The sequence below is a fragment of the Apteryx rowi genome, unplaced genomic scaffold (assembly GCF_003343035.1).
Source record: "Apteryx rowi isolate R43461 unplaced genomic scaffold, aptRow1 scaffold_10, whole genome shotgun sequence".
In the NCBI taxonomy this organism is placed as follows: domain Eukaryota; kingdom Metazoa; phylum Chordata; class Aves; order Apterygiformes; family Apterygidae; genus Apteryx; species Apteryx rowi.
In genome coordinates, this window is record NW_020447197.1 from 4,082,544 (window position 1) to 4,310,270 (window position 227,727).

The window sequence follows — 227,727 nt, forward strand, 5'->3', positions numbered from 1 at the left end:
CACACACACACACGGGCACGCACACGCCGCCGTGCTGGGGACGCGGGCTGTGCCGACCGGGCGCGGAGCCGTTCCTTCCCTCTCCATCCCTCTCCATTAGCGCTGCCTCCCCCTCACCTTCCCCCTCTAAAACAAAGCTTTCCCCTCGCTCTACCCTTGAAACGTCGGGCTTCCAAACGTGTCAGCCTCCGCGTGGGCTGTGGCTGTCCCCCCCCGCACTGCCCTTGTTACGGTAACTTTTTTTATCGTATGTTTTCCCCCCCTTTTTCCCCCCTCTTTTCTCTTCATCCTTTTCCTCTTGAGAACAGGTAGTTGGTATCGAGTATGGGGAGTCGTTTAGGGAAGTGGCGTTTCGTGTGGAGGTTGCAGCAAGACTGCTTATCTCAACCTGCTGGCATAGATAAATAAATAAAATTAAGCAGAATCCACTGAAGACTTACATAAGTGTATTTTTAGAAATATTATTTGCTTCAGTGCAAAAAAAAAAAAAAAAAAGATGTCTATCTTTATTCGCTTGCCCTACTTTCTTCCTGGTGAGTTTCTGGTTGATTAATAGTGTAAATGATTGCTCAGCAATTCCAGGTGTAGACAGGATTGGAGCAGGGGGACCATCCAGCTTAAAAACAGACCTGGAGCTCTCGTTTCCCCTCGTAGGTGGAAGGTGTCTTGGGAGAGAGGATACTGAAGTCAGTGGAGTTAATCCGGGAAAGCAGTATTGTTCGTGAGGGAAAGGGAGCCCTCTGCTTCTCCCTGCCCCTGAAAATCAGACTTTTTTTTTTTCTTAATTTTATTTGAACTAGGGGACCAGTTCTTTTTAAAACTCTATCCGTACATGCTTAGTTTTTGTGTGTTTGTGGCTTTTTAATAGCAATGAGTGCAAGATACAGTTTGGGTTTTGTTTTCATTTTGAAAGGAAATATATATTCCCTTTCCGTTCCTCCCCCCTCCCTGAAACCACTGAGAGCATGCAGTCTCTGAGCAGAGACGTCTTGCTGCTCCAGGACAGCTCGAGGTGTGCGGCTGGCACCCGACAGTGTGGTGGGACGCTAAGGATGGTCCTTCTGCCCTGTCCCCTTGCCTCCACGGTAGTAGTAGGTGTGACTTTCCAGAGAGACTGCTTCAGAGGAAATAGGTTTTTCAAGTCCCATTATAAGATGAGAATTGGGAGAAGTGGATGATGTTTTTTATTGCCCGCCACCAAGGTGTTTGGAGGAGGATATGGGAGCTCACCAGAGTGGTGGAAGATGCCACAGCTCTTCTTGTCATGAAGCAGCTCGTGCCGTGTTGGCCAAGAGCTCAAGATCTGCTCAACTGGTTGAGGACGCTGTTGTGTGGATTTCACCCCCAGGCTGCTCCCCAGTGCTGGCAAGCCGAGACGAGCTGCTCATGCTGACATGGAGTAGCCACGCGAGGCTACGGGGCCACAGCAAGGCAGCGGCTGTTCACAGCGTGGGGCGCAGAGCTCTTGCGGTTTGGGGTGTCCCACCTTGCCTTCTGCTGCAGGCCAACGCTGGTCGTGCACAGGGCTCAAGGGAGCCCTGTGCTGTGTAACCTAAAGGTGAGAGACCTGTTATGACACTTTGCCTTTAAATTACAAGAGATGTGTTGGTTTATAAGTGAGGCAAGAATAGGGCCTTAATTTGCCAAGGAATAGATCTTCTTCTAAACTAAGCTCGTTTAGCACTTAGAATAATTGTTAAAGGTCATAAATTCAGCAGATAGGGTAAGAAGCATGAATCATTCCACAGGGTCTGAATCAGAAATCAATAGTAAATTTGCAGCCTGAGCACAAAAACATGGCAGTGAGGAGTAATTCCACAAGCCTTGCAAAATTCCATTTATTAGAAAATAAGAGAAGTGTCACATTGCTGCGGCTTTGTAGATGAGTCTGGATGGAGGAGACATTGTTCTTCTGGCTGCACGTTTGAAAGGGTGAGGGATGGCTATATGTAATGTTGTAAGCAGGTAGTGACTCAAAATCTGGCTGAAGGGATGATTTGTTCTTAATACCAAGGAAAGGAAGTGCTTAGGCCACTTATCTCCAAGTCTGAGTCACCGAAATGTTCCAGGAGGCTGGCTTTGATGAAAAACAAGCAAATGCATATAAATAAGGTGGACCTTTGACTATGGGTTTGTCCCGTCTTGCGTTTTGGCTGCCTCTTTACCAAGTAAGGAAGGTGTATTTCCAGGGCTGCAGCACAACCTGCTGCCTTGCAGAGCAGGATTCATAGAATTGGACTGAAAGGTAACATAAAAGCTAGCACTGTTTTTTTGTTTGTTTGTTTGGGGAGTTTTTTGTTTTTGTTTTTTTTTGGCCACACTAGAGTTTGTCTTGGCCGGAGATCCGTGCCCCGCCACAGCAGTGCATCTGCTTTGCACCCTTGCTTCTCAGCCAGGAACAAAGCACTGAATTCTGATTAAAATGCATGGCCTGGTGCACCTAGTAAGCACACTTAGGACTCACACCTGCCTCCTTTGCTACATATTTCCATCGGTCATTTTATACCATGCTTATTGCCATGGTATCCAGGTGTCCCCATGTTACTGGAGAGAGCTGGGTGTCTGAGGAAGGGCAGGATGAACCCTTAACCATCAGAATAATCCTTAAAATAGAGATCTTCCGGTGGTGGTGGTAATGAGTATTGCTAATGTTGCAGAAAACTGTAATTTAAAATGATAAGGCCATTGAACAGGTAGTGCTGCATATTATACTGACAAGGGGATAAGATAAACTGCATTATAATGTTCTTTCATATGGGTTGGGAGATATTCTTGCTAGTCCACTCAGCATGTTTAATAGCCGAATGACCTGGTGGTGCTATTAGCAGAATAATGCTCAACACTGGGATTCGCACAGGCTGTTGACGGTCATGTTTGAGAAGCAGGTTTTACAATAAAATGAGAATGTGCGTAATTAGCAATGCAGTGGGCCGTGCTCTCTGGTGGTAAACACACAACTGATCACAATAGGAGAGTGACCAGAAAGGTGAGGCTATTTTTTGGTCTTTCCCTTTATTTTATTTTTTTTTTGTCCCAGTGAATGCAAGATCCTGTCATCCTTTGCTGAAACCAGCGGCCTTGATCCCTCTAATATATTCAGGTCAATAGCTTTTCCCCTGCCACGTCTATTTGCAGAGATGGGCCTTGGGCTGATGTATAGGCAATGGCAGAGGTTTTTCTGCGGTAGCCACCACAGCTTGGTGAGTTTGGGGCGCTTTGCCTGCAGTTGGCTCCAGCGTGTGCAAGATGTGCCGGAGCGGCCCTGTTTTTTTGGGGCCTCCGGGAAGGGGAGCATGGGTGCCTGGCATGTTCTGCTGCCTGGGATTTAGGGAATAAAAGGAATTTAGGTGATAACAGGGCTCTGGGAGGAAGACCTTTGTTGGTGAGCTGATAAGCTCCCGAGGTGGGACAGGCTTGGAGCAAGCAACCCCCCCCCGCTCACGGCTGTTCTTGTCTGCTTGGGAACGGGCTCACTGAGGGCCCCAGCTTTGATAGGGGGACTTGAAGGGCTCATCTGGGTTATGCAGCTTGGCTAGGGGCTTTTTACAAGCTTGGGAATTTAAAAGGAGCCTTTTTGGAGAAGGAGTAATTGTTTTCTTCATGTCCCTTATGTACCTGGATGTTGCTTTGTTTTGAACTCATTAACAAGACCCAAGCCTTCATTATTTACTTTCACAAAGTGCTGACCATGCACTCTCTGGAAATTGGATCCTAAAATCATTAGTTGTTTTGGAAACGCCTGGCCCTTGATGCTCAGCCTCTGAAAGAAGACAGCACAGAATTTAGGAGCCAGTGGGTATTAGCTGTTGCTGGGAAGAATTGGATGAAACCCAAAAATGTCACTACAGTTCCTTTAGCTCTACTTTGTATGGAAGAGAAGTTTCAGTGGCCATTTGTTTGCATTAGTTGATCTTTGTCAATGAAGATAAAAGCTCTAATATTAGACCAAAAAATGCTAATATTGTCCTGTTTCCAGAACTTCATCAGTTTATGAAGTATATAAGAATCATTAAAGATTTAAGAGAAATTCTGATGGGGCATAAACACTACAAAACAGCACTCAGAAGCATTAGAGCATTGTAGCTCAACAGAATTTGGGTGACTTTTGCAAAGGTCACCTTCATAGACAGAGGAACAAATTTGATTAGAGATGACTTTTGGAGACCTAGAAAAAGCCATGAAGAGCATGACACACAACTGTCTCCCGTCTGATCATTTTACATGTTTTATCTTTTTCATTTTGGGGAACTGTGCAGCCCAAGTGTTGCTCTTGTGCACTTTTCCATGTCTCCTTTGTGCCTCACAGCTACGAGTGCTGTCTGCATACGTAGCAGATGCCCTCCGGAGCCCTGTGGCATTGGCACTTGAGTTTGTCACTCTTCCTGATCTTTGGTGATCTTTCACAGTAAGCTAGGTATGGTGTTTTTAAAGGCATGGAGAGTCTCACCGTTCTTGCTAGTGCCATGTATCTGTTCATATGCACTGAACTCTGTGCTGGTCGGTTATCAAAAATAATAATACCCAACACCCACAGAGCAGAAGTCAGTGGAGTGCTTAAGCCTGAATTTATAGCAAAGCATGTGCTTGAGCAGGTTAAAGTATGAGTACAAGCATTTTGTTGAATTGAGGTTGGAGGCAGTAATGATGAAGGTATTTGGCTGGTGCACATATTTAAAATAAATAAATTTCTAATCTGTGCAAAAACAAATAGTTAGAGGAGACTTCTATCATTGCTATTGGAAAGTAACTTTTACCTGCCAAACTCTAGCAGATGTAGTGGTAAAATTTGTATGAGATGGGGGGAAACTGTTCCCATTCAAACTGTGTGTAAATTTACTGAAATTAATCACACTTTTGAGGAAGAGGTGTCCTTGGATGTTGTTATTCATGAGGTGCCCGGTCACACAGAAGGTACTGTCACGTCTTGAACTCACAGATTCGGAGATGCTCTTGGAAACCCTTGCCTGACTCTCTCTAATGCACCCATGGTCTTTTTGCAAGAGTAATTATATATATCAGCACGAGGTCTCTGCCTCAGACCGCCAGACCAAGGACACAGTATTGATCCCTGTCTGATTTCATCATGCCTAAAATATAGTTGGGGAGAATCCTGCTGGATTTTCCATACTTCTCCCAGTAAAAAAGCTAATAACAGGCAAAAAGGGCGTGTGGTGTGGAGGAAGAACAGCAGATGCAGTGCACGGAAGATCTGCCTCTGCTGGGGCGATCTGGTTCTCGCACAGTGATAGGTCCATCTCTGTTTCTGTTGTATTCGTGGTGGGTTTGGTAAAAGCTGCTGTGGGTTTGGTTTCTGGTCATCCGCTGCAGATGGGAAAAGGAGTGCTGAGTTGTGAAGAGCAGCCCATGGCAGAGCCGCATGGGGAATCAGCACTGCTTCATCTCCGGGGGCTTTCCCCCGTGGCAGTGTCAGCCGGGTCTGCTTGGTGGCCCCCCTTCTCCTGGGAGAAGTGCAGAGCCTCCATCGCACTAGGGCTGCATTTCCTAATGCTCGGGCATCTCCTTCCTTACCTTTCATGCAGCYGTTAAAAGCAGTCCATCGGCTGCACGTTGAAAACCACTAGCCTTAGGCTGCTGATAGCACTGTTAAATGAGGGGTTGTATTTACCATTTATAAAGCCAGTAGCTTTGATTTCCCCCCTTCCGCCCCATCCCTGTCCCCTTCTCCCGTCCCCTTTTGTCACTTTGAACTGTGGCTGCACATTGAAACCGACTGGCTGTCTGCTCTCTCCTCAGGAAGACAATTTGTATAAATGAGGTTTGACATTCTGCATGTAAATCACTTACGATTGCTAAGGGAGGACTGGCTAAAGAACACAATCCTGGGAAAACAGGAACTCCCCCTCTGTCCCTTGCTCCCCCTCCACGGTGATTTCGTGACAAATCCTGCAAGGGGCTGAGTGGCCCCTTCCCCGCCGAGGGATGAGGATGCCCAGCATGCAGGGCTGAGCCCTGGGGCCTGCCTTGTTTTTGTTTCCTGTCTGCAATGACTTGTTACTGAACGGAGAGGCAAACGAAGTTGGAAAACATTGATAAGAAGTTTAGTCATAACCCAGTTATATCTTTCTGCAGGCCTGATTCTATTTTGTAGTGGTAAGGGCTTGGAGAACACAGAAAACCTTTCTCCCCTTTGATCTAGAACATTGCTTTTTGACGTTAATTCTCTGAGTTGCTTGCCAGAAGTTCAAGGTTTTGTATTGGTAGTAAATTATAGATGATTGTAATCAGGCAGTCAGTACTGGAGTATCCAGACGTATCTTGCGTAGTTGAGAACCTACATTTCCTTCTTCCGTAATAGGTGAGCAAACACAGTATTTACTGCCCGGTGCTCAGCTGACGAATTTCCGTGAATCTAGCAGAAGGTATGTGCTTCGATAGCCAAGTCTCCTTGCTTAGGAAAAGTTTATCAGTGTACTCACTGATATTTATGGATTATCAATTAATGGATTCTGGCAAACATACCCTCTTTCCCATACCTGCGATTGGGGTGGTTTGCATGGTCCCATCTTTCCTGTGTATCTGCTTGGACTGAAAGCTGCCATGGCTTCTGGCAAGTGCAGAACTTGCTTAGTTTGTGCAACAGCCTGTGAACAACGAGTTACTTCTTCTGAGTAAATCCTTAACGATCTGAGTATAATGTCCTCTTGTCTTAAACGCTGTCGCTGCAGCAAGGGTGGGTGGGTGTGTTTCTGTGCGTGTGAGTGCACGTGTGGTTTTCAGCTTCAGTGTGCATGAAACCTTTTGTTACAGTTTTTGCTTGTTTCCTCTAGCAATGCTGTTTCAGTCGAAAAAAGAAATAAATTGTTTAGCTCTTTAGTGACACTTTTTAGAAGCCAAGGATATTGCATAGGATGTATACTGCTTTATAAACTAGCAAAGAATCAAAGAATTAATTTAGGTGGCTAGACACTTTCTTTCTTCTCCCCGGTTTAAAAATTCTATTTGCTCCTAATTTTGAAACTCAGCAGGAAAAAGCCTACTGCCAGCTGAGTCATGTGTTTAGTGCATGACAGAAGTGACTGGGACCATGCTCTTAATCTGCTGGATGGAGACTTTAGGATGCACTGGAGGCGGCAGAGCCTTTGCTAAGGAAGAGATCGCACAGCTTGAATCTTAATAAAATGTGTCTAATAACTGCTGTAGCATGCTACAGAAATACAAGAGATCAAAGCTTCAGAGGCATTTATTTTCATAATTTGTGGGTCACATCCTTGCAGGACTAATTTGGTGCTGTTTGATGTCCAGGCAACAATAGAAATCTCCCTGTAAATCAGAATATATTGCCTTTTCCTTTCTCTTTCATACACAAGCATAAAAGCTTATTATGATTTTAAGATAAACTGGCAAAAGAGAAGGTGCTGATCTCTTCCCTACCTCAGTGTCGTGTTTCTTAGATGTATTGCAGTCTGGGCCGTATAGCTGACATGGTGACCAAAATGACTGCGGTTATCTGGTAGCTGCTGATCCTTCTGCGGTAGGTGCTGCATGAGCACTAATCCTGCTGGTTATTGCCTACCGTACTTCTGCTCACGATACAATGAACAGAGATGAAACCAGACCATCAACTTTGATGCTCTATTTCATAACATCTCTGCAGTTGTGGGTCTCCAGCTCGCCTCGAAATCAAAGGCCCATGTGACATCTCAGCTTTGCAGGTGGTCACCCACAAAGCAAGTCAGATATGCTGTGTACTTTGTGAGTGCACTTACATATTTACGTATGTGGATATATTAAAAAAACAGCTTACTAAGTGAGGATCTAACTCTTCTCTCTGAGTGGAGGTAGGACAGTGCAGTGTGCTAGTGTGCTTATGGACAGCACAGCCTATGTGCCTGTATGTGGGAAGACCTTCTTCAAAACACAGGGCAAAATTTTCTGACCTACTCACTTAAAATAAGGTACCTAGATAAAAGTCCTGACTCCCCAGATTCAAATGTCCACACATTGATATTGATACCRATGACAGAAGTTTAGTATCTTTGAAATGCAGTCCCTTTAAGGTGTATGATATTGCTGAAGCTTGCAAAAGCTGACCTAAAATGATGGCTCAGGGTATGGAGCGGAGTTCTGTGAGCTAAAAGCAGCCAAATTAGGGGTGAAGAAGGTGCGTAGGAGAAAGGGGAGGGATTTTTTGAAGGAGGAGGAAGGAGGAGAAAAGAAATGTTACTGAAAAGTCAGTCTCTACTAGAGTCAGTGAAATAAATTAGCCATTTAGTTTTCTTCTGTAGAGACTAGGTGGTGTTCAAGGCTAGCATAAATGCCTGCACAAAGAGCTTGGGTATGGATGAGGTGAAGGAGTTTTCCCATGTTGTCTACCATGGCAATCGAAAAAGCAGAGAAGGGAGGGACACTTTTCCCCCATGTGGGCTGGGGATGTCACTCATCCTAAGAAGAGGTCGCTCTTCCCATTGCTCTGGCCATCACTGAATAAGCCATAGACCTGTATTCAAATGCAAAACCTGGCTGCAAAGGAAGGGGCCGTGCACATGTGTGTGTTTTGTGTTTTATCCTCCCACTAAATATTCCCGGTCGGTGTTCGTGTGGGGGGTCCTTTTCCATGTCTGCAGATGCTGCCCTTTTGGGGGGAAAGGAATATGGGCGTGCAAGGAAAACCATGTTCTTGGAATAAAACCAGAGGCCAAGACAACAAAATTAAGAGCTTCAAATGCATTTTCTGGATATGCAGACCAGCTGTCTTTGCTGCAATAAATCTTTAGCTTTTACATATTGATTAGCTTCGGTAAATACTGTGATGACTCTGCTCTTCCTATTGCTATTCTGTAGGGATCAGTGTATTAGTATGTTTGAAGAGGCTGTAATAGCTAAATGGGATTCCAGTAGTGAGAGAGGTTTACAAATGGTCTCCAAAGCGAATCTCAGCCACTGTGACTATTCCTGCTCCCTGTTTGAACATCTGACTGCTATAAATACAAACACAGAGTGCTCTGCTGGTGACCAGGCTGGTAATGGGCATGTTTTCTAATGGACAAAACTGTGTTTCCCAAGCAGGGAAGCAAACAGTGCTCTTCCCTGGCAGGGATGCTCTGCCAGCCTCTCCAGATTTGCTGTCTGGGGAGCTGCGACGGGTAAATTGTATGTGTGGGAAAGGGCTGGAGTACGGCAACGGAGAGGAGGGGCTGGAGTTTCCTTTAAGGTGAAGGATAGATTCAAAATCCAGCAAAACTCTGAAAGGTAAAACTTTCTCCCTACTCGACTCCCTGAGGCTTGCAGGGCCAGAGGAGCACCAGAGCTGGTGCCTGCAGGGCTGTCTGAGGGCACGGGGCTGGCGCTCGCCACGCTGAGCTGCTTCGGCTGTCCAAGACCTGCAGCATCAGGAGCTGAGATCCCTGATGCTGACAAGGAGAGCGGGAGATGTCTCCAGAGGAYGTCTGGGGGGCTCTGAATTTAGTGTTGGAAATACTCCCTGCTTGAGTTCCAAAAAGYTGCTTAATAAATAGTCCCATGGAAACATGCTTAGATAGCTGTTGTCTTGAAATGACTCCTTTCCTGCCTATCCTGATCGCAGTTTATAATATTGTTCCTGTAATAGCCCAGCGTGGTTCGAAGTGACGCTGTTGGTTGGGCTTGGCCCCTGCTCTCGGAGGCAGTGATGTGTTGTGGCAGCCGAAAGGCGGTTGCATTCGAGCGCTGGCCCCCTGTGGCCCACCCTGTGCGTGGATTTGTGCCGCAGCACAGGGACTGYGCAACGGCGTGTTTCTTTTTCAATTTCTTTGTTTTGGACTCTTGGAAGGCTGTCACGATAAAGCATGAAAAGAGCAACAAAGTGGAAGGAATAACTAATCTCTATGACACCTTGTGGAGCGGTGTGTGATGGGAGGGGGAACGGAGAGCTGCTTGGTTCAGGCGTTAGATGCCGTAGCAGAAAATGCATCCAGGTGACTTCCCATTTGTGTGCCCAGGTTTTGTTGCGAAGCTGTGACTRTGCTGCAGTGGAAGAGCTATTCCAGAAGTAGCTTAGGCCACAAGGTGAAAAACAGGCTGCTTGGGAGACACTGGGTGGAAACATATCACAGAGCAGATGTAAAATTAGCATGACAATATACCTTTAATTCAACTTGAAGGAAATAATTGAAGACTAGTTGTCGCTTATAATGGTGACCTCTGCCAGGATGACTCATACTGCGATATGAGTCACTTGTTAAGGATGGCCTGTTAAGGAGAAAGTGCCAAATCCCTGTAACTTCTTTGTGTGTGTGATATAAAAGCCAGGATGAAGAAGAAGATTCAGAATATTGTTGCCTAAAAGTAGGTGATACTTAGAGCTCTGAAGGCACCTTTACTTGGCTTGTGGGAACTCGAGCATGAAAAGGCAAAGGCCCTGAGAAGAAACACTTCCCCTTCGTTGGCCTCTGTTGAAAAGAGCTGCCCAACACAATTTCTACCTTCCCGCTTTAGAGCTTATGTTCTGCGGCCAGGTCCTCACTTGCAGTGAGGGCTTTGCCAGGGGCAATCTCCTCATAAACTCGTCACCTGTGACGTCTGCCACACGGTTACAGCTTGGTCATAAGCAACCGGTAGTGCTCCTGTAATGACTGACTGCGTACTCACCTGTTAATCATTTATTAGTTGTCTTAAGTGACTCCTTATATGAATTAGTTTTTTTCTTCAATGAATGAAGCTTTAGAACACACAGAGGGAAGCAGGAGCCTGGCACTAAGGAGTCTGTGACCCTAGGCTTAGAGCCAGCCAAGAAGTAATAGGTGTATTAGCTCCTGGGCGCAGCCCTGAGAGTCTGTGCCTCAGGCCACGCTTCTGTGTCGTCTTCGTCTTGCCCCCTGCGCTATGTGGAAGAGAGGGTGAATGGGGACACCTAGTTCCTGAGAAGGGGTTTCACCTGCTTCACAGTGTCTCTTGCCCTCTGCACCTTCCGTGTTCACAGTCCAGACCTGGCTACTGGAGGAGTTCCTGCTGCCTTATGCAGCGCCGGTAGGGTCCTAAGGCAGATAGGGAGGTAATGACTAAGGGCTGTGAAGGAAGGTTGAGGCCTTCAGAAGACTAGAAGGGATGGACATGAAGGAGGAAGGCTTTATACCCAGACRTTGCTGTCAAGGCAAGCTGAGTGTTTGAGAAGCAGACCAAAGGACATTGAATGCATAAGTGATCATGGTGCAGAAAATTAATGTGTAATACTTCGGCAGCAAGTCTCTCTGGTAAAGGGAGGAATGGCTCTTCCTGAAAAGACCTTGCAGTGCAGTGGGACCCAAATCTCCCTATAGACCTTTATGTCTAATTCCCTTGATAATTGGCATCCTCTTCTTTAGCACCATTAATATAGTGATCCTGCTGCTGTGGCAGTTGTGGGAAGCTGTCATCATTCCTCTCTTACCATTCTTGTCCACATCAATGCCAGAGATGACCCACACTAAGGAGACCTTTTACTCTTTGATAGAGCAAACCTCTGGTAGTTGCAAGCTTTCAGTTGTTGTTGAGCATCAGCAGTTGGATCCTGGCTGTCGGATCCTCCCCAGGGGTAAACTCCAGACTGGACCCGCTGGTGTCCCTGGGAGAGGACCAGGCCTCTAGTTCCTTTGCCATGAGTGAAGTTGCAGTGGCTGCGTTGTGGTAAAGCACTACAGACTGAAGGATAGCTGGGCAAATCCAAGGCTGGCTGCCTCTCCATCACCATCTTTCAAGTGTTCAGGCCTGGGAAGGCCCAACAGTCTGTCCTATATGTGTAGACCTACACTTCTGAGATATTTCAGCTCAGTCTGAGAAGTGAGGAAATAAAAGCATTACACTTTTTGAATAGATGAAGGTTTTGCTATAAAGTTTGGTCAGCTCCTGAGTGAGGTTGATCATGGGCAGGTTATTGCTGACACTGTTGAACTTGCATTTACTTAACTAACTGCTGCCAGGAAGCCATGGCTTGTGAACTAAAAATAGGTCTGTCATCTGTATAGCCCAATATGTAAAACAAACAAGTACCCCCAAAGTACCCCCCCCCCAAAAAAAAAAAGCTAAGCAGTGTCATTAAAAAGGGAGATCTGGCACAAGTTCAAAGCTGGAGTCACTTTCCCAAGAGCCTTTCACAAGAAGTCATCGCTTTACTTTTGTTCTTTCATGTGATCTCTTCCATACTGTTGGTTTGAAGCAAGTGCATGCTCAAGCAATAGCCAACAGAGGAAATGTCCTCGAGAGAAGATGCAAGAGTCCTACTCATTATCAGAACTGAGTAAAACTGCTCTAAGCTAATCTGCCTGCCTAAAAATAGTAGTAGTAGTAGGGGGAAGGACTGTCTTCTGCTGTTCATTTGCCCTTGGTTTGCATGACATTTGCTGCTCTATATTATGTGTTTTTTAGGTGAGACTGTATGTCCTGGTCACGTGGGAGCAGGTGCTCCTGTCAAAAACCATGGGGGAGGAAGGCCTGGTGCAGGGTTTAGTAGTTTACTCTCAAAGTACAGATTTATTTCCTTATTTTCCTGCTGCTCTCAATTTCACAGCATCTGCCTTGGGTATTGAGATGTGAACTTGAAGCCTCCTCGGGGGCAGGTCTGAAGAAATGGCCTGAAGGGAAGCAAGCTGCAGAGGGGGATCCCTGGTGCTGTGGGGTGGTGGCTAGCGGGGGGTCCCTCGCCTGTGCACCGTACCAGGGAGAGATCATTCCTCAACTGAAGGCWACAGCATATACTTTGAAGTAAAAAAAGAAATTGCTCATGAGACTTAATTATTGTGTTATTGTTACTGAGCATTAAAACCCAAGTTTTATAACTGCCTTGTGATATCGGCATTTATATTCTTTTTTTTCAGTATTATGCAAGCAGCTCACCTTGTGATCATGAAACACTGAAATGTGCTTTCTAGCATTCACCCTCTATTTCTCAATGACTCCATAAAACCTCTTCTGCTTTCCATTAATTATGGAACAATAGGACATTTTTCCTTTCTCTTTTAAATAAGAGCTGAGCTCTTTATTTATTTATTATTATTATTTTTTTGCAAGTTATTGGGCCAGATGCTCCTCTGAGACCTTGCTGTTCTGTACTGGCTGGCTCAGTATGGACATTCCTGCTGTCCTTCACTGCACTGCCTTTTGCCTCGCAGGGGGTGGAGGGAAGCAGGAGGTTTGTGGATCCACTTAGGAGCAAAAGCATTACCGTACTGGAACTGGATGCTGTCCCAGCTATCACAGCGGCTGTTGCTGCCACTAGTGCAGTTGAAGTGATCTCCCTGCAAGGTTAGCTGAGCCAACTGGGAAAGGTGGGAGCAGGTCAGGATAGGGTAACTGACTCACTGGCCGATGCTACTTCTCCACCTTTTTTTATACTTCAGTTTACATACGCATACTGCGAGATGCATAACTCTGTGCAGATAATAATGAGTTATAAATAAGATCCCCTGTGAGGAAAGGAATGTTAGGGTAGTCGTATAGCAGGGGAAAATCAAGGTGAGGAAGGGTCAAGCATCTTGTTTAGATTCACTTAGAGATGATGCAGCCCTAGCAGAGCTGGGAGTAGAAGTCGTACCCTCTGGCCTCTCATCCTGTGTCATAGTCATTAAACTGTGCTCTCATAAGATTAGATAAGGTGTGGTTTTGGTGTTTGCATGATTTGATGAACAAATTCCTTTGAATAAATGCTTTTCTTGTATACTCGCCAGTTCAAAGAGCAAGGTTTGGGGCATTTGGGAGGGGAAATAACTTGCAGGTGTGAATTTTCAAGGAAGTCTGATGGCAAAATAATAACCAGCAGTAAGAGTTCTTGGAGGGATCAGCAGGCATGAATTTATGACATAGACCAATGCGCAAAAGCAGGTAGCTGCCRATGATGCAAAGAAACACAGGACCCATGTTGGAAGAGATGTGGATCCAGGGTTATTTTTAGAGCATTTACAGCCAACCAGATTGTGCAATTTTTGCAGCTTACTTTTCCAGCTCAGTAAAAATCCTGTGACTGGTGAAGCCTCCTCCAAGTTGGAGCTCTGGCTTAGTTGAGCTTGCCTCTGGAAGTGTGTGCTGTTTATCTAACCCACAACTCTTCTACCACATGTTGAGGTTCAGCATAGTGTTTAGGAGGTTTTCTGCAGAACAGGTCAAGCCTGTTTGAGAAATTACTTGTTTGTCCTCTCCTATGTAGTTCCCAGACACAGGCTGTTTGGGTGCTGTGTGCTGGTGAGGTTTCCCATCTGGAAGGGAGAGGACACCCTGTGCTCGCTGTGTGACCGAAGCTTGCATTACCCACCACCAGCTATGAGTCATGAGCTGCGCTCTCGGTTGTGTAAATTAGCRCAACTTCCCAGTTGTTGGTAGCAGATAGATGTCCCTCCTTCCAGGAAGAGCCGATTTGAAATCGTGCCTCGTTTCATACTCTGTTCTGTCAATGGGAAAGTTTAATCTATGGAAATTTTGGTACTTCTGTAAAGAAATCTCATGGCGAGATTCTCAGCTGCAGTCATTTGAGGCCAGATTTTCGTCTTAATGGTTCTTAATCCCAGGGCACCCATCCCGAGGGATCAACGTACAGCCTGGTTACTCACCGCGAATGCTGTGGAGCAGAGATCAGAGATCAGAGTCATATTCTGTATCTCTTCCTGTTTTAGAATAAGCGATACAAGAAACCCGAGATATGATCATTTCTGCAGGCAACCTGCCACGAGTTTTAGTACTATTTAATAATTTGGAACTTTGACAAAAGCAAGGTGCAATGTTGGAGTTTGTTGGGGCCCTGGCATATACGCTAAAGGAAATAGGGTTCTGCTGAATAATGCGGTCCTTGGGGGATCCAGGTGCAGAACAACAACCTAATCTTCTCATGTATCGTAATAGCATTTTACTCGGTGTTATACAGACCCAGAACAAAAAGTCAGTTCTAGCTTTAAAGTACTTGCAGACTGTGGAAACACTGAAAGCTAAAACAATTTCTCAGCATAGTGAAATATTCTTTCCCAACACGTCAGGTCTTTAGAGGGGCAAAAGATTACGAGGGAGTCTTGATCTCGTAATTTGTCTTCCTACTTCTAGCCTAAGGCTACAAGGTGGCCTGGCGTTCAGCTGAACGTGTTCTGGGGTTGGCTGCCCGTGAAAACCATTGCAGCTGCACCCACCTCTGATGTGGAGGGAGAGCCCAGAGAGACACTGGCAGAGCCAGCCGGGCTCATTGTATCGGGTGAAATGACACCGTCTGGCAGGTGCTGTAGACAGCTCTGCTAGGATTTGGGGTGGCCCTGCAGAGCACTGGGGCACGGCTGTGTTGAATTCCTCCTCCGGTAGTCCTCCTCTGCCCCGTCTCCTCGGGACTTTGTGCAGAGAGTACATGATCTCGGACTTGGGGAGGGCGGTGGACACGGATGGATTGACTTGCTGAGGATAAAACATGAAGAAAGAAGCTGTCTGCAAGTGACACAAGCAGTGTCTTTGGCACTAATGTACAGAAAATTTGTTGTACTATTTATTTTACTTTCCAAGACAGAGTGTGTARCTTCTGAAACTCTTACGTGGATTTGATTTCTGGTTATGAGCACTCTTATCTGGTTCTGTAACCATTAGTTCTTTGTCTCACCCATGTGGRAAGCTGTAAGTCACTTCATCCGATAAGACTTTTCTTATTACCTCTGACGTTTACTGTGTATAATTCAAATTATTTTAGAACCATAAAAGAAGGGATGGAGCCTGGGAATTACAATCGAGAAGCTGTTCCTTCTGTGCCTTTTCTCTATACAGACTAGCTAGATTTAAATGGAAAGTATGAATCTCCATTCATCAAGCAAGGGCTGAATCCTTTAGATTTGTCTGGGGCTGGGGGGGTATGATCCTGTAGCATGTGTTGAAAGAAGCACTTTTTTGAGATTTCTTTTCTTTCCCTTTCCTTCCTTCCTCCCTTGCTTTGCGCAACATCATCAAAACGCTCCTTTTGGCCTTTTAAACTCATCAACTCACTTGTGAAATATTCAAAAATGCTCTGGCTGAGTTGGCATCACTGTCAGCAGGTTGCATCTTTTCAGAGCAACTTTGATCTTGCTTACTCTGGTGCTGAGTAATTTACACTCCTCTCACATGAGCCTAAGCTTCAATGGATACGCTGCCCTCAGAGTCCGGCCCTTATGAACTCTCTCAGTTTCCTAATAGTAAGTATTTTAACGATATTAAGGCTGCTTGTCTGAGTCTTGTGCTTTTTAAAGTCATTAACACCTCTGCAAAGAAAGTGTAAAACTCTAGTAAATCAGGTGGAGGCACTTTGCAACGATTTGAATGATTACTCAAAGTGCTAGGAAGGGAGGACTGGGCCTCCTGGTGAGGTTGGCGATACTTGGGGAAGGCATTTGTGGTGGCTGAAACGTCCGGAGGGCTGGGAGCAGGCACTGCCGCATGGCATCTGTACAACCCTCCCGAGGCTACGTCCCGCTCGGGCCGGGAGCGTGTTCACCTCCATGGCGCAGCAGCGGCCAGGGCTCTCGAGTGACTTGGAGAGAGCACGCAGGAGAGAAGCCGGGGTTCACCAGACACAAGCAGGTCGCAATCCTGCTCTCCATGCCAAAGCGCATCTTGATTTGTCTGCTTGCAGCCTGCTCCATTCCCCTCACTCTGGTGCTTCTTGTCGGAGAGTGCTGGGGCAGGAGCGGCCCTGGAGCGTGGGATGGTCCTTCCCTGAGCTGAAAGGAGAGTTCTGTGGCTGCTGTAAATCCCTGTGCCCGTGGGATCTTGCTTTCAGCATTAGCTTTTAAATTTGTTTCTGCATATTGAGGTCAAGCACCTTGTGTTTTTTGTTGTTTTTTCCCCTGCTCGTGATTCCACAGGAGTCAAAAATCTATATCTTGCCATGTTTGTTAAATCTAGACTGGCAGTTTAATAGCATAGTTTAATTGACATTAGCAAATGTGTGTGTATATATATATATTTAAAGAATCTGTACTATTTTATTACCCTCATGAGGAGACATTGATGTTCAGGGATGATCCTGCCATGAAGCAGTCCAAAAAATTGAAGCTGGCTTTGAGTCTCCACCTTGCATAATGTCCTGTGCAGCAATAGTGCTCCAGTGGTTTTAATCTTCATGCTTTCTTCAAAGCCGTTGCTGGTCCCACTCTCACTCTTGTCTCTTGGTTTGTTGAGCCATTTGAGCTCTGGACTGAATAATAGGAATTTATTGTGACTAAAATTATGCTGGTATGAAAAGTAATAGAGGTGAATAATAGAACAAGATACATGGAAATCAACATTTTTCTCCTCGGAGGCTGTAAATGTAATCCACTTAATATTCTGTGGAACACAAGATTAATTTTTTCTGGAATAATGTATGTGAGGCCTTTTCTTTTTAGCTCATTGGCAGAGGCATTTGCTTGGTTGCTAAAGCTGAGGGCAGGGAATCAGGAGCAGGAAAGGATGCTGCCCCAACTTTCAGAGGATTCAGAAACAGCTCAATCTGGCTGGAGGAGATTAAACTTCTCTGTCTCTGGCAATGCTTTCACTGCAAAAATGTGGTTGGGACTGGGGGTTTTGCACGGGGACGGCTCTTGTGAGGTGCCCTTGAAGGGGACTGTCTGCCCTCCGCTTGTCCTTGCTGGGATGGGTTTCCCCCTGCAAACCCRCAGGTCTTGCAGCAATAGCTGCCGGGTGTTCGCCGTCCCGCAGCAAAGCACCGTTTGGGGAGCGAGGCAGCGCCCTGCCGAGGTCTTGGCTCTGGTGCACCTTACACGTGCATCGTTCATCGTGCTTCACGTTGCAGTGCTTTGGGGTTCGCCGTTCTCCGAGTGCAGAGCTGGTGTCCGCGCCGCTCGGAAACTGGCTCCAGCCCTGCTCCTGTTGCTTGTCCTCCTTTACAGTGCACCTTTGCCATGGTTTAAATTCACAGAATTGTTAGGCTTTGTAAAGGTTCCTTTAAAATAATAATAATAATTAAAAAAAAGCCCTTGTTCTTTCTTTCACAGGATGGAAAGAATGCAGTGACTTGCCAAGCCTAAAGAGGAATAGATACAGCAGAAATAAATAAATCAAGCCCATTTATTTTAAGTTGATTAATCTGATACGTTCATAGTTTTCTAAAATAAAATCTAGCCCTGGAGGGTTTAGCAAATCAAATAACAATAACTGCAATTAATTTAGAAGCAGTTACAAATGTTTCCCATCCCCTTTTCACCTCCCTACACCCACATGATTAATCTCACTGCTTATGACTGTGGGCCAAATACTTCTTGGGGATGCACGGATGCCTTTTTGGGTTGGAGAAGGTGGACCTGCAGAGCTGCCGGCGCGCCACGGCGGTAGGGACGGGCTGCAGGTGGGGGTCTGCTAATAAAACTGCAGCACTAGCACCGAGGGTTTTGCTAAGCAGAGGCCAGCTAATGTTGCGGCTCGTTCCGGGCAGTGCTGCTAGCAGAGCGCTCCGAGGGCAGAGGAAGTGTCGTGGTGCCGTCATTTGATGGGAAGCCAAACTGATCCCATAAAGCAGCAGGTGGCGGTTGGATTTACGGATTGTCAGTGACTTGCAAAGGCAAACCAGTGCATCTTCCTGTGATGCACAGGTGAGAATGGTCCCTTGGTTTGGGCTTGGAGGGTTGCTGTCGTAATACAACAACGAGCTCAAACGAGCTAAATTAAATGACTGCCTCCCCCAGAGTTCAGTAATTTGGAGTATTGGGATTTAAGATAAAACACAGCTCTGTGAATTTGCAAGGGTGTTTCACAGCATTAGCCACCAAGAAATACAGAAGCTTTGCTATGGGAAATGCTTTACCACCTGGCAAAAAAATTACTGCAAATCGTTTCAGCAAGTGTGGATCGTCTCAGGCTTCCAGTCAGCTTTTTCAGTGTGCATCAGGCAGGATCTTGCTTTTCGCTGTAGGACTGTGTTTTCCCCCCAGTTTAAGTGAGGTTCTGTCAAGATTGAACCTTCCCTGGATTATTCAAGGCAGCTTGTRAAATGTAGGAAAAAGGTGAAAAGCCTTCCCTGCACCTTGTTAACTCTTGAGAGAGAAAGACACACAAATTAACATATCTTTGATCGATATATATATATATATATTTTTTTTAAACTTTGCTCCTTAGTCAAGACACTTCTATGAAAAAAAAGTTCATCATGCATATTTTTTGAAGCTTCTTATAGTTGTGTTTTTTTACAGTCTATTGGCTGCATCTTACAGAGGGCTGCAACTAGTGCCATGCTAAATAATTCAATGGGATTTGCTCTCCGTGTTGTCCTTTTTTGGAGCTACTGCTACTGAAGAGTTATCTGATCTTCTGGTAACCAGCCGTTACAGGGCCAAGTGTGAAGGGCTGATGAAAAGTGACAGACAGGCTGCGGTAAACTCTTTGAAAGGCACTAAGAGTAAGACATCAGATAACTCCGTCGCTAGATGATCTGTGAAAATCGGCCTAGTGTGACAAACTCATCTGAATCCGGTAGCGATGTGATGTTTATTCAGACATGTATATAGGAATTCTGCCTTGTTTTCAGCAAAATATTAAAAAGTAATGGCAAACATTTTAAACTGGGATGTAAAGATTTCTGATGGGAAAGGCTCTTTATTGATTTATATGTTTTTAAAGGGCACCTCAAAGATGCTGTCTGAACCATTTACTAGCATACAAAAAAAAGGGGGGGGTCTAGGAAGACAAACTATGGGTCAAATTTAGAAAAGKTTTCTGAAGCTGGAAAAGGGAAAGGTGCTTGTGTCTTGGACTAATAATTAAGGGCTCTTTTCTGCCTTTTTATTGCATACTGTTGGGGAATCTGATTTATAATTAGATTTGTGCTTACACCTTGCCCGGAGTGGCTGGAAGTGTAACAAAGGGTTTTGTTTTTTGGGGTTTTTTTTTGCCATTGTTTTTGTTGCCCAAGGAACAAGCTGTAGTTGGAATTGAGACTCTGTTACTGCTCCCTCCGTGGCTTCGATGTTCAGCACCGCGTATCAGCATTGCGTTGTGTTGTGAAGTGCTGCTTTTGCTCCTCCCRGCCTCTGCCCCTTTTGCAGGATTGCGGACAAGCACCACGGCCTGTGTGGGGCTGTGAAGGAAGAAGAGCTCTCCAGCCACGGTGTCCTTCTGAAGACCGACGCATAACTTGAGGCGCCTGAGTCCGCATTAGGACTCCACAGTAAGCAACTCTGCTTACTGCTCCCATTAAGTTCAAAAGGCATTAAGGATACCCAGCAGCTCTGTAAGACTGAGCACTCCCAAACGTGGTATCTTTGGCCATAACGGTCATCATCTGCGTCTTTGTTCTCAAGTGGGTGAACGGCTGATGTTCACAGCCTGGCCCAGCCATCTGCTCAGCCGTCCCTTAGTTTTAAAGCTCTCTGAGGCTCCTTGGTGCACATGCCTGCATGTCCAGAGTGTGTGTCACTTATTGCGTGGATGCCTGCTATTCAAACCTGTGTTCTCTAGGTTGTTGGTGCCACAACGGCACAACCACTTCATCCCTGTCTGCTTTTCCCTAGTCTGCTCAGCCCACATCTAGCCCAGGTAGTTCCTCTGCCATGGGGTGCGCATTGTAAGGCATTCCTCCAGCCAGAGCTCACATTATGGGGAAGGAGCAAGGAAAGTGCTTGGGAAAATCCCAGGCAGCAAACCTCAGCAGTCTTCTGCGAAAGGCTGCAGAGGCTGAGGTGTCCGGTCGGCAGTGACTTGGGAAGGTGCAGACTTGCTTCTGAGCTGTCACTGCTACAGACATCTACAGGCAAAGCCACAAACATGTCCTGGTGTTTGAGACTTTGGGAATTTTTGCCTGCATGTGAGAGAGGGCTCTCTGCTTTTGGTGCTGAGCTTGGCAGCAACCTTTCTTTTCAAGTGTGCCTCTAGGAGTGGTATGTTAAGAGGCTATAGTTCATGAAACAGCTGTTCTGGTAAGTAATTAATCCAACTCCTCTGAGAAACCATGAACCTTTGACAGCATTTACCAGTAGATCRCAATTTCAGCTTGATGCAAACATTTGCTGGCTGAGATGAAACTCTTTATTTCTCAGAGGGATGAGATCTAAACATTTAGGAATAATATCTTATTGGTCTGAAACTGCAGATAAGTGACTTTCAGTGAGGAGAGTGTCCAGCTGCTGCACTCTAATTGATGTCTGCATCCTAAGAAGTGTGATACAATACTAGTAGTGACTTCAGATCTTCTGGGATCTATAGATATGATTTATAATTGGCTCTGTAGCGTTTTAGAGACATTGAGCTTATCCAAGCCTTTTATATATTGTCCTGTTGAAGTTGTGTGCTTAAATTAGGCGTATATACAGTGGCTAACTGTACGGGGGCTGCATTCATTTAATGCTGTGTTGAAAACCTTGGGGTTCACTTAGCACTACTTCTTTCACTGGTGCTTCTGCACTGATTGACTTCTGACTCTTGTGGATGAAAAGTCTTCTGCAAACTGGAAGAAGGGCTCATCGTGTGACTGCAAACAATTCATGGAAGCCTTCCTGGACACCTAAGGGATGTGCTGGAGAGCTATTAAAATCAGAACTGTCTGAGTCAAACTTCAAATGAAGAATAAGTAGAAACATGTTGTCTTGAGGGGTGTTGAATCTCAGCATTGTGTTACCATGGTAAGATGCATGTAGGCCAGATCTTGATCTTCATTAGTCTCAAGTCAAAATCCATTGTCTCTATAGGTCAAGCTAGAGTTACACTTGCTTAAATGAGATCATGATTGGATAGAGTCACCTCATTGCTAGTGATGTTTGGGTCAGGCTTTTGAAGGAATGAAGAGGAGGCTTGGGCCCTTCTTGTTGTGGTTAGTGTAGGTGTGTATCTTGTGGATGTTTTTTTTTCTTAGAGTAGGCTGCTCCAGCATACCCTCCTGGGGTATGCTGGTTAGTTTTATATATGTCACCGTTGTCATTATCCCTGACTGGTATCACTTGTCCATCTGGGTCTGAGCGATGCATTATCTCCAGTGGTACAAATGCACCGTCTTGGTTTGGTAACTCTTTGTTTYCAGGTCTATATATTTTGCTGTATTGGTTTAGAGCTCCCACATCTCATATTTATGGAGGGTGTGTAGAATGGCTTCTTCTTTTATTTACATAGCAGGAAGCAGAATCTGGGTCAGAAAGTTCTGATTTATGTGTGCAAGTGCTGTCCTATAAGCAGGAGTTCTGGAATAGGTCCATATATTATAGCCAGCTAAAACTTGTCTTCAGTAAGACCAAGTGGGACTGGACGGAGGGGTATGTGGGTGTGTGTGGTGGGGAATTTTTCCTCTTCTTCCTTCCCCCTTCAGTAGAGTTGTTGGTTATACCTTTGATTGCTGGTAGCTACAAAACCRCAAGATTCTTGTCTTAAATTGAATGGGTAATAGTTGAAGGAATAATGCAGCTTTACTTACTGAAAAATTCAACGTGTGAATTAGTTCTTATTTAATTCTGCTGTTGTCAATTATTGGCAGGTCTTGACATTTTGGAGAGGAAGGAGATTCACGTGTTGTGGCCAGAACTTCTCTCCATCAAGAAGCTAGAGAAARCTGTCAGAGAGGCCTGGTAGAGCCTGTTGATGTGTGATTTAGGAACAGGACATGGGCAGAGCACAAGACTGACTCTCAGTAAGGGTGGAGAAATGACTCTTTGAGATGCTGAAAAGGAATAGTTGAAATAGATTTGTAAACAGGCTTCTCTCAGCTGTCAAGTGGAGAAATTTTTCTCCTCTTGATAACTTAGCCTTGACAACAATTTTCTTATGCAGAAAGTGTAGAAGTGTTGTTTCTTAACTAACATCTTTGTTTGAGATCTGGAGCTGGGTGTTGGGGGGTGAGGGAGGATGAGCTACTTCTTCAAAATGAAAATAAACCCCTTAGTGAGTTCCTCATTACTCTTCCAAATAGAGCAGCTTGTATTGCTTGAGTAGGCAGGAGGTGCAGTGGTGGATGGCATTGATGATAACTTGTCTTGTGAGTCTCTGGATGGGTGGGCGAAGGAGGGGAAAAGTACGAAAGCTAGAAGGAAAAAACATGAGAGTAAGCAATCCCTGTGAAGGCTGAATAGCACCCAGTAGTCCAGTGTGGWTCTGCTTCATTATGCAGTTTACAAGCAAAGCAAAATACCTAAAACCACCTGTGCAGCCTCGTGAAGTTTTTTGCATTGCTTGTGTTAAGGGGCAGAGCTAGGAGTATGTCTGGGTGGTGGGGAAGCAATGTTTGATGCTTGAAATCATAACATCCACAACTTCTTTTTCCCAGTAACTCAATATTTTTTTGCTTTGTCCCCTTCCTGCTTTGCTTGCTGTTGTCTGCAGCTATATTAGTGAACCTCTCCTGACTTGTGCAATCCATCTTCATATTACTCACAGGTTCATTAACCAGAACTATCCTGGGGAGTGAGGCAACTGGTTTATTACTAAAAAGTGACAGTGTCTTTAAGTACTCTTTAAAATCCATTTCTGCCCTGAACTACATGCCATTTTGGGCATCCTCCCCAAGATCTTCTGGACCATGTTCTGTCAAATTGTACAAGTGCTTCAATCCTACTGTAAAAGTCAGTGTAAAAGTAAGGCAAAATGAGTGGGTTAATGTGTTTTCAGAGGGAACAGCAGTTGACTTGTTAGAGCTTGAGATCAGCCGGGTCCTGATGCTTGGGAGATGTGAGTGGCTGCATACAAAGCTTCTGATTTTGCTAAAATGAAGTACACCTTCAGGGGACATGGCTCAGGTTGGACATTTGGCCTTGGAAAACAAAATGTGGGGAAGTATTTAATATGTGAATTGAAGCCTCGGTCCCTTGTTTCTTATRCTTATTCCTCATGGCGATGTTTTGCATAATCAAAAATATATTACTCTGACAATTTTACATATTGAATTGTACTGCTAAAGGCTGCTTCTGTCTCTCRTGCATTCTTCATAAAGTCCTTTCTCACACTCTAACAAGCTGCTTCTGGTTAGAGTTTAATGGGGTAAGAAGATTTGACTTTCCTCAGGCAGTTGTGTACATCTACTACATCTTAACAAAACCTCTTATGTTGAAAGTGCTGTTAGCTGTAGTCATGCCAAGCTCTAACACGTAGTGGAGATTATGGCTCTCCTGTGCACACAGCTGTCTGCATACTGTGACATTGCCRTTAATTTACAAGAGCCAACTGCTAGGCCAGAATAACCCTTTGGTGCTTCCCAGGGCCAAAATCTCTCCTCGTGACTCCAGGGACTTGTCTGAGCAGAGCCACCTGCTCCTAGGTAGAGCCAACTGGATCTGATATTGAGGTTTGTAAACCTGCTCTGGTTCTTGAAAATGCCTGATGAGTTCAATGAGATCTCCTRTTGAGACTGTTTTATTATGGAACTGTAAGGTAGAGGCTCATAAAATCATGGTGTTTGGAAATGTTAGTTGCACAGGCTTTGTTTTTAGTGGAGGTTTAAAAAAATGATCTTAGTGCCATGCAGTTGCTTCAGCCAGCTAATGCTGAGGGATGCTAGGCTGTTGCTGACCCATAACTGAGTGCTTACTTCACAGGCAGTGCATTACTCTAGGGTTATAACCTTAGCTTAATGACTGGTTACCTCCATGGTTTTTGGGCTGGGAGTTGTCATTAGCAGCTCAGAATTGGGGGAATAAGTGCACAAGGATTATAGAAGCTCTGATCTCCCTTTTCCATGCATTCATAGCAATAGTGGTGCTATTGGTGTGTGCCTCAGCTCCCCCAAAGCATCTCTCCACTGTCTCCTCATACGACCCTTTCTGTTAAATACCTTTTGCGTGTGCTGGAAGGGGGAAAAATTAGGCTCCTTCAAGGAACACAAGCAAGTGGGTATACAGCCTTTTTGTAAATGCTRCTGTCCTTCCACTCAAGTTTGTGGACATCTGCCTGGGAAATTATGAGAGTAGCTAACTAGTAATCTGTTAACCCAGGAGTCACCATAGCCAGYGCTGATAAACCCCTGCAGCCTTCAGCCCCCAGCTGGCTTAGCCCAAGGTACAGTCATTACTTTGTAAACAGTTTCCTCGAGTTAAGTGTTGGTTCTTTTGTGTCTTGGACACGTTGAAGTGTTGCAGTGTAGGCATAGGCGTCTTTCTGCTGTCGTTCTGCTCGGGTCTGTTATACAGAGYGGAGCCATTTTAACTAGGAAAGCATTCCTGCTGTGAGCCCAACTGCTGCTTTCATGCCGATAAGTCCTTCAAAAAGGATGTGTGTTTTGTTGCTGAAGTTTGGATACATTCTGCTTTATCATCTGTATACAGAAGTCCCTTTTTCTGATAATGCAGTTTTAAATACACTGTTTATCTAAATACAGTGGACTTTTTTTCCATGGTATTGCTGGAAAAGATTATACTCTTGCCTTGCTTTGTGTCTCGAGCTGTTTTTAGCCACTGAGGCTTCACTACCACTGATCTGAGTGGGAGCTGGATCAGGAGTGTAAGAATTTACGTTGAGCTGAACTCCAGTCYGTCCTGGCTGCAATTACAGAAACATGGTTAGGTCCTGATGTGGGAGAGCTTGGGTGTCCGTAAGCTGGGGCAGGGAGAACAGAGCTTGGAGGACCACCGGGGCTGCTCAGCCTCTGCCATGGATGCCACTATATAAAATATTTCCTTTCACATAAGCAACTGAAAGATTTTCTTGTTGGATTTCTTTCATTGCTTTATGAAGAGCCTGTGGCCCAAGTTTGCGCTTGCCTCTTCTGGCGCGAATCCAGAGTAACTCGTCCCCTTCAATGAGGCCTTGTACGCAGTGGTGTGCGAGCGGTCACGCTGAAGCCAATGGYATCCTCGTATGGAGAAAGCTGCTCCTGTAGCCCTGTGCAGCTGGGCTCTTATGTGACTTGGGGTCATTCTTCTGCTAAAACCTACACCAGTGTCAGAAAGCTTGCTTGTTTTAAAATAAAAATAAGCTCTTTTTTCCCCCCCCTACAGCAGGCAGGATAGGGAAGACAAAGAGCAGGGTGAGAACCATCGGCATGTGCACGCTGCAGGCCTAAAACTGAAACAGCTGGTAGTGATGTGCAAACACCAGCCTGTGCCCCACAGCTCCGCCAGGCGTGGGGAGAAGGCTGTGACTTCACTTGTGCTGCYGGCCCACTCCTCTGGAGCACTTCCACGCTGGAGCATCACGAGCTGCCCCATGGGTGGTGCCGTGGTCCATGCAAACGGAGCCGGAGGTTTGAGAAGGGGCCAGGGAATAGCGGCTTGAGCATGGTCCTGCTCTGAGCTTGCCCAGCCACTGCAAAGYGTGACCCACCAGTGAGGGTGCTGGAGTACCATCCGGGTAAATTCCCACCTCTTCAGCCCCAAAGCTTTGGAAGCTTTAGAAATACTCTCGGAGCAGAGAGRTAACGCCACAGCACAGCAGTGGTGTGTGTCTTGTGCTGTGGGCTTTAAAATGCGCCGCTCAGGGTGCTGGGACAGGTGGGAATGGTCCCCCAGTCTGGGTGCGTGGGGATGCACGTGGACTTGCAGCGATGCCACCCTGATCCGCGTCTTGGCCGTGGCAGTGGCCCGTGGGGTGACCTTGCCCGAGCAGGTTTTGCCTCTGCCTTTCTGCCTTTCTTTCTTGTCCTTTGTCTGTTCAGACAGTCGAGCTCTTTGGGAGGGGAGAAAGGAAGATACTGTCTCTTACTATATATTCGTACAATGGCTCTCAGTGGAGCCCTGGTGGTACTACAGTAATACTAATCATTTTCTGTGTGAAGCTGATGTAGAGCTGAAAATTATTTTGTGTGTTTGTCTTAAAAATGCTCATTCTTCTTGATTTAAGAAGTCCCCCAGTTTCCCTAAACTAACAAGACAAACCACTTTTTTTCCCCCTTTTATTTGTGGGCTCGTTAGTTAGTTCTGATGTTTGCAGTTTAAAAAAAAAATAGTCGTCTTTGTGCAGACGATCTGGGCTATGTGTAAACAGGAGCTCGCAGTACCGGGAGAGTTGCAGCCTGAATAACAGCGTTTCCTGGTAGCTGGCGCAGCAGCGGGGCAGAACGAAGGAGCAGTCGCACGGAGTTGGGGCTTCTGGGCTGCTGATTGTGCAGCTGCGGCTCTGAAGCCCCGTCGGCAGAGAGGGGCATGGGGGAAAGGGTATGAGCAAGAAGTGGGTAAATGCACGTGTGCCGGCAGTTGTCTGCGATGAGCTCGGAGGCACCCCCGGCCCAGCGTAACGAAGCCCGCCGTTGCAAGCAGCAGAGCGCGAGTGCCCTTATCTGCAGCGCAGGCTATATTTGGTCTGAGATTGCTCCCTGCTTGCCTTGGATTGGTCTCCAGGCAGGGCTCTGTTCTGTGGATTTCTTTTTCCTGGCTCGCTTAAAAGCCCCCATTCAAAATGCCTCCTCCTTTTCATTCCTTCACATCCCTTACAGGGCTCCCGAGCTGCCGTCGTTGTTCTCCGCTATGTCCCTGAAGCGTCTTTACCCCGTCAGCTGAGGCTTTGCAGGGGTGCAGTGCGCAGGGTGGCCCTAGGAGAGGAGGGCAACTGGTCCCCCTGGTACCAGACACAGCCCCAAAAGCCTTTAAGATGCAAAAGCTCATCTCCACCTATGAGCCAATTTAGGGAGTCCGGTGGAAAGAAATATTCCCTTCCCCAATCCTGTATATATTTTCTTGAATTCTGCTAGCAAAATGCTACTCTTGCGGACAAATAGTGGCTGTTTTCTTTCAGCAAGGACCCTGAAGAAGCTTTGTTGCCGTGCCCACCTGCTGCATGGGGAGAAAAGCAAGGCCAAGGAGGGRCGCAGCATCGCTTGGAAAAGAGATCTGTCCTTTTTTCCCTCTGGCGGCTGTGAATAACTGGCATTCCAGTCATGTTGCTATGGTTGTGCTGAAATCGTAACAGTTTGTGCCAGCAGTCAAGGCAGAAATGTCACTCAGCGACTTGTTGCAAGCTGCCCGGTTACCTTGACAATGCTGCTGGAAGAGTGCAGGGAAGAACTGGGAAGGGGGGGAAACATATAGCAAAGGAATTGGTCAGCGGGTAAGGGCTGGAGCTATGGGTGTGGATGGCCAGAGCTGCATGGAGGTGGGCCCGGAGCTGAGGTTCGGGCTTCCTCCACCCCACCTGGCTGCAGGTCTTGTGGCCACCAGCCATCCCAAAGGTGCGTGTTGGGCTCCCTGGAACCGGATTGATTTGAGCACGTTTACTTTAACCTGAATTTTAAGGTGTGAACCAAAGTAAGAAGGAGCTTGCATAAAACACTGATGGAGTTGCACCGTGTTGAACATCTGGGCATGTCAGGTGAATGAAATGTGACCTGAGGAAGGTGAGAGGGGGTATTCTTTGGTTTGAGGAATCATGGGAAGAGGTCTGAAAATATATTACTGAGAGCATTTGGCCATTTCAGATTTAAAAAAAAGAATTGTTTTCTTGGGCGTGTTTCTCCAAACCTTGTGATCATCTGCCCTAGGCACAACTTTCTTCTTCCTTAATCTCCTAGTGAATATTCAAAAATAGATATACTCGTAGCACTTGAAAAGCCTCTTCCAGAATTGTTTCAACACTGAGGAGAATAACCCTTAGAAAAAAAACGCAAAAAATAAACAGCAGCTGCCATCATGTTTTTTTTCTTTCAGTCTTTCTCGCTCGATTTGTAAAAACCTGGTGTACCACCGGTTCCCTTTCCCCTTTCGTTTGAGTGAAGAGCTCAGCCCTGGGTGGTGAACAGCAGCTTTGGGCTCCAGCTGGGTCACTTCCAGTTTGTTTTCAACGTCCTGCTTGTACCACAGCATTGCTCGGCTTCTGATTTAGTTTTCTCCTTTCTGCTCTGGGATGGGTCTGCACACGCAGCAGTCAGGACCGGAGATGTCCCTAGCGTTTGTGTAAGTCTGGTGCTGATACAGTAAAGCCATGGGCTAGTCACACTTGGGCTGGATGCTGCGTGTTAGAAACCTGTTCTGCCACAGCTTCGCTGTTGGTGCTCGAGTGTCCGGATTAAGTTAGTTGGGGTATATTTGCATCGATGCAGACTTGTCTTTTAATGGTCTACAAGCCTTCTTCCAACACCGTGCTTCCCTRCTGTTTGCTGCAGCTGGTATCACTGGAGGTTAAATTAAGGTTCCCAGCCTTGGACCTCCCTGCTGTGCAGGGCAGTGGTGTGGCTGGGGTATGTCTCCGTCGCCAGGAGCTCATGCCTCGCATACTGCTGTTTGGGACGAGTGTGGGAAAGTCGGCGGTTCAGGAATGCCTCCCATGCTGGGGGTTTCCTGCGGRATGCAATGGTATGTGCGAGCCCCTGGAATCGGAAGAATTCCAGCCTTGCTAATCGGGAATTTGCTATTATGGCAAAGAAATGGGCGACGGCAGGCCATGACACTCTAGATATACTGAGCAGTCAAAGGGATTGCTCCAACGCTGAAGTGGAAGTATGCTGAGAGATGCGGAGGCAAAGTGGGATAGCGTGGCCAAGCCCCAGCGGCTACGTGGTAGCACACAGTCTGGACTGGGTAGAAAGACGCTCAGTCCTGTCAGGCTTGGCTTAATTTACCTGTGGCTTTATTAAACCTCACTTTTCAGCTGCTCACAAAGACCCAGTGTTTGAATGTGACTTTCAGACCCAGAAGTCGTTTTTGAGCTGATCCAGGTGTTGCGATGAATGAAACCTCTATTTCCATAGTCTGTCATAGCGGTGGGTTCGCTCTTCCGTCTCCCAAGAAGTGCTTTTGGTGGTTGATCTTTATTTTCCTTTTGTGGACTGGTTAATCTACCCATCTGTATCGTCCCAGATCTCATGTGGCAATTCTTTGCTCACTAGGGCATCAAGTCATTTGACAGCTGAAGTGATTCAAAATCCACCCAAGAGTCTGAGTGGTACCAAGGTTTCCAGGTGTAGCCCCAGTCACAGGCTCCTCCTGCCTCCTCTGCAAACGCAGAGCCCGTCGCACCACGCGAGAGCGAATGCAGAAGCAGAGCCCACCCTGGGCTTGCGAGACTCCTCGCAAAGGAGCACTACCATATGGTCTCCTCTCTGTTTCCCCAGGCTCCTGTGCTCACTAGCATATGTACATCACGTCTCTTGCAAGTCCCACTCAAGCAGTGGCAGCCACCCACTTGTCTGAGGCTTGGTGGCCTTTGGTGACCCATCTATTCTGTGGAGCCAGGAGAGGAGCCAAACAGGGGGAGGAGATGGTTAAGGACTCGCTTGCCACCCCAGAGCGTGGGGGCCATGGTCCCCTGTGGCACCAGCGGGTGGGCTGGTTGGCTGCAGGGCTAGTGCAGAGCCCGCAGGCGCCAGGACACGTCCGTGTTCGGGGCCCGTTGCAGCCCGATCTGGAGCAGCCCTGTGTTCGCCGGCTTGAGGGGGATTGCGCTAACGGAGATTGAAGTGACGAGTGTGGGAAAAGGAGGAGGAGCGGGAAATTAAAAATAAAGCTTCTGGAAGGGAAAAACCCAGCGAGATGAGAAAATAGCAGCGCGGGTTTATTCTTTTCCCACCATCCCTCATACCTCTTAGCTTATATCATCTTCTAACTATGCCAGTGAGTTCATTTCTGTTTGTGTGTATGTGTACGCTTGTGTGTGACTGCCAGTCTGTTATCCATATACACTGTTTTTTAAACAGGGAAGAGGGGAAGAAGAGAAATGTGGGGCTGGGTTCCTCAGTTTGCTTTGAAGTCAGCTTCCAAATAATTGTACTCTCATGTAGCATTGCTCTAGATCAGATTATCTTAATGCCAAACCAGAGTATTGATGGCCAAGACGCACCAAACCAAAAGTGAYATTTAGGCCAAGTGGCTTTAATGGCACTGACCTCGGGAATAGACCAGGGAAGCTGTTTTGGGTCCAAAGTGACACCCTGCTGGCTAGACTGGTCTTAAACTTTCTTGTGAATCAACTTTGGACTAAGTTTGAATAGCATATATTTGCTATTTTATTTAGAACACACTGAATATTCAAGTTTCAAGGCAGATAACAGTAAAATATATCRGTGCTTAGTTGCAAATACCAGCCTGATATCTCAAAGGCCCAAATGTTACAGGTGTCCCCGCACTGGGCAGGGTGCTGCTGTTGGGAGCCCTCCTGCTGCCCCCCGACTGCACATCGCGCTGCGTAGGAGTTCTTCGCAGAGCTGGCGATTCACAGTGCAGGGTAGATTAACAATTCTACTTAATGATATTGTAATGCTACTAATCCGAGGGCTGTCTGAAAAGCTTAAAATGTTCAAAACATTTGTCAGTAAAACATTGATCTCTCTTTATAGAATATTTAAGTGTTGCTTATTAATTTTTTTTCTTCCTTTTCTCCTAGGATCCTGCAGGAATCTTTGAACTGGTGGAGCTTGTTGGCAATGGTACATATGGGCAGGTTTATAAGGTAAGGGCTCTGTGTGTGTCTGAAGCAATCCTAGTTCCTTAGGCCATATGTTAAATATGGAGCATCCCAGTGTATCAGCTAGGTTAGGTTCAACCAGTTTCAGGCCTGACAAGAAACCTTGCTGAACTTCTGCTTTTTGGTCTTGTGTTCAAGTACTGTGTAGCACACAGAGCTCTTACAAATAAGCAATTCATATCAGTTCTGAAACTGTCACTAAAAAATGAATAACTTTTTTTTTTTTTTCTCCCCCCAATTGCTTTTTATTGATTATGTGATGAGGAGGGAGTGAAGAGTCTGTAGTTTAATAGATGAATCTTGATCTTTTCTGAAGAGCTGAGTTTACAGCTGCAATAGCTTACAAAATGAGTTTGTTACAGTCTGGTGCTCTGCTCTTACCATGAGGCTAGCATGCGGCCTGGGTGCCTCACTTTCTACTCARCAGAAACCCACTGCAGGAGGAAAACACAAAACTCAATAGGTTTGCTTTAACACTTCTATTAACATCTGGAAGCAACTTTCCAAATGGGAATACTGTGGAGAATGGAATTTTAAGCCCATAAACTTCTCTGAAAATGTTTAAAATGCCCACACTTTGCTAAGTTACATCTCCTGTCCCAAACACCTTAAGTGTGAGAGATTTCCAGAATTTGATTTCTTGGTGGGTTTTTGTGGATTTTGGGGGGGAAAGGAGGGTGTTGAGGAGGAACTGAATCATTTCAAAGCTTGGATTTATCTGCACTTGGTATATGATGCAAAGATGAGAGTTTAGAAGGTCACTGTGATGTTTCTTGGCACAGATGCACATAGAATTTGGCTACTGTTTTGGGTCTTCTGGGCAACAGTAGCTCCTCTGGGCCATGTTCTCCCAAGGCTTCTGTATGTGTGAACCCTAGTTCTGTATATGTGCACCTGGATTCACGTGTGCACACACAGGGAGCTCATATTTACATGTCATGCCTCTATTCTCTTTTGACTATACAGAATATATTCACGTGCTCATCATCACTCTGAAAGCATAACTCTTGCCTGTCATGCGCTAAAAGACAGTAGGCTGCTCCTAATGAGGAGAAGAAGGGAAGTGTGCTTAAAAAGCTACCTGTCAGGAAATATTTGTTCTGAATTCTGCTTTCCCCATCCTCCCACTGCTGTAGGCTAATCCCATCAATATGATGATAGAAGAATTTAAGTGAACAGAGGATGAACTGAAACTTCTGGAGTTTAAAATGTATGAATTTTTGAACTGGAATAAGTTTAAGAAAAACAAAAACAAACCCCCCAAACCCTTCTTATCAAGGTTGTTATATTCTAGGGAGCCTTCCCCTCTGCTGTTTTTTTGAAGGCAGTTGTTTTTCTCCGAGAGGATGATAGAACAATGGAAATAGCAGCACTTTCTCAATCGCTGTGGCCAGCCACATGAGCTTGCTTCTAACCTGTTTTTCTTTTCAGCTGCTAAAATAATGGTAGAGGGTGACCTAATTTTAACTTGTGCATATTTCTAACAATCAGTGGAAACTATGTGACTGTAACGGCCTTTTGAAAGCGTAATGTTTTTGTGGAAAGCAGAAAAGGGAAATAAACTATCTAATGCTTGCGCTGTTCTTTGCACAACTCTACTAATCATGTTTCCTGTTGCAGTATTTGATTCTTTCCGTGTGTCTATGTATTGTTGAAGGGGGGCTGGGGAAGAAACATCTAGAAGCACTGAAGTGTAGATTTTCCAGGAGGTAATATATTCTGAACACTTTGGTGTTCCCTTTTCTCATTCTGTACAAAAACAATCCTCCTCTTAACTGTTTTTAACTTACTGGAGTAATCAGATTGTCCTCCAAATGATTCACATGATACCAGTGCCAGACAGGATGGTGACTGGGAGGGGGAAAAGCTGCTGTCCAAACCAAATTAGTAAGTATTGAGTTATGAATTCATGCTAAGACTGGATTCACTTAAATTGAAGCCTTGGGATAGAACAAGTGGGTATAAACCAAAGGTAACTTTACAGTGTCCCACCCTAAAAGCTGGTGCGGAAATAAGATCTTGTGGTTCTTTTCCACCAGATATCACCACTGTATTTATCTCTTGCAGCAAAACAGATAGATCAATTTTCAAGACACTTAGACCCTTTGGCTCCTTTCTAAAAAAAAATATTTCAGAAGTCATTGTTACCTAGGAGGTAGTATCTACTGTATTTAGGTTATTGTCCCACAACCATTTTAAACCAATCTAAATCACATCTGGGATATTCCCACCCCTCTGTGCCGGTGCTATCTGAGGTGTACGCATTGCTATCCTCTTTCAAGTTTCTGCTTGTTTTCTCTCTAGTTATATTCTAGTTGTGAAAAATAAAATTTATTGTGGTGCCCAGTCTGTGTCTTGCTTCTTAGGCTGGGCTTTCACATTTAAGCCTTGCGCACCCCTATGCTGCCTGTATTCTATGTGCTAGGAGCGACTGCCATCACACAGGAAGGGGTCCACAAGCTTAGAGCTCCTAGGGAATTTGTGTCTGTGTAGTTACTTGAAAGTCTATTCCATACTGAGCAGGGGCAGCAGAAGGGATGATGGCCTGAAGAGCCTGTGCAGACACCTGGGAATGTTTGAGTAAGATGTGCAGAATAACTGAGAAGATGTGCAGAATAACTGAGACCATATGTCCTAAGAGGTGGAATAAAGAAATGAGACCTGTTCCTGCTGCCCTTGCTTTGAATCTGTGGTGGAAGTCACCCCCCTTTCTACTGCTGATCCTACTCTCTCGAACAAGAAGACTAGCTCTGCCTTTGGCCCTATGGAAGGTGCCACAGGTGGGAAAAGGCAAAATTGAGATATTTATTCCAGGCAGGGTAGAGGATCTTACGTTTGTTTGCTGCAGATCTGCAGAAGCAGAACGATAGCCCTGCTATTCTTGGAGAAAACTTGACTTTAACAGCAAAAGCTCTAACATTGCCACAGTTATATTTGCAAGGACACTTTTAATCTCTGACACAGTAACCAGTCTGGCTGCCAGGACCTAGAAAGAACTGGGTCTGAGTGGCAAGGGCCTGCAAGGTTTATAGTGCAACATGAAAACCTTCCATTTGCATTGATAAAAAATGCATGGTTATATTGTTCTGATGACTGAATGATATAACAACCTTGACAGGATGAGGATTCTGAGAAATGTTTCTTAGTACAGCAATAATAAGAGCAATCAGAGCAGTGGCATAAGAAAGTGCTGTAAGAGAAACTTGCTTTTTTTCCCCTCCGCCACATTTCATCATTCTTTGTTTCCCAGTGTGTGGGGGTTGATTGTGATTTTGGGGGAAGGTAATGAAAACCATAGCAAAGTGCTTTTCGTATCAGCATTTTTTCCATCTACCTAGTCCAAAACTGCCACACACAAAAGAGAATTTCAGAACTGTTAGTACGTTCACGTTTTAGTTCAATGTAGGTCCAATATGACATCCCTGTGAAGCACCTTTTTTTCCTCTATATTATGTGAGGCAGGCAAATACAACAGACTGTTAATTGCTGAAGACTTTTAGACATTGCCTCTAGAAGATCCTGTATGGTGATTCCGTGCAGTACTTATCAATGGATGGTCTCAGTAATCGCATCCTATGGACAACTTACGGGTAAATGTCTGTAAAATTGTTTTGAGTCCCAGGAGTCAAAAAGGTATTTAATGTACCTAGAATGGAGATGCAAGGTTCAAGCAGGTGGTTGCACAACTCTAGTGTGGGAGCTCTCCACACTCGGTTCTGTTCTCTAACAGAACCAAGTTCATACCCAGACTTTCTGGGCCATGGGCCATTATTTCTCAAAATATGCTGAATTCAAACTTTTCGGGTAGAAGCACTACCAAGCATTGTGTCCCATGACCAACTCTAGACTGTTTATGATTGCTGGTAGGTCATGGAGCGATCTCAGAAACCATGGTGTTAGAGAGGTTGGGTAGCCCCTGCCGCAGCGCATGCGTTCTCCTGACTAGTAGGAGAAAAGATGAGGTGGCCACGTCTGGTGCATGTGAACAGCTTCCAAGGGGAGTGCACAGCCTCTGCTGAAGTTGCGGCTGCTACACCTTGTCTGCTCTCACTGCACGTGCTAGGGTAAAGCTAGCTGCCTGGGTTGCTTTGATCCTACTTTCTGGGTCTTGATTTGAAGATACCGTTAAGGAGGTGTACGATGCTTGTGTAGATCAAAGCYTCTTTCTCTGAGGCTTGTGCCCCTGAGGGAAAGGTACCTTGTTTGGATTTATCTCTCTGTTTTCAAGTAAAGGCCTTTCTTTGCTAAAGGACTGCAGGTTAAAGAATTGTCTTGGTGGTTCTCTGGAGTATCTGCAGGAGACTGAATCTCAGTCTTGCTTTGGCTCTACATCAGCGACAGCTGAATGCTAGAAAAAGCCTTATCAGTAACCCRTTCCTGTATCTCTCCCCTTCCCACAACTGGAGTCTTTGGCCTCAAGTAATTGCAGAGAGAATGAGTGTTCCTTGTTCACTGCCTAACAATCTCCTGTGAATAGCTTGATTTTTATTTTGATGAGAGACCACACTGGTGATGGTTTATCTCTCTAATTGAATTGGAAGTGTTTCTTTATTTTCAAATAATCCTGCATCTAATGGAACAGATTGTGAACTAATTTTGACAAAAGACTTGGGCACTTGCTAGCTGCAGTTTAACACTGTTGCAGTGTGGGATTTTTGTGACTTTTGGATTTTATTTTTTTTCCTCTAGGTGTTCAAAGAAATGGCTAACAGGAATACAATGAATTGGTCTTAGGGAGTTGAGCCATTGCCTTACTGTTTTTCAGTGGGTATTTGATGAATGAAAGCAAAACTGTCAACACAAAAATCACTAAACCACCTTTAGAGCATTATCTAAAGTGGGTGGAAATACTTCTTGTATACTGCGTAATACTGTTATTACTGTTTATCTCTACTTTGCATTCGAGAGCAAGCAAAAGGCCCTTAAAATACTAGTAGTCATAGTACTTATGATTGCATGGATAAATCACATCATCAAGGCTAGAACTTCTGGTGTGCAAAACACCCCAATAAATATGCAAGTTGAAACTAAAACAATCTGAGATTACTCAGAAATACCTTTCCAGCAGATTGTTCCAAGACTTGGGGAAAACATTCAGTGGGCTAGTTATTGTGTGTTAAATAATTTGAACACTGGGGGATTGCTTTAGTTTTTACTGGCAGTTTTATTTGGGTGACTATCTGGGAGTTCCTTGCTGCTGCATGGTGGGAGTGTGCTCCTGAAGAGGGGAGTAGCAGTTGCTCAGGTCTGTTCTTGGCTCTGGCCATACAAACTCTTGCACACGCACGACTTTGCTGGTGTATGCAGCCTCGCAAAGCTGGATTTGGATGCAGTCTTCTCAATAGTGAAATTAATGTGCTAAAGGCTTTGCAGTATTTAACTTGCACTGTTGTTTGAAGCACACCCTGTACTGAAGAAGGAGGGCATGGTTCACAAGCAGTTACCTAATGCTACTTTAGACTTTTATGTGCTTCACTTTAATCAGAAATTCAGGGGTGTAGTAGCAACTAGGGTTGCTACTAGATGCAAGACTTGAGTAAGATCTTTTCTCCGGCCTTCTCACTTCTTCCTCGCTCCACCAGCACTGGGGTCAATCCCTAAGGCAGGAGGCATCTGCTGCCCTCACAGCGCTCCTTGTGAAGGGCTCCGCACTTTTAATGTTGGGAAGGAGACAGCCGCACAGGAGCAAGAGAAAACAGATGAACTATTATGTTATTGGCAATGYTAAGCTTGAGACATAACCCTACAGGAAAACACAAAAAAATCAGTAAATAGGTCTAGTGGTAACTGTAACTCTCTCGCCTTATGTACGGTTGTACAGCATTGAATAGGGAAATAAATGATGTTAAGATTACATAGTCACGTGCTTCTCCTCAACCGTACCAGGAGGACAATGTTCATTATTGCCAAATGCTCCTGGCTTTACTTGGTGTACTGGAGACGTGGCTCTCCGTTTACAGCTGTAGCAAGGCTTTATTTTACTGGGTACGCGATGCAGTACTGTGGGCTAACTCCATAACTGCACAATAACTATTGATTGTTTAATTAGCTGGTAAATGCCGTATAATCGCTAAGCCATTACACAGTATTATTCTGCGCTCGCGTTCAAAGCATGCAGGATCTGCGAGGCACCCAGCTGCTGCCCCGGGAGCCAGCTCCTTGGTGGCTGTGGGGTGGGAGAAGGGATGGAGGATTGCTTGGATCGGGGGTTTCTTTGCCCCATCCCCAAGCTGGTCCCGTTGCCGAAGGGTTGGGAGCTGCTCCTGCAGGATTGCCAGCACCGGGGAGCGCTGGGCTGCCTTTGCCCAGYGCAGACGCCTCCTGGGGACACCCCGAAGCCCACCCTTGCCTTTTACTGGCGTTTTGCTGGGGAAAGGGGGACGCTACGAGGGGGTGAGGGGCTCCCCCGCTCCCTTGGCCTTTCTGTTCCTCTAGCATAACGGGGTCCGGGACGTAGAGCAGACAGCGTTTGACTCCCCGTGGCAGCCTCTGGGAAGGCATAAAACCGGTATCCCGAATCCTGCGGTGCCGCGGCGGCAGCTCGCTAATGGTTTCTGCGCTCGCTGCGGACAGCCTTGCAAACCGGGGGCTACGGGCAGGGCTGGCTAAACCCAGGGAGCGTTTGTCGGGAGGAAAAGCGTTTCAGAAGTTTTTATGATTACAAGCCCAGCGTATATTTAAAGCTCAGCTTCCGTTCTGGAGTTTGCTTTTAGGCCCAAGTTAGGCAGCCATTTGCAGGGGACRACACAATATCCTTGCGCTTGCTGTCTGTATCACAGTGTTATGTATGTCTGGGGTWCTATATGGGGGGAAAATGGCGGAAAAAATGCATCCCAAGTCAGTTCTTACCCTGTTTTTACCTAACTGGCATTTGTCTGAAGCCAGGACTGATTAATCTGGAGGCAAACCCCCATGTTTGGCCCAGTAGATCAGTTTGATGAAAAGCATGTGTGTATGAGAAAGTAAATAAAGTATTTGAAGTTCAGAATTGCCTGTTCCTAGCTTCCAGTGGAGCCTTCTCAAGAAATTTTGGTGCATGGGTCAAACCACGGAGATTGTCATGGGAGCAGGCCTCTTCCCGGTAGTACTGTCCCTGAATTTGGAGATGCCAACCGAGCCGGGATGACGGATGTGCTGCTCTTTCAGATGCTGTGGTTCATGTGCCGTTTTGCATGTCCATACCCTGAAAGCCCTGCTGCCTCTGGCTATTCCTCAGGGTGCTGCTGTGAGTCTCACCCCTGAGGGCTGTAGAGTAACAGGTGAATATGCCAAAGAATGACTTTTTAAGGACTTTTTTTTTTCTTTTATATTTTTGGGGGGAAGGAAGAGAGAAAATAACTGATGAGCAGGGTTGTGCAGTGCTTATCCTGCCACTGGTCTGGCCCAGGGGAAAGCCAGGCTGCTGTTGTGTCCTCACGTGTTGGGCCACTGCACAGCCACGGAGAGAGCAGAGACACTGCAGATTCCTGGGTCACTATTAGTAGACCCTGGGAGAGTTTGAATAATTAGTGCGAGTCAAGGATGGCATTAATTGTTTCCAGTAATTGGTTGTTTTATTATCTCCCTTTCTGAAAGACTGATGGCCAGTAGTTTGGTAATTAATCACTGTTGCTTTTAGCCGTGTGGAAAAAGTTACCATGCTGCACAAAATTATTATTTCCTGGGGGGATTGTTACTGTAAAGAATTAATCTTAGTTTATACACACAGCTTTTATAGCTGAAGACTAACTGCCGTGAGTTGCTTGAGAGACCAGGCTGAATGCATGAAAACCACACGCGGTTCCTGCGAACTGGGCTAATGTTATTGGCTGCCTCTTGTCTAAATAACCATCCTGTGGTGGAGACTGCTGCAATGTAGTCCTGAGCGAGCCTAGAGCATGTAGCGTGAGGTTTGATGTGCCGTTGTAGTCATTCTTCAGGGCCCCGCCGCCTTAAATCTGAACAGCTCCAACCCTGGAAGGCCAACTGCTGCCTCTTAGGGTGCATTTAAAGCATTTCATTTGTAAACAACACGAAGATGAAAAAAGGGAACTGTGTCATTGTAAATTTTGGGTGTTGCTTGAGCCCGTTATATTCTTGGAGTGTTGTATCCTCAGCTTTGGGTCAGCTCTTTCAGTCTCCAACCTCTTCTACGGAGTTTGCTTTTGCCGCTTGTCACGGCGGGCTGTGAACGTAACTGCGTGTGCATGCGTGCGTGTGTCCATCCATCGTCACGGGCTGATGGTCAGTACAGACTACGGAAGACGTGGTGGGGTTGTCCTAGGTAGCCTCCCATTCGGATTGCTTTGTATTACCCAGAAAGCAGCATGGTTAAAGCGACGCGAATACAGCGTTCCCCGTCCAGTGTTGTTGAAGAGCGGTGCTGCTCTTGCCGTAGCCCTTCAGTATCGACGCGGTTTTGGCAGTGGCTGCGACCCTGCACATCCACATCGGGTAGCCCAGGCTCCCGTAGTCGGATCTGTGCAGGTGGGCACCCATACCATTCGTGGTAGTACCTTCAAGGCTGCGTAAGGACCGTGAGGGTTTGACTGGATTTATAAGACTTACCAGCTGCTTTATAATCCTGTATTAGAAGAAGAGTATTAAATATTAAGCCATCGCTTCCTCTCTGATGGCTCCCTGTGTTATGGGAAAGGCGGTGCCCGTCGTGGTGGCGCGGTGTGAGCCTGCGTGCCGGCGGCGGTGCCCACCGCCACGGGTGCCTCCTCTTACATGGGCAGGGGCTCCCAGGGGTGGTTTTGTGAATTTTTATCTGTTCTTATTGGGTCGCAAGGGAGGGCTGGGCTACCCTACTACTATATGATAATGCACGCTAGCGTTATCAGAATGAAAACGGGTGACCTCAATTTATCAGCTTCCCTGTAATTTTAAAATATCCTAAGAGGAGGTCCTTCCCTTGCTGATTCAAATGGTGTGTCTCTAAAATGTGGACTTGTTTTTGCCATACAGGCAGTGAAGTCTGAACTGGAAAATGCTTAAAATGATGTTTCATTAAAAAAAATTTTTTTAAAGCAAAAAAAAAAGCAAAAAAGAAAAGAAAAGCTTTGTTACCAGAGCAACTGGTACATCTTGTGCTGCTTCGTTTCTCTGAAACACACAGAGAACCCTCAACCCTCCCTCCCCCCGAGGAACCAGCCCACACACACCTACGCACCAATATGTCACATTAACTTCTCTGCTTCCTGAATAATATAAGGAAAGGTGCTTTTTACATTTCAACCCTATAGAACACAGATTATAAATTGTGATTTAAAATGTTCCTGAATTAATTTGTCTCTCTCTCCCCTTGCCCCCTCCAGAGTTTGTAATGGGTAAGGGCAGGGTGAGGGTCATGAGCAGAATGATGCATCTGTGAAAGGACACTTGTCCGCTGTCCCTCGTGTTGCTTTGTGCTCTGCCTTTGCAAATGCTGTGCAATTTAGCAAGACAAAAATACCTGCAATGGCATGGGGAAAAAAAGCTGCCTTTGAAGGTGCTGAACAAAGCCGAGAGCACGCGGCAGAGCACAGAGGACGCGGAAAAGGTGATTTCCTGGTAGTGACTCTTGCAGTGCTGTTTGTGTGGGCGCCGTGCATGGTTGAGGGAGGTGGAGGAGTTTGGAGAAGAGCCCTCTCCCCAGCAGGTTGGGATTAAAGGATGTTTCATGCAAGCAACCGCTCTGCAGATGTCTTGAACATCCACCATTTCTAGTTCGTTCTCCATCTATCCCGTAGGGCGGACTGGACTAGAAACGCCAGTCTGTCTCCTCTCTCTCAGCTCTTCTCATGGACTTTGAAAGTGGACCAAAACATTGATGAGCTATAAAGCCCCTGTATCCATAGATTATGTGATCGTGGGCCAATGTTGCTGGATGTRTGATCTGTTTTATGCTAAAGGAGCCACAGCAGAATAGTCTGGGATGACTAAATAGTGAAAACTCAAAAAAAAAAAAAAATTTCTGCATAAAGGCCTCCAAACCTCCCAGGAAAATTTTTTTCTGAAGACAAACTATGCTATGTGAATTGTCAGGATGACCTGTGCCATCTGAGAAGAACGGAAAACAAAATATACAAAATTTTTTATATGGTAGCCTTATAACCTGCTGCAGACTGAGCTACGGCGTGGCTCCCTTCTCCTCTGTGTTTCCTGAAAGCTGGTGTACTTCCTTTCAGTCCCTCCATGCAGCAGGTTTCGCGTTGTGAACACGTGCATGCTCTGTCCACGCAGCGATGCAGCGTGGTGGTAGTCTGAAACTTGAGTCGATCGTTTGCTGATCCTCCATGCAAAGAAATGGAAGAGACCAAAGTCCCTTGGGATAATCCGAGTGCTTGCTTGTGTGGCCCCGTTTGACATTGCTCAGAGTCACTATGCTTTGGTCAGGCTCGTTGTGCCTGTTCACGGCGACGTACCTGTGCATACGACCTCCAACTGTGTTCCTGAACCTGGGAGGCAGGGCATGAGTGGAGCCGTCTAGAAAATGGCCAGCTTTTCAAAATTGGGGTTATTCCATGGGAAAGCATCGCTCTCCGTTGCAGGAAGTGTAACTTTTTGTCCTGTTGAAGCTTTCATGGCTGTAGTCACCTTTATACCTTATAGTAGTATGATTGTGGCCAGTGGGTGAGGTTTGGTTCCTCTAAGGGTCTAGTGAATTATAATGAATCTCCTGTTAGAGTAATTTGATTTAATGGCAGCCCTGGCCTGCAGGAAAGCAGATGAGGAGGACGCATCCAGCTCTAAGTAGACACTGGTGCCTGTTGAGTTTTTGTTGACTTGCTTATAATATTTAATGAGTGTGAAGTTAATCTAGTGAACTGGAGCCTGATCTAGTGTACAGGAAACCTGGGCTCGGGTCCCTGCTGCTATAAACTTCTTTTGGTAAATCACTTGTCTTCCCTCTCCTTACCCTCCTCCCAATAAAATCAGAATAAGAGCAGTGTAGGGGGTGATCTGTGGGTAAAAACTGGGAGATGTTTCATGGCAAAAGTGTTGGAAAACCACGAATGTAAAGAGCTAGTGTGTTAGGTGTGGTGGTACCAACATTTTGAAGACTAATGCTTAAGGCATAAGGCTGGTTTCCGCAGGAGCCACATATAGCAGTGAAGGAGTTAACTGAGCAGCCAGACCACAGAACCATATTTGGTCACTGCCCAGTGAGATACACAGTGCCTTAGTCTCCCATTAATAGGTCAGCCTAACAAAACTGCTCTAAACATTTTAAAAATGCATTGCAAAGTAGATTTTGGTCCTGGGAGGTGTTGTGTTCCTCCAGGCTCCAAAATTGCCACTCTCAGCTAAGAAGCCAGGCTCAGAAGAGGACTTTCAGAAAGTTTAGGGGAGGGAAGGAGGGGGAGCACTATCCTGTGAACGTTGGTTCAGGCTGCGTATTCGAGGCTTTCATGCTTGCTGGAGTGTTTGTCTTCAGAGACGTTTCTTGCTTGTCATTTTTTATATCTTTTCAAATTTTGATGCAATTTGACTTGCTGCTGAGGTCTGACTCTGCAGCACTGAAGGAAAGAGATGCCTAAGGGGAGCCAGTTGGATCTCTGCATCTTCTCCTAGTTACGCTTTGAAAGCTTGCTGCAGCGATAAGTGTGTCTCTCTTGAAATCTGCAGTTTATTCTTAGGTTTACCTGAGAAGCCCTTTATACTAATTACCTAAAGATGGAAAGTGCCAAGCAAACATAGCCTGCTTCCAAATGTTGTGGGTTTTTTCCTCCCCTTGCTTAAGAATGGCAGATTGGCATAATTTTTTTTTGTTGTTTAGGTTCTTTTTAAATTCTCCTATTTGAATGTGCTAGTGGAAGTGTGTGGCTGGCAGCCTGGGAGACTGCCTCCATCCCTGCATCTCCAGTGCAGGCACCGCAGCGGCGCGCGGCCCCACCGCGCCGCTCCTCGTCCCGGGTCCCGCTCAGCTTTGGGCTCCCCTGCTTCGGTAGCCGAGAAGGAGGTCAATTAGGGCTTCCAACTGCACGGCCCATTATGTGGAGTTTCTCACAAAGACGAGAGAGGTAAAAAAAGAAAAAGCAATTAGCAGGAGAGCGATGCGGGGGAACCAGAGCCTTCGTTAGCAAGAGCTGCTGCAATCCGGCCAAGTGAGCGCCGCTGGGTAACAGGAATGGGGCCAGCAAGACCTCGGGCACGGCCGCCCTCTGCTCACAGCCCGGCGAGGACACGGCACAGGACACTGCACACGCGGAGAGACCGCCAGCGGAAAGGTTGGTGTGTCTGGGACAGCCCTGGGCAGCGCAAACCCCTTGACACCTGCTGGTCCTGGGAATGCAGCCAGCTTTGTGGCCTGCCCCTGCCAGCAGTCCCCTGCCCGTGCTAGGTTGAAGCAGCAACCTGTGTGTTCATGTCCCAGGAATTATTTGTATTTTTCTCTCCACTTTTTTTTTTTTTTTTTTTTTGGAAAGACTTTTTGATTCCCACAGCTTTTCACTGGAGCAAGGCAGAGGTTTGTCCTTTCCTTCATTGGTGAAGGTTATATCGTGTGACCTAACCAAGCGTCAAGTTTAGACGAGGTGCATTTTTCAAAAAGGGTGGGATTACAAGATACACCTAACTTTTCAAATACAGAAGACAGTCTTCTCATCTCCTCTGTCACTGGGTCACCTTACAAAAATGGGTAAAACACTGGAGTGACTGCTGCCAGAGAATGAGCATTCATCCATATCCCTTTTTGTGCATTGCCTTGGTGTCCTCAGCAAGGCACAGGGGACTTGACGTGTAAGGTGCTTCCAGTAGACTCGGCTGTGGCCCACAGGTCTGTAGGAGCCAGGTGCTGGGTTAGGGCTGGTGAACTTTTCCGTGATGTGAATTTCTGGTGGAAAGTATGGTGTTTTGAGTCAAGGTCTATAGGAAGCTCTTGGGCCGTTTTGCTCACATCAGTGGCATGGTTATGAGGTTTCACTGAAGCCCTCAGCTGTGCATTACAGGCCACCAGGCACTGTCCCTCGTGTCCCACTGCACCCCATAGCAAACCTCAAGCCTGTACTAGAAGATGAGAAGCCTCAAAAACTCCTTTGTGTCATAGGATGCAAGCAAGCAGGCAGGGTGTTTGAAAGGTGAAAGTGCCAGGGTTGAATTAGATCCTGAGACAAAAAGCCCTGAAGTCCTGCCTTTTCCCTGCCCTGGATGAACCTCGACTCCTGATTTAGCTGGTGAGAAGGAGCACCCTGGAGCAGGAGGGTTGCTCCTCTGCCCCTGGATAGGTAGTGTGACCTCTCAGTACCCTTCCTTCCCTTGGGAGTTTCTACTGTTTTATTGGAGCACTTGCAACCTGTGGCAGTGAGTCTTCAAAATAAATAGCCCTCTACAGATTATTCTTTTAATCCACTTCAGAACTGCATTTGGCAATGAACTGTGTTTGCAATGACCTGGGTCTGCAGGGGCAAAGAGGGGCTGGAGAAGTAAATCAGGGCATCGTGTTGAAAAATGGGGATGGGGTGGGAAGAGAGTTGCACACAGGCCAGAGAATTGGATTTTAGATTTCCATAGTTAATTTTATAAAGCTGCCTGCCAACTCAATCTGGAAGCTGTGCTGGCTTTGTTAGCTCTCCGTGGGCATTAAAGATCAAGAGGTAGAAGCACCTTATCTGGGCAAGACCCATTTGTCCTCCATGCTGCTTGCACTGGAGGGTGGTGCTTCTCCTGTGCTGCAGGGAACGGCCAACGCAGCGTGCTCTGGTTCGATGGCGTTAGAGTGGATGTTGCCTTAACTTGATTTAATCTTATTTTTTGCATTTAGCACTGGGTGGGGATTTTTTTTTAATAAGTCTAGCTATTGAATTCCAAATAAACAAATAGTGTTAGCTTGTTACAGTTTTTCTGCTCGCTTGAGAAATGCTTATTAACAGGGTCATTATGAAGAAATGTATTTTATGTTTGGCTGCATAGTACCTAGATGAGATGAGATGGGGCTTATACAGTAGAACAGCCGGTGGGTGTAGATCCTGGTGGGTGCTGGGTCATGTGTGCCACAAGAAAGCTGGTCTTTCTTTTCTTTTAATTCAATGCGATGGATCTGTCCAGGACTAGATTTGCAGGGGTGAGCGGTACCGAACTTGTATCTCAGTCATGAATTAAGCTGGTTTACTTCACACTGAGGAGTAGGAAAAAAAAGCAGGTCATTGGAATAGGAAGTTCATGATAACAGTCCCATTTTTGATGAATCATTCAGATCTCTGTCCATGTTTTCCTAGACCTCTGTGTCCACAGAGTGGTTTTAGACCTGTCAAATTCAATCCTATGAGGTATAATCCTAATATTTTACCCCTTTTGGATGACAAAAAAATCCTGTGGAGCGCATTGAGGAGTTAAGCCTTTATTTGTGGCCTGACCTTACAAAGTGCTGAGCGGCCGGTAACTTCAGCAGGAGTCAGCAGTACGTGGTACCAGCCCGAGCCCGGCAGCGGCTGTCCCTGGACTCTGGCGGTGGCATGGGCTCCGCTTTCCTCTTCGCTCTGTCGCAACAGATATGTCAGGAGAGGGACGTTACAGAGGCCTTAGTTTGGGAGGGCCAGCCAGCTGACTTCTCTGCTTCCCGTTGGGGGAGCAAAATCCCCACCGCGTTGCTGGTGTGACACTGAGGGGACTCGTGAGGGGATGGGATGCGCCRCCCGTAAGGCGCTGCTAGACCTGTTGGCCTTGGTGCTCTTCTGAAGTAGATAATGGCTAAAAATAAAAAAAAAAAAAAGGGAGGGCATCTGTGGTGTGTGCCTGTTTGGTGTTTTTTTTGTTTTTGGTTTTGTTTTGCGCTCTTGTTTTCTGGTTTACTGTGTTCTTGGTCAAGGCAGCGCCCAGCAGAGCAGCAGCAAGTGCAGAGAGAGACCATCATACCTCCTACCTGGGGCGACCAGCATCAGCCCCACCTTGGCAGTGGTGAGAAGGAAGACAGTACGGGAGTTGTTTAAATCCTTCCAGCTGATGCTTTTTTTCCTGCTTTGCATTCCCTTTTACTCGAAAAGAAGGGATATTTCTGCCCTGGCACATCTTTTAGTTGATAAGTCTTTATGCTAATACTTTCTTTGGTGTTGTAATTTGTCCCTGAGCAAAACCATTGGCTGGGAGTGTGATGCCTCATTAAGTATCTAACTTGAGCATCCAGAACTTTATAGCCAGGTCCTCCCCTGCAAAAAAAACATGGCAGCTGAAACTTCCCAAGGGTTTTAAACATGTAATGAGTTTATTCTCTGCTTGTTTGCCTTCTGGAGCTGGACCATGTTAGGTAAAAACTGGACCATGTAGCTAACAGCTAAAACGTAGGTAAAAACCTCTTAGTTTGAAGCTCTTGTGGACAACAAGAAAGGCTAGAAAAACATTTTTATTTTTTATTGAAAGTAGAAATTCACATGTAAGCAGAGAACACTTTTTCCCAGTGCTTACAAAAAATCGCAGATATAACAGGACTTGCTGTTAGTCTCCGTTTCGTTAGAGCAATTATTATTATAGCCAAAGTGGGCAGTACTGCTGGTGCTTAGTATAAATGCTTTCATGTGAAATTCCTGTGCTTTGGGGACCTTCTGTTTTGCACTTCAATTCAGCAGGTCCAGGATCAAGGCCAAAATCTTTCTCCTATACATAATTAATAGAAGGACAGCTGATTCAGCTGAATTTCTGTAAATAGCCTGCTCAAAACGAATTGAGAGTTGCGTATCTGAATGCAGATAGGGCTAATTCAAGGGGCAGTTTGCAGCAGAAATTTTAGATCTCATGCTAGAGTAACAGGCTTTAGAAAGACCACACAAAATTGCCCTTCTGGACTTTGCAAAAATCACTTTCACCGTAATCATGAACCAGCCAAAACTGCATGAAACTGAAGTCTTGACCCACAGTGCTGAAGGGCAGCATGCAGTGGGTGAATCCTACCAGTCACACCAAAAATGAGTACTTCGCTTTGTGTCTACATAAAATCCCGTAGAAGCCAAGGAGCAAACCAGTCCCTCACGAGTCAGCATAAAGAGTTCCAGTGCTTTTTTAATTGACAAAAACCAGCATGTGTTCAGATAGAAAAGCTATTGCAATTCAGGTAAGTTTACAAACGCTCTGATTTTAGGAGTCTGTACAGTGGGGAAGTGGCACGGCTTCAGTAGCAACAACCTCGTCTGTAGGGTTAAACAGCAACAGGAAGGTTTGGATTCAGGATCTGTTACTGTCTCTTCTTTAAAAGTCAGCATTAACAGGGCACGTTGTCTCTTTACACGTGAGCTGCTGTAACTCTGTGGACTTCAAATGGATCTCCATGCATACCACTATACTCTCACACCAGACTCTGCAGGATGTGGTAGTTTCAGATTGTGGTTTTTTATTTGAAGAAGGTGATTAGTGGTACAGGGAGCAGCTTTCACTCGTTGCGTGTGTTTCTCATCATTCAGGCCATCTTTGACCCAGCCAGCTTGGGCTCTGTGCATCACTTGCATTTAACGTTGCTCTGGCGCGTGTACAGCGTGTTCGTTTGCCCAGGTTAGTGTGCCCTGCCTGCAGTGCGTCACTGAGCCAGAGCTGCAGATCCATGCTGCAGCCTTTCTCGGTTAGGGCCAACTTGTGGGGTTTTTTTTGCATCTGACTGTATTAGCTGAAACTTGGCACAGCCAAGAAAAATCTGTGCCTCTCCCATGCTGCTCAGCAGTAGATACTGCACTTGCGCGCACAGTGGTGCCATCCATCAGTGAGATCATGTAGCAAATGGAGAAGATCAGCTGAAGCGCTTGTAGTAAGACCACATTATCAGGCTGGTCCATCTGACAAAGACAAGCCTTCTTTCTCCAAAGCTGCTGCCTTTCCTCTAGAAAGAGCCCTGAACATGCAATACAGAGCCTCGAGTTATGTCCAGAAAGGACCATGTCACAAGTTGGCGTTAAGTATAGGGGCTTCATGGTGCAGAAGAGGCTAACGCYGGTGCAGCGTGCAAGCCGGTGCCTCTCCATGAGCCCAGCTCCCAGGAGATGGAGACACCGGAARCTGTAGGGCGGCCGGGGACACCCAGGTGGTGCGGGCAGGCCTGCAGCACCAGGAGCGGGATTCGGCTCCCCATTACATCTACATTAGTGCACGTGCTAGCTCCGCTAATTACTGCCTTCAGCCGGAGGGATTTCCTATACTAGGGAAGGATCGCTATCCCGCTTGGATTTTGTGAGCAGGTAGTTGAGGCTGCATGCAAGACAGGGAAAAATCGAATGTGGGCAGTAGCCTCTGAAAGCTCAAGTGTATATTTTGAGTGTTGTTTTTTATTTCCTTATTGGTGACCATTCGCCACCTGCTTTGGAAAGCACTTGAGAAGAAATAAGCTAATTATATCATTTAATGAAAGACCTGAGAATACCAATTTAAGAGCRAACACTAGCAGTGTGGAGAAGCTGGGTCTAAAGAATGTGATTTGTGTTGCATGGGAGATATTAATCACGTCAACTCCCAGGAGATAAGTCTGCTAGAGAGGTGGTTATGTTGGCTGCACTGTTCGTATCATTAAAATTAGGCTGTGTACAAGAGCTAATAAAAGCAAAATAAAAGATTTCTAGCAAAAGGAATCTATAACTTGAAAGCATTTTAATTCAAAATTAGAAAAATGAGAACAGTTATGGCCAGGGAGAGTGTATTAATAAAGGAAAATAAGTATTTGTTACTGCTGGTGTGGAATGAGATAATTTAAGAGAAATGCTCTAAGTGCCTTTTGTCACAGATAATGCCTTTTGTTAGATTTCCAAGCAAAATTGAGCTTGCGACTTTCAATTTCAGAGTTCTCAGATGATCARAATACCGTGGGGCAGTCTGATCATATAATACTTTACTGGAATGAGGGCATCAATAACTTTTGCCTGGGTGTGATTTACACAGTTGTCAGTGTCTGAATTGCCATAATATGTCTCTGCCTGGGGAAAATGCGGCATTTGGAGGAAAAAAAACCCCAAAGCAGCAGCTCTCTGGGTAGCTGGTTCACTGCTAATAAAGGATACAGGAAAGTGATTACTTATGATGCATTCAAATAGAAATGCTCAGCGTCTAAAACTAGAGGCATGGAAGCTATTACAAGGTCAAGCAGTGTCCTTTAAGGAGAAATAGGTGGCTAATACTGTYGCTGGCAGATAACGCATCTGTAACTTCATGGAAAATACGTCTGAAATTAAGATTAAAGGTGCTTTGCACTCATACAGAGAAGGGAGGAAAAAGAGAAGATGGAGGCAAAATTCAGAGAAAAAGAGGATTAGCTTTCAGTGGGTGACAGACTAACTCTTGCAAGGGAGAGATTTAAGGAGAGACTGAAGTGCTCGGAAACCTGGGGAATTATTAGAGATTCTGCAGCTGCTTCCAACTGATGATCTTAAACAGCTCTAAACTGTTTGTTTTTGAACCTCTCTCACCCATGTGTATGTACACAGACATATGCACATAGATTGCAGCCTCTTCTGCAGCCCCATATTATAGGGAAGGAACTGAAAAACAAAGGCCCTGGCCATCCCACCCCTAGTCGGCTCTAATTTAGGATGCCCCAGTTTAAATTGAGGCAAAAAGGGACCTGACCTTCAGCTAGGCTGATACACCTCTTTCTTTTGCTGGCATACCCTGGAGGTCAGGGTGCTGAGAGCTTCTGAAAATGAAGTCCTCATGTCTTGGCAGATATTTTTAAGTATCTGCTTCACTAACTGGGGCCAGAGAGCTTTGCTGAAGATCCTGCAGTGAACTCTTGACTGATGGGTTTGAGCCAAGATTACATTTCTTAACATGATGAAGAGGGAGATGTTTTGGGTTTTGTCAGTCCCATTATGCTGGAGAAATCCAGTTTGTGAAAATACATTTTGGCTACAGCTTCTCTGAGTAGAAGGACTCTACCCTTTATAACCATGGCCGTGGCTTCAGATGTTGGAAACTTGGATTCATATTCCCAATTTAAAGTAATCCTGAGAGAAAATATCACCCCTGAAACAGAGCAGAGAAGGCCCACATGCCCACCAGACCCCTTGGACTCACACTCAGACTCGGCATTTCTCCTCCACCTTGGGGGAAAAACATCACAACCAAACAAAAGCTTAGGGTTTTCCATTAAAAATGGATCCCTCGATGCAAATCTCATTTTCTTGCAAAAACATCCAAAAAGTTTGGGGGCGGGGGGAGGGGTTTGCAGTGGAAGAAAAGTATGTTTGCAAATCTCAGGCGTCTCAGGGAAATGGTGGTGTCACTCTGGGGTCAGCAGTATCCAGACCTGCGTGTGTGCTTTCTTCCTCTGCAGAAGGAAGTGTATGGATAGTTGATTCATCAGGTCCTTAAATACTCAGCCAGTTGGGAGACGTCACTGGTGTCTGGTACATAGCTGACCTTTCATTTTGCTAGCAGAAAATGAATATTAACCTTGAGATCGGCAGACCACAGTTAAGATTGCGCACCCTAGCTATTGGATAAAAATAGACACAGAAACTGGAAAGGGGGAATATTGTATCTGTTGAAGATCACCTATGTGCTATTAATTTGCCAACTGCTAGGCCTGATCATGAGCTTGGGGAAACTTTACTTGCATAAGAAAATTGTACAGGGACTGTAATGACTTCCCAGGTATGTGTCCTTYTCATACATGCATGAACCTTTCCTTCTTCATTCTCTCTTCTGCCCAAACTAATCTTATCAAAATAGAGCAGTGGTTGTTTTTAATCTAAAGCAAGCATCAGAAAAACAGACTACTATGGTGCTGAATGATCTGGGGCAAGTTTCTTTCTGGATTTCTTGGCACTTAGTTATTAATGAGACATTTGTTCTGTTTGCCTGAAAACCTCCCAGCAACTATCACATGTGCACTACGCAATTTATTTGAGGTCTAGTTAAATACTGTTTTTTCCAGAAAGGGAAATAACTGAAATTAGTAGGAAAAAAAAAAAGTAACATTAACCCTCTGTAGGTTGTTTCCTCATTATTTTAGTTATTTAACTCTTGCGATGGAACTGAGTGCTTTGCTGGTATAACCAGACTGGGGGAGTTCCACAGGGATTTGGGACCGCTGGTTGAATAATCACGTACCCCTGAGTGCTTACTTTGGGTGGCAGTGGTCCAGAAAACTGCCAGCATCCTAATTAACACACTTTTTCAATGGACAATATTAATATTCATACTTTTACACTGTAAAATGAGTAATTTGAATAGACAGAATGTCTTGCACTCTCTTGATCTCTTGTGGATTAACCTACAAAAGGCCATTGGCACTCTTTCTTTCAGGCCTTAATGGGTACAAAGACTTCTAAAAAATTGTATGAAGCCGAGTTACCTTAAAAAAAAAAAAGTGTAGCAAATATAATGCATTTGATAGGGCTATTAATATTTTGTTAGAGCTGCTACTGGTATGTGAAGAAAAATGTTTGTAATATATGAGCACCTCCAAATGATGGAGGATCAAGGCAGCTCTCTGGGGTGACTGGTCCCATAACATCCATCTAAATGATGTCAACCAAGCAACATAATGCACAGGTTCCTCAGCTGAGCCTGGGCTTAGAGGAAAATAGTACTGAGAAAGCAAATATATATTTGACTGGAAAACAAAAGACTTGAAAGGCCAGTCATGTTTTATTGATGCCAGCCATTAGGGGCTACCACGAGATATACTACTGATTTTAGCAAAAGAAATGGAAGTGGAGAAAACGCTATGAAAGAAAACAGATTCATCAGGAGGAGAAAGCAGAGGCGCTAGTGAAGTGGAAAGCAATGTATTTAACAAGTGGGTGATGGGGCGAGGATTGCAGGATATGTTCAGGTAAGCGTCCGCTAATTTACTAAGGTATCGAGATACTCCATTCACTTGAGATTTGGGCCCTGTATGCTCACAAACCATCCTATAACAGACACCTCCTGCCTCTCCCAGGACTTGACTGACCATGAGTCCTTGAGGAAGGAGAAACTGGTTTCAGGGTCAATATTGATGAGACACTGCAACTGGGAAATGAAGACTCAGCACAGCATCAGTTGAGTGTTGGATATTGAGTGGGCATGGTCTTCTCCATGGCAGGCTGGAAGGAGTGAGCTTTCCAGTTGCTCCCATCCTCTGAAGAACCTCTGCTGGTACAAATTGGGAGTAATGGAAAGGAAACAGGCCCTTTCAATAGCTGCAGATATGACTATGGTTCCTGGAAGATTTGGGAGCCTGCAGAGACTTTGGTCTGTCTTCAGCTGTGGAGGAGAGGGTGGAAAAGCCTGCTTGAATGCTGAATAGGGGAGTGATAACAAATTGTAATTTGATTCAAAAATGCCCAGCCTGGGCTCAGCATAGGAATGAGATCGCATTTAACGTTTAACAGAATCGTAGGGATACTTTGAAGAAGTGATAAAAGGGAGCTGAGTGAGATGGCAGGTCTGGACATAAATTACCCGGACTCAGAGTGATTTCTGATAGTGCCGCACACAATCTGTGAATTCACTGGGCCTGGTATTGGCTGTGGTCTCTTACAGAGGCTAAAAAAMCCTTAGATCTCAAAAAGCGGAAGGCATCTGTGAATAACAGCATTTTAGTTAAGAGGAAGGTGACTATGTAGTGCTACAAGGTTCACTTTTGAAAATTGATTTTGTTCGCGTTGTATTATGAGTAGCCTGGAAAAAGGTGTGTAAAGCAAGGTGATGACATGCTGCGATGATAGAAACCAGAGCGGTGGAGAAGGGTGCTGAGGTGAGGGGGGGACAGCTGGGGAAGGGGAAGACGATACCATTCAGGGCAACGTAATCACGGGAGCAGACACCAATTCGGCATTTAGCAAGTCAATGTAGGTTTTTAATGCAGAAAGGAAAGAAGAAACGTGGGGATGCAATTTCTCGTTGCTTTGCCTAGTGCGCCGTGTGAGATGTTATTCGGTGTGTGAATTGAGAGTCTGCTATCTGCATTCCCCGAGACTCGGTAGCACAATACACCCTATATGCCTTTGTATGCCCCGTGCTTTGAATCCTGCATGAAAGCTTAACCATGGAAACAGTGGCTGCTAGTCAGAGCAGCAACCCTTTTCCAGCAAAAGCCTGGCCCGAGTCTGCTCTGGTGATACCATCTTTTTCTTTGTGTCCTGTATAAGTTGGAATGGGACAAACTTTTTTTTGTAGGTCATTATCACAGGCTCCTCCGCGAGCAGTTGGAAGGGGGAGACGAGACTGAATTACCCTGTTGGCTTTAGGTGCTGCCTTTCCGCTGGGAGTAAGAACTAAAGTATTTGCAGGCATCTGCCTAGGTGGAGTCCAGCATAAGCTTCCAGAGAAGGGTGGCATCTGCTCTTTTCACATAAGCTGCTTTTCTGATTCTCCTAACTTCTTTCTGTAGCATGTTTATAATGAATGCTTACCATTTTGTTCCATCTGTGAGCTCGTTTCATAAGCTGGGACAAGGTGGATCCGGACATGGATACCACATATATGTATATACTTGCCCTTTCCAACACCGGAGCATGTTTGTGCATCCGACCGCAGCACCCACGGCTGCGGCTGTCCGGCCACGCTGAACTTGCCTCTTCCCCTGTCTCCTTTCCCGCTCTGCCTTCCCTTTTGGCCCGGGTGTCTCCTCCCTGCAGCGCAGATGTTGCAGATTTGAGCGTAGACGGTGCCCATGTCCCTCGGTGCCTTCGCGCAGATGTTGCCCTACATGCCTCTATAGGCAGCGGAGAGCTGTGCGATCTAGGAATAATAATTCAGCCTCTGAAGAGAGATGCTTAATGTTAGATGGCATGAATACTCCTCCTACTGTTTTTATGCACATGATAAGCTAAGCTGAGCTCCCTCACTGCTTATTCCATCTGCCTGCATCTTTGCTGCCAGAGTTCATAGAAACACTGAAATCTGGTTTTCTTCCAACAATTATTGTAGCTGTGCTCCTTCTTTTTGAGAAGTGTTTTCAGTTTGATTGATTATTTTTTGTAACTTTTGGAAAAAATTCCAAGGAAGACCTTCAAATAGAGAAGTCATGTAGGTTTAAATATTTTTGAGAAAGGCTAAGAAAATATTCTGCAGCCTGTTCCACAACCTTTTTGTATTTCCTGTGAGGCTGACCAGAAACTTTTATTTGTGTAATCCCCCAACTGCATTCAGAATATGAAAAATACAAATCTGTGTAACTGCATATGGCATTTCGTGGTGACAGCAGTAAGTTAAGTCTTAAATGTAAAGAATTTTGGCAATTGAGGGCTGATGCCAGAAGGGGAATTTGTGCGCATGAGAACACCAAAGCACAAGGTACGGTTCTTTTTTTTTTCTTTTTTTTCATCTCCCTTATGAGCAGGTGGCGTTAGCCAGGCAGAAATGCCGCAGGCCAGGCCTAACGGTCAGTCTCAGAGCTCTGTCTAAAAACTTGCGTGCCATTTTGTCAGCTGAGCTTTACAGGGTTAATTGCTTCAGTCGATGGGCTCAAGCTCTAAAGCTGGTCCGAAAGTTTCCATGGAAATTATTTTTTCCCCTTTTTGCAGGAAGGACGTTTTCTGCAGGAAACTTGACTTTGGCGGTGGGGGAGGGCGTCCACTCCAACCAACAGTATTGAAATGATGGTTTCCTGGTAGAAAGGGCTTAAACCAACTTTTTTTTTCTTTTTCCTCTCCCCAAACGTGTATACAGTTGCAATACCTGTGCTGAAAACGCGCAGTGTTTTTGGCCTTCGGTTCCCATCGCAGGGCTTTGTTTTGTTCGTTCCGAACGTGATCTCTCTCCTTAGCGGGAGCTGCTTCGTTTTCAGGCCAGCTCTTATCACTAGGCATGAAGACAGTTAATGAGAGGTCTCGCAAGGCTCCCCTTTCTCCGCTGACTGCCTCTTGCCGCCGGGGCGCCGCGGTCCGAGGTTAAGCGTTTGCGCTCCCGGAGAGACGAGCGAGAGCCCTTTGCGGGAGCAGCTAATTGGCAGCGGTTGCAGAGGTGACTGCGCCCTTCATCTTCCAGCCAGAGCGAAGCTCTCAGCCAGTGCCTTGAGAGCCCAGAAATGAACTGTTTATTTTCTAATTACTATAATTTTGGCAGGTTCTTCTCCCTTTCTGAAGGGTCTGTAAGCAATCGCTGCCGCGGTGACTTTGGTGCAGCAAGGAGCACGGCGTTCGGCCTCTGCTGCAGAGTCGCCAAGGAGCTGGTTTAATGCGAGAGTTGGATTTTTAAGCAGGTCTCAGTTTGGGCTTTTTTTTGCTTTTTCTCTTTTCTTGAAAGCCGTGCCTGGGGAGTCGGTGTCCAGAAAGYGCCGCCGTGCCTGGGAGCAGCGTGCCGCTCTGAATTGCTGCGTGTAAACAGCAGCACCGGCTCCAGCCACGGGCTGTAGTAGCAGCTCCTCCTCCGGCTGCAAGATATTCACAGATGGGAGTGCCGAGCTGTCCCAGTACCGTGTGCGCAGCCTGTTTTAAAATACCTTTTCTTGCTAATTTTGCACAATGCCGGCAGAGCTACTTGGAGGCTGTGGCTGAGCTGCCAGTGGAATTTGAAGCAAAGGCATCTTTTCCCTTTCCTACTTCATTTTTCCCATTCGTCCTTCCTCCACCTCTGTGGCATGGGTGTCAGGGAGGGCTGGGGATCATGACTTTAGGGTTGGCCCAGGAAAAATGTGGAAACGCATATATTTATCTTGAGCTGAATGAAATACCTGCTTGCAAAGCAAGCAACGCAGCTGCTATTTGTTAACACGAGTTCCCCGCAGCTTTACAAATTTTGGGCTGCGTAGAGGTGAGGGCCCCAGTTTGCCAAGGTCTTGACGTTGCAGCGGTAAGGAAAAGAAGTCGCCTCTGTCACGTGCTTTGGGGTTATTTAACAGCTCCTAGCTGAACCTTACGCGCATTAATTCCTAATACACCTGATCCAGCTGAAGGCAACTGTGGTCCCGTTTATTTGACTGGAAGGTAGATCTGGCCCTCAGGTAGTTGGGGACAAAACTCAATAGTCTTCTCCAATGAGCTTGTGCTCTTTGGTATATAAGGTATATAAGCCTGGGAAAAGTGTGTCCCAGTGGGCTGCAGAGAAGCGTGTATCCGCCTGTTTTGGGGGCACTCGCTCCCGCAGCCTTTCTGCGCGGCCGTGAGTCCCCCGCGGTCGGTGGGGACCTGTGCGTGGGCTCCAGGCGAGGGCTCCCGCAGAGGCTTCAGCAGGGAAGATCCTGCAGATGCATCTGTTGCTGGGCAGGGAAAAGAGGGTGCTAGGAAGAAAATGGAAAATTACTCTCCGCAGTGTTTTATGTAAGATTCAGTCGCAGTTACTGCTCCAGGACTGGTTGAGTGTGATGAAGAACTAAAAGCCAGCGGATTATTTCAGATTCCTTTTTTCTCTGCAGAGGGGAAAAAAAGAAAAAGTCATTTTTAAGCTGTCAGGGCTGTATAAATTATTGAAGTACGAGAGGGCGGCAGAAGTTCTTGCACCTTGCCGAGCAGGAAATTCCCTCGGGTTCATTTCCGCAAGCGTGGAGCGGCGGGCTCGGCTGGCGGGCTACCCCGCGGCGGGTGCCMCGTTGGGTCCTGCCCACGCCTGCAGCGGCTGCACCGCCGGGGATTGCGTCCCGGCGTAGCAGAGTAAATGGGTGCTGATCTTGTTTTTCCCTTGATACGCCCAGCTGCAGTTTGTGGTGGCTCGGTACCAGCTGAGTCACCGCTGCAGCAGGCAGAGGGGCCCGATGAGTCGCCGGGAGCGGGAGCAGCCACGGTGGCCCGAGCCAGCGCCTTCGTGCCCATCGTGCTGAGCTTCAAGGTGGCACCTAGCCAGCGCTGGAAGGTAGCGGAGGCCGTATCACCTAAAGCAGTTAAGATTTCCTTCTTTCAGATTTTCCTTCAGTTCTGAAGCAGCGTTTGCATTCGTATCCATTCGTCCCCCAGTTGCTGCGAGATTTGTGCCGAGGGGACCTTTCTGGAGAACGTCTATAACAGAAATGTGTTTTCTTATCCCTTGAAGCCGAAAGCCATAAAGAACAGAGTGACTTTAATGAACAGACCTTGCAGAATCACCACCTTGAAGCTCTAGCTGCTCATGTGAATCAAAACCGGCTGAAAGTAGGTCATATAGTAAAAATGAATTAGGCTCGCTTCACATTTTATTGACTCTACCAGTTTTTCATTCATAGCTGCTTATGGTTAGGAATGTGTGTTGTCTTTTTAATGGTAGGCCTAGGTAAATGGGGAAAATACTGGTCTTTATTCCCTTCCTTTTAATTTGCATGCTTGAGGTGGTCAAATATATGATAGATGCACTTTCTGTTTTTCCTCTTTGTTTATTCTTCTGTTCTTCTGCATTAAAGAGCTACTTAAGCAATGATCAAATACCCATGGCATATTGAGAAGCAGGAATTTAGTCTGGTGTGAAAAATTTGTGCAACACCTAAATTCTTCTTAAAACTCCCATGAAGGATTGATGTCGTGGTGACTCTCAGCAAGAAGGTGGGTTACGCTGTGTCTCTGCATTAGTACCTTAGTGAATCGGGGAAACCTAGCTGGATCGAGAATTTTTGGATTCTGGGGGTCTCCAACTCTATTTATCCTATTGTAACATCGAAGAGATGGTGGGAGCATGACCATGTGTGTGTATGATGGTTGGAGTCAGTGCGAGGCGGTGCAGGTTTTGTACCCCTTTGCATCAGGAGGATTGCAGCGATATGAAATCATGGCACTAAATTTATGTTGTCGTTTCTAATGGCAGCCGTTCACCAGCCCGCGAAGGTGCTAGGAGCCCCCGGCCTGCCGTACTGAGGCAGGCTGGAGAGGAAATGCTCACCCACCTAGAGGGTGCTGGATTTTCAAAAGGAAGGTTTCTTGTCCCCCTCACTTATACAATTCACTTAAATTACCCAGGAACAAGCACAAGTAAAAATCATTGTAGATATCGGTTTTATAGAGCTGCTGGCTTGAACCCTTCTGCATGCAAAGGCGGAAAAGGGCCTCAGCTCTGTGGCCACATTTCTGGAATTTGTGTCACCAATTGGCTGTTGCAATCCTGTGAGTTAGACTGAAGACTTTTGGCCGTATTTGAGTTGCTTTTATTATGCTATCACTAATGTAGCCCCTSCTTGTTTATTTTGGCAGGTTGGGACTACAGCAGCAGCATGTTCCTTCCTAGAAATTTGGGGGTGGGGGGGAAGTTGGTGGCTTTGGAGACTGAGTAGCCAAGTATCTGGGAATCTTAGGAGCAATACTACGTGAATTTTACTAAACTGGTGAGGAGTTAGTTATGTGGGAATTTTAATACTGACCTGGCTGGCTTTTGCACTGGATGCTTTCACCACCCAAGACAGTACTGTTGGTATGGGGAATCTGGCTGGCAATGGTCTTGGTATGGAAAGTTTGTGCTCGGTAGTTCTGAGATAACCTTGGTGCTGTGGTTTCATCTCCCCTCCCCTTGGTAAGTGCAAGAAAATACAACCTTTTTCCCCTTAAAGCTTCAGTTTGGAAGACTTAGCAGCGGTGAGCAAACGCTGTGGACTTGCGAAATGCAGGGGGGCAGTCGGGGGCGATGTGGGAACAGAGCTGGGGATGGCGGTTCGCGTGCGCCCGAAGTTGCTTGCCTTGTTGCAGCTGGTCCTTCCAACTTGATAGTCGCAGTGAGGGGGGAGCTCAGCCCTTGTCCTTCAAAGCCACGTAATCTGAAGAAGAATCTTTGATTTGTCGTATTGCATGGTTATAACAGAGCACGCCTGACTTGCGGCTGAGCAGCTGAGGCCAGTGAGCAACAGTGGTGGGATAACCGGTCACAAGTGTGACTGCGATCCCCCAAAATGAGTCAGTGGGGCAGAGACCTCGTTCAGATGAATTCAGACAGGCTTCCTACAAACCCTGCTAGCAGGATACGTGTGCTTTTGTTTCGCTTGGTCTGCCGCAGGAGTGCCGCCGCTTCGGTGGTGGGCAAGGGCGAATTCCCAGCACTCTTTAGCAGTCTGCCCAACAACGTCGTGTCGGATGAAATCAAAGAACTTATTTATAGTTAGAAATTAAAGAAAAACCAAACCAAACGTCTTCTGTGAGAATAATCTTACTATACAGCTATACACAGGCACACACACACACTCTTAAGTGTACTAAAATATCATAGCTACAACAACCCCCAAAAGAGCACCCACATTTCTGAAGTGAAAACCAGTGTGAACAAGGAGGTTTGTTTGAAGGCAAACAAGTCCTGGCTAAGTAGGGAAATTTCTATCTCTGATGTTTCTAAATGATCTAGCACCAACCCCTGTTTTTTTTAAATCTAAAGAAAGTTTGAACTGCATTCCTGTAGCAATGCACAGAGAGGGAAGGGATGTGAGTCAGGCTCTGAAAGGCAGCGGGGTATAAAAAAGAGGATTTTCAGCAGCCAAGCACCACAGCCAAGAGTGTCGAGCGTCATTAGCTTATTGCAATTCAGATTTGTCCAATATTTGTACTCAGAATAACRGGTCAGGTTCCTGCGTGAACACCGCAGACGGTCTGGTCCCCTGCATTTATCACGATGGGTGTGAACGCTTGCAAAACAGCGCAGAAAGTCTTTTAAAACTCTTCAGCTAAAGATATTTAAATCAGACTGTATCTTAAGGACGGTCTGAGAGGGGGAGTGAAAAATGCAACACGATAAACAATTCATCGGGAGAAATCGCCAGCATTCAAGATGACGTGCAGTAAATCTTGGACAATATCAGAGCCATATCTTTGCTTTTGGGTTGGTTTTTTTTTTTGCCATCATTTGAACAGCAAGGGCTGATGGGGGACGCAGGGGCAGGGAGGACAACGACTCCACGCTTGATAGCCATCGCCAGCAGAGCTCAGTGCTGATTATGCTGATCGTTTTTATCCCTTTTTTATAAAGTCAGAATTCATTTCCATATTTTAAGGATGGCGATGGAGGGCTTTAATGAACGTGGTGGGTGTTGCCRCCCTGGGATCCTGCCGTGAGGAAGAGATGAGCTAGGCCTCAGCCTCCAGCGCTAGCACTGTGACAGGGTGCCTCGTGGGTTTTTAAACTGAGAATTAAATGCACTAATTAGGATTCACGAGTGTAAACAAGGGGGTGCAGCTCCGTAAGTTCRTTTGACCATTCAGTTATAGCTCGCAGCGACGTCTTTCGACGTTATTTATTGCACGCAGGGAGGATGTTTTGCTGGTGGTAAAGAAATAAAAGGAAACTGTACACCAAATGCTAACCTGATGTAAACGAGGGCAATTACCATGACTAGAGCTTGTCTGTCATCCTGCGGCTGGAGATCTCGGTGCTTCGAACATGAAGATTCRAGAGCTGACGTAGGTGCTCGTCCCCGCGGGCCGGGCAGCGGGAAAGGCTGAGCGCAGACCCGAAGGGCTCCAGGGGCATCCAGCCCCTCCGCTCTCCTCYGCAAGCACGGCTTTTTGGCAGCGAGGCTCCCTTTTTGTAAGATATGTTTTATCAGGGAGCCGCAGCGGCGGCAGAGCCCGAGGCGGCGTTGGGCTGCCAGGCATGAGCCTTGCCGGAGGGCTTCAGGGCCGGCCCGGCCGATACGCTCATCTCGCCGGGTGCAGGCGACAGGCTCCACCCGTTAATTTCTGCCACGTGAGCATAACTGCAGGTCGAGCACGTTGTTCAGAACGAACATTTAGTTTTGGTGTCGAGCCTTGGAGCAGCGAGGCTGCGCTGCACTGCTGTCAGTTCCTGCTGATGATTAATTGCTCTCGCTTAAGAACTGTGCACTTCATTTCCCATTRGAGTTTGTCCGCCTTCGGTTTCTAGTCGTTGGATCCTGCAGGTTTTGTCTGCCGTGTCGTGCTTCTCGCTGGTATCCTATCTTCTCCTCCTGAGGTTTTTAGGAGTATTAAACAATCCAGTCTTAGCTTTAGCCGGGACTTGGGAAGAGGACTGAAAGAAGGAAGAAAAGCTGCAGCGGTGGGATCCCATGACTTAGTGTGAATGTGTGTTCTACTTCATTTAAATAGGTTATCTAAGAGAAATACCTAATAACACATGGCACTGAGGTTTTATCATGTGTTTAGGGTTTCTGTCTTGGCTAATGGCAAAACTGTGAATGAGGGTAGCCTCTCTAATGATCGATGTGTTTTTTTTCCTTGCCTTTCTATTCCTTCTGCCTACAGTAAATGGTGCATGCTTTGAAGGGAAAAAAGGCCCCTGCTGATAAATTAGGATTTGTTTTGCAACCTTCTCTTTGCAGTTATAGATAACTGCTTTGATCTCAGCTGAATACCTCTATCCAGTGACAGAATATGAGTCTTCTCTACCTATGGTTTCATAATTTAAAGAAATATAGCCAGAAACTGATTGGGCTGGAAGTGAGAATCCTCCCTGGGGATCTAGAGAGGAAGAGACCCCACTGCTGCCCTGGTACCCGGGTGCCGGGGAGGCACTGCCGAGAGTACCAGCAGTCTCTGTTCTTTTAATCAGTGGTGGAGAATTCACGCATTACCTAAAATCGCAGCTATGCTTGAAAAAGTTGGACTATTTGATCTTGTATAATACAGTGTGACATACAAATGAAGGACTGTATGCCGCTATCCTACTCAAGGAAAAGACCTTCATAACTTATTGTGTGAATAATAAATCTTTCATTTTCTCTTAAGAAAGAGTGATTATAGAATCTTCAGCTGTGACGGGTATCTAATGCTGACAATAAATGTCTATCCTTCAGCACACCATCAACAACTTGGTGATGGATGCTGGACTATCCCGTAGAGATGATATAAAATACTGTCAGTAGTACATACTAGAAGTCCTTATTTAAGCCTTGYGAGTACAGCTTGGAATGGTGCTCTGTGTATCCAGGAACACATCTTGTTTGTCACACTTTCTTTTTTTAACTGTTCCAAGATATCTTTGCTGTCTGGCTGTTGGTTACTAGCAGTGAGCTCCAAGGAGATAAGCTTCACTCTTCAGGAGGTATGAAGCTGCCTCAGCACTCGCAACAGAGAGAGATGACCTCTTTCTTTGCTTTGCCAGCAAAATCTAAGCAGAAAACCGAGTGGATCAATTGGAGCCATAATCCAGCTTTGCAGTGTGGAAGTGGGTCACGAGAAAGCGAAGGCGGTCGGGATGGGACGTTTCACAGCCGGTATGTCAGCTACACCCGGCCCGCCTGTTGTTTCAGTTCCCAGGCATGGAGCAAACTCAAGGTCATGGCCAACTGCTTTTCACTTTCAACTCTAACGTACGCCAACTGTCCTAAAATGCGGACTCTTACATGTAAGAGATAAGGAGATCCAAAAAAGATTTGTCTTAAATTTATGTCTTCATTAGGGCTAAAGCGAAAGTCACTGGAAGGCAAATAGGCAATCTTTCTGGCATAATACCTGTGGCTGGAGGGTTGAACGCTACTTGTCTGAGCCATCCCTAGGGGCTGATGGCTGTGGCTTATGCTGGCATACGTTCAGTCGCTGGTTACGGGAGATCTTGACTCCAGATATTGTGGACCTAACAGGATGACTGAGTGGACTCAGAGGCAGCCAAGTGGCAGGGGAGACGAAGCCAGTGTAATTGCCTCTCAGCAGAGAGCTGAACTTCTGCACGCGTTGTAGAAGGCTTTCTATTACTGTCTGCTTGTGATTTTTAATGCATAATGTTTTATGTTTTTTTTTATTGCTCTTATTCATGCAGCCAGTGTTTAGACTGCAAGTTTTACTGAGCATGCAAAAAGACTTTCACTCTTTTGAGAGACAGCAGTTCTCCCACGACACTGCTTGACATTTCCAAATTGTCTTTGGGGTTCGTTCCTGATAGAGACCATTGTGATAAGATGGACTTGAGCAGAAACAGAGAAAAATAATTGTGACAAGGTCCAGATCAAAAGAAAATGTTGCCTAAACCTTGCAAAGTACAGATTTGACAAATGCGCTCTTCAGCGCTGGTTTGTTGACCATCAGGCTTCTTGGAACCAGCCTGGTTCCAAGAAAATCCACATATCAGAAGGATTCTTTGATTATAAAACTGTATTTTCTTTCTTTTTTTTTTTTCCCTTTGGTGGGGGTAGAGGGAAGAATATTTCTGGACTCAAAATGTTTTTAATCTTTATAATGTATATACCTTTGAGATGAAGATAGAATTGGGAAGATTTATAGAGAACTTCATCTTTCAAATAAAACACTACTGAAAATGTTCTTCCTAGGAAGAGCTATGCAGAAGTGAGTCCCTCTTGGATACTCAGATGAGGTAGCCTGCAAAACAGACCTCTGCAGTAGGGCTGGTTTGGCTAGAAGGCTTAAGGCTAATTTCAGTGATTAACTGTCTGATTTGGGCCCTATGCCTGGCTTTAGCACTGAGAAGGATGGTAAAGGGTAAAGAGATGGAGCTAGATGAATCCTGACTCTGTTTCTCCTTTCCAAACCAGTATGTGAAAAAATATTTCTTGAAAAGAAATAGAAGTTCGTTTTGGTTGCTGCGGATCTGAATTTACGGAAGACTTTGAGTTTTTTTTTCTGGCTTAAGTTTTTGTAATCCCGAGTGGGTTTGTTAGTAGCAGTGGAGCAGCTTGGCCAGCTCCCTCCAAAGGTAGCCATAGGTGAAAGTTCATTTTTGCAGAAGGCTCAGGTTGATCTAATTTTTATCTGACTTTTATTGCCATCTTATTAATTGCAGAACTTCTTTGAATCATGTAGAAGTCAAACTGAAGCAGGATCAGGACATAAGGCTGTGTTGCATGCTTTGGCTGTCACGTTGTAGCACAGGCTTTTTCCATGCAGGGTTCACATGCTTGAGACTTGAAACCTTCTTGACAGACGTTTCAGAGATATGTTTGTATCCATCAGTGTTACTGGGAGGCTTTGGCAGAAACTTATCTGTGGTCCTGCAACTTTTAAAAAGATTGCAATCAGGCAGACAAATGTTGTGCTTTGACCCAAGGCTTTTCCCTTTTTTTTTTTTTTTTTTTTTTTGGTGTCTCTCTTACAGGCTTTTCTTAAATCGTTGTACAGTGAGTGTACAAGAAACACAATATTGGTCTGAAGCAAAGAACAACACAGGCAAATATCCAGCTTCTGTCATAAATAGCTATTTTTCTTGCTTCCTGTCCCCCTACTAATATATAGTTTCTGTCTCTCTCTCTCTTTTTTTTTTWAAAAAAAAGAAAACCTTCCCCTAAATGAAATTGCCCTAGTTACAGATATCACAGTTTCTAGCTTCGTGGTGGTCTGATTTGGCAGCCCAATTCCCTGTTAAAACTTACAATCAAATTATGGCTTGTTTTGCTTGCAGTATCCTGTCGTTGCTCTGTGACTGTTATAGGAAGATTAGACTAATTCACACCAGAGTAGAAAATCCAACTTTCTTCTGAGAGGAAAACCATCTGGAGTAAGGATATGTAGCAAGTTTTGCTTAGATGGAGTCTGTGGCCCAGCAGTGCAGAAGCTGGGCTTTGAGGTCRCTGTACTGTACTAAACCTGTCACACGCACATAACACAAAATGGGTCCATTCAGTATAAACTAACTTGGTTAATTCACGCCAAAGATCTCGATGGGCTGACTTTTTACCAGCGGGCTTTTTGCTGCTTTTGGTATCATGTGGTAGTGGTGGTCCAACTCTGATGAGGTACCACCTGCCTTCCAAAGAGTGGTATGGAGCATGAAGCCAGAGCTGTTCTGGTTGCATGCATATATTTAAGCCGTGTCAAATTTGTACTGCATCCTCTGGTATTAGTGAGGGTTTCTTCATAAAGTTCTGTGCCCCGTTTCTGCTCATTTTTGGAGCTAGAGTCAATTAGGCACCATTTCATTATTCCTAGTTTAAATCCCCGGCTGAGCCACATTGTTCCTTACAAATGAGCAGAAGTAACTTGCTGAGATGACTTCCTAAATAATTTACTTTTGGAGGAGCATTCTTTGTATGCTCCATGAAGCATTGATAAGGAAGGAAGGACGAAGCTTCTGCACAGCAGCACATTGTAAAACATCTCCACTGCTTTTAAAGCGAGAAAAGTATGTTTTGCAAGACATTTTCTTTTTCTGCTATGTCATGTCCAGTGACTGATCTGATCCATTCCATGTTATCCGTTATTTTTCTTCCTGGCTGGAGGAAAAACTGGCCTTGTTTTTGTGGCTGGTGACAGATGAGCTCCTGACATTTCCTGAGGTGATTCATTTCATGCCGTGTTGATGTGTTTAGGTCAGCTTTGGGCTCTGTGGTGGTTCGGTAGTGAACTGGGCATCTTCCTGAAAGGGCTTTCAATGGTGAGTCTTTGAGACTTTTTTGCTGTTTTAAGTCATTGAGCTGCAGTGTTGGGAAACCTTTGTTTGTGGAAAATAGAACTTATGGGTTTTCTTACTGCGTGGATTAGTCAGATAATGCCCACTGGGCTGTAGCTTGCAAAGGGGAGGATGTATGTGGTTAAAGCACAGGACTAAGATCCAAGAGCTGAATTTTTTTGCAGTGCCACATGTTTTCAGTATGATCTGGACTCCTAGCCTTCCTGTGCCTCCCTTGGCTCATCTCTAACATCAGCCTAGTGGGGATATTGCTCACTTTATTACATTTCTTGTGTAGTTGATGCCAAAACCACTGCTTCTAGTCTGTCCCCTTTTCTCCCTAGGGAGCTGCTGACTTTCCAGCTCTTTGAAGTTTTGGATGAACCCATGGTGCAGCGCGCAGGGGTCCTGGTGGGGTAGCGCTGAGCCCTGCGCTCTCCTGGCAGACTCGAGTYCTCCACGGCAGGACGGCCCCATGGGCATCGGCTCCTGCTGCTGTGCACCAGTGCAGAGAAATAGGCCCGCAGCTCAGGAGGAGCTTTAAAACCTTCACGTGGCGTCGACAGCTCTGAACCCTGGCTCTGGGTCTGAATTTCAGTAGCATTCAGGGAAGTTCAGGTCTCCTGGGGAGAGGACAGAAAGAGCCTGTCATAGACCCATTTCTGCCAGCGTAAGTGAAAAGGTCTGTCCTAGCAAGCGAGTGTGCTTGTTCCTGGAAGGGAACAAGGGTTTTCTCTTGCTCCATTGAATTTATGGCAAATTTCCCATAATGGGAGCAGGAGCAGGTTTTAAACTCCGGAAAGCGTGGCAGTTTGTTGTTCTGAGAATGTTCTTCCTTCCGAGAGCAACCTTTGCTCTTCTGTGAGCAATCCCTTAACGGAAAGGAAAGGTCTCTGTGATAAAACACCGTCATCTAGGTACCGTTGTTACACTAATTGCAATATGTAATACTCTATTAGACACCACATTACTCAGTCGTAGAGCGTCCCCTCAGGGAGAGCGAAAGAGAGAATGGGTAGATCATGCTCTTACTGTCGTMAGCTACTGTGCATTTAGCTGGAGGTGATCCGTGAAGCACCCCTCAGAAATACCAGTGTGGATAAAAGTCCTTCATGTTGCTTTTAAGTGAAGTGGTGCCAGCTAACACCAGCTGAAGGGGTCAGAGCTCTCAGTGCACTCAAACCAGAACGTGGTATTTCGTAGCGGGGACGCCCAGACCCCTTTCATGTGCAGGAACCATTAGCCTAATCCTGCTCAGTGCTTTGCTTTCCAGATATGACGTACTGCTCAACACTTTTCAACTTCTAATTAACCAATAGATCTTAACTAATCTTCACAAGTCCCCCTCCCCTTAGGAGGTAGTTAAGTATTATTATCCCCACTTGCGGATGGGGAATTTGAGGTAATGAGGTTAACGGACTGCCTAAAGCCACCGAACGGAGCTAATTCAGAGCGGGGATTAGGACTGGCAAGTTTCTAGCGTGGTGGCATGCATGTGTCGCTAGCCCAGATCCTGCTCTCCGTTCGTACCTGTCTGCACCACGGGCTTCTTACTGCAGGAAAAATGCAGTCCTTTTTCAGAATAACTCTGAAAGATGCAATTTTTCTCATTGAATACCTAGGATGCAACAGTGATTTTTTACAGAATTACCTTTGTATATGTGGTTGGATGTGAATCTTGGCTACGCTGCTACAAAAATGCTGTAATTTTTTGCAGCATTCAGTCTGGCCCGCAGGGGTCTTTGGTATGCCCCATGGTTGCTGGCAAAGCTGATAGAAAAGCTCCTACTGCAGCAGCTGCGACTGGTGCCCAATACCCAACCTGTCCTACATGTCCTGTTATCCCCCGTCCTGTTCACAGAGGAGTCGTGTCTGACTTACTCTCCGCTTTTTCCCCCTTGCTCTCACTGCACAGGGTCTGTGCCTCGCTTGATTTCTTAGCTTCATCCCTCACTTATTCGCTATTCTGGGTCCACTGTAATTCTAGATTTCATTAAAATATTTAATGGCAGAATCCTGTTTAATGCATGAAAACCCACACTGAAGATCAAAACTCATCCTACAGAACTGCTCTTCAAATTATACCCGTGTGGTTTTCAAAACATGCTGCTTGACCCTTTTAATTCAAAACTAAACTCTTATTAGGCAACTGCTTTTTATCCTCCGCCCCTTTTCGTTCTTTGGCTGTTTGCTTAAAACGCATTCCTTCAATTTGGATAAATTATTCAATTCTGCTGCTGCTCCTTTCTTTCCCCAAAGTCCAGGAGCGTGTTGCTTTCTGGAGAGTGCATTCCTTATGGTATGGATTTGCCATTAAAGAAGCAGGACTTCTGTTCCCTTTTGCCCCAGTGAGCAGCAAAATGAAACAGGTACTGTCTAATAACTCTGACACGTGAGTGCTGGTGGATTCAGCTATGGCAAGGTAAGATTTTACTCCTGCCGGCTGCTTGGCCTTCACTTTGCTGGGCATTGCTCCCTCATGCCTGCTCGTGAGGCCGTGGGACAGGGTGCAAGCCCATGCCTCAGCCACTGCTGCCTACGCGCCAGTGCGTATGTGCAAAACAGTGAAACAGTTTGGCTGTTGTATGTCCTTTTCTCCTGCTTTTGCTACCAAACTGATTGCTTTGGGGGCAGGAAGAACTGATAGCTAAACTTGCTGAATCTTGCCCTAATGGGAAGCCATAAACCCCCCCACCTCAGCGAAGAATTTTGCCCAAAGTCATAGTGTACCCGTCATGCCAAAAACATCCTCCTCTTTGATAAGCATCAGTCTTTTTCTTTTTCTTTGCTTTCCCCATCTCTAGCAGTAGTGTGACTGGGAGCGCTGCCAGGCCTGCGTGTGCGGGTGCTTCGGTCTCACCCGCAGAGCCAGGCTGCAGCTGGGGTCACTGCTGTCGGCGTTTGGAAAGCAGTCGAAGGATGGACGGGGCCGGTCAGCTGAGCTCAGCCTAGCCTAAGGACTCTTTGTGCCGCCTCAATAAACAGCCTTTTACCCAGTCAGCCTTGCTTTTGCTTCCCATTTGAGAACAGCTGGGGATAGTATTTCTGAGAACATAAAGGTAGCGCTCTGGTGTAAAAAGATGCAGGAGTGGCTCCTCTGATGGGAGACTAAGTACTACAGGAGCACCCAGTGGACCCTGTTTGTTTACTGGTGTCGATACCTGGTCTGTACCTCAGGGTGCCAGCAACAAGGCCCTATCTGTATTGTCTGTGGTTTTCTTGTCCCTGTTAATACCTTTGATACCTGTTTTCTTCTTAATACTTTGGGAATTAATGACATCGATCCCAGGATCTAGATTCAAACAAGAATCTTCTGAAAGACTGTTGAGCCCATTTTCTCTTACCAACACTGTACTTATACACTAGCTGCTGCAGAAATCAGGGAGCAAATTACTGTAATGTAATATTGTATTTCCTCACACTGTTATAGAAGAATCTCTGATTATGTTCAGTTGTGTATTCGCAAGAAAAAGATGGGCAGAAGGGACCATAAGCGTGATAGGTGCTCTTACATCACACTAGGGGAGAGAACAGTCTCCTGCTTGCTCTTCGTGGTTGCAGAGAAGCCAGAACATATCTATATTACACCAGCAAATTGAAAAGTCATCAGTAGAAGATTAGGTTTACCAGCCTGGAGAATACCTCCTGGAATTCAGGTATAATCATGCCTATAATAGAGTGTTAAAATCTGATAGCTCTTGGTCTTATTAAAAGTCTGAATTTACAGCTAATTGTCAGCGAATGCTGGTGAACTAGCGAATGTAGTGGAAACGCATGGAGGAGGGTCAGTTGGGGTGAGTGGTAAAGCTTGCACGAGCATCCAGGCCACTTTGCGTTTTAGCATTTTGTGTATGGCTTTCATTGATAAGTGCTGTGCCTGACGGCCAAGAAGCTGCTAAAGGGTGCGCACAGACCTGGTCTTGCAGACGGTGCTGGTGTGGCTTGAGGAGTTCCTGCCTTTCAACTGGAGGTCTCCTGTCCCTCTGTGAGGAGCAGGAATTTCTTAAACTGGCTGCTGATGGTGAAAACCCAACCACTTTTTGTATCTTGCCTTGTAGTTCATGCAAAAATTCAACATATCCTAATTTTAGTGTTTTCGAATGAGTTATCCCTTTGCTTTGGGGAGGGAGCAGTCGCAAGCCTGCACTGGTGACAGTCCTGGGGGAGGAAGGGGGCAGTGGGAGAAGGAAGGATGAGGGGGCAGCATGGTGAGGCTGTGAAAGCGCTGGAAATTGGAGGTCTGCACTGTTGGGTGTAGATACACTGGTGATTTTGTGCATTGGAAAGTTGCTGCTTGTTGCCAACTTGCCTTGTGACTCCCCTTGGGGTCTGGTGGGAGGGAGCGTACACCACGTGCACTGCCGGTGCGGTGGCCCTGGACTCATTGGGGATTGTGCGGTCACAACCCCGGCCTTTGCAGCGCTGCGCTCCATAACGCGTGCACATGCGTTCCCATGTGTGTTGCACGCGTTGTGCGCCGTGCCAAGGGCTTGCCGCTTCTCCTGCAGCTGAACTGAGTGCTGCAGCCCTGTTTCCTCTCAAATCGCACTGCCCACGCAGGAAGGAAGCTTCAACAGGCAAGTTTCCTCCATCCTACAACTGCCCAGAGCCTTTTAGTGCTGGAAAACCTCTCCGCTTTGCTTGGCATCCTCGCCACTCCCAGAAGCACACAGCGCTTGTGTGTTAGTGCTGTTATTCACACGGACAATCTTTGACCCGGAGATGCTGTGAGATGTCTTCTGGGACACCACATTCAAATATGAGGGCCAGCATTGCAACTGAGGCCACCCTTGCTCCTAACAGATGGGACTTCACAAGCCCCTGGGTATTCTGGGAAGCACAGTCATGTTGGTGCTCACTGCTTGTCTTCTGTCGACCAATTCAAAATGAAGAGCCGCATGCGTTGCTTTAACCAAGTCTCTTTGCTGATACTTATAATGATATAACGGCCTCTTAGTGTTGTTATAGCACTTAGGAGCCCTTGGAGCCTCGTTGTAGATCAGTATCTTGTTGCATTTGGCTTTTTGCAAACCCCATTCAAATAGCATTGCCATTCCAAGAGACTTAAAATAGAGGGGAAAAAAAAAAATCCCTAATGAACCCTTCAGGAAGCACTGCATGGAGGGTTTTTCTTGGCTCTTATACCAGTAGACCTTAATTCTAACTAGCTGGAGTCCAGCTAGAGTCCTCCTCTCACTCTCAGGGCTCTGTTCCCTCACCCAGGCAGTCCTGACCTAAGTTGGCCCTGCTTTGCATGGGGGTTGGACCAGATGACCTCCAGAGGTCCCTTCCAACCTATATCATTATATGAGGAGGGGAAAAAAAGGACACTGTGGTTTCCTCTGTGAAGTCAGCAGATATGAGTAACTCCAGCTGAGGAGAGAAAGTTTTGTTTTAACTCTGCTGCTTTGTGACCATCTTCACATCTAAAGCCTTGACTGTACAAGCTAAAATCCACATTGTCGAGGTGGTTTACCGGATAACATCCCCGTCTCGCCAGCTGATTCACGCCAGCCCACCTGGGGAGCGGGTGAATCAGATGGCGAGGTTACCACTGAAATTCCGAACCGGCGGTCCTGCCAAGTGTGATGCCTACTGCGCGCGCGACCCCTTTAGCCTCTGGTTCTGTGGACAGTGGCCAGCCACGTTTGGGAGCTGTCGGTTGTTATTTTTTACATGTTACCATGATTTATTTATAAACTCAAAAATAACAGTCACTTGCACTTTGGCAACCAGAAGAATCCTGAAACTGCGGAAGATGGTTATTTGCTCTAGCTAGCAGTAAACTTGTAGATTTTTGACTTCCCTTCCCAATAACCAGGGGAAAGAGCCTCGAGGAGAGAGATGGGACCTGAGCTCGGCCGCCCTCGCACCGGTGCGGTCCCGGCTCGGTGCGGCGCGGTGCTCGGCCGTCCCGCTGCAGAGGCGACAGGGAGATCTCGGTGTCACGCGGCGCGCCGGTGACCTTTCATTGACAGCCCTGGCTGGCCGCCAGCTCCGATCCAGCCCGTTCGCATCRCGGCAGCCTGGGATTTTTCCCAGCGCTGAGACTGTTGAATTAACTGCTGTCACACAGCCCTGGTAGAGCTGCCCCGGCTGGCGGCAGGCCAGGCTGCTGGCTTTAGCCCTGCCGCACCGGGCCCCTGCGCTTTTAAGCTTTCCCCGGCCTCAGTAGATGTCGGGTTGTCTCCTCACGGGGGGTCTGTGGTGCCCACGGGACCTCGAGCCTTTCCGGGAGCRCCGGCCTGGAGGTCTCCGGGTTTATCCCCAACCTGCGGCCGTGGGCCTGGAGGCCCGGGTGGCCGCATGGTCTGAGATACCTGGGAAACCTCCCCGTGCACGCTCCTCTTGGCCACCTTCGCCACCTTCAAATATTACTTGTGGTTAAATTAAGAAGCCCCACAAATGCCCTCTCTAGGTAGGGCTCTTCTTCCAGACCATGCGGTATCTCTTTCCTATGCAACCCTTGTTTTGTTTGATAGCTAACAAGACCCCTCTACAGCTGCGTGCCGGTTCCTCTGTGCCGAGCAGGCTTCCCCTGCCTCTGCGAATCTCTTCCTCATGACCTCCACGTCTCACCACCCTATGTGTTTCAAAGGCTCTGCTTTAATTCCGGATCTCTTTGTTCTTTAGTCTGGGGATTTTGCGGTTTCCAAACCGCAGGCTCCTGTGGAGAAGCTGGAGAAGGCTGGCTCCGTTTGGACTTTGGCCGTCCCGTTGTCCTGAGGGTCCTCTGGCCGAATGGAGAACATCCATCACCTCTGCTCCGGGAGATAGGAACGCAGCAGCGAGCTGCCTGTGTGCGCTGAATTCATAAGCCGAACATAGATCATCTCAGCCACTCGTTTCGGAGGGTTTATTATTTTTAGACAAAGCAGAATATGGGAATGTGCTGAGCCTGCTCCAAAGACCTGCCAAAAAAAGAACATCTTTCAGGACTTATTTTAATTTCCAGCCCCATCTCAACACAATAGTAATCTACCTGGAATTGATAAGTGATACTACATAGGGTCAATAAGACCTTTGTAACACATCCATAAGGTATAAAAATATTTCATGAGTATTACAGAAACTTTGTCAGTGCAAAAAGTCAGACCTAAAAAATAAAGCAGGCATTTTACACCCAGAAAAATGCAAAAATCTAAGGCACTTTTTATTATTTTGGGACAAATTGTGCCAGCTGCATTTGCATTGGGGTTATTAGTGCTTAGTGCATTGCTGGAAAGCACACAAATCTCTAGACGAGAAGAGCAATATAACAAGCCTGAATGCTGGTGCGAGATCCTGCCCAGTGCTAATAAAGGCACAGCTGCCTCGCTCTCCTGTTGCTGCATTTTTTGTGCGTGCTTCAGTTGGTTTCATTAGTTAAACCTACCTGAGTCCATTTCATTTTCCATCTCTAGTGGAGCAGCAGAGCGGTGTTTAAACGTGGAAAGGACGTCTTCAGAAGCCCCAGCCTCTCTTTCCTTGCGTTTGGGCAGGATGAAGGACTCCGAACTGCACTTCGCAGTCGYGCGGTGCTTCGGCCCCGCGGTGCGTGCGTTCTTCTTGCCTATGTGCTGGACTCCAAGCGGAGGGTGAACGTTTGCATGTCTGCGCCTCTGCCGCGGCCCAGCCGCAGGTCTGAGTGGCAGCTGCAGAAGAGCTGGTTTGACGTGGAGAATGCGAGGCTTTCCCGCTGGCCACGGCCAAGCCTGACAGGTACTTTAAAACATGCTCACTTTATACTTGGCCCTTGCAGCCAGAAGATAAACTCATGGCTTAGAGGCGCACACCAGAAGCACACCCTTGAGTTACCTTGTGTCRCGTTACTGCGGTGATGAAGCGCCTTGCAAGGACTTTCTCGCATCATGTTGTGCCAGTGTGAGGGCAGCAACAGAGCGCTGTGTAGAGATGCAGCATTTTTTGTGTACCGTGAGCTTAATGAGAGGTAATCTGTTCTTTCCCAGACTGGTAAGTTGCATTAAAAGTATTGAAGAACTGTAAAATCAGGAGTAAATTGGAAAAAATAATTGTTTGGAATATAGGTAGCTTTACTGTCTAATTTTTTTGTTTGTGAACTTATGTCATTATGCCCAAAGTATTTAGAAGTAGCGCTTCTTGTAGTGGTGATGATCGGAGGATAGAAGAGAAATGAGTTTTGCAGAGAGAGATAACGTCTTTTTTTGGAACAGCCAATAGAGCTGGAAAAGGCGACTGAACTTCAGGGCATGCTATCCTTTCCTCACGCTTGAAAAAGATGATGCAAGCGGTTTAAGCGCACTACTGACTGCATTAGGCAGGGTCTAAACTGGTGTGCAAAGGCAGTGATTTCATTACGAAAGGGGAGGCTAATTTTGTGCCGGAAAAATCCGGCAGCCCTTCACCAGCGCGCGACGTAGGGYAGGCCCGCACGTATTGGCCGGCTGGGGTTTCCTTCAGTGCAAAGCACGCCGGCGTGTGGACAGGCTTCGTTATTTATATGTATATGCTGGTTTTCGGCCCTGGGTCCGGGCGCCAGGCCCCCCACAGCCCCAAAGCTCCCGGGGACATTTCACCAGGTCCTGGGAGACACTGCGACTGGGACTCGGAGCACGGGCTCGACCTGCCTTGCAAGACCCTTGTCTCCCTTTTCTGCAGCTTCCCCAGTCTCTGTGTGGGAATGAGGGTATTTATCTACCTTAATAAAGAGATCGGAGATCCCCAGATCGATGGCTAATGCCAAAACCACTGAGATCAGCTGGAAGGTGTTGCTGGTTCCTTGGGTTTTTGGAAGGAGCCCAGGCAAGGTTATTTATGTTCCCACATGGCCAAGCTCCATGCTGCTCCCGCAGAAGACAACTTGCAGGTGTCCCTGGAAGGGAGAGAACTGGCTCAGTAAGCTCAACTTTATCCTTGGCTATCAGTGTTTTGCTTCTATGAGTGAACGTTTTCTGCCAGAAAAATGTTCCCAGCTATATATTTTTTTTTCCACTGGCTTTATGGAAACACTGTGCCTTTCTTCTCGTAGTGGCCCAGATGGTGTCTGCCCTTGTCATGCATACAAAATTCTCACTTAGCCAACGATAGGCTGGTCAAAACTCTTGTTTTATATTTGGGGGGGACGGGGGACGGGGACACTTGTATGCAAATGTAGTTTATTTTGCATAGAAAGACTTTGGTTTGGTTTCCTTTTAGTTTTTGGGAGGGAGGGTCGGCAGGGTGAGGGAGTGAGAAGGTGTGCATCCGAAACCCAGCAGTACTTAAGTGCTGCTGTAGTGCAAGGGATCCCTCGCGCCCGTGTCCGCCTCGGCGCCGACGCAGCCGAGTCGGGAGCCCGGCAGGGAGGAGCGGCGTCCGACGCACAGCTCCCGTGCAGCCCTGTGCCAGGGTGCCAAATGTAAACGTTTCAGGGTTTTTTTTCCAGTGAAATGTTTTGGGATTTTAATTTTTGGAAATGTATCTGTAAGAAAATGATCCCCCCACACACACTTTTTTTCCTACTTGATGCAAGCTTGAAATTTGAGCATGAGAGGGATGAGATGCTTTTTAGTTGGGTTTCCTAAGGAAACGGAGCTGCTGCAACTTCCRTGTCTGTCTGCGAGATCCCCTCGGCACTTCCCACCCTCGGGGCTAGCGCCAGCCACACTGGGCAGAGGAGCAGAGCTCTCTAAGGTGGGAAATGCCGAGAAATTTCATGAAAGCAGGTAATCGGGATAACAGCCACACGTGCTAAACTCAACTATATTATTGAACATGAAGGAATTTCTGTTAATGAGTCAGAGAGATAGGTTTCATAAATTGTGGTACTTGTTTCTCTTTGCCTTTTTAATAAACAAAATCAGCCTTTTACAGATGTCTTAAGGACCCTGCTTGCACCGCTTGTTTAATGGTTTGTAGTGAGCCCTGATGGGAAAGTGACCTAGTTCAAGTCCCCGGAGGCTACTGCAATAAAAATGACTCTGAGTAAAAATATTTTATCACCATATGGCAGTTTCAGGCATTGCAGACATACATGGTTTGTGACTGTTTTGGCCGGAAATGGGGAGCTTTCTATTAAATAAATATATATGACAAATACAAAAGAGGAGGTGTTTCAGTTATTAGTATTCTTCCCCAGGAGCTGGCTGTAAAATACTACCGGAAAGGAGGTAAGAGCTCTTCCACCGCGCTGTGTTTTGTTCTGCAGCCTGCCCTGGATAATGTACTTTGGGGAGTTGAAATCCTCCAATGTAATAGAATCAGTTTTGCAGGTGCAGAACACTTACTTTTTCCTTATAAGCCCAAGCAGAGATTTAATTGCTGCTCTTCAGAAGTGCAAAACAAGAGAATGTAATAATTAGAGCTGTCATGGTGTCCTTTCTTTTACACTGATGCTGACATTAGCTGGTTTAAAGCCTATTTTTAACCTCTGCAACGTTGAGGACGCTTACTGTGTATTTTCATTCTGGGTTTATTTGTTTCAAACTTGGTAAATTTTAAATAACCTCAACTGGAAGTGTGGGGGAAGGGAGAAGGGAGAATAACTGGATCAAAATAGGAAGGAAGGGAGAAAAATGAACCCAATGCAGTGGAATATATATCTGTAAATTATTCCCACTTCGCTTTGGCTGTTTCATTTTTATGGGCCTGCAAAATTCCCTGTAATGGGTAGTAAAAAAAAAAAAAAAAAAACCAACAGTGTAAAGCACCGAGCGGCTGGTAAGATAGATGCTGTGTTTAACGTACCTTCAGACAGTGCCCCAGATACTGCAGACAGCGAGAGCACCCCTTGGCTGCTTGTGCAGTTGTGGCATTACCGAATTTCCCCCCGGCCCCGCTGGAGGGTGTTGTGATGAGTCGGCATGTGTGATGGGACTGATGGACACGACGTGGTACCTGCGGTGCTGATTCAGCACTTCAGTKTGTGTGTGTGTGTGTGCGCGCGCGCACAGTTRTAGGTGTGMTATGGACATACATATGTATGATGTGCATGCTAAATACTGCCTTGGTGCGCAGCTGTGCCTTTGCTGGGGTCCTGGTGAATAGCTGGGTTTTACGGAGGATGGGGAGAAGGCCGAGCTGCCGCAGGCGCGCCGTGGAGGGGCAGAAGCGTGACCCCGCGGTGCGGCGTGGCGCGGCGCCGCGTGCGTTGCGATCCCGGGGGCTGCGGGGCTGGCAGCTCGCCCTGGTGCCGCCCGGCTGCTCTGTGGTCCTGCCGGCATCAGCAAAGACACGAAACGCAGTGGTAACTCAAGGGACACGCAGCTAAAACGGGATGGAGCCCGACGCTCAGCAGAGCCCCACGTGGTGCTGAGCGTCTTGCTGTGATTTCGGCCCCCAGGGCGCCCCCCGTTCCAGGAAGCAAGGGGCAGTCACCGAGTGCCCCTTGGCCATCAGGAGGGCTCCCCTCCCCTCCGCTCTGCCGCGCCGTGGGGAGATGCAAAGCCAAACCGCAAACAGAAACCATTATTTTAAATCTACTAGTGACATGCAGCTCTCAAGTGCATCGCAAAGGCCAGGCTGGCAGAACTAAGCCTCTTTCGAACCTCTGGTTGGACACTCGGTCACCAGTCGTCTGGGAAATCGCGACTCAGGCAGTAATGCGGTGCAGGCAAGGACAGCTGGAGCTATGGACCGTGATGTGGACTCATGCCCCATGGATTGGATCTTGCCCATAGATGGACACCATCATACATGTAATTCTGTAAGTGTAATTTGTCATCCAGCCTGTGAGTGAGCTGCTGTATTAAAATATGGTTTCCTGATGCCAGGAAGCTGGTTGAGCTTGGTCTGCATGACTAAGGATGGTTATTCCTTAGTCAGAGCAAAGTCCTTCTAGAAGAAAGAGAGTAACCTTGCTGGGCAGTGAAGAGCTGCTCCTTACACTGGAAGAATAACCTTGAATGGTGACCTGAAGCTGGGAATTTTTGGGACTTCAGAAAGATCACAGTCCTTTGGGACTATTTAAGTATTTCCTTTGAACAAAATCTGGGAAGGAATAGTAGAAATGACATTTCATGGTCTAGATGTTCGCAGTCTCTTACGAAATTAATACCAGAATAGGATTCTCAGACACCACATGTCTTCTCAAATATACTTTTTTTCTCCATCTGGCCTTTTTTTCTTTCTTTCTTTCTTTCTTTCTTTCTTTCTTTTTTTTTTAACTCTGCTATTATTTAAAATGTGAGTTTGGGCATAGAACACTCTGCTGGTTCCTTGGTACAGTAGCAAAGTTATTTCATATGTGTCATTAAACCCTCATCTTCCTTTCAGAGCCCTCCATGCCTCTGATTACCTGTTTTCTCTGTTCACATAATGTGGCTGTAGTTGAGGAAATCATTTTCAACTTTCATCATTTTCTCGTTCATTTGCTGCCTTAAATTGAGAAAGAAGGGAATATATTCCCCAGAAGTCCCATCCGCGCSTGTGGCACTGTCATGATAACCTGTAGGTGTTTACAGCAGTGCCTAGGGGCTGCAGCGAGAGATTGGGACGTGATGGCCAGTGAAAACCTCTTCTTTGGCCTGTTAGACATTAATGTGGACCCTGTCACGTGCACAAATCGTGTGGATATTGCTGGAGGAACTCCACATTTGCTTCTCTTCAAAGGTTGTGGTTCAGGTTTTCTGCAGAGCAAAGAAACACCGTGTATTCCTAGTCTGCAGTGTGGCCGGTGGGAGTCTGCACGATGGTGCACAGCATGTTAGCCTGTCCTGTTAGGGCCCATTTTTAGTGGAGTACGCAGAATGTAGTGTTCTCGGCGGATTTATTTTATTTTATTTATTTATTTTTTAAAGTTTCTTGGCACAGACATTTGATTTTTTGCTTGCCGTGCCAGTTCCTCGCTGATGGATTAGAGTGTTGTCATACTACTGTTTCTGTCCCTTTTCTTATGCAAGATATTGACATTGAAAATATGGATTTCTAATCCTAAAATTGCAACCTGCCCTTTCATAACACTCAATCACTTAGTTAATCTCTAAATAGTTCCCAGCTCCCTGTTAGTCACTTCGTGCTATTACACTCTCAGCAAAACCTTTATCCAGGCGTTAAAGCATGGATGTTAAATATGCCTGCTGTTTTGCTAAACTGCATCTGAATCTGAAAATTCAAAACAAAGAGGGAGCAGCATTTTTATGAGGTAGCTGCTCTTGTCTTGTTCCTCACCTTTAACATCTAACGGCGTGGTTTTGGATTGGCGGTGACATTTATAGGCTAATGGGAGCACTTGTACGCTTGGGAAGGTAACGGGGAAATGGGCGAAGCGGCAGGCGTTTGAAATTCAGACGCGGTGGTTCACGCTGGCTCCCGTGCTGCCCGCGACGCAACTTCATACGCTGGTAATTCTTGTGCAGGATAGACCTACATACGAATATAGATCAAATGGTCAAATGGAGACACTTGCTAACTGTGCCCAAAGCATATTCGTGTGGTTGACCCACCACCTGCAGCGTTTATTCTTATTCCCTTCTATTACTTAAGGGAAACACCGGAATTACTACAAATAATGTCAGTTAATGGATTTGCAGATGTTTTATCATCAAAGGCAACAGGCAAGCGCTCAAGTGGCGGTCCGTGCCCCTGCCGGGCCGGGTGTGCACAGAGCAGAGGTGGTGGGGGGAGCCGCCGGTTGGGGAAGTCCAGGAGGTGCCACCAGCACGTCCTTGGTGTTAACCAGGGTCTAGCAAGGAGGAAACTGAAAATAYCAGAGCTCTGTTATTCTAGGGAAACAGTGGAACTTCCTACTCGTAAAATAAACCCCAAGGAGAAAGCAAATAAAAGCAATTATTTCAATTATAACAGTCCTGGTTGTTACTTGACACAGTAGTGGGGGAAATGCAAGCAGGCGGCAAAGCGTTGTCCAGTGTCCCTGTCGCCTTGCCAGAGCAATTTTGGTTTGGAGTTTCCTGAGCTTTAACAGCTTAAACTTGCCACAGTAATGCTGCACTAATGTCGGGGGTTTTAAATGTGATTTTTTTCCCCCTCGTCCTGATACCTTGGTATATTTTAAAGGGGGAAGGGGACTCTGGAAGGAATGGGTGCCGTTAAGCGAGATGTGCGCCATGGTCTGGACGCTGCAGCACGCGGCTGTGCCGGCAGGGATGGGTCCGGCGACACTGCCCGCCAATGCAGGAAATACCCCAAGCCCAAGCCCATCTGCCACCTTGTTCCCCACAGCAGGGGAAGGGGCTTCTGCTTTCCCCTGGGCTGGTTCCTTTCTAGAGGTGTTTGCACCCCGGCAGGCTCGGAGCTGCCTCACTGCGTCGGTGGCTTTGACCTCTCCTTGGTGGGATCAAAGCCTGTTGGTGTGAGAGGTGTTGGAGCCAGCTGCCCCTATTATGTACCATGATCACCTGTGCTTTTGCGAGAGTGAAGTTAAGCAAGGGCATAAGAGATTGCAGGATTCAGGTCCCTGGTCGTGTCTTGAGCTGCCCCACAAAGTGCACTCTTCTACACTCAGTGATCCTGACTTTCCTTGTATATGGGGGAAAATGAGACACTGGGGTCACTGAGAAGCAGTGGTGTAAATCGGCTTTGAGGTCAGAAATGGCCTCAAAGAGTTCTTCTCCCCTTGAGGTTGGCCAAAGTGTAATTCATGGTTTTTAACCTCAGTTAAATCAGACAGAACCAGGCTCCCTCCCCATAGGAAGCCAAGTTACCTGTCCATCACGAGAACCATGTTCCTAGCAACGTTTTGAGTTTCGACTGTGTTTGCTGCAACATTTTCTGAAAGAGCACACTAGGATTGTGCTATTAAGATTTATTTGTTTTCTCTCTCAGTATTGAGGAATGAAATGGGCAGTTCTGCAAGCACCAGAACTAATAAACCTGGTTTCCTTTGTATTTATGTCTCTTGGTTGATTGAGTACTTCCCTAATTAAATTAAGATTCTATTATGTCTGCTTATACCTATAGTCTCTCCTTCCGATGACTTTTCTGGCAACATAGAGGCTGCTATAATTGATTGAAGAAAGTGGGCAACGGGATTAAAAGCTGTTGCAGCTAAACTTGTGAATGACTGAGTCCTAGTTCATTCTCTATGCAGCTGCCTATTTTTATGAAGTTAATAGAACATAATTATCTTTGATGTCTTTGAAGTTAGCTAATAGAGTTAAAAGTTACAAGTGCATATGCATGCATGCACACACATGGGTTGAATCTTCATGTCTGCTTGTTCCAGAAGAAACTGGGATAAAATGGTGCAGAGGATGTTGTCTTTCAGACAAAAGCAGAGCGTTGAAGATTTTAGCTCGAGTGATTTGCTTCAGAAGACAAAGAACATCTAAAATCAGCATGTTAAAGTGTGGTTTGGCAAATGTAAAAATGGTACAGTGCTTTTGTGCACTTGTACTTTAATAGTACCATATATAAGGGTAATCAGCTTACAAGTTAATGGCTCTCTTTTTTGCTTAATCACCAGCTTCATAAATGTGTTTTGTACCCTGAAAACCAAGCTGTGCTCTTTTTTTTTTTTTTTTTTGCCTTGTGCCACACTAGCAATAAATCTTTGTGTTTGTCTCAGTGGACCTGGGACCAAAAGCTCATTCCAGCTAACTGGAATTTCCCTTATGTATGGATACTTGGGAGGAGGCTAGACCTGGGTGTCTATATGCCAAGGTAAATCTGACTGATTGTAGGGGAGGCTGGAGGTGGGGGAGCCCATCTGAAAACAAAGACACTTTTATGGGAGTGCCAACACTTAGATTTAGGCTGGAATGTGTCAGCTTTGGTTAACCACCCCGCCAGTGAGCCGAGGGATGTTCAGCGCCAAGCCGGGGCGTTCAGACCCAGTCATCGCCCTGAGCCATCACAGAAGAAAATGGTGTTTCTCACAGAAGCTATAAATCCAAATAATGGAGGTGGAGCAGAGAGACTGACTTGAGATGACATTTTTGCACCTTTTGTCTTAGAGGTGACCTAGAGCTGTCATTATGACTGTTTCAGAACGTGCTATAATGAAGTAGATAAGCATAAATAGTGGGTAATAGCCCTCTGAAAGGTGCTTTCACCATAACTCCTGCTGACCTCATTCCAGCCTGAGAAGCAATGACACACTCCAGTGAGCTAGAGACCCTTGAAAGCTGAGCGTGGTGGGTCTTTCCAAATTGGATCATGCGCAGTCTTGATGTGCGTTTAGGGAGCCTTTAACCCGAGGAGCATTGACCTGCCCACCTGCGATGTGTTGTCAGGGCCTGCTGAGGTCCTTCAGGCTCGGAGTCCTTTTGCTGGTTCTGCATCTTAAATATCCATTTGGGTTTTCTTTTTAAGTAATGAGAATGATAAAAGAACAATAATTGTAATGCCACTGGAAATAAGTTTTACAGTTCCCTCTCCTTTAAAAGATGACAGTCCCCAGGGTGGACTGATGGCACTGTCATTTTTTCCACCCAGAACAATGAATTTATTTTCTGCGCTTTACAAGAGCTTTCAGTAAAGTGTATCAAAAGACTTTGGGGGGGGGGGCTCTATAATCTAGGAGGGTTGAGGAAAAAGAAATAATAAGTTGAAGGATGGGATGAGATCCTCAGTAGGTTACAAAAATCCTGAACCCTGAAATGGTTGTAATTCTTGCTGCAAATCGCTCTTCAGTCTGAAACACTGCGGACCAGGCTTGGTGGTTTAGAGAATATAACAGTCTAGCTTAGGAGACTGCAAAATGCTCAGTAACCCTTTTTTAAGAAACAGGGTGGAGAAAGAACTTTAGGATTGGAGAAAAAAGGGGTTACCTAAAAATATGAAGCTTTACATTTGCATAATGGGGGGGGTGGAATTGCTTAATACTAGTATGACAACAAGGCCAGGTCCTGCAAAAGTAATAGCATAATTAGAAAATGTTTTCAGTCCACCTTTTTGCCCTTTATTAAAAGTACATATATTCTTCTCAAGGACAGGGTAATTTTGCAGTCTTGGCATTGTTGTTTGTTCGTTTGCCATTAACTAAATTGGACTGTTGCTTTTCTGAATTATTCCTTTTTTTTTTCCTGCATGTTTTTAGATGTTTGAAAACAATTAGATCCAAACCGCTGGCATTTTTCAGGTGATGCCTGTGCCTCCCTGAAGAAAGTGGGGCAGGCGGGAGGCTGGCTGGCCGCCTCGCACCGGCTGGGCAGGGAGCTGGGGGCCCGGCTGGGAACAGCCACAGAAGAGGAAATGGGGCAAAGTCGAATGCAAGAAGGGGAGGAAAATGGCAAGAATGAAAATAAATAGGAGAGAGGAAACTAAAAGCAGAAAGGAGACGGAGCAGGAAGGCAACCAGGAATGAGAGAGGAAGTGGGGGGCTAGCAGAGCTTCGAAAGCTGAAGAAAAGCAGCCAACAGTGAAACACCGCAGGAAGCTTGAACTTGTATTTTTAGGGACTTTTAGTTTTATACTTTACTATAACTAATGGGTTTGGGGGAGGAGGGTGAGAAATGACTGTTCTTCCTCCTTCTTCTCTGGTAGTCGTTGTTTCGTGTCTGTTCTTCTTCCTCAAAGCTCCCTCCGTGTGGAGCGAGAGACTCGGAGAACCCTTGGCCCCTCCGTCCTGGCAGCGGTCCCCGTGGCGGCTGAATGCTCAGAGGTAGCGCGTGAACGCCAGGAGCCACCTTGCCCTTCTTAGGCCCCAGCTCTTGGAAAACTAGTTTGTTCACCATGATTTGTTTAGTAATAATTTACAAAATCAGCAGCCTGTTGACCCCAGATCAGGTTTACTTAATGCCAGAATATTTTCCTTTCCGTTTGCAAGTAAATGTTTGTACTTCAGGAGGCTCTTATCTCTCAGCTCAGAACAGAAGAGCCACTGCTGGTTAATTTAATTTGCATAAAATGGCTCAGAAAAAGACTGTACTTTCATTATTTGAAAGGACAGCTGCATTTTCGACCTCTTTGCTCAGCTTTCTAAAGGAGAAATGATTTCAGATTTCCTCGCAGCGATTTCAAGCTGTCCAGGCGTTTCAGGGGAGACAAGAACCTTCGTTTCCATTGTCATATCTGGGCCACATTTGCATGAAATCACATTATGCTTTTCTGATGGTTTTGTTAAGGCAGGTTTTAAGACTTTGCTTAAGAGTGCTGTTAAAAGACTCCTCCCCATTCCTCCAGCAGGATTGAAGCACAGGACTGTAAGGAGGAATTGCACTTATCCTCAACGTAAGCCTTTTCAGGTGGGATAGGACCGTCATTTCTGAGCAGCTAAGACTTAGCCACATTAAGAGACCACTACAGATGGCATGTCCTGTATGTGTGTAAGGAGCTTTTCCCACTCTTTAAATGCTGCTGGAATCCTTTTTCTTACCAACTATCCACAAGCACAAACCCCACTTCCCCTATCAACCCTTCCCTGCAAGAGAGAGCCTGGCTTGGCTGTCATTCAAGTTAATTTAGCAGCAGTGACCGATCTCTTCAGGCAGCTCTGCTTTTACCCTGAGGCAGTTTATCCCTTCCGTATTGCCATTCATCTTCAGGATGGGTTTTATTTGCTGAGTCTGGTCGGTTTACATGACTGCTTTGAGATCCAGGGGAAATGAGGAAAGGCTGTGCAGCAGAGACTGTGGAGGGTGCATGTAGGGTGAACCGGAACCAGATTTTTGAAATCTTTGGCTCTTCTTGCTCTGAAAGTTGCTGGGAACAGCAGTCTGCCGGGAATACTTCAGCACATCTCTTTTAGGAATTTGGAAATCTGGAGGAGGGAAACAAAATGTGAAAAGCTTAAAAAAAAAGAAAGGGCAAAAAAAAAAAGTGAGAGAGCAAGACTTTCAGTACCTATCCTTAATTCCTTAATCCAGTTCACAGATGTGTGCTTGAGAAGTTTTGACAAGGGCTCATACTTTTGTCTGAAATTACTCATGCTCCTCCTTTGTTTCCAGTGATGGAGGCTCACAGCTCGTGGGCAGCGTGGATTCGTTGCTGCTGCTGCTGTCACCTACTTTGCACTCGCTCGTGCTGCTGATGCTGCCAGTGACTTCACTTCTTGGTCACATCGCTGCTGTGAGCGTCAGCCACAGTTACTCACTTGTCATTAAATAGCCAGGGTGGATCTGTAATGGTGTTTGGTGCTCTCTGAATTGAGCTTAGTTGGAGGCCACCTCTAGAGAAGGTGGAGTTACCTCTGGGGCCATATGTCCACCTGGCTGAAAGGCTGAAAGTCATTGGCAGGAGCAGGGCGCTGGAAGGAAGATCTTGCATTAGGGGGAAATGTCTTGCACGTGCTTTTGTCTGACGACAGGCTGTCTCGACGCACTTTCACATTTCACTTGCAAGAATTAACTTCAACTTTTGAATCTCCAAATAGCTGGGAAGCAGGGGAGGAAGAAGTTTAAAGGTCTGACAGATGGGTCCCAAGCCTGTGGTGTTAGTCTAATCCATACTGACCTCAGAGTCTGAGAAAAACATGTGAAGACCCAGTATTCAGTAGGATTTCTGATACAGAGTCATTGGAAGTTTCCCATTTGCTGTTACCCCGATCTCCATCAAGAAGCATTTGATTGGAAAGTGTTTCTCCTGGTTTCTTGTCTCTCTGGGGATGATGGGCTTCAGACAAGTTGGGTGTAGGGAGGGAAGAAAAATGATCTGTCCTGTTTGTTTGTTTTTTTTGTTTGTGGAAGTCCACCACCTAATCTTTTATTTTTGTATGATTGATTGAATGGGGGATTAACTTCAGAGGTACCCTGTTCTTCTCTGCTGTGCCCGAAACACCATGATTCTCTTGCACAGCACGATATTAAAATGATGCTCATGTCTGACTTTGTTCATGCGCAGCTCTGCAGTAGCTGTAACATGACAGAAATCTGTCTCTTCCCATTTACCCGTGCTGTGCTTTGCATGTTAAAAATGCATATTCCTATTGATTATGAACTCATCCTTGAGATACAAAATAAGTGTCTTTTTGAGGAGCTGTTTTGTTTAAAGGTGTCTACATGCTATTTTACAACGTGAGGAAATGAACATTTCAGCTTTTATGAGGGCCAAGGTTATACAAGCGTACCCTAGAGAATGGGAGAAAAATGACATATTGGAGAGACACGTCCAGAGGCTTAAGTTTGCAACTTCCTGCTGCCATTGCTGGAGATGTCTTCTGCTTCTCACAGGATTGCTCCTGTCTGAGTAAATGCAGCCCTGGCATTTCGTTAGTCTTGTGGACTCTCCCTTTGACCACCCAAGAGTCCCTGTCTGAGGTTAACGTCTCWTATAAATTGAGCACAGTGAATAGTACCAGAATGCCCTCGCTCCCCCTTCTTCCGCTGAACTCGTCACCCATATCATAATTACGGAAACAAAAGAAGAAAGGCCAGATATGTCTTGCAGATCCCTCAGGGAAATGTGATACCTATGGAAATATTAAAAATAAATAAATCCCAGGGTAATATTACTGTGGCTGATGCGTCCTGCTGAGATGCAGTTGTAAGTGGGCTAAAAAATAGTAGGCAGTCTGATGAGTCAGTTTTTTTGTTCTCAAGGCAGAGGGTCAGATTACATTTATGATCATGTTTATACAGCAAAACATGTCTGTTGAGGGGCTTTATCTTATTTTTGTAGGCATTTTAATGCTGCTTTTAAAGACGAAAAGCACAGTTCAGGTTCCGGTTATTTTAAAGGGCCTACCAGCTGGTACTGCTGACACAGTACTTTAATGGCTGCAAATCAGAGAGGGTGCATGRAAAATAATCTGTTATCTTTTGATAGGTAATATACAGTATATAGCAGTAAAAATATCTTTGTATACAAGTGCTGGATTCTTGCTGTCAGCGGAAAGGTCAGAGGAATTACAGTGCGATGACATGCTCTTTCCATTGCCGCGGCGCGCAGGCGGGACCGCTCGGCCGGGCAGCGCGGTGAGGCAGCTCGCCTGCGTGCGTGCTCCCTCTGCTTGCTCCTTTCCATGGACCGCGTAAGACACTTAAACATACAATTTTTGTGCCTGAAGTGAGACGCTATGACTTACCTCTTAGCGTCTCTGACTTCTGCTGGAATAGATCAATAGTAAATGAATGCCATGATTACAAGTCAGGTTGTAAAGCGTAAGATGAGCTGGCTCCAAGGAGAGGAGCTTGCCTTGATCTCTACACTGGAATATTCCCTTTGATCTGGTAGGCAAGAGCCTGTAATCTTTTGAGCCCTATCTACATCTCTGTTTGGGCTTGTCATCATGCTACGTGTAGGGGGAGCATGGGGTGTGCGTTGGAGCCCTCTGATCTTCATCCCTATTAGAGTAAGTGTCAACTCCAAACCTCCTCTGCTCACATGAGGAAGGTGATGTAGAGGGTACGGCAGTTCAGGAGGGCAAATAAGGCTTGATGCAAGAAAGATGGTGTTTGAACTATTGTAAAGAACAGATAAATTGGAAAGAAGACCCAGATCCTCAGCCATGGTCTGTCCCTCTCAAAGGGGATTCAGCCCTCCTTCCTTGCTCTTGGAATAACTTTTGCTCATAGTAAGATGTATCCTGCAAAAAGGGGGTGAGGGCGAGAGGTTGAGAACGGGTTGAGGAATGAAACTCAGCCATGGATTTGGAACCAAACTTCCTCTAGATTCAGGAGCGTTAGAGAGTAGAGGCTTGATTCACCAGCTTCGTTATTTTAACAGCCCCAAGAAATTGCCAGTTGTGTAGTAGGAAGGGGTTTACCGCAGTTGCCAGGCTTGCCATGAAGACCTGCAAGCTCAACCAGTGCTGGGCTTTCATGGCTCGTCAGAGCTTGAGCTGCTCTGCTGCGGCCGGGGATGGGAGCAGGGTTGACATTGGGAAAGGACCCCAAAAGGACAGCTGAGAGCCAGCATCGCCTTTGTGGCAGGAGCTCAGGGGCAGGTTGTTAGCAGCTCTGCATCTGAAACTTGGAGAAAATGTGGTCCTTTCGGGGTCCGTGCACCTGATGGGTCCTGCGTGCAGACAGAAGACTTGGTCCAGGCTGACCCGCCCGGCTTACTGCCACCAGAAGGGCTGGTGCCACTCCACATTTTCTAGTTTCTGGCAAACTGAGTCAGCTCAGAGAGCTGTGGGGGCAGCGAGGTCTCAGATGGGCTCAGCTGACTCCTCCACTGGTCCCCTGCTCTCGCCCCAGAGCAGTTTCTGGAGGCGTCATCAAAGTGTGAGTCAGTGGCACAGCTTCTGCGCAGCCTCCACGGGCTGTGTATCRCAGTCCTCTGGGATAATTAGTGTGGCCTGCAAATAGGTTTAGAAAGTCAAAAAAAAACCCAAAAAACCCACAAATCTTCTCTCCCCCAGATTACACCTCCCCTCCCTGATCCCCTTTCCTTCTGCCTTCAGCTCTGCTTTTCTAATCCCTTTTGCAGGCAGAGGCACTTGTTAGGTGGTTTCTTCTGAGGTGCTGAAGATCAGCCGGTCCTTGTGACTGAACAGGAGGGAGCCAAGTGGCTTGAATTCACCTCGGCGTTGGCAGCCTTTGCTGGGATCGCTGGCTCTTTGCAGTAAGGGTTTTAATCTGATCCTTGCCAGGTCCTGTGTGAAAATCCTTTCACCCTGCAACAAGGCTTCTCTGATAAAACGATTAGCAAAAACATAGTTTCTCTGTTTGCGGAGCCACCTGCTGTAACGTTAGCGAGGGGTCCTTTCCTTTGCACTTTGTGGGCTGTTTGTTTCCCTTCTGATGCTCCACAGAAGTTAGGTTATGCCACGGTATCCTGCCACATGTCCTAGAAAATCACGGAAATGTTGCAAATACCATCCGTTTCCTCCTGACGTGTCCCTCTTATAAACGAAGGGTTTAAAATGGCCAAAGAAGATTGGACTGCTCTTGAAGTTTAATCAGGTCAGGCTGTTTGGAGTAGGCCTGGAATTATAGAAATAAAAATATGATCTTAAAGCAGTTTGGCAAACCATAAAAAAAAAATCTGTTGAGGCCGTGTTGCTTGCAGAGGCTCCCTGAGCTGCGATAGCAGACCGGCTGGACGGGACGCTGGCTGTTAGCRGCTCTCGGCTATCCCGTGTCACCCCGCCGCGTTTGCCCGGAGGCAGCGCTGTCCTCCCCGCAACTGGGGCCACGGYGAGCGCCTGCTGCCGTCCCTCTCCAGGCCCTATCTCAGAAGACAGGTGAAATCCAAAAAGCATGGTGAAGTTTGGTGACTACCTTTGCAGAAGGGCAAACACCTCAACGGCCTCGTTTTGCAGCCCCAGAAATCCTGGGGGGAGTCCAGGATCCTGCCTGCACGGGAGCCCCTCCAGAGGCTGGGCAGGGGGTGACACCGGGTTTGGTGTTAGAGGGAGAACCTCCTGGAGTCCRTCCTTCATGGTGTGCAAGGACGATGCAATAAGGGCAAAGTGCCTCCTCTGCGCCGGTGGTTGCCCGCGTCCCTGGGCCTTGCTTCACGGGGAGGGGAGCTGCTGGAGGTCCCCACGTGCGGCAGGGCATCCCGCACCCTGCGATTTGTGCTCAAGCTTGAAGGCCTTTCCTGCCGTTAGATCCCTGGCCCAGACAGCTGCGGGTTTCCTGAGGATACCTGTGGTGTTTGCTATCGCCGGCCTGAATGRGTTTGATGAAGAAAATTATGTATTTATCGTGGGTGGGGGGAGGAATGGAAACCAACAAACTTGACAAGACCAGCTCTTTGTTTGAGCAAAAATAACTTCATTTTCTCTTTTGCCCTTAATATTTATGCAAATGTTCCTGTAATCTTTGATAAGTGTTGGCAGTTTACCATGTGAAGTTAGTAAACAGTGCTCTATTGGCATATTTTTTTCTGAGGCCAGGTCTGAAGCCTGCAGAAGCATGAGTCATCTCATAGAGAAGATCAGTTTTTAATTACAATTTTCACTGCACTTTTTAAGCAGTCTTGTGGAAATTCTGTGTAGGAGCATTTGAATTACAAATGTAAAGAAATTGTGCTCATTTTTTGTGAAGCTGTTGGGAAAACTAGAGGCCTGTGCTATAGAACAAATTCAAGRATTTATACAGTGCTATTGTTTGAAACCGTGCAAATCTGGGCCTTAATGCAGAATATTGCTGCATGAGGAATAACTCATGTTGTTCTCAAAACATGCTTCCATGCCATCTTCTATGCAAGATTTAGAAAGCTTTTTTGCAATATAACGTTAAGCATTACATCATCTTTATGAGATAGTTGTGGTATTATTTTATCCATTTTATAGGTGGACAAAGTTTAGCCAAAAAATGGAAGTCGCTCGCTCAAGGTCAGATCAAGTTGACGGTGATCCAGGAATAGCACCCAGCTGTTCAGCGCAGTTCGCCAGGCTAATTGCTAGCCTGCACTTCCCGGGAAATGGTCCCGCTTGGAGGATCGCAGGGTGCCCTTTCCCTAGTTCATTAGAATTTAAGACTCTATAATGTGTTTAAAAGATCTACATTAATTTAATCAAGGCTCTAATATAAAGGGAATTTATACATCCTATTAAGTGTATCATAACTTACTTCCAGCTGTGGCCGTTCCAAAGAGCAGCCAAATTGGTGTTGGTTTGTTTCTGGAAAAATGCAGGGAGGTCTTTACCCATTCCTTTGCATTGACTGACTTTTACATATCAGTTTTTGCCTGCTCGCTTACAGATGCCCTCGACCCTGAATACCAAGCAGCAAAACACACTGCGGTTTTGTCCTGCAGCCAGTTCTCACTGCTCGGAAAGATCTTGAATTTTTAATGTGAATCTGCCTGTAACATATTGGCAGCTTTTAGTGCTTAGCAAGCATCGATTCTGCTGGAAAAGGGTTAAAAGCCTGCTGTGAGTCATGGGTGGTGGCACGTTGCCCTGGGTGCTGTACGGGGGACGGGACCCCGGGGAGGCGAGTGGGTGGGCTGAGCTGCCCTTAGGTGGGAGCAGGAAGCAGCCAGTCCGGAGGGAAGCTTGTAAAGTGTTGCCTTATTATTTTCGTTGTCTTAGCACAGCTGAAATTGCAGGATAGTGGTTTGGCTCTGTGCAGCGTGTGGACTTTGCAGGGCGGGAAGCTCGGAAGGGCTTGGTGCGTGGTCGGTAGCGGAGAAATGGTCACCCCTTCCTTTTTCAGTTCCTGCAGAAGGGTGCCAGGGCGAGCTCGTAGACCCACTTCTGTCTTCCTCTCTTTCTGCCCCACCGCATGCACACTCCTTCCCTGTCGAACGCTGTAACAGAGAAGCAAGACGACTGCAAGCGAGAAGTGCAGCAACAAAATATTGCAATCATAAAATCCTTGTTTCTTTTTTTTTAATTGGTTCTTTCCTGATATGTCTGCAGCATGGCATAATCTGTATGAGGTCTGGATTAGCTGTGGATGAGGTTTCACACGAATCCTTTCAGATTTCCACTAAGATCTTTATCCAATCAAATAAAAGGCTGTCACCCCCTGCCCATGTGTGTTCTCCCGGTAAATCTGGGCAGCAGCCTCGGAGCTGCCTACGTTCCGGCAGGCATCCTGCTTGCACACAGCTTCTCGGGCTGATTTGAGAGCTTTTGTTTCTTTTGTTTCGTTTTGCAAATAATGGAAARTAGAGCTCGTAGCCTTCATACCGTTCTTATAAACTGTGCAATATCGACTGTGCCTCTATATATTTCATTTCTTTGTAAATAGGATCCTTAATGGCTGGATAGAAGGAAAGGATTGAGAGGACTTTGATAGCCAAATCTGAGCAGTGGCTGCTGTGAAGAAGTGCCTTAATTACCAAATGGTGAAGTACTGTGCTGGTGCCGGGCTGGTCCCTCCCGGCCTTGAGCGCTGAAGGTAGCGAGGCACACGTGCCTTTTGGGCTTACTCCCACTCGTTCCTGAGCCATAATGTTCCCGTGCAATCCTCACTACGGGTTTAACTTTCCTGAATTAATCCCAAGTCCTCCCACTCTTTTCCCTGCTTTCAAATCGTTCTATAAACCCCTCCTCAGCTGTGGGCTCCTCATCTCTTGTAGGGCTCCKTGGAGATCGAGGTGCAGGGCCGGGGGTGTCAGGTCTTTTCCTGCTGATCCCCTGGAAGCCCCCAGGCTCCCCTGGGAGCAGGGCTGCTCCCTCCTAGCACGAGGGGCTTCTCCATCACCACAGGACGTCAYAGTTGACCCTGAAACCAGGCCTGAAGTAGGCTCTGGTAGGCCGATGCCTCTTCTCACAGCACCGTGCCCAAGCCTGACTTTCAGGGAAGGATGTTATTTGCTGTTTTGCAGGGTTAGTTTTGCTGATTCTCTCAGAGAAATCAGGATCACTGTACATGGGCTGTCCTGGGAACAGAGTCTGCGGTGAAGTACAGCAAGAGCAGAATGCTGTTGTCATCAAATGCGGCGAGGTCCGTTCTACAGGTCTGTCTGGGAAAGCAGGAAAAGGCAGGGATCTGTCCGTATGAATTCACAGTATAAAAGCTTTGCCTAGCCAGTGTAAGGGTAGGAAATTCCTGCTTGAGAGGGGAGGCTCGGAAAGTGAGAAGCTATAAAAGCAGTGCAATTTAATCTGCTAATCAGCTCCGTTGATCCTAACCTGCACAGATTGTTTTAGAAGGTAAGCTACAACTGTTTGGCAGCAGAGTCAGCATGCAAAATCCCATCTTTATCCCAGACAAAGCAGCGAATGCATCTATGGCATACATAAAAGGAATGTAAGGATAAAGGGTCTGAATGTCATATTTTGGGCTTCCTTTTCCAATAAGCTGTTTTAAAACTTTGCTACCCAATACCAGACTTTCTTAAAGCAGAAGACAGCATAAAAGCTTTGTTCCTGTTGATGTCGCCCTATGCACCATATTAGTATTGATATCACATACTACTGCTCTAGGCATGGCTGGGTCTTTTAAATCAGTAGAACATAGGCAGCACAAAATGTTTATTGACTACTGACAGTAAGAGACTTGGAGTAGGATAGGATGGACAGTAAGTTGTGAAGGCTGCTCAGGGCAGAAAAATACCCTGGAGGCAGCTGCGGATAAAAGAGAATCTGATGCCCATCTGCCTTCAAATATGTGAGGTTTTAAATTGATATTTGAGCTGACATAGATAGAAATGTGCAACACAAGGTCTGTGGCATCTGGGGTTATAGACTCCATCTCCTTGGACTTTGGGTAGAGCCTCAGCCCTTGATAGCGTTAGATCTGGGGTTATTTGTGTCATTCTTATTTTCCTAACACCAAGATCTAAGTCACCCTGAGAGATACACATTATAGCTTCTGGCAGTTGTGACATTTTATCCTAAGCCCTGTGAAACATAAGTACATTTACTAGCTTGCTCCTGTTATTTCTACCCCTGAACACTAGCAATGGGCACTTAGAGAGCGGCACTTGCAATCTTCCTTATGATGAATGAATGTGGGAAACCTGAATTTACACACTGGCTTAGAAGCCAGTCAGCTTTGCCACATGGCTGAGGATCAAGATAGATCTTACCTGATCCAAGCGTTAGTGGTGCTGGAGAGACGTAAGGAGAGAGGCAGTAGAAACCTGGTAGGATGGCTTCCTTAGAGCTTTGTTCCAGGTACTGGACAAATGTCCTGGCTCCTGTTGCGTGGCTTCAGCTGTTGCCAGCAAGGGGACTGAACCTCAAAAATTCAGTCCAAATTTCTCCTTGATTTGAGGCTTTAGGTTTATTGCACAGAAAGAGCTCAGTGGATGCTATGTTTGGGCTCCTTTCTGTAAGCTAAGAGAAAGGTTCAGATGAGACGTGGGGCAGCTGATGGGGACAGAGGTAAGAGCAGTGGCCTCCAGATGCTGAAGTCGCCGAGAACTGCCTGACTCCAAATAGCATGCAAGCCCCCAGTTAGCTGCCTTACTGCTGTCTGCTGAAACACGATGTTACCACATCTGCAGAGATCCAAGCAGGGACCCCAGGAATTCATCCTGGATAAGCCAGCCAGCAAAACAGCTTCAGGTCCAGAGTCAGCTTTGGTGAGGTGCCTAGGCACTGCCCACGCCGTTGTTGGGGGAGGCTTTGCAGCAGCAGGTGAAACTCCAGGTCTCGGTGAGAAGATGCTGCTGCGGTGGGAGGTCCGAAGCTCTCCTGTCACAGGATGCAGCCACCTGCGGTGCTGGCCTGCAGGGCTGTCATGTAGCAGGGAGTCTGGTCTCAGAGGAGATGTGCAGAGAGGGACAGAGCACCACGCTCGTGTCTCCAGGTGACCTGCCCCTTTCTCTTTGCCCAGTGGAAGAAYGGCAGGACCGTGGGACAGTGTGGTGGACGCACAGGCAGCCACACTGTGCAGTTGTGAAGGGAGATAAAAAATACTGCCCTGCAGTTATAGGGAGAAACTGAGGRATGGGAAATACTGGGGCTCTAAAAGCAAGCTGGGCTGCGCAGTCAGCTTGAGTAAGTCACGTTGCCTTGGACATGGCCTTTCTGTGTCTTTGACAATCTAGGCATTAAATCCAATGGAAGCACTTCATGGAAAAACATCCTCTGCTGTAGAGATAAATTTCCTGGATTAAATGGTCAGAGGTAATCACTGGGAGTAGATCTGGACTTTCCTTCATACTCGCTTTTCCTTGCATAGGGACAAAAATATGCATCAWTCGTGTTGTGCGATGGGTTACTTGTGCCGTGACTGTTGCTCTCGCCACATTGCCTGCGGGTAATGAAGAAAATCAGTCACTTCTGGTGCTCGGAGACTCTGGTCAAATTATTCTGTGCTTGGGGCACAGGGTGTAAGGCTTTTTTCTGTGCAGTTTTTCCTGTAATGACAGCTGCTGTGGGACATGCATGTTTTCCCCATAAAGTCAAGAGGCAGGAGCCTCTGACCTGAAGCAGYGGGCAGACAGGTTGCTCTCCATGATGCACATGGGGCCTGGGGCCTAAATACAGTTGTCACTGCCTGCAATATCATTAACTCTTTCAAAGAATCTTAATTATGGATCTCAATCAGTTTTATATACCTGTCGGAGGGGCGGGAGGYGCAGCTGAAAGACATGGGTTCCCAAGAGGTGGCTCTCGGAGGTTCTCCTCCAGTGTTGTTGTTGGTTGAAAAACCACCTTGCACTTTACATGCCACCTCCAAACTTGGATCTTGCTACTATGAAACTAGAACTGAAGCCAAGCAGATGGCACTGAAGAGGTGTTTCAAGAAAGCGCATTTCTATCAGCATGTGTAGTGTTTTCTCCACAAGGGCCGTTTTTTCCCTAAGCTAGAGTTTGCRGTATGGTCACCAATTTTGGGCCTGGACTAAAGAACAGGTAAAACGCCATGTGTCCAAATCCAGCCTTGTTTAATGGGTGGCAAGAATAAATGGCGTACCAAATGCCTGAGGAGACTAATGGGTACCTACCATTTGTCAGGTGCTCTGGGCTAAAGTGCCAGCAGCGGAGGATGCAGTGCATGTTTGCAAGTATTAAGCCCTGTCTGCCCCACAGCAGGGAGCATGTTAGGAGTGATCAGTTTGGACTGCTTCTTCTGCAACTACAGAAAAAAACAGCAGCAACACTGCTGAAGCACTTTTTGTGATAGAGACCTTACCCGTGGCCCTGAGCCCCAGCGAAGCTTTGGGCACAGCACTGCAGGAGGCTAGATCTGTTTCCGAAGCAGATAAACATGCTTCTTCCTTTTTAATCTAGATGTTTCAATTATGAAAAACCTACAAGATGAGACTTGCATTATGATTTTAAATAAATTGTGATGGTTTAATTTTTTTTATTTATGTGTGTGTGTATGTTTACGTGAGGATTTAAAGAGCTTTTAATCTTAATACCCTGGACACTTCTCTGCTGCTGAGTACTGTGGAAATAACTCCTGCTGGTTACGCTCAGCATGTTGGCAAGCAGGTGAGAATAGTGTAGCCTGGGTTCCCATTACCCAAGGTAGCGAGCAGCTCTGGTAGTTACAGGGAAGGGTTTAGAAAGCTCCCTGGTGCATGAGGATATCAGTTTCTGTGTTCTGCATGGAGCCAACTGAGCTTGAGATGGGAACTGGTACCCTAAAGCTGGCAGGGTGGTCCTGGCAGTTTGGATTTTGAAAATCAGGTTGTGGCACTGGTAAGGCCAGTTTGCTCTGCTAGCATACAGAAAGCCTGGCCATCAGGCAGAGGGGTTTCCTCCAGCTGAGGGAGTGGGATCTGGCACAAGGRCAGACAGAAGTTGAGCTCCTGCCTGTTCTTTGCAGATATTAAAGCTCCCAACTCACTTTGGAGGAAACGTAGGTAGCACTTACCCAGTGCACTTGGTGGTACTCCCTGACGACTGAAAAGTTTAGATAAAATAGTCTCATTCTGGCCACTTTGTTTTGTGGTGGGCCCCCATTCCGCATCAAGCAGAGACAGAGAAGGCCTTGAGGGACGTCAGCAGTTGGGACAGCCTAGCACTTTGTCATCTCCAGCACAACCTCCTCCAGGCCTACGGTGTGACCCCGCTGCTCTTGGGAGCGAAGTCGCTCCGTTCGGGAGGCCTGGTGATCCCCGCGCTCCCACCAGTGCCCAGAGCACCGTGGGAAGTGCTGTTCCCTCCCCAGTTCAATGCTTCCCAGGACTCCTGCTGGAAGGAGCAATCTGGTGCTGTTATCAGAAATATGGCCTTTGTAAAAGGGTGCCTTGTGGGGCTCTTAAATGGAGATTTAATTTTAGTTATGAATACTGCAATGTTGAATAGGCAGTGATATGAAACAGAAGCACAGTGGGGGTGTTAAAGGGTGGTAATAACATGGCTGTCATGAACTAATGTTATTGGGAACAGACCGTACTGCCTTCTTTTAGCTGCAAAAATGTGCACTTCCAGCGCTGGGAGAGAAGCACGGGAGATGGGAGCTGGAGGCGAAAGGAAGGACGGGCTGTGCGGCAGGAGCGTCGCTGGGGCAGCGCGGTGAAGGAGCGCGCCGAGTGACGTGGCTTTGCCCTTGGTGCTAGCACAGCTCCTGCGAAGCACAAGGGAGCAAAGCTCAGAGGGCCTGGGAAACGGCAAGGGGTCCGGCACTGGCTGTGTAGAGCCGGCTACGTCCCTTTGTCCTTCGTGCCCATGGATGCGCCTCTGAGTCGCTGGAAAACCTCCCGTTGCCTTCAGTGTGGGACCACCTCTGGGGCTATTTTAATAAGGTGCAGGGGCTTTTCTGCCCTTTTTTATACATTGCTCTTTGTCAGGAACATCTTTGCTTCTTCCTTTGGCAAGATTGCCTCAGTTTTCCACAGACTGCTTCTTAAAGCTGATTTCCAAATACTTGTTTTCTGTTGTTGGTCTTCTCTATTACTCTCTGCTGCATGCTGTTATACTCAGGCCCCTCATCTTCCAGCTTAGACCTGCTCTTCCAGAGGCTTTGACCTCCTTTAGGAGAGTGATGTTGGTTCCTATGTGCTCTGAATGTACTTTCCTTTTAACAGAAAGAGCATATGTTCATGTTTGAAAATGCTACCATATAGGGCTCACTTTAACTGCTAGGACCACCACAAATAACTAATTTTAGGTGTTGGGGCCTTCACATGGTTAGCATGCTAGAGGCAGTCCACTTCGTGTTCATCTTGGAGGAGTTCATATGCCTGTCCCTCTCACTGTGGTATCTCCCAAGAGTAAAAGCAACAGCATTAAAAGCCTCCCAACCTCTCAGTTCTTTCTGAGCCACGGAAAGGCTGCTGTTTCCAATCTTCTCCTTTGCTTGAACTAAAAGAAAGAAAGGGGACAACATAAATGCAAGCATTGAAATAAGGGATACGTTTCATTATTGTCCTGTTCACCTATGTGCTATAAATAGTGTTATTTGTGGAGCTGAATAATATGCTAATTTAACAATTTAGTTCGCTAATCTAATAATCCTGCCTTCTTTACTGAATGTCAGAAGTTGTACAGCTGCAGTAATGGAATTCTAGCCCTCCCAATTGTATGGCTCCCRTCATATTTTGAATTGATAAGGAGGATTAGAAATACTTCAATGCAAAGGTCAGCCTTGTTCGGTCAACAAGAAGCATTAGTTTGGCCTCATGCAATTAGAGACATCTATGCTGGGAGAGGATTTATGCCTTTCCAAGGCATAAGTTGTTCAATCCAGACTAAAGTAGTAATAAAAACACCCAGCTGAGGGAAATAAGAAAAATCCGCTCTATTTGTTCTTTTTCCCTTTGAGTTTTTTTAAAGGTTTTCCAGGATTTGAGTTCTTAAACGGTTGAAGAAGATGACAAATGTAAGGAGGATCAGATATAAGTGAAATGTCTGCTTGTCCTGCTCTGTGACAATCTTGCGGTCTCCTAAAGCACCCCAAGGGAAAGGCATCAGGTCGGCTGGAGGGAAAGAGCTTTGCTCAAGTGAGCAGCAAGCTAATTCCAGGAGAGGTCAGGAGGATGGAGAAGGAATGTTGGAAACATCATTTTGCCAGCAAATAAGATGCAGAGCAGTTCCATTTTATCTTTTTCATACATTTTCAATTTCTGGTTTCAAAGAGTTACGGGAATGTTGTGTCTATAGGAGGATGCCAGCTGCAGAGAGCGTGTCGCAGCCTGAGGGGAGCAGATTATAGGTAGCCCCGTAAGCAGCCCTCTCCCCACGGCTTGGGGAGCAGATCCTCGTACCTGTGCGACTGCTCTCCCCTTGCCAAAACCGCGCTGTGGCCTCAGGCAAGTCCAGGTCTGCTGCACGGACCCGCTTGGCTCCCACAGCCCGCTTGTGTTTCTGCACACACACCGAGCCTGGATTGTTCCTGAGAATTCGTTATTTTTGTTCTGCAGCTCTGATTCAGATAGGTCCTTCAAGTAGGTGGGGTTTCCCCCTGAGTTCAAAGGAATTGCACAGAGTTCGTCATGTCCTTAACTTCCATGTGGCAAAAGGGTTGCTCTGAAGCTCTAAAAGTAGTTTTGAAATCCTGAGACATGACAGAGAGGTGGAAATGTTTGAAGTTCATTGTGATTACCTGTATCATGGTCGTACTCTTTCTCTCAAAAAGGGCGGCAGAAGCTCMCACCGGAAATGGCAGAGATTTTATTGCGGTGTTTGGCTGAAAGGCAATAACCACGGAGCTGCACGTCCTGGCAATAGGTGCAGGACCTGGTCCCAGATCTGCAGGGGTCTTGCAGGTCGGGATACTCTCCGGAGAGTCTCGTACCAGGCAGGCATGGGAGGTGTCTGGGAACRCGCTCCTCCTGAGCCCCCTGCGCCTGCGAGAAGGAGAGGATCCCGGGATCGCCTAGTGACTTGGCCACCCTTAATGCGGGGCTGCGGGAAGCTACCGAACGGAGCATTAACCTCACCCAGTTCCCCTGTGCATTGCCACGTGGCTCGGGTCTTTAGATGCCACTAAATAGCTAGGATGTGAAACAGTGCTGTCCTTTTCTTCCGCACCAGAGGTGCTTTTTGGAAAGGCCTKTGTATAACTTCTGCATGCTCAGGACTCTCCTTCCATACGGACCAGGCCTCAGAGCTGAGCGCATTTGCTTGAAATCCCCCTGCGAGCCACTGGGGTTAAGTGCAAGCTAGAACAATATGGTTTGGCCTGTGATTACTCATTTAATTGAACAGATAATTTACTCCTTTTAAAATAAACATTTTACATATTTCCCATCCTGTTTTATGACTCACTTTTTCTTATGCTGACCTGATATTTAGAGTATCTGATGTTTTAATTACTTGCTCAAACACATGGATTTATTTCAGATAAGTTTTAAGAGACTTGTAAACCAAGTGCAAAGCTAGAGTACAGCATTTATAAAAACAGCTTCTTTTGCAGATTGCTGAATTTTCATACTCAGAAAAGCCTGTTTTTCCATAGATAAGTATTTTAGCCCCTTTAAAGTAGTTTGAGGATTTTTCTTCTGGCACCCTCAAGATCCTTTTCAGTGGGAAACTGAGAAGTATATAAATATGCCCATACTTTGTAAAAGCCAGATCACATTGGGTGCTATAAAACGGTCTAATTTAATGCAGGATGACAGCTAGCACTTTGTAATTTTATTGTGAGGCACACTCCAGTGTTTGTCAATGTTGGTGTATTTTAGTGGTGGTGGTGCTCAAGTGAATCTGCTGAATATAGACACAGAGTGCTACAAAACATAAATAATGATTCTTTCAGATATCATCTAGTCAGTTCGGAGCCTGCTCTCAAAATCGTCCCCTTTATACCTCGCTTTTCCTCGATACGCGTTCGCTGCAAAAGCAATGCCTCTGATGCTGCCTTTGACCTCGCGTGGCACCGCGAGCGTGCTCAGCCTTCCCACCAGTCTCCAGACGTCCAGGTCCATCGTGGCATGGCCACGGCAGGGCCACAGTGCTCCCTGGCCCCGCGCAGCCTGCTCCCTGCGTGCCCGGGTGCTGGGGCATCCTCCGGCACTGGCTCGGCCGTCGGAGAGGTACCCTGCGAGGTCTGCGAGGTCCTCCCTGGCTTCTCGCAATTGCGATGCAACTGGAGCAGAACAGAGGCCGTAACGAGAATGGCATGTACGGCCTGCRTCAGCTACCTAAAAGCATCCAAAGCTGCTGAAATTGAGGTTAAGTTTCAATCCCAATAGCAGCATGTGTGTGTGTGTGCAGTGATTGTCAGCTAGAGGCCTGAGCAGTAGCGGCATGTCTTAAAATTACGTTATGAGCCTCCTAGTCCCTTCCAGGATTCTCGCTGTGATAAATGTGCTTCCTTTGATAGCACTTCTCCCAGAAAAATTTGCATGCAATTTTTAGTGCCTTAGTGCTAAAGTGCCTTAGTGCTAAAAATTCTTGGACCAAGTCCCTGAATTGCCTTGAACTACAGGAAAACTAGGAATTGGTTGAACTGGGACCAGAGAGCCACGTGAAGTCCTAGTTCATTGTGGAGGAGCTCCAATTGCAGAAGGTTTTGAACACGGAGCTGGAGCACTGGAGAGATGAGATTCCACTCCTGTAATCTCAATGAACATCTTTAATTTATAATCTGCAGAAATACGGTTTAACAAAGAATTTGTAATAGGTGGTAAATGATATGTGAATGTACAAAAATTAACGGATGACTTCTCACCTGGTAAAAATTGTGAAGTCCTATGCTATTTTTGTTGTAGAAAGAATATGCAGTTTTGGGACTTAATGGTGTCAAGGATGTATTTTTTAACAGAGCAATTTAGAGACAGAAATTGGCCAGTAAAAATGGCAGTTGTTGGATTGCAAGGATCAGCTTGTTATTTTAACTTCAGTGAAAATGTAATGGAAGAAAATTAGTTGGAGGCTTCTGTCTTGCCAGAGTGAAAAGTTCTGGACTTTTATAAGACATCTTTTCTTAAGTTATTTGTCTCAGTTTACTGAGGTTTTCTGTAGAAAACAAAGTTTTTTTCAGACTCCTCTTTATCAGCTATGTGGGATGACTTTGTGTTCTGTTCTCAGCAAGACTGTCAGGGTCAACATTTCTGAAGTGATTGTAAGAGCACCCTAATCCCACTTATTTTAATATATACTCATTACATGGCTGGCACTGTAAAATGGCAGCTGGATCTGAAGTGCTTTGCTTCAGAGCGTGAGACCCGTAACCCAGCTGCTCCGGGAAACGCTGCTCTAGGGATTACGTGTGTGTGGTGGGCTTTCGGGGTCGAGTGCTCTGTCAGGGAGGCTTAAGCCATATGAGAGATGACTTCTGGAGTAGCCATGCTCTGCCTGGCGCTGGTGGGTGGCCAAATAAAATAGGAACTTTGCCTTCATCAAGCGAATGACAGTTCTGTCTGTCCGTCTCCCACTGATTTCAGCAGGCTGTGGATGAGATATTTTGTTGTACATATAGGAACAGACAGTAGAAGAAATTAGGTAAATATGGTAGGAAAAGTTTCTGGGTGTTCAGGCCTTGTAGTAATTTGTTGTGGAGAGGTGTAATTTGTGCTTGTGCAAGCAAAAAAACAAAACAACAAAAAAGCAATTGTCTGCGTTCTGTCTTCGAGGATATGGGCTTGGTTTTTGGGCCAGGATGTGCAGTTATTGTGTGTTAGTGAGATGTTTAGGCCAGGATTACATTCCCGGCTGTAGCTGACCTGCCGAGTCAGCCTTGGCAAGCAGCAGACTCCGTCGCACCTCGTTGCAGGATAACTCGAAAGGCTCCTTTCTGCAACGCGTTTGGGATCGTGGCATTGCGCGAGGGTGTCCGAGGAGTTCCTTTGGCATCTGTCCACAGACAAAACTCTTCCCAAACACTTTACAAATGAAAAGCACCGGGTCTGTCGTGGCAAGGTAAATGCTGTTCCTCCTTCGTGTTGGGAGCGAGATGTGCCCTGGTGTGGCCGTGCCTCGCTGGGTTGCTCTTGAGCTCCTGGAAGTGGTCCTTGGTGTCTGATCTGCTTGCAGTGCAAGAGAAGGACACCCTCACGTGTACCTCTAGCACCCCCCATCAGAGAGACCGCCCGTCAGTGAACACGTCTGTTTAATAAATATAATGCCCAAATGCCTTGTCTGGAAATGCTTGAATGCATCAATTGCTGTTGAAAGGCGTTTGCCACTGTTCCCGTAACGTGCCGGTCTGTTGTGTTTTATGGAGTGTGGGGACCACAGCCTTTCAAGAAAAGCTCCCGGTGCCTGCTTCAGGCCCAGAAATTGGGCTTAATATTTGATGTTACCAAGTTAGTGATAGTTGATATAACATTTTGAAAGTAATTAGAAACATAAATTTATGCTCAGATGAATGTTTAATTAAAAACTGTGACAGCTTTGAAGTTCACACTTGAATAATCTTGAGGCTGAAATGTGGGTTTATACCCAAACGAACCTTGACAGCAAATCCAGAGAGGAGAAAAATGTTTTAGTACTTCTTATTTCCTCCTGTTTGTTTTGCATCATCGTAGCCATCATGGTGTCTGTGACACAGCGCTGGATTTACGAAGATGAAAGTAAATCCAGCTGTTGGGCCAGGACTTAACATAGCTGGGCGTCCAACCCGCTTGGGGAGAGGAGCGGGAAGGTGTGGGAAGGGGGTTGTGTGTTGGAAGCCTTGGGAGCCTCTGCTAAAAAGCGGCTGCTTCAAGATAGGCCAGAGCAGCGGTGGCGGGGCCATGCATGGCAAGGACGCGTGTCCTGCGCACGTCAGCCTGGGCTCCCTGGCCCCGCTGCCCCTCCGTCGCCTCCCAAACTCTTGTTTTCCTCCAGAAGTAGAGGAAACGGCAGCCTCAGTTTTGTGTCTCACTGCCAAACTTGCGTCTTCAGCAGCAGACAAGTGTGTCCTGAGCCCTGACTGCGTCGCTGCCTGGGTGAGCAAACCCCTCCGACGCACCGTCCCGCTCCCTGCAGCAGCGAGGTGTCCGAGCAGGTTTACTGGGGGGCTGGGGTGCCTCACGCTGATCCAGCCCTGGAGAGCAGGTTATACAATGTCCCAGTTGGGGAAGGGGGGAAATAAATCGACCTCTTTGAAATAACAGTATCTGCACTAATACTCCGCTCTGTTTTCTTTCCCTTACCTTTACAAGCCAAAACACTGCACGGGTGGACCATATTTAAAGCTCTGCCAGATCGTATTAAAGTCTTAGGGCAAAATTCTTCGTAGCTTCGCCCAGCGATACTCTGCTTTTGCCTGCTGCTCCCTTGGTGGCTGTAGGTCAGGTGGGAGGCAGCATGGGCAGGGGGGGCAGGAGAGGAGCACCGCCACGGAGGTCTGCGAGGAGCGTTGCGCCCTGCTTCTCACTCACAGGTGTCTCCAGGAAAGCTAGATCCATGGCAGCTTTTGTTTTGTGTTGTTTTTAAAAAGCGTGTTTGTGACAGATCTGACATTCTTCTGTACTTCACGGACCTTATGACAAGCTATCACAGAAATTCACTGGTATGCAGAATTTAAAAAGCTGCTACCAAGTCCAAGCTGCTGCCGAGGAGGAGGGTCGTCTGGAAGTGCTGAAGTGAAAAGGTTACAATAAATATGTTCTAGGAGATAATACCATGGAAAAATCCAGAACAATACAAAGAGACAAAGAAGACGTTAGAACAAAATGTTATGATTTGCTAAAGAAAGCAATGAATTGTTATGAATTGCAGAAAGATGACAGAAATCTGCTAGCATAGATTATTAACCGAGCAGGAGGCTGGAAGGGTGATGAAATAAAAAAGGCTGCAGTAATTATCTTGTGCTTGTCATAAGATCTTCCTTCACTTTCACTTTCTCCTGTCCTCAAAAATGTCATAGCTATTGTGGTCTGAATACTCAGAAGTGACTAGTGACTTTTGATGCCTCCACTGGTGACGATCGTGATTACACTAGTGCTTTTACTGTGGGGTGAGTGTGCTTCCCGAAAGATCCTGATTTTCCTAAAGTCTTTGCCCCTGCGTAGCCGGACCCTGTCATCTCCCGGGTGAGCTCCCAAGCATGGAGGTTCCAGAATGGAGGGAATTTTGAAAATTTAGAGCATTTCTAGTTAACTTTTATGAAGGCGAAGTCAAAACATGTTAACTTTGGTCTCTGCTGTAGGCTTCAGAGTGGGTGCAGCGTCTGGCTGACAGCACGCGGTGTGGACTGCTCTTGCTGGGAAGTGCAAAGGCTGGAGAAAGAGGCCTGTGTAGGACAAAGTGGGGTTTCAAGCCGACCCGAGGCATCTGTGGTCCTACCTGTTTTGAACCACATCCTTGCTGAGCCTCTTGGGGGAGCAGAGCCAGCCGTGGCACGGGAGGGTGCACGAGGAGCTAGGCACGCTCTTTGGGTGCCTGTTTTCTAGAGGCCTCCCCTCTAGCAGTGTTTGAAATGAAAATGCAAATAATTTTAGATGAGAGGCTACAGAGGTACAAGTATATTATAAAAGTTACAGTATGTGTTGCTAAACATCAAGCATAATTAATATTAAGAAAGTTCTAGCTTGGCTGGAGCTGAGCCGAGAGCAGAAAGCAGGCACTCGCCTGGTATGAGCAGGGTCCAGCATCGCACCCGGTGTCCTCACCCTCGCCAGGAGTGATCCTCCTGCACCACTGGACTTGGATCCAGCTCCTCTGTGCCCAAAATCTCGCATGAACACTGCTACCTTCTGCCCTCCCCTTTGACCTTGTCAGTGGCACATCTCCTCGTGGCCTCCCACCACCTGCACGAGTAGAAAACCCCTTCTCTTGAGCCCCAGACCTGCTTTGCTGTGGCTTGACGGCGTTTTTCTCAGCTTTCTCAAAGGTGAGCTTTGTAAGGGCCTTGGTTTTCTCAGCAGCGCTCTGTGCCGTCCTTCCACAGTGGATGGCTTGTGCATGCTTTTCTTGGTCAGTGATGCTACCCCAGTCCAGAGTTCATATTTGGATGATTTATCACTTGCCACACGTTAATTACAATTTTCAGTTTGCCTCAACTTTGAGAGAAACGTCACGTGCGGCTGAAAGAGCAGCTGCACTCAGCTACGTGATCCGGCCCCGCTGCGCCGTCACCGCGAGCACTGACACTGCAGGATGAGGGATGGTTGAGGTCATGCTTCGAGCTGCTGGGCAGATGCACTTACTTCTGTACATCCCGTGCACCGGATGTGGTTGGTGACTAATGCTGTAGGAAGTGCTCGTTGTCATGTAGTGTGTAAAGTTTTTGTGCTGACTCTATTCCCAAGTTGTATCTACCACTTTCAGTTTTCATCATCTCGCTCAAACTTGTCTGTGCTTTTGGCATCTGTATTATAAAAGCAAGAATATCTACATTAAGATGAAACTCAACTGTTTTCTAAACACGTGCTATATTTGATAGCTTCACTGAGAGTATTAATGGTGAGCATTAGATATCTCCAATAAAAAAGGGAAAGTTTATTTATAATTAAGGGACATAGTGATCAGGCCATTAAGAGAGCAGCAGCTGAAGGTAGAAATGGAGCCGAGGTTTCAGCCGTGCAGTCTGGTCTTGTCCCTGCTGTGTCATTTCAGAGTTAACAGTAGCATTTACAGCTGGAAGGAGAAATGCATGGTTTCACTGGCTCCCTAAAGTGGGGTGAAAATCTGCAGGATGTGGCTAAATAGCCCATCACTGCAAACAAAAGATATGAAAAGCAGGTCTGTGTTACAAGTTCCCAGTCTAAATACTTACCAGTTCCACCTCGCCTGATTTTTGCATGACTAAGTGTCCCTCATGGTTTGCATTAACGTAAGTTTCAACGCGTTTTATTTTGTTTTGGTAAGCGTTTACACAATATTAAGTTCTTACCTTCATCTGTAAATATTTACAAGGTTTATGGGATAGTGGTAAAGGAACAGGGCTGGGAGTCAGGGCATCCCGAGTCTATTCTTAGCTCTTCCGTTGACTTGCTGCGTGACCTTGCATGTTCGAACCTCACAACTTCACAGCTTCAGCATTTACCAATCTGTGAAACGAGAGCGATGACGCCTTCTCCTCCTGCAGGACTGCTTGCAAAGCTGAGTTGGTTAATGTATAGAAGAGCTGGGGAGAGATCCCTGGGTGAAACGCGGTGTGGGTGCGCGGGGTGCGGGGGTTTCTGCCGTGGGAGCTGCTATCTCGTGCCGGCAGTTGTGCTCCGAGCAGAAGGGGCGGCGGGGAGGAGAACACGGGCCCAAAACACTCGCTTGCACTGCAGAATTGGGTTCCTGTGATACCAGCCTCAGCTGGCGCCTGAACAAGACCTGGTCTAGCCTTGTTTTTTTTTTTTTCCACGACTTCTAAGCTGGTCTAGCTCCTAAGTTATCTTTGGACAGTGTTTGCTGGATGGACTCCCATATTCTCCAAACCAACCCAGCCCAACCATGCACCATAACTCTAGTTGCATTTTTTTCTATGTATCTCAAATATTTCTGTTTTCCTCTTCTTTTTCTTGACTAATACTAGAAATAGGCAGCAGAATGCTACTGCAGTAAGGGTGGGACATTGAGTCTCTTGAGGCTTAGCTCGCCTTCGTGTGCGTCCTGACACGGCCCTTTGGATGTGGTGTCTCCCCTGTGCAGCTTTGCCGTGGCTGTAAGGGTCACAACGCCGCTCTCTGCAGCCGCCGCGCTGGCAGTGCTGCTCAGTGCCTGCCCCGTCAAAGGGAAGAGGCTCACCGTCATTTCAGAGCTGTCAGTCCTCTCTCCAAACCCGCCCAACTGTCTCTCGTTTCTTTGTAGTGGAGTTCAGACCTTCTTGGTGACCATCTCCACGTGTGTGGACATGCAAGAGTGTCCGTGCTGGGCGCACTAGAGGAAAGCCGCGGAGGCCAGCTTTGCTGAAAGGCTGTTTGCAACTGCAATTTCCACCTTAATTTTTGCTTTGAATGAAACACCTCAGTGCAATATTGTTTCAAACCTGCACTTACCTTCCAAATTGCTATTCTCTGCAGAACAAGTACCAAACCGAGGTTCCTTCGGTTTTTCACGGACAGAGGTCTTAGCAAGTGCCAACATACTGTGGAGTTGGTGTTCGTAAAAATTTTCACATCTGGACTGTATATTCAAATGAAGAAAGAGGCTTAAAGCAGAGCCGCAGAGGTCATTCGTGCTCTTTTCAATTGCTTGGGTCAATGTCTAATCCAGACCCTCTCGTTCTGCAAAACTTGAAGCTTGAAAGCTCCTGGGTGGAGCGATTTTTGAGGCTGCTCGGCTGCTGCCCAGGGTGGCCATAGCTGGAGAAGCCACCCCGGAAAGCCCAGGAGAGGCACTGRAGGGGAAACTCGCACATGCCTCAGCCCGGGCAAGTCCCCTTAGTTGGCTTGACTTGAGTTGAACCAAATCAGCAAGTAACTTTTATTTGCTTACGTAAATTCAGATCCTTTTTAATGTTTAAACTCACAGTGTAAGATCACTTAAATGCTGTCCCACCTTTAATTTGGGGTTCACCTTCAGTTTCAGGCCCATAGCTATGGCCTCGCTACTGCCCCGCAGAGGAAAGGTGGTGTTCTGCGTGTCGTGTAAATGCTGAGGGTACATTTGGCGTCGTGGCCGTTTCGACCCCGGAAACCTAGGGCTCTGCTGAGAGGTTTGGTACCGGCTGTGCCGCGGCTGGTGGACGCATCCCCTCTCCAGCCCCCGTGTTCCTGCGCCCGCGTCCCTCCGTCCAATGCACCCGCACAAGGGCCTGCGGCCGTGCGCTGAGCRCGGGCAGGGAGCTTCCCTCTGGAAGGAGAAAATCCAGAGAAAAACGCGCGTGTGAAACCATGGCCCTAGTATTTCAAACTGCTTTGTGATTTTCAAAGCAACAGGTCCTGCTGGCAGGAGACTGCTTCTTTTCACTGCAGCCTAGTTTACACAAGCAGAAGAGCATAAGCAGGCTAAGTGGGAACAAAAAGTAATGTCGGCAATTGTAATAAAACCTTCTCGTGCGAAGACACGAGGTGGCCATGATTTTAAAATCTAAAACAAGGGAACCCTTAAACTAACAAATCCTTATATGGATTTTTTTCCTTTATTTTGCTCAAATAGAAGCCATTAGAACTCTGCAGCACAGAAGACGATAAACATTTGAATCCAACTCTGAATTTCAGAGCCGTGGGCCTTAACATTGATTTATAAATTGCTGCATAGGGATAATTTATGATCACACAATGTACTTAAAGAGGTGCTGGGACCATTTCTAGGAGCTACATCATGGTAATGCTAATATCCCTTTTTTCTTGCTACTTAGATCCCCTTAAAAAGTAGCACATAAAATTAACGGGCCGTTACACAGGAACTATTCCCTTTAAACCGTGGTGCTTTGTGTTTTATACCATCAGTAGTATCTCTTTCAAGCTACAGACGATAGAAACGCGAGGCAGCAAAGTGAGGTGTTGATATCCAGAATGAAGCTGAGTAGCAAATATGTTGCTCAAAATGCCGTGGATTTCTTCCCCCTCTGCTTGCTCCTTGCCACCCTCCTTTTAACCTCATGCAGGCTCTATTTTTTTTTTTAATGTACTTTTTGAAACAAAGCTCCTTTTCCGTTGTTAGAACATGTGGCTGCTCGGGACTTATAAACGGTGTTATTAAATGAGTGAGGAGCCCTGGCGGTGACTTGGCTTCCTGTTGAAGTAATCCGTTTGGAGAGGATGAACGCCGCGTGGCGCTCCCAACCGGCTCTGCCGCCTGCGCTGGGTTTGCGCCGTTCCGACCGGGAGCCCTCCTGCCGCTGCTTTTGTGCCTGTAGAGCCTAAGGGCTGGGGGAGCAGTGCCGGCGTCTGGCAACACTGGGCTCCTGCTAGAGGCGAGATACCGTGGAGGATCTTCTCTGATCTGCAGGAGGGGCCAGAAAACTTCACCGTTGAGCGCATCTCCTACACAAGCACCTTGCAAGCAGCAAATTTGGTCACCATAACACTGCGAGTTAGGAAGAGCTCCAGTCTAATACCGAGGGAACTTAGATCATTAATTTTAAATCCACATACTAACATTCCTTCCCCACGTTCCCTCTGCCTCCCTCCTTTTCCCCCAAATCCCATTAGCACAGAGGATTTGGCTTCGTTTTTGCTGGGAGTGCTTCGCCTGGCTCCTCGATGCCCACTTGCCCATTTGCTCCAGTTTCTCCTTGCGTATGCACCCAAGCTCGGGCCGGGCCGGGCCRTTCCCTGGGGATTCTGGGCCTGTCTCCCATGACCTGGTTTTGCTCGTGCAATTTGCAGAACCTGCTGCTGCACAAAGGCCGGGCGCTTGCCCCATGATGGTCTTCTGCAGGGGCAAAGCGGTCCTGCTGCATGTGCCCCGTACGGATGTGATGGCTGATGGGGACGTTGCTCCTAAAGTCAAATCCGAGCTGTAATCACATTTCCCCCAGTGTCATGCCTCTTTCCCGGAGGGATCTTGGAGAGAGAGAGCAAACAAGCTCCTGGGGGAGCTGAGATGCTTGGTTGAGAGCTGGGGGATGTACATCTCTGCCTCTGAACCTTGCTTGGAGCCCAATTGTGGAGGGCCGGCTCTGGAGACGGGCAGCGTAGTCAGGGGAGCCTCGCACAGGATTGCAATTTGGGGAACGTGTGTTCTTTCCCTAGCTCCGCTGCTCTCTGACTCTGTGCCGTGCCACCTCRGCCTCTGCTCCTCATCCTGTCCTTCACCCGCTAATTACGAACGCTGCAGGGCAGGAGCTGCCGTTCACTGTCCTCTGTCTCGTGGCTCATGCGATGGGGCCTTGGGATGCTCCTACAGTAAGAACTGACTGGGAAAATAAGGACACTTCCCTTTGCCTCCTGGCGTTCCTGCCTTAATCTGTATCTACAGATTTTCTTGGAGAAGCAGCATCTTTTCTTCTAATTTCTCCTGGTTTCTAAGCTGAGCGTGTGCCCTCAAACCGAGGGGGCAGGGAGGGGAGAACTGTTTGAAATGAGCAATTTTGATATAATGTTGTGTGATTCATTTACTGGGAGAAGAAAGGCTGGAAGTCAGCACAGAGCAAAATGCAAAAGCGCTTTATTAAGGTGCAGAAATAGCTTGTGCTGTAGAGCGTAATGAGAAAGTGAGTGGTTTGCATATGACCCGGCCATGCAGCGCCTGCGCCTCGCAGGCCGTAAAGCTCAACAAAATGAGCCCTTTCATATTCTCCTCTCTAAACTTCAGCTTTTCTGTTTCACTGCCAGTAGGGATTGTTTCTGAACTGTAATGACGTTATTTGCCAATACGTTCTGACCATAAAAGCTCTTAATTGTGGCTTGCTTGATAGCAGTTCTGTTGTTTTTAAGAGACCATCAACAGTTCAGGCTCTTTTGTAGTTTTCCCCATCACGTCCAGTCATTTTTCTATTAGCATTAATGCAGTTGAGCGCTACCCAACAGGCAGCTTCTTGCAGCGCTTTGCTAATTTTTCAGTTGCTGAAAAATAAAGAGCCAGTGTGCGTCCACGTCGCCGTGCGCTGCAGCACAAGGGAGCTTCTGTTGCTGGGCTGCCTTTCCGAGCATCCCGCGTAAATGAACACTTGCCGTTTGTGCCAGCGCTCAGTGAGGGTATCATTTAAATAGCAGAAAAGCAAATCTGATTTTAAAGACTTCTGTAGCCTGCTAACCTAAGCTTTGGCAAAAAATCCTCAATGAGCGCAGTGTGTGTTGGTGCCTTCCTTGAGCGGCGTTTGCGAGGATGCACATACCTGGCGTCGCTCGGGATCTCTGCCCGGGGTCTCRGAGCTCTATTAGTCACCCAGGCACAAAGTTAATTTTTGCTGGTGGCTAAAAGAAGATTCGATGGGATTTTTCTAGGCCTTGTTGTCGTTGTGGACGTTTTCAGGGGGYTTCTTTTAGGCTTGTGCTGTCTGTGCGCCTGCCCCCCGGCCCTCGTGCCGCTGCCTCTGCGGCTGCTGTAGTGTGTCCCCAAGAGCCGCGAGCGCCGGGCTGCAGCCGCGGTTCAAGAGACGAAGGGAATGAAGTTACTGCATCGCAGTATATGTACTTCGGTGAGCATATTTCCATAATCACGGATCCACCCGACCGTTCACAGCCAAGTCATGGTCCTTGCTCAGGAGCGGCCTGGAGCTGTTGTTTGACAGGCAGCGCGGCTGAGCATTAAAGGACGTTTCCAGCACTTGTTTGCCAGGAAAACGTGGCAAGCGTCGAAGGCCCTTCCCTAATTGCTTGCAGTGGCAGGAGGAAGGGAAGGGAATTGGTTGCCCATCRTGGCTGCTGTGAAGATGCTTGTGAAAAAAACAAAAAAAGTCTGAGTGCTGCCAAAGCAAGGAGATTGTTTAAGGATATTGTTCACTGTGAGTGAAACATTGCCGGATAAACAAAATGAATGAACCTCTCTGTTCTTCTTTTGCAGGGTCGTCATGTTAAAACAGGACAGCTTGCTGCTATTAAGGTTATGGACGTCACCGGGGTAATGTATCCTCCTCCTCCTTCTCCTTCTGTGTTTTTAAGTTACTAGATGAGAGGAGAAAGATGACTGCGTGCAAAAAGACGTGAGGGTTTGTGAAAGGCTTATATTCCTGGGAAGCAAATACTCTTTCAGTTAATTTGAAATGTGCCATTAAGAGTTAGTGTTTTTAATAAATGTTTGAGTGAAAAATAAATCTGGAAGAATTCTGAGATTAAGTAATTTTACGCTGAAACAATGAAGCATCCAGTTCCAGCAGCATGGCTGTTTTGAACAGATTAATAAATTCTAAAGAAAAGTGTAGCAACCCAATCATGCGTTCATAAAACATTTCAGTTTCTTCAGATCTGTGTTTTCCCCTGAAAAGCTGCTGTTCACCAGAACTGTATGCAGGTATGGTTAAAATAACCTCACTATATAAGTTAAATTACTCCTGTACGTCCTGTCAGTACAAAGGAGGAAACACACTGCCGTAGTCTCACAGACATGGCTCTTTTGAAACTTGCATCAGACTAAGAAACCAAAGAATTTACAAGTTATTAAATGAATAAAGGGATTTAAGGGAAATAATGGTTTCACCATTTCCCAGCAGCTGCAGAAGAAAAAATGGGTAGAATTGCTATGACCCCTAGAAACCTAAACAGATGCATATGGAAAGATCACATGAAAATGCTTTTTCCTTGAATAAGAGCTTTTAAATCCAATATTATGTTTCCCAAAGTTCCTGCCTGCATAAACAATGCCAGGTTTTAAAGCAAGACTTTCTTTTTTCTTTTTCTTTTTTTTAATAAAATAACACATTTCAAACGTTGGAACTTAATCCCAATCTACCCACCTTATTTTTGAATTAATGTTTTTATTTAGTTTTCAGTAGTTCAGCATGTGCAGAATTGCCTAGGTCTGAAAGCAATCACTTGGCCTCATGAGTATGTTTTGAAATACCATAGATGTTCTGTCTATCTACAGGACAACTATCCAGGTTCTTTTTTGTATTAATAGGGGAAATGATGTGTGGAAATTACCAAGCAAATGTGAGCAAGATTTGTTTCTGTTTTCTTACAACATCAGCAAATGCCATTCATCTAGTTTTCATAAGCAGCTGGCTAGAAAATGGGCAGACCTGCTGAACGTAACTCCATGGCATAAATGGTGGTGAGGATCCCATGAAGTAAAGTCTGAGGTTAGAACGAACTTAAGATGAGAAATCAGAATATTACTTTGAGACCAAAGAAGGGCTAAATTTGAGTTAAGATTTAGTTCAGTGGTTTTAAAATGTTGTCACTTCCAAGTGAAGATGTTGGAGAAAAGTAGCCCAGATCTGATCCTGCCCAATAGTTGATATCTGCAGCCATGTCTTTAAGTAGGTGTCTCTGATCTAAACCACTACCTTCCAAAATAGGATTTCAAATATAAATCCTCCTTAACAACTCTGCCGTAGCTATGATACAGGTGAAATGTATTTAATTAAGAAGAGCAGTAATGCTGCTTCTTGCTTCTCTCTGTTTGGCTGATATGAACGTTCAGGTTATTAAATCAAATATTTGGCAGGGGATTTACTGTTTGGATATTTAATTATTTTCCTCTCGAGCTGCTTTTAGCCATATTAAAACACACTGGTTAATTTTCTTTTAATATGTAGTGTGCAAGTTTTAAAGTCAATCCTCTAAAAGACAAGACCTTAACTGAACTTCTGCTCTGTTCTGCTTCTTCGTACCCCATTGAATACTCCCATATGGTTTCTTCCCACCCTCAGGCGACCCCAATATTGTGTGAGTGGAGATACAGCTAAGTGACAGGCGATAGCAGTATCAGCGGAAGTGCAGAGATAAGACCTCCGAGGCCTACRAACGGAAGCCAACACCCCATAGTTGCTGATAGAAAGCTGAAGTGCTCAGAGAGCTGGCCCAAACTTGAGCAGGACTGGCAATGATTAAAGTAAAAATGGGGCAGACTCACAGCGTGGTTAGAGTACTGACTGTGTTTYGTAGTCATTGTTTCAAAAGTCAGGTCTAGAGCCAAACCTAGAGCCATGTTCTAGAACCACCACTAGAATCATCCCAGAAATCGCTTCTTGGGCTGCCTCTAGAGCCAACCCCAGAGCTGCTCTGAGGCCGACCTCAGAATCACAGGATGGTTGGGTTGGAAGGACCTCTGGAAATCATCTAGTCCAGCCCCCCTGCTCAAGCAGGTTCACCTACAGCATGTTGCCCAGGAARCTATCCAGATGACTTTTGAATATCTCCAAGGATGGAGATTTCRCAACCTCTCTGGGCAACCTGTGCCAGTGCTCAGTCACCCTCACAGTAAAGAAGTTTTTCCTTATGTTCAGATGGAACTTCCTGTGTTTCAGTTTGTGCCCGTTGCCTCTCCTCCCATCACTGGTCACCACTGAGAAGAGTCTGGCCCAATCCTCTTTACACCCTCCCTTCAGATATCTGTACAGAGCGATAAGATCCCCCCTCAGTCATCTCTTCTCCAGAGGGATCCAGAGGTCCAGTTTTTGAGGCATACCCTCATGATCTGTCCATGCCTTAGTAACACGTGAACATGTAGACCGTGCTTGCATCCGCCCTGTGAAACATTCACCTGGATCTGTTGGTGGTTGACCATGGGGTCGGGTTTCTTTGTGAACTAGATGGGCCTGCTCCAGTTGCGACAATCCCCCTTCATCTCTCTGGGGTCCTGATAAACTAAGTGTTGTATTCCCTGGTCCTCCAGGCGCATGAAGCCAAGCAAAGTTGTGCTGACCATTAGAAGGAACAAAGTGAAAAAGGTCTTTCAGGATTGTCCACAGGTTTTCCTTAAAAGTTTTAGGCCCATTCCTCACCCACTTTGGTGTTTATGCCTTCCATATTCTTACTGAAGATAACACTGGAGCTTGATCTAGCTACTTCTTCTATTTGTTCCTCCAGTCCTCATCTTCAGTGCTCTTCCCTGAATTCTCTCTTAAAGACYATGATCATTAAATCACTTTCCATAGGAGTTTGGAAAGAAATCAGTGTTTCTCTCCATGTGTTGTGTGACATCTGGTCAGGAAATACTYGTCTTTAAAGGGCTGCGTAATGCAGTTTAGCTGATCACCAGGGTGTCTTGTCATTGCTGGTTTGTAAAATGGAATTCAGGATCAAGCAGGTGAGGGAAGTAAGGGTAATAGAGAGGGAAAGAGTAATAGTCCTTCTGGTCCCTTTACAATAAAGCTAATCAACATCAAGGTGCTAACTGCTGTTGCCGGCACCACGGTCCATGCAATTCCAGTGGGCTGGAATTCTGTCAGCTTAAAATAAAATCAGGGCATGTTTGATCACATTGAAAGCAAAGCGGCAGTACTTCAAAACAGTCGTCAATGCAGTTCTCCTGCCTAAGCTGCTTCAGCTATTGTGGCTTTGCAAACCAAACAGAGAGGGGCTGTGAAAGTGCTAAAGCCCACAGGAACCAATGATCTTGCATCAGGACTGAATTAGCCTAGAAGAGAATATTCTGAATTGGCAGGCTGGGCAGCGGCTGCCTACTCTCTGCATGACGCTGTCACCAATTATACACATTGCCAAAAGCTGCTCACTTCAGTGTTCCCCCAGACGTGCTTTTGCACCAGAGCAAAGTCCACGTTAGCCTCGTCTGTGAGCTTTCCACCTAGCGAGCCTGGGAACGAAAAACTGTGCAGTGACTGCTGTCAGCCAGGGCCTTGTGCTTGCTCCCTGCCTTACCAAGGTGGGAAGGAGCAGTGCGTCACACTGCTGGAGAGGGARCTGGGCTGCGGAAGGCTGATGCAGGGTGTTCTAGTAGACCATCCTGTTGGGCCACCAATGGGTCTAGAAGGACGTGCAGCACAGCTGAGGCGTTACTGGAGCAATGAAAGTATGGTTAAGGTTCGGAACAATATGGTACAAATAGGAATTATAAGGGGATTAGTTTAAAAAGGTGGAGGAATGGCTGAGTTGCTCAAAACATGTGGTCTGTCTGTGGATCTCCTGTTTGGTGATAGATGCCAAAGTCTTTCATATTGGTGCCTCCCTGGATCTAGAACAGGGCTCCACACAAGGGCTTATTTCCTGGCCAAACCCGGTTTCGCTGCCTGTCCTGCGAATCGGTGCCTTTGGCCACCCCCTTCCAGACAGGTATTTATCCTATGCAGGTGTGTGGCTGCTCAGGAGCTTCTTTGGGCTCTTCGCTCCCCTCCGTGCCCAGTGGCTCTAACAGTGAGCTGGGATGGCTGGTTATGCACCAGTGTGCAATGGCTGCATGTTCTCACGTAAACCTTCTCCTTGCATTTGGGATCCTGTGTTGGAAGAGGTGCCATGATCTGAATCATTTGGAAGCGAACTGGTTTCTGAACTGCCTGACGATCTTTCCAGTTCAGGGCTCAGAAACACGATAGGGGATGTGGCAAAGCATGTGTTTTCTCTGGTCCTGCTATTCTTCGCTTTTTGCACAAGGGCATATTTTTAACCCGTTCCTCTCCAGTCCGAACCTCAAGCTCCACAGTCTCCGGTGTGAATTGCACACTGTAAAAAGTGGCTGTAAATAAATGGCCCAAGGAAAATTAGTGTGTGGAAGTTAACTAATGTGATGAAGAGAAGGCTGTGTGTGAAGTGTGGTCTCTTTGTGTCACTGATGTTGGTTTTCTTTGCTTTTCCCCTCATCCTAGGATGAAGAGGAGGAGATCAAACAAGAAATCAACATGCTGAAGAAATATTCTCATCACCGAAATATTGCTACATATTATGGTGCTTTTATTAAAAAGAACCCACCGGGAATGGATGATCAGCTCTGGGTAAATTACTTTCTTTTCTTTAAAATCACTGGGTTTTGACATAAACAGTTTCTCTGTGTTGTGCTCYTACCACCACCTGTATTACAAAAAGCCTTATTTTGTATGTGTCTTTTTTGGCTTAGTAGCTTTGAAAAGGCTGTTCCTGCACTGAAAAATGCTTCTCCATTTATCCATAAAAGGTTTGCAGACTGATTATAGAAAACAGTTTTGTTCTGGATGATCATTAACAGCATCTCTGTTATAATAGTCATTTGAAAATTGTTCTATCCTATGAAAATAAACAAATGCGTCAAAAACAGTTGGAAGAAAAAGGGAGCTTTGATAAGAACATAGATGCTTAAAGGCTGGTTGGGGGTGATTCTGGGCACTCATGTTTCCTGCCAACTTTTAGCGTTAATTATTGTTTCATGGGGACAATGCAGAAAAATGAAGAGGAGGGGGCTGGAGAAAGGGAGGCAGGAGGGGCTGGAGCTGTTCAGCCATTTCGGAGAGGATCACCCGGTCCTGATGAAGGGGTGAAAGCTGCTTTGCCTGCCGGTAAATCCCTGCCTGCCTCATCCTGCTGTTTCCCTTGTCCGTAGAGGACAGTGGCTTCTCAGTTATTTATTCAGCATTCCCAGACCTCGGAGGGCAGGGTTTAAATCTGCCTCTGTTCCTTGGGAGAGCCAGAGCACGAGCGTAGGCGAGCCCCCTGCCTCTGGCGGCCGGGCTGGTGAGGCCCTGAGCAGGCACTGCAGCTCGGGGCTCCAGGCACTGCCTTGCTTCTTATCATAAGGGATATGAAAAATTAATTAAAGTTGCTGTGCTATATTCTGAGGTCAGCTGTGCTGATGGATATCTATGGAGCAACAGCCTGCAGCTCATGTGAGCATCTGACCAGTGATTTGAGATACTGCTTTTATTGTGTCAGTGTTGAAGGGCAGGCTCAGGCAGCTTACGTTTAGGCTATAAATAATGCAAAGTTATCTTAAACGTAACCACCTGGCTGAGGTCTTGTAGTCTGAATAGTGTTTATTCCTTTACAGGCCTGTAAATTGAGTCAGTTCTGAATTATCCAAGCATGGGTTCTCTGGCTTGCCCATTTAGTGCATCGCAGATGCGTGGGTACCTGCCTGGGTCTGCAGGGATCGAAAGTGGATCCTGCTGGGCTCGGTCAGCCCGGCAGAGTGGGACAAACACRGCTCCGCGGGCCGGCAGCACTGTGYRTGCGTCAGCGCCRCRTGAGCCGGAGCCAACGAGCCCTCGGTGCAGCCGCTCGCTGGGTCTCCGGGCCGGGCAGGGCTGGCGGGGACGTAGCACCGCACTGCCACCCGCGCCGCCCCATCCCGTTTTACTGGTATTATTTAGGATTTGCATTGTGCAGGATGCCCTGMCTCCCGTACTGCAGGCAGTGGAGGTTTAGTATACTAAATACATTCGGGCAGAAGAAGATGGTGCCAGCCTTTTCTCAGGTGTGCTCCATGCTATATTCATTTTTCTTAAGTCCTGGGAAGGCAGCTGTTTCATCCTCTCTGTGCCACAACCTTGCCCTAACCTCCAAGTATACGTATATATAAAAATATATAAAAAACCCCCAAAGAGCTGTGAATTAGTGTCAGCTTCCGAAAAAAAAATTTCATCCTTTTTAACAACAGTTCTCTGACCTGTACTGCTATATCTCCACAGAGAGTCTGCAGAATGTTCTTTTCTTTAGTTTTCATATCATCCAGGCTGTATTTTAGCAGCTCCAAAAGGTTTCCAGTGAAATTGCTTCGGTGGTTTGCCACTACGTCAACATGCCAGGACATTAGTGGCCTGTGGGAACTGGAGAGGATTGCAGGGGACATTCCTCCACGTCACCTGTGGCAGAAACGGAGCCGATGGGGCTCTGCTTGTGTTGTTTTGATATCAAAGATTTTCTATTGCACAGAATTACTGGGAAGACTTGGGGACTTGGATTCCCCAGGCTTCTGTTATTTGGGTTTTTTTGTCTGGTGGGAACTTTTTAAAAAAATGTGTCCTTTGCAGCAGGCCTGGAATTCAGCGAGGAGAAAGCTGTCAAGCTGAGAAATGCCTTTTCATCCCGTGAAATTCCACTTGGCTTTGGCTGTTTTATAATCTGTTTAAAAAAAAAAAAACATTTCCCCTTGTGCTGCTGGAGTGGCTGGAGGAAAAAAAAAAAGTCAAAGCCCGCTGACAGCGTGCCAAGCCCATGACTTCCCACAGAAGCACTCGGAGGAGCTGGGCTCAGCCCGGAGCGCGCCGCGGGGCCGGGACCTGTCCAGAGCAGCTGCAGCGGCCGGGCTCACGGGGCGAATATGGCAGATGATAACCTTGAAATAAAACGATTTGGCCATCCAGAGCAGTCCAAACTTCCAAACAGAAAAGCTCAGTAGAGAACTCTCCCTGAGTTAGGAGAGCCTTAAAGTCGGATCTTCTTCATCGTGTGCTGTATCGCTTCAGGCGGCTGAAGGCAGAGGCCGAACGTGCGATTTCGCTCCGAGGGCCGCCCGGCTGTGCGAAGGGAACAAGTCTTATGTTCCCGGCTGCCCTGCTCGTCCGCGGGCTCCCTGTGACCGCCTACAAGAGGGGCACGCTAGATAATCTGAATTTCCTTTCAGGCCAACTAACTCTCATCTCAGTTTTGGGGCCTTTCTTGTGGGCAAATGAAGAAAGCTGTTGCAAAAGCTGCTTTCCTTCCATTTGGTAGTGCTGGTGCAGGAGATATTTAAAAGTCTCTGTCCRGTGCCGGGGCTGGTTGCGGTACCCAAAGGAAACCTCCGTGGCAGCGGGGAGGAGGTGTGCTGGGGTCAGCATGTTATATAGCTGTTTTTCCAGGATCTGATTGAATTAGAGCTTGTGCGAACTCTATCAGTCCTGCCGCGCAGATAAAGGCCTGTTTATTTTTCATCAGCCCTTTGCTGAAATAAAACGRTTTCTGATAATGCCCAAGTAATTCTTTTTATTGACATTCAGAAGGCTGATACGGAAATAAAAAACAGAGAGCTCTTTCAATGGAGATTAAGATCGCTCGGGAACACGGCAGCCTTCTGACATGAAGTATTGTCGCGGCTTCTGCCGCGTGCCGTAGTGATGAACAGGTCTGTCGGTGTTGCTGCTCTCCATTCAGCGGCAGCCACTGGCCGTGAAAGACGAGCTTATTAAAYGAGTGAATTTCCCCGAATTTAGAGAGCCGCGCAGAGCATATTTTAGAAGACATATCACAGCAAATGGAGATGCGTATCGCAAATCCGGTGCATTAATAAGAAGGAAGTAGAAGTCAGAGGGACAACCTTTATGGAAGGCAGCAGACCTGAAGTAGCCTTACTTCTCTCGGGGCTGAAGTGTCGCTTTCCGAGGGCGGTGACGGTGGCCCGTTCTGGCTGGTCTGGGTCTGGGCTTGTCCTGGTGCTGGGCAGTGGGGACTTGGGGCCGCCGCCGAACCGGAATACGTGACGTCCAGTGAAAGGCAAATCTCCGGTGCTCCCGAGCCGGGCTGAGCTGCCTTCCCTGAGCAGCGCGGACATGCGGTGTGCGCCGTGGGGCTTTGGAGGARACGTGGCCGGCCCCAAACTAGACAGGGAGGCGCTGCCGGCAGAGCGCCCCGCGGAAGGGGCAGAGCCAGGATGCGCTGGACAAGTGGTCTGGGGTGGCAAGGACCCAGCTTATCTGCTAACTGTTATTTCTTTGAGTTCAGTTCATTAAATTCTTCCTGGTATCGGTTCCCAGGCTTAATTTCAGGCTCTGTATGACCCATCCTCTCCTCTTTTGCCCTGCCTTCCTCGGTGTGCGCGAGCAGCTCATTTGCAGGACGCAGCCAGGTGATTACCTGGAGGTATTGGGGCAGAAGGGGCTCCRGAGGGAGGACTGGGCAGATGAAGGGGCTCGGAGGGGAGGGGAACAGGGGCTCAGTGACAGGCAAAATCAAAGTGCAGAGGTGGCCTCGCCGTGGCCCAGCAGGAGCTATGGGGCACGGGTGTGATTTTGTGTCAGGGTGGAATTACACAGGGGTTGGGGGGGGGTTGTTTTGAGGTTTTTGTTGCTTTTTGGAGGCTGGGGTGGAGTGGGACATTCATACCAAAGCTTGAACACGATGGGGAAGGCAATGCGATCCCAAAGGATCCTTTCCTGATCTTCTTCCAGGCCTGATTGCGGGACTGTTACTGGAAGCTGCAGGGTCTCCTCTTCGTTTCCGTGTGTTAACATACCGTGCACATCCTCAGGGTGATATGGGTGCCACTTTGCTGGATGTTTGTCATCTGTCCTTGCCGCCTGTAGTGTGTTGAAGTAATTAACCAAAAAGATCTGCCATGCATATACAATAGTGTTGGATTTTGCTGCTGCGTGTAGGATGGGATTTGCACAGCATTCGGCCGAAGCCGCGGGCTGGTGACAGCCGAGGGCAGAGCGCGGCAGYGGCGCCGGTCCCCAGGGGCGAGAGGTACTTGCCTTCCAGGCTGGAGAGGGATCGCTTCCATGGCAACCCCAACAAAGACTTGGGAGGTGGATGTATAATGAAGGGGGAGAAATGACTAACAGGCAGGCTTCAAAATACCTGCGCTCGGCARGTGTCCCCAGGGTCCCCGAGGGCTGCCCACCACGGACGCAGCCGGGACGGTGCCGGCGGTGGGTCAGCCTCCCGGCACATCCTCTGCAGGCAGAGGAGCTGGGGGCCGTTGCTTAGGAGGAACAAATTCAGGTGATTTGGGGAAGGATGCTAAATCAACTCCAGCTGCAGCCAGGGTTGGGCAGAGGGATAATCTGGGTCCAAAGTGCGGGACCTGAGAGGAAAGGGGAAGGTCTCAGGGGGTACYGTTCAAAGCGGTGGTAGGAACACTCGTTTTCAGATTTTGAACCACAGATACCTGTTTTAATCACTGCGGTGGTGGTAGAAACCTGCGGCAAGTCTTGCGGTGCTGGAGTCACACCAGGTTTTGGAGAGCAAAAACGGGGCCAGCAAGGCTCCGAAAGTGGCTGTTAAAATGGGACAAGTGTGTGTGCAAAGCCATTGAATCCATTGGGCTTGCACCTCAGCAGCTCGGAGCAGGATTGATCTTAATCTGTTTATAGGAACTGGAGAATATTTTTGGATTGTTGATGATACCTTGCGTCACAGGAATTAAATCATTAAACATTTGACAGGCGACGGTTTTCGGTTGAGCTGTAATTCTCATTAGTTCCTTCAAGATCCCCAGTCCATCGACGTGACCCGAGACGTGGCGGGGAAGGCGACTGTAAGGGAAGGCTTGATGAGAGTCCATCACAAGCAGGCTGGAGGAGAACAGGGCTTCTCCTTTGGACTCGGACCGAGAGGGTAGGGCTTTTAGAAGAAAGGCTTTCTGCTGCTTTGTGGCTATGTAAGCCAAAGCTATTTAATTTTCGTTCCTGTTCAAAGCTATTTCAGTGGGAGCCCTGTATATATTGCAAACGCCGGGCGCTCAGTCTCATTTCTGTCCTGTTCCTAAGCCCAAAGCTCTCTGCCTGCTCAGGACTCGGGCTGGAGCTACCTTCAGGCTCCCTAAGCACTACGAATTGCTTGCCTGGGCTCGAGCTATAAGGAGGTGCCAGCAGAATGCAGCCAGGCAGATTATTTATTTATGAAAATCTGCAAGAGCTGTTTGTATGGCAYGCCACTGCCTTCAAGGAAAGGAGACCAGAGCCGCGGCAGCCTCTGTTTTTGTGCCGGGCTGCAGCTGGAGAGGGGTGTTGCAGCGGCGGTGGTGCCTGYGCCGGGCAGGCTGCAGAACCGGAGCGCTGCAAGTAGCACCGCTTCATCTGCAGCCTGCTTCAGCTGTAGCATTTGCACAGGCAATTAAAACCCGTGCTTATCTTCTCAGTTCAGCGTGCGTAACAGGGATGTTTATTTCTACAGAATATTTTAATCAGTGCTTGATACAAAATCTGTCGTTCTCTCAGTTTCTGAACCAGGCACTGACTTTTCAGCTGAACCACCACGTGATGGTTTCTGCATTTTTAATGCTCCGTCACTGCCTCCAGGTGTAGTTTCAGTACGAGGAGCCATGATGAGTGAGAGAAGGAGGAAGAGAGCCAGGCTGTGGGGGGAGGTGGGAAGCTTTATGCCCTGGGTTTAAGAAACCGAACTGCATTTCTTACGGCCTTTGCAAGTAGTGTGTGCAGGTGTCTGTCCATCCCCCTTTGCCAGGTGCCACCGCTCTCCAGCTGGCCGCTTTTGCTGTGGTGTGGTGGGGTGGCACGTTTCTGCATAGACAGGGTCGATCCTGCCTGTTTTCGCGGTTGGTCCTGGCTGGTTTTGCATTAGTCCAGCTGCTTTCGTCACTGGGTCACCTGTTGCTGCTGGAGCTGTTGCACCCATACCTGTGACTTCTCAGGGCGCAGCAGCCATCCCTCCAAGCTGGCTGTTCTCTTTGTGTTTGAGGGTGACGTGTCTGGACATGGGCCAGGCCACCGCAGGGCGGTCAAGGTGGGAGCCCCTGCGAGGGGGCTGAAGGAGAAAGGGCTGGGATGTGGCAGGGAGGACAAATTTCCCGTAGCATTTAGCCTGGGGGAGTTTGGGGATCGTTTTCAGTGACTTACAAAAGAGAAATTGGATAAGTTGTTCTTGGGGTGGGGAACAGGAAGACAGAAGGATTTGGCTTGCAGGGTAAAGAGTTTGGGTGAACCTGGGGAGCCCCTCTGGAGCGCACGAGGTGGATCGCYGTTACCAGGAGGGTGTTTTTTGCACTGGAAATGCATGTCTTCGAGGTAATGTACAGTGGGAATGGGATCACAGGTCTGTGTGGCCATTCCCAAACTGAGGAAGGTCATGGCTGAGTTGAAAGCGGTGAAGGCTCCTTAAACAAAGGATTCCTGAGAAGGCAGGGCAGAGACTCACTTCTTGGGAAGAGCCGCTTCTTGGGAATTTGCCTTGCTCATGAAGTTTGTGTCACTCTGATATGAAGAGCTGAGTAAATGAACTGTATTTAAAAATACTTCCTCAATAAATGGCCTTGCAAATTAACTTTCAGGAGATGAGCTTACCTTTATCCCATCTTGACGATAATTTTAATTATGGTTAATAAAAATTCAATCTGCATTTCAAGTTTATTGTCTTACCCCATCATAGCATCATCCTTTAATAAGATTGGTGATAATACAAGCGTTTGCTGGACAAAGCAGTCTCCTAGAGATGTAGGACTGATAGGAAAGTATAACTGAGTCATTTGAAACCTTTCCTAAATGTAYTAAGCTCTGTCCTAAAATCGGTTGAAACTTCTGCTCCTTTTTTTTCTACTGGAAGGCTGTTCTGAAACCTCCGTTGGTTTCCAAATGAAATATATCCATAGGATATTTATACCCTTTGATATTGTGCCAATATCTACTTTGTTGCTTAAGTACTTCTTCTCCCTCTCTGRTGCTTGCTTGTCCATGCTATTTATAGTATGCAGTCATATCCCATCGTCATCCGTCCTTTGGCCAGTTGAACAAGCCTGCAAGTCCTCTGAGAAGACCAATTATCTTTTCCCTTGATCATCCTACTGGTCCTTTTCTGTCCTTGCTCCAGTGTCTCTCCTGGATTCAGCTGCCCAGCATAACGCATAGTATCTTAGGTGAGGTCTGACCTCGTTTAATGGTGTGCATCCTTACTGATCTTCAGTATTTTCTCTCTTTGGAGACTGCACTGTATAAATCATAGTGGGGGCTCCTGCAATGTCCTGCCCACTGGGTCAAAGGAAGCTCTAGAGCCATCGGGGGGTGACGGGCCTGGTAGGTGCCGCAGCACGTGCTGCCAGCTTTGCTCCTCGGTGCCGGGGCGGAGGAGCTGGGAGGAGAGCGGAGCGGCTGCTCGAGCAGCAGAGCCCTCCGCGCCGGCCCGCGGGGCTGCAGCCGAGTCTGGTTTCAACAGAAGGGGCAGGGCCAGTGCACACAGCAGCCAGCATGTGGGGAGGAAAAATCATGCCATCGCTTCGTTATTGATCACCCTTCATTTCCCTACGTGTAAAAGAAAGAGAATGCCATTGAGATGCAAGTGCTGTGGTACGTAGGTCTGCAAAGTGTTTGCCGACGGGGCAGACCTGAGAACGTGATAGGCCGATACAATGAACCCAGCTGTAGGCCTTCCAGCAGCCCATCAAAAACACCCCTGTTACACCACCCAAAGCACTGACGTGGTATAAGCGCATTCTGTCACTTCAGATTTGTCCAAAAGAGAGGGAAAAAAAAAAAGGCGATGGGTTAACTTTGTGCCAGCAGGCCCTTTGCTGCATCTGTCCTCTGCAGCTAGCATTAATGGCAGTGCCTCGCGTCTGGCTGATGCCGTGGAAGTGTGCTGGAGTGGCCGTAGCTGATCCAGATCCCGCTTGTGCTGCTGCCTGGCCGGGATGTAGAGAGCTGCGGTATTTAATGATCACAGAACCACAGAACCACAGTCAGAGGTCAAAAGAAAGTTTCTGGCAGCCAGCTCTGTGCTCAGCACAACCTGTACAGCCAACATCACTGAAAAATATCTCATTAAAAAAGCTACATTTGCAGTAGTTTGTGAATTTCAAAAAGAAACTCTGGCAATTGCAAGTTTTGCTGGAGAAAAAATTGTGTGTTTTATTCCTTTCAGTTAGGAGTAGTTGCTTGGTTCCTTTTCACTTCCATATAAAACTCCTGGAAATGGTATTTTTTCAAGTCAGGTGTCTTTTAACCTTCCATTATGGACTGGGATTTGCTGGGAACCTCGTTATCTTTCTGTTGCTCTTCCTCTTAGATAATTCATGGCAAAGTGTATTGGAAATGCCTTAACRTTAGCAACATGTGCACACTGCTAAGCCCCCCTGGACTCTGCCCAACTGGACCTTGAAGCTGCTGGTACTGCCAAAGATCTGCTGGTGCCGGATATTTTCCTATAGATGTTAAGGGATAGTGCAGCTCTTAAAAAACCAAGCTGGAAACACTCTCCCTGGGATTCTTTCTCTTTTTCCCTCTATCCCCTTTTTTTTTCAGTCTCCAGGAGATTTCACAATTACAGATTTCAGATACATCAGCAGGTGGCTGCATTATTCACTTCCCGGTGCAAAATTAACCTTTCGTCTGTGATAATCAGGAACAGCGTCTAGGGCTGAGAGAATTGCCAGCACCGTGAAGCTAATCTGGCAAAGTAATGGTGCTCTGGGTACTTCTAATGATGTTTGCTCCATCTTCTTCAAGCGTCGTGATGGTAATATGTGGTATAATCTGCCCTTCCTCTTCCATCGCTCTTTAACTCGTAGGAGCACAGACAGGTACCGTGTGTGCGTGCGCCTGTCTGACTGCTGCGGGAGAGGACAGACATACGGCAGTTCTTAACCAAATTCTTGCCTTCTTTCCCAGCCACAAAGCTCTGCCTCCTTCGTAGCCTAGCGAGAGCCTGTGGAAGCATTTCCGTGGGTCGGGGACTGAGTAGGATTGCAGGGAGTGTCTTTTGGGTTGGAAAGCATTTGTGGGGTAGTTCTGCTCTCCAAGGGTTTCCTTACAGTGCTTACTGTGGTGGGATCCCAAATATTTATTTCACCAGAAACACATGTACAGATACTGATATCCCCCATGTGCCAATCAGCCGAAGGGAAGAAGGACAGGGAAAGCTACTCTGAAACCAATTGCTCCATTATTCCCTATTTGGGGAGTAATTAGTAACCCACTATTTTCTGCTTATGCCCAATCCCATTGCCAGTCTCACATGCTAGGATGGAAAAGCTGCAGATGGTGCCGCAGCGTTCATTCCCTTTGCACGGAGCCGACTTTGGCCAATCACACATTTATTTCTTGGAGCCAGGTTCGTGACGTAGCAGGGACGTGCAAAGAATTTTTCAGCTGTCACTTTAGGAAGATTAGAGAAACTGAATATCAGAACTAAAGATAGGGTCATGGTCAAAATGCTTTTTCAGCCAGCTAAGATATATTCTGCTCAAGTATTTTATTTAAACTAAAGGCTTCTAGCAGTATTCAGTCTACATTTTATGATTGTTTAAATACAATGGTCTTTTTAATCACTGTTTGAGCAATTTGATTGGGCCTAACCTTTTTTGCTCTCCTTCTCTTCCTTGTCCTCTTGGCCCTTGCTTTTAATAAAGTGATGTCATTTGCGAGGAAAAGTACTGTGGAAGCTTCATATGATRAGAAACTTTAAAATTGTACATTTAAGAATTTGGCAAGGTGAGACTTGTAATGAAAAGGAATGTCTCTTATCAGACAAACTGGTCTGTTTGGAAAATGCAGGTTCACTTTTGGGAGAAAAGCATTTCTCTGGRTCTTCGAGCAGGTCTGTTGTACATGCTGGATGTGTGCTCTATCTTGAGCCCACTGATGTTTCCCTGGACGCGCTGGGAATTGGTGATGTTCCTGGGAGGCAGACTTGTATCCTATGCTATTTTTGTATGTTTTATATCACAGTTGCTCAGTGGCARTATTCAGTTTGAGTTTGGGTTAGATCCTTGTATTTTTATATTTGTTATTATGAAACTTTGTAAGCGGTACAAACAGTGGTGCCCAGTCTAATTTGGAGCAACCCAAGCARTAGGACTCCAGCTGTCTCCTCGAGAGGTTGCAGCTACACAACAAGCTTCGCCTCAAGACATGTTTCTGGTCTGAAAAAGCAGTCAAAGACAAAAATCTCCTGGTAGAARAAGTTGAAAAATCAAGCTAGTTTTTAAGGTTGTAGGCAGAAGCTTCCTCACGTCTGTAACTTTGCCTTCACATTTGCAGGGTTGAAGAATTTCTGTGCAAGAAAGAGTTTCGCTTGCATTGATATTGATACTAAAGATCGATAATAGATAAGTATAATGTAGAGTACATAACAGTAGGAGCTGAGATTTCTGATTTCCTCCTCTGCTTTTCAGTACTAAACTGATTCCTGTTTCTTGTTCCGGTTCRTCTGGAGAGCAGCAGGCCTTTCAAGCCTTCCAACATCTTACTGATTTATTTTTTTAACAAAAATTACATGGATTAAAAGTTGATAGATTCAAAATGATGTAACGATCGCTTTGTGTAGCAGTGTCGCAGTGCCATAGCGACACTGCCAGCTCCAGGGTCCTACCCTARGTTATGGCAGCCCCGAGGATGCTTTCAGTTTAATTGCAGTAATGGCACTTTTGTTTCCTTTGCCAGCTGGTGATGGAGTTTTGTGGCGCTGGCTCCGTCACCGACCTGATCAAGAACACGAAAGGGAACACTTTGAAGGAGGAGTGGATCGCCTACATCTGCAGAGAGATTTTACGGGTATGCGGCCAGAGCGAGCTAAATGTCCTGCATCGTCTGACTCTTGGACTCGATGCTCAGAGAACACGTAAAGCCTCTGAGATGGCTCTTGYGGCTTTATGGCTGCTGCACTGCCATAGTCTAGAGCTGCTTCGGTGCCTGTGGGCATGAATGATTCATGTGCGTGTATGATGCATAATAAATAAGCACCATTTAATGCCCTTTAGCTCCGTTAGTTCCCTGACTTTTAACCCCCTTTTTCCTTCAACAAAAATATAATYCCCTTTAATATTAATAGGGCAAGGATTTATGCACATTAGAATTAAGTTTTCAATTAGCAGAAAGGTGAGAGCTAATAAAGTCTGTGGAAAGAATCTTCATGATGAAAACATCCCCCATGTTTTCTCAAATCCACATGTCTCTGGCTTTAATGAGGATGCTGCAGCTTTTATACCCACAAGATACAGCTTTGACTGGAATGGCTTAAAATGGGCCGGGCCAGTTTCACATACTGGCACCTGCAGCAAAGGTTTGCTCGCGTTTTGTGCAAATGAGGTCAGATTATGCGATCCTAATGGTTCCCCTGACATTAAAATCTATCACTCCACGAACATCAGTTGTATGGACGTTTCAGTGTCAGGAAACCACACTTGCACAGGCTCTTTTTAAACATATGAACTCTCCAAGCCTCTCTCTTAAAATAGTCCTTGTCGGGGAGTCAGAAGGCGACCGCGGAGCTGTGTCCAGGGCCGCCGTCCCCTGCGGCCGCCCCTCGGGGCAGTTGTTTGGCGGCTGGCGGACCGACGACCCACGGAGGCAAAAGCCTCTGTACTGTTTCAGAAGTTGGGGCACCTCTTGTAATTCTGAAACAGTATACTTGACCCTGCGCTGCTGCAGGATTTGCTGAAATTCAGTGAAATTTTTGCTTTGCCTTCAGTGCCCAAAGGATCAAAGAGCCTCTAACCGGGTATAATGTTGGTAAAARTTGAGTGCAGCAGGGCTCCAGTACATAGCTTATTTCATGGTGGTGTCCCAAGGTAACAAGCATAATGTGATTAATAACTATCAGCAGTGATACCGAAAATGATTTTCTTCCTAAAATGTGAATGTTTAATATGAAATGTAAACCTAATGCAAAATTAGTTTTTAAAGTAATCTATATTTTAAGTAATCTATGTTTTACTACGCTGGCAATATAGGTTGATGTTACTTTGAAACTGAAATAATAAATGAATGAAATAAAAACGTAGGTTGCAAAAAGAAATTAATGAGCTAATAAAAAAGCGCAACAGAAAAGCTAGTTTACCTTTAGCCTCCAAGACAAGATTTTAATTTGAGCGATATCTCTATTAGGGATATGTGCAAGTTATAGTATTTGTATTTGCATGGTAGCTTTTTTATTGCAAGCTTGTTAATGTATTGGAGTCCCATTTATTGGACCAATATGAAAAGAGAATTGGTTTTTCAGTTTCTGGATGATGGAAACACAGAAAGGAGACAAAAACATTCTATTATTTCTGCCGCACAAATGGCTCCCTAAAGGCAAAAATGCACATGGAGAAAGAAAATGTCTAGAGGTGCTGAGGAATTTGAGTTAATATGGGTTCCTGCCGAAACTGAAAGGTTGGTCTTAATCCCTATAGAATTGACAGTTCTTTTCTCTCGGTGTAGAGAGCACCCACTGCTGCACACATAGCCAGTAAGTGGGTGTTTCACTTGCCAGGTATGTCCTCCCAGCGTGTAACATAGGACAGTATTTTGAACACATGATAAACAAAAGTGTTCTCAAGTGCTTAACTCCGACTGTGAATCTTTCATTTCTGGAGCATAATTGGTTGAAGAGGAATGTCAGAAAATAACATGCTTTGAACTTGTATTCCTCTAACCTTTCTCTGAATTCTCTAGGGTTTGAGTCATCTACACCAGCACAAAGTAATTCATCGAGACATCAAGGGACAGAATGTATTGCTGACGGAAAATGCAGAAGTTAAACTAGGTAAGAGTGGGTTAGAGCTCTTGGAAATAGCAAGTAGGCTGGCTGGAGAGAAGAAACAAAATTGGTAGAGGCTGTGTAAATGACTTGGCGAATGGGGATGGATACAAAGAGCTACTGTGCGTTTTTCTTTGTGCCAGCCTCAATAATACGACCTTGGGTTTTGACCAAGTGTCATGCAATAAACAGTCAGTGATTGATGATCAGGTTCTGCAGGCAAAGATGTACTTGCAGCAGTGCTTTGGACAGATAGTTTGGGTAGCTCTGCTCTCAGATATGGGTTGCATAGTCATGACCATTTTTTCATGCCTCAGGTTGAAAATTTGAATCTGTGCACCCCCAAATAATAACAAAGCCTGTTTCCCCACGGCTTCATAGTGGTGTCCTGAAGGATCATAATTCCTTCAGTTTAGTCTGATACAATCCAGATTTGTTTTCCAAGCYAACCTGTAGGAGGGAACTTCATTTGCAAGAACTGCTCTGGATTTCATATGCAGTGCTAATCACTCTTTGTAAGACCAGTCATCTACATGAAGATCGGATGGAAGACAGTAGATGAGCACAGATGATGTGCTGACATCCTCAATTGTCCAGCACCTATGTTATTAAAGCTGTCTTCATGCATTTTAATTTATGCCRGTGATGAAAGATCCCTTTCACTGGTAAAGTGAGGTGGAAGCCTTGTTTTACCATGTCTCTCTCTCTCTTTACAGCAGAATAAAAAGCCAGCTTAACAGATGGCACCACCAGCTCGTTTCGCTTTGTGCTGGTGAAGATTCCCCTCCAAGGGGAAATTCTCCAGGGCAAATCTCCAACCATTATGTTGTGCAAAGTGAACTTAGTGGACCATGGAGTATTTTCTCATTGATTTGATTTCATCAGTTTTTGCTTCATTTTGCAGCTCTGTGCTTGACATTTTTCTATGGGCCTTTGTCYTTAGCCCTTAGTTCCTTAAGTCTTTTGCATTTATGCCATTTCCCACAAGAATTTAGGTAGAAAAATGAGGCTTCTATAAATATTTGGCAGGCTTTAATTCAAATGAGAAAACATAGAACAAAGGTTGCTGCTTATTCATGTTTCTAACCCTGTTTCTCATTAGTATGAGGAGCTGTGATTTCTTCTCATTGCCTCCTGGCAAAGAGGAAAAGGCACAAGGTTTCTTACAAAACCTAGAAATCGGATGATCAGATTCATCCTTGATTGACCTCTGTTGGTCTCAGCAGAGATCAAAAAAGAATGTCTGGCTCGGAGTTTCTCTCTCGGCTATGCAGAGAAGTTGGTCTGAATGAACTTAATATCATTTTAATGTTTTACGTTCAGCAGAAAACTTTTGCTCAGGTTTGTCTCTGACCTTGCGATGTCCTGTTGTTTTTCTGATCCATAGTGGATTTTGGCGTCAGTGCCCAGCTGGACAGAACAGTAGGCAGAAGAAATACCTTCATTGGGACTCCTTACTGGATGGCCCCTGAGGTCATTGCTTGCGATGAAAATCCTGATGCCACTTACGACTTTAAGGTATGGACAAGCATATTCCTRCTCGTTTATACATCAGTACAGATGTGATCTTTGCAAAGTCTAAAACACTCACTAACATGGTAGTCAAAGAATTGAGGCAGCCAAGAGACTCAGAAAAGGTTTTCTCTWTGTGCTGATTAACTTATCTGTGCTTGAAATTAGAGTTGCGATCATAAACGTATGAAGAGGGTGCTTGGTATGATCTCGTGTTTTATGTCCCAATAACATAAACGTGAGCAGTGAGCGCTCAGGAATTTAGTATATGCTTGCAGCTTTGCAAAATATGTCAAGAAGCAGTGTGTTCTTCTCTTGCTTTCTGGCAGTTAGATTTTGAGATGTGAATTCAGGTCCATCGTGAATCTTTGTTGTGCTCGTCACGTTTCAAAAGTTACTGTGAAGGAGTCTTTCTCTGTGCTGAGAAAGGTGTCAGACTGAGGCTTCCTACCTGCTATCCTGCTTTTGAGTGATYGATGTTTAAATACTACAGTCAAACATGCTATATTTGCTGTATTTGTTCTGGAGAAAAGTCAGGTCAGGTTTAGAAAGGGCAAAATCACATCTTTTGGCCTGCAGGCTGGTATTCACACAGAGATCTGAAGGTCGCCACACAGTCAGACTTTTGGGGGTCTGACCTACTTTTCACACATCTCTGTTGCCTTTTTAAAGTTTATTTTTGGATCAATGGCAGCACAACGTTGCTACTGATTCATAATGTGGCACTGAGGCCTGTGCCACATACAGGTCACTAGCAGGGTCATATTTCCCACCTGCCTGTTCAAGCTACAGTGAGTTCTGACATTTAAAGCAAGGCCAGCTTAATGTATTTTATCTCTGATTCTGCCTTACTGCTAGTTTCTGGACACACATCTGTAGAAGTGTCCCTTGGCTGTGGTGCCTTGCTGTTTGAAGTGTCTAGAACTTGAATTTCTAGCTCCRAACTCCCTAAGGTCCATTCAGCATTTCCAGAGCCCAGAGCAAGAGGCTAAAGCATAGGTTTTTCAGGGAGAAGTTGAGACATACGGAAAGCTTTTTGTGCCTCTATTTATGCACGTGCTGAGAGGTCGCTTTACAAAGTAATGTTTAAAAAGGATTTTTGGACCCTTTGGTGTGAGGCCAGGTAGCTGATTTTTAACAGTAGGACATTACAAGATAATACTGCAACAACACACCATTGTGGTATGATTTGGGGTGTAATTACAAGTCTCTCAAAGCATTTTTTAAGAGATGAAGGATTTTAAAACAACTAAAAGATGTTTTACTATTTCAGTTATTTAAGTGTATCAGTCAGCTTTTGAACTGATCATTTTCCCGAGAGCAGCTATGCACTGTGAGTTCATCCTCGAGGTTACAGAAATTGTTAATGATAAGGACATGCAGAAATAGTTTAATCTGCAATTATTCAATTCCCTTTGATTGACCAATTACAACAGGCATTTCCTTAACTCTGCTGGTTACTCTGTTTTATAGCAGGGCTAAAGCCCACACTAGCTGCTCTCGTCATGTCTCTGCTGACAGCCCTCTCACTCTGGCTGTGCAATGCTCTAATTAATCGCAGCGCTCCTTTATTTTGCGCACTGTTGTTAGGCTACCGTTTATTAGACACATCGGAGCAGATTTAACAACTCGGTGGGCTCCTTAACCTGATAGCTGGTCTTGCATTGCATTGTGTGTACAAGTGATACATGTGCAACACGAGCTGAGGAGCTCGGTGAGGGGTAGCAGCTCCACGGGGCAGATTTCACCGGCTGCAGCTCACGGTGCGGAGCCAGGTTCGCCTCGGCCGGGACTCCCCCTCCGCAGAGCCGCCGTGCAGCCAGCCTTGTAGGCAGCAATATTCGGAGACCCGGCTCCCACGCCACGGGAGCTGCCAAGAACRGAGGCTGCGGCGAGGCTGAGCCGTGCTGGCACCTTCTCCCGCTGCCCTCGCGGACCCATCCCGACTGCGGTGCTTCTCAGCTGCTCAGCATCCCCTCATCTGCGCTCTGGCTTGGAAAGTCAGCTGAATTTGTAAAGGTTGTAAAAATAAGTAGTTCAATTGTGTGTGTGATTGTTTCGCCCTGAAATGTTTTCTGGCTTGTTGGTACTAGATAGATCCCGTGTTAGTTTTCATGATCCAGAAACACTCTGGATAGGTTTCTTGCCCTTAAGGCAGTCGGCCATGGGAAGGAGAACCTGAAATCTTCCCCTTCAGAGAGGACGCGCATGTCATTTTTTCTTCCTTTARAAAAAAATAAGGCTTATATCTTCATAGGCAACTTTTTACCCTCAGAAATCCCTGAGGTTTCTCTCTTTGCAGAATAAGTAGGGCACTTAATATGCAGTTGACTGATGAACACATGCTGGGATCAGAATCCCTCTGTTGTCCCCAAGGACCAGCATTCATTGCGGGCTGGACACTTTGGTCTCTGAAGTTGGCACTGACAGTCTTCCCTTGACGGCGGATAAGAAACCAGCCTGATTGCTGCAGACACACTTAGCGCAGGGTTGTGGAGCTCGTGGTGACGTGGGAGCCACTGGACATAGCCCGTACCCAGGGTCGCACCCCTGCACCTGACGCTCTTGCTTTGAAGTGGGGAAAAAATGCAAATGACAGTTTTGTTAAAAGGATGCAAATCAGATTCTCTCAAGGTTTAGCCAACTGGCTTAAAATAATGAATACAATAGATGAGAATTGTAGGGTAAAAAAAAGAAATCCTCGCAGGCTTRATCTACTAGACAAAAAGCCTCTGATCTCACTGTTTTCTTAGCCAGAAAGAGATGCCTGTGTAATCTATGGAAGGATGCAATAAATACCTCCTCACAAAAATAAACCACTTTTAAAAAGAACAAATAGAAACCCCACATTGTTGAGGTCATTTGTTGGTTTTTCCCCCAGACATTCCTCCGCTTTTCTTTAGAGATATCTTGTCAATAAGCTTAGAATCAAAAGAAAAAAAAGAGCTTGCTTCCCTTACCAAGTCAGGACAATTCAAGTGTATTAGCACAGCTTCTTTTTGCTGGGTGGACTGAAAAGCTTTTCTGACTCCAAAAGAAATTTGAATTCCAGATCGGTATAAAATGTGTGCTTCCTGCTGAGTTGTCTGCTTTCTCTAGGAGACCTGTGGAGGTGATAATCCTTTCTATATTGCTCTGGTTTAAGATCACTTGGCATCTTGCATATAATACTAGGCACCTTAATATGGAAAGACATACTAGGAATTTGGAAGGAGTTCAGTGGCAACCAAAAGAGAAGGGGTCATGCACACTGAATCATGTGGAAAGACTGAGATAATTAAGTAGGCAGCATAAATCCCAGTTGAACAGAAACAAAAGTTGGATATAACTGTCTTGTAAAAAGGCTGTAAATAAGATTTGAGAGAGAATTTTTAGGAAGGTATAAAGAGGTGTAACAAGGTCTACTTAGGACAGTGTTCTTCAGCAGGCTAAAGCGAGGGGAGTGTGTTGAAACTGAAAATCAAATTGTCTTTCTTGGAGGCTGTATGTGAGAAGGGGCCTCTGGAGGTAGCTCCTTCTGGGTTTGGTGCCTCTCACTAGCTCCAAACCTCCACCCCACTGCTCTGTGCTGCAGGAGGTGACAGAAGACCTAGTGCCTTCTCTGAGACTGCTGCCCTGCAAAAAGCCAAGCAGAGAGAGAAACAACATTTCTTGGAGAGAGGAACAGCATTTCTTTGGTTTACTCATTCAGTGGTAGGTTTAGAGGCTTGAAGCAGTTTGGAAGGGGCAACTCTTGAAATGGAGAGAAGAAACCTGAAGAGGGACTTTGCGAACATGGCAGAAAGCAGGCCAAAAGGGAGAACAAAATGTGGAAACTGGAGATACCACGAGGAAGAGTGGAAGGCAGAATGGGTCTCTTCCAGTCTGAGATGTACCTGTTTACAATGTTTTCTAATTTTTCAGTGTGCAGGTAACCAGAATTTAGCCAGTCTTTCTTTAAGAGACCTCTTCGAAGTGCTCCCACACAACTTCCAGCAAATTGTAGTAGCTACATAGCGTCCAGCTTGTTCTGGTCCCCTGTGTGACTACAGCTTCTGCTCTTGCCYGTTACTGTTCTCCCATCATGGACAGGTTTTGTTCTGATGTTGCTGAGTAAGTCCTCTTATTCACCTTTAGCATCAGACTGACCAGGACTTCAGTCTAAAGGCTTTTGCACTGAGCTCCCAGAGAAGTCTGACGTTGTGGCCTTGCTGGAAAGAGCCAAGCAGAAGTGGTCAGTCAGATTTGTTGTGTTTCAGGGGAAGGTTTGTGATGCTTACAGTGGCTGCTGCGACAAGTGGTTTTCCAGTGATGAAGGGAGGAAGTTGTCCAAACTGACTCCAGAGAAGCTGATGGATGGACAAGGCCTGGGGGTAAAGCTCTCTCCGAGAGACTCTTGCCTGGAGTGCAGTCTTGTCCTCGCAGTCTGCAGCAGGGCAGAGCACGCGGGAGGAAGAAAGCTCTTTGCCTGTGTGCTAGCTGACTGCAGGGTGCCAGCTGGCAGCGCCCCAGCCTGARATGGGTCGGAGACTGCACTTCAGAAGAAGGCACCAAAATTAGTCTGGGTTCTGTTCTCAATGCATTGGGTACTGAGTTATGAATCATTAGGCAGCCCTATACATGGTGTCCAGAATAATGAATTAGCCACCTTCTGCCAAAAAACAAGATGCAGCAATGCCATTAAGGAAGGTTCTCGTTTTCTCTCTGCCAGGCACATACTGTCTCTTCCTCCTCTTCTGTCTGTAAGAACTGAACCATCCTCTGAGATTCATTAATGGATCTAGAGGTTTAACCATAGCACATCTGTGATTTCTGTATGGCCTCGCGAGCAGGCACTGGGAGTAGAACCCGCCAGTGCTTTCTGGCAGATAGCTGGGGATATAAATGTTCCTATTTGCAAGTGAGAAAATAGGAGGAAAAGTGATGTAGCTATGAAATCAAAAGACTTTTCCAAAGTATGCTTTCTTGGTGCTTTGATCATTCAGGAGACTCAAATAACCTCTGCTGAGAACCATGTGGGCTGAGGAAGGCTTGGGAACAGAGTAAATGAAAGTGTGCCTGTTTCTCCTCCCACTGGAGAAACACTGCTTTTCTAGCTTCCATTTAATGAGCAGTGCATAATTCAAGAGAGTCCTGAGGTGTCTCAAGATACTTCATATTTTTAATCTATTCCAGGCAACCTGTTTTCTGTGAAAACTGTATCAAATCCATTTTTATATCTTCCAGTTTTAAGCAGGGAGCTTGCAGCTATCAGTTCACCATCCAAATTGGTACTGTGGGCTATATTCACCCTCAGGAGCCAGGACATAGATACTTGGATCCTGTGGGGGAGAATTAAAGTCARGACATTGTACTTGTTCTCATAGCTGAACAATCTGGTCAAAGATATGAAACTCTGAGTTTGAATCTTGTTTCTGACAAAAAGCCCATGAAGGTAGTTTTGGTTTCTGTACAACAGGCTGCGTTTCAGCTCAACGTCTTGAGAAGAGAGAGGAAGTCATGGTCAGTAAGAACAAAATTTCATCTCACCTATATACATTTCCGAGACAAGGAGTCACCATGGCATTTTGCCAGCTGCAGTCYGGGCAAAAGACCAAGGAGCAAGTGGGCACATCCAGATGAACAAGCAAGGTGCTCTGAGAAGGCCCTTTTGCTTTGGAGGGACCRTTTCTCTCCTCATGAAGTCCTCTACAATCTCACCTCTTGTGTGCCACGTGACTTTTGTTGCCCACCATCGCTGCCCCATGGCCTCATATGCTGCCTTAGCCCTCAGAGCGGCTGTTTTGTGAGGATGTAACGGTGCAACAACTAGTTCTGTTGACAGAACAGCCCACGTCAGACATCCCTGCAGACATTTCTCTTTGATACATACCCCASGTTTTAGGACTGCTGCTGTGCTTTCCTGTAGACTCATTGCCTTCAGACTCATGCTGCCTCCCYACCCCTTATCCTTGTGCAGTTCAACACATGAAGCCTCTCCGGTTGGATCAGGAAAAATGGAGAAATTTTGTTCCTGAAGGAAGAAGGTGCATGTCTTCCTTCCCTGGGCATCCTTCAGGAAAGAGGAGGGAGGGTGGTGAGGCAGAACCTCTTGTGGCCAAGGATCAGAAGGCACAAAATACGTGACCAGCCTACTTCACTGAAGGTTGTGATTATTTTTGACCTGTTATATCATTAATGATGTTACACAGGAGACCAGGATAAAGATTTTGTGCCAAACTAGAATAAAAGACACTGAGCCAAGTACTCCTACACTGCTTCATAGAAAAGTTTTGCCACTAGTTCKCTATTGTCATTAGTAAAAACAGCAGCACTCTAGTACACACAGCCCAGGAACTTKAGTCATTTTGGGGCTGGTACCAGACTTCATACAGGCCTCGTCTCCCCTCCTCCCTCTTTCCTGTTTTCCCCATCCATGGAGCAGGATGGGAGGTTGTTGCTAGCTCATGCGGGAGTTAAGGATTTGCTCATAAATGCCCATGACTCATTTAGATACAACAGCCATCAATCAATAAGGGCACGCTGTGACCTTCAGGATGTCAGCCYGTAGGCAGCGTCCCCACCAGGGCTAATGACAGCATTGCCTAGGCGAGGTGGCTGCAGAGCTTGGCTGTCTATCACAAGAGCAACAGATCCACCAAAAATGTTTTGAAATAAACCTCTGAATAAAAAGTGGGGTTGGGAAGGCAGGAGAGAGGGCCAAGGGGAAGGACAGGTATGGGAGAGACGTTTCTCAGTGCGAGAAGAATCATTTCCATGGGGGAATTGCTCTGTGCCAGCCAGAGAGGAATGTGCTCGGATATTCGTGTGAGCCCATCAAGGCCTGTTGACTTCTGTTTTGCTACACGGGTGGAGCCGAGCGTCCACGCGTTGGCCTGCCCAGCCGTGCTCTGGTGCTGCTGCATGTCAGTGCTCCAGGAGGCCCTGGTGTAGCCCGGAGAGGCTGCAGAAATCGTCCAGGTGGAGGTGGTGGTGGCTGCATCACTCTTGCACTCGAAGGGTTTATTCATTTGATGTTGAGAGAGTATCTTAATGGATTACAGGATTTTGGCTTCATATTTCTCTGGTGGCAATGTTTTTTTCAGACTCAAAAAAAAAAAAAAAAAAGAAGATGACAACCCAGCTCAGAAGAGGGGGGAAAGCCTCCTCTAAAGTCCTAACAAATGGGAAGACCATAAAAGAAGAGCTYCTAAGCTGTGAGCATGGGAACTGGCAGAGACAACAGAGAGCAGGCTCACAGGACTGACCCCCCTGTGCTGGGGAGAGCCATGCTTTCCCTCCTCGCGCAGGCGACCCGCTGTCGTGACGAGGTGCTGCTGCTCATGTGCTTCCCTCTGCTTTGTTTTACAGAGTGACTTGTGGTCTTTGGGGATAACGGCTATAGAGATGGCAGAAGGCGCTCCCCGTAAGTACATGTATTGCTCTGTTTTAATTAACATTTGAATTGTAATTTGCTGGGATTTGCTCAGCATCAGCCGGCACTCGGTTCTGTACAAGAAACATCATACAAAGGGTTCCCAGACCCCTCCGGTCTGAGGGAAGTGGAGGGGCGTCAGACAAGTGGCATGGAAAAGCTGAGTCAGCACGGCCCAGGGAATAGGAGCTGGACGGTGAGTGAAGGCACCCAAACCACTGTTTGACTTCTGGCAAGTCAGTTAAGTGCTCTGTGACTCAGTTCCCTCAAATAAAATTGAGATAAGATATGGGTGAAAGAATGGAAGCCGTTAAAACACTGCTCCTAAGCAGTAGCATTTCAGTGACCTCCCAGGTGACACAAGTATCAGCACGCTGGATGTAGCTGGCACATCTACATAGTTCATACTGCCGTATTTTTTGAAGAGTATGCTGGGACCTTTCTTGTGTAGCAGTAAATATAAGTAAATAAAGCTGAGCCTAGTGGCACGTGGTATAGCTGTAACATGCTTCAGGTCAGTTCCCATCAGCACCYGGTGGTATGCTGGACATGCACAGCAGTAGGGGCACCAGCTTCCAAGCTGACCCCTGCAGCTGATCCAGAACGGTGCTGGGGGCAGACATGCTGTTTTGGTGGGAGAAATGAGCTCTCAGCTATGCTCCGGGCCACCTCCAGCCTATGCCAACTGGTTGAAAGCATCTGTAGGGTAATGTCCATAAAAATCCTCCTGTCCTGTGGGTTTTTCAACTTCAGAGAAAACTTGGGTCCTCCCCTGTTGTTCCTGTAGCCTGCCTTTAGGAAGCACGTGGGGTCTGGTACACTTTCTGCTGTGTTTAATGCCTCTTATTGCAACTTTCAGCTCTCTGCGACATGCATCCCATGAGAGCCCTGTTCCTCATCCCCCGCAACCCAGCCCCAAGATTGAAATCAAAGAAGTGGTGAGTCTCTTTCTCAGTCTTCAACTGCTGTAAAACATTTCTGAAGCAACTTGTTTTTGTAGCCCGAATGCGCTGGGAGTTTTTTTGTTTACATTTTTACAGCTTCAGGGGCCCATGAAAGTGTCCAGCATACGGTGAGTGCAGGTTTGGGCCTTGATCTCCTATAGAGAGTCATTTTGATGTGCACAAGTCACACACTGTGGGATGACCAGACTGCTAGGTAGGCAGCGAGAGAAATACTCTCTGACATTGCCATTTCGCAGWGCAGAGTTGGCTTTTCCAGGGCGGTTCATGCAGCCTGAAACCACATGACACTTTGCTTGGCTCCCATTTCTTTCCAGTGAGGTTCCGTTTTCGAGTGGAAACATGTATGCATGCCAAAAAAGGATAGTTTATCTTGAAGGCCCAGGAATGCAGAGATTTGTACTTAGTTTGGGCTTTATTTTAAAATTTTGAAGGAAAAAATACATCACTGTTTTGAAAAAAAAAAAAAGCAGGGTATGCCAATAAAAACCCTTAGGAAAAAATATTTCTAAAACCCAGCAGATGTTGTTTTGTTACTGTATGTTCTGTACTGATGGAGCAGGAGTCCTTAAAAACACTCGTCTTTGGTTGGTGCTGTTTGCCTGCCCCAGGTTCAGCAGTGATTTTGTCAGGAAAGATCTGCCAGATGTTAGAGAGACAATACTGCTACTTAGTCCCAAATAGGCTGAGTTCATGGAGGTAGAAAGTACTGCCTTACTGCATGAAATTACATTTATTATCTTTATGAAGACACAAAAAAGGGAGCAGAGTAATCGGTAGGGATTGGAAATGCTTGGTGCCAAAGCTGCAGGTATTTAGTTGCTGGGAGAAGAGAGGAGTGAGGGGCTTGGAGGCGTTTGCATCTGCTGCCTGGTGTTGGGGTTTTAGGGCCAGCCCCCTTGAAACTCTCCCAGGCTTTGACAACAGATATCTTAATTTTGTTGCCCTGATCATCAGCTGGTTTGGTACAAAACCAATATGAGATGACTCTTTCCCTACTAGCTCTCCCAGAGAGAATTAAAGATGTTCTCTAAATAGTGTCCTTGCACAGCCTTTTTTAGGATACCATTAGTCAGATAGCTCAGAAAATAGTTTGGACACTTGTTTTCTGCCAGATCACCAGTTTCCTACTTCATTATGCTCTGTTACAGCACAAAATGGATTGTAAGATGATGGAGTTTATTTTTCATACAACTGTGTTGTTTATTCAGCAAAGATTTTCTCAGCCTCCAGAGGGGAGGGCAGCTGAAAAAAGCAGCTTTAGTTTTGAACAAAGACATTTTCCCCATCTCTTAAAGGTGAAAACATAACTGGGGTGAAAGTTGTAATTTATTCCCTGCTCTAATAAGTGCCTTAGATATTGTCATCTGTTCTGCACAGCCACAGTATCGCTTGACCCTCATACGGCAGGTGGCTGTACCAGATTTGCATGTCTTAAGCTTTGCTTTTCTAGTGAGAAGAATGTGATGGTGGTACAGCAGCCCCAAGCAGACCTGAGGCATTTGCTGTTTGAATTTGCACTAGGCCTTGCTTATCTCCCCTTTTTCCAGTGGCCTGCACCCTGACCCCAACTCCACATCGCAACTGTCCAGAATTCGGGGCGTTTGAAATCTGCGTCTCAATCCCGGTTCCACCGAACTTGAACAAATTACTACTTTTATGAAATCGCCGTGCTGGTTTGCTGACATTTTCTCTTCTTCGCATTGCTGACCCTGCTCATATCTTTCCTTGCAAAGGGGGATTGGGTGGCTTATGGGACTTGTAATCGGCTGCAGAGCCTTTCATTGCTGGGCCGTCTGTTCAGGTTCAGCCAGGGTCCATAGCGGCCCAAATCCTCTTGGTTATAAACTGTGGCAGTGATATCTGTCCAGGCCGGGTGGTTCTGTGCATCTGTCTTGGCACTGCCCCAGGGATGAGGTTTGAGCAGAGGGGACGGGGCGCCGTGCCCAGGACGTGCTCTGCATCTGCGTGGGGGAAAGATGCAAGGTGCAAGTGAGGTGCAGGGTGACGCACAGAGGGGACAGTGCTCCTGCATTTACCGAACCCCCTGTCTTTAATGGTGGGCAGGCTGCAGTGGAAGCTAAAGCATTGCGCCTGGGGAATGGGCTTCAGTAGCATAAATTGTTGGCTCTGGAAGGATGCCAGAGCAGGAGGATTACTGCAGAATGGAGAGGGGGATTGCTTCTGAAGTCCTAGTTTAATGAAACTCCAGCTTCAAACTTCTCCCTGGTCTGCAAGTGTGGCGCTCACCTTGCCTCTGCCGTATCTGCTCTGTGAATAAACAGAGATCTGGTCTCCCACAGAGCTGTGAAAAGTGTTCCCAAGGCAGTACAAAGCTGTATCAGTCTTGCAGGCTTTCGTTATAATGTGAATCTGCAAAGGATCCAGCAGGATTGTGCTTCCAGACAAAGCTTCAAGTCAATATGAGTTCACAGATTTCCTTAAGAACAAGTTTGCCCACCACTGCTTTCAGTATTTTCAGTGAGACACCAAACAAACTTGCTGTCTTTGACTCATTTCTCAGTTTGGGCCAGCCGGAACGGGGCTCGGAGCTCTGCACGCCCAAGCCACGGAGACTTGAGACATTTGTCCAGACTCTCACAGCAGCTCTCTAGCAGTCAGTGTGCTGTTTTTCGTGAGCGCAAATCACAAGAGAAAAGCAAAATGTAAAAGATTCAATGTATGCAGCCTTGCAGGTCAGCTCCTCCTTTCTGCATTCTCTTTTCTTCCAGTGGGTCTCAGTCTATTCTTGCTTCTGTGTGCAGCAACACATAAAAGTGCATAAAAGTGGGAAGATCATCTTTTTCCTTACATGAAAGAAATAGCTAACTCACTCCAACACCTTTGAAGTTAAGTCAGTGAAACCCACTGATGAGCAGCAGTGGGCATGGGACCTGTCCCAAATAGAAAATCCCAGAGAGAAAAATACTTTTGTTGCTTGCTGAAGCCTTGAGCTTGCTTTTAAAATAGTGCTGTGTTCCTGTGAAATTAAAGATTCTTTGCTATTATTTACTCTTCCAATTAAAATCAGCCGGCAACGAAGCTTGTTTTTCATCTTCCTGCAGTTCGTAAGTAAAATGTAAAAGGCTGAACTTTAGTGATGTTGTTCCCATAAACATTTCATAACCCTGCCTTATAAGAAATGACAGAACCTCTTTGTTAATGAAGTGGCGTTTGCACTGTGATAGCACTTTTCATCCAAGCAACTGAGAAGGCTTTTCAAACATTTATTTAAGCTTTACAAACCCCAGGAGCTGGAGGAGTGCTGGTGTATGTGTTTATGTAGATGGGCTGGCCTGCAAGAGGAGAAGGTTGAGAGACTTGCATAAAGGTGTTGCCATGAACCAGAGCCAAGGAGAAACCTGGTGTCTTGTCGGTACTGCCCCATTTGTGGGCTTACCTGTGCCACTGGACGGTTTTGCCGCTTTTGGGGAGTGCCTGACTGTGCTTGCCCTCGTGCAGGGTAGCGTGACGTGGCTCCAGCCTCTGTCACAGAGGTTTCACCTAGCAGGTTTTGCATGGCAGGTGGGTAAGGACATGCACACTGCCACTTGCTTGGGGGGGATAACTTTCAAACTATGTTAACTCGACTGTATTTGCTGGTGCACTGGACTGCGCACCCAGAACTGCAGTCCCTCCAGTTCAAATCAGCAGAGGGGAGTCATGTTTTAGAAGTGGATTTTTGTGGAGTGTCACATGGATTGGCCCTTCAGGAATACACTGAGACATTGGGGTTTTTTTGAGGCAAGGTGGAGAAGGAAGATTTGCTCATTAATAAAGCTGGAGGGAGGATTTAATTGGATCCAGCGGTGTGTTTTATTTTTGCATCTCAATTTGTATGGATTAGCACTTAAAAGATAAATCACTTTTAGTCTGACAGCTTAAAAGTAAAATCCCTGAAAGCTTATTGTTTTACTCCTCAGTGCAATTCTGTACTATCTGTTGGCTTCTGACATTAATTTACACTCATTTTCCTATTTGCTAAAGTAACATACAGTATAGTGGCCTGTCAGCATCTTTCTTTCTTGCAAATCCCTATTCTCTTGGGTTTATAATGTGGTGAAATTAGTTCCAGGAAAACTTTTGATATGCAAAACTTGAAGTTAAGAGAAATTTGTTTTTTAAAGATTTGGATGAAATTGTTTTTGCAGAGATTTATTTTAACTGTTTGCAAAAAGGCCCACTGATGAGGACGGGGGGGCTCTGCCATCCACAGCTGAGTTTCCACTTCTGCCCCAGAAGTGCTGACAGATTGCAGTTGTTGGGTCCATGAACAGTGGAGGCTGTGGCACCTAGCGGGTCCCCCGTGCTGTCCAAGCACCCCGAGAGCAAGGAAGGGGGTGCAGACAGTATGCAACACCCAGGGGTTTGGTGAGCCCTTAACTTTAACAAGCCGTGTAATATTGAGTGTTTGAATCAAAAAAGAAAAAACTGGCTTGTCCCACATATCTTCAGAAAGTTGTATCTCTTGAAACAGCCACTAGGATCACAAAATATGGAAAACAATCCATTAGGAGACTGCCTTTGTATCTGTATGTGTTGTACCTCTTGTTGCTATGTGCATTTTCACATGTCAAAGGGAAGGAAAGAGGAACATCATTGCTTTGCATTTTCTTGGTTGCCATTGATGACGTTTGGCTTTGGTGGATTCCCCAGTGGTATTTATGACTCCCAACTTTCTCCAAGCTCAGCAGAACTGTGTTTGTCACTAATGGCACCTGCAAAGCTAAGACAAGAAGAGGCGTAGATAGGAACATGCATGGGAAGGCTAGGAGAGGGTAAAGTTAGATATGGGTCATGTATAGCGATGCAGCTTTGAGACCATGCTAATCATCAACAGAGAAGTTGCATGAATCCTCTTGGAAAGCTGCATCTGAGAAAGAATTGCATAGCAGTCAAGAGTTCCTTTTAAATACCCACAATTTTGTACTTTCTAATAGGGAAATTGATACAATTACCTGTTTTTTCTGTATGTTCCTTTTCTGTCTGGGCTAGGTCTAAAAAGTTTCAGTCCTTCATTGAGAGCTGCCTAGTGAAGAACCACAGCCAGAGACCGACGACAGAGCAGCTGATGAAGCATCCCTTCATCCGGGACCAGCCTAATGAAAGGCAGGTTCGCATCCAGCTCAAGGACCACATCGACAGGACTAAGAAGAAGCGAGGCGAGAAAGGTTAGTGGAGAAGCAGCATTATGGGCAGTCTCTTACATTTGTAATGTGCTTAGAGACCCCTAACATAGACCAAGATATAGCTGTGCTGGGCGAAGCGTAGAAGAAAGAAGGCAAAGAGTCTCAAGTAGACTGCAACACTGCAGCATATTTTCTTTGTGTTTTTTTTGCCTGAGCTATAGCTTGAGTTTTGCCTTTGCCTGATTTCTGTCCCGTACAACAGTTCGTAGCTCAGATGAAGCAGGGTTTCAGACTGATTCACTATCACCCATCAAAGGGAGACAGCTGAAGTTCAGTGACTTGGGGACTTTGGGGTAATGAGGCCATGGGGATGCAGCAACTCTGCAGGGTTGGCTGGGAGTGTATTTTCAGGACTGGGTTCATCAACTGTTATGGCTAAATGTGTTCTCAAACTGGTTTAGTTAAATAGGCGTGGTCCTTTTGTTTGAACATTCTTGTTTTGGTGTAAGGTCAAGTTATTTTGTTTAAATTGATTCCTCTCAGCCTTAACCAAAGTTGAAACAGAAATAAATATCCATAACAAAGCAATTGTTGTTTGAACAAAGGCTAGAGGTGATTATCATTAAAGCTAATCAGTGTTTTAAAATCTTTTTTCCAGTGAAAAGGGGATCTTCTTTTTTCAAATCGTTATTTCTACATGGCTCATTTAAGCTTTGATTCATTAAAATGGATGTATAAGATGTACATGTGCGTATATATGTATAAGCATACAGAAGGGGGAACATGCTAAGCTGAAGTTTTCCCGGATCACGTATTTTATGCCAAATCTTTTATCTACGTGACGTTAGGTTGCACCAGCAATGTGCTGTGAGTTGTGCAAATGAACGTCTCGATAAGACCCTTGCCCCAAAGCAATGCCATTGACTAGGAATAACCTATTAAACTGAGTGTTTTCAGTGACCTCTCCAGTCCTTATCAAAGTCCTCTAAAAGGAAGATCAGATAGCTAAAGAAACTTGTTAAAGTATTCTGTTGCTTGTGAACCAAATTTTAATTTGAAAGCTCATTTGTAGATTCCAACAAATTAATATATTGCTATTTCTCTCCTTATTCATAGCAGTATTAATTTTTCACGTGTACCTTGTGGTTCTTTGTAACAGGTTTCAGTACAATCAAAACAATAATACTGAATCTTAGTGAAGTATTAAATGTGTTTAGTCTGGCGAATGAAGGTTTTACCCTAGAGATGGAGAGTAATTGGATAAATGCAAGCCTTTCTTTTTCTATCATTCCCTTCATCCTATAAAGATTATATCCCAATAGAAATCACAGTATGTAGCACAATGTAGTAATTGAGCTTTTATGTAGATATTTTCATTTCTGGGAAAATATCATATGGATTTGTGTAGGAATGGTGGAAGAGCATATGTTCAGGAGCGGAGAAGTTCATGCCTTCAGAACAACAGTTAAATCCCGCCATCCAAAGCCAGTGGCTTCAAAAGCTCGTTGTGTGCTTTGCCTGTAAGAACATCTCTGCAGAGGGGGCCACTCATTGTGTTTGGTGCATTGGTATGATTTTTTTATTTAACAGAGGATATTGGCGCCTTCCATCTCTCCGCCAAGCCCCTCTGGGTCTGGAAGCCGTCCCCCACTGTGCCAGCACTGGCAGGCGGCGCTCCAGCTGGGACCACGGTCCTCCGCAAGCCCGCCGAGCGAGCAGCGAGCTGGCACCCCAGGGAGACTGCCGAGCACGTCCCCGGCTTTGTAGCCTCCTGTAAAATCAGCAAATGGAGAAACAAAAGCTTGAAAACAACACTGACTGTTCTTTATAATGCAGGGGAAAAAAAAAGGTTTACTGACTGTTCTTTATAATGCGGGGGAAAAAAGGTTGTCAGTTCTCCCTTCAGAGCTCTCGCGTTTTCAGCCATCAGGAAAACCAATGAGTCCAGTAAAGGGCACTGATAAGCAATTATGTTCCTAGATGAGACAGAGTATGAGTACAGTGGAAGTGAAGAGGAGGAGGAGGAAAATGACTCTGGAGAGCCCAGGTAAAAATCAACATTTCATTTCTGCCCTTATATCTCTTTAACTCTGTATAAAATTGGCTTGGATTATAGGCTTATATGAACTAGAAATGAAAAAAGAACAATTTGATCCTCAAGCTCGCCCCAGGAAAGAATGAAATATCTCCCCTCCATTAGATGATGAGTGTTATTAAGTTGATGATACAGATCACCTTGGCCAAAAGATTGGGAAGAAGCGATACCCCGTTTTCTGTGGGATTTGCAATGCAGCCCGTTAATGTCCCAGGAACACAATGGTTCCCCATGTTATACCATGTTATATATACCATGTTCACTGGTGGGCAGCTCTGCTTTGTGGTTTTGAAGGTGCAGTGACCTCTCAGGTGATATTTTAAGATAAGAGCAGCATGGCTTGGCCAGCGATGCAGGATAACTGTGGGACGCAGATTTACTGGGGGACGAGAGGACCGAAGCCCTCTCCCACCAGCACCAGCCTTTCCCGTTGTGCCACCCCAGGTGGGCTTCAGGCCTGCCCCATTTAAGCCAACCCTGTATCCAGTCTGATTTGCCATAGCTGAATTTTCTTTTTCTTATGATGGTACACTGACTGCCCCATAAGTTGCCTGCTTGAATATGTTGGCCTTAACTGAGCAGAGCCAGGCCATCGTGGTCACGGTGGTGAGGAATTGCTCTCTCTTATTATTACTTGCTTGTTGCCCAGCTTGTCAAGAAGCTGATAAACATTTGCAGCTACTTATGTGGATCTAGCCTCTAAAAAGGCTCTTGTAGCTTTTTTTTTTTTTTTTTTGTAGACTGTATGCAAAATGAACTGCTTGTGCAGATCAGCTTGCAGGATATAAAACTGCTTGTTCAGAGCAAAGCAATTGGCTTTCATGTGCAAAAACTTTGATTCACGTGCAGATGTGTGTGCTCACATGAACTTTGCTGTGAGGAGCTGCACATGTGAGTACTTAGATGTGGGAAAAATGCAAGCTGAAACTCAAGAAGATTCTTGAAAATGTGATTCTTTATTTCCAAGTGTAGCTCCATATCTACATGTTACTTTTCATCATGAAACCTTTCCAATTGCTGCTGCAAGCATAATAGGGTTTGAACTTTCTTTGATGACATTTTTAAGAGTCATTGTAATTAGTATCAGGTTATTCCATTATTTCACTGAGATAATGTAGTATTTTAATAGCTGGCAATGATTCACGCTAAATGTGCTTTCTGAACAGCTAAATATAGTGTGTGCCACTGCAACATAAGAGACTTTGCTTAGAAACTTACTGTGAAGGAAACCTTTAGCGAAGAAATGCCTGGTGAGGCTGTGAAGAGCAGGAGCGTTCTCTGCGTTCTCGGCTCACAAGCCAAGCCTTATGTCCAAGCAGGATTAACAGCAAAGGATTTGGGAATATCTTTGGGATTTCTCTTTTAAAAAAGAGGAAAGGGGGAAGAGGTGATGTGCAATTCACGTTGCACCTGGCAGTGGTTGTTCTGTCCTGCCCAGACACTTGGGCCTCCCTCCTTGCCTCCATCCACTACTGCCCAAGCACGTTCTGTTACTCAAATGTGGTTATGGGGAAGGGCACAGCCAGCAGGGAGAAGGGACAAAACAGAAAAACACGCAGAATTTCTCCTAAAGAGAGGCTTAAAGATGTATGTGGGAACTTCTCTGATGCTTCTCTCCCATGAAGCTCCATTCTGAACCTGCCCGGAGAGTCGACGCTGCGACGGGATTTCCTGAGGCTGCAGCTGGCGAACAAGGAGCGCTCGGAGGCCCTGCGACGGCAGCAGCTGGAGCAGCAGCAGCGTGAGAACGAGGAGCACAAGCGGCAGTTGCTGGCGGAGCGGCAGAAGCGGATCGAGGAGCAGAAGGAGCAGAGGCGAAGGCTGGAGGAGGTAACGGCCAGAGTCAAGCAATGGGCTGCTGGAGGTTGTTCATGGGCCGAATAGGGGGTTTTCTGGTAGCAGTTCCCAAGGGACTGTTCTCAGCCGGCTTTGAAAAGATGATGTCCTAACCTCTCTGGGAGGAAGGCTGGTAAACCAGAATGCTGTGTTACACTGAACAAAAAACTCTATTGATCCGTTACGTATACCAACCTCCAGCCACTCTCCTCACTGTAATATATGTGTTGCCAGCTCTTCTGAAGGTGGTAGGGTTTGCTCACTATAAATGAACCCTTTAAATACCAAACTTTAAAGGGTGACTGGAACTACTGAGCAGACTTAGTCCAGTATTGATGTGGTAGTTGTATTCAGTCTGCTTTGTACTAAAATCCAGGTGAGCAAAACCCTTAGCAGGCCAGGGATCTACCAAGTTAATTATCTTTATTTGTTGCTGTGGCCTATGACATCTGAGAAGAAACTGAAGAGCCTCCATTCACCCTTTCCCAAGTTCCACGTACCACTTATGTCGCCTTTAATCCCTATTTTCAACTTCAGTCCTTTCAGTCCTTGCCAATTACAACAGTTTCTCTTAGGGGGAGGTGCAGATTCCTGCGTGACTTGTGCAATGATCCATATGTGCCCCGAAGCATAAGATTTCATTACCCTTGTCTTAACATACCAGCTACAAATACTATCGGTCATAAAATTATCCACCCCATTTAAAATCCAGCTGCGGTATTTGACGGGGTGACTTTGGGTGTCAGTGCGTTGCCCAGCCTGGCTGCATATTCTGGATGAAGCGCTCGCTTTTGTTTTAGCTTCAAAGATCTTGCATTACAGAAGTCCACAAAAGAGTAAGGGGGTTTCCCCAGCCTTAGGTTTCTGATGTGGTTTTGCACAAAGAAACCCATTGACTCACACTGAAATCATCCCAAGAGTCTGGTTGAAGGGTTCATACATTAAGYGTAATTAAATTAGCTTTCTGAAGAGGTCACCAATATGTCTGGAAGAAGACTTGCAGTAAATGGATTATTAGAGCACACACCCCCATAATTCGAACAAGCCAGAGAGCCTGTTATATTTAACCTAGATCTCCATATGCTTTCTGGGTTTCTATGCAATGGGTAATACGCCTCAGGCCGGGAGCTCAGACACGACAGAGTTGCCGGCAGCCGACTGCGTGCCCCGTAGGAGCCGCATGTGGCTCTTCTTTRAGGTGGTCCTGGTAGCCTCCTGCGGGGCTAAAACCAACACGGGGCACATCACAGGCCAAGCATTTTTCAGTCTGGTAAACATGTAGGTCTGTGATGTTGTCAGAGCGCAGAGCATTCTGCGCGCAACAAATTGTAGGTCAGGCTCTCCTTTTTCTCTGTGCCGTTCACCGAGTCGGAGAGCTGCTCTGAGAGAGGACAAGGTTTGCACACGCACGCACCCAGAAATCCCTTGCACCGGTGAATGTTTATCTAAGGACTATCATAAGGAAGTTGGGCTCTTCCTTTGTAAGCGAATGCTTGCTGCGAGCGGTACAGAAATGGAACAACAGCCGAATAAAAGCAGACACCAGATTAGCTGAAATCCTGTAATGAATACAATACTTACCAGTGTATTAATATGTTCTCTTCGCCTAGAAGAAAATTGTTCGCTCTCTTTGATGCTTCCCAAGCGGGTTTTGAATGCAGGGCTCTAATCCTCCTGCTAAGGCAGGCAAGCTCTGCCCTGAGCGAAGGAGGTGCTGCTCCTGCATTTCTCTGGGTTGTTTTTTGAGCTGCGGGTGCAGTGGGCACAGCCCCAGTATTCAGGGGTTTGGCCTGGGGAGCTGCAGGTCAAGGGGAGCACTGGGCATGCGCTGTGGTGGCTTTCGGGTACTCCTAGGTGTCCTGCTTTCTCTGAGAGAGCCCCTTGGAGGTGCCTTTGGACATCCCTAGCTGCCTGTCTACTCCGGGTAGTCTGCCTGGGTAGGGGTTTAGCCTCACCCCATCTCTGACCACTTGGTAAAATGAGCTCCCCTCCCTGTTAAATGCCATTGGTGCGGAGAGCAAGAAGCGTAGCCGAGTTGCTATGGTGAGGGTTAAAGCAGAAGTATTCGACGAGGTATAAACCTCCTGGCATAAACCCCGTGAGCAGTGGCAGTGGTTGGGAAGGACAGTTCCCAGGGCAGCTGATCCCAGCGTTGCCTGCTGCAAGGTTATGTGTACCTGCTCTTGGCTGCTGTAGGAAAACAGGAAAATAGTAGAGGCAGAGATTAGCAAACACAAAGTTTCATTGCTCCTACAGAGAGTGGGATAGAGAAGCCAAACAAGCAGCTTTGAACATTTTCCACCTGAATTTCATGCTCAGGGAGGAGTCTCAGCATCAGCCCCGGGGAATGATGCTGCCTCTTTGAGGAGACGTTAGCAGCGGTGTGTATTGCCCCATGCTGTCCCAGTAGTTCTGGCACAGATAACCAGCAGTGGATACAGAGTTCAGTCTTTATATGCCTCCCAGATATTTGGAGGCAGCAAACGTCTGGTGGGCACACCAGAAGCTACCAAACAATGGCTATTACAAGTGTACCGAGTTCGATATCGCCGTCAGTTCCCAGAGGCACCCCGTGCACTCAGGTGGTTTCTGTTGCTGCACTTCTGCTCCAGAAAGCGGTATTGGTCCAGCTCTCATCGCCATCGCAGCAGCACCCAAACACTTCAGCAGCAGCTGCGGCGTTTCCTTCTGGCCTGACTGTCTTTTCTTACACTAACTTTACACTAACTTTGGTTGACTCTTGGCTCTGGATTTAGTCTGGTTAGTGGGAAGTGAATTTGCTCCATGCTACTGTATGGTCTGACTAAGGACCAGGTGCGGTCAGTGCAAATAGCTCTCGTAGGCAGCACTGTACCAACAGATCACTGGCAACAGAGACCAGGGGAAGATTCAGATTACTCTATTTTCAAAATAAAGCTGACCTTTAAAACCCAGTAGAGCATCCGGGACGAATAAACGCTTGGAGCTCATGGCTTTTGGGGCTCCTCAGTCAGCCTCTTTAGTACTGCCAGACATGTCACTGTGTTTATAGCAAGAGCTGTGACTCATAGCAAACCACCGTGAACATGGCCAAGTTGACTGAATGAATCAGCGAGACCAGTGCAGTACCAGAAGGATCGACTTAGGAGGATGCAAAGCTCAAAAATGCCTGGAGTTAATTTATAGTGGAGATTCACAGTAAAAGAGTTAGAGAAAGGCCAGTGAATAGGGGAAATAGTCCATTCCTCTGTCAGCGCAGAAATTCAGTAGATTTTCTTTTGTTTTGTCCAGTCTTGTTTTTAAATACTGCCAGAGAGACAACTTCCACCATTTTTATTTTCCCACCTTATAGGGCTTGTAATCAAGGAAGTCTGTTTTTTTCTGTCATCTTGATGTTCCTAAGCCAGGATTTCTGAACCTTTCACAAAGTACATCTCACTTTAGGGCCTTTCTGTGGAAATCCAATATCTCATGATGTTGCTGCAGCAAAAACATCAAATATATGCATAAAAAAGTAAAGGGTATCTACTCGTCTGGGTGTCTCCTAGTGCTGTCTTGATGCACTTCATGCTGCCCCTGAAAACCGCGGCCATCCTTAGCTTCTCCTTGAATCTATCATATACTTGGGTCTTCTTTTTCAACAGCTGACCAATCTTCCTGAATTTTTTTCTGAGCAGCCTAAGAGATTTAGATTTGCAGCTGTCATTAATTTCAGTGGAAATAAAAATCCCCAAGCTAGCTCTGGGGCTTCCCTCAGATCTTGTCGACATCATTCTGGCAGTGAAAGTGTCACAACTTGAATTCAGTAATGACTATGCCAGAGCAGAATAACAAGGCTTCAGCCTTCCTTCTGCCTTGTTTGCCTGTTTTTCCTGGTGGTGAGGGGCAGATATTTGGGGGTTGAAGCCTGTGAGCATGGCCGTGCATGCCGGTAGGCAGCGGGGGAGCGAGCAGGCGCTTCATGGAGTAGGAAAGAGCTGTAGAAACAYGGTACAGTGAGTGTCTGGACATGGGTCCTTCTCTAACAATTATGCATCAAATAAGCATTTGAATGCACGATTTGGAATTTTAGGTTTGGTGTGATTGAATATGCATATTTTACTATARTATTAGGACAAAACCTCTGGAAGCRTACTCYGTGAGGTGTYTCCTTATGTCTGAGTAAAAGAAATTGCTAACCGTACACTGGATTTGTAAGAGGGTTGAGTGACACCTCAAGCCAGCCGTAGCCTTTTGAATCAGGAGGTAAGTTGATGCCCCGGGACACGGGAGTGGTGTAACTGCATTGGCAGGGCTCCACGGGACTGTGGGAAAGCCTGAGATTGCAGGTGCTCCCTGACTGCTCACTTTTGTAGGCTGAGAGCAACAGAGTTACCTTCAGAAACCTGTATTGCTCCAGAGATTTTGGTACCRTGTTCTTCTGAAAGGAAAGCAAGAAGGCCTAAAGGCAAAAGGGAGCTCCGTGGTGGGGTTTTCCTTCCCTGGCTTTTGGGGAACAGAGCTGCAGCTTTGTTGTCCCTGGTGCAGAAAATTCATCATATGAATTCAAGATGGGCACCAGAAATAACTGCAGAAAAATAAAAATTAAAGAACTAAAGAATAGCACTAAGCAAATATTCATGTTATGCAGYATGGTGACTTGGCTTGAATATATTTTGGTCTTTCCCTATATATGTCATTCCTTTCCTATATATATCATTCCCTAATAAGCCCTCCATCTGCYCCTGGCACAGACTGAACCTTGCCGACTGGGTTTACCAGCAAAACTCTGGCTGAAAAGTAGGAATAGCATTCCTCGCTCTCAGGAGCTTTAGGTATACTGCAAGACAGATATCTGTGCAGACCCCTTGGTGGAAGTGGGCAGATAGTCAGGGAGGATTTTACACAACATTTTTATGTCACGTTGTGGATTTTTTCCTTTCTAGGCAGAAAACAAAGGTCAGATCTTTACAGAGAACATACAAGACAAATGTAAGCGTCTAAGCATCTTGCTCTTTACATGTCCAGTTTCTTTCAATGCGGTTATAGGAGCTGGATGTTCAGTGGATGACAAAAATAGCTGCGATTCCATTAGATGTTAACCAGCTAAAGCAAAAGATCATCTGCTGGAAGCTCTTTTAAAGCAGTGCACAAAATTTCCAGCAATTAACCACAGATCAACTTATGCCAGCTATTGTTATATTCTTCTGCATGCGCAGGTATCATCTAGCTTGAAGGAACATTTGCATTAGCATGACAGCCTCCTCGCAGTGCTGTGGATCGTGGTGGTACTGCAGTGATCCTGGCAGTAGTCCCCTCACCCATGTACAAGGGAAGCTGTGTTACAGCAGGTCCTATAGCAGATACTCGCATCTCTCCCGTTCTGGTTTGTTTATAAAGCTTGCAGAGCTCACTGCTTTTGACGCATGAGCCTTTTCCTGCACAGAGTCTCACTCCTGTTCCTTCATGATGATCCCAAATAAAAGTTCCCACAACAGTTCACAGCATATAAGATTCCCATTTGCTGTGACAGGAAGCTCTGACCCAGTTTTTCTACCAGTAGGAAACACGTCTCCGTGCTCCAGTGCTTGGTGCGTCAGAAAAGATGATGTTCCAGGCATACTCGCTCTTTCCCTGGTGGCTGAGATAAATGAGCCTGTCACAAAAACGCAACCACCTAGAATATTTGTTTTCATTTGTTACTTGGAATTCCCCATCTACTGCTTTGCTGGCTCTTGCTTGCGTTTGGGAGCAGGAGCCAAGATTTCTGAGAGCTGCTTCTTGCGGATGTTACTGCCTCTCAGCACCTGCCAGCGGTTCACAGGGAGGCTCTAACCTTGCGCAGCTCTGTGATTCCTCTTACTCCTAAATGCGTCTGATACAGCAAAGTGAACTTGCTCCTTTGAAGTCCTTGTTTCATGCCAGACCTCCAAGGACCTTCCCATTGGAGGCTTTGCCTTCATATGTCTTCCCTCATCAATATTTAAAACCTGTCATCTCCAGTGCAGCACAAGTAAGATCCCATTCTAGCTTACAAGGAGCTGCATATAGCTTTACCTGCAGAGTTATATAAACACAGTCCTAATTAATTGGTGCTCTTGCCTTGCATGAATAATAGATCTGGAGAGCGTAAGTACATATGGTAGATCCAGGCTTAGAGAAACCTGGGAAGTGTGCCCTCACGGTGGAAGGGGAAAGAAGGGCAGGAAACAGAGAGAAAAGGAGGCAAATGAGGAGAGATATCTGAATCTTTCACTTCATTTTTCAGCTGCATCTTGATGATTTTAATCCTTACTTAAAACTGGGTGCTTTGTGGTCTCAGTGGTGCAGCTCAGCGCACCCAGCGCAGGCGGGGAGGGCACCAGGGTGAGCAGCGGCAGATGAGAAATCAGCGCAGTGCCGGAGGCTGCGCGCCCTCCTTCGTAGCGCCATGTCCTCTCCAGATGTTTGCCAGCTGCAGAGGCAGGGCAGCCCGTGGAAGGCAGCTGGGCGCATCGGGAGATGGGGACTCTGCTGATTCCTAGTAGCTCTGCGGAGACAGCCTTTAGGTTGTTTAACTGCAACTGCTTATAATGTGACCGTGACAAATGACTTGCTTATAGCATGACGCGACAAAAGCACTACAGCACTGCCAGGAAAGCCCAAGTCAGCTCTGTGTTCGTGGCCTAGGTAAACCAAAGAGCCAGGCCACAGAGGTCCTTTAAATATCCAGAAGAGCAGCTGGCCCAGCTCCGAAAGAAAGCCGTGCCCAGGGTTCATGGATTTAAATAGGTGTGGAGGAGGCTAGTGGTTAGATGTGTGTGTGCTTTTCATGGAGAGACCAGGAATGGGGCAGGCTCCCCAGGGCTGCTCCGGGGTGTGCTTGCCTGGAAGGATGGAAGGGCACAGCCGCCTCCCTGGGAAAAAAGGAAAGGCTTTTGTGTTCTTCCTCGCATGGATTGGCTTTGTCTGTTTGCTGGATTGGAAATAAAGACCAGTCAGGTAATTTTTATCCAGGCAATAGCTGTGGCATTCAGGGCCGTGCCTCCTGCCGGCCAAGCCCAGCCTACACAAGCATTGTGTGTTTTGTTATGGAGCATGCTGTTTTAACAAAAAGCATAAAAACCCAACCTACTCCCCCCAAAAGCTGTGTGATATGCACAGTGGGTGGAAATTCCAGTTAATGTGTATTCAGCCAATTAGTCAAAAACTACGTGCTCTGTCTGCAGGGCTCGGTATTCCCTGAGGCCCATGTGTGTTATCTGAGCGCGTAGAAATGGCGACCTTCATCGACAGTTTTCATCTAAGGAGGTCAAGGGAGTGCTCGTGAAGTTAGGACTTCCCATGTATTATTGTTAATGCTGCAGAGCTACCATATCCCAGTGGCATGTCCTCTGTAATTCCTAGTATAGAGTTCAAAATAAAAATAGCCGTATGTTACCGCCACACTCAAAAAGGACACGCGTACGCCGCGAGTAACACATGCATCTCAAGCTTATGTGGGTAGTGCGACTGAATGTGCGTGGCGTGGGACACACCAGAGTCTGTAGCTAGGAGTTTATTTCAGGTTTAATGTAATTTTCCTTCCCTGAGCAGAGTTAAACAGCACTGATAAATATGGCTATAGATGGCACTAGAACTATGTTAGATCTCTAACATTAAGCTAGAGAAAATGATCAATGTCTCTGAGCAAGTTATTGATGGACATTACCTTTGCATGGGAAGGTATGAGTAAGGCAGACAATGACTCTTTCTTTTACTGTAATGTGGGGGTGTCCTTAAAAATTATTTTAAATAGGTACTCTCTCTCTCTCCCTGTATATATATATGTTTTATATATATCTATCTATATCAAATCTATCTATATAAACTCTGCAGGTTTACTGCACAGCAACAATTTAAAGCATATGCATTTTTGTCTCCCGATAGCTCAACCAGCTCCTTGGGCAGAGCCACTGTAGTCAGCTATGTATTCGAGACCTACATAGGATTTAGCTAACATACTGCAGTTCAAATCCCTTTAGTGCTTTCCTCGCTATTGCAGTCTGCTCAGTCACTGTGTATCTGCAGTGGCAAAAATGTCTGGCTGAAAAAAAAAAAAAAGAAGAAGAAAAAAGGACCTAATCTTCTGTGCTTCAGCATGTTACCTCCCCATTACTGCTGCATGCCTGTTCGGTGCAGTGACAGATGAAGGTACCGCAGGCCGCAGCGTCCCCGGTAGCCAACATTTGCATTTGAGTGCCCTCTGCTGATCTGCCGGCTGCACGCCGAGGGGCCGATCCGTCCCGCATCAGGTGCGATTGCATTAGCAGGTTGCCTGGGAGGTTGTTCTCGGTGGTCTCTGGCGCTCTGGCTTTCTGGTGGGTCGTGCTCCCACGTCCCCTCGAGCCCATCCTAGAACCAAGGCTGCCTAGCGTTTTGGCTTAATGCCGCTCTGGTGCGGAGGAGCCTGCTGCCCCCTTGGGTGTTGTAGCCACAGTACTGCAAGTAACTTGGGCCTGACCCCCTGCTCGTGTGGACAGGAAAGCAGAGCAATTGGGGCAGTTTGGGGAGTTTCACTGGGTTAAAACCAGGATGAGAGTCAGGCCCGCTGGAGAAGTCTGTTCGCAGCAGATACCTCCCTTTTGCGCCGGGCTTATGACCGTGGTGGGCTCTTCACCGCTCCGCATTTGGATGAGGGACAGCCACCGTTTTAGGGCATAACTGAGAAAGTGCTAGCACCTCACTAACGGTGCAGGTATGGCTCACGGTGCCGTGGGATTCAGTGACCTGCTGAAGCTTCTTTCAGCTTCTGTTTCCAAAGGTTGTTCTACAGTAATCTAGGGAGCCCCAAAACAGTCGCCAGCGAGGTGCCGCGTGAGAGTCAGGTGGGTTTGTTCACAGGCTTCCTCTGGGAATTGCGTGTCCCGGCAGTTGGTTCTGCATGCTGTTGCATGAGGAGCAACTTCACGGCATGAGACCAGAGGAGCAGAGAGTTGTCCGGGGGGATGGAAAGGATGACAGTGTTAGTGGGAGCCGAGAGATGTTTGCTGCAGGTGTTACTTGAAGGGTAGGGCTGAGATGGGTTCTCACCGCACCAGATGTTCCACCAGTGCCACCACTGACAACATGGGCTATGTGGTGCACCGCAGGAATGCCGACTGCCCCACGTTAGTTGGTGTCACCTGGAGTGGGGCACCGGCATGCCCCGTGCACCCAGGACGCCTCACTGGAATAAACCTGTGAGGGCTCAGAAGCACCGTACGGTAGACAAGCTCCAGATCTCCCACCCTTGGAACAACAAGCTGTTAAGGGAAAAAAATTATGGGTAGATCTCTTGGGAACTTTACAAAGAAAGATAAGGAGTAGCATCTTCTTGGGCAATTCAAGTCAAAGTCTCAGGTGACCCCGGAGCAGGTCATAGATGGTCATCACCCCGAAACACCTTGGGGTCACTAGTGGCAAGGATGTTACAGAGCCAAGTAACCTGTGATGCAAACCAGGAGCAGGGAACTGGGGCAGCTCTGAGAGTGGCCCTGAGGACGTGAAGCCACCCGGCTCATGCTGTATTTTAAGGCAGTTGAAGCAATTCAGCATCATGCTAGCTAATTATTTTTACCTCTTTAGTTTCTGTCTTGGAGCCCGCAGGGCACGTTATAAGCACATTTTCCCCCTTTTCTGTGATCAGCCTTGCACATAGGACCTCTGAGTGGCATGTAATTACGAAACAGTATTGATTTCCAGAGAAGAGGCTGTAAATGTACAAGTCCTTCTCATAAAAAGCGGTTTGATCCTTGAATGACTTGACTGAGAGCCTTATTTTCCTTAGTAAATAACATGACTGATTGGTAAGAATTTAAAAAAATAGTAATAATTGGATTTGGGGTCTTCTGTWTTAGCTTTTGGTCTCAGCAAATGCAGTAGGGACGTATTCCCCTCTCAGTGGGCAGTCTGGTTCACATCAGCAGCGCTGCAGTTTATTTGCGTTGCTCCTTGAAGCCCAGCAGGATGGGAGGTAAATGTGGGTTGGTTTGCTCTGCTGCGGAGAGCGACGGCCACGTTTGCCAGAGCAGCCACTTGGTCCCATGYGACGAGGCGGCCCGCGGGGTCAGCGGCCACCACCGCAGGAGTGTTACAGGCTGCTGGGCAAGATGCTTCCAAAAAGCCATGAGAAAAAGGGCTCTGAGCACCCAAGAAACTTTTTATTAGCGGCTGCCAAGATCTCGATGGCTCACCTGTGCCTTTTACCCCTGCAGCAACAGAGGCGAGAGAAGGAGATGCGGAAGCAGCAGGAGCGAGAGCAGCGGCGGCACTACGAGGAGCAGATGCGCAGGGAGGAGGAGCGGAGACGTGCCGAGCACGAGCAGGTACCCCCGGAGCTCCAGGCTGGATTGGGTCCTCACGGCCTGGCTGCGCTTAGCAATCACAACTGGTTCAGTTCAGGATGATTGCCCTTAATGTGAATTCCTCTTAATTTAATAAGTTAAAAGTCAGATCTTCTCATAACACTCACATTTTTTGCCACTTAGACCACTTGAGCCTAAATTGCTTAATTGTTAACACTGCGTGTGTCGCTTCCACTGTTGTAATTTATTTCTGTGTGGATCCACTTGTTTGCCCGCAGATGTGGAGACACTTGACGTTGAGCTTTCCCACCCTCCCGTTCCCAGCGTAGGGGTTTGTGCTGTCCCTAGTCCATGTGTGCAGCTCTTCCCTCCTGGAGGCCCCTGTCCCGGCCACAGGAGCCCTTGGGCTTTGGATGGTGGTGAAGGGACTGAGAGCATCTGGGCTCTCAAGTGGGTGGACATCTGCGCACCAGGTCCTCCTCGTGCTCCTGACAGGCTCTTCCTCTTGGGAATTACTGGCTCTTTCACCTTCTCTCTCTTTCTCCTTTGCCCCTTGCTGCCCGTGCCTCCAGGAGTACATCAGGCGACAGTTAGAGGAGGAGCAGAGACAGTTAGAGATCCTGCAGCAGCAGTTGTTGCAGGAGCAAGCGCTACTTCTGGTAATGGGGTGGCCCCGGCCCCGCCGGCCGCCGTCTGTCCGCGTCGCGCCCGCATGCGTCCGCCCGCGTGTGCCTGCGTGTGCTCGTGTGCCCTGAGCGCTCCCGCGACGCGGAGCTCGCCTGGGCAGGCGCCTTGGGAATGCCCCCGGCTGCGCGACGCCACCACTCGCGCGGTGCTCCGGCCCCTGCCCGCGGCACGGAGCCGGCCGTGACTTCCCTCGCTGCGCTTTGGCCTCTCCACCGTACCTGGCCTCGCACTGGTTTCGGGCTCCTCGCTGCGCGCTCCTCTCATTGCATCTCTTCCCGTAGCGTGCTTTTGCCTTCGTTAGAGGTGCAGACCCTTCCTCCGTCCCGCTGTACCTGTTGCCGTGTCATTTTTAAGGCTGTTTGCAGCATGCTGGCATGTGATGAAGCTGTAATGTATCTGCACCAGCAAACCCACCCTGCAATGCAGGCTTTGGTATTCTGAGTGAAGACTTTTGTTTTAATTCCTTCACAGGAATATTGTATGTTCCTTCTCATGCTGTTCACATTCTAGACTTTTTTTTATTATTATTTCATTATTTTTTTGAATTGTCCTTTTTTAATGCTGGTAGCTGTTATTCTCACTGTGTTTTCTTTTAATCCACAGGGATTACTATTTGTCTCTCTTCCCATTGGCTTTATTTAGGGAAAAGAAAAAAAGCCTCACACAAGTCCTTCCCTTTTAGAAAGGCGCTTTTAAGAAAAGCATTAATGATTTAGTAATTAAACCTCATAAAGCCCTAGGGATTGAGAAGGATCATACAGTTGGCTCTGCTGTGCAGCTGTTGCCACAAACAATAAATTGGTCCTACAAAGTGCTGCATAGGCTCAGCTTTACTTGAATTTTGTATGAACCGATGATGTTTGGCACCTCATTGGCTTGGTCCTTTGTTCTTCCCATCTGGAAGAATCTGGGAAAAATCAATGGTAACTTATAAGCCCTATGAGAACATTATGTTGTGTGATCAGTATCTGTTTGGGACTGCCCAAGGGATTCAGATCCCCACCTCCTGTTTCAAATGTGGATTTAAAGCCTCCATCAGTGAGATTACAGCTACTTAGCGCTACTGTGCCTTTCTTGGACCAAATCTACGTGTGGTTTAGGAAGATGCAACACACTTGTATTTGCGGCCTCTCAATGCCAAGGTCATGCATTCACACACTAGCCAGGCCCATCCCGGTGGCACCGGGCACCCATGTTGCTGTGTTCTTCTCTGGATAGGAGTACAAGCGCAAGCAGTTGGAGGAGCAGCGGCAAGCGGAGAGGCTGCAGCGGCAACTCCAGCAGGAGCGCGACTACCTGGTCTCCCTGCAGCAGCAGCAGCAGCAGCAGCGGCAGGACCAGAGGCCAGCGGAGAAGAAGCCGCTCTACCATTACAAGGAAGGGATAAATGCCAGTGAGAAGCCAGCATGGGCCAAGGAGGTAGGAGAGAGGGAGGAGCGTGGTGGGGCTTGTCTGCATCCGCAGAGCTGGCTCCCCGTGCACGCAGCTCCGTCTGAGCTGTGCACGGCAGATTGCGCGCTCCTGGGTCTGCCTCCCCTCTCGCTCTTCCCAGCGCAGTGCCGTTAGCTCTGCTGGAAGCACTCCCAATTAAAAGCACAGCGTGTGTGCGTGTGTCTGCATGTGCATATGCGCATGGGGAGAGGAGAGTGGGGAAAGGAGGTTTTTCCATGAGGGATTGCGAGAAGGAGGAGCCTCCTGGAGKGGCTGAGCCGTAGCTGGGGCCGTGCGGCTGTGCCAGGCGTAAGCACAGGAGGCTCCTCTTTCTGCCGTGTCACTGCGGAGGGGGCAGAGCAGCGGTTGTGGCAGGGCTTCCTTGCTCACTACTATCTCAGTTTCCCCGTAATCAAACAGGGACCAGACAGCTTTTCCTCCTGTGGTAAGGGCCGTGTCTCTTGGGGTGACTGATCCTCCATGATGTTCAGGAATGCAAGCCACTTTGCTGTTTTTCTTTTTTTCCCCCCAACAAAAAGAGGGAATTTTTGTAACAACTGTGAGATMTTGACTATTAATTATTGCCTGACTGAATAGTCTTGAAAAGAAATGCGTTGTCTGCAGTGCGGTTTCAGGATCATATGCAAGCACTTTTTTTCTCCCTAATCTCTTTATGGTGGTTCCAGTAAAACTGATGCCCACTCTTGTTATTAATATTTCTAAAGTTCTTTGGATTTTGTTAGTTTAATTTTGTAACCCTACTCCTGGGCAGGAAGATCTTTTAATAACTTGCCTATTCTTCCCACTAAGCAGGATCGCTGCTCTGTTGCCAAGTGTCTGGCACCCTTTTGTCCTGGCAGAGATGCAATGTGCATCCAACACTTAGCTGTCTTCTAATCTTTCCAATTCGCAACCTTCAGCTGCACTAAATCCACAATACCTGCAAGCATCAAATGCTCAAAAAATTCAATCAGTTATCCTTTGCTAAGGATAACAGCATGAAGAGTTATTAGCATTTCTAAACCATGACAGGAGCAAAGGAGGGTGTCAGTTCCTCACATTCTCAAGTTAGATGTGGGCTTCAAAAATTATGAAAAATTTGCCTACTCCAGATGAAAAGTAAGAACTTAAGGTTATGCCTATTTCCTTTCCTGAAGTATCACAAGAAATAAGAGTTTACTAATAGCTAATGCACCTGCCAGCCTGTCTTCACAGAAGCTTCAGGATTGTTCTCAACCCTTCCAGTGGAAGAAGAGGTTTGGTAGGTAGGTCTGTGGACAAGGTGTTCCCGTTTAAGACAGATGTGCCAAACAGCACAGCTCTGAGCCACCTTTGATAGGAGAGGCTTCCACCTCCATGGTGCCTCCATGGCCTTATGCAAAATTGAGTCTCTACTGTACATCTGCAGTAGTGTTAACAGTAAGTACCAAACAGGAAAATGGGAGTAAATTCTCTTTCATTGCCTAGTTTTAAATAAATCACCTAGAACATTGCTAAAGTACCTCTGGCACTGTCTCCAAAACTATCTATAACAAAGATTTATGAAAAGGGATCTTTTTCTAGGGTGAAGGATAAAAGAATTGGATTTGACTTTCTGTTTCAAATACAAAGTTGCATTATATTAAGGGACTGTAAAATGGGAATAAGAGCAACAGCATATGGTCTCATACACTTTTCTGAAATCATAGGAGAGATGAGATTTCCTGTTGTTTTGAAACATCTCCAGCTTCCACAGTTTGGCTGTCCAAACCATTTATTCTTTACCTGTGTGACTGTGTCCGGTTTATAATGAAATGCGCCAAGTGGCAAATTTACCTTCTTTATGTTCTTGGGAGCAGTAGTTTGATGCACTGCCCCAACACAGCACCCTTGGGTAGTTCCCATAACTACTCCCCTCACCTCCATACCCTGGTTTGTCTACTTCACATAGTCCCATTTTTAGCACAGTTTAGCTACTTTGCTGCAAATATTGAAGTACAATTCTTACTGGCTATACAGATACCCAAACTTGTACCAACACTTACTATCATCATACCATAGTTGTTGCCATAATTTGACAATTCCAGTACCCAATCCAAACATAATAATTTAACAGAAATATTGAGACTTTATTTTCCTTTTTGGAACTGGGAGGAGACAAGTCTGGTGACAGACAAGTTTCTGTGCTTCCGCATATCTATACAGCAAATTACTATGTCAAGGAAGTTTTAGGTGTAAATTCTCCCTGCCTGCATTTCTGCAAGGCTGAAACACTGATCAGGTAGTCCRTGCCAACACACATGGTGTGCATCCTCATCTGCTGTCTCTTCAACTCGCCTTCCCGTGAGTCTGGGGGATTATCCACTGGAGCGTTACCTTGGGATATAGCTTGCATGTTGGTCCAAACCTGGCCTTTTTACCCACACAAATCTCCTCTTCCAGTGAAAGACTAGCTGGGCCCTTTTGGGCGTCATGCTGGGAGCTGCTGATGTTCAAGCCAGGCATGTAGCATTAGTACTATAAGTAGTAGGACTATAATATACTACTAGTACTAGTATTTGTACAGTAATTAGCAGTTCTCTGTTACCGACCGTTCTGCTGCGAACCAGTGTTTGCTAAACAAATAGATGTCTGGATCTCATTTTTCAGTGAAAAAGCACCTGCAGCTTAGTCAGCTAAAGGACAGGTTTGGGCAGATCCCCGGCAGTGGAAAGAGCAGTTTCTTATATGACCTTACATAAAGGAGCAGCGAGGGGGATGTTCAAGTGGACATCTTCAAAGGGGCCTGGGTGCACTGGGCCTGGCCTTGTGGTGCTTCTTCCCACCAGCTTGGCGCCTCCGTGGGTGCCCAAGGCTCAGCTGTGTCGCCAGCAGTGCTGTTCTCTGCACCAGCCAACTCGTATTTCAGCTCCTCCTTCAGTCCCCTTGGCTTTTGTCATCCTTCTTTTGCTTTGAAATAATTCATGGCACCATTAGCTGCTTTCCACTGGGACCTCCGCAGAAGCTGCTAGGGATGTTTCCCGTTTGACGTGAATCTTGAATTATATAAGAGACGGCTGGCGAACGGGAGCRATGATGAATTCCTGCAGAGTTTGGCACTGCAGAGTGCCGCTTTTTTCCCCTCTCTGTGTAATGCCATAGTCAATAAAACGCCGTGGAGTAGAGCTGGAGAGCCCCAAGCGTATCGTCTTCAGTGTGCTGGTGAAACAAAGCGCTTGGTGAGGTGTTGATGGTGGTTGGAAAACCAAGCATCTTTCTCCTTCCCGGTTCACAGACATCCCCCATTTCATTACTTTCCTGCCTTCTCCATGCAAGCTTTGAAATCCTCCRCAATCGGCTGCACAGTATGACTTGGCACTCTGCCGGCGAGCTCCCAAAAATAGCCGGAGGGATCGGTGTCGTCGCCTTTGGCGGCTGTGGTGAGTGCCAAGGCTTGGATAACGAGCAGATGTACTGGAGCTCCTCTGGGGCAGCCGGCAGCGAGCCTGTCCCAGTGCTCGTGTAGAGGCCGCCTTGTTCAGGAGGAGTTCGCCTCCCTCCCCACTCCTCCCCATCYTCACATGCACTGCGAAGGCTCCTGYGGGCATCGCTGAACTGAGCTCTGCAGCCTCTGGAGCTGGYGGGCAGCGCATGGGGCAAGTTGTGAGGTCCTGTCGGGCCCCAGTGGTGGCCCAGGTGGTCACTCATGAATGAGAAACCACCCTTCCTTTAAAGAGAAAGAGTCCATACAATAGGATTCTCTTTCCTAAATTTTCATCTGACTTCTGCTCAGTATAAGGGCTCTTGTATGTCTTTCATGAATATATATTTACCTTAGAAAAAGCTATGGTTCTTTCCAAGCAAACCTATTTTATGGTTTACTTTTTGACATGACATGGTGGARTTAAGACATGCTAATGGTATTTAACACATGTATTAATGACTCATGAGTGAAAATATGCATCAGATCCCTGGTTAGATATCAAAAATTCTGCATAGCATATGTTGCATGAATATCAGCTCATGCAGTCTAATCTTAGTAGCACACAGATTGCACATATGTCTGGGTTAGCTGAAACCGTTCTATTTCCACCAAGATTACCTGAAAACAATGGGCCTCGTTTTTATGTCTGTATCAGTAATAGGGTTTTTTTTTCCTTCCATACACGACAAGGTGCCAGACTTGCTAAATCTAGATCAAAGCCAGACATTTTCTGGCTGCCATGTTTATTCCTGGATTCAAATCTRACAAAAGCACTCCTTGTGGTGTTTACAGTAAAGGATCCCCTTGCTTCAAGATACATTTATGAAGAGGCAAGAGCTGCTTCTCAGAAGTCATCTGCTAGAAGCACCTTCTCGAGGCTTGCTGCCTTTCCTTGAAGCTTTATTTTTCCATTTCAGATTCACAAGGATGAGTTACGCACATGAGATATAAATAGTCCTTTCTTTGGACTCTTTAAAATGCATTTATTGCACAATCTGCTGGGTGACTTGGATTCCATAGTCACAGAATAACCTGGTATATCTAAAGAGAAAGGAGCTTCCTATATATGCCTTGGTTTTCAGTTATGAATGGCTTTTTCATGGGGCTTTCTTACTCTTAGAAGCTGGAGGTGCCACTTAGATTTCCTAATGATACCTGTTCATGGTCTCAGACCTCACAAATACAGCAGTCCAATGAATCCTGCTGCTCTGTGCTTGCACAACATATCGTAGCCGTGTCCGTAGTGGCAGTCCCTTGGAGCAACGCTGCATTAAGCCTACAGTGAACCGGGCAGGACTGCAGGCAGCGCTTCCTGTGCGAGGGTGAAACGCTGGTACCCTGTACAGGCACTCTGGTTTGTTCAATCAGTCACAGCCGAGGATGTCGCATACACAGTGAAACAAAATGCTGAGCGCTGTCCACCTCTAAATTGAGCTACTAACATCGAGCCACACTGGAGAGCATCTGAAAAAGCAGCTCCGTTTCAGACTCTTAATGGGGGCTAGGGGCTGGGTGCTACCTTAGAAAGGGAAGGGGGGGAGGAGGAAAACTGATAGAGGCAAAAATATGATGGAGCAGATAAACCTGGGGCAAGTTAATGGGGTGAGGGAGAAGGAAAATGAAGTAAAGCAAAGCCGATACAGATTGCGTGAGAGCCTGAGCTTGGCTGAAGAGGTTGGGACTGCCGAGATCCAGACTTGAGCGTTTCCCAATACGGACATCCTTAAAGAGCTCAAAGATCTGGTGCGTAAAGCGACCCAGTCCCTTGGTTCAGAGAGTGGAAAATAAGCAGGAAATACGATCATCTCTTTGGAAAGCAGGCCAAATGGCTGTGCGGTAACTAGATCGTGCACTGGAGATCCAGCGAGGCAGCTGGTGTTGATGGGCTCTCCTCCCATGTCGCCGCAGGTGGAGGAGCGCTCCCGACTCAACCGTCAGAGCTCACCGGCGATGCCTCACAAGGTGGCCAACAGGATCTCTGACCCCAACCTGCCTCCTCGCTCCGAGTCCTTCAGCATTAGCAGTGTGCAGCCAGCCCGGACCCCACCCCTGCTCAGACCCGTGGACCCGCAGGTAATGGTGCTTCCGCCCAGCAGGCTCAGTTACAGAAACCAGGATGCTCGGGGTGCCGGTAAGGTCACGAGAAAGATTGTGGATTGAAGGAAATAATGTCTCGCTCCGTGGTTTCTCAGCCTGAGGTGTGTTTGTGAGTAAGGGCAGCATCTACATTCATGAGTGGATTCTTCTTTTCACCTCCATGTGTTAGAAACATCATGCTGGGTTATACCTTCCTTTGAAGCATCAGGTACTGGTTCCTACTAGAAACAAGCTGAGGACCTAGAGGAACCGCTGGTCTGCGCCAGTAAGGCAGTTGCTCTGTTCCTCTTCGGTTATGTTTTAYTTAAAGGACTAAAACTCCAGAGCCTGGTACAAAAGGCCTAGGATGCTTTGATGCTGAGGATCATCAGAAAAAGATTTTGCTTCCTTTGTTACTTTACTTCMAAGTTTTGTTTTGGTTTTCCATCGAGTTAACATCAGTCACAAACACATCCGGAAAGGGCAGTAGGTCACAATGAGGAGGGGAATCGTTATTTTAAAAGCTAATCCCAGTCWCAAGGTCCGTAAGTACCCCACCACGGAAAGTTGTGAGAGCATCAGGGCTGGACCYGGTTCAGCGCCCGCAAATCCTGCAGACTCAAGCAGGGATTTCAGAGGGGAGGAACCAGGTTTTTGGTCCAGATTCACATGGGCTTTTTGTGGGAAAATGYRCTGAAAAGTGCCATCCGCCTGTGGTATGTGCATCTGTAGGTCAGCAGGACAATGCCAACTTTAAATAAGACATTGCAGGGAAGTCCTTATAGAGCTRTTTTTTCCCCACATATATAATCCAAACTTAAACCRTAAAACCCCACTTCCTAGCAGTCTCTCTGATTGACCAAACACAATCTATTTTTTCCTGACTCCTTTGGAAATACCACACTCTGGTGACATATATAGTCAACAGCTGCAAGGGTTTTGTTCGACTAAGATACTAATGAAAAAGTCACTTGAAATCAGGGCACCCATGTACCTACATGCAGAAATGTCATGTTTACACTGAAATAAAGRTTACAACTCTGCTGCATCAAAGAAGGGGCCATTGCTGACTTTACGGGGCCCTGAGAAGAAGCTCTGATTTCATAAACTGCTTTTGCAAATGTCTCAGTTTTCCCACCACAGGTGACTGTTCCTTTCACTCGCAAGCCTTAGATCTATACAATTCATCTGTAGGATAGGGTGCTACCTACACCTATAGAAACTCATGCCTCAAGGTATTTTTTTTAAGCCATCTGTGCCTCAGAATTCCTGAATTTTTTTTTAATTATTATTTATTATTGTTTCCTTTCCTTTATTTTTAACAACAAAATTCCATGCCAAACATCATTAGCACAACGTTAGAGATGCAGGCTTAATAGCTTGAGATTGAGCAAATGCCAGGTACGGCCGCGAGGGCACATCCCGTGTGTGCGCGCTCACCGGAGCGAACAGCCTGGCCTCGCTCTCCGGGATTGCTTCCGAAATGGTGTGCAGTGCTGGAAGTAAACACCGTATCACAGGGCATACGCAGGAATGGTCAGAACTGGAACATACGGCTCTGACTTGGGCATTTCCTGACTTTAAAATGCTGAGCTATGCGACCACAATTTTTTAATAGTTTTTGCATTCAGTTGGTGTAAGTCAGAAGTTCCTGAAACCGAGGCGGTGCTGATCTTAAACTGAGGGGGCTTTTTAGTGCATCTGAACTGCTAATCGATTTTTTTTTTTGAAAAAAATCAGATTTTTAATATTTTTTTCTAATTTATTTTTTCCGTCTTGTACTGATAGTTCTGTTTTGACTTGGTGCTTAGATTCCACATCTGGTCACTGTGAAATCCCAAGGAAGCTCCTTGTCTGGCTCTCAGTCCCTGCATGAACAGCCCGCCAAGGGGATGGCTGGGTTTCAGGAGGCTCTGACGGTGGCCTCTCACCGCCCTGAGATGCCAAGGCAGAACTCGGACCCCACCTCAGAAAACCCTCCTCTGCCCCCTCGCATTGAAAAGTTTGACCGAAGTTCTTGGTTACGGCAGGAGGAAGACATCCCGCCAAAGGTAACATTACCGCTCCTCCCTTTCAGCACGGGAAAGAGGCAGTGCCGGCGCTGCTCCGTAGCCTTGCCCGCTGGCGGAGAAGGTTCTCGAGCCGCAGCGAGTCCCCAGCAAATCCTTTTCTCTCTGCCCGAGGATAAAAATTCATTCTGTTTAAATAGAATTGCAGGAACATAAAATTTGTCATACTCAGTAAGACGGGTCCTTTTAGCTCAGTGCCATGCCTCCAGTTGTAATCAATATTTGATGGAAGACTTGTAAGGGCTCCAGCAGCTTTATACCTCCGTTGACATTATGGCAGCATCTGGCAGTACCTCTTTAATTAAGACTCTTCTGGTCCGGTATTTCGATTGCATTGTTTATACACCTTCATTTTGGATGAATTATAACTTGGCCATTAAAATTCCCCTTACAGTGAATCAGCCCTCAGCCTGGGTGGATTTTTACAGAGGAAAAATTCTACAAATTGATTAGCGACAGCAGGGCAGATAGTATTTGTCCATGATTGAGAGGCAGTTTTTCTTTGGATTAACAAGGAAGTGACTTGCGTTTTTAAGAGCAAAATATCAGCTAATAGGCTCCATGGTGGTGCGTCACATGCGATTTTAATAATATTCTATTTCTGCTACCACCAAGTGATAAGATGCATCAGTGCTTACTTAAGCGGAAAAGCAAGCCAGCAACTCTGAAGACCCAAGCCCCCAAAACCCACTACCTGCAGAGACAGCCGCTTACCTGTGACACCTCTGCTCACACATGATGATCCAGCTCAGTCCTCGGATTGTAGTTGGTGAGAGCCGAAGCAGCCCGTCCTTGCTCTCAGACCCTTGACAGTGATTCTGAAAATCCCTTGGGGTTTAATATTGCCTAGATTGAAAACAACACTGTGTGGTGCTGCTTTTTGCTCGAGTCTTTTGAGAACAACACCTATTTTAATTACAGTAATGCTCTGCTCAGTCAGACCGCGGCTCCTGGTTCTTTCGGGCGCTATGGAGTATATGCCCCTTCATTTGAGGAAACCCCAAGCCATGGAAAGGCTCCCACACCAAACAGCACTTCACGTTTAAAGCCGTTGTATCAGCAGTAGTACACATGAAGTCTGACTTCACATTTTACTGACGAAAATAAATTTGCTGTGGTTGTAACTGGGAACAAAAGGACTGTCACGGGAGCCTGGGCTGGCTGTCTCTGTGGTCCAGTGTCTTGTTTCTGCCAGTGTTTATGACTAGATGCTTCAGAGGAAGGTAAAAGAAACTTCAGAAGTCATGATTGCAGAGCAACCTGCCCATAGGGGGAATTTCTTTTTAATGAATGAGTAAGTTATTGCTAGCTATGATGCAGAATATAAGGCTGTCTCTCTCTCAATCATTTTGGCTTGTCTAACATAACTGTGTGTTTATTCTCCAAAAAAAATACCTGATCCTTTTTTTGCTAACCCTGCTGAGCTTTTGGCCTCTCTATTACCTGGTGCAAGGTATTCCACAGGTGAGTATTGCCGTACCTCTTTCTGGCAGGCTCAAGTACGGTGTGTTTTTCCGCATGACGCTGCTGCGTGTTGGTGCACAGCGATTTCGGAGCTAGGGTGTGACGAGCGGGCGCCGGCGTGCCAGCCGGTGCAGGGCCTGGGCGATGCGCCATGGCGCACGCAGGCTTTGCTTTGATTTGATCGAGAGCATTGAGCGGTTCAGCCTGGATCTTCCCACTTTCAGCCCTCTTGTTTAACCAGCAGTCGACACGTTCTCTCTGCTACTATGTGTGTCATAGCCCATCTAGACACCCTTAAAAGCTCCACAGTGGCTGATGAAATGAACTGCTTTGAGAATTTTATCTTAAAAATTCCACACTGTGTTTTTTGTTAAATTTAGACTACTTATATATGCATATATGAGTGTATAYGTTCAACTTTTGAAAAAAGAAATTCTTTGTTTGGCGGTAAGGGGGCTGCTTTGTGTGTTGCTGAGGGCTTTTCTGCGGGGAGCAGCCCTGCGCTGCGCACCTTTGCAGCTCCTTTCCGTCTCAYGCTCAGGTGGTTCCTTGTAAAAGCCGAGAGCTTTATGTTTTATAATTGCTATAAATATTGCATATCTCTCAGTGGGAAATCAATTATAAATTGAGTCTTAAGGAAATGCTGAAACCCGATCTCTCAGAAGTGTGAGCAGCAGCCTAATTTAGTTGGGCAAACTCAGTAACTGTGACTTTCTTCGTTTCTTTTCCAGGTGCCTCAACGAACCACTTCCATATCCCCYGCTCTGGCAAGGAAGAACTCCCCAGGCAATGGCAGCGCACTGGGACCCCGACTGGGATCCCAGCCGATTCGCGCAAGGTACGGGAGACCGAGGGTGGGGGGCAGAAATAACCCCTCAGCGTTTCCCATAGCTCGTACTGGGTTTCCTCCTCGTGTGCCAGCTCACGAGTCCTGCAAGCAGACCGAGAGCCCTGGTATGCGAGAACAAGAGATTTGCAATACTTCTATTGCAGCCCTAAGCTGTGATGAGCTAGGTTCACATTCGTTAGTATTTTGTRTCACACCCAAGGGCTGGGWCTGTYTGGATTCCTGGTGGTTTTGCTCCCTTCGAGCTGGCCTGAATCTGCTCTTGGATGAYGTGGGGTTTGTAGCTGGATACTGCGCCTGTTGCTGTGGAATTGAACAGAAATTTGGATGATTTAGTGGAAATAGGTCCTGGTTCTCCCAACATCGCCTCTCGTGTGTAGGGGGAACCGTGCCTTACTRAGTCAGCGGGGAGATCTCGGTCCTATAAGTTTCCAACTAGTCAGAGCAGATTTTCACAGGTAAAGCCTGCGTGTGCCGGGACACGCGCTGGTATGCCATGGTGAGAGCCAGATCCTGCTGAGATACAGATCAAGTATTAAATCAGTTTTGACCTCCTAGGACTAGGGTCTTTTCCCAGCTAGTATGCCACTGACATTAAAATGTTACTGGGGAAGACAGAGCAGTAAAGACACTGYAGACAGGTAGATCTCCGGAGAAACCTGTGTTCCATGTAGCTTGGTATGATGGAGCTCTTTGGTTTCCGTTTCTTGCCTTGTCCTTTTAGGGTTAGGTCAAATAGGGAACGCTGGCATATTCGTAGCCATATGCTGTGCACTGTAAGCAGCTTTTCAGCATATGCCTTTTTCTTTCCAGCTGAATGCCTGAATCATGCATCAGCAACCTCGTGTACAGCAGGCAACAGCTAAAGTAGCTGGCAGGGGTAGCAGAAGGAGGAAGGCAAGAATCTTTCTTTTTCTCTCTCTTTTTAAATGAGAGAAGAAAGCATTTGTACCATGAATTTTTTATTTCTCAAGGCTGAAGCATTCTGAGTTCTTGAAAATGCTGTTCTTTGAATTTAATTCTTAAATAGTAATTTAATTTTAATTTTCAGGCTATAGCCTGAAATATAATATAAAATGCAGTAGGATGTTGAACTATGTAGTCCTAGTATGTGAAGGTATTGAGAGTAAAAATGATAATGTGAGACCGTAGGATTCAAGTTGAAGGTTACAGCGTTTCCCTCAGCCTCATCGTCCCAGTCCTGGTCAATGCAGGCAAATACCTAAGTTGCCAGAGTTTTCAAATACATTTCATGAATTAATTTAGTCACCATACAACTTGAGCTGGAAGCCTTCAGTTTGATGAAAGCTGAAAACGATTAGGCAGTGAAAAAGTCCATTAAACTAACTAATCAGTGAAATGATAACATTTATTTCTTTCACAATAATGTAGCATTTCTCGCATTGTCCTTTTTTAACCACCTCTCCTGTTGCTTCTTGATTCTTCCCATGCATAAATGTTAATATGGTAAAAATATGCTTTCTTTTATTTGTAAGACTATTGTAATGACTGGGGGGATATTTCCTTGCACAGAAAGCTACTATCTTGCTTTTATCATTTTAATAAGTGCCCATGTAAATGCAAGATAACACTAAGCAGCAATTCAATGTAATATTCATGTTAGGCCATTTTCAAATGATTCTGCCAATCACCCAGTTATGGCAACGGGGCTTTGCGCAATCCATCCAGTTTGTGCCACTCGGATAGTGTCTGAGCAGCTTTGAATGACACACAGCACACACAGCACACACCTTATATTACTGTTCAGTGCCTTTGATTGCAATTGCATTATGTAATGTGGCAGTATTCCAGCATAATTTTTATGTACACAAGGTCCTAATTGGACTCTATGGAAAAAGTTTTCTGTACATTTTTAACAGAACTTTGAATAATAAGATCACTTAACAGAAATCTTTCATAAAAACAAATTGCATAACTCTGCATGAGTATGTCTTCTGGTGTCGTTTCAGTGCCAAATAAGAATTAATGTCCTAAAGGCATCTGATACCCTGAGAAATATTAGTCACTCTTTGTATATCAAGGACGCTTTTTATTCTAGATTTATGTGTGTTCACAGGGGGGAAAGAAATCAAGGAAGAAAATGCCTGAAGTGGGTAACTCATACAAACTGGAAGTGGCTGAGATAGGAAGCCATGAAAACTAGGAAGTGTGAATAAGTGGCAAAAGTAATCTGCAGCCTTGTTGCAAACTTGAGATTTTTTCTTCACTAAAACATTCCTTTCTCTGTTTAACAGCAAGTTGCAAATTCCTAATTTTAGAATGAATATTAGTTAATGCAAATAAATCCAACATTGCATGTCTGGGGGCTGAAATGGAGTTCTAAGTGAACAGTCTTTTAATTTTTGCTAAATCTGGCAAAACAAAAGAGTAGAGAATTGCTCTAATGATTTTTCTTTGTGGTTATGGTCCAGCTCCATAAAAATGTTGAGTGCCTGATTCTGCGCAGTCACTCAGCTTCCGTGTATTTTAGTAGGGCTTACAGGATCAATAGCTCGAGGAGACAAGACTTCAGCCCTGTCTTCTCCAGCAGAAGAGGTGTCCCCTTACCTTGCATTAGGTGACATTACCTTGCATAACAAACATCAGGCAGAATCCATCAGTGAGAGGCAGGCTGGAGTCTGCATTAAATTAGCAGGTCAGGTGGAGACTGCGGGGGACCCATGACTGTCCCATGGCCCGTTAACACTTGTGGGTTTGCATCTACCTCTGCAGACAGTGTTAGCCTTTACCTTAGAAATGAAGATGCATTGGTGGAGCTTTACAGGCTTCATCAGTTTGCAGTGAGCCTGCAGCTCCTAGATCAGTTAAGCATTTCTGCAAGAGACCATAAGGTCCCTTGGTGATTTTAGAGCTTGTGGAAGCCGTTACCCACAGAGTTGTCTTTGCAAAATGTCTGAGCCTGCACCGTGACGGTGCTTTTTGTCACACTACGTGTGGCCGTGATAAGTCCGCTGTCTCGGGCCAGTTTTGGAAAGAGCTGAAGCTGCTGAGGCGCGCGCGGCACCCGCTGACTCCATCTCCGCTCTGTGCTCCCGCAGCAACCCGGACCTGAGGCGGACGGAGCCCATCATCGAGAGCCCGCTGCAGCGCACCAGCAGCGGCAGCTCCTCCAGCTCCAGCACGCCCAGCTCCCAGCCCAGCTCCCAGGGGGGCTCCCAGCCCGGCTCCCAGGCGGGCTCCAGCGAGCGCAACAGAGTCAGAGGTGAGCTGGCTTTTCCCTTCGAATGTTCGTAGCGCCTGACCTATTTTCGGAGGTCATTTGATAAGCGGGCAGGGCAGGACGTCTCTGATCTCATTTGTGTTTAAGAAAAAAAAAAATTCCAAAGGCTTCATCAGGTAACGGATGTTTTCTGGTTTATCTCTGGGACCAACCTGCCCCTTTGCAACCCAAGCTGGCAGCACTGCCGTGTGCCGAGGCTGGCGACGGCGCTGCCTGCAGAGTGACAGCGTGTCCTGGGGCACTGCCCTCTACTTAAATGTCACAGCGACCTCTAATTTGTCCAAAGGAGACAGGGGTTGCACTGCAGGGTAATAAAGTGAATACCAGCACGCTTTCTATCCCCAAATTGACCCCAAATTCACTTCTTCTGTATGGGTTTCTTTGGGGGTGTTAAAGTTTGGGTGGGGTATGTGGTGGTTTTGGGTTTTGGTTTTTTTTTTGAACTGCATCTCTGCACGAAGCATGAGATGGGAGCAGAGAAATGAATTGGCCTGTAAGCAACTTTCCCTAAAATGCTTTCAGAAGGGAACTGTGTTTACACTGGGTTTATGTTCCCAGCTGAATTGCTACCTAGCATCTTAAAGCCGTTCTTAAAGATCTTCTGTTCCCCCGTTTAATTGCACTAGGAGCTGCTAAAGCACATACAGCCAGTTTATCTGCATTTCTGTCACAGCCATGGAATATAAATCCACAGAGCTGAAGCGCATTAAAACAAATGCTGCATCCATGCTTTGAATTTTTTATGACTTGACTAGAAGGTGACATGTCTGTTGTTGAAATAATCACTTCTCTAGGTAGTCAATAAACGTAACTTATCACCAGTTGTCCTCTTTGGTTTGTTTCTGTTTTTACTAATGAGGAGTCCTGTGACAGATAATCTCCTAGCAATGTCAGATGCTGCAGAGCTGCTGATTTCTCCCGCAGCCTGCTCTTCTGCGGWGTGAATTTGTTCCTGTAGTAGAAGAAGGGCAGTGATGTTGAGAGAGGGCTCTCTGTGGAGGTTGGACCTGGTTATAGACGTGTTGCTAAAGTGAGGGAGACTTGTTGAATCAAGCAGAAAGGCCAAGGAGGGTTTTTGCAGGCAGCAGGAGGGATGGGGGAGAGGTGAGGCCCATGATGTCATGGCCTCCTGAAAGGTTTGAGAAGGGGGAAACCCGCTTTCCCAGGAGAACGGGCACTTTGYGGAGGCGGCATGTGGCAGGGCACGGAGCCTCCCGCCTCGCCGGAGCTGTAATCCCCCACCGCCTCTGCTTTCCTTTTGTGCAGGAAACGTCAAACCAGAAGGGTCACCTGTGCTCCCCCACGAGCCCGCTAAGATAAAACAAGAAGACAACAGAGACGTGACACGACCGAGCCGACCTGCTGTGAGTCTTAAATTATTTCCTGCAGGAATGTTGCCAGCCGGATTGGCCATGTTTCCATTCGGTGCCATAGCACAACCTTGGGGACCCTTAAAAAGAGGCTAGTGCCATTGCTCCTCCAGCTGAGAGACTCGAAACCAACACTCTGGCAAGAGCCTGTGGGAGATGCGAATGCTTAAGAGAGTGCATGATTTCTACCAGCAACCCAAGTCTAGGGGAAAGCACTTAAAGCTGCGATTTAAGATCAAGCAGAGGCTTAAGTGCTTTGCTAGCTTGGGGCTGGCGGTCGCATACGGCGCATTGTTGTGTTCCGGGCTGCACGGCAGGTCCCGCGCAGCCTCGCCGAGGGGTCGCTCCTCGCRGGGGAGGCTGGGCGACCGGCCGCCCAGGGTCCTCACGGTTTACAGACAAACCTGGCAGTGACTTCTGTACSCTCTCCTTTTATTACTCCGCTGGCAAAGGCCCAGCAAAGTCTCACCCAAAGTGTTTCCTTCTGGTTTAATGTTGTTGACGTTTGTATTTTAAAACTGCAGAGTCGGCCTAATAACCTAAATGAATTTCCACTGCTTTCTCTTTTTTAATGTGTATTAATGTTTTGTTGATGTTGTTTTTTCTTTACACTCCACAGCGTTGAGCTAACAATTCTAATTTTATTTCTAACCTGCTTGCCCTTCCTCTGGCTTTTTCCTGTCCCGATCTGTTTCCTCTGATGCTGATTAATCTTCCCTTACTCACAGAGCTATAAGAAAGCTATAGATGAGGTTAGTGATATCTTTTCTCAGTGGGTCATGCCTATGCAAGGTTGCCTAGTTAGCGCTTAATATCAAACCGGGTTTTCTTGGTGCTGCCATTCAAAAAGGTGGTAATGCAGTCTTTTCAGACTGAAAGATTGTGTTTCAGCGTAGCGGGCCTGCCTGAGGGGAGGGAGATGGATCGGTCGGTCTGTTCTGCTCAGACGTGGGCTGTGTGAAACCCACTTGCAGGCCACTTGCATGGCGAGAAGTACGTGAACTCTCACGCGCAGGGCAAATCGTGTTACTGTCGTTCTGCATATCTGAAAGTGAAAGACCAAGAACAGCATTTTCTTACGCTAATGGAAGGGATGCGGACAGACTGTGCGGCACATCAAATTCTGCTCTCAGCTGCAGCCCACGGGAGCCCATTGATTTCAGTGGGAAGATTGAGCTATRTTGAAACGCAATTCAGACCTAATTCAAATGAAGGCACTTGGCAAGTAGAAGAAAACAGAGTAGTGGAATACAGTGATTAATTCATTGCTATGAACCAGACCATCAGCTGCAAAGAGAGAGTCCCTGGAGCTATCTTGGTTTGCACCAGCTGAGAATCTCACCCTCATGTTGCAGATGCTCTTCACCACCGGTCACCAGTGTAGGTGGATGTGTAACTCGCAGGACAGACACGGAAATTCATAATTACCCAGGTGGCACACTGCGCAAGGGGGTGATCTTAGCTGTCCCAAACTGTTGCCTTTCTTCCCGGTGCTGGCGTTTTACAGTGACGACTGTTTCTGGCTGGAATCAGAGCCACTGTCAAACCAGAAGCCCAAGCGAGTTCTTGCTGGAAGCAGCAGGGCCATGTTTGGCCAGGCTYGCTCGGCTGCTGCCTCCGCCGAGTTCAATGAGATTGCAGAGAGAGTAAGTTGATACTGTCCATGCACGGTGCGGTCCAGATCTTGAGAAGTGTTTCAGACATTTTCATTTTTCCCATGCCAAGGTTTTATTGCATGTGTCTAAAAATTACAGCCTGGTAGAAAGTAGAGGGAGAGGGACAGGGATGGACAATAACAATGTTTGGAGTAGGAGATCAGTGATATCCTGTTGAGATTTGCTGCTGGGTAGAAAACTGTATGAACTTAGTATGAACAGAATAAGCTTGCTGAGCTCATTCTGAGATGAAAAAAGCTGTTTCTCCCTAATTAATAGGTGTGAGGGCAGATATCTCAGAACATGGGGTCTCTCATCCCCAGACAACAGCTAGACTGGCGTGTCTGATGCCAAATGGGGAAGAGTTTGCAGGCAGGTTGTTGGGGACCTGAGAATGGGGTCTGAACCAGCATGGGCTGTGGGTGCTGTCTGGCTCTTGCTAGAAAATCTGTATGAAGAGCAAGGTTTGAGGCAGCATCGGTTAAAAATTGCRTGGTCAGAGTCCATGCAGAATCCTTTAGGGGATGTAGCAGGAGCTTGCCCCTCCAGACGGACAGTATAACGCCTGCCTTTGCATACCAATGTCCTTTTAAAATGATTATGGTGCCACACAGTATTCCTGGAAAATTATTGAGGTTCTGCACATGGACTTCGTTACTGTGTTTGACTGGGTCTTGAAGACTTCTCCATCTTCCCATTTCATAAGAAACACCTATCTTAGCTTCCAAATTCCCCTATTATCACCCTTGTAACTGCACTACAATGGCATTTAGATAATTGGGTTAAATGTAAAAGTTTCAAAACTAGTGTTAATGTGAAGGACATTGATTGGCGATACTAGTCTTAGTCTGTCCTATTAAAACAGTAGAGTCCTGAATTAGGACATTTTTACCATATGATTATATTTTAAAATATGTGCACAGCTGATGATGGTGAATTTTTAAATGTTCATGGGAAAAAAATAAACCTTCTTGAGCTAGTATTTAACTTGTCTCCCATGTGCTTTAATGTGCACACACCTCTCTTAACTGTGCAGCGGTCATTGAAAGCCCCGGTATCAGCAGCCTCTCCTGCGGGCTGTTTGCTGTAAAAAGTAAAATATATGGAAGAAGGAAAACAATGTGCTGGTTAGCTAATATGTTCTCTTGGATAAAACTTTAGCGCTGGAGTTTGGTTAATGAGGTTGTTTGTTAAGGAAAAAGCACATAAATCAGTATCTAAATAGACGCAGCCTGTATGTTAAATTCGAGTTTAATRAGCTATATGATTTTGGAAACCAAACTGACTTGATTCCAGCAAATATTAAATCTAAGGAAGTCTTTGCAATTAGAAGTAATTAAAGAGCACAGATACTGCTAACTTATGTATTATGTCRCCTTCAGTAATAACATTTCAAACACATTTGGAGCTACAGAGCGCTTGCTTTCTAGTTGTCAGATTGTTTTTGGTCCAAGAGCAAGTCAGTGAAGCCACTTAATCCTACAAAGTGCTCATTATCTAGCGAAAATGATAGCATCGGAGAATTAACCATCCTGAGGCAAAGCTTTAAGTAGAAAATATGAGTTATCTGATGATATTGCCTGGGACTATTATTGCTATTATAACTTCCAAATTAGTTATTAAAAACTAATTAAGCTGATTTTTAAAATATTTGGCTAACTATCTTCTAGCGATGACTGCAGAAGGCTGATAACGTGCGTACATTAATCAGCTCTCTGCCTGATGGAAGGGTTTCAGCAAGCCCACGCTTTTCTGACACGCAGGAGAAGAGCTGCGCGTGTGCTGGGACGTCTGCGTTTCGTCGCAGCGCTGCCGGTCGCACCCTTACTCYCTGAGCAGTCGCGTTCAGTTCGGTGGTGAGGTCTGCGCGGGGACGGGGGAGAGGAATCAGGATGGGATCCCGGCGTCAGGAAGGGACCCCGGCGTCCCCCAGCCCGGCCCCGGCGTCGAGAGCAGCCTGGGGCAGCCCGCAGACGCTCTTTGGGCGCACRGACGAGCTGGCTGGGTGCACCGAGCGTGCCCGGTCTCTGCCGGCAGCGCGGGCTGGGCGCACGTCAGCCCTCGCAGCGGGTTAGGAGCTCGGCTGCCAGAAATGCCGTCTCTGCCCTAGCTGAAGTCTCTGCCAGCCGCTGTGAGCGGTGGGAAGGACTGCAGTTTTGTAGCCCTGGTGAACTTTGCTTAGATGTGGAAGATGCAAAGAAGACGCCTCACTTTCCATAGTTAGTGCAGGAAGCTCAATTGCGATTTCGAGAGGCCCTTGCTCAGTCTTCTCGTAAAGGCCTTTGCAAAGTTGCAAAAGCTCCGAGCCAAATCAAAGGAAAGCGTTCGGCTAAGAGCGTGTTTTGTGCTCTAAACTGAGAGCATTGTTAGGCTGTTCGAATTTCATTGACTTATTTAGGAACAGAAACAATCGTGTCACAGAAGCTGCTGCAGCATTAATTAACGTAATTAGTTGTCGTGACTGCAGATTTGACTGTGTTTCAATCCCAAACATGTTGGCATCAAAAATAACTCTTTAAATACCATGTTCTCTCTTTAATCCTGATAAAGAGCCTTTCCTTAAAGTTGCAGAGAGCGTTTTGATTTGGAGCGGCATACATGATACCTGCCAGCCAGGTTTGCTGTGAAGCAGAGATCGATTTCTCTTCTTAAAATAGATTTTTTTCTGCATACCAATATTTATGGGTCTGGTGCAAAGCCTTCTGATGTCCGTGGGAGACTCTCCTTTGCTTCAGTGGACTTTGAACCACACCTTAACATCAAGCCACGCACCCGGGGCCCTGCTCTTTAGCATGCACCGAATTTCTTAGCTGCTGTTCAGAGCGTGGATATAATGAGGCACTTGAATAATAAGTTTTTATAGAGGATTAAAATTGCTCCTCACGTTTCTTCTCTTGCCATGTGGAAAATGTTGGAGAGGAGAGGGAAAGACGGGATTTCCAGATGGCGCAGCCAGCCAAACTGGAAGGGTGTTTGCCCAAAACACGTGCGTGGTTACCTCGGTTCGGTACCCCGGGCGGAGCGAGCCGGTGTGGCGCGGCCGGAGCCCGGCAGGGCATACCTGGGAGCAGAATGGGGTTGTCCACGTGCCCTGCGAGCCGTCAGCCCCACCGCGCTCCGGGGGCAATCACCTTCCTTTTAATTTCAATGATGGATCGTTCATGAGAATTTCTCATTGCAGCAGCCACAGCGCGGTGTGACTTGAGGGCAAATTTAAATGTCAATAAAACGTTGTGTTTGATTTGTGCAGAATTAGGGATAAATGATTACTCCACTCGAAGCAACGAGTGCTTCATTTTAGGTTCTAATCCAAATGACACAACAGAGCTTATTATGTCCTTAAGAATAACCAATAACTGCAGTACAAATTGCTTGCAAAATATTACTGATTCGTGATTAAAAATAAACTGGGTTTCCATCTCAGCAATAGAAGTTTTTTCATCGTTTTCTTCCAATGTCGACGGGATAGATTTTAGAGAACTCCCTTTACAAATGTAGTTAATACTGCTCTAGTCGCTCTGCTGGAACGGGAAACTGGAAATTTGTGGAATGCAGTAAAGAGAGAATATGGCCATAAGACAACTGTGGAATTTAGTATTTTTCAATGAGTTTCTTTCTCCCTAATCCTTTATCTCTGACCGAATGCACTGATGGCTACCTCGGTCACTAATATAGGGAGAAATGGTAAGACTGGCAATTGCGATGCTGTGTTCGTCATGTGCATGTGTTGTGCAACGGAGTACTCTAACCCATTCTAATTAGAGCTCTCATGCTTTTTTGCCCTACTGCTTCCCCCTGCATTGCTATAAAAGCATGTAAGATAACAAAAAGTCTATTTTCTACACGGTGCCTGCAATGTTCCTTGTTTTGAAATAACAGTGTCTATTTTATATGACTGTCGGGTCTCAGGCCTCATCAAAGTCATGGTAAACTGAAAACTGAAACTGAAAACTGGAAAATTTCTAATAGGTTTTGGGACTGTTCCTATCTTTTTCTCGTTTCAAKTTTTTTGGTTTTTTTTCTCTTAGCTTGTAGGCTGTCACATTTCATATAAAGTGCTTAATGGCTCCCACTGCAGGAATTTTTTTTAATGATTTTATTTATTTATTTTTAATCCTGTGGCTGACTCAGAGCCRTGACTCACAAGTCTCGCCGATGGCAGTGCTGCAGCGCGCGGGGTGCTTCGCCATGGACGCCCCGTCACGGCCTCGCAGCCGCTGCCCGGCCGCGCAGGCTGATCACGGAAGCAGCTCCTGAGCTGGGGATTGCACCCCTCCGTGGGAGATGCTCTCATTGCTTTCTTCCCAAATGCATTTATTACAGAATAAATACAATTTATGGGGTCTCTCTGAGAAGTCTGAAAGAAAGAAAAGCCTGCAGGAGAAATTCTCCAAGCCTGTCTTTGAAATTACATTGTTTTCCAGTTTACTATGATGGTGACTGAACTTCACCTTTTCCAATAAGTATACTTTTGTCGTGTATATACATAAGTGTGTATATATATACACATACACATTCCAAACAGAAAAAGAACAGGTTGGCTATTGATTTTTCAGTGAGCATAAATCAGTTTTGTTTTGTTTAATAAATGCTACATGCTACAAACATTGTCTTACGTTTGTCTCATGTTTGTAACGACTCTGTACAGCTATTTCTTGTTGCTCGTGCTGTTAGCATTGGCTTTCGAAGAGATGTGTGTTGATGTTTTCCTTGCCTTAAATATAATAGCCATTGGTTTCTTGTTTTCTTGCCCCCATCCCCTTTAGGATCTGACAGCCTTAGCCAAAGAGCTGAGGGAGCTGCGCATCGAGGAGACCAATCGCCCTCTGAAGAAGGTGACCGACTACTCCTCCTCCAGCGAGGAGTCAGAGAGCAGTGAGGAGGAAGAGGAGGATGGTGAAAATGAGACGCACGATGGGACTGTGCCCGTCAGCGACATCCCGAGGCTGATGTAAGAAGCCGTTTCTTCGGGGGGCACGTGGTGAAGCTGCTGGGTGTTCACTATCTGGAGATGCAACGACTGTGAGAGGTGTCCAAAGCGCATGTGGCAGGGCACGAGCAAGCTGCGAGGCAGCCGCTGGCAGCCTCCAGAGCCTGCTCCTCGCTTTCGGCTGCTTTCGGAACCTCCTTTCCCTCAGTTTTCTCATTTCTAAAACTGGAATAATCGTGTTACTTTTCCTAACATTGGTAGCAATGGTTGGAAGGGGCTGCAAGCTCCTCGCACAAAAGTTCCCGCAGAAGTACAGTGCGCTGTTGTTTGACGCGCTTTGGTTTTGCCAGTCCGGTCGTATGCTTTGATACGAGGCAGGCAAGGCTGCGGTACCCGGCAGCGGGGTGCACAGACCTCCCCGTTTTCCTATGTTCGAGCCATTCCCACGCACGGGGTCCCTGTGGGCTCCCATCTCTAACGAGGCTGGGAACTGCCTGTGCGTTCCCAGCTCCCTCGCGGTCCTCTGGGTGTTGGCAAGGAGGCGTGCACGGGGATGGCGTGTTAAAAAGTGAATCATTTCACATTGGTTGAAAGCCACCAGCGTGTAAGGCTTTTAAATGCAGAGTAACAGGTCTCAGCAGCAACTTCCTAACAGCCATCGACCTTTTTTGGCGCACAGGCAAGGCTGGGTCATCCAGGCTCAGTTTATCGTTTGCTTTTGATTTCATTTGAATTATATTTAAGCAGCTGGTCTGCTAATAAGAACGGAGGGTGCTCACTACCTGTGCCATCCACTCGCTGGCAATCCTAAAATTTAGTATCTTTTAAGAATCAATTGCAGTCTCTGTCTTGTCATATGAGCACAGAAATAAACTCAACACATCCCATGGCACTCCGGTGTCCGTTGGTACTGGGTCCCACAAAGAGACTGGCAATGTTTTTATACAGAATGTTTGTATTAAAAAAGGTTAAATTCTCATATGGACTGATACCACACCACATTATGAATCGCTCCTCCAGACATTTTGCCATAATGTTTCTGTAAAAATCAGCCTCTTAGGTTGTTACAGGAGAAAGCCAGAGCAGAGCTAGGTCAAATTGGGTCCTTGAACGTAAGTGTACATCTGCCATTGAGTTTGGTTTTGCCAAATTTGGAGAGACTGCAGAAGGAGGTGGTTTTAAAAGCGGTGTTCAGTGTAGGCCACCAAAGCGGAGTTCCCTAGTTTTGTGCTCTCTTTTGTATCTCTGATGTTACTCATCTTCTTCTAGTGGGTCTTTTACGTTAACATCAGAAAACCTGTATTTTCTGCCTCTCCATCTCTTGACTTCAGGGCTAAATCATAGCTTAGGGCTACATTTCACCTGAAAAACAGAGGGGAGAGCTCCAGGACAGAGCTTGTACTCCTGCCTGCACCTCCTCCGAGCCCCATCCCCTTCACCTGCGTGTTTGTATCACGGCAGGAGGAAGTATCACGGCAAGCCCGGCCCCGCTGCCGTGGCTCCTTGGTGGCATTCCCTCTCCGCTGGGCGATGCCGCTGTGTGCTGAGTAGAGCCAGGACGTTTAATTTAGGCCCTGGTGACATGGGAAGCCTAAGCAAGCCCACATTAGGCTTCAGATCTGGTCTTCAAATCAGGTGGCAAAAAACCCGCCCTGTATTTGTAAAGAGTTGTTCTCTGATGTGTCGGATCCTCCAGTGCATTGTTCCCCTTTCACAGGTCGAGATGAGGAATAGGGATTGTGGCTCTTTTTTTAGCTTTCTTAAAAAAGAAATGATGCCAGGTAGAGCAGAGCTACGGCTCCTCGTTACCTAATAGGCAGTGCTCCTGCTAGTGCACCGTGGGAGGAAAAAGGCCTTTTTCTTTGTGGCTCTGTGCTTTGTCTGTAGTATCTTGACCAGACCCTGATGCTGTCTTCTGACAACAGGAATAATTTCCTTATACACTTGGGTGATAAAATCTATTCTAAGGTTTTCAGTAAATCATGACAACAGTTTATTATTACAATTGCACTTTATAACTTCAGAGGAGCCCAGGACAGTTTCACTAGGGAATAAACCTAAGCACAGAAACCACAAATCTCAGATTCACAGAATACTTAAGGGAAGGTACATATGTGCCGAAGAAAGACTCATCACCTACTCGTCGTCAGATGTGACCCCATCTGAGCCTTTTGTGGTTACACTAACCCTGAGGAAGCACATGTCCGGTAGCAAAGTGCAGAAATCTTGACAGGACCCTGGGCAGGGGACCCTCCTGCGAAGACAGACGTGTCTGCTTATTCTTGGTGGAAATGAGAGTAACAGCAGACATGCTGCAGCTTTGGCTCAAACAGTAGGTCATCCCCTTGCAGTGTTCTCCGCTCGTGCTCCCTGCTGCAGGGGTTTCCACTGCACGCAGGGAAATGTCTGTCCCTGGGGCGCCTGGCACCATTTACGCAACGCAAGATTGTAATAGGTGAGCAAAGAGAGACAGAGCTTAGCAGGCACCTAGTGAAACCACACCAAAACCTACTTCTTTACTGCTCTTCCTATGAGACACAAAGAAGCCTCACCCTTGCTTGAAATAATACTGTATTGAAAGATTTTCAATCAAGTCTAGCAAGCATATCTCTGTCCCTAATGCTTTTCCTTTCTGTCCTCAGACCCACGGGAATTCCTGGAAGCAATGAGCCGTACAACCTGGGAATGGTGACGACTCATGGTCTGGAGACATCCCATGCAGATACGTTTAGCAATATTTCAAGGGAAGGGACTTTAATGGTGAGGGAGGTAAGTTGTAAAACAAACATTTCCATGGAGCATCTTCAGGAGGTTTTGTCCATGTAAGCACAAGAAGTAACTGTGCTGTGTATCCGGAACACAAAATGACTGAGTAAATTGTGCTCGTTAATGACCTCGCAAGGCAATTTACACTCTGAGCAAATGTGACAAGCGCAAATGTTTCTCAGAACTACAAACAGCAGTGAATAGTAATACCGTGGCACAATGGAGTGGATTCTGCTGTAAATTACTCTGCTGTAATCCCAAAATAGCTCCAGGCAACAGAAGTTATCTTCAGTTTACAGCATTTATTTAGTATGTTTGGAATCTGGCCCAAAGTTTCTGTTCTTTTCAACCTTTACCACCACTTAGCTATCAGAGGCGTCCAGCTGACGTAGGGCAGCTGCAGGCATTTACTTGAACGCTGGTTGCAGTGCGCTGGTGCTGTTCAGGGAGGGCCAAGCACCTGCTCCCCAGCAGCCCAAGGAAGGCAGCTCGTTCAAGAGATTTGTTATAACATGGGGCTGACGTTGTGTTTCGAATTTGGGGGGTACAGAAGGTGCGTCAGGTAAGTTGTTTCCTCCTCCCTCCACCTTTGCCACTTGAGGGTGCTGAGAATTTGACAGCAGCATGGACGGGGCTATGCCCCGTGCGCTGCACATCGCAGCCCCCGGCACCTCTTCATGGCACACCGCGGTGCCTGCTCAGGCGCCTCTTTAATAACACATATTCGTAGCAGCTGTCTGGGGAGCTCTGCAAGACGCCCAGGGCTCTCCAAGAAGGTCTCCAGCGCGAGTTGTCAGGTCTAGGGAGATGGTTGGGTTTGTTGGCTATCAGTGGAGAGTCTGTGGGAGAGAAGGGAACTGAATAAGATTCTGACTTGGATAGAGTATTTACCTAAAAATGTCTATGGAGGAAGCTTTTCTCTGCAGAGACGTGTAACTCTTGTTGACTGTAAGGGGAAATTTGCACACAGAGCACGATAAGAGTAGTTGTGCTAACGTGTGCAGGGGAAGCGCTGATGCTGTTCACTGCTGTTTTGTGGTACAGAAACATGCCATGGGGCTGTGTTAGCATTTGCGAATCCTGCAGCCAGGCTACTTGCCACTGTAGCTTTGAAAAGCCGTTAAAGCTAACGCTGATCACAGGGTCAGATTCTGCTGTCAGCCCTGTCACTGGCCGGTGTCACCGGTCTGGGGAGCAGAGCTGGCCATGGCGTGGCCATGGGATTGGCACCCATGGTGGCAAGACCAGAATCTGGCCGGAGATCCCTTTTTCAAAACAATGGTGATCAGGCTTCTCCTCTTACTGTAATGTGCCTAATTACTCTGGATTGACTTTGTGATTAATCCTGTCTTTATTTCTCCTGGGGGGTTGGCTTGATCTGATCTGCTGCTTGCCAGATTGCATGGGGATGGAAACAGCAGAGAGGGTCCTTGTGCTGTGCTTGCTTCAGGAACTGGGTGACTGCAATCGACTTGGTTTTGGGTTTTTTCTCCTCTTTTTCTCTTTTTTTCCCCCCTCTCTTTCTTCCTCATGCCTTGTGTCTCTGCAGACCTCTGGTGAAAAAAAGCGTTCAGGCCACGCAGCCAGCAATGGCTTTGCAGGCCACATCAATCTGCCTGATCTGGTGCAGCAGAGCCACTCGCCTGCAGGCACACCGACCGAGGCCCTGGGCCGAGGCTCCACGCATGCGCAAGACATGGACTCGGTGCCTGAAGTAGGTGGTGGGGGCTCTTCCTTTTCCTTTGCATTGCTTTACAAGAGTATTAACACCTCTGTCTGATGAAGGGGCTTTCTCACTTTTTTCCTTGACTTTCTTTGCTCTTCTCTCTCTTTGTCTCCAATCCATGTGGATGATTGTGAGTCTAGTGGAAATAAAAGGGGATATGTTGGATTATTCATATATTGGTATATGTTTGGTGCAAGTTTGTACCAGACCTAATCTCAAGCCACCACCTGTTTCTTTGGTAATGATGGCTTGAGTGCTGCCAACATATGTGGAAATCCCGATCTTTTGGCACTTGGAAATACAAGAAGAACGTGACACCCAGTGATGCCATGGACTTCATCTGGGCCAGGCTTCTGCCTGTTGCCATCTCTGATACTTAACAGGACCTGAAAGGTTAACAGAATTACTMAGTCAAAAAAGTTCTGTATAGTTCTTCAGGCTAAAAAAGTTTTGCACACCCTTAAAATTGTGCGTTTCTAGTCATGGCAGAGTAGTTCTTCCTGGTAGCTGTTTTATAGGGACATGGTTGAACGTAATCTTTTTACAGAACATAAAAAGTCCTAACAAGCACAAGATGTTACACATAAGACAAGTGAATTGGTGTGTCTTGCTTACCATTACCGACCAGGGGGATCATGCATATTTTCCTCTGTTTTCCCATGAAAAATCAACCCATTTTGTGTTAAATAAGCTAGTTTATTTTGTTTTTTCTTTTCTTTTTGTTGAACACACGTTAAAAGTTCTGTCATCTTGTTCTCTTTTATGGGTATGATGCACCCATTTCGTGGTTTACTTTCCTAGCAGTATAAAAATTGCTTGAAATTGTGCATTGATAAAATATAAGAACAGATGGTGCATGACTTGACCTCCGGGTTTTATCCGTTTCCTTTGAAAGCAATGATGAGACAGCTGATCCTGAAAGTAGCACCTTCCAGGGTTATTCTGAGACTGCTTAAACATGAGCAGGCAAGCTACAAGGATCGGGTTTAAATATATTCATTTATGGAATACCAACCAAGAAGATCTTTTCCATTTCTGAAACTGCATTTTTAGGGCTGACTGAGCTGGGAGTGGGCGGAAGCAGAAAGTTACGGATTTAGTTTGCAGGCTTCCAGTAGTGCAAGCAAAACTCTCCCTGCCTGGCCGGCAGCCGCATAGATGTCTTATTTGGAAGTTGGACCTTGTCCTGGTAGTATGCCCGTCCGTGAGTCCTGCGCTTGACCCCCGCAGTGAGACAGGCAGCGGGCTTCGGTGCACCGACAGCCACGTCCGTGCGCTCCATCTGCACCGTCGGCGTTAGTGTGGTGTCCCGCTGGTGTTTTAGGGCAGCGGCACTCGGAGACGGGAGGTGTCCTGCGTGTGGGGGTGCCCTCAGAGGAGTGCTCAGGAGGCTTTCGGATGTGTTGGCAGCAGAGGGGACTGGCTGCTCTCCGTGGTGGCTCCTGACCTCCGCAGGCTCCGTGCTGCACCCAAGGTCACGTTGCCTCTGTGAAATAGCGTCAGTCATGCCAGCTCATGCCAACGATAATATTGAGACTGTTGCAGCTTGTGGCCTGTGCTTGTTTTAACAGCAATCCTTTGCAAAATGCCTGCTGGCAATTCGAGTTATTTCATTTATTTATTTGGTTTTGGCCACTGTCAGAATAGGTTTCCGCCTGGGCGGCAGGAGCAGCAGGTCAGTGATTACTGCAAACGTATCGCTCTGCAGAACCAGCTGCGATGTGTCAGGATGAAGGGGATTGAAAGGGACCTCACATTATCTCATCTGCAGCTTGATACTGTCTCTATAAGCTGAGACAGAGGTTTATAGAAGGTTGAACAGGATCTGCAGCAAGGTGAGGTCTTAACTTCCAAATCTGTTATTTAAATATTACTAAAATGCCAGTTTCTTAGGAGAAGAACAGCTGAATCTGAGCAAAGAAAAAAGATGGTGGGTGCATCCAAATGAAGGCTTTGTACATCATAAGTCATTTATTTGAAAGCATCTGGATCAGGAAAGGATCCCTGTAAATACTGGATTTTTTCTCCTTGAACTGCTGGTCTTTATGGAAAAAACATGCTATGCAGGAAAAATGTGTTTATTGTGTATGAATGAAACAGAGTAGGGAGTATATCTGATACGCACATACTGACATTTTGGCCATACCGTACATGCAAATACGCTATCTTTTCCTGCAGTGTTCTCTGCCTCAGGCGATTAACTCCTTGCACAGCTCTTAGTTACCATTTATTTTTTGGAAATTCATCCTGTTTCTATGGAAACAAAAGCGATGTGACGACGCTGTTGGCATACAGATAGCGAGCGAAGCAAGAGGCGCAGCGCGTCGGCAGGCGCAGGAGATGGATGCAGCCCTTCGTCCAGGCTCCTAGCAGCGCCGCAGCGAGTTTGGTGCCACCGGCAAGGGGCCCAAGCCAGGAGCCGCTCCGGCAGCCCCCGGGGCCCTTCCCCTGGCACGTTCCAGCCAGGAAGCCTCTCCTGGTAGTTTCCATCCTCCATCGCCTCTGGCCCACAGTCAAAGTTGAATTTGCCGTGGCGAAATACTGGAAACATGCAAAATTTGAGAGTGCTCTTTTCAACTGTATATCCACTCTTCGATTCATTGGGTTAATTCTTCCTGCCTGCACCATGAGAGCTGCAGTTTTTCCATGCAGCTTCTTTAGAGCAGGGCAGACCCACGAGGGATGCGTGGCTCTCCTGTGGGTGCTGATCTTCTTATCCATGCGGTTTGCCAGCGTGGCGACTGCCAGCTTTGGCTTTGAACATGGATAACAGGCTTGGTGCTGGTGACTTAGTGACTTGAAAGAAAGCTAAGGAAGATTTATTTTAGGGAAGGAAAATGTCCTGAGGAAGGAAAATGTGAACAGTCCTGCTGTTGCTGCTTCTGTTGAAAGATTTGATTTTCGCTACTGTAACAGCTCTTAATATAGGTCATAAATAAAGAATATCCTGGGTAAATAGTGTAATAAGAAATATAAACTGCTCAACAAGGAGGGGAGATCATGTCACTTTGACTCCCAAGATAAAGATTTCATTTTGCTTGGGAGAAGGTCTTAGCCTCATTTTCTGCCTTAACAAAGCAATGACTTCAGAAGAAAGCAAAGTGATGTTATAATGTGTTCCTCTCCAAATTCCCGTAGTGAAATATTGCCTCTGCCGTTCCTTATGATATGTTCAGGTCAAGTTTTATTAACTTAGGAATGGCCTTTTCTGCATTCTCACTTGAAATGTTGTAGACAATTTAAAATACTTTATTGAAATTACACATAACCCATACATGATACTATCTGTGACGTACACATGATATGTGATAAATACCAGTGTTTGAGGGGGGATGGAGCAATGTGGGTAAGGCTGTCTTCTAATGGTTTTGCATATCGGCTCTCCCTAAAAAGCTCTCCCTAACTAACCATACGACTCACCCCCAAACCTTTTCTGCTTCTTCCCACCTCAAGCGCATAACTTTCTCCCAAAATCTGAGTAGCCAGGCATACTGAAGGAGCTCTGCTCAGTCGTGCCTCAGTGATAGATTTGGGGACTGGTGATGACATAGCCCAGCAGAATGAAAAATAGGCATTTTGCTTGAGAGCTGAGATGTGCTGCTTTCCTGGGAGAATCCGTATTTTGGTCTGAGCCCAGCAGATCACTAGATAACGGACAATAAGCCTGAAGTGGTATTATGGCTGCATGAGCTCTCTTGTGGAAGTTTTACAGGTTCTAAAATAGATTTTTACAACCCATTAAAATAAAGTCTTCCTTCAGACTGTGCTAGGTAGGCGTTTGGCTAAGGCATTGGCATGAGGAAAGCGGCACTTTTTCGAAACTCTTTAAGTTCCTTCTGTGGTGCTTTGTCAGTGTAATGTGTTGCACGCGGTGGTTACRCTGTGGAGCAGTGCAATGCCGTGGGCTTTCCTGGGGCTCCCAGAGCTCTTCTGCAAGGCTCATTGGCAAGTATGAGGGGCAGGAGATCACAGTAACGTGCAAAACAAACCAGCCCTTGCCTGCTCGACATCCCGCGCTGGACTTTTGAGGCAGGTGTATTAGACACGGGGAGGTTATTTTTACCCGCATTTACTTTTGCCTCCGACGCTGCGGCTTCTCAGCTAACACGGCTTGCGGCCGCGCTGTGCTTCTGGCGGCGAGGTGAGCCGCGCGGCCGGCCCCGGCCCCGCTCGCCCGGCCGCTGCCATCCTTTCGCCTGCTGGTGCTCCACAGGCTTCCCTGCGTCCCCTCTCGTGTCTTCCCTGATGAATGACTGGGGGAGGAGGAGCAAATGTTCATAGAAAATCACCGAAAACAGAGGGTTCATGAAGAGCACCGCCGGGGCAGGCACGGGGTGTGCAAATGGAAGCTCCCCCCGCCAATATTATTGTTATTTCTGTGCTCTGAGCTCTCGCTCTGCTCTTTATTTTCCAGTATGGTATGGGAAGTAGCACCAAAGCCTCTTTCACGCCGTTTGTGGACACCAGAGTGTATCAGACCTCACCTACTGATGAAGATGAAGATGAAGATGAAGAATCATCTGCTACTGGTAGGAAGCAATGTGGACGGGGTGGCCTCACAAAAGCCAGCTCGTGGAAGCTGCATAACCACACCGAGTCTCTTTCAGCTTTCGCTTACTCTTGTCCAAATATTGCTCATGTTTGTATCCTTGTGCTCTCCAACTTCATACAAATCCTTCTCTCCCCACCAGTAAAATACCACAAGAAAGGCCTGAGAGAGAAAAGGAAATAGCAAAAATCCATCTATCCCTGTCTGTAAGYGCAGCTGGGAAAAATGTTGAGGCCTCCTTTGCAGAATTGGGAGGTGACAAACAGCTCCAAAAAGCTTACAATTGCTCAGAAATCACGGAAAATGGATGGATGTGGACAGACAGGCAGAGAATAGCGTTGGTCAACTTTGTAGGCTGGGTTGGGGGTCTGGGCACATCATCTGCTTAACGTGTTTGATGTTGGTTCAAACCCACGATGAGACACTGAGCTCCTCTCTCAAAACTAATAGCTTGTAACACAGTGATGACTCCCTTGTCAGAAAAAATTTGAGTAGTTTCTTCCTATTCCCCAAAATCCTGAGAGCACAGGTATATAGAGCCAGTCAGTCATGGCTCCTGGTTTTGTTTTGTTTCTTTCCAGCACTGTTCACCAGTGAACTGCTCAGACAAGAGCAGGCCAAGCTGAACGAAGCGCGAAAGATCTCCGTGGTGAACGTGAACCCCACCAACATCCGCCCCCACAGCGATACCCCCGAGATCCGGAAGTACAAGAAGCGCTTCAACTCGGAAATACTCTGCGCTGCTCTGTGGGGTAAGCTCCTCATTACGCGCCACCCTCTGCAAAGTTTCCGGGAGCATGTGGCTAGCAAGAAAACATGAATGATTTATACCAGAACTGAGCCTCTGCCTCGGGTGGCCCCGCTCTCCATCCTGCACGAGGCGAATGCCCATTCTGTCCTTGTGTCCCTGAGCATGCTCGCATGCACTAACTGGGCCAGGAGGTACGCAGGGACGCTYAGTCCCCCGTCGCAACCGTGGGTACCTGCGTATGCGTGTGATAGCTTGAAGATTGAGCTTGCTGTCTCAGGAAGACACGTGCTTGTTTCCTGGGTGTCATCCAGCAGTTTGCATTGCATATCCTTCCCGCCAAGGCCATAATGTGGCAGTCTGGCTCCTAAGAGGCAGAATGAGATTAAGTTACCAAAAGTACCTTTGTGGCTTCAAATCAGTGGTGACTCTGACCCTAGCAGTTAAACTTTTTCTTCCTGGTTTTTGCCTGATAGTAAACATTATTTTACTTCCACTAATGAAAGCAATGTGGAAAGGTACCAAAGCGTAAAGTATTTTAAGTCTTGGTTTTGCTGTAAGAGTGACCCTTGATGCTTATAGGAACACCACCCTTAGTTGTGACTGTCACCCTTTTGGTGGTGTCTGAGGTAGGAGCGAGCGAGCTTAGGATATAATCCTTTGGAGCAGGCCCTTGCGGGCTGCAGCCGTGGATCTCAGTGCCAGTTATCCTCTCTGTTTCATGCACAGGTGTAAATCTCCTGGTGGGCACAGAAAATGGCCTGATGCTACTGGATCGAAGTGGACAAGGGAAGGTCTACAACCTGATCAACAGACGGCGATTTCAACAGATGGACGTACTAGAGGGCCTTAACGTCCTCGTGACAATATCAGGTACAGTTGCTGCTCTCTCCGTGGTTCATTAACCTTTTCATTCCTATTCCCCGAGCAGGTCCCGCTCAGACAAAACCCAACAGGGAAGGCAATCATGGTCTGACAGGGCGGCAAGCTCTGCTTTTGGGTCTGAGTGTACAGGCAGGCCTCTACTTAGGCATCCATCTGTGCTCCAGGTGCCCTAGGCATGGCGAGGGCCAAGGGCTTGTCTCGCCTCAGGGTTCAGCCTCCAGAGCTCCCAGCTCACACCCGTGGGTGCTTTCTGGCAAGAGGGTAAAACCGCCGTAGTCAAACCTCACAGGAGAGTGCCCAGCTGCCCTCCCTGTAGAGAGAGGAGCACAGCCTCCGGTCCCCAAAAACGCAGGTGGAGGAGCCGGGACAGAGCCTTCTCCTGCTGATGTCTGCCTGGGAACTCTCATGGAGGACAGCAAGAGAAATGCTCTTTAGGAAAATTGCTTCATATCCCCCTTCTCTTTACTTTCATGTTGTTCAATAATTTTCCCTCGACTTACTGGCTGTTAAACTGTAAATTACTGTTGCCTTAGTTAAGGAGGAGCTCTTCAGAAAACGCTGCTTGGTGATTTGCTTTGTTCTGCAACTCCACTGTGTTATTGAGAACACAGCTGTAGGAGCAAGGGGTTTTAGTACAGCTGGAAGATTAACAGGAGGGTAGAGCTCCCCAGGGAATATTGGCCTCTGAGGCAGCGATGCGAAAGAGCTGGGTGGGACTGTGGAAATATGTGAGTGGGCATTAGCCGACAGGTCTCTTGGTTTATAATTTCARTCTGCTCCCACTGACCTCGGTGGAAGTTATTTTGTGTCGCCGTAACAGGGCTTTGCAGCGGGGAGGTTTCTAGCCAGGTTGTAGCCACTAGAGGGGACAGAGACTTGCAGAAATACAGCACTGCCTCAGTGCCGTATAGCCCAGCACGGAGCTTATCAACAAATCGCAGCACGTATCRCAAACAGAGGAGCTCATGCGCTAAACTAAAATCGTGTGTTGGGACGTGCCTAGGAAGGGTTGCGGATAGCATATGTCAGAAACTGCATAAATGTGGGAACAGTAAAGGAGAAAGTTAGTGTGAGAATACTGCCCAGAGCTGTAACACAGTAAGCGTGGGTGAACTGTTCCCAGGATTTCTGTCACCAAAAGTGAGAGCCTTTCTTGCCTGAGCCAAAGGCACATTTTGCTTAGCCATATCTCTAAAGTATTGCTGTGATAGCTGGGAGAGCTGGTTAGAAGTTTTCTGATTAGGAATTTTTTCGTCAGAGAATGGTCATTCATAAAATCCAGGAAAATTTTCAGCTATGTAATTGTGCCTGTAAAACTCTCTGGGATGGTGTCTTAGTTCCAGGATGAATTGCTGGTGTGTGAAACAGAAGAGAGAAAAAGAAACCAAGTGCCAGGTAGTTCAGTGGTTGGATAACTTGCTAAGATGTAAGAGAGCTGGGTTCATGTCCCTGCTTTGCCTGATTCTCTCTCTATGCACATTTATTTACACAAAATGGAACGTTTCCAATCTGTGAGTAAGTGAGAGAGTCTGTCTCTTAGAGCATCCACCTGCAGCGTGGGAGGCTGAAGTCTGGTCTCTTCTTTGCATTAGACATGTGCAGGTATCAGAGCTTTTTACAAGAAAAAAAACCTAAAGACCATTATAATATTATTTTCAATGTCACTGCAAAAAAACTTTGCTTTTATCTAATGGTAAGTGAAAAGAGACACTGAAATCTCAAGATTTTCCATGAAAGAGCTCTCCCACAGCGGCTGTATCACAGGGAGAGCTGGAGCCCAGGAGTGTGCCTGCGTGGTTGCGGCTGCGTGTTTTCTCTTCATTACTTCTTGTTAGCTCTTACTGGGAAGTCTCCTCTCCCAACAGGAAAGAAGAACAAGCTGCGGGTGTACTATCTCTCGTGGTTAAGAAACAGAATTTTACACAACGACCCGGAAGTAGAGAAGAAGCAAGGCTGGATCACGGTCGGAGACTTGGAGGGCTGCATCCACTACAAAGTTGGTGAGTGGCTGGGGACTGCCGTGCTGGGGTGGCTCTCGGGAATGAGCCTGGACGCTGTGCTGCTTTTTTCACTGTCTGCTGTGGGTGGAAGAAAGTTTAATCTAAAGGAAGAATTTCTGAAGAAAATATCTGTGTTAAAATAGCTTGTTGTTAGAAATCTTCCAATTTATCTGATGAATCATTTACTACATTAATTACAGGCAAAAGATACTTGATGTCTTTTGGGATTTTTAGCCTATAATCCAATCAGATCTGATCAAAAAGGAAAATAAGGATTTCTCCATATTTGTAGGCTATTTGTTCTGTGAAAACACTATTGCGCAGATGGTATTTTGAACATAGATAGGGAGACTGGACAGGAAGTATGTGTAGACCACAGCCATGAATAAACTTGATATTCATCTATAGGTGCACACCTTACCAGATGGCAACCAACAGAGAGATAGCCTTAGAAGCTCTTCCTGGAGATGAATTGTTCAGTCTTGTTTGAATGAAAGTGGATGTTTTAAAAATCAGTTTTATTTTGATTTTAGTGAAATAYGAAAGAATCAAGTTCTTGGTGATTGCCTTAAAGAATGCTGTAGAGATATATGCTTGGGCTCCTAAACCATATCACAAGTTTATGGCATTTAAGGTATGTTTATCTTACTATCAAAATATACTCTGTAATTGTAAATACATGGGATTTCTTTACTGTGCAGAGTAGAAAAGTATCTCGCATATGCAGCTGTGCTCTCTGGGACCCCTAGCAAGCTGTGGCAGCGAGCTGGGGGCAGCCTCTCGTGGGGCAGTGAAGAGGAGCGCCTGCAGCATTGCCCAGCAGTCTCTCTGTGAGCTGCCAGGGGCTTTCAGACCTTGAGGGTGCAAACAAAACTACTCTGCAAAAACGTAACAGTCATTGCGCTTCCCCTGGCAGGAGAGTACTCTGAAATCCTTGCCTGAAGAGATGCTGATACATGCTGCATGTGGCTAACAATTAAGTGCTGATAATAGCTAATGCTGGGAGGCTTTGGGAAGTTTGCAGAAAGCTGACTAAATGTCCATGAATAAAATGGGAGGGGGTGGTTTTTTTTTTTAACCTCTTAACTAATTTTTAATGTATAGTTTGAAATGCGTTTGGCATTATTTTCCATTTTGATTTTGCAAAGTCCTCTCACCTTCTGCAATGTGAGTTCGTTTTCAGGATAGAAAGTCCAAGAGAATGACCCACTCTTTCTCTGTTTTTCTCCCTTTCGTCTCCCTCAACTTCCTTCAGTGAGACCTTTCTCCTGTATAACCAGCCAAAGAGTATTTTGTACTTAGTACTTTAAAGCACTTTCCATCCTAAGCCCTGTGCAGAGGCAAGTCACAAGGGGCAGTGTCTTCTAGAGACTTTCATGCTGAGTAATCTTATTTTGCATCCTTGCAACATAAATGGGTTTATTCAGTATTAGCTCACATTTGCTTTCCCTGAACAAAGGCCAGAATAAATGGGCTTGGTGACATAAAGAGCTCAGCAGCATTAAAAAAAGTATATGATCCAGCCTCCACACCCTGTGGGTAGGTTGCAAGGACGCTGCTTAGTGCTCCTGGTGCTGCTTTTCTGGCCTGTGGGCTGAGCATCCTTTCCATGCCCTCTAGGCGGGGATCTCTGGGGACAGCAGCAAGTACCATTCACTGATTTCCACTGTCAAGATTTAGCATGGTCCCTGTGCAGAGAGCAAATAGCCTGTTTCTCCTCACGGTGGTGTTTCACGCTCCTGTTGAGAAACTAAGTTATGGAGAGATAATCTGTCCCAGACCTGACTGTACCAGAGAGCTGGTCCCTAGCCTGCATCCACCAGGTTGGCTGGAACAGGGAAAAATAGCTCTTTGCTTGCCTGGCTCATGTCAGCTGGAGCGGTGATCCCTGCAAGAGGGGAGGTGGGTGCTCACTGCTGTTTGCAGACTTTGCTCTTGTCACCCCGAGCAGCGCAGGCAGAGGGGGCTCCCCGCGTGCTGCCTGAACGACGCACTCATGTAAAACTGAGCTCTCCGTCGCCCTCCTTTAGGGACCAAATCCTAGGGCTGGCTTTGGGTTTCTGGGGGAGAAGAGCTGTGTTTGGCAAGGGTGAACGCTTTGCGGCAGCCTTGGGAGGGAGAGCCCTTGGGGGTTTTTTATGCAGCCACCTTGCGGTACTCCTACCCACAGAGGTCTGATTTTCAAGCTTTCATTCCAGCTGCTGGAGTCATATTTTACAGGGACTGCTGGCCCTTCGTGGCTAGTGCAACATTTATGTACCATGTCAGAAGCCAGGCTGTCACTTCTGCAGGGAGGGAGGAAGATGCATCCGTGCTCAGTAGCTTCTCCTAAGATGTATTTCTATAAAAAAGCTACAGCAGCAAATCTGCTTAGATGGCTGGAGTGACTGAGTAATACCCTCCGAGGCATCTGACACAGGAACAGGGAGACCGGAATATAAATTACTTATTTAATAGGAAACATCCAGACAAATATGATTTCAAAACTATCAGGCTGCTGCTATGGGAATTTGTTTGTTTTCCATGGTACTCACTGAAAGGATTATAAAAGTCTTTTGCAGATCTCCAGCACAAACCATTGCTTGTGGATCTCACTGTAGAAGAGGGTCAGAGACTCAAGGTTATCTTTGGATCACATACTGGTTTCCATGTGATTGATGTAGATTCTGGGAACTCTTATGATATCTATATACCATCTCACGTGAGTACATGGAGGAGTGCTGCTGCATGAGTAACACAGGTCACCAGCAAGGTTTGGATGGGCTTTCAGTGTGTCAGAAATGGTGACCAGTCAGGTGACATCTTGCCATGGGTATGACATGCTCCAGTGCTGTCCTAATTGATAATTGATTAAAGAGGACTTGGAGGTATCACATACTTAATATTGGTTATTTACACAGGCTATTTCTGTCCCAGTGCCCAAGCAGTCAGATTAAAGGTTGGTCAGGTCCCATGGAAGGGAGACTCTGTCCATACACTGCACAGAGCAGTAATGGGGCTCTTTGTAAGGCAAGATACCATGAAACCAGTTTCTTGTTTATTGGGAAGAATAGATCCACGAAGCACTGATTGCCCAGTGTGCTCTCCCTTGGCRTGGCATAGCAGATGTGCTCACCAACAGGTCCTTGCTTCTTGCTTGAGGCAGCGCATGTTTCCTAAGCAAGGGTTGTAGGATTAGGGTAGCCCAAATCTCAGTAAGCCTGCTGCTCGAAATTCCTGAAACCCCACTGCCAGGTGGAACTCACCAGAGGATGTCTCTCAGGTCCATAAGCTATCACAGTGCTACAAAAGATAGTGTAGATGAGGATTTTCTTGTGTGCTCATTCAAGCTCTGTCCATGCTGTTGGATCAAGCAGTGTGAGAAATTAGCCTGCAAGAATTGTGTTTTTAATCAAATCCAGGAATTGCTGAATGTGATCTGAGCAGCAGAGCATCCTCTACGAGAGGTGGCAAGGAAGCTAGGGCAGTTTGGACTGGTTATGTTGTCTTAGCTTTGGAAGGTCAGACATGGGTTGAAAGTTACTGTAGCTACCCTTGGAGCTAGCAACTGATTGCTCAAGAAAATGGGAATATTTCCTCCCTAGAGCTGCATGTAGAATTCTGTTTTTGTTTTCCTTAATTTGRATAGAAGATGGATTCATCAGTCAGTAGCAGCTGATTTGTGTTACTGCCAAACGTCAGCCATCATTTTGGGGGGGCGTATATGTTGTGCTCTCTTCATGATTACTGAACCTGTTTATCCTTGACGTATATGACAGCTTTGATGGTAGGGTAAACATGACAGTTTATTCTCCTTCAAGCTTATCTCTAAAAGTCAATGCCTGTTTGTTGAATGGAGTGAGAGTTTTGTTCCTGATTTGGTTTTGGGTTTTGTTTTTCTAAGGCTCTGCTCCCTTCCCCCTACCCCTTCCTCCATTCAGTGTAATTCTGACTTTTAGGGTTTATTTTGACTGCAGATTCAGGGCAATATTACTCCTCACGCCATTGTCATCCTGCCTAAAACAGACGGGATGGAGATGCTTGTGTGCTATGAGGATGAAGGAGTATATGTGAACACCTATGGACGGATAACTAAAGACGTGGTGCTCCAGTGGGGAGAAATGCCTACATCTGTGGGTAGGTCAACCCTTCCTCTTCCCCTTGATAAAATACACTTGACAAATAAAGATGACGAGTCAAGGATGAGATTAGTCATTTGGGCTCTTGTTAATCAAGGTAAACCTCTCATAGCCAGATAATAGATATAATTGCAAAATGTCTACAGTTTGGTCCTGCACAGCAAGGGCAAGTGACTTCAAGATTTTAGGTCTGGTTCATCTGAAGTATAAGCTGTTGCAATGGTGAGATCCTGTGCTGAGTGGAAAAGGTACTGGGTGCAGAGCTGGGAAAACCTGGGTTGCTCTTCTGGCTTTGCTGTTGCTCAGCTCCACGACCTCTGCAGGCAGCTCACCAGCCTGCTCGATGACGCAGCTTCTCATCTACAGAAAGAGGGAGAAGTGATACTTCTTCTGTTTAAAGTACTCAGCACCTTCTGGATGAAAGGCGCTATATAAAGGCAGTTGTTGCTGAGGGCCTATGTCTGACTTTCTGTGCCTCTGGCAATCAGAGCTCTGTGGTTCATCTAAATAGGCTTTGAATAACAGCTGATGAGAGTTTTTCTGCCCATTGTATAATATTTAGCTCAACACATATTGTAACACCTACCAAACACTTCCTTTTGACAGCCTACATTCATTCCAATCAAATAATGGGCTGGGGAGAGAAAGCTATTGAAATCCGGTCAGTGGAGACAGGACATTTGGATGGAGTATTTATGCACAAGCGAGCTCAAAGGTTAAAGTTTCTATGTGAAAGAAATGATAAGGTAAGTCCACGTCAAAGCTTCTATCTATGCTTTAAGCTACAACCAGCTACTTTTTGACTCTAAGTCTAATTTATCTTGAGGTTAATAAGTAATTAATTTGAAGGTCTGCTTTAAAAATAGTACCAATAAACCCACTCCAATTCATTCCCTTAAGTAGATGCAGATCTCAGCCTGTGGTGAGAAGATCTGCAAGATCCACTTCCACTACAGGCTAAGATCTGCATTGACTTGACTTGAATTTCTCTCTAGTGTTGCATCTAAACATTAAGTGTAGGGAATGAGGGAAGGAGAAATTGCAGGAGGAAAAGGAATATTTTCATGAAAGAGATGGTTGAATGCTGAACTGTAGATCTGGTTTCTACCCTCATCTCTGCTATTGAGTTCTTCTTTGATTTGGGGCAGTTTTTCATAGGTTTATACCATTTGAGGGGGATCGACATAGAGCCCTGCCTCATATTTACAGAGTTGTGGAGCACTTGACAGCTGCTCTTAGGACAGGGAGAGTTATATTTTGAACGCAAGAACCTGCAGAATGGGGACAACAGTATTTGCTCGTCTCAGAAGGTTTCACAAGGATAAATTGGGACTACGCAGTAGGGAATTCTCTCATAATGATTACGATCATGGAACAYGTGAAGAAGCTGATTGTTCTATCGTCAGAGCAGGGTTTAATAACATGCAATAAATAAGGTTTGAGGCCAGAATCATTTTATTGAATAGCTGCTCATTAAATGAGCTTTGGCCTAGCATTGCACAGAGTTAATCTGGAGTTCTGAAGAAAAAATATTTCTTAAGCATGCAGTTAAAATGTAGCATAAGGAAGCTGCCCAAGAAGCTGAATTTTAATTGCCCAAATAGCCATAGTTTGTTTTTTTCCTAACTTTTGAGTACTTGACTCTGCAGGTTTTATACAGTTTTTTAAAATGATTTTTTTGTTTTGTTCCTATTGATTTTTTTCTTTTCTAAGCAAACTGAAAAACACACCCCAATCTTGCTATAATCTTGCTATATCTTGCTATCTTGCTATAACACTGGAACCAACTGATCACTGGTAGATTTGAAATGCTAAACACAGATGTTTCTCTTTCTGGAGAAATGGTTAGCAGTAAAAGACAGGTGAAGACTGAATAATTTTTATTTTAAAAAGGACAGAGACTTCAGATATTTTAGCTGCAGAAGCTGAAGATGTGTCCCCTTAAGGATCTGCAAATTATGACTTACTTATTTTTAAAGCCTTCTATTGTGGTCAAATGTTGGTGGATCTTCAAAGGAGCACCAAAAGTCGTATTCTTCACAGAAAGGCCTGATACATTTCTGTTCTTTTAACAGATTGAAAGAAAGTAGTTTTCCCTAACCTAGTTTTCAAAACCAGCTAAAATACTGTGACTGACTTTTGCAAAGAGAAATATTTTCAGCTGAGGCAGATAACTACCACATTAGGGTATCGACCCAAATGGTTAACGTTTAGCAAAGGTATAAGCCACTAAAAACAGGGTCTTATTAATATTGCATAATAAATGGTGCCATGGCGATAAATAATATGTGATAAACTTGGTATTTTTAAGGCGTTCCAAACCTTGCTGTCCTTGGTATTGATAGCAAGATAGAGGTGACTCAGCGCTTTATTACCATGCCTATTACTAAGTGGTTTTGATTTGATCTGAGTTTTTGATTTGGTCAGCGATGCTGCCTGACTGCTTCGGAGCTGACCTTGTGCTGTGCTTTCTTCCCCCAAAACAGGTGTTTTTTGCATCAGTGAGATCCGGAGGAAGTAGCCAAGTGTTTTTCATGACCCTCAACAGAAACTCCATGATGAACTGGTAACAGAAGAGCACGGGGCGCTTACCGTCATGGCATTATTTCTAATTTAAAGGACATTGAACATGTGGACTAATGCCGCCGCGGTGGCAGATGCGGGTGGACCATGCGCTCCCGCCCCGTCCCATGCCGCCGCCGCCGCCGCCCCGGGCAGAGGGGCCCGCGGGAGCGCGGCCCCGGCCGGCGTCCGCGCGCGGGCCTCGGCAAACCGGCCTCTCCGGGGCTCCTGATTAAGCTGTGTTATAGTGGGTTATGAATTTTCCTTTTTTTTTTCTTTTTTTTAATTTTACTTTTTTCTTTGTCCCCTGCTTTGTAAGAACGGGGAAAGAAACCGTGTCAAAGAGTCTGTTTTTAATTCTGTCTGCCTGCTAGCATCAAATATTATAGTATGTTGTAAAGTTACCAATTAAATCTGGTGAGAGACAGCACAATAAATGTACCTTTTATCTTTGTGATGAAGGCCGTAACCGTATATAGCTGGGTAATTTTAGAAATCTTTTGCCTTCACCAACATTTACATGTTGCTCTTGGCAGCAACAGCTGGACGGATTTTTAAAGGAGAGAGAAATAACAGGTGGGCTTTTTTTCCCCTCTTCTGGGAAATGGATTTTAAATGGCTAAACTACTAGCCTTAGACTAATAAAAGTCAGCTACTGTTCTTGTCAGTCTGTCCATCCATATTTCTATATGGATCTTCACGTGAGGGCGAGTCGCGGCGGGGGCGGTGGTGCCAGCTGTGGCGGCCGCBGGCGGGCGAGGGGCCGGGGCGGGGGCCACGCGGAGGGGGACGCCATGGCCTCACCACCGCCGCCGCCATCACACACTGCCGCCGTCGCGTGCCACCCCGGGGCGCTGGGGTGGCTGCCAGGGCCTGGCGTCCTGCGCGGCACCACGGCAGGGAGGCCCCTGCGCGAGGCAGCGCCGCGGGGCAAGCAAGCCACCAACCCGGCACAGCAAGGTGCCTCGCCAGATCGGGCTTGTAAAGAGCTTAAAAAATATATATATATGTGGTTTCTTTGGCCAAGGGTCTGAATCTATACTCGTTTCCTGCCCCCCCATCCCACCCCCGTGAATTACCCAACATACAGTGAAAAACGACATCTGTGCCGAAATGTGTATGTATTTAGTTCAGGTTGAATTGTGTCTTTATAAACTCTGCTCAATTGATTTAAACTTTAAGTGCATATCTGGGATTTTTCTTTTCTCAGTAGCTACAAGCATGGCTGCCTGTGGTATTAGGGTGTCGCATAACAAGATCTGTGTTGCTGGTTTTTAACCTACCTCGTTTTGTTTGTTTGTTTGTTTTTTCGTTTAGCTGTTTATCACAGCACTGTTACCTCCAGCGACATATAGAGAGCTTAACTGGCAATCTTGGTGTACTCCGCAACAATGGCTTTATTAAAAAATAATTGTAAAAAATCAACAGTAGTTGGTCAACCTTGAATCTTTTGTGAACCGCAAGAAAATGTTTGGCTGCTTGGTCTCTGGGCAGCCAGGCTGGCGCCACAGTGACAGGTCCTCCTGCCCCGGGGACCGGTGCCACCCTGCCGCCATCTTCTCCCCCCGCTGCCTGGCCGCCATCTTCTCCCACCGCCACCTTGCCGCCATCTTCTCCTGCTCCCACCCAGCTGCCACAAAATGGCGGCTCAGCTTCGTGCCGGCGGCGCTGCGGTTTCCCTCATGGGATTGCCACCAGCTCTTTATATTCTCACTGTGGTTACCTTAAACCAGAGCTTGTTACTGAGTTTATGTTGCAAACTGGTAACTCTTCTCTCCTTTTCTTTTTCTTTTCCCCCTGAAGTGACGAGTTCAGAATACACAGCTTTAAATGATCTTTTTTTTTTTTTTATTGTGAGGTTTTGGGGTACAGTTATGGAATAAAAGGGAGTCATTGTGTTTAAACATAAGGTAGTATGTGAATGTATTTTTTAAAAACCATGGAGTCGTTTGAAGCAAAATCATAAGAAACCAATATTAACGCAGTCTTGTTTACAGCGTATGTACATGAACATAACATAGATCAAACRCATTTCTGGTGCCAACTACAATAAAACACAAAACTTCAACATGAAGCCGTGCCTTTTATACCTTTGTGCCGACACTCTTCCCCACTGGCAAGGCGCGCGGGTTGCTGGCGCGGCGCCGCCGTGGGCCCCGGTACCGGTGGCTCGTCCACCTCCCCCCTGCGCACGCAGGCACCTCCAAAACCCTCGGCCCACAACGGCCCTCGCCCTTGGCAAGGTGCGAACGTCGCTATAAAGACACGCGTTTCCCTACATTTTCCTACATCGCGTGCCTCTCCCTCAAATGCGCCCTGCAGGCCCTGCGCCCCGGCCCGGCTCAGGCCCAGCCTCGTGGGGCTTTTATCCGGAAGGCTGCAACCTTATGGTGCTCGATTGTCTTTTTTTCTTTCTGTTTTCTTTTTTGTTTTGCTCTGTTTTTCACATCAAAGCTGCCTTTAAACAGCCCAGACTTGCTAAATAGGGTGTGTAAATTACTCCAGCCACAGAGGAAGCATCACTGTCCGTACCATATCTTTAAATTACTTTTACTGATGTGAGAATGTGTTTGGTTGTTCAAAAGCGAAGTCTGACCGTAAACTTTAACCCATTGCTTTTAACGCCTAGCACTGTGCAACGCTAATTATATTTAGCAATATACATGGCAATACAGCATAACACAAGTGTTGTTGTTTGCAAATAATGTAAATTATGCCGATCAGGAAACGTAAGTACTAAGAGATTCATGGATACAAGGTAACGTCACGCAGATTAAGGAGCTGGATGCTGATATTTGGGATTCCTATCATTTAAATATTTTGAACACTCAGGTAATTACAAGATAAGAAAACAGTTTAGATTTGACTGTTTAACCATGGCACTAAACCGAGCAGTGGGAAACTGAGGCTATCTGTGCCTTTCACCTGAGCARCATGTGTCCTGGCTTTAATGGATTGCTTCTCCCCGCTCAGCACACTCGAGTATGTTTAGCATCATTTGCTAAATGAGGTGGCCCGACAAGACCGGCTCCACTGTGTTTTCGCACTACCACCAGCTGCTCTGCACCCTCAGTTTGCATGAAGTGCCCGTGGTGCACGCACACCTGGGTCTGCTTTGCAACGTGTTCGTGCAGATCAGAGACCCGGCATGTTGTGCACTGCAATGCAAACTCTGCTTTTAAAAAAGATAGGGCAGAATGTACATTTCTCCCCTTCACAGACATAGGTGCTAGCGGCTCCTGTGGGTGCAGCTCAGTCCAGCGGTCAGCCTAAACAACAGCCGAACAGAGTAGATAGATAGCAAAATAGTGAAAGTAAGCAAGAATTAAATTCTGCCTGCATTACACCTCGGACAGCTGACAGCATGCCATTGACTCCAGACCCTTCCACGCTTTAAACATTTCCCTGAAAAACTGTGAGAACATATCTCTCGGAGCCACTCCATTTTCATGGAAAGACCCCCCCTTGCATATGAGGGACGATCTCCAGCTGCGTGACGCAGTGTCAGAGCCACCTGAAGGTTTTCAGAACCTTCAAACATACATTTTTTTAACTATTATTATTATTCTGAGGCCTCCTGTAATTTGGTGTATGACATTTTTTCTAGCATCACTAGCAACGGGATAAAATGCTGAGCATCTGCAACTGGAATCAGCCTGGTTATGGTTTGTGGGGTTATTGCACCTGCAAAGAGGCGGCATCTTTCTGCTGATGCCTGAGGTGGGGTTTGGGCTGCATCAGTTATGTATGCTCTTGTCATCCTTAGTCATCTTCAAAGACCATCTGACAACGTACAAGAAAAAGCATAAATGAGCYGTAGGCAAGCTGGCGAAGCCTGGGTCCTAGCAATAAGCACTGCAGGGCTGGCCCCGCAGTGATGATGCTCTTGGCCCCGGGTTCAGCCTCCACCTTCCCTTTCACCTCTGTGATCTGTGTGGYCTTTGTCAAATCATTTAACTGCTGCATGCTTTGGCTCACCAACTGCAAAATGGGGATAATATTGCTCCTGAACTGCACTATAGTGTGTTGATAAATGCACTTTAAGGTCTAGGCACAGCAACAGGCCAGTAAAAGTACAAGAGATTRGACTGGCTAATCATTTATACTGGTGGAGTCTAGCATGCTGTTCTAGCATGTAGGAGGCTGCAGTGTGCTGCTCTTTGATTTTCCATCTAACAGCCAATATGTGATACTCTGACGTATCCTCCACAAGGTGTTTCCAGTGGGAAGCAGAGATCTGCAAGTCGGTCTTTCCAATCCAGTGGGTCTACTGACAAGCTTTGAGCTGAGCTCTGCTAACCAGCGGAAGGAGACACAGTGCCTAATCCAGCCCCCACTGTTCAGAAAAAAACACAGGCTTGACTCCGTTAGCATTAATGAGAGTTAAATACGTGCTTAAACACTGCATCACTGGTTTGTGGGACCAAGGCTTTAGACAGGTGTATCATAWAGCAGGGGGCCTCTTGTAGCTGTGATCCCAGTGCAAGCTGGGGACTTGGYCAGAGATGGTTAAGAAATGCTTTGCCTTCCATGAGCTTTCTGCTCCAGGTGCCCAGTGTACTCCACGGCTCAAAAGTAAGCTTTCCAAGCCAGAGCCGAAGCAAAAGCAGTCGGAGCTGCCACCGGAGGTGATGGCTGGCAATGCAATGGGCTTTCACGTTAAAGCCAGGCGGCTGGAAGTGTTTCCTTCATCAAGGAGGCTGGTGCCAGGCCCCCTCTCCATCGTGGCCCTCCACCCAGGGGCCGCGCGCACCCTCTGGATTTCCAGCAGAGCAGCCAGCGAGCTTTCCCTGCTCTGGCCTTGGCCATCCCACGCGCCTTGGCCAAGGGATGGGGCTGAATAAGGAAGGAAAGGAAGCACCACGAAACCGGCTCACGACACCTAACACAGGAGGAAGAGCAGGAGGGGCTGGGGAAGGGGGGAGGCATGGTCCTGGACTTGGAGGCCAGCACAGAGCCCAGAAACCACGGGGTTTGTGCTGGCGACAGATCAGAGCTGCAGCGAGACTGGAGCATTAGCGTCCGGGTCCTGCCCGCCACGTGAGGCTAGCACTTGCACTACAGGACAACTTTCTTCCCCGACGCGTGTGCGTGTGACGCCCAGGGGCTCTGACGTGCGCCCGTTTCAGCATCACGCAGCTGAGCTGGCGAGGGCACCCAGCGGCGGCCGCTGAGCGGGGAGGGCTGGAGCCCATCCAGACGGAGGAGCTGAAGTGGCAGGTGTCAGAGTTTCTCTCTCATAAATGCACGCAGCGGTTTTCTTGATGAAAAAGCATTTGGGGCAGGCTAAAAGCAATGGAAGTGCCACTCTGTTCTCCATCTCTGGTGTCTAGATGGGCTTTCTCCAGCAGCGTAACCTGCACCCCGCTGGGAGTCCTGTTGCTTTCCTTTATCCCAGACCCCTCGTGAGCCACAGACTGCGTCTGACGGGCTGGGAAGAGTTGGGGGAAGAGTTGGGAGCTTATTACCCTCACCTGGAGGTGTGGGAGGGGGATTTGGTCCTGACTGGGAATTTCACAGTGTTCAAGGTTTCAATTTGGGATACTGCTTTAGGCCCCTCAGTTGTTTTCCAAGCCAAACTTGAGGAGCCCGTTAATCCCTTATCCCGCCAACCCACCTGTATGGAGGTATTTCACAGCATCTAACTGCAATGCAAAGAGAAGGCGCTTGTAAATGCCTCGGTATCCGCAAACACAGAGAGCAAATGCATACAATGGAAATGGTCAAAGATGTCAGCCGGAAGGACAAATATGAGGAAAACTTCAAAAAGCTCAGTCTCAGTGCCCCCCACCCTTTCCAGATATGTGGGCTTTCGAGGGGAATGCAGGTGCTGGGGCTGGAATCAATTGACGGATTAATGCAATGAACTTTTCRCCTCAAGTTAAAGTTTTACTCTGAAGCCAGTGCAAAGATTAGTGGGTTTTTTTCTCTCATCGTTTTTTTTCCCCCTCCTCTTCCTCTTTAGAAGGTGCATTTTATGCCCATGTGAAGTCTGACTGATTGAGAGCAACATCCARTGACTAGCAATAACTCAGCTACTGGCGTGAAAACCCTGACCTGACCCATCGGAGCTTATCTGGAAGATAATGGAATTAATCAGCTTCTTGACTGATTCAGACTTTGGTATCTCTGCTATGGATGCTGTGATCTGCCCCAGTGAGGTGGTTGCTGTCTGCTGATGATGTCAGGGATTATGAAGCCCGAGACTAAGCAAGTCCAGCAAGGACAAGCTGCACAGACCAGCTGAGACCAGATTTGCACCAACGTGCAAAGTGCATGACTACTAAGTCAAGCCAAAGGTTAACAATATTTGAGAACACAGAGATCAGCTGGTGGTGCTGAAAATGCTAAGCATTCAAACYGGTGTAGGTCTTTTAGTGAAAATGTATGTTATTGTAACATTCTGGGTAAGTTTACTGTGTTATGTCTCTGTATACACATAGAGCGTTCCCCTTCTTTAAATGCTCAGGATGCATACAAATGTGTGTGTATATCAGCATTACATCTACTTGTTGAAGGGTTTGTGTGTATGTGTGTGTGTGTGTCTGTGTGTGTGTGTATATATATATATATATATATATATATATATAGACAGAGACCTGTATACATCTGTATTTGTTTATGTTTGGGTATATGTTGTATACACACAAAAATATATTTTAAAGCAGGTGCTAAGCAATATTTAAGTACAACATTTGTTTTCTAACTCCTTTGCTACATATGCTGGAAGGGCTTTTCCTGCTAAAAATCAGTGAGAAGGTTTGTAATTTAGCAAACAAATCCAACATAGAAGCCAAGAAAGGTGTTGAGGAACATCTTCTAGAAATAGGCTGTTAACACATTCCCAAGTCCCTGGCATGAAACATAGCAGTGGTTCTCAGTGTTGCAGACTGTTTGTTTGAGGAACAGGCAAAAAACAGCATTTTAGCTGGATCATTCAAATTTCACAGGTTCATTCTACGACTGTGCGAGTCTCCCTTTGCTTCGTTTGTCCCCTAAATACAAGGACTGGTAGTGACTTCTCAGAGCTGAGCAGCGTCCAGACAACCCATAGAAATGTTGGGAAGGCTTGGGTTTTTCATTAACTTCAGATACAGTCCCATCTTCCGGAGCACAAGTCAGTTTTGCCAATCATGCTCCCTCCGTCCCATTCCCGTTGTCCCTCCTTCTGTGCCTGAGCTCTAACCACCCTCCGGGAAAGCCCTCCTCAGTCCAGGACAGTAACTGCTCCCAGGAGGACTGCAGAAGACCCAGAGGATGGACAAGAAAAATAAAATGCAAGCGGAGAAGGTAACCAAGGCTCAATGGTATTTTTATACTACTATTTCTGAGGGAAATCAGCACAGAGCACTGGCATTTGTTGCTTGTGAAGACCAAAAGCAACAAGAAAAAAACCTCCCCCTTCTTTAACTGGTCTTTGAGATCTATGTACTGAGTGCTGGGGGAGAGGGGTTGGGGGATTGCTTTTTGGTTTTGGGCGTTCTGACAGCTTAYAAGATAATTTTAGCTATGATGGAAGGAAATAGTTCATGAGAGAGCACTGCTGAAATGCACTCCCTTGGTCATTTTTAACCAGTTGTTCTGCCTCCGTAGGATTGCCACCTGCAGAAAGGCTGGGCACGGAGCAGTGCACATTCCTAGGGCTACTTACGTTTACTTATTAGAGYGTAGATGTGAATGAGTGCGCAGCGAAAGCGCTTTTAAGAGGCGGATGAGGGCGACTGCTCAGAGAGCGCCCGCGAGGAGCAGAGTGCAGACTGCTTCGTGCAGGGCGACGTGGCTCTGCTCTGGGGGCTGGTCCTGCCCTGAGCATCCCCCGCGCGCCTCCGGCTCCCCGCGAAACGAAGGAGGCGACCCCGTCTCCCCAAGCCCTCCCGGGACGTACCTCTTCCGCGCCCAGCCGCGCTGCGCGCCTGGCACCCAGGGTTTCGGGGCAGCGGCGTTGCGGCAGCAGCGGCTCTGGGTGCCTCCTCCACCGCCGCCCAGGGAGCGGGGTCCCGCGGGGGCTCCCCCGGGGCAGGGACGGGGTGGCACGGCGTCCCCGCCGAGGAAGCGCCTGGGGTTTGCGCGGGGGCAGCAGGGCTGGACACGGGGCGCCCGCGGGACAGCGCGGTGAGGCTGGTCTCTGCTGTCTCTTGCAGCACCTCACGGGAACGCTGCTGCTCTCCGTCTTCAGCGCCGTGCTGGGCTTCTTCCAGTACGGCTACAGCCTGGGCGTCATCAACGCTCCCCAGAAGGTAAGTGCAGCGGGTCGGCCCTGCAAAACGGCACATCGCCGAGGGGTGAGCGTCTCGGGCAGCCCAAGGGGGTCTGGGTTTTAACTCGGAGAAGCATCCAGGAGGGCACTGTCTCTCTCCGAGGAGTTATCTCCCACGGTATAAAACCTCCATGATAAGTTAGGGCAGTGAGAAAGCTATCTGCATCACTCCACTGCCATCTGAATTTCTCAGTGTCGTTTTTTAATGCAAAAGCAATGCCGGTGCCCAGAGGGGCTCAGCGCCTGCGTTGGGGCTGCAAAACCCCCCAAAACGGGGCCGGGACGGGGGGAGGCCACCAGGCTGACGGTGTTTCTCCTCTGCAGGTGATAGAGGCCCACTACGGGCGGGTGCTGGGGGTGGCCCCCGCGGAGAGCCTTGTCCTCAACGCCTCCGGGGCCGACGGCGGCACGGCCGGCCCCAGCCTGGCAGCGTGGGAGGGCTCGGGGAGCGCGGCAGAGCCCGAGGTGACGGCGACGGACACCRGCCCCCACCCCGTCCTCACCATGTACTGGTCCCTCTCGGTGTCCGTGTTTGCCGTCGGCGGCATGATCTCTTCCTTCACCGTGGGCTGGATCGGCGACCGGCTGGGGAGGTGAGAGCCGGCCGCGGCGCCCACTCCCTCTCGGAGATGCTAAACTCATCAATTCTGGTTTTCATAACTTCCTGGGAGCTGAGAGCCTGCAGCTATAAGTCTGCATCAGCCCTCCACCGCCTCCCCAATCTCTCGCCAGGCATGCGAGTGACAGCACATAAATCCCCTTCTATTAATTTCAAATTATTACAGTCTAAGCCTTTTTGTTTGATTTTCCCCCCTAGAACTGTTTTCTCCCTGTAGAAATGCCTTTTGTACTATTTTTCCCAATTTAATGAAAAAAAAAATCAAACCTCCAAAATATCATTCCAAACATTACAAGAGTCTGGCTTATTAAAATCCTAAATTATAAATCAGACTTTTTATTGTAACTTTTAGCACTGCAGACAAGAAATTGATGAGAAGCCTTTATTAACTTTTTAATTTTGTTCTATTTTTTTTGTGACAAAGGGAAGAGGAGGATAKTTGAATAGCATTTGCACAGGGTGTATAATATGCTTTTAGCAGCTCTGATTGCGCCCCTTTCATATATCTTTCCACGCACATGATCATTATTCTTTCCCCTGTAGCGCTGATTAACTCACTTGACATTTGCTCTGATTTTCTRTCACAATGCGCGCGGGACGGTGCGTTACTCCGGCTGGGGACACGCAGGCTGACGTGAAGTGTGCTTGCAGTTGGGTTCGACTGACAACAGATCGTGTGAATACTGGCAAAATTTTCAATAAGAGGGGGGTCAGAACTAAATGGCAAAGCAAGGGGCTAGGGTTTTTCCTCTCGCGATGCAGCCTGGCTGCCTYGTGCGCCGATCCGCGCTAGCCCTTCTGCTCCGATCCTGCTTTTTGCCCCCAGCGCCGCTGAGAAACGCAGCGTGCACCTTGCGAGGCACATGGCATCGCCGTGCATCAGACACGCCGGTGTTGAGCAGGGTCACCCCCATCCCCRGGCATCCGGCCTTTCCTGGCAGCGCTCAGCCCCAGCTGGCGTCCACATGGTTTCCGGGCCAGATTGACAACCCCAATGTAGCTCTGCTGTTGCTGAATTGCAGGGTCAAAGCTATGCTGGTTGTGAATGTCCTTTCCATCGCCGGGAACCTCCTCATGGGGCTGGCAAAATTTGGACCCTCTCACATCCTCATCATCGCCGGGAGAGCCATTGTGGGCCTGTACTGTGGTAAGTCAGAGTAGGCTGCCACAGCGTGCCGGCGGCAGGGCTGAGCACCCGCATGACATGAACACCCGCAGAGACACAGTGGGGGACACGCTACGGCCCCCAGCTCACCAGCTCCCGTCTGGGGGACAGGGACTTGTGCCCCRTTGGGGACCCCAGTGGGTCAGGAACGGGCTTGTCCCAGGAGCCACCGGGAGAAGGGCTGTGCCGTGCCAAACCRGGGCTGCAGTTCAGGAGTTTCTCCTATTTTTTAATCTTTTTTTTATTTAACAAGGGGTTTCACATGTGGGAATTTCCCTCTTCCCATTCAYGCCTGCCCTCCTCACTTCAAAATCTTTTTCAGAAGTATTTAGGTYGGCTCTGTCATGAAGTCAGTTTATTTTACTTATACTAGAAACTAGCCCTGCCTTGGCGAGCAGCACCTTTAAGGTTTGCTCTTGGTTGCTGTCRTTATTATAACAGTATGTTGTTATTCATGCTGTTTAAAATGTTCCCTAGATAACAGTACTAGCTATGGTAGTATTGTGGACAGGGGAAAGAGAAGACGGGAGGCTGATAAGGTGGACTTACTTTAGAAYTACCTTAGAAGAAGAAGTCATTAGCATTGCCACTGGTGGGCAGATATAATACTCCCTTTCGAAGGTTCAAGACAAGATTTTGAAAGCTCTTTGGTCTGAAATAAGCTCTCTTAGTAGATCATTTCTGCTCTGTGCTACGTACATGTTCAAAAGTAAAGATCTACTGAACTGTGGTTCTGAATCAGAGCATATTTGAGCACTTTTTGCAAAGTGCCAGGCATTTCCCACTCCTGGCCAGGGAAAAGGGCACCTAGGGGTTCGGCAGGACACAGGAAACAGCACACAGGCTCCATCCTCCTTTCCAGCTTGGGAAGCTGTTTCTGTTGATTGCCAGGCTGCCAGCTAGAAGACGTGACGCCCGTGTATGCTCTGTGCAGGACTGTCCTCCGGACTGGTGCCCATGTACGTCAGCGAGGTCTCTCCCACGGCCCTCCGAGGAGCGCTGGGAACGCTGCACCAGCTTGCTATCGTCACGGGTATTCTTATCAGCCAGGTAAGGGGGAATATGCACAGGACCAGAGAGGGTATTTAAGTGATTAGGCAGACCCCAGTGACAATCTGAGGAAACCCTTGAGAAATCTCTTATAATTTCACCCCAAAACTGAAGGAGAGTTTGAAGCAATTTGCTTTGATGGGATTGAACTCCTACCTTGATTCAGAAGTGTCCTTACCAAAGAACACTTCCTCTCAAGAAATCAAAAATACTTCTGCAAACAATTTCTCTCCTTCCCTGCAAAGTTTTTGTGTGCATCTCATCAGAGCCAGACTGGATCCTGAACATGAGGTCCTTCATATTCAGGTACTCAAAAATGGCTTTATCAGAAAAGTAGGAATGTCCCCATCAGCATTGTCCACTGCGGCAGGAGTCTCAGGTACATGGCAGGCTGGCGTATAAACGTACCTGGAACCAACACATCCAGAAAACTTATAATAACCACAAAATTCATCGTATTTGACTTAGCCAAAGAATATTGCTTACTGTTCTTTTCTGGAAAAAACATGGGAAAAAAGATTGTAAGGTAGGTTCTGCCTCCTTCATTAGCTGTGAAAATACAAAAAAAGATTTGCAAATAGTTGAAAGAAAAAGTTTGCCAATGTTTTGTTTAGAAAGCTCATTTCAATTTTAAAGTACTCACAACCTCTTTGGAACACCTATTTCAATACTATAAACACACACACAAAGCAAAGCTGGAGTTAGCATATTTGCTGAAAGTCAAGTCCAGATGCCATGTTGCAGCCCCAGAGGTCACTCTGTGTTGGTGCATCAGGCATCCACTGCAGCATGAATTTCAATTTGAGCTCCAGACCTTGTGGAGCTCCTTAGGACAGATATGCAGGCACACCGGAGATTTGCATTAGCTAATTCTGATTCTGCGAGAAGCAAGCATGGAGGAAGCAGAGAGGAGAGCTTGATAAGGAGAACTCAAGAGGGCTAAATTATATCCTTATATATATGCAGGTGTCAACACCAAAGACACACAGATTCGTGAATACAGGAGGGTTTTCCTCAAAGTRCATTCTATGACATTTTTTCTCCTGTTTGTTCTCCTAAGAACAATTACAGAAAGAAAACAACATTGTACAAATCCATAGCCCTAAAAATCCAGAAGAACAAGGCCTGAGGAGAAAATATTTCATCTGCTTGTCTATATTTGCCAAGCTATTTACACAGAGGCCTAATTCTGGCTCTCTTTTACCATTTATTGTGGAGCCTTACAATTAGACTTTCACCAGTGACTGGTATCTGCAAAGTCACATAGCAGTGTAGATGGGACAACATGAACGTAGACCAGCAAAGCAGCATTAACCAAACAGCCGCTCTCCGGCTGGCCAGACACAGGTCTCCAGCCAGCATCAAACTCCAAAGATGAACTCCTGCCGCCAGCTGCACAGGTTATGTGTGGCTTTGCTGGAGTGCAGTACTGAGTTACTCCAAATGGGCAGAGGTGTTTCAGAGGCTTGTCCCACAGCACAGCTAGGCCTGTCTATGCCTTGTTCATGACATTTTATGCCATCTGCTCATTTCCTCATTGTAAACATGTATCATAACTAAAGAAATCAAATTGTTGGGACTGAGAAGAACTAGTTGCTTCTAGTTCTCTTCCGGGTTGTCACTTAGAAATGCCATAGTAGTCAATCAGTTTCTTGTTCTAAAGTGTAAAATATATCAGCTCCATTCAAACATGACTCAATTATTCCAGGTTCTTGGACTAGACTTTCTGCTGGGCAACGATGAGATGTGGCCCCTGCTCCTTGCTCTGTCTGGTGCGGCTGCTCTCCTGCAGTTCTTCCTGCTCTTGCTGTGTCCTGAGAGCCCCAGATACCTTTACATCAAACTGGGAAAAGTGGAGGAAGCTAAAAAAAGTAAGACACAATTTCTGGTTTTGTCTGTAGTTGTTTTTACACTATTAGCCTCCAGAATTAAACAGGAAAAGGGAAAAGTCTGGCTGAGTGCATACACTTGTAAGTGGGTATAGTTGTTCCATCCCACAGCAAGCACACTCACTGGAGGGATTTCGGACACCCACATATATTCACTGACTAATGCATGAGTGCTTATATGTTACTGCTTATGTTGTGAGCCTTATTTTGTTACTCCTTTCCATCAAATGGATGGAACAGAGTTTTCCGATAAAACCAAAACTGCAGTTTGGGGGGAAATTACCCCTTTCAAAAAGAGCTTGTTCTGAGTAAGAACAAAATAGAGAAATCTGAAATGTTCTGCAAAATGAAACTTTAGTGGAGGAAAAAAATCCTGCTTGAAGATCTGCCAGAAGGTTTTGTTCTGTTTCATAATTTTTGACTTCTTTTCCACTTCATTGTCTGGGTGACAAGGGCATGTTTCTGGGATATGCTTTGATTCTGGCAAATCAATTCTCCTTCCTCCCTCTCGCCACCCCTCAAAATCTCTGTTCAGTTGGAAAGGTTTTCAATCAGGTATAAAACAGACACCTTTCAGGGGACAGCTCTTCTCTCTCCTCAGTGTTATTCACAATTACACTGGAAATCCAGAGTGGTTACCGCAATAGCTTATACATCTCCCAGCATGGCACCTCTTAGCTGGTTCCAGCTGTCTCTACAAGCGATAAGAGCAGTCAATGGTAGGAACCAGCTGAAAAGTGAGATGAAAAGCCAGCACTGATTAAAACAGGGGATGTCCACATGCTTAGGGGCAGGTAGCTGCACGCCTGTGCTCTGAGCTGCCGAAGTATAAATTAGCTCTGGACCAGGCACTGTTAAGATATGTTTGTATGAGACTAATAAACATTACTGAAAGATGAGGCTTGAACCTGGTGTCTCAGAGCACACTAACATACAGCTGCACCTTGCCAAGCAGACACATTTAGGGGCTTCCCTGGGCCATTAGCGAGCAGTTGATGTGCCGCAGGAGTCCTCAGAGCTGGAGTCTGGGAAGTACCCACCATTGTCCATTCAAATGGCTTACCTTGAGCTTTGGCTAGAGAGACTGCTCTTGTTACTGTATTCCTAGCTCGCATTTTTCCCTTTGAAAATAAAACAGTGATCTTCTTTTTCTTGAGGTCTGAAAAGGCTTCGAGGAAACTGTGACCTGATGAAAGAGATTGCTGAGATGGAAAAGGAAAAACAAGAAGCTGCCAGTGAAAAGAAAGTCTCCATAAGGCAGCTTTTCACCTCTTCAAAATACAGGCAGGCAGTCATAGTGGCGCTGATGGTTCAGATATCCCAGCAGTTCTCAGGAATCAATGCAGTAAGTCTCCCAACATTTCCCTTTAAAGAAACCCACACCAAGCACAAAAAGGCAATTCTGGCTCGGTCCAAGCACGGGGGGTGGATATGAACCTTTGCTGTGACTTCAGTAGCTTCTAGGTCACCACCATCAGYATTTAAGGAATTCCCCATCGTTGAGAACAGCTGTGGGTGGATAGCAGGGTTGAGACGGTGTGACAGAGTTCTGCGTAAATCCACTAGCACAACGGGTCCATGCTGACTACTTCTATGGCCCTYATTATACCTGAATTTATCAGCAGTTTGCTCTCTTTAATGGCTATGCGCTCACCCATGGAGAGTCCAGAAGAGCTATTCTATTCCAGCCTTTGCAGCACCTCCTGAGATACCAGAAATTACCATTTTACACATGGGGGCACAGCCTACTTTCCAAAAGTGACTTACATTTTTGAAGGTCTGGTGGCAGCTTTACAAAGGTTGGCCCTAGAAGCCTCTATCCCACTAACTTGCAAAAGATTAAGAGCATTTCTACATTGCAAAATAGAACACCATGCAGAGATGACCAACCTTGTGGAGACCTGATTCGGGACTATGTGGCCTCACGGAGCCTGGATTCCCCAGCCYGACACAGTGCCCAGCCTCACACACCAACCACTGGGTCATGGAGCCATTTAATCCCATCCTTAACTTCCACAATATAGCACCTTATTCTTTGAGGGAAAAGAGAAATTTGAGTCATTCCAATGCAGCAAGAATATTATAAAATTAATTTAAAACTCAGACGTATTAACATATTTGTCTCCAACACACTCTGCTGGTGACTGGCTTTCAAGATTAAACACAGAACTACATGGAAGAAAACATTTTTAAATGTGCAAATGCCATRGTTCAGGAGGGGAATTTCAGTGGGATTTTAAACTCCCTTAGGCTCCTTTGAAAGTTTCAACTTTAATTATTATAACAAATCATTAAAAAGTTGAAAAACTAATCATAATTAAATTACTTCAAATCTCAGCCAAGCAAATGCAACTCTTCCCTCAAGAGGACAAAAAGTTCTACCAGCCTTGTTATCTAATCCTTTATCCTAATGTATTTTGATAGATCTTTTACTACTCTACAAACATTTTTGAGAGAGCTGGAGTTGATCAACCAGTTTACGCAACCATTGGCGTTGGAGTCGTGAACACAGTCTTCACTGTTATCTCTGTAAGTAAATAYTTCTGGCCTAGATTACAAAAGCAAGTAAAATATAATTTTATTTTAAAACAAGATTTTATGCTGGACCTGGGACTGGGATTTGCAGTTTTGCAGGGTTGACCTTGCACACCTTACTCTCAGGAAAAATCTTTCTTTAGCCATGTCCCATTTGAAAATCAAGCCTTGAAATACAATTCATTGCTATCAAACAGCGCTGCTAAATACTCCATGAATTAAAAATGCATTACCATGTTCAGGGAAGCTCAGGTAGCTTGGCATTTCCAGCAAAATAAAAGATACCTTTGAGACTGAAGTTCTGCTGATCCTATTTTCATCTGGGAACAGGTAGGTGCTTTGGGTTGTGGCGGGGAAAGTCAGCTGCCCACAACCTCTCTTTTTACCTATTGTCTTCCAAATTTTCTTCTGTTTTTACATAGCACCTACCTGAGTAATATCTAGAGGCTAGTCCACACTAATAAAATTAATGTAGCACCCGTCCTCATCATATCTAGGCATAGCTCTGTAGCAGTAAAAGGATGCTTTCAGTTTTCACAGCCTTTCTCATCATTTGTCACTCTCCAGAGAGTATTAACACAATTCCAAACAGCAGGCAATTATTTTTTAAAGTGGCCATTATTATCAGAAGAGCAGGAAATACCAAGCCAAACCACTTCCCTCATATCTCCAGAGAGCCTTAGGGAGCAAAGGCCTTTTACCCACCATGAAGCAGGACTAGATGCAAGGTAGAAAYACACAGCTCTAAGAGGTCTTAGTCCGCCATAAAATGCCGATGAGATAGGAGTTCTCTGGGTATAACTGCTTTAGAGAAAGTACACCCAGCCCCTATAAAGAAGATGGAATGTGTTTATTGTGAAATGAGGGACCTAGGCTGTGTGGCTGCGTGGCTGGAAGAGATCTGCCCCTAGCTTGTCTGTTCTCCTGCAATTCAGTATCAGCCACAAGTGTGCTGTACTTGCAGGCTGGGGGCRTTTGCTCTTTGCTTCTTTTGGCACTTAAAAATTATCTACAGTTTGTCAATAAATGACAGACCCTGATCAAAAGGCATGTCTGCAGAACCACTGACAGTCGGGAGGCCCTTGGCAAGGGGAGAAGGGATTGCGAAGGCTTGCTGTCTGCAACTTAATGAGTTAGCAGGATGAACTGCCTCCAGAAAAAGAGGCAGTCTCCTAGAAGCAGAAATCATCTGCCATAATTTCAGGAAAGGAAGACTGAAYTTATGGCCACAGGTGTCCTTCAGAGGGGAAGGCAAGGAGCAGGCAGCTTCGGAGGCTAATGCATGGTATCTTACAGCAGGCTAGGTGCATTGCCCTCTGGAGTTAGCTACAGCTCTCCATTGGGTGAAGTGATTGGTTCAGACTTAGATGTCTAAAGTTGGGTGAGATGACTGGTGTCCCCCAAAAGATGCCAAGAAGGAGCAAATTAAGTCTTGTGCTACCAAGGAAGGAAAAAAAGTCTGGAAGCCATAGGAGGAAAAAATCCTGTTTCCAGCTGCCTGGACCAGGCTGTAGCTACAAAGCTTTCCCTGCCTAGTACAGGCATTGTGCAAAGGCATGTGATGTGACTTCCATCATGCTATATTTTGAAGGCTATTTCCAAACTAGTGCAAACCCTGTGACTTTATTCTTCCTCAAAAAAAGAACAGTGGGAAGTCCTTAGAGTTTGGAAATGCATGAGCTCTGTGTATACATGGTTTTGCCTTGCCCTTGGCAGGGCAGCTGTTTAATATGCCTCCCCAATAGGCATATGCAGAGTTTCAGCTGTGACTTTTGGAAACCGGCACATAAATTTCTASCATGTGAGCTAGGACAGCAGCAATGCTGCCTGGTAGTGGTAGTTGTCCACTGCTAGTAGTCGTAGGCTGTTCATTGCTAATAGCCCTGAACGAACTTCCTGAAAGCAAGGATGCCAAAGACTGATTTGCTGCCTGTGTTTCTATAGGTCTTTCTTGTGGAGAAGGCAGGGAGACGCTCCCTATTCCTGTCTGGTTTGATGGGTATGTTGGCAAGCGCTGCGGCCATGACAGTTGGACTTGTACTCCTGGTAAGCATTTCTCTCCATTTTTTTCTCCATGGTTTGTAAACAAGAGAAGACAAACTACCCCTTAAACTGATTGTTTTGCATGTTCATCTCAAAGAAGTTTGGAAAACATTTGTCCTTAGAAAGGACAGTTCAAAATGCCCATCGGTGGAGTCATCTTGGGTTACAGCAGTGCCTGAGGGGGTTGCTCTCTCCAGCCCCRTGATACCCCAGTGCTCATTTAACCACTGCTAGAAAAAATGTGTGCCTCCTCCCTGAGCCCTCGGACAAACTCAATTCTCTCTTACACATAGCTCTGTGCTATTCCCACAGGGTGATCTCACACCTGCTAAGTAAACTATGGGTGTACCTCCACATGCAAACACTGTGTGCCCTAAACCCTCAACTTGTGTCTCTCTGGTTTGGTGCATAGATGCTAGACTGGTATCTTACCTTAGAAAAAGGTACAAATTGTTCCTTCAAGCCCCCAAGAGAGAGGTAAGGSTGTGAAGGACACAGGGCAGTGCATGAGAACAGGTAGAGAATGGAGCCAGCCCCTACTAAAGTCAGTTCCAAACACTGGCACAAGTTCCTGTCATGATGGAAAATAAAGCAGTGGGTGGCATCCTCAACCCTGTTTATTAATGACAACATCATTTAGCCTCTCTGGCTGCTCTGCAGGTAAGGAGAGGGTTTGAAGATGCAACTGCGCTGATGTAGCTGCAAACTGCCACCTCCTTCTGCCAGCAGCAACAGTGGCACTGTGCTCAGCTGGTTCTAGGGGCACAGCCAGGCAAAACCACCCCTGCAGAGTTTGATCAGCTTAGCTTAACTGCGAAATCACCASCCAGATGACACAGATTCACATGGGCCAGATGCCCAGACTGGTCAGCAGAGCACTCAAAAGCCACCTGAGTATGTGCTACCCRGGTGTCTGCTCGTGGAGCCCATCCAGAGAGGTTGCACAGAGCCAGCRGTTGCACCTCAGTCGTGGCTATGGCCCCAGGCAAGCTCTGGTTATTGCTGGTGGGACCCAGGGTAATACAATTCATATTAATGGTGCTCCCATAGACTACCCCAGCACAGCAAACAGCAGTATCTAACCTGCTGCTGTTCATCCGCTAGGAGCTTTATTTATGCATGTCCAGTCCTTTTCCCTGCTTGTCTGTGTAGGAAAAAATTTCTGAAAGAGAACCGTAATTAAAGTAATTAGTGCTAATTAATGAGAGTCGTGTTGGGACTGTAACACTGAATTCACTCTTTTGCAGAGCCAGTTTGCCTGGATGAGCTATGTTAGCATGGTCGCAATCTTTCTCTTTGTCATTTTCTTTGAAGTCGGGCCTGGGCCCATCCCATGGTTTATCGTAGCCGAACTGTTCAGCCAAGGCCCTCGCCCTGCCGCCATTGCAATCGCTGGCTTCTGCAACTGGACCTGCAACTTCATCGTTGGAATGTGCTTCCAGTACATTGCGGTAAGAAATCCTTCTAAAACCTTACAAATAAATGACTCGTGTGATCCCAGTGCTGGGTGAGGCTTCCAAAGCAACCTAGCAGGATGTGCATGTACCTCCCAGATATCCAAATCCCTCTGAAAATCTTAACCATCTGTGGTACAAACGATAAGTAAACCCTGCAGTGCTCATGGTGGTTCCTCTGTTCTCACTTTTCCCATTGCAGGATCTGTGTGGACCATATGTGTTTGCGATCTTTGCAGCTCTGCTTTTAGCCTTCTTTCTGTTTGCGTATTTTAAAGTACCAGAAACAAAAGGAAAGTCATTTGAAGAGATCTCAGCTGTGTTCCGCCGCAAGAAGCGCTCAGCCACCAAAGGTGCCAAAGCCATGACTGAGCTGGAAGACCTGAGAGGCAGCGAGGAGGCCTAGAAATCACAACGTGCACAGAAAGAAGGGATTAAGCATGGACTTCCTTTAAACACAACAGAAAGAACCTTAGGCAAAAGTATCATTTCACAAAAACCTTGCAGCTGACAAACCAGGAAGATAAACCAGTCTGATGCCTTCTGGCTGCTGTGGCTGGTAACGTTTGCGCCTTAGAGCTGCAGGAGCTAACCTGGTATTTTACTCTAAAATACTCCATATACCTGGGCTCCAGAAAGAGCCACAGGAAAGAACGGAAGGAATGTTACATGTACATCTTCATGCCCCACTGAAACAGCCCAGTAGGATAATGAACTTATTAGCTGGTCGAGCATATAAATTTAACATGGTCGTAAATCAGACGGAACGAAGGAAGAGGGATTGGGTGATTCTGTATTCTTACGTTTTCACCTTTTCTTCTCGGGTCTGCTGCTTCCTTCTGCTGAGTGATCTGAAGCCTTGGAAACCAAGTGTTACTGTAGTGGTGTTATCAGCACAAAGCACTGATCCCGTTAGGTGCTAAGCACGATAGACAGAGCAAAGTCCTCCTTACTCTTACCTGTACAGAGGAAGAAGGTAGATCCCATTTGAATTGGTTGGGATGCACCTCACTTACTTTGCTGTCTAAGCATCATGGAAGGGGTGCCCAATCTCATAAGAATTTCTTAAGTCCCAACATGTTTGAGGAGAATCTTAGAAACTCTGGCTGTGTTGAAGTGCACTGTTGGTTTTTTTTTTGTATTAGCCAAACTATTTAACTGCTCTTTCCTCTCAGAAAAGCTCTCTCCCTTATCCTCTCTCCCTTATCTCTGCTCCAGCACAAGTCACAGGCATGCCTGTGCACTCCACCGATCAGGACACCCGAGTCCTGCTGCCATCCAACACAAGGTGTGACCATTGCTAGGTCATCTCCCTTCGCTGCTCCTCCTTCCTCACCCTCTTTGTCTGCCTTCCCTATTCAGGCTGAAAGCTCTTTCAAGCAGGGTCTCTCTCTCCCCTTTTGTACAATGCTTAGGCCCATGGGACTCCCCTGTACCATAACAATTCATAATAACCCAAAGGGTAAATTGGTACAGCACCATTAACTGCAAGACRCTCTACTGATTTGAATCCCGCTTTGCACCACTGACAGTTTTGCTGGCTGGGGTGTGCTTCAGCAAAGATAGCATGCAAGGAGGAGGTTGGTTTGTTTCTGTATCTTTATTTGTGCTCTTTTTGCTTCTTTATGAGACAGTTGCATGTGAGAAAATCAAACTGCAAGGATTTTTCTTCCTTTTTGGGTGATATGATGGAACAATTGTAAGAGCCTGCTATTTGCTTGAGCTTTAAGATTGCATGTTCTTTGCTGTGATACCAGGATACTTTCTAGCAACTTTCTCAGGACAGAAACCCGTTATTTATTTAGTAATGAACACTAGCACTGCTCAGTCCCTGGGAGCTCACAACGACTAGGTGAAGCAGTAACAATAGGGTAACAGAGGATCAAAYATAATGAAAAGCATCAGAATAGATGGGCCAAGGAGGATGCATTTGGCCCCATTGTGTGCACTGAAGTAATGAGACTGCACCAAAGGCTTTCCTGAAGCGACTGCCGGATTGTACTAGAGAAGAATAGGGTCAATAGAGAACTTGGGGCTGAAACTGTACATGTAGAGTGTGTAAAAACCAGGACCGTAGGCTGCAGTGTACAGAAGAGAGCAGCAGAGCTGGGACACAGGCTCTGGGTCAAACTGTCCAAGTCTGTTTACAGCACACAGGTTTCCCGGGAAGTGACTAGCTGAGATGGCAGGCTCAGAAGCTCTCCGTGGTGTCTATTGCAGGTAGTTAAATATTATAATGGACTTTCTGAATGTAAAAAAGGAAAAACGAGAGGGATGGGTTCYTGCTTTCAGCAACGTCACCTCTGTCTGTTACATAAAAGTGACAATGAACAACATCTATGTCATGTGTTGGCTTGTGCTGCTGTTTTTTCCCCCTATACATCTCAGACATATGCCCARCTCCAGATGGGAGGTATCTCCATGGCAGGATATGTTTGCTCCACAGGTGGCATCTGCTATGCAGGCTCTCAGCTAAATCCYTTTGAAATGCACGGTCCAGAGGTGAGACCGCAGGGCTGGGAGTCAGCAGTTCCGGGGCCAAATAGCCCTGGAGCCGGTTGGAGCTGGCTCCCTGAGCCGGGATGAGCCCTCCCTGGAGATGTACCTACTTCTAACCCCAGCTGTCCCCACCATCCACCTGTAAAACCCTTCTGCCTGGGGCAACGCATTCTCTGAACACACACATGCATGCATAGATGTTGGTACAGTTTAATGCTTTAAGCTTAAAACCATGCTGACCTGGTGCCATGCCCACATCCCTGTGCTCCTCCTGCGCGGTTTCCTCCCATGCCCTGGCAGCGAGGTGCTGGCTTGCACATGGCAGGTCCTCACCTTCCCCTTGAGCCTGTGCTCCCAGGTCCATCTTCCTCAGAGCCAACGGCTCTACAGCGCCAGCCTGCCCACGGACCTCTCCAGGGTGTTGGCCCTGGTGCCTTGCTGGGACTGAGAGGCAGGAGGAGCATTCGGGGAGAAATCTGTCCTACAKGGACACATGGCAAAGAAGGAAGGAAAAATCAAGCTTCCCACATGCCTTGGAGCAGAGCAGGCCTCTGGACTCACAGGGGGAGYCCTGAACCACGGCAGAAAAAAGATGAGCAAAGGCTCCGAAACGGCCCGTGCGTGCAATATGAGGCACAGGTCAGTGGGAGAGCTGTGCTGCTGGAGAGGGGAGAAGCAGCTGGACAGGGAGCAGGAGGAAGAGGAGGAGGAGGAGGAGGAGGAAGAAGAGATTACCATCGCCCCATTGCTGGAGGACGAGGGAGCAAGTCAGTGCCTCTCCGTGACACACATGCAAGTTAACTGAATATTTTAAAGAAAGATCAAGAGGATTAAAGAAGAAAACTAGTTTCATCAGAATAACTTCTTCCTGTAGAAACAGTTTAAGCGAAAGTGTTTAACCAGCCCTAATTTCAAGAACCCCCCACCAATCCCCATTCTAAGTGGATTCTCCTTCACACTTTGATGCAGATTGTTTAACATGAGAAAGGATGTCCAAAAACTCTTCACTAAATTTCCGCTGAGCTTCATCCTAAAGCCTGAGGGGTGTCAGTCAATGACACTGCCAAGATGGGCTAGATTCAGAATTAATAGCTCAGCAGTGAGGGGTCATTCATTTAGTAACACTCTCAGCCAGCCAGTCTGGGTTTTCCTATGTATTACTAAATGAACGATAATAAAAAGCTGGATTCAATTATTGTAATGTAGCAAATACATTAGTTTAACAAAAGCCACGTACCGATAGATATATTCCTGAAGTTCATGTAACATCTACCCAGGGGTTCAGAGGCAGTAAAATGGTTCTTTAAAAGCAGTTATCAGCCGAAAGCCATGCGTATGCTCAATCAGGCTTTCTCTCCTTAATTTCCCCCACACCTCTGGGAAGCTTTTGGCTGAGCTATAGTTAAGACCATGTAGTTCGAAATAGGAGCCTCAGAGGTAACAGACATCAGATACCAATAAATTTTGTGCCTTTTTTTTTTTTTGCACCCCATCTGCTTTTCTCTGGTCTGCTGCCAGCACCCTGTGAATCCTGCAGGCTAACGCGATGCCCCCCGCGACCGGGCGGTGCTGAGTTTCGGGTCTTGCTTCTCGGACTCCTCAGCAGCCGCGGCGGCAGAGGGAAGCAAGTCTTCTCTGTCCGGGCCGAGCGGGACCTCCCGGAGGAGATCCTCTCCGGCTTTCTTCGGCCACAATCGGACAGCGCTCCTTTGTGCACTTTACTATTATCATTTCATCTGTCTGCAAATCCCCCTGGGGATGAGGCTCTGCTCCTCCTGGGGGGGGTTTCAAATCAGTTTTGCTAACGCTTGCAGCGGTGCAGGCTGCAGCACGGGAAAGGCTGTGCGGGGCTCGTCGCTGCTCAACGCTTTGGCTCTTCCGTCCGTGCCAGGGCTGCTGCGTAAGGATTATCTCATAGGCCGGGCGAGACTATCGCAAGTGCGCTTTTACCTTGTATGGCGATCGCTGCAGGAAAGGGTCACAGGAGCTGGTTAAATCTGCAAGCGTGTTTACTTTCCTCTTGTCACAACAGGCCGGCAATTAGGACTGCTACGCTTTATCTGCCCTGGCTACATGCAAGCTCCAGTTAAAACCTGTTCTTGAGATACACCTTGTTCAATCATTATTTTTATCTCTCAGTGTTATAGTTCTACTAATTTGCTAATCATTAAGAAAATTCAAAAGACCAAGTCGTACTTATTAGCTAAATGGTCATTGCACTTTAGTTAACATGCAAAATATGTTGCCATAGTGTGGTTAGCTAATAATGCAATACAATTAATAATCCCCGAGAAAGCATCTTGTCAGCAAGAGCTYTGGCGGTGTTTTCCTAATGTGCTGAGATGATTGCCATTAGGACTTTTCCGCTGTGTTAGACAAACAGCTAACAATGTCCACTTTCCCGCTCTCTAAGCATAATTTTAAAATTAGTTTGACTTCCTTAATCCAATAAACTCGGGACATTTGGCTCCATTAAYGGTTTCCATACTAATTTATCACAGATTTTTCTGCCTCACTTCAACTTGTTTTTCATCATTTCCTTGAGGAGAGGTAAACTCCATCTCCTAAGGCAGAGAGCTGACGAGGATGAAGCTGAACCAAGTTATACTCAAGTATATATACTCGCTCATATATATCAAGTTATGTATTTGGGGGCCAACTCTTTGAGGTGCGGGGCATTTTCTGAGGCTGAATGTCCTTACTGAAGTCAATGGGAGCTGAGGAATTACGAGGCAGGACATCGTCCTGGGTCCACAGCACACGTAAGCATGAGGTGTTTTCAAGCAGCTCAATCTCCTTGGCACAGTCACACCACTTTCCTTAACTCCAATGCTGCTCTGGGAGCGCAGATCCTGATCTGGATCACATGTGTCCGGCTGGGCCACTGTGCAGACCACAGAAGAGGTACGGGCGACCGTGCAGCAGGTAGAGGCAGCACTGCAGCTGGTTTTCAGCATCCCAGGGCATGCAGCCACGGATAACTGTAGGAACTATCCAGGATTCTGGGAATCCAGCTCCCGAAGCCAATGCAAATGCGAGATGAGTCACTGGCACTGCATCACTGTCTTCGTGGGAAGCAGGAGGTGAATGGCAGGATTAAAGCAGTTCCTGGAGCAGAGCGGGGTGCCTGTGGCAAGGTCACAGCACAGGCTCCTTAGTCCAGTAACACTACGCAGAGAGGTTGTGTGGGGGACCTCGGAGGGTCTGCCAAGCACAGCATCATCCTGYGCAGGTGCAGATCATCCATCCCCTGCCTCTTATAGGTCCCAACTCAATCCAGAAACCAGAGTTTTACGGTGAACCCTCGGCCCCAACAATCAGGACACACCTGCGAGATCTCAGGTAAGAGAGGTCAGCGATTAAAACAGCTCCTTGCTAAAGTCAGAATAGGGTTGTGTTTACATTGCTTTGCTCATGATGAGTTATTTCTAATCTCGTGACCTAAGTCTTGCTGAATGCACCTTCTCTTTACTTCACTGAGCTGCTTACCTAGCGTTGAGGGGGGCGAGGATGGGTGACTTGTTCGTTGATGCTCTGTGACTGTCCCTCTCCCAGCCAGCCTGAACGGCTTTCCTCCCGCTCCCTCCTGCTGTCCTCAGGGCTCCTAGGCCACCGTCTCCAGATGTCCCAAGACGCTGCTGCCCTCCTTGACGTTCTCCGGGGAGAGTCATCCCAGTGCAGTACKGCTGGCAGCAAGCGAAGCACCAGCCAAGTACCCAGAGACCGGAGGCGATATCATCTAGGCTAYACCCAGGCTCACGTTGGTGTCAACATCACCAGCCAGTTTGCTGGAAGCAAGGGTATGTGTTTACCTTCAAGCTGGCTCGGATTCATACTGCCAARGCTAGGCTTTCACAAGGCATTTTAGGGCATCAGATATTTCTCCAGAACATACTGGTGTTACAGCTACAACTCGCTTTAAACCTTCCAAAAGTTGCTTTCTAACCCCTGATCGTTTCTGCRATCCAATTTATATAAAGAACTTACAGAGGAGAGCCGAAGTTTGGTAATATACTGAGTCTCCTAAAAAGAAAGAAAATGTGTGTGAGCCAGCTGCATAACATTCAAAGCACACATGAACAGAAGGAAAGGAAATATATTTAAATGGAAAAGGCCATGATATTTACAAATATGCTTTGAAATCGAATTGCTATTGTTCTGTAGAAATGTGGCATAATCACATTAGCACTATTATGAAACACATTTTAGAAAATAAATGTTGATTCATACAAAGGAATGATGCCTGCAAGCTATGAACTGATGAAGCTGATTAACAATTTTTTTATTGAATCTCTGATAAAGKCTGCCTTGGAATATTTGTTTTATGTGTCTCAAAAAAATTTATCTACAGTCCCACCTCAGCAAAAAGATTTGATTTTGTACAGAACTCTCAAGTCATGCAAAAGGAATCTGCTAATTGCGAAAATCAACCAAATCTATAATCTGACACTCGAGAAAAGAAAATATCATTAGTGCTCATTAGTCTGCTCCAGTTTGGGGTCAGAACAGTTGGTAACTCTCTCTCAAAGCATTTTATCACAAGATAAAATGCCCTAGAGCACGTTCAGCCAGTCATACACTTGCAGGTAAACAAACACACAGCGCACATGTAAAAACACTTAACAAAATGACCCAGACACCACTTATCAACAGGGACAGAAGGAGACAAATGGGCAGTTCCTCAGGGTAATGTGTATGAGACAGCATCTACCACAAAGCTTCTGGCAGAAAACAGTCTCCGTCTTGACATGCTGGAGCATTATAAAGGAGGCTCAGCGTAAACGAAAGTCAAACCTACCCCACTGGGTACACACTGTAAAAATTTTGAGTGGGATCCAGGCAATCATGGGCTGGACCATGTGAAAACATATCACACACAAATCTGAATGAAATAAAAGATACTATAAGAGCCGCCACTGAACCATTTAAAAAAACGAAGTTAAAACTGACTCCTTTTGCAGTCCCATTGGAACAGAGCAGGTAAAACTCATCCCTGCATTCAGGAACGTCTCGCCCTCAGACAGCGGAGCAGGATTGATGTCCGAGGCCAGCGGGGGCCTTGCCAGAAATGTTGTTGACCATGGGTAGGACACCTAACGCAGAGATATCTGAGTCTTAATGAATTAAAACAAGCTTTTATCATTGCTTCTAGACAGTTTCATGTCCTTCTGACTGACTGATCACCTGGCCCTTGCAAAATGCTCGTTCCTGATTATTTTCTGACAGCAAAGGAGAAATGTTAGGCTGAAAAATGACTTTTGCATTGACAGTTAAACACATTTCAGGAAACCAGTCTCATCACACCAGACTGCGGAAACATCCTTTTGTTCTCCGATYCATTTAAAATCAAGTTTTGTCTTTTAAAAAGCTATCCGACTGCCCTCCAGCAGAAACGTGCTGCCACAAGAGCCAAGGCGCTGGCTGTAACAGAGAGGCCGAAAACRGGCACGTACACCTACGGGCCGTTGCCCGGGGCCCCGCACTCCGGGGAGCACACGCCGGCCTTGCAAAAAATGTAAGGGACCGCACAGCCAGACACCTGCTTTTTGCTGCCATTGCAAATACTCTTGAAAGCAGCTGTGTGTGCGTGCTTGCGTGTACACCRCCTCTGCATGCATACGGGTGTTCAATGTGGAAGAAATAGCAGAGAAAAACGAGCCTAAGGATGCCTCAGCTTAGATGCGCAACGAAATGCCAAAGCCATGTACGGAACACTCATTATCATCATCATTATTATAAAAAATCGGCGGGCTAATGCCGATGGTTTCGGGGTGGCTGCCGGGGCTCGGCGCCATCTTGGGCGCGCGGCGGCCTCGTGGAGGCGGCGAGGGAAGCTGGGGGCCAGCAGGGGAGATGGCGGGGCGGGTCAGGGCCGCCAGGGAGGCGGCGAGCGCCGGCGCCTGGCCACCTCGGCGGGGGACGCGCGAGCGCGCCCGCGCTGGGCGAGCGCCACGGC

General features: G+C 46.6%; 2 protein-coding genes across 5 annotated transcripts; both read left to right on the forward strand.

The window, feature by feature from the left end:
* Positions 1-31,121: 31,121 nt before the first annotated feature.
* On the forward strand, positions 31,122-202,328 carry TNIK (TRAF2 and NCK interacting kinase). 3 transcript variants are annotated; one of them, XM_026060818.1, is made up of 30 exons: positions 31,122-31,182; positions 110,534-110,590; positions 115,233-115,358; positions 126,426-126,536; positions 128,421-128,511; positions 129,893-130,023; positions 137,347-137,401; positions 138,270-138,348; positions 143,368-143,543; positions 145,482-145,548; positions 147,222-147,426; positions 157,605-157,715; positions 159,600-159,800; positions 165,163-165,327; positions 167,142-167,381; positions 169,595-169,701; positions 172,770-172,933; positions 174,218-174,315; positions 180,743-180,927; positions 183,549-183,675; positions 185,222-185,386; positions 189,813-189,927; positions 190,529-190,699; positions 191,425-191,568; positions 193,446-193,580; positions 194,114-194,214; positions 196,132-196,281; positions 197,537-197,696; positions 198,305-198,444; positions 200,185-202,328. In XM_026060818.1, the coding sequence occupies exons 2-30, from the start codon at positions 110,576-110,578 to the stop codon at positions 200,266-200,268; spliced, it is 3,819 nt and encodes a 1,272-aa protein (XP_025916603.1). In that variant the 5' UTR covers positions 31,122-31,182; positions 110,534-110,575; the 3' UTR covers positions 200,269-202,328. The 3 variants fall into 3 exon arrangements, with proteins under 3 accessions (XP_025916603.1, XP_025916611.1, XP_025916620.1); XM_026060826.1 differs by lacking the exon at positions 185,222-185,386; XM_026060835.1 differs by lacking the exon at positions 167,142-167,381.
* A 5,189-nt stretch (positions 202,329-207,517) lies between these two features.
* Positions 207,518-219,678, forward strand: SLC2A2 (solute carrier family 2 member 2). Of its 2 annotated transcripts, XM_026061425.1 has the most exons (12): positions 207,536-207,550; positions 208,402-208,497; positions 208,842-208,867; positions 208,967-209,110; positions 210,159-210,283; positions 211,236-211,351; positions 213,060-213,222; positions 214,398-214,585; positions 215,665-215,769; positions 217,720-217,821; positions 219,066-219,269; positions 219,475-219,678. In XM_026061425.1, exons 1-12 carry the CDS (start codon positions 207,536-207,538, stop codon positions 219,676-219,678), a joined length of 1,488 nt encoding a protein of 495 aa, XP_025917210.1. The 2 variants fall into 2 exon arrangements, with proteins under 2 accessions (XP_025917200.1, XP_025917210.1); XM_026061415.1 differs by having other exon boundaries at positions 207,518-207,550; positions 208,842-209,110.
* Positions 219,679-227,727: the final 8,049 nt, after the last annotated feature.